General features: G+C 38.4%; 2 protein-coding genes across 3 annotated transcripts; one reads left to right on the top strand and one right to left on the bottom strand.

Annotated features, from left to right (window-relative positions):
* Positions 1-81,411: 81,411 nt before the first annotated feature.
* LOC149162466 (uncharacterized) lies at positions 81,412-85,071 on the bottom strand. The gene is made up of 2 exons (XM_089435186.1): positions 83,814-85,071; positions 81,412-81,488 (listed from the first exon to the last, which is right to left on the bottom strand). The coding sequence occupies exons 1-2, from the start codon at positions 85,069-85,071 to the stop codon at positions 81,412-81,414; spliced, it is 1,335 nt and encodes a 444-aa protein (XP_089291312.1).
* A 1,840-nt stretch (positions 85,072-86,911) lies between these two features.
* On the top strand, positions 86,912-194,045 carry LOC149162465 (uncharacterized). Of its 2 annotated transcripts, XM_089437279.1 has the most exons (4): positions 86,912-89,693; positions 90,931-91,079; positions 91,524-91,595; positions 193,844-194,045. In XM_089437279.1, the coding sequence occupies exon 1, from the start codon at positions 87,395-87,397 to the stop codon at positions 89,231-89,233; it is 1,839 nt and encodes a 612-aa protein (XP_089293405.1). In that variant the 5' UTR covers positions 86,912-87,394; the 3' UTR covers positions 89,234-89,693; positions 90,931-91,079; positions 91,524-91,595; positions 193,844-194,045. The 2 variants fall into 2 exon arrangements, with proteins under 2 accessions (XP_089293405.1, XP_089293404.1); XM_089437278.1 differs by lacking the exon at positions 91,524-91,595.
* The last annotated feature ends 94,313 nt before the right edge of the window (positions 194,046-288,358 follow it).

Below are 288,358 nucleotides of genomic sequence, written 5' to 3'. Positions count from 1 at the left end.
AACGGGAACTACTACCTCAAAACGGGTACTCTAGCCCTAAAACCCAAAAAAAACATGAAAAAACAACCCAAAATGAAAATTGTTTATGCCATAAGATGTTTTTTTTTAGGGTAAATTTTCAACATTTTTTTAAATGGAAGTAAAAACCATTTTTGTTTTAAAAAATGGATGGAAAAACCACCCTTAAAAAATGTTTATTTTGGAATAAGAAAAATAAAATAAAATTGGGTTACAATTTTGACATTTTTTAGCAATGGAGTTAAAGAGAAAATATCTGGACTTTGAAAAACTGTAAAATTCCAACAATTCTCGGACAAGATGTTAAAGATAAAATACGATGTCTCGAATCCTGATAATTCCAACTATTTCCATCCATGTTGTCAAAGATAAGAATATCTTGACTCTAAAAAACCCTAAAATTGTAATTATTTTCAACCATAGCATTAAAGATAAAATATCATGACCTAGAAAAACATTAAGATCTTTAGAATTTTTTGACCATGCAATTAAAACCAAAGGTTATGACTACAAAAAATCTCAAGTTCTCAAAATATTTCAAGCATGACATTATGGAAAAATTCTATAACCAAAAACTTTAAAAATGAACACCCAAGAGTAATTTATTCTTTAAATGTTAAATATATGGCGATTTTAAAATCTTAGCCTAAGACAACTCGATACATTGCAACAAAAATTTAAAAATCAACCATCAAATTGACACGCGGTATAGGTGACCTCGACCCGCTGTAATGAAAACTTAAAGACCAACTATGAAATTGATACATTGTGGGGGTAGACTCGATTCATTATAAGAAAATTTTAAAATCAACTATTAAATTGCTCATAATGGGATCGAGTTGCTAGAGGAGCATCGACACGGACCCTGTAGAAAAAAAATAAAAATAAAAACCAAAATAAAAAATAAATGTATAAAGAAATAAAAATGAGCAAAAAAAAAAAAAAAAAAAAAGAAAGAAAGAAAAAGAAAAAGAAAAAATGAAAGAAAGAAAACAAAAATTTTAATATTGATAAAAAACACAAAAAATAATAAAAAGAAAACAAAATTTAAATATTGAAAAGAAAAAACAATAATAATAAAATACAAATATTGAAAAAACTACAATAAAAAGACAAAAAAATAATACAAAAGAAGGAAAAATTTCCAAAAAAAAACATATAATTGTTTTGTTTTTTTTAAATAATAACAAGAAATAAAGCATAAAAAAAAACTTTAAAACATGACAAAAAATTCAACTATAAAGAAAAAAAGACTAAAAAAAATGTAAAGAATAAAATAAAATTACCTAAAAAAAAAACAAAAAACACACACACACACTAGTTGGTTCGAAACGCATATTTTATTTTATGTGATTTCTACTGAAAATGCTGTTACAATTAATATGGATCACAGAAGTCTAAATTCTACCCCCCAAAAAAAAAGAGGAGAGGAAAAAAAAAAAAAAAATTAAAAAAAAAAAGGGCATGGGGCCGCAGGCGCGGGCGAGGAGGCGGTCTACTGAGAATCGACCTGCCAGCAGGGTTGGTCGCGGGTGCGGGCGGAGAGGCAGGTAACATGCAGCGTCTTGGCCCGTGCTCGCAACCAACCCTACTCGTGCCCGAATTTTCTTTTTTTATTAATTTTTTTGTTTTCTTTTATTATTATTTTTTTTAATTGTTTGGTTTTTATTTGATTTTTGTTTGTTTGGTTTTTTATTTTCAATTTTTTTTAAATTATTATTATTATGTGGTTGTATTTTATTTTATTTTTTAGCTTAAAAAAATCTTTATAGATGTGTTTTTTTGTTTAATTTACAATTTTTTTTCTTTTGAAATATTTTCATTTTTTTATTTCTAAGTTTTAATTTTTTGTTTTTTGTTTTTTTTTTTACAATTTTATTTATTTATTTATTTTTTAAATTTATTTATTTATTTATGGTGTTTTTTTTTCATGTTTTTTTTGTTTTTTTTCCTAACATGAAAATCACAAACATTTAAAAAAAATATCGACACTTAATACATAAGAAAAGTTAAAGTGTAGAAAATAAGCTCTCTAAACAAAAATGGTTGATGTGCATCAACACTTTTCAAAATTAAGATGAAAATCACTAACATTTAAAAAAATGTTCATACTTGATACATAAAAAAATTTAAAAGTGTCAAAAATCAACCATTAAAAAAAAGGGCTTGATGCTGCATTAACACTTATCAAAATCAACATGAAAATCACTAATATCTAAGAAAAATGTTCATACTTGATACATAAGAAAATTTAATGTGCCAAAAATATGCTAAAAAAAATGTATTCTAGCATCACCACTTTTCAAAATCGGGTGATTTTTTGCTACCTCAAAAAAAGGGTACCAGTTCATTTTCTCATTTGATTGGTACCTATGTTTATTATGTTTCATTAATCAATTACCAATTTATGTGTATATAAATATCACAAAAACAAGTGACATAAGATGTAGGCGAACAACCAGGGAAAAACCCCTATAAGGGGAAAACTTAGTCAAAAATCTTCCTTTAGTAGATTCAAAAACAAGATGAGATAGTCCAAGGCTCTTTGACCTAGACACATACTTCCTCCAATCACCAAGTCAACCCTTCCTTCTTTTCCAAGTGTTAGACTTCTAGCAGCACCTTCAACCTAGAGTTTTGACCTTGCAGCAACAAAAATTTCGGCCTCCCCAGCAGCAAAACTTTGACCCAGCAACAAAACTTTGACCTACAATAGAATTTCGAATTTTGAACCCAACAATAGCCCAGTAACTTCACATGTGTGAGAGAAAGATAACCCAAAACTTTGATTTTGTCTTCTCTTGCAATCTTCTTCCTTCACTTAGCAACTCCACACTTTTTCTACCTCTCTTTCTTGTGTATCGAACTTGTTGAGTGAGTGTGCAAATGGATAGAACTGCCTCTCTCTATATAGCCTCTTATGTGGGTCGAATTGCCCTAATGTAGGTCGACTTCAACATGATAGGGCCGACTTGGTTTGGAGGTGTCAAATGACCTATTTGACACAAAAAGAATTCTTTTTCTATGATACAAAACCCCAAGAAGGGTCTAATAAAATTGGCAAGGACTCTATTGACTCAATATAAAACCTATAAGCCTACAATGGAGGCTTTCACCTAAAAATTATGACCCAAGCATGAAACCCATACTTTAATAAGTCATAATAAAATTTCTTTTGACAAATAAATTACATTATACAATTACGAAGATTGAACCTAATTACATTCTTCAACACTCCCTCTTAAATATGGAGGTATTCATACATATATATACAAGTACGTAGAAGATCTCTAAAACACATGAACTACGAAGAGTTCAGGCCCACTCAGTGCCACAAACTAGATACCTGACCAAGGTTATCTATCTGGGTCGGACTAAGATGGACTAAATTTTTCAGCCAATCTAGGTACCGTCACGCTTACTAACTAACCATCAACCCAGGGATTTATGTGTGTATCCAAGGTCAAAGCTCCAAGACCAACACCACCCTCCCTCTTCAGGATCAAGACATCAAATACACATAGGTCAGCCAGATGTCCACCCAAGCATCCTCCATTAGATGCTTCATCTCTCCGTATCAACTAAATCTGTAATGTCAACCAATTCAAGTATGATTCTAAAATACTCAAACTTCTTATTTGGAAGAGACCTTGTCAGCACATCAACTACATGTTCATCTATCAGAATATATTGTAGCTTTACAACCCCATGTTGTACCAAACTACTAATGTAGTGGTACTTATTGTTGATATGCTTCATCCTTGCATGGAATACAGGGTATTCAGACATCTTGATGTTGCTTTGATTATCACAATTTATTACAGTAGGACCCAAAGGCTTTCCAAATAAATCTGAGAAGAGTTTTCTTAACCAAACAACTTCCTTACCTACTTCACATGTGCCAACGTATTCGTCTTCAGTACTACTTAACACAACACGATCTTGTTTCCTACTCATCCACGAAATCGTTGCAGACCCTAAACTGAAATATCCACCAGTAGTGCTTCTTCCATCAGTCTCACTGCCACCCCAATCTGAATTTGTAAAACCTGTCAACTTAACTTCCTTTCCATCATACTTTAGGCAGTGATGTATAGTGCCACAGAGATATCTAAGAATATGCTTAGCAGCTATCCAATGGTCATGACGAGGCTCCAACTGAAATTGACTAAGAATATTTATAACAAAACATATATCGGCTTGTATTTACCAAGTACATTAGAGATCCCACCAACTTACGATAGTTAGTGGATCGATGAGACTGGAGTTGGTGCTTCTCAACTTTTTGAGATTAGTGATGATGGGGGTAGCCATAGGCTTGGAATCCATCATACCGAATTTATGTAAAATCCTGATTATGTATCTACCTTGACCCAAATATATTTCTCCAGGTTTATTCCAAACTTCCAAACCCAAGTAATAGTGCATAAGTCCTAGAAATTTCATTTCAAATTGAGTTGCCAACATCTTATTGCATTCTTGTATTTTGTGCTCCACTCATGTAATAAACAAATCATCTACATAAAGTAGTATAATGATTGGTTCATTGTTCACTACTGTTATGAAACCAGCTCAAGAAAGGATAGAAAAGATAGATCAATGCCTTAGAATTCAGCCTCTTCGAGGGGAAACCTCCTTTACATTACATAAATGAACAATTCTTGGATGATACAAATGACAAAACCTCCTTTCTATATATAGGAGTCTAAGGAGTCACAATATAATCCAGCCGACCTAACAATAATAATATAAAGCCACAAAAATAACAATAGAGGGATTCTATGGGGCACAGAAATAACAATATGGGGGTAATAGGGGCACAACAATATAAATAAGGGGTATAACTACAATAGTAATGGGGTAATCACTAGTATTATAGGGACCCAACATGCCCCTCTCCTTCAAAAAAGTGTTGTCCTCGACGCTTGAGTAGTTCTGGATACTTCTGCATAAAATTCTCATCCTCCCATGTGGAATCTTCAGCGGATAAGTTCTTCCACTTGATAAGATACTCTGAACTTGATCGATTTCGTAGCTGTCGAGTTCTTGTTTCTGTGACTACTTCCGGTTCCAATATAATTTTTCCTTCCTCGTCAAGTTCTGGCAATATTGTTTGAATTGGGAGCTTGTCACCTATAACCTTCTTTAAACATGAAACATGGAAAACTGGGTGCAATCAAGAAGCTGCAGGAAGCTCCAATTTGTATGCCATAGTACCAATCTTTTGCAACACCTTGTACGGACCATAATACTTTGGTGATAATTTATTATCCTTCTTAGCTTGCTTTAGGGACATTTGCTTATATGGTTGTAGCCGTAGAATACCCAATCACCTACATCAAAACTTCTTTCACTGCGATGTTGATCTGCCTGTTGTTTCATTCTATTTTGTGCCAACACGAGGTTATCCTTTAAGAGTTGGAGGACTTGTTGTTGATGTTCGATGTGATGTTCCACTACCTGAACCTTAGAATTTTCTCTTAAATATGATGTGATGGATGGTGGTTGATACCCATAAAGTGCCATAAATGGGGTCATTTTTGTTGCTGTATGGAAGGAAGTGTTATACCACCATTCAACCAGAGGCAACCATTTGACCCATTGTGTCTGTTTATCAGATACAAAGCAACGAAGATATCCTTCCAAACATTTGTTTACTATCTCAGTTTTCCCATCAGATTGAGGATGATAAGATGAGCTATGAGCTAACTGAGTACCAAGACAAGAAAATAATTCTGTCCAAAAATTTCCAGTGAAAATGGGATCTCTGTCACTTACAATAATCTTTGGGTTTCCATGTAGCTTTTGAACTGTTTCCAAAAATGCAGTAGAAATTGTACTGGCTTTAAATGGATGTGATAATGCACAAAAGTGTGCATACTTGGTAAGTCTTTCAACTACCACCATGATGACACTCTTTCCCTCAGACTTGGGTAAACCTGTGATAAAATCCATTGAAACCTCCTCCCAACGTTGGCTTGGAATGGATAAAGGTTGTAATAGACCCGGTGTCTTAATTGTTTCAACTTTATTTTGTTGGCAAACCAAACATTCCGCCACAAACTTTTGAATATCTGATTTAAGGCCATCCCAAAAAAATTCCTTCTTAACCCTGTGGTAAGTTTTTAAAAATCCTGAGTGCCCTCCTAAGGGAGAAGTGTGCAATTCCATAAGAATCTTTTGTTTTAGCTGGGAATTCTTACAGAGGTATAAGCGATCTTTGTACCATAACGAATCATTTTGCCAGCTAAATGTATCAAAAGTACTGGAATCTTGTTGTAGCTTTCGAATAAGTGCCCACACTTCTTCGTCATTCTTCCATTCCTCCCTTGCTTCGTTTATACAATCTGGTTGGATAATAGAAATGGCACACAACAATGCTTCCACACCCTCATCCTTTCTTGAGAGTGCATCTACCACCACATTTTGCTTCCCTTTTTTGTAGATGATTTCAAAGTCATAACCCAACATCTTTGTGACCCACTTTTGTTGCTCTTTAGAGGATAATCTTTGTTCTAAAAAGTATTTAAGGCTATCATGATCCGTTTTTACCTTGAAGTGTCTTCCCATTAGGTAGGGTCGCCATTTCTTAAGTGCATGGAGTATTGCCAACATTTCCTTCTCATAAATAGCTTTGCTTAAAAACTTTCCCTTGATTGGACGACTTTCAAAAGCAATGGGTCTTTCATCTTGCATTAGAACAGCACCAATTCCATTTCCTGAAGCATCACATTCCACAATAAAGGTTTTTGTGAAGTCCGGTGTAGCTAAGATCGGTGCTTGGCACATTGCCTCTTTAAGATGTTCAAAGGCCTTTGTTGCTTCCGGAGTCCATGAAAATGAATCTTTCTTCAATAATGTTGTTAGAGGTGCTGCTATTCTCCCATAATTCTTAACAAACTTGCGATAATACCCTGTCAACCCAAGAAATCCTCGCAGATGCTTTATGGATGTGGGGATTTTCCATTCCTTAATGGCTTTAATTTTGCTAGGGTCTACCTTAACTCCTTCATGAGATACAATATGACCCAAATATTCCACCTCCTGGACTCCAAAGAAACATTTGGATCTTTTTGCATATAATTGTTTCTCCTCCAATAGTTGTAGCACCCTGTCAACATGTTCAACATGATCCTTCCAAGACTTGCTGTAGATTAGTATATCATCAAAAAATACTAACACAAATTTTCTAAGGAATGGTTTGAAAATTGAATTCATCAAACCTTGAAATGTTGAAGGTGCATTGGTAAGGCCAAAAGGCATGACCAAAAATTCATAATGACCCTCATGAGTTCTAAATGCCGTTTTCGGAATGTCTTCAATCTTCATTCTGATTTGATGATATCCCGAACGAAGATCCAACTTGGTGAAGTAAATTGATCCATGCAATTCATCCAGTAATTCATCAATAACAGGAATGGGGAACTTATCTTTAATAGTGAGCTTGTTGAGCTCCCTATAATCCGGACACATGCGCCATGATCCATCCTTCTTGTGCACCAATACTACTGGAGCTGAGAAAGAACTTTGACTCGGTTGAATTATACCAGCCTCTAGCATTTCTGCAACCATACGTTCAATTTCACTTTTTTGGACATAGGGATATCTGTACGGCCTGATGTTTGGAGGAACACTTCCTGGAATCAGATGAATAGCATGATCATGATCACGCATAGGTGGGAGACCCTTGGGAGTCTCAAATACCTTGAATGATTGTCCAGGACTTTTTGGAGATCTGGAGAAATAGATGATTCCAATGTGGAAACATCTAGCGAACATAATTGTGCAATTACACCTCTTTGCTCCTTTTTTAGAAGCTTTGTCATACCATGAGAGCTGATTATCTTTCCTGGTTTCCCTGCAATACCCCTTAATTCAACTTCCTTTCCTTCCATAGAAAATTTGATGAAAAGTTCTTGAAAATTAAAAGCTATTGTACCCAAGGATTGTAGCCATTGGACTCCTAGTACAACATCCGCACCTCCCATTGGAATGGAAAGCATTGGGCTAGTCAATACATATTCTCCTATGGATAGCTTGATATTATGGCACTTTCCAGAGCAATTTATTGTTCCTCCATTTGCAATCATCACTTGACACTCTGGTGCTGGATATAAGAAGCAATTCAATTCTTTTGCTACCCTACAATGAATAAAATTGTGGGTGCTTCCTGAATCAATCAACACTATTACCTTTTTCTTCTTGATTTGTCCTTCTATCTTGATGGTTTGAGGAGTGGTAATTCCTGCCAATGCATTACAAGATATGGTCGGATTTATTTGTTCTTCATCTAGGCTTTGTTCCTGGAGTATATCTCCTTCTTTTGACCTTTCTTGCTCCTTTTCTTCTTCCTCTTCACAATCTATGTAAAATAATTTCTTCTCAGCACACTTATGACCTTTAGTGTATTTGCTATCACCACTGTAACAAAGCCCTTTTGCTCTTTTTTCTTCCAATTGTTGTGGTGTCAACCTTATAGGTTGTGGAAGACTAGGGGCAACAACACTTCCGTCTTTATAGTTGTGAGTGGTATGCTTCCTGGTTGCCATAATTTTGCTTTCCATTTTCTTGCTAACCTGAATGCCTTCTCTAATGAATCAGGTTCCCAAAGGCGAACATCATGTTGGATATTATCCTTTAAAGACCCTATGAACACATCAATCCTATGCTCCTCTGGAATATATTTTACCCTTATGTTCAATTTTTGGAACTCCTCAATGTGCTCCATTACTGAACCCTTTTGTTTGAGACTTATCAATTGGCTAAAAAAAGTGTTGCTTTTTGTATCTTCATAATGTGCTATCAATTCTTCCGTAAAAATTGCCCAAGTAATAAATTGTTTACGAGAACAAAGCCATTGATACCATACAAACTGATTTGGTTCCAAATATACAGTTGCCATACGTACCTTTTGTGCGTTTTTCACATTATTGAGATCGAAGAATTGCTCCATTTGTAATATCCATGTGGTGGGATCCTTGCCATCAAACTTCCTCATATCGATTTTTGGAATATGGTGATTCTTCGATCCAACATTCGCGTCTATGGAATCATGATTAACATTTCTTTTTTTCTCATCATGAGTTTCCTTTACTACCTTGTCACCATTAGTGACCCTTTCTTGTAGCAACTTCTTCAATTCTTCCATGTCTGTCTTCAAATCTATCTTCAAATCTACCATGTCTCTCTTCAAATTTGTCTTCGACTCATCCATCTTAGCTTCCATGCCCTTTATCTTAGATTCCACGCCATTTACCTTAGATTCCACGCCACTTATCTTAGCTTCCACGCCATTTATCTTAGCATCCGTTAACTTTTGTGAGCGTGACATTTGTTGCACTTGTTCTTGTAATTTTGATATATCATGTAGCATTTCTTCCTCTTTTTCATGAGTCATGCTAGAGATTTCAGGTTCCTTACTAGGTGTTCACATTTTCTTTCCTCGGGGCATCAGTTACCGATAATAATGCTTTACTATGCCCTTTGAATTCCGTTAAACCAAGCTTACACAAAAATTAAAAAAAAAACTACACACCTTTTTTCACTTTATAGAAGCCTGATATTGAATCTGATGTATCTCTATAATTTCAGATCATCTAGTTCTGAAATTGCTACCTGTAGTAGCCTTCTGTGTCCTCTTTCCAATGCCACAATTCTGAGCCAAATTGGATTCTCCAAGGAAGAGTTATGTGAAATCTCCCACAGTGACTTGCTTTTAGACTGGTTCAGTAGAGCGAACTTGTATGACGTCCCACGAGTCACTGTTTCAACCTTTGAATCTGAAACACACACACAAGAAACTACAGTCCGTTCTCTTTCTGTACCTTCTTACGAAATTTCAATCCGATCCCCAGAGAGAAAGTTATGACGATTTTCCCCAGGTCACATGTTTTGAATGTAATTAAGGAGTTTGCAAAAATACCAACTTCCTCAGATCATATCTCCGCAAATATCGCGCGAAAAGCTCTGAAATTCGGACCCAAGGTTCAGCACGATTTCTTCTCAAATGGAATTTTTTTGCGACTTCTTAAACGTCACAGAAAAATAGTTATAGCGAAAATGCCACGATGACCTGTTTGGAGCAGCGAAACCCTAGAATCCAAAGCTCTGATACCAAATGTTATGAAATCAGCTCAAGAAAGGATAGAAAAGATAGATCAACGCCTTAGAATTCAGCCTCTTCGAGGGGGCAACCTCTTTTACATTACATAAATGAACAATTCTTGGATGATACAAATGACAAAACCTCCTTTCTATATATAGGAGTCTAAGGAGTCACAATATAATCCAGCCGACCTAACAATAATAATATAAAGCCACAAAAATAAAAATAGAGGGATTCTATGGGGCACAGAAATAACAATATGGGGGTAATAGGGGCACAACAATATAAATAAGGGGTATAACTACAATAGTAATGGGGTAATCACTAGTATTATAGGGACCCAACAACTACCTTAATGTAGAGATTTGGATCTGCAGAACTTTTGACGAACCCAATTCTTTAGAGATATGCATCCATCCTTGCATACCATGCCCTAGGAACTTGCTTTAAGCCATATAGGACTTTCTTAAGTCCGAAAACATGTGTGGCCTCGCTATTTATTTCAAAGCCTTCTAGTTGTTCAATGTATACTTCTTCATCAATTGTCCCATTCAGAATCGTTGTTTTTACGTCCATTTGATGAATATTCCATCTCATTGTAGCAGCCAGCGAAACCAACAATCTTATAGTAGTATACCTAGCAGTGGGTGCAAAGGTTTCTTCATAGTCTATACCTTCTTTTTTAGAGAAGCCCCTTGCATAAAATCTAGCTTTGTATTTATCTATACTTCAATTTGATTTTGTAAATATATTTTGAAGTGACAATTGATTTGTCACTTAACCTAAGAACGACTTCCGAGACTCCATTCTTCATGATGGATTGATTTTCTTCTTGCATCACCTTCTTCCATTATTCTTGATGAGCATCTTCTTCAATTGTAGTTGGTTCAACTTCTATCAATTTTATCATGTATGTTGCATATCCTAAATATCCTTTTGGTCTTTTGCTTTCTCTAAAAGTTCCTTTAGCAGCTCCATCTCCTTTAGCATCTTCAAGAATAACTTTCAACCAATTTGGCCTCTTCCTTATTTCGGGTATGATCATAGGTTGAATCGGCTCACTTGGTGGTTCATATTCTTCTTCTTGGCTTGGATTTGTCTCATCACAATGTTCTTCTTCTTAAAATAATGATGTATCTTCATCATCATAGTCAATTGGAATATCCTTGGATCTCTTGTAAGCATGATTCTCATCGAATATAACATCCCTGCTTACTTAAATTTGTCTTCCTTCCTTAATGTAGATTCTATATGCCTTTGAAAAAACATTGTAGCCAATGAAGATCCCTTTAATGCTTGTAGAATCTAGTTTCTTTTGCTTGTCCTTTGTAACATGGATGTATGCGGGACACCCAAATATTCGAAGATGGTCCACACATGGCTTCTTCCGTGTGAATGCTTCTTTAGGTGTTATATTCTCAATAATTCTATGAGGACTTCTATTTTGTATATATGTTGTTTTCATAGTTGCTTCACCTCATAGAAACTTAAGGTCTTGATCAAATACCATAGTTCGTATGCATTCTTCAATTTTCTACTTTTCCTTTCTGCAACTCTATTTTGTTCAAGATTGTAGGGAACAATGAGCTCCCTCTTAATACTTGCTTCTTTACAATATGCAACCAATTCTTTTGAAGTGTATTTCCCACCATTATCGGATCTCAAGGTCTTTATCTTTCTTTTGGTTAAGGTTTCCACTTCAGATATAAACTCCTTGAATTTTTTCAAATACTTCATCCTTTTTCTTGAGAAGGTAGAGTCGTGTCTTTATAGAGTGATCATCAATGAAGCTCACATAATAAATATTGCCTCCAAGTTATTTGTTAGACATAGGCCCACACACATTGGAATGAATGAGGTATAATATTTCTTTTGACCTTGTATCACTGCTTGTGAAAGTCTTTGTTGTATTCTTTCCCAAAACACATCACTTACATACTCCATGATTTTCCTTGATGTTAGGGATGTCATTTACCATTTGATTGAGAGAGGGAATGATCTTTTAGTGCATATGCCCATATCTTCTATGCCATAGTTTGATGGAATTGATTCCATGTGAACTAGGGCTTGAGCAAATGGTGTTACAACTCTATAGAGTCTTCCTTCACAAACTCCAATAACCTTCGCCTTTTCAATGCTTGAATCCTTTCCCCAAACCAAGACTTTACCATCTACAAAGGCAACCCTATCTCATTTATCTTCTAAAAAATAAATTGAAAGTAATTTCTTTTTCAAAACTGGAACATAGAGTGTATTGTTGAGGTGTAGCTTTGCTCCATTTTCCAGCTTCAAAGATGTAGATCCAAGGCCCTTGATTGCATAATTGTTATTGTCTCCTAGCTCCACTGCATGAGATGATTGTTCATTTGATAGAGTATGAAGTTTTCCAATTTATCCTTTCATATGTCTTGATGCTCCACTATCAATGATCCATGCATTGTCATCATCAAGAGTACTTGTAAGGGCAACCAATAATCCTTCACTTTTGACATTCTTAGATAAGTTATAGATGATCCTACCAATCCATCTTCCTACAATTCTTATGATATTGAACCCCATCTTCAAGTAACTTGTTATAGAGGTAGTAGCCTTCCTTTTCAAGCCAACAAAGTTATCTCTAACCTTTTTCAACCTTAGCTCTGAAACCATGTTGAGAAATCAATGCCAGTAATAATTAGGGTTTGATTTCTTCTTCTTGATAATTACTTGTGAATTATGTTGGATTCTTTTACTTCTTTATTATATTATTTTTCATTAAGAAATTACCAATTTATGTGTATATTAAGATCACAAGAACAAGAGACACAAGATGTAGGTGGACATCTAGGGAAAAACACCTATAAGGGGAAAACCTAGTCAAAACTCTTCCTTCAGTAGATTCAAAATCAAGATGAGATAGTCAAAGACTCTTTGACCTAGACATAAACTTCCTCTAGTCACCAAGTCAGCTCTTCCTTCTTTTCCAAGTGTTAGTCTTCTAGCAACACCTTCAACCTGGAGGTTTTACCTTGCAACAACAAAATTTTGGCCTCCCGAGCAGTAGAATGTCAACCTAGCAAGAGAACTTCAGCCCAACAACAGAACTTCGACCTGTAGTAGAATTCAGAATTTCTACCCCAATAATAGCCCAATAACTTCGTACATGTGAGAGAAAGATAGCCCAAAACTTCGATTCTGTCTTCTCTTGCAATCTTCTTCCTTCTCTTAGCAACTTCATACATTTTCTGCCTCTCTTTCTTGTGTATCTAACTTGTTGAGTGAGTGTGCAAATGGATCGAACTTCTTCTCTATATGTAACCTCTTCTATGCGTCGAATTGCTCTAATGTAGGCTGACTTCATCATGATAGGGCCGACTTGGTGTGGAGGTGTCAAATGACCTATTTGACTCAATCTTTTTTTTTTACATGATACAAAAGCCCAAGAAGGGTCTAATAAAATTGACAATGACTCTGTTGACTCAATATAAAACCTAGAATCCTACAATGGAGGCTTTGACCTAAAAATGATGACCCAAGCATGAAACCCATACTTTAATAAGTCACAATAAAATTTATTTTGACAAATAAATTACATTATACAATTATGAAGATCGAACCTAGTTACAATCTTCAACATGATTGAGGTAAAGTTTTATATCACTAGAATCGTCTCGATGAAATAAACACTCTGAAAATATTTATGTGAAGTTTTATAGAAGTAAAAAAAAGAGATCGAAATTTTTAGACCCCATCTCCATAATGACACCTTGGATCTTGGGTCAGCGTAGTAACCACTTCCTCTTAGTCAGTGTTAGGGTTAGGATTAAGAGGGGATGTTGTTACATATAAGAGAGGGTGAAACAATGTAGGAAGTTACAGGGTAAGTTCCTTATATAGAACACCAAAGGACACCACTCACAAATAGATCACAGATCAATACACCAGTATTCTTGACATGGTTAAAACCCTCAAAGATGGAAATAGTGCACAGCTTGAGCAAATGTGGCCACTTCAGGTAATTTGTTAATGTAAAAGAAAGAAAATTTACATAATCTTCTCTCATGAGCAATCACCTTACAAATATTCCTTCATGCTCCTTAAATAGAGATCATGGACCAATCGGGTGTTAAGCCACGGATCAAGTGTTGGTAATACCAAGGTGAGAATGAATCGTCAGATCACTTCATGTCTAGAAAATTGCGTGACCATCGGATTGTAAGTTACAAAAAGTACATAGTAAAGAAACGCACTTTACCTAACTATACACTAGACCAACTTGTACTTAATTATTTCCTATGTGTCGGAATATCCTAACAAACAATATAGTGAAAACCAAATTTCTATTTATAAATCGAATAATAAAATCATGCAGAACAAAAAACGACCAAAGCTATTACCAAAGGCCAAAAGAATGGCCTTCTGACATCAATAAAGTTCCTTGGATGTCCAAAACCCTAACTCTAGAAGTTTGGGACCCGAAAAACTTAGAAAACTGCCAAGAAGATAGAGAATCATTGAGTCAGTGGAAGAGGTGGGTGGCCACAAATATCCACTTAGATCAATCCTCGCCCCTTAAGAAGCAATGGTATCCATTGCATTAAGTTCCCTCATCAAATGGGGAAACTTCTATTGAATATGAGTCCTTATAAGCCACTTTCCTTGGTGAAGAAGTTATCCTACCTTGATAATTCGATAGAGTTGTAAGTTTTGTTGGTTGGTATCCTTTATATTGGAGTCTATGATCTAATATATTGTAGATTATTCAATTTAAATAGGATTGAGTTCTATGGGGACCAATAGCTTGGCTTCCTCTAAGGTGTCCAACAAAGGTACAAAATATGGTCAAAGCAACTCCACATTAAATACTGAGTGTAGGCCAACGAAATGGGGGATACTTAATTCAAAAGCATTTTCACCCATGCCTTTGTGATTGTGTAAGACCTATATCAAAATGCTTTGAGCTTCCTATGGGGGCCTATGAGGCACTTTTTTTGTGAATTCAACCACACCTAATCATTAACCTTAAACTTGTGTGGAACCTAATGCTAGTCATATCGCTACTTGTACTTGAAACTAGAATTCCATAGGATATCATGAATCCATTGTTGGAGGTGTTAATTCCATTCCACAAATTTGGCTACTCTATCTCCTCAACCTGAGCATGGCAGGACTTTACTAGTGAAGATGCAATGGGAAGTGTTGCATTATTCATGGCCAATGGTTGGAACCCTAAACACACCTGAAAAGGGCTATGGAAAATAGAGTCCTGTAGGAATATGCTAGGGCTATCCTAAACATATGGAATGCTTTCATCTGATGCATGCAAATTCTTAGAGATGTTACATGCATAAGACATGCACAATCATCCTATTGACCCATTCTATTTATCCATTTATTTGGGGATGGAAGGTGGTTGATTTGGTTAACTTGGTATCCACCAGAGACCATAGGATGGACCAAAAGGTATTGAGGAACTTGTTATCCCTGTCTAAAATAATGGTCTGAGGTAGCACAAAATCAACCCAAACATGCTCAAAGAAGAGTCTAGCAGTAGCTTTGGCTATGATACTCGTATTGCACAGTCCAAATGGCCATATCCAATCAAAAACAACAAATAAACAATCATTACCATGTTTGGTGGAGGGTAAAATTGACATGTAGTCCATGGAGTGTTGTGGGGAAAAATGCCTATGCAGGACGATCCTATCCACCTAAGGTGTGACAGTGCCTTAGCAACAAACAGAGACAGCTATTCTAGTATTCTTCCTTTATGAATTAAGAATGAAGAGAGATGGATGGACTAACCGGTGTCTTCCGTTTGTCCCTCGATCCGGTTTCTCTTCTCTTTGGGAGTTCACAGCTACTTGTCTTCTCACTCGCCCAGCTTCAACAGGTCTCTGCAAGATTACAAGAGAAGAACACTACACAAAGACATAGATTCATAAACATAACTAGTTCAGGATTAGAAGTAAACTAAACATACTAATGCAATCATACATCAAAGATACATCAGTATATAGGAGAAACCAAGATAGCTTTATTGATGAATAACAAGGTTCAGGAAGAGATACAACCCAGAGGGCTCCAATCCAGCATCTCCTTCCCAGCAAAATGGAATTCCTATCTTCACCTCCCTTCAAAGCATTAAGCACCCAATGATTCCAGTCTCAAACCAACAGCAATTCTTTGCAATAACAAAATTCCAGCCCCCCAGATCTCATGGAGGAGAGATCCATATATAGATGTTTGGAGAGAAGATGAGTCAGCTTGAATCTGACTAGTGTCCTCTCCCTCTGTCAGTTCTTGATTCCACTTGGAGGTTCTTGCTTCCACTTGGAGATTTGGAACCTCTTACTCATCAAAGTCGAATTCCCTGAGGCAAGTGTCATTTTGGAAGCTTCCTGGGTTTTGACACCTTGAGAAATGAGCTTGCCACATGTCCACTCTCGCTCAGCGCAGGTAGACAGTGTTGGCTTTGACATTCAGCACAGGTAGCCAGTGTTAGCTTTGACATTCAGCGCACATAGCCAGTGGAGCCATTGACATGATCCTGAATTGACTTGTTTTTGAGCAGTTTCTGGTGGAGAACTTCTGTGAATTGTTGTGGTTTGTTAGCCTTGTTCCTCTAGGGGTAGGAACAACATGTTTAGGGACTTTGGATCCCTTAGATTATGGACATTTCATGCTCAATGTTGTAAGGCACAAAAATGTCTATAACAGTTGCCCCCTAAAGTATGAGGCCGTTTATCGGGTGAAATGCTTTATCCAGGAGGGTCCGAAGTTCATCCAATGCTGGGAGGAGACCTGTAATAAGATACAATACAATACATTATTTTTCATACTGCTTTCATGATCTAGCCGAGGCGGGCATTCCCATGCTCAGCTTTATAAATTCATTTTTTCTGTACATAGAACAGACAATCGTCTGATGGTAGACTGATAATTTTGATGAAATTATCATCCTTTGGGTAGGATGATCATCTGCTGCAGTGATGTACATGTCAAATGTCTTTAACTTTCCTGAATATATATCGCAGCCCGGATGGATGAAACTAGATCCGGGGTCTTCAAACTCGTTCGATCTTCACTCTAAGTACAAGTCGATCCATGTGAGAAATGTTCTGAAGTCGAACATGGAAAGACATCGCTTGATTACCGGTCAATGAGGTAAACCGTTAACAAGCGCGAGAGGAATCACCGATAATGATAATGACCCTCAAGGTACTGCAGTACAATTCACGTGGTGTGAATAAAGGACTTGGCGTCGAACACCACGCAAAATCTTCTGGTCGAAGGTCATTGATGTATAGCTATTGCCGGAAGTGAGAAACTTGCCATTGAGGCATGCAAGCTTCAAAGTACTGAAGGGGTTGTTCCTAGATCAACTTCTTGGATAATGAGCTGATGTCGACAAGAAGCGATCCGTCAAAGGAGGGCCTTAATGAATCCCACATCAGTGACACGGAACGGAGCTAATGATTTTGATGGAGGTGAAAATGATCTGTGACATATGATTCAGGGTGGCGGTCATGAACGGATGAAGGATAATGTATGGCAGTGGATGGGACACGGTTGACTCTTTCTGAACGACTTCTCTTGAACATATGGCGACACTGATGCGATGGATCGGTAGCATTACCCCAGTTATGGATGGTATGGCGAGACCATGGTGATGTGACCGGTGAATGAAACAACCCAACCCGATTGTGGTATGGAGGAAAAGTGTCATGTTCAAGAGCGACTTGCTACCATCAAAGTTTTCTTTAGTTTCTCCCAATTTTTCCCCAGTCATTGCTGACCAGTACCTCTTTATTTTTGTCAAGCTTGAGGAGGATAACATATGCTTGTTCTATAACCTGCCCTTCGGGCAAGCCCATCGCTATGTTTTAACGAGCCTAGCGATAGTGAAACTCATTCTCGTCTAAAGACAAGTTTGTCGCTATTTAGTGATTTTAACGAGTCTAACGACAAAGATAACTCGGTCCTTTTCATTTTTAGAGAGTCTGAAAAGGTACATAAAGTTAACTCCAAAAGTCCTTTTTCGTCATCTAATCCCTTAAGTCCGAAAAAGTATAAAACGATAGAGAAGGGATGAGTTTTCGATAGTTTTAACGAGCCGAACAACACATGCGCTCGATCTTTTTGTGCAATAATCCCTCAGGTCCAAAAAGATTAAAATCTAGAGGAGGGATAGCACTTCCGGTCGCTTTAACGAGCTGGAAGGCCAAAACTTGGCAATCTTTTCATATTTTACGAGTCAGTTGAAAAGAGCTTAAATAAGACTCGTCTTTCGAGGAACGAGTGATAAACAGGGTTAGCAGCTGATTCCAGGTACAGGTTGGAATTTTCCAATCACGGCAGTGTCACAAGGATGGCTAGGTGAAATCACTCTTCCCAACTGTTCCTCAAAATGGGTCAACAATCATATGGAGGTGAACGATCGGCCAAATGAAAAGTGGAGGTGACGGTGCAAACACGACCAAGGCTTTAATGGCTGATAAGGTTACTTTCACAGTGGTTATTTACCGGGTGGTGGTTCATTTTTTATTTTAAAATGAGCTTAAACGCTGGTGGAAACACTTGCTCATTGCTTATGTTTATTTTTTAACGAGCATGAAGTCCGCGTTAAAACTGCTCGGATCTTGCGTTTATTTTTTAACGAGCATGAACTTTGTGCTAAAACTGCTCGATTATATGGTCAAATTTTGATTTTTTACCATAACTAGCTTTGCCCTTTTCAAAGATAGTACTGCATTCTCAATTGCTGCATTAAAATTAGTTAGAAATGAATAACATTTGTTTGAAAATGAGATTAAAACCCTAATATTTCGCTTTGAACTACGTAAAAAGCAATTAAAAAGTGTTTTTACCTCTCATTTTACCATTTCATTTGAACTTGGTTTATTGAAGCTTTGGAGGTGCCTCTTCCCCCTTGATTTTCACCAGCTGATTTCGGGAGATTCTGTGGACGATTCTCGGTGCCGTCTGGACCAGGTAGGAGCTAAACCCTAGCTCTTTCTTTTCATGGTTTTATTTTTCCATTCTGTGCCTGTTTTCCTGTCTCCCTGAGCACCTGGGGTTTTGTTAGGGCGCTCTGCCATCAGCGCAGCTGGTTCACTCGAAACCTGCGCTGAATGTCAAGCTGCCTTAAGGCAGTTTGACCTTCAACGCAGGTGGAACACTGGCTAGCTGCGTTGGGCACAGAAAACTGGTTTTGTTGCACAGTTTTTGATGAAAATTTTGCCAGTTTCTCATCAAATCCAGGATCTTACTCTTTCTCTTGTTTGTTTTGCAGGGACCTTTGAGCAAAATGACCCTTACATGGCGAGAACGAGAACATGAAGAAGAGGACATGATTGCCCTCCATGATCCTGTCACGGTGAACGCGTTGCGGAACTGTGGCCTGCTGAAGTTCTTCCGTATCTCTAGTATGAGAGCACAGATCTCCTTACTGCAGTATATGCTTGATGCTTGGGATCCTATCAACCAAGTATTCCAGATTAGGGGCAAATCCATCCCCTTGACCATAGTAGACATTTACTTCTTGACTGGGTTGTCAAGGCGGGGTGCCCCCATTTCTTTGTCAGGTTCGGCCCGAGGGAATGACTCCGTGAGAGATTATGTCCGCCAGTATTGCAGGGAAGGATCTCAGCCGAGCAGAGACGGTAAGGTCGTTATCCGTGAGATTACTGACAGGTCTCTTAGGTCCATTCTGTATACTATTGGTAGGATGGCCGGTAGTGCATCTCTTCATGTTGCCAACAGATCTTATGTGCAGCACGCCTTGGAGTGTCTCCAACCGAAAGTATTCAACTGGTGTGATGCAGTACTTCTTCAGATGAAAAGTCAGTTGACCAAGGTAACGGACGGGAAGCTGAAGAACTTTGGATTTGGTTCTATTTTGACTGCCTTTGCCTTGGAAAAGATACCACTGATGCAGCCTCAGTATATTGCACTCGACTTGCCTTCTCCTACCGAGCCACGCATGCAGAGATGGGTTGATCACATGTCTAGGCATGCTGGTCAATCTCAGATTTCTTTCACTGATATCTTCTTCAGGTGGTTCGAGCGTCAGGAGATGGTCTATTCCGAGTATCCATATGTTGGCATGGATTTCCGAGGTGATCCGGATTTGGTATTACCGAATGGCGAACAGTGGGGCGCTATTGGTAAAATCTTTGACCATATCACTGTTTACTGTTTTTATTCATAATGCTTTTGTGCTTTATTCTGTCAAGACTTTAATCAAACTCTTGTGTGCATGCAGATGTTGGTCCTGTTCGTTCAGCAGTTCGCTCGAGAGCGTCAGTCGCTGCCCCAGCAGGGGAGCCTGCTGGGAGGGTTATTCTTCGCGACCTTGACGTGGCCGAGACCCTTACAGCTATGCAAGAGCAGGTTGAGAGCCTTACTCTCGGTATTCTGAATGTACGGATCGACGAGTTACCTTTACAGTCGCAGCGGCATACTACTGGTGTGACTAGACGATGGACTCGTCTCTTGCGCATGATTGCACAGGCCGTGACGTGCTATCATGAGCATCACTAGGCTAGGGTGCCCCCTAGCATTTTTGAGTTTTTGGGTCATGCGACCAATTTTGTCTTGGTTACAGAACATTATGTGTAAACGATAAACAACTTTTATATATATATTTTGATTTTCGGGGTTTATTCTGGTTGAGTTATGTGACCCACTTGTACAACATTGATGATGCATTTCTTTTTATAAATGTCGCAAATGTCTAACACATAGTTTGCTAATGAGTTGGTTAATGTGTTTAAGTTTCTGGAAATATGTTATTATTGAATTAAATCAAACTGTCTTTCCAAAATCTTAACCCTTAGAAACATACGATAAATAGCTGGATTGCGGACGGAATATATACCATTGAGTTGTAGTATCACGAGTTGTGAGTCTAGCCTGACGATTAGTCGGCGTATACCATGGGTGATGGCATCAGAGAGTAGTTCTATCAACGCGCTATACTCAGCGATATTATTCGTTGATTGCCCAATACACACACCTCTGAAACTTACTAACTCGCCGCTTGGATCAAAAATGGCCCAGGCCGCGGAGGACAGGTTCCGCGAACTACGACTCGCTCCGTCAGCATATCCCACACATGTCTCAGAAAGGTTCGACATCTGCAATAAATGTAAAAAGGTGGATTACTCGACCAAAACAAACACTTTAGCGAAAACAAAATACAACAAAAGCACACAGGTTACTATTTAAGCATAGTAACGCTTGAGGTACAACCCATTGCGGGGTTGCGCCAGTGGAATTCCGTCATAATCCATTAACTAGTAGGCTCCTTTTGCTAACACCCGTTTAATAATATAGGGTCCCATCCATAAAGAATTAAATTTACTTGCTCCCAATTTGTCGGATTCTTGGTCATAAAGCAAGACCAAGTCACCTTCTGAGAAGACACGGGGTTTGACATTTTTGTCGAACTGCGCCTTGACTCGCTTCTTATGGGCTTCGTTAGCCAAAGCGGCGTCACGACGGGTTTCATCCAATTGGATTAATTCCAAGAAACGGGCCTCTTCTACTGAAGTTCCGGGGAGGAGATCGATTGCGAGTTTAAGGGACGAAATTTCACACTGGACTGGTAAGACTGCTTCCAGGCCATACACCAGTTGGAAAGGTGTGAACCCGGTCGCATTTCTTACTGATGTTCGGTAAGCCCACAAGGCTGAGTACAGGATTAGGTGCCACCTTCTTTTGTGAACTCCGATCATCCTTTGCAACATACGCTTCAGGACCTTGTTGATTGCTTCAACTTGTCCGTTGGCTTGTGGATAATACGGGGTAGAGCTGTCGTGAGATAGCCCTAGCTTGGCAGCTAATTCAACCATCATGTGATTGCGAAAATGCGATCCATGATCTGTAACTATAGCCTGTGGTACGCCAAACCTGGCGACTACATGATTGAAAAAGAAAAGGGCAGTTGTTTCACCAGTGTTATCTAATGTAGGCATCGCCTCGGCCCATTTGGTAAAATAGTCAACGGCGACTATAATATACCCATGCCCCCCGGTCGAGTTGGGGTTACATGTCATGAAATCGATGCCCCATTTGGCGAAAGGCCCAACAACAACTATTGGCTGTAAAGGTGCGGGTGGTCTTCTGGTTTTGCTATCAAAAATTTGACAAGCATGGCAACTTCTGACTGCGATTATGCAATCTTTGAACATGGTTGGCCAGAAGTATCCTGCTCGTAGGATTTTTTGTGCTGTTGCATATCCAGATTGATGCCCCCCACACGCGCCTGAATGACACTCATTCAGGGATTTTTCGGCCTCCTCATGGGTGAGGCACCTCCTCAGAACTGTATCGATACCACGACGGTAAAGCGTATCACCGACGATCATGTAGTCTTTAGCTTGGTATATTATACGTTTCTGTTCAGAGTGAGAGGTGTTAGGCCTGAACTTTTGGGTTTGGAGATAAATTATTATATCTCCATACCACTCATTGCTTGTAGATATCAGAAACAAATTCTCGTCCACGATTGATTCTTCGGATGTTTCATCGTTGGACGACGATGGGAGATCGCACAATAATTCTGCGAAAACTAGAGCTTTCTTTGATTTGGATTTTACAAATTCCAGATCAAACTCTTGAAGGATCGCTATCCATTTTGAATATTTGCCCCCCAGCAACTGTCGCGACAGTATATAAGTCATGGGGTTGCAATCTGATAAAATGGTAGTTTTCCGAAAGAGGACATAATGTCGAAATCTTTGAATCGCTTGAACAGCTGCAAGCACTAGTTTTTCAACATAAGAATATTTGCTTTCTGTATCATTCAAGTTTTTACTTAAATAATATATAGGATGTTCAATTCCATCGACTTCTTGAACTAAAACCATCGCAATGGTCGTATCCGCTGCAGCTAGATACAGGTTAAAATCTCTTTGATAGTCTGGGGCATACATTAATGATGCTTTTACTAGAGAATATTTCAGAGCATCAAAGGAAGCTTGCGCTACCTGATCCCAGACAAAAGGGACATCCTTTTTCAAAAGACGAGTATAACCTTTAGCAAGTTCTGCGTAATTTGGAATGAACCTCCTCAGAAAGTTTGCTTTCCCTTGGAGTTTCTGAATCTGAAGCAAATTTGAAGGTGGAGGAAAATTAATGATTGCCTGGACCTTGCAAGGGTCGAGACGAATCCCATCCTTAGAGACTACAAAGCCAAGTAAACGACCAGAACCGACGCAAAACACACATTTGTGTGGATTGAGTCTTATCTTGTAGTGTCGGCAACATAGAAATATCGCTCTTAAATGCTGCGGATAATCAGTCCGCTTTCGCGAATGAGCCGGAAGGTCGTCGAGATAGGGTTGAATGATGTTCTTGATGTCATGGAAGGCATAATTCATTGCCCTCTGAAACGTCGCCCCTGCGTTCTTTAAACCAAAGGGTAATTTTCGATAAGCGAATGTGCCCCACGGACAAATAAATGCAGTCTTTGACTGGTCCTGTGGGCGGATATTTATTTGATTATACCCGGAAAATCCGTCCATAAATGAAAATATTTCACATCCGGCACATTCATCAACTATCTAGTCGATGAAGGGTGTAGGGTAGTTGTCTTTCGGACAAGCTTGGTTTACATCCCTATAATCGACACACACTCTAATTGTCCCTTGTTTCTTCATAACAGGGACAATATTCGATACCCAATTGGTTAGAGGAACCGGGTAGATGAAACCAGCATGGAGAAGCTTTTCAACTTCTGCTTTAATGGCAGCGGCTTTCTTGGGGTGCACCTGCCGAAGTCGTTGTCTTACCGGTTTGACATCAGGATACATCTTAATTTCAACGATACTCGAGTCAATGCCTGGAATTTCATCATATGACCAAGCAAAGACATCTCTGAACTCGCGAAAAAGAGCGTTATATATTTCCAGTTCTGAAGGAGAACAATCTTTGCCGACATAAATATTCTCTACAACATTTGTTTTAGTCGAGATTTTTATGGCTATAGTCTCTTCAATATTAGATAAGTTTCGCTCGGAATCCACCGTATTTACAGTATTTGATAGGAATTCAAAAACTGAAGGGTGATAAAGGTCATGTTGAGTATCTTCTTCATATTCTGGAAGAAGGGAACGATGGTGGTGATCATTCCATGGTGCCCCCTCAATCAACATTGATTGTAGGATTCCTTCGTCAGTCCCATGCACTTTCGACCAAGGATCTAATGAGGTACCATATTCTCTAGACCTATCTACCCAAACGCTTGAGGAGCGTTGATTTGGGTTCGCCTCCCATGCCCGAAACATTGATTGCTACAATATTTCTATTGGGCTTGGGGGCAAAACCATTGCATGATCCATGTCGATATCGTCTTCTGCGACCTTCGTAGAAGATATCATGTTGCAGGCTGCTACCAAGGCTATTTCTCCTATATAGATGGGAGGTGGAAGCGCGAAAGTTCCCATCAATGTGGGGTCTTTCAGTAGGCCTACTCCGATATCTTGAAGCGAATGGTTGCTTCCATGGATCATGGGAATGCTTCTTGTAACTTGTGAACCATTAGGGAGGAAGTTTTGTTGGTCGACGATCGTAATCCCTCCTTGAAAAGGGAATGCGATCTTCCTAAAATAAGTCGACACTACAGCTGCCATGGCATATATCCACGGTCTTCCCAGTAGGATGTTGTAGTAAAGATTCCCATCGATGACTTCAACATCTATTTCTACCGTTTTTCCGCCTAGTTCAACCTTCAAGTTATTTAGGATACCGTACGGGGTGTACGTCCTTCCGTCGAATGCTTTTAGTGTCGTCGAAGATCGCGACAAGGTTGGAGACCCTAGAGTTTTCCAGCAACTCATCGACATGATTCATGTAGATGCCCCCTCATCAATAATTGTTCGGTGAATAGTTTTGTTGAGGGCTTTCACTTGAATAAGGAAAGCTAGTTGAGCTGGTAACTGAGGATCGTATCCTTTGTGGTCGAAGGACACAAGATTGGAATCCTTAGGATCAACCCCACCAATAGCCGATAACAATGCCTGCCTTTGGGATGGACAATTTTGTAGTACTTCAAGAGTCGACATAGCGGATGGCGATTGGGCCAAATCTTCCACTATGTTATAATGCTGCGCCGCTCTGGCGGAGGATTAAATGTCGACTTGTGTACTACTCCCTTTGGCGGTTTTATTGTTAATTCAGGAATGATGGGTGGTACAACCTCTGTCGAAGTTGTTGTCGAACTACTTGGTTGATCTTTACCTTTGTCGTTCGACAGCTGCGGATTCCCATAATCTTTGTTCCTTGTCGAAATCAAAGCATCATCTTGTTGCTTGGAGATCGACAACATTAGCACTTGCGACGGGGAAGCATTTCCACTATCAACCAGATTTTGACCTGGATTAGGAAACGGATCAGTTAACACAGCTGAGGTTTGCGAACTTTTGAAGAACTTTTTAAGCTCAGCTTTGTATGGACAATCGGCTGTCCAATGATCCTCGTCACATATCAGGCATGGACTTTTTGGTTTCCCTTTCCTAGGAGGGTTTGAAGAAGTTCTTTCAGGGGATGACTCACCCTGTTTCTTCTTCTTCCCTTTGTTTTGCTTCTTCTTGCTTCCTGGTTGATTGGTTTCTTTGCCTTTATCTGCTGATACGGCATTTACTTCCGAAGCAAGAATTTATTCTTTTGCATTTTGATTTGAAGTCTTACGGGCTTTCTTAAACGAAGCCTTTGTTGATTTCGCGTTTGCCGTGCCAATCACACCATCGCCGGCATGAGAGTCACTACTTGATTTAGGAGGAGGAGGAATTGAGAATTCCGGTCTAGGGGCGTCAGGTATTTTTTCGTAGAGTGTGCCAGACTGAGTGTATACTAAGTCTAGATATTGTGCACGAGCAATAACTTGCTCCTCTGTTACGACTCCCCCCTTGGCCACATCTTCCGTTATGGCAGGAAGTAACGACTTGATAAACCATTCAGCTAATAGCTGATCGGGAACGTATGTTTTCACCATCCTACGACGACGACGCCACTCATGTATATGATCAGATATATGAGTGGCCGTTGTCTGCTTGAAGTTGGTTAAGATTTCCGTTCCCGTTTCATACCTTATCGGTAATTGAAAATGGGTTAAGAAAGTCGTGGCTAGGGAGCTGAAATTGTCGAAAGAGGCTCTAGGTAATTCAATATACCATTTAGCCGCTGGACCCGTTAACGTCCTCTGAAAAAGGCGAAGCCTTATCGAATCATCGTTCAGGGTGTTTGATGAACACCACAGATGAAAAGTCATCACGTGATTCGACGGGTCTTCACCTGGATTTCCATTGAATTTAGGAATGTCCGATGGAAGTTTGTGAGGAATCACTGGCCACCAAGGGGCGTAAGCAATTGGATCGTTTGTTAACCGGTGTAGATCGGGTAACTCTAAAGTTGCCACGAATGATAACTGTTGATTCAGGTTAAGTGAAGCATACCCAGGATACGATGGAATCACCTGAGCAGTAGGCCTTTGCATACCAGCATAATGTAATTGATGTTGGTATGATTGATACGGTTGGTGGACTTGACCACTGTAAAGCGGTTGGTTTTGACCGTTTTGAATGTACGGTTGTCCACTGTTTGCAAAGATCTGCTGCTCAGAACCTTGGTACACTTGCTGGAATTGAGGTTGTTGGTATTGCACCAGCCACGGTTGTGAAGCCATGTTCTGCTGCGCTATACTAACCGTAGGACCAAGATGTGGGGTAATTGTACCCGTTTGGACCTGTGTCGCCCCACCCATTGGCGATTGTGGTTGTGTCACAGGGTCAAGGGGTTGTTGCATTACAACCTGAGAAATCTGAGGTTGACATACAACAGGCATCGTTTGAACTTGTGACACTGTTACAATAGCTGGTGTTGTCGGGATGTTCGACATAGGTACACATTGTTGCATAGAATACACAACTCTTGGTTGTTGGGGTAGCATAGGTACCCAACCACTTGTCGTAACTCCAGTATAACCTGAATACTGTTGAGAACTCCCGTATGGATATCCTCCCGGAGGGGGTAATGAAAGGGCATACTGCCCCCCATACGGTAGCAATCCGGAACTCAAGGGGATTGTTTGCCCTTGGGGACTGGATGGCCCAAATTGACCTCCATAGGGATCAATTTGTCGAGTTTCAACATAAGAGTTGCCGGATATTATTCCAGAGGAACAAACTGGAATAGACCACACTGTCAAAATAGTCCCTGGGTGGACTCCTTCTAGCGGTTGCGAGCTAGTTGGGACAGACGGTACGCCGGCAAACATCGTCGGAGTGATGGCAGGGAGTTCTGCTATCGCTGTGTCGTTCGACATAGTCCTAGATGTTGACGGTTGTTCAGACATTTTGAGTCTATCCAATAGATTGCCTAGCGATTCTACAGGAACTTCCACTGGTGATAGACTAACTTCTGATGTAGAAGGAAATAGAGTGACCCCTACTCCAAAATGGGTTGGAGTACTTGCTTGCGGATCTTCTACAATTTCCTCTATCGCAATCAAACCAGGTGGAAGAGGAAGACCGTCAGGTCCGTAAAATATTTCTGGTGCCGAAGAAGGGGTTGAATCGACAGCGACAGTTGTTTGAGGAACAAGACTCTCTGGACCGGTTACAGATGGAACTGGTTCAGTAACACAAGTATTTGCTCTCAGACTAGGATCAGTGTCACTGTCCCTCTGTGGCTGTTGAACTTCTTCAATAGAGGCAGGGTTTCCAGAAATGTTTGGAGTAACCGGAATCTCAGATGTTGTTGGAACACTTGTTCTAACTTTGATAGGAGATTTCGAACCGGTTAAACGAGTTCGCTTTGTCCGTACTGTTTTCGATTCCGGAGACAAAGACGGTTGACTCGTAAGCCTCCGCGAACGACGGGGTTTCAATTGACTTTCTTCCACGATTGCGGATTACTCGATCAACCAAAATACAAAAGGGGAAAGTGTGTTTCTGAATTGAATGAATTTTTTAGACGCTTTAGACACAACTTGCTTTTTCACTTTTAAAGAGTCGAGAAAAAGCTAAAGATGACTCTAGTCTCCTTCGATGTTTTAACGAGCCCGAAGTGACAAATGCTCGGATGGACTTTTTCTGTTATAGAGTCTGAAAAAGGCCAAAAGAAACTGCTCTGGAGTTCTAGGCAGAGGGTGTGCCAAACTTTTCGCAAAACCGCAGAATACTTTTTAAGGTACGGGCGGTCGATCTTCCTGAATGCTGTGTTCAGTGCATTGCGATCAGTAGGGCGGCCAACACAGCTTCCTAAGGATAAAGGTTATATTCCTATAGGGTTCTCCCAATATATACGCGACGGTACATGGGAGCACAATTCGTACTGGCGCTATCGTCCCTCAGGAGGAATCACCCACCTTCAACGAGATCGACAGTCACCAAGCTTTACGACGCGAGAACACGTCTCTAGCCTAGACCTCTATGTTGTGTGTTATGTTGCAAAGTGTTGTTAAGTTCATTCAGTTTATTTTAAGTTGATCTTTTTAGAAGTTTGCCTTTCTGGATCACCACGAGATGTATGATACAATTCCTAAATGCAGTCTAAGATGATAAGCAAGCTTTATATCTTTTCAACTTTGAAAATCCTAGCTACTAAGGGAAAAGAAAGACACCATCTTTTCTCAAAGAGCACTCAACACACTCTAATGCACTTTTCTTAAATCAAGCATGCAAACTATCAAAATGCAAATGCACAATGTAGGTGTTTGTTTTCCGCTTTCTTAGTATTGATGCCTACAAAGAAAGCTTTTTGTACAACTTTGAATTTGCTTTTAAATGACAAATACAAACAAGTTTACTTTTTTGAAATCAGAAAGGGTAGAAGAGATTACAACACTTTGCGACTTTCGAAATGAACACTTGTTTCGACACTTAAAAGAGACAAACTCAAACCAATAAGCAAAAGCAAATGTATAATCAACTGTAAACAGCCAATGAACTCTCTCCTAAGATCACAATCAACAGATCTGAATCAAGGGCTACAGGATGATTATTTCACTCATGCAAAGGAAAACTGTAAATGACGCCACAAACACATAAAAACACTCACAGTCTTTTTGTACAAAAGGAGGCGGAATTTAAGCAGAGAAAAGGAGTTATCAGACTGGTACCTATGCTGGTTACAGGCTGCAAAAAACAGAGATCAAAACAGGGCAACAGAGAGCAGAGAACCCCAGCTGCACAAGGAAAAACTGGATCAGCGCAACCTCAACACTGGGGTTTTGACATTCAGCGCAGGTGGCCTTCACGGGACCTGCGTTGAAATGCAGAATCCCTTCACAGGGTTCGCGCTGAACGAGAAACGAGAGTTTCTCACTGGGTTCTGGGTCACAGATTGCTAATTAATCAACGGTTTCAGGCCAAATAAAAGCAACAAGCAAGGTACAATCAAAGGGATGCTTTGAGGGGGTACTAAGATCTATCACAAAGGATCATCAAATCATTTGTGAGTCCATTGTTCAGATCATAGACAAATCCAGTGATTGGATCAAGGCAGCAACTGTCTACTTTGCAACTGAGAATAGCAGAAGCAGTTCGATTGTTGCTATTGAGTCTATGAAACAAACAATGATAGAAACACAAATAAAATGACTAAAACAAATCTCCCCAGCGGAGTCGCCAATTTGTTGTGGGGAAAAATGCCTATGCAGGACGATCCTATCCACCTAAGGTGTGACAGTGCCTTAGCAACAAACAGAGACAGCTATTCTAGTATTCTTCCTTTATGAATTAAGAATGAAGAGAGATGGATGGACTAACCGGTGTCTTCCATTTGTCCCTCGATCCGGTTTCTCTTCTCTTTGGGAGTTCACAGCTACTTGTCTTCTCACTCGCCCAGCTTCAACAGGTCTCTGCAAGATTACAAGAGAAGAACACTACACAAAGACATAGATTCATAAACATAACTAGTTCAGGATTAGAAGTAAACTAAACATACTAATGCAATCATACATCAAAGATACATCGGTATATAGGAGAAACCAAGATAGCTTTATTGATGAATAACAAGGTTCAGGAAGAGATACAACCCAGAGGGCTCCAATCCAGCATCTCCTTCCCAGCAAAATGGAATTCCTATCTTCACCTCCCTTCAAAGCATTAAGCACCCAATGATTCCAGTCTCAAACCAACAGCAATTCTTTGCAATAACAAAATTCCAGCCCCCCAGATCTCATGGAGGAGAGATCCATATATAGATGTTTGGAGAGAAGATGAGTCAGCTTGAATCTGACTAGTGTCCTCTCCCTCTGTCAGTTCTTGATTCCACTTGGAGGTTCTTGCTTCCACTTGGAGATTTGGAACCTCTTACTCATCAAAGTCGAATTCCCTGAGGCAAGTGTCATTTTGGAAGCTTCCTGGGTTTTGACACCTTGAGAAATGAGCTTGCCACATGTCCACTCTCGCTCAGCGCAGGTAGACAGTGTTGGCTTTGACATTCAGCGCAGGTAGCCAGTGTTGGCTTTGACATTCAGCGCAGAGAGCCAGTGGAGCCATTGACATGATCCTGAATTGACTTGTTTTTGAGTAGTTTCTGGTGGAGAACTTCTGTGAATTGTTGTGGTTTGTTAGCCTTGTTCCTCTAGGGGTAGGAACAACATGTTTAGGGACTTTGGATCCCTTAGATTATGGACATTTCATGCTCAATGTTGTAAGGCACAAAAATGTCTATAACATGGAGACTTATGCCCGGGGCTTGTCCAGTGTAGGTAGATGTCTATACAACCCTTGCTTCTTGATGGTTAATTTAGCAATGGCATAGGAAATGCATGATATCATATATTGTTGGGAATCTTATCAAAGCTTTGACCAGTAGAAATACTTTTGAAGTGTGGCCACTATCTTCTCCACATTGAAGTTCCCTACCACCTAACTATAATGTTCCCTCCCGAATAAGCTTGGCAAGCTCACTTAAAGGAACATAAAGGTGGCCCAAGAGTAGCATCCTTGAAGTTGAATTCTAGAACTTGTTTACTTGGGATCACATTTGGTATGTAGCAACAAACTCAAGAGTCACTATTCTATAGTTATGGCCAACTAGAGGTCTCCTACCCACAAGAGTCAAGGACTGTGGTTAGCACCACAACCAAGGTTCAGTTTGTTATTTGTGTTTGGAAATTATTGAGAGGGGGTTTGAACTAATAATTTTAAAACTTAATTTTTTTGCTCAATTTAATTTTCTTCTTAATAAGCTAATGGTTTATGTATATGATCTATTATTAATGATTTTCTTTTGCAGCTGTCAAAGAGAGAAATTTGCATAGATACTTATTCGGAATTCAATAACATTCACACAACATTCAAGAAGTGGAAACCCAGAAGGGAAAAAACCACGAATTTTAGGCTGAAAGTGATGTGAAGGCAAGCTTCTACTTCCTTATACATCAGATTTTTGTAGGCCCCAACCTACAAGAGGCTCCTACCTCAAAGGAAGCTCCAACTCCCACAAATTTTCTGAAGGCTACAATGCACATGAGGTTCCTACCTGAACAAGCTACAACTTGTTCTTTATCAAGATACAACTTGAAAAAGGGATTGCAATCTCTCAATCACCATGTCAAGTCAAGAGTTATGGTTACCTAATATAAAGTTATGTTATCAAGTCCACTGCACGTATTTACTGCTTCTCCTCTTCAATTTTGTTCATCTTCTGTTGTTGCTCATCAACTCCCTCATGCAAACTACCTTTTTCAAAAGTTTATTTTCCATTCAATAATGTACATTTTATAAGCAAGGCTTATTGGTTGTTTGCATTCTCTGCAGGAATATGAAATGAGGCATTGTGTCTTTGTCTTCTAAAACTGTTCACAAGTTTGTCTCTTCATTTTTAGTTCTGCAAAAAAAAAAAATTGTAATATACAATAGAGCTGAAATAAAACAGCTCAACAATAATTATTGTAAGAGATGAATCATATTTGTATTAACTACATTTTCCAATGTTGTAATATACACTTTTTTGTTTAATGAAAATATATGTTTTTCCGACTTGTCTCAATATATCATATCCAATTTTTTTTTGTCAAAATAACCAATCAACATATCTATTTAAGAATGTTCAGCCTTCACATTAATCATTGTATCCTTTGCACTTCACATCACTTTCAACCTTTTTTAGTTCAAGCCATCTAGTATTTAACATAAAACAGCCTTTACGTAATATCAACACCATACGCAGTTGACAACAATGTCAACATTACCAACATTTTCATAACTTCTCCTTTCTTGTTGCTCCTATGTTGTTCCTTGTTGCTTCTCCTTTAGTGTGCCTTGGTGCTTCTCCTTTGCCATGAATGACAACAATTCCATCAATCTCCCCCTTTAGCATTGATGGAAAAACATTGATCCTGCTTCTTTTGTCGTGAGAAAGATTTCTCCTTACTGTTCTTAACCTCTGCTCACCTCCCCCTTTGACATCAATGGCAAAAGGGTTAAAGATGTCTTATAGCCCTCCAATATATTAATGCTCTGCATCCTGTAATATTTTGTTTTACACAAACAATATTGACACACTGTTTAAATGAGCACCGCTGCAAATGATAAATTAAGGTTACTTTAGATTTCTGCTTCAAAATGAATGCTACTCCATTTTTTCTTCAAAATGTATTACCATTAGAAAGGTGCCGCAAAACATCTTTGTGATAACTCTTTGTAAAATATGGCAAGAACCCATAGGATGAATGCATTGCAGAGCATATTGCAAGAATGTTATTGGGAGAACACTTTGTAAGGCATTGTAATAGTATGTACAATAGGTGCCAAATAATATTCTCTCAAAATAAGGAGTGCATTGCATATTGTTATGAGAGAATATAAACATATAGACTATTAAGTATAAGCATATCTGAAGGTAGGACAAGACCAACACTCCATGTTCACAAAAGTAACATTGCGACAGGTTATTTTGTTTCATAAAATTAGATTTCAAACACAGTCTCACTAATGGAGAGTACTATTACTGCTTGTTGATTAGCATAAGAAATCAATTTTTCATAGACTAATTTTAAAAGGCTCACCCTCTCTTCAATATTTATTTGCATCTGAAAGATAAGACTTCTTTTTTCTTTATGCTTTAGTGTTTTCTAGAGTAACATTAGCTTTTGCGAATGTTGAATCAAATTGACTTGATTTCTCTAAAATCCCTCCCTCGGGGTCATATCGCAATACAGGATGGTAGAGAGGACGGCAGTAGGGCTTCTCCATGGTGACATGCTCAGGTTCCAATGCTGATGTTGGTCGTGTGGGACTGTTTGGTATGGAAATAATGTCGATTTGATGAATTCATGCATAATAAAACAATGTAGATATCATTGATTAACAAGATACATATGATTGGAACAACCTCCCATTGTATTAAAACCAATACTCAATAAAAAGAATTTAAAAAAAAAAAAATTCATTTCCTAGCCACCCTTTAAAAATAGATCTGGATACTTGTCAATCTTGTCCACAACTAGAAATACCACGGTTTATGAAAGATGCACTTTACTCCATCTGGGCGGCGCACCACCTAAAATTCATTCACAAAGAGTGTGTTTTGACCATTAAGCTCAAACCACCAAACAAGAACATGAGTAAGAGTCCAAAGGTGCCAAATTTGTTTGCAATAATGGTAGAGAGGATCGCGGTAGCGCTTCTCCATGGTGACATGCTCTGGTTCCAATGCTGATGTTGGTCATGTGGGATTGTCTGGTATGGAAATAATGTCGATTTGGTGAATTCATGCACAAAACAATGTATATATCATTGAGATATCAATAATATACATATGATTGGAACAATCTCCCATTGTATTAAAAACAATACTCAATAAAAATCATTTAAAAAAATTGTCATTTCCTAGCCACACTTTAAAAATAGATTTGGATACTTGTGAATCTTGTCCACAACTAGAAATATCAGGGTTTATGAAAGATGCACTTTACTCCATGCGGGTGGTGCACCACCTGAAATTCATTCACATAGAGTGTGTTTTGACCATTAAGCTCAAACCACCAAACAAGAACATGAGTAAGAGTCCAAAGGTGCCAAATGTGTTTGCAACAATGATAGTTCGTGCACGGGAACCAATCAAACGAAAGAGACCAATGGCCATTTGATGTATGAAGTTGATGCATTATTGTTGCACTTTTTCTTTTTGTTTTTTCAATCTCCCATTGTATTAAAAACAATACTCAATAAAAAGCATTTAAAAAAAATTGTCATTTCGTAGCCACACTTGAAAAATAGATCTGGATACATGTCAATCTTGTCCACAACAAGAAATGTTAGGGTTTATGAAAGATGCACTTTACATCATCTGGGTGGCGCACCACCTGAAATTCATTCACAGAGAGTGTGTTTTGACCATTAAGCTCAAACCACCAAACAAGAACATGAGTAAGAGTCCAAAGGTGCCAAATGTGTTTGCAACAATGGTAGAGAGGATGGCGGTAGGGCTTCTCCATGGTGACATGCTCCAGTTCCAATGTTGATGTTAGACGTGTGGGATTATCTGGTATGGAAATAATGTCGGTTCGATGAATTCATGCATAGTAAAACAATGTAGATATCATTAAGATATCAACAAGATACACATGATTGGAACAATCTCCCATTGTATTAAAAACTATACTCAATAAAAATCATTTAAAAAAATTGTCATTTCCTGGACACACTTTAAAAATAGATATGGATACTTGTAAATCTTATCCACAACTAGAAATATGAGGGTTTATGAAAGATGCACGTTACTCCATCAGGGTGGCAAACCACCTAAAATTCATTCACAGAGAGTATTTTTTTACCATTAAGCTCAAACCACTAAACAAGAACATGAGTAAGAACCCAAAGGTGCCAAATGTGTTTGTAGCAATGATAGTCCGTGCACGGGAACGAATCAAACGGAAGAGACCAATGGACATTGATGTATGAAGTCGATGCATTAATGTTGCACCTTTTTCTTTTTCTTTTTTCAATCTCCCATTGTATTAAAAAAAATACTCAATAAAAAGCATTTAAAAAAAATTGTCTTTTCCTAACCACACTTTAAAAATAAATCTGGATATTTGTGAAGCTTGTCCACAACTACAAATATCAAGGTTTATGAAAGATGCACTTTACTCCATTTTGGCGGTGCACCACCTAAAATTCATTCACAGAGAGTGTGTTTTGACCATTAAGCTCAAACCACCAAACAAGAACATGAGTAAGAGTCCAAAGGTGCCAAATGTGTTTGCAACAATGGTAGAGAGGATGACCGCAAGGCTTCTCCATGGTGACATGCTCCGGTTCCAATGCTGATGTTGGTCGTGTGGGACTGTCTGGTATGGAAATAATGTCGGTTCGATGAATTCATGCACAAGAAAACAATGTAGATATCATTGAGATATCAACAAGATACATATGACTAGAACAATCTCCCATTGTATTAAAAACAATACTCAATAAAAAGCGTTTAAAAAAATTGTCATTTCCTGGCCACACTTTAAAAATAGATCTGGATACTTGTTAATCTTGTCCACAACTAGAAATATCAGGGTTTATGAAAGATGCACTTTACTCCATCTAGGCGGCGCACCACCTGAAATTCATTCACAGAGAGTGTGTTTTGACCATTAAGCTCAAACCACCAAACAAGAACATGAGTAAAAGTCCAAAGGTGCCAAATGTGTTTGCAACAATGATAGTTCGTGCACGAGAACCAATCAAATAGAAGAGACCAATGGCCATTTGATGTATGAAGTTGATGCATTAATGTTGCACTTTTTTTTTCTTTCAACAATGCACTTACGAACTGATCTCATTATGGTAATATAATGCATCTGCCAAGTGGATCTTTGCATCTATCATAGAGATTATCGTTCTCCACGATATCCCTTGTAAAAATAATGTACGCTCCATATGATTTCCAATGCAAGAATGTAATATAATTTCTGTCAACAACATTGTAATATAATTTCCACGCTTCATCTCTCCATTGTAATATAATTTCCACGATCCATTATAATGCACACCTATGCTTTGCCATTGTGACACACACCTCTGTGTGCGCTATAATTTAATTTAATATACTTTGCCTGCCAATTAATATGCACCAAACATAATAAGACTTCCATGATATCTACTCTCTGACATTGTAACCTCTGCGCCTGATACCAACCGCTGTGTCTGCATTTTCTTGATCACAACACTTCATACAATAATTGAATAATGCTCTACTCTCATCAGTTACACATAGTTGGTCTCTTGGCACACTCTCCATATGTAGATAATAATAACTAGCTAGGGTTTTGGTTGTTTTCCACGTAGCTCAAACTTGCCATAAAAGATATGTTCCATTGTGATGCCTATCAACGTGTATTTGTTGAGCGAGTCTTGCCACTGTTGTATCCTTGTCCATCCATGCACTTCTATCTACCCAACCTACAACATCTTTGTCATTATTCTCTTCAAAGGTTATTCAGCCTCTCGATATCGGCATACAGATTGTCACTTGCCGGTGTTGTTGTAGCTCCAAAAGAGTTTTAGAAAGATCCTAGGTTGAGTCCCAAATATGATTTTGGAGGTTAGGTATCCTCTAAGTCAGTGTATTAGTGCAGGTCTGGTCTAAATAAGTCGTCATGCCAATAAGACCTTACCTATTTAGTTATGGGTCTCCTTCATGTGGAATGGTTCCATCTCCATCTTTCTCATATGATTCTAGCTGGTAAAACCTTTTGCCCAACAAAAGTTTATTTTACTGGAGTGCTCTCTAATCACAAGTTCCAAACCGTGCAAAAAATCATGGAAGTCCTTGACATTCACGACATGTTGAGTCCTGTCAAATAAGAAATTATACAAATATTCTCCATTGTTACTGTGAGTATATTTAGCAGTGAGATTCTCGGGCAATCCATATGGTTCCATGCTAATATGTGGATATCACCATGCATATGTTAAATCCCACGTTCTATAGCTTCCACCGATCATTTAATGAGAGCTATGTTTCTATGAAGATCTATTGTTGATTTTGGTGGGTCATTTTCCCTTTGATTAGTCCACTTGACCTAAGCATAAGCTCTTTGGGGCTGCTATGAAATTGAAATCATTAACGCAATTTCTCCTTTTTTTTGTTACACATTTTTTATTAGAGACACCACTTGACGCAACTGCTTTGGTGATCTTCATTAGTGCTGAAGGATTTCTCAATGACCCTAGTGATGCAATATGATGTAGTAGTTGTCTTTAGAACTTTTGATTGCAGAACCATTTGTATTGATTTCTTCAATAACAATGCTGCAAGTAATATGGTCCAGATGTAGATCTCATGATTCTTCATTATGAACACTTCTATAGACCAAACATATAAATGTATAGAATATGCTCCTTTTCTTTTTCTTGCATGCATAAAATAGAATAAAATATGTTGCATGACTTGATGGCAGTACCTTTGCTTTTTTTTTACATGTATATATATTTGAATAGATCTCAATTTTTTTGTTTTTTGTTTTTTTTGTTTTTTTGTTTTTATAGATCAAATGTCAGCTGAATCTATGAGTTATACATTGATGCATTCTATATACATATTGAAATTCAATAGAAGCTGAAGAAATCTGATGATGCCAATATACATTGAGGTAGACACATCTTTCAACATGGTTTGACTAGATCTACAAATATCTGACTAGACAATGTACAATTGAGAATTTTCATTTACATGCTTATATACAAAATATACATATATGTAAAAAAAAAAAGGTTCTTGAATCAAGAATGGGCCTCTAAATGAAGAACCTAATTGATGTTGCTAGTTTATAAAGAAGATGTTTTGATAAATTTAACGATAGTCATTAGCTCTTGTTGCTTGTTGACTGCTTCAAATTTTGCACACAATCGTATGCTTCTTGTTCCTATAGTCTTCCCTTAGATAGTGCACTCAATCCTATATTTTACATAATGATTTAGGTTATCCTTTTGAAGTCATATTAGTGAGAAGAATCTACAAGAATTATCTTTGATTTTTTTCTCAAATATTCAAAAGTTCATCTAGTAAGAGGCTTTGTAAATATATATGTTATTTTTTCTTTTGTGGGTATGTACTCCATCTTCACTATTTGCTGAACTACTTGTTCTCTGAGGAAGTGGTACTTCATGGGAATATGTTTGGTCTTTGAATGTTGTACATGATTTTTCGAAATGCTTATTGCAATTGTATTATCACACTTGATAGATATAGGTTCACTGAAGTTTACCTTCATATCTCGTAGTGTTTGTTTCATCCACAACACTTGTGTGCAACAAGCGACAGTTTCTAGGTATTTAGTCTGCTGTAGATAGAGAAACTGATGACTATTTCTTGCTTAACCATGCAACCAGGGACTCTCCTAGTCCATTTGAAACTTTTTCAGCGTATCTCTTAGGTCTTTCTCTTGAGAAATGAATATGCCTCTAGACTTTTGTAGGATTTGCAGCCCTATGTAGAAAGTAAATTCTCCAATCATTGACATCTCGAACTCAGACTTCATCTCTTCAGCAAACCATTTTACGATATGATCTTTATTGCTGCCAAACATAATATCTTCCACATACACAACCACAACTAGTAATTCATCTCCATCAACCTTTATCTACATATTATTACCAGCTCCTCCTCTCTTGAAACCCTATTTTTGAAGGTACTTGTCCAATCTAGAGTACCAAGCCCATGGTGCTTGTTTAAGACGATACAATGCCTTCTCTAACCTACAGACATAGTTAGGCTCATCTGATAATAAAAATCCTTCACGTTGTTCCATATAGACCTCTTCCTCAAGTTCTCTATTTAGAAAAGCAGACTTCATGTCCATTTGATATACTTTGAAACCATTATTACAAGCAAAGGCTAAAAACATCTTGATTTCCTCCAATCTCGCAACTGGTGCAAAATTTTCTTCATAGTCAAGACCTTCTACATGTGAGTAACCCTTGCACACTAGTCTGGCTTTGTTTCTAACAATTTGGCCATGTTCATTCATCTTATTTTTGCCCATTTTGTGTCGATGGCATTCTTTCAAACATGTCTTGGTGTTAGTTCCTAGGTCTTGTTCTTTTTGATTTGGTCTACCTCGTCATTCATAACATCTCTCCAGTTTTTGTCTTTGCTTGCTTCATCAAAGTTCTTTGGTTTAATCTATGACAACACAACAATATGAACTTGGTCTGATTTTTCGGCTAGTTGCCTCCTTGTTTGCACTCCTTCACTTTTATCTCCACTAATTTGACTTTTCGGATGATTCTTTTGTGTGTGCTTTGAGGAGCCTTTTGCATGAGTCTCTGTATTTTCTAATTCTTAATCTTGTACTCCATTTTATTTATTGTCATGATGATGTTGATCTGAGGATTGATAAAACATGTGCTCTTGTTCTTATCAAGTAGCTCTTCATCAAACTTTACATCTATGCATTCCACAATCTTATGAAGCCTCTTACTATAACATTTGTATCCCTTACTCTTTGATGAATATCCCAAAAATATTCCCTCATTTGATTGAGCATCAAACTTTCCTAGGTTTCCATCATTATTTTTGATGTAGCATTTACTCCCAAATACATTAAAATGCTTGATTGAGGTTGGCTTACCGTGCCACTGTTCATAAGGTGTCTTATCACAGTTTGGTCTGATATGTGCCCTGTTGAGAATATGTATTGTTGTATGTACTACTTCTGCCCAATAGGTTTGAGGAATGTTTCTTTCTTGCACAATGGATCTAGCCATTTGCTGAACATATATGTTTTGTATCTCTGCAACTCCATCCTCTTGAGGTGTTCCTGCAATAATATAATGTCATTTAATGCCAAGTTCATCACACAAGTTTGCAAACTCATCTGAAGTAAATTCACCTCCTCTATCTGACCTTATGCACTTTGTCTTGCACCCTGTTTGATTTTATGCTAGTTCCTTGAATATTTTGAACTTCTCAAATGCTTCCGACTTATTTATGAGAAATTCCACCCATGTCAATCTAGAATAGTAATCAATTATCAGCATAAAATATTTTTCTCCTCTTGGTGCTTCTATTCTGGAAGCCCACGCAGATCCATATGAACTAACTGTAGAGGCTTACTACTCGACAATTTATCTTTGACTTTGAGTGACGTTCATGTTTGTTTTCCCATTTCACATGACTTACAAATAATGTTTTGAGGCTTCTTTAGTGCTGGTAGATATCTCACTGCTTTCTTCTTACCAAGCTTAATGATGTGATCAAAATTGAGATGCCCCAATCTCTTATGCCATAGCCAAGATTCATCTTGTTTACTGATGTAACATTTATCATTCTCTTCCTTCAAGGTATATGCATTATTCTCTGTTCAAATTCCTTTGGCCAAAATCTTCCAAGTAGTTGTTGACCTAATTTCACAGTCTTGAGCTCTGAAGAGAACATCAAAACCTTTGTCACACATTTGAATTAAACTCTACAAATTATGTTTTAGACCATCTACAAACAGTACATCCTAAGCCTCTCCTCATCCATTATTCAGATTAATTGTGCTTGTTCCTCTAATTCTTCCTGCTTCATTATTTCCAAATGTGTCATTTCCAGTTTTATTTTCATCTAGGATCACAAACTTGTTTTTAGCTCCTACCATATGTCTAGAAAAAACATTGTCCACATATCGTTTATTGTTCTTTATCTAGGTGGATATTGGTGACCACCCACCTATTCCACGTAGACCTCTAGTCGGTTTCATCTGTTTCCTTGTTTATTACACAATTTACTATTTTTGGCAGTTTTTTGGGTCCTGAACTTTCAGAGCAGTTTTGACCCCTTAAATGATGTTTTTTGTAGGTTCACAACAAGCTACAATTATGTCCCTGTTGCAAATCTTGTAGTACTCAGGGAGATCTTTCCAATATGGTATCGTATGCGCCAAACGAAGATAATATGACCAAGTTACAAACCCAGAAAGTTGGCTTGCCAACTAACCCCAATAGGACCCACAAACTCTTGGCGTTCCATCTCCTGGGGTTAGGGTTTTGGTTGTTTAGGGTTTTCCCTTATTGTTCAATAATAAATAGGCCCTTAAGCCTCATTGTAACATTGTTCATAGTCATGTAGCCACCACATATCTTCTCATAGATAAGCTACCATCGCCTGAGGTAGTTTATTTCCATTTTGTTTGTAAGCATATTTCAGTATTTGATATTAATGAAATGAAGTGTTATTTCTGCTGCATCTCTATATTTATGGTTATATCTGTAATTTGTTGCATTCCTGTTTAAGTTTGGATTAGTGGTATCATAGTGGTCTGCTATTTCCCTATTTTTCTTTACATGTCCCCAACGAGGTCGGGATATAAGGAATTAGGGCTCGAATTGGTCAAACCTTTGCAAGACCAACCTCACAAAACCCATGACCTACCATGGCGGAAGAGAAAAAAGATGAGGGGGTAGGAGGTCCTTTCAAAATCTTGCTTGAAGAAGCCCTTGAGCGACAAAGGAACATGATGATGGACAACTTTACCCAAATCCTTCAGCGACTACCCAAAGGTGATGAATCTCCTTCCAGCAGCCACTCTGGAAGTGCCACACCCTTTAAGGTACAAGTTAACTTTGACATCCCCATATTTGAAGGTCAGATAAATGCAGATGTCGTAGATAAATGGTTAAATCTGCTAGAAGGATATTTTTTTTCATGATTTTTCCATCCCAAAAAAGATTAGTTTTGCACTTCTCATAGTTGCCCCCCACGTCAAGGGTTGGTGGGAAACCTACTGTGAGAAGAAGGACAGAAGTACACCCTCATTATTTTCAGCCGCACCCACTTGGAATTCGTTTTGGGATGCCATCAAGGAGCATTACTACCCTATTGGGAGCTATGAGGATAAATACTTAAAGTGGACCACATTGCGGCAGGGAAGGGACCAAGACGTGCCGAAGTTTACCATTGTTTTCCATACCCTTCGCACGAAGTTGGGTATCAAAGATTTTGAGCGAAATTTGGTACTTAAGTACCTCAACTATCTACACAGGTACATCCATGATTAGATGGAGTTCCTGGACATCTCCTCGCTTGGCACGATGTACCGATACGCTGTCAAGATTGAGCAAAAGTTTAAACAGAAGAAGCGAGACTTTGGATCTAAGAATCCAAAGCAAGAGAAAGGTGCCCCCAAACCGCAGATCAAAGGAAAAATACAACGTGGGGCAACATAGGACAACCCACCGAAGCTGTAAGCAAAAAACAACACCATGAAGACAAAGAAGGACATGGGAAAATGGTGTGAGCTCCATAAGATATCCACTCACAACACCAGTGAGTGTCGGGCCAAGCAGTCACTGGTGGTCAAGATTAAGGCTTTCGAATCAGATGCATGTTATGACTTTGTGTCAGAGTCCTACAAGGGGAATGACAAAGCGAAGCAGACCATTGATGCAGAGCCCAGTGCCACCATGACCACCACCAAGATCTAGAAGAATGAGCCTGAAGATCCCGAGGGGGAACGTCTCTTCCACTCACAGATGTGGTTGAAGGGTTCTCCGTTGTATTTCATTGTCAACAATGGGAGCCAAAAGAAACTCATTTCAACAGAGATCATGAAGCGGTTAGACCTACCGACTACAAAACTTTCACAGTCATACGCCATTAGGTGGCTTCACAAAGGATGAGATCTCCACGTCAGCTAGCAATATCGCCTTCCCTACATCATCAAGCCCTTCACGGATGAGGTACTATGTGATGTTGCTCCTCTTGAATTTTGTGATGTTTTATTAGGACAACCATACTTGTGGAAGAGACATGTTGTATATGAGTCTAGACCTTGCTTTATGATTATTACTTTGGGCAATAAGTTGTACAAGATACCATAGGTAGCCCTGCCTACCACCATCTCTTTGATCACTAAAAAGCAATGCAGTAAGATCATTTTCCAGATTAGGAAATTTGTTTTCCTTATGATTCACCCTCAAGGCAAGAAGAAGATTATGGCCATGGCTTCTAGACATGGCTCCTTTGCATAGCAGCAGCAGATGGACAAGGTCGTGAAGAAGTACAAGGACATTTTCTCCTCACCTACGGGGGTACCTCTGCACTGTCAAGTCAAGCACTTCATCAATCTAACCTCAGGTACACCACTACCCAATGGACCGATCTATCGACACTCCATTATGGAGAACGATGAGATCAAGAGGAAGATTCAGGAGTTGTTGCAGAAAGCACACATTAGGCCAAGCTCATCACTCTATGGGAGCCCGATTGTATTGGTACAAAAGAAGGATGGGACCTGGAGACTTTGTATTGACTATCGGGTGCTGAACAAGATCATTATCAGGAGTAGGTACCCAATCCCACGGATTAATGACCTTCTGGGCCAACTCAAAGGGGCCAAATATTTTATAAAGATTGATTTGAGGTTTGGTTATCACCAGGTGCTTATCGAACCCTCTGATGTGTGGAAGACTACCTTCAAATCCAAGGAGGGCATTTTCGAATAGTTGGTAATGCCTTTCGGGTTAACGAATGCCCCCGCAACCTTCATTATACTAATGGAATACATCTTGCGACCCTTCACCAGTGCATTCATGGAGGTGTATTTAGATGACATCTTAATCTTCATCCAGATTTGGGAAGAGCACCTCCACCATATTCGACAAGTCCTCCAAACACTGTGATAACACAAGATGTGTGCCAGTTTGGAGAAATGCACTTTTGGCATGACCCAGGTTCAATATCTGGGTTACATCATTGATGAGAAGGGTTTTCATGTGGAACCAACCAAGATATAAGTCATTCAGGATTGGCTAGCCCCAACCACCCTAAAAGTGCTCCGCAACTTTCTAGGTCTTGCCAATTTCTACCGCAAGTTCGTGTTGTTGTTCTCTCATATCACTTGGCCTTTAAGTCAAGTCACCAAGGGCGGAGCGAAAGAAAAGTTCTTTTGGTCCGAATCCCAGCAAAAGGCGTTTTCTAAGTTGAAGCATCGTCTCTATTTTGCACCAATTCTCACATTACCAGATCTACAACAACCATTTAAGATTGAGATAGATGCCTTCGCCTATGCTATTGGTGCAGTTCTTACTCAACAAGGGCATCCAGTGGCTTACCACTGTGAGACACTTTCAGACACAGTCCGAAAGTATCCCACTTATGACAAAGAAATGTATTCCATTATGCAGGCCTACCGTCAATGGAAGCATTACATTTTGGGGAAGGAAACTGTCATCCACATAGAACACCAACCCCTCCAATTCATAGAGGCACAAGGGAAGTTGCAGAACGATTGCAATCAGAAATGGTCCACATACCTGCAACAATTCCATTTGAACATTAAATACAAGAAGGGTAGCACCAATAATGTTGTAGACTACCTCAGACGACCACTAGTCATGGAGTTGATCACTATGCTCGACTCTTGTGGGCATGAGACTTCGGGGTGGCCGCATCTTTACAAGAGCGATCCAAAATTCAGAAACACATACCAAACACTCCTAGAAGGTAAGCAAGTTCCAAATTTTCACCTCCATAATGCATTGTTATTCCATCTGGGACACGTGTGTTCCTTAAAGTGAGTGTGCCAAGATGATTTGGGAGGCGCACTATAGTTAAGTCGTTGGACATTTTGGAGTAGAGAAAATAGTGGTAGTACTACAGAAGTATTTTTATTAGCCAAACCTTCGTTAGGATGTTGGGAAGTACATTAGATCCTACACTCAATGTGCCATTGCCAAACCAACCATAAAGAAGCAAGGTCTATAAGCTTCTCTTCCTACTCTTAGTCGACCTTGGGAATCCATCTCCGTGGATTAAATTTTAGGCGTTCCTTCTACTAATCATGGTAATGACTGCGTTTTTTGGTCGTTGACAGATCTTCCAAGATGACCATTATGGCGGCTTGTAAGAAGAGTATCACAAAAAAGGCCACTACTAAGTTCTTCTTTGAACAAGAGTCGCTACGCTTTGGGATCCCAGAGTCCATTGTCTCAGATTGAGAGAACAAATTTCTAAGTGAATTTTGGTCAAGTATCTAGTCGATGTTGGATATAAAAATTACTAAGTCCACAGCTTTCCACCCCCAAACTGATGGCCAAATAGAGGTCGTCAACAGGATGATAATAAACATTCTACGCATGTACAACTTGAAGTATCCACGCACATGGGATGAAAGCCTCCCCTATGTCCAACACAGCTAGAACAAAGCTCTCCATATCTCAATAGGCCACAACTCCTTTTAGGTAGGGATGGGATTTCAACCATTATGTCCCATTGATGTGGCCATACCATTTGCAGTTACTCAGGTAGATTCGCTCACATCTAGTCCGAAGCCGACAAAGCTAACACTTCATTGAGCACATTCAACACATCCGCCGCTAGGTCGATGATATATTAGACAGAGCCAATGCTAAGTACAAGTAGCACCATGATCAACATCGGGTTCCGCACAAGTTCCAGGTGGGCGACAAGGTTTGGCTACATTTGTAGAAGGGGCACCTCGCTGAACCCCACCGCAAGCTTCACCCACTCCGATATGGGCCATACACCATCACCAAGGTTGTGGGGGGAAATTTCTTCAAGCTTAACATTCCACCATTCCTTGGTCTGCACCCAATGTTCAATGTAGACTGCCTTCGACCATACTTTCCACCATTAATGGAAACATCCGACATTGCAGAACAACTCACACCAACAGAGCTAAACCCAGACTGCAAGAAACATGCCACAACTAATTAGATCATGGACATGCATATCAAGAACACTCACCAACAAAGGATCTAACTATATCGAGTTGTCAAAGCAGGCCAACTCCTTCACCAGGGCAAGTGGTTCACCAGTGACTAGGTTGTATAGAAATTTCCTCATCTCATGGAGGCTTTGCATGCAATGGGGACCATTGCTTCCTAAACAGGGAGGAATGATCTAGGTGGATATTGGTGGCCACCCACCTATTCCATCTAGACCTCCAATTGGTTTCATCTATTTCCTGATTTATTGCAGCATTTACTATTTTTAGCATTTTTTTGGGTCATGAACTTTAGGAGCAGTTTTGACCCCCTAAATAATGTTTTTTTGAGGTCCGCAGCAGGCCCATAGCCATAGGAAGGGGTTTTTCGAAAATCTTGTAATACCCGGAGAGATATTTCCAACAAGTTATCGTACATGAAAAACAGAGATAATATGACCAAGTTACGACCCTTGGTAGTTGGCTGCCCAACTAACCCCAATAGGGCCAACAAACTCTTGGTGTTCCATCTCCTGGGGTTATGGTTTTGGTTGTTTAGGGTTTTCCCTTATTTTTCAATAATAAATAGTTCCTTGAGCCTCATTTTAATATAGTTCAGAGGCATGTAGCCGCTACATGTCTTCTCATAAATAAGCTACCATCGCCCGAGCTAGTTTATTTCCATTCTGTTTATAAGCATACTTCAATATGAAATGAAGTGTTATTTTGGCTGCATCTTTGTATTTATGGTTATATATATAATTTGTTGTGTTCTTATTTAAGTTTGGATCAGTTATGGTCTTGAGCATATAGAACTACATCACACTTATCAACTTTCTTTTCTTCCTTCTTCTTTCTCCATTGCATACATCCATCTATTCTATAATAGTTTTGAGATGATAATCTATTGTATTTAAGCTGACATTCATATGACTTGTGCCCACAGTTGTGTCAATAGAAACAAATAGTGATATCAAGGAGAGGATCAAATGCGTTTTTGTTTGGTTTCATGTTCGTTTTGACGTTTGTGAATCCCTTATTGGCGTCACTTCTCTTAGAAATTCTGAGACCATTTTTTCTGACATAAGCTCTACAATCTATGGCTTAATGTCCAAATTTTTTACAACACTAACAATATCCATAGAAAAAAATATATGTACCTGATAGTAGATGTTGTTTCATGATATAACGATCTTGACCTTTGATGATTGTGTCTCTTAAAGAAGTCTGGTCTCTGATAGTTTGTTGTTTGATTTTCCATTCCTTTTGTCTTCTGCATTTTTTCGACAATGATTCTTTGCCGCTACTCATTTGATGTTGAAGTGTTGCTCAAATTTTTATTCTCAGATTGACGTGAGCTATCATTGTCTCCCTTGATAGCTTTTACAAAAGTGATTGCCCTTATTTCCTCTGCCTTGGATTCACTGGATTCTCCTTCATAGCCTAACCCCGCCTTTATGAAGTGAAACCTCTGATCATTTAGTATCACATATGGTTTTTCAAACCCTTTTATATGTTGAATGTTCATGTTTAACTCGGTTTGTTCCTTCTCTGGCCTCTTTTTCAGACTTACCACCTCTTCTTCCAATCTTTCACACTCCTGGCTTTTCTCTTTTACTTGTGGCATCAGAATGTCTTCCACTTTCTTTTCTTCTTCAAGTTCAACTTTCAACTTGATTATTTCTTCCAAACTTGATTCTTCTTTTACATATTTCAATAAGATCTCTTTCTGCTTTCTATTCTTCTGTTTAAGCCTGTCTATTTCATCCAGGGCATTAATCAACTCCTCCTCAGGATCTACCTCACGTTCCTCTTCTTATTCATATTCCTCACAATCTTTTCAAGTTCTTCTAGGGCCATCGACAAGAATTCACTGGTTCCATCTTCACTAGAGGATTAATTGGAACTTTCAAATACATTGCTCTCTTCTTTGGCATAGAAAATTTTCCTTTTAAACTTTTTCTCTTTTTGCATTTTATTAGAGTTACTTTTTTCTTTCCCTTTAGGTTGATTTTCTTCTTTCGTATAAGGACTTTTGGAGGCATAATCCCCACTCTTACACAATTAAAACACTTAAATGGAAGTTTTCCTTTGTTCTTACATGTACCTTTCTTCAGCCTTATGAAGAATTTTACTTCTTCTTCATCAGAACCTGAGCATGAACATTCCTTTTCTCCTATGGATTTGTCTGTCTTGAAAGCTGCATCTCTAGTGACTTACTTCCCTTTTGGAATTCTCATCTCACATGATGTCAAGGAACCAAGTAATTGATCTCTGTTTAAAGTCACAAAGTTTTTTGTATCTTATGTAGCGGAAACCTTAGGATTGAACTTAGAAGGTAAAGACCTCAATATATTTTGAACTATTATGCTTTCTTTGATTGTTTCTCCTAGACCATCATGACATTTATAACTTCATCATCTCTTAAAAAGAACTTTGTTATATCTTTATCTTCATTCATTTTTAAAGTCTCAAACTATGTTCTATATACTTTTAATTTGACCATCTTTACCCCTTTATCTCCTTCATGAATATTTTCTAATTTAACCCAGATATATTTAGCTGCGTGGAAATGCATTACTTTAATAAATTTAGATTGACATAATCCACTCAGAAGTGCATTCATAAATTTTTGCATTAGCTATAAAATATTGTTTGGCATCTTTGTCACTAGTCATTTAATTTGGTTCTTCATACCCTACCATCACAACAACCCATACTTCTACTCCAAGAGACATTAAATATGTCTTCATTCTCACTTGACAGGAGGCATAGTTTGTACTAGTAAAAAAGGGGGCTTTATTTGTTGAGAATCCTTCGTGACTAGTCATTTTACTGACTTAGGACCTCCTTCTAATTGTTATATTGTTACTAAAGGAACTTGGCTCTGACACCAATTGTTATTTATATTTGGAAATTATTGAGAGGTGGGTGAATCAATCATTTTAAAACTTAAATTTTTTTCTCAACTTAGTTTTCTTCTTATGTAGCTAATGGTTTATGTATATGCTTTATTATTAATGATTTATTGTAGAATTTACTATTTTTAGCTTTTTTTGGGTAGTGAACTTTAGGAGCTGTTTTGACCCCCTAAATAACGTTTTTTTGAGGTCCGCAGCAGGCCCATAGCCATAGGAAGGGGTTTTTCGAAAATCTTGTAATACCCGGAGAGATATTTCCAACAAGTTATCGTACATGAAAAACGGAGATAATATGACCAAGTTACGACACTGGATAGTTGGCTGCCCAACTAACCCCAATAGGACCAACAAACTCCTGGTGTTCCATCTCCTGGGGTTATGGTCTTGGTTGTTTCGGGTTTTCCCTTATTTTTCAATAATAAATAGGTCCTTGAGCCTCATTGTAATATAGTTCAGAGGCATGTACCCACTACATGTCTTCTCATAAATAAGGTACCATCGCCCGAGCTATTTTATTTCCATTATGTTTATAAGCATACTTCAATATGAAATGAAGTGTTCTTTTGGCTGCATCTTTGTATTTATGGTTATATATATAATTTGTTGTGTTCTTGTTTAAGTTTGGATCAGTTATGGTCTTGAGCATATAGAACTAGATCACACTTATCAACTTTCTTTTCTTCCTTCTTCTTTCTCCATTGCATACATCCATCTATTCTATAATAGTTTTGAGATGATAATCTATTGTATTTAAGCTGACATTCATATGACTTGTGCCCAAAGTTGTGTCAATAGAAACATATAGTGATATCAAGGAGAGGATCAAATGCATTTTTGTTTGGTTTCATGTTCGTTTTGATGTTTGTGAATCCCTTATTGGCCTCACTTCTCTTAGAAATTCTGAGACCATTTTTTCTGACATTAGCTCTACAATCTATGGCTTAATGTCCAATTTTTTTACAACACTAACAATATCCATAGAAAAAAATATATGTACATGATAGTAGATGTTGTTTCATGATATAACGATCTTGACCTTTGATGATTGTGTCTCCTAAAGAAGGCTGGTCTCTGATAGTTTGTTGTTTGATTGTCCAATCCTTTTGTCTTCTGCATTTTTTCGACAATGATTCTTTGCGGCTACTCATTTGATGTTGAAGTGTTGCTCAAATTTTTATTCTCAGATTGACGTGAGCTATCATTGTCTCCCTTGATAGCTTTTACAAAAGTGATTTCCCTTGTTTCCTCTACCTTGGATTCACTGGATTCTCCTTCATAGCCTAACCCCGCCTTTATGAAGTGAAACCTCTGATCATTTAGTATCACATATGGTTTTTGAGACCCTTTTATATGTTGAATGTTCATGTTTAACTCAATTTGTTCCTTCTCTGGCCTATTTTTCAGACTTACCACCTCTTCTTCCAATCTTTCACACTCCTGGCTTTTCTCTTTTACTTGTGGCATCAGAATGTCTTCCACTTTCTTTTCTTCTTCAAGTTCAACTTTCAACTTGATTATTTCTTCCAAAATTGATTCTTCTTTTACATATTTCAATAAGATCTCTTTCCGCTTTCTATTCTTCTGTTTAAGCTTGTCTATTTCATCCAGGGCATTAATCAACTCCCCCTCAAGATCTACCTCACCTTTCTCTTCTTATTCATATTCCTCACAATCTTTTCAAGTTCTTCTAGGGCCATTGACAAGAATTCACTGGTTCCATCTTCACTAGAGGATTAATTGGAACTTTCAAATACATTGCTCTCTTCTTTGGCATAGAAAATTTTCCTTTTAAACTTTTTCTCTTTTTGCATTTTATTAAACTTATTTTTTTCATTCCCTTTAGGTTGATTTTCTTCTTTCGTATAAGGACTTTTGGAGGCATAATCCCCACTCTTACACAATTAAAACACTTAAATGGAAGTTTTCCTTTGTTCTTACATGTATCTTTCTTCAGCCTTATGACGAATTTTACTTCTTCTTCATCAGAACCTGAGCATGAACATTCATTTTCTTCTATGGATTTGTCTGTCTTGAAAGCTGCATCTCTAGTGACTTACTTCCCTTTTAGAATTCTCATCTCACATGATGTCAAGGAACCAAGTAATTGATCTCTTTTAAAGTCTCAAAGTTTGTTGTATCTTATGTAGCGGAAACCTTAGGATTGAACTTAGAAGGTAAAGACCTCAATATTTTTTGAACTATTATGCTTTCTTTGATTGTTTCTCCTAGACCATCATGACATTTATAACTTCATCATCTCTTAAAAAGAACTTTATTATATCTTCATCTTCGTTCATTTTTAAAGCCTCAAACTATGTTCTATATACTTTTAATTTGACCATCTTTACCCCTTTATCTCCTTCATGAATATTTTCTAATTTAAACAAGATATATTTAGTTGCGTGGAAATGCATTACTTTAATAAATTCAGATTGACATAATCCACTCAGAAGTGCATTCATAGATTTTCGCATTAGCTATAAAATATTTTTTGGCATCTTTGTCACTAGTCATTTAATTTGGTTCTTCATACCCTACCATCACAACAACCCATACTTCTACTCCAAGAGACATTAAATATGTCTTCATTCTCACTTGACAGGAGGCATAGTTTGTGCTAGTAAACAAGGGGGCTTTATTTGTTGAGAATCCTTCGTGACTAGTCATTTTACTGACTTAGGACCTCCTTCTACTTGTTATATTGTTACTAAAGGAACTTGGCTCTGACACCAATTGTTATTTATATTTGGAAATTATTGAGAGGGGGGTGAATCAATCATTTTAAGACTTAAATTTTTTTCTCAACTTAGTTTTCTTCTTATGTAGCTAATGGTTTATGTATATGCTTTATTATTAATGATTTATTGCAGCATTTACTATTTTTAGCATTTTTTTGGGTCGTGAACTTTAGGAGCAGTTTTGAGCCCCTAAATAACGTTTTTTTGAGGTTCGCAGCAGGCCCATAGCCATAGGAAGGGTTTTTCGAAACTCTTGTAATAGCCGGAGAGATATTTCCAACAAGTTATCGTACATGAAAAACGGAGATAATATGACCAAGTTACGACCCTGGGTAGTTGGCTTACCAACTACCCCAATAGGCCCAACAAACTCTTGGTGTTCCATCTCCTGGGGTTATGGTTTTGTTTGTTTAGGGTTTTCCCTTATTTTTCAATAATAAATAGGTCCTTGAGCCTCATTGTAATATAGTTCAGAGGCATGTAGCCGCTACATGTCTTCTCATAAATAAGCTACCATCGCCCGAGCTAGTTTATTTCCATTCTGTTTATAAGCATACTTCAATATGAAATGAAGTGTTCTTTTGGCTGCATCTTTGTATTTATGGTAATATATATAATTTGTTGTGTTCTTGTTTAAGTTGGATCAGTTATTGTCTTGAGCATATAGAACTAGATCACACTTATCAACTTTCTTTTCTTCCTTCTTCTTTCTCCATTACATACATCCATCTATTCTATAATAGTTTTGAGATGATAATCTATTGTATTTAAGCTGACATTCATATGACTTGTGCCCAAAGTTGTGTCAATAGAAACATATAGTGATATCAAGGAGAGGATCAAATGCATTTTTGTTTGGTTTCATGTTCGTTTTGATGTTTGTGAATCCCTTATTGGCCTCACTTCTCTTAGAAATTCCGAGACCATTTTTTTTGACATAAGCTCTACAATCTATGGCTTAATGTCCAAATTTTTTACAACACTAAAAATATCCATAGAAAAAAATATATGTACCTGATAGTAGATGTTGTTTCATGATATAACGATCTTGACCTTTGATGATTGTGTCTCCTAAAGAAGTCTGGTCTCTGATAGTTTGTTGTTTGATTGTCCATTCCTTTTGTCTTCTGCATTTTTTCAACAATGATTCTTTGCGGCTACTCATTTGATGTTGAAGTGTTGCTCAAATTTTTATTCTCAGATTGACGTGAGCTATCATTGTCTCCCTTGATAGCTTTTATAAAAGTGATTGCCCTTGTTTCCTCTGCCTTGGATTCACTGGATTCTCCTTCATAGCCTAACCCTGCCTTTATGAAGTGAAACCTCTGATCATTTCTTATCACATATGGTTTTTCAGACCCTTTTATATGTTGAATGTTCATGTTTAACTCGGTTTGTTCCTTCTCTGGCCTCTTTTTCAGACTTACCACCTCTTCTTCCAATCTTTCACACTCCTGGCTTTTCTCTTTTACTTGTGGCATCATAATGTCTTCCACTTTCTTTTCTTCTTCAAGTTCAACTTTCAACTTGATTATTTCTTCCAAACTTGATTCTTCTTTTACATATTTCAATAAGATCTCTTTCTGCTTTCTATTCTTCTGTTTAAGCTTGTCTATTTCATCCAGGGCATTAATCAACTCCCCCTCAAGATCTACCTCACCTTCCTCTTCTTATTCATATTCCTCACAATCTTTTCAAGTTCTTCTAGGGCCATCGACAAGAATTCACTGGTTCCATCTTCACTAGAGGATTAATTGGAACTTTCAAATACATTTCTCTCTTCTTTGGCATAGAAAATTTTCCTTTTAAACTTTTTCTCTTTTTGCATTTTATTAGACTTACTTTTTTCTTTCCCTTTAGGTTGATTTTATTCTTTCGTATAAGGACTTTTGGAGGCATAATCCCCACTCTTACACAATTAAAACACTTAAATGGAAGTTTTCCTTTGTTCTTACATGTACCTTTCTTCAGCCTTATGACGAATTTTACTTCTTCTTCATCAGAACCTGAGCATGAACATTCCTTTTCTTCTATGGATTTGTCTGTCTTGAAAGCTGCATCTCTAGTGACTTACTTCCCTTTTGGAATTCTCATCTCACATGATGTCAAGGAACCAAGTAATTGATCTCTGTTTAAAGTCTCAAAGTTTGTTGTATCTTATGTAGCAGAAACCTTAGATTGAACTTAGAAGGTAAAGACCTCAATATTTTTTGAACTATTATGCTTTCTTTGATTGTTTCTCCTAGACCATCTTGACATTTATAACTTCGTCATCTCTTAAAAAGAACTTTTTTATATCTTCATCTTCATTCATTTTTAAAGTCTCAAACTATGTTCTATATACTTTTAATTTGACCATCTTTACCCCTTTATCTCCTTCATGAATATTTTCTAATTTAACCCAGATATATTTAGCTGCGTGGAAATGCATTACTTTAATAAATTCAGATTGACATAATCCACTCAGAAGTGCATTCATAGATTTTTGCATTAGCTATAAAATATTGTTTGGCATCTTTGTCACTAGTCATTTAATTTGGTTCTTCATACCCTACCATCACAACAACCCATACTTCTACTCCAAGAGACATTAAATATGTCTTCATTCTCACTTGACAGGAGGCATAGTTTGTACTAGTAAACAAGGGCGCTTTATTTGTTGAGAATCCTTCGTGACTAGTCATTTTACTGACTTAGGACCTCCTTCTACTTGTTATATTGTTACTAAAGGAACTTGGCTCTGACACCAATTGTTATTTATATTTGGAAATTATTGAGAGGGGGGTGAATCAATCATTTTAAAACTTAATTTTTTTCTCAACTTAGTTTTCTTCTTATGTAGCTAATGGTTTATGTATATGCTTTATTATTAATGATTTATTGCAGCATTTACTATTTTTAGCATTTTTTGGGGTCGTGAACTTTAGGAGCAGTTTTGACCCCCCAAATAAAATTTTTTTGAGGTCCACAGCAGGCCCATAGCCATAGGAAGGGGTTTTCCGAAAATCTTGTAATACCCGGAGAGATATTTCCAACAAGTTATCGTACATGAAAAACGGAGATAATATGACCAAGTTACGACCCTGGGTAGTTTGCTGCCCAACTAACCCCAATAGGGCCAACAACCTCTTGGCGTTCCATCTCCTGGGGTTATGGTTTTGGTTGTTTAGGGTTTTCCCTTATTTTTCAATAATAAATAGGTCCTTGAGCCTCATTGTAATATAGTTCAGAGGCATGTAGCCACTACATGTCTTCTCATAAATAAGCTACCATCGCCCGAGCTAGTTTATTTCCATTCTGTTTATAAGCATACTTCAATATGAAATGAAGTGTTCTTTTGGCTGCATCTTTGTATTTATGGTTATATATATAATTTGTTGTGTTCTTGTTTAAGTTTGGATCTGTTATGGTCTTGAGCATATAGAACTACATCACACTTTTCAACTTTCTTTTCTTCCTTCTTCTTTCTCCATTGCATACATCCATCTATTCTATAATAGTTTTGAGATGATAATCTATTGTATTTAAGCTAACATTCATATGAATTGTGCCCAAAGTTGTGTCAATAGAAACATATAGTGATATCAAGGAGAGGATCAAATGCATTTTTGTTTGGTTTCATGTTTGTTTTGATGTTTGTGAATCCCTTATTGGCCTCACTTCTCTTAGAAATTCCGAGACCATTTTTTTTGACATAAGCTCTACAATCTATGGCTTAATGTCCAAATTTTTTACAACACTAACAATATCCATAGAAAAAAATATATGTACCTAATAGTAGATGTTGTTTCATGATATAACGATCTTGACCTTTGATGATTGTGTCTCCTAAAGAAGTCTGGTCTCTGATAGTCTGTTGTTTGATTGTCCATTCCTTTTGTCTTCTGCATTTTTGCGACAATGATTGTTTGCGGCTACTCATTTGATGTTGAAGTGTTGCTCAAATTTTTATTCTCATATTGACGTGAGCTATCATTGTCTCCCTTGATAGCTTTTACAAAAGTGATTGCCCTTGTTTCCTCTGCCTTGGATTCCCTGGATTCTCCTTCATAGCCTAACCCCGCCTTTATGAAGTGAAACCTCTGATCATTTAGTATCACATATGGTTTTTCAGGCCCTTTTATATGTTGAATGTTCATGTTTAACTCGGTTTGTTCCTTCTCTGGCCTCTTTTTCAGACTTACCACCTCTTCTTCCAATCTTTCACACTCCTGGCTTTTCTCTTTTACTTGTGGCATCAGAATGTCTTCCACTTTCTTTTCTTCTTCAAGTTCAACTTTCAACTTGATTATTTCTTCCAAACCTGATTCTTCTTTTACATATTTCAATAAGATCTATTTCTGCTTTCTATTCTTTGTTTAAGCCTGTCTATTTCATCCCGGGCATTAATCAACTCCCCCTCAAGATCTACCTCACCTTCCTCTTCTTATATTCCTCACAATCTTTTCAAGTTCTTCTAGGGCCATCGACAAGAATTCACTGGTTCCATCTTCACTAGAGGATTAATTGGAACTTTCAAATACATTGCTCTCTTCTTTGGCATAGAAAATTTTCCTTTTAAACTTTTTCTCTTTTTTGCATTTTATTAGACTTACTTTTTTCTTTCCCTTTAGGTTGATTTTCTTCTTTCGTATAAGGACTTTTGGAGGCATAATCCCCACTCTTACACAATTAAAACACTTAAATGGAAGTTTTCCTTTCTCTTACATGTACCTTTCTTCAACCTTATGACGAATTTTACTTCTTCTTCATCAGAACCTGAGCATGAACATTCCTTTTCTTCTATGGATTTGTCTGTCTTGAAAGCTGCATCTCTAGTGACTTACTTCCCTTTTGGATTCTCATCTCACATGATGTCAAGGAACCAAGTAATTGATCTCTTTTTAAAGTCTCAAAGTTTGTTGTATCTTATGTAGCGGAAACCTTAGGATTGAACTTAGAAGGTAAAGACCTCAATATTTTTTGAACTATTGTGCTTTCTTTGATTGTTTCTCCTAGACCATCATGACATTTATAACTTCATCATCTCTTAAAAAGAACTTTGTTATATCTTCATCTTCATTCATTTTTAAAGTCTCAAACTATGTTCTATATACTTTTAATTTGACCATCTTTACCCCTTTATCTCCTTCATGAATATTTTCTAATTTAACCGAGATATATTTAGCTGCGTGGAAATGCATTACTTTAATAAATTCAGATTGACATAATCCACTCAGAAGTGCATTCATAGATTTTTGCATTAGCTATAAAATATTGTTTGGCATCTTTGTCACTAGTCATTTAATTTGGTTCTTCATACCCTACCATCACAACAACCCATACTTCTACTCCAAGAGACATTAAATATGTCTTCATTCTCACTTGACAGGAGGCATAGTTTGTACTAGTAAACAAGGGGGCTTTATTTGTTGAGAATCCTTCGTGACTAGTCATTTTACTGACTTAGGACCTCCTTCTACTTGTTATATTGTTACTAAAGGAACTTGGCTCTGACACCAATTGTTATTTATATTTGGAAATTATTGAGAGGGGGGTGAATCAATCATTTTAAAACTTAAATTTTTTTCTCAACTTAGTTTTCTTCTTATGTAGCTAATGGTTTATGTATATGCTTTATTATTAATGATTTATTGCAGCATTTACTATTTTTAGCATTTTTTTGGGTCGTGAACTTCAGGAGCAGTTTTGACCCCCTAAATAACGTTTTTTTGAGGTCCGCAGCAGGCCCATAGCCATAGGAAGGGGTTTTTCGAAAATCTTGTAATAGCCGGAGAGATATTTCCAACAAGTTATCGTACATGAAAAACGGAGATAATATGACCAAGTTACGACCCTTGGTAGTTGGCTGCCCAACTAACCCCAATAGGTCCAACAAACTCTTGGTGTTCCATCTCCTGGGGTTATGGTTTTGGTTGTTTAGGGTTTTCCCTTATTTTTCAATAATAAATAGGTCCTTGAGCCTCATTGTAATATAGTTCAGAGGCATGTAGCCGCTACATGTCTTCTCATAAATAAGCTACGATCGCCCGAGCTAGTTTATTTACATTCTGTTTATAAGCATACTTCAATATGAAATGAAATGTTCTTTTGGCTGCATCTTTGTATTTATGGTTATATATATAATTTGTTGTGTTCTTGTTTAAGTTGGATCAGTTATGGTCTTGAGCATATAGAACTAGATCACACTTATCAACTTTCTTTTCTTCCTTCTTCTTTCTCCATTGCATACATCCATCTATTCTATAATAGTTTTGAGATAATAATATATTGTATTTAAGCTGACATTCATATGACTTGTGCCCAAAGTTGTGTCAATAGAAACATATAGTGATATCAAGGAGGGGATCAAATGTATTTGTGTTTGGTTTCATGTTCGTTTTGATGTTTGTGAATCCCTTATTGGCCTCACTTCTCTTAGAAATTATGAGACCATTTTTTCTGACATAAGCTCTACAATCTATGGCTTAATGTCCAAATTTTTTACAACACTAACAATATCCATAGAAAAACATATATGTACGTGATAGTAGATGTTCTTTCATGATATAACGATCTTGACCTTTGATGATTGTGTCTCCTAAAGAAGTCTGGTCTTTGATAGTCTGTTGTTTGATTGTCCATTCCTTTTGTCTTCTGCATTTTTTCGACAATGATTCTTTGCGGCTACTCATTTGATGTTGAAGTGTTGCTCAAATTTTTATTCTCAGATTGACGTGAGCTATCATTGTCTCCCTTGATAGCTTTTACAAAAGTGATTGCCCTTGTTTCCTCTGCCTTGGATTCACTGGATTCTCCTTCATAGCCTAACCCCGCCTTTATGAAGTGAAACCTCTGATCATTTAGTATCACATATGGTTTTTCAGACCCTTTTATATGTTGAATGTTCATGTTTAACTCGGTTTGTTCCTTCTCTGGCCTCTTTTTCAGACTTACCACCTCTTCTTCCAATCTTTCACACTCCTGGCTTTTCTCTTTTACTTGTGGCATCAGAATGTCTTCCACTTTCTTTTCTTCTTCAAGTTCAACTTTCAACTTGATTATTTCTTCCAAACTTGATTCTTCTTTTACATATTTCAATAAGATCTCTTTCTGCTTTATATTCTTTTGTTTAAGCCTGTCTATTTCATCCAGTGCATTAATCAACTCCCCCTCAAGATCTACCTCACCTTCCTCTTCTTATTCATATTCCTCATAATATTTTCGAGCTCTTCTAGGGCCATCGACAAGAATTCACTGGTTCCATCTTCACTAGAGGATTAATTGGAACTTTCAAATACATTGCCCTCTTCTTTGGCATAGAAGATTTTCCTTTTAAACTTTTTCTCTTTTTGCATTTTATTAGACTTACTTTTTTCTTTCCCTTTAGGTTGATTTTCTTCTTTCGTATAAGGACTTTTGGAGGCATAATCCCCACTTTTACACAATTAAAACACTTAAATGGAAGTTTCCCTTTGTTCTTACATGTACCTTTCTTCAGCCTTATGACGAATTTTACTTCTTCTTCATCAGAACCTGAGCATGAACATTCCTTTTCTTCTATGGATTTGTCTGTCTTGAAAGCTGCATCTCTAGTGACTTACTTCCCTTTTGGAATTCTCATCTCACATGATGTCAAGGAACCAAGTAATTTATCTCTGTTTAAAGTCTCAAAGTTTGTTGTATCTTATGTAGCGGAAACCTTAGGATTGAACTTAGAAGGTAAAGACCTCAATATTTTTTGAACTATTATGCTTTCTTTGATTGTTTCTCCTAGACCATCATGACATTTATAACTTCATCATCTCTTAAAAAGAACTTTGTTATATCTTCATCTTCATTCATTTTTAAAGTCTCAAACTATGTTCTATATACTTTTAATTTGACCATCTTTACCCCTTTATCTCCTTCATGAATATTTTCTAATTTAACCTAGATATGTTTAGCTGCGTGGAAATGCATTACTTTAATAAATTCAGATTGACATAATCCACTCAGAAGTGCATTCATAGATTTTTGCATTAGCTATAAAATATTGTTTGGCATCTTTGTCACTAGTCATTTAATTTGGTTCTTCATACCCTACCATCACAACAACCCATACTTCTACTCCAAGAGACATTAAATATGTCTTCATTCTCACTTGACAGGAGGCATAGTTTGTACTAGTAAACAAGGGGGCTTTATTTGTTGAGAATCCTTCGTGACTAGTCATTTTACTGACTTAGGACCTCCTTCTACTTGTTATATTGTTACTAAAGGAACTTGGCTCTGACACCAATTGTTATTTATATTTGGAAATTATTGAGAGGGGGGTGAATCAATCATTTTAAAACTTAAATTTTTTTCTCAACTTAATTTTCTCCTTATGTAGCTAATGGTTTATGTATATGCTTTATTATTAATGGTTTTATTTTGTAGTTGTGAGAGAGAGAAATTTGCAAAGATAATTATTTGGAATTCATCAGCATTCACACAACATTTAAGAAACAAGACATGAAGACACCATATATAAGTGGAAACCTAGAAGAGTGAAAACCACGAGTTTTGGGTTGAAAGTGATGAGAAGGAAAGCTTCTATTTCCTTATTACATCATATTTTTGTAGGATCCAACCTACAAGAGGCTCCTACCTCAAAGGAAGCTCCAACACCCATAATTTTTCTGCAAACTACAACCCACAGGAGGCTCCTACTTCAACAAGCTACAACTTGTTCTTTATCAAGCTACAACTTGTTCTTTATCAAGCTACAACTTGAAAAAGGGATTGCAATCTCTCAATCACAATGTCAAGTCAAGAGTTTTGGTTACATGACATAAAGTTATATTGTCAAGTCCATTGCACATCTTTACTACTCCTCTTCAATTTTGTTCCTCTTCTGTTGTTTCTCATCAACTCTCTCATGCAAACTACCTTTTTCAAACGTTTATTTTCCATTCAACAATGTATATTTTATAGGCAAGGCTTATTAGTTGTTTGTATTCTCTACAGGAATATGAAATGATCCATTGTCTCTTGGTATTCTAAAACTATTCACAAGTTTGTCTCTTCATTTTTAGTTCTGAAAAACAAAATTAGAAATATAAAATAGAGTTGAAATAAAACAACTCAACAGTAATTATTACAAGAGATGAATCATATTTATATTAACTACATTTCCTGAGCTTGTACCATACTTTTTTCTGTTTAACGAAAATATATGCTTTCTGAGCTTGTGTCTCAATATATCATATCCAATTTTTTGTCAAAATAACCACTCAACATATCTATTTAAGAATGTTCGACCTTCACACTAATCATTGTAGCCTTTGCACTTCACATCACTTTCAACCTTTTTTAGTTCAATCCATCTAGTATTTAACATAAATCAGCCTTTGCGCAATATCAACACCATACTCAGTTGACAGCAGTGCCAACATTTCCATAATTGCTCCTTTGTTGTTGCTCCTATGTTGTTCCTTATTGCTGCTCATATGTTGTTCCTTGCTCCTACTCCTTTAGTGTGCCTTGTTGATGTTCCTTTGACATCAATGACAACATCACAGTTGAGGTAGTCTACAACATGGTTGGTGTTGGCTTTCTTATCCTCGATGTTCGAGTGGAATTGTTGTAGGTATATGGACCATTTTTTATGGTAGTCATTTTATAACTTTTGTTGTGTTTGCATGAATTGCAGTGGCCTGTGGTCAATGTGGATGATCGTTTCCTTCCCCAAAATATAATGCTTCCACTATTGGCATGTCTGTATGATGGAATACATCTCCTTGTCATAGGTGGGCTATATTCGTACAATTCTAGAGAGAGTTTCATAGTGTTAAGCCGTCATATGTCCTTGCTAAGTGAGGACTACAACAATAACATATCCAGATGCATCTGTCTCAATCTCAAATGGTTGTTATAAGTATGGTAGCATGAGGACCTGTGTAGAGTAGAGGCAATATTTTAGATCCTCAAATTCTTTATGTTTAGATTCAGACCCATAAAACTTTGTTTTAGCTCCACCCTTGGTCACTTGACTTGAGAACCAGATAATATTAGAAAACCCCAACATGAACTTAGCAAGGCCCAAGAAGTTATGTTGCAGAGCTTTGTTAGGGTCATCATGGTCAGCCAATCTAAGATGATTTAGATCTTGTCTAGCTCCACCTGCACCCCATGTTCATCCATGATGTATCCCAAATACTAAATTCACTACATGTAAAAAGAGCATTTCTCCATATTGATATACAACTTGTATTGTCATAGAGTGCTTAAGACCTGTTAGATGTGTTGAGACTATTCTTTGCAACTTTTTCTAAATATGAAGATGTCATCCAAATATACAACAACAAAAGAGTTTTTGAATGACCACATGATATTGTCCATCATCATCATGAACATTATTGGGGCATAATTCAAGCCAAAAGGAATGACGAACCACTCAAAAAGGACTTCTTTAGATTTCAAGGTTCTCTTTCATACACTGGTTTGTTCAATTGGAACCTAACGATAACCTAACTTAGGGTCAATCTTACTGAAGAACTTGGAACCCTTAAGTTGATCAAGAAGATCATCAATTCAAGGGACCGGACATCTATTCTTGGTAATGATTTTTTTCAGGGCTTTATAATCAATATAGAGTCTCCATGTCCCACCCTTCTTTTGCACTAGCTTAGTTGGGCTCATGCAAGTTGAGGAGCTCGATTGAATGTGGCCCTTTTGGTCAAGCTCGTGACTTTGACATTTTATCTCATCATTCCCAAGAGAGAGAATCTATATATTTCACCATTAGGAAATGAAGCACTAGATATCAAGTCAATTGAGTGTTTCACTTGATAATGTATAGGTACCCCCACAGGTGAAGTGAAGATATATTTGTGTGTTTCTACGATATTGTCCACCTACTGATGTTTTGTAGAGAGACCTTGTGCTGAGGCTATGGGCGTTGCAATGACATTCATTTCACCTTCTTAGTAAACCATGAAGAGGAAAAGCTTTGTTTTTTAAGAAATTACCTTTCAACACTATTTTACGAAGATCAATGAAATTATGATAGTTGAAACTACCTTTGTTACCTTGTAGAGTTGACCCCTAAAGTAAAAATGACATTACATGGATGGAACTCATAAACAACATGGAACTTACACATATAAGGTTTTTCTAAAAGACCATCACAAAATTTGAATGGGGTAACATCACATCTTTGAAAGTTTTTATTCCATGGGACAAGCATCATTTTTTGCTGACACAAAGATCTCATCCATGGGTCAACCAACCCATGATCTATGGTTAGGGGTGCAACACCATCGACAATTTCGATCTCTCGATGACTTTAGCTTAGATCAAGTTCTTCTAGCTCCAACTATCAACAATGAAATGTAGTGAGGTTCCCCTTCACCCACATCCTTGAATGGAAGAGGCACCCCCCCCTCAGGATCCTTTGACTGTTCTAGTTGCATTTGTGTGGTTGTGATGGTAGCATTGGGTTCTACATCAATGATCTACTTTTCTCTATCATGTTCTGAATTGAAACTTGAGACAAATTCCACTTCTTTTTCTTTAAGCTCAACCAACAATGATTGTTTCGAATGACATTAACTTTCGCGAAGGTCTACGATCAGTCTTTGCAGACCTTAAATAGATAATTTATCCACTTTCGTGTATTAATAAACAACCCTAGATATGACTTCACGTAGATCTATTCAATTCACCAGAAAACATAATAGAAATAACTCTTATCTTCCCGTAACTAGATAACTACTTAAAGCATGCATAAATAAAACAAATTCAATGGTTTCACGCAACATTCAATCATTATTCTATAGAAACCACATTATAAGCGATAGAACAGAACATTACAAAATCAATAGAAATGCTTAGATTGCACATTAATTCTTCAAAATCCGTCTTTATTGATCTTCAATGTTCAGATTATGGACTCTTCTACCCTGCGCACTCAGCTATAGGGGTCCACGCACTCAGCTGCAGGGGTCCAACCAAGGCCTCTTGTGCACTCAACTGCAGGAGCCTTCCCCTTCTCGCCTAAGTACAAGAAGCAGAGACTTCTTGCCTTGGCACTTGCCCAAAACAACAAAAACCATTCAAAGCTCACAATTATTTTTTCTAAATTATTCCTAAGACTCACTATGACTCAACTATTTATAGCTTTCTTCCATACAACACCATGGTCTGCGGACCATGGGAAAATCTTAAAACCCACCCAAAAAAGGGGCTAAGACCCCTTTGACTCCTATATACCTGCGCGCTCCGCATCCACATTTCGCAGAGACTTCACATCTTTTACACAAATTTATACAAAACTTGGGTTAACTAACCCCAAAACCGACTCTAGGGACCCTATCCCAACAGAGCTCCAACAAGCAAGCATCATATTAACAACTGCTCATAGGAAAGATGTCTTCTCTTCTCCTTCTCTTTCTCTTTGACAAGTACAACTGCGAGGTTTTATCCAAAAACCCTAAATCCAATGTCTTTGAAACCCTAACCTTGGTATTTAGGATGCTCCAAATGAGTAGTGGGGTGGGGTGGGGGGCCGGGGGAGAGAGAGAGGGGGGGCACATGGGAAAGACATGAATATCTCCTTCCTCTATATATATGAGAGGTGACATGCACCAATGATACAACTTGGCCTAAACTTCTACAAAAAACCTAGAAAACAAATATAGGTCCCTTCACTCCAAGGGTACAAACGTCAAGCTCTAAGGTGATGTAATACACAAGAAAGGCTCCAATGTAAGGGAACTCCATGAGATGTGTACAAAAATTATCCTACAAGCCTTAAGGGACTCCAACACTCCTCCTACAAGCCTTGAGGCACTCCATTGCTCTTCTTATGATATGTAAATAATGGATTTGTGGCTTACCCACTTCACCAACACGATCCTCTATGGAAATTAATTTATAATCTTTTTCTTAATCTTATACAAAGAGCTTGGTCTTTAGAAGTACCATTAAGCCTTTGTTCCTCTACCCTATACAATGATCATTGTACTTTTGATGGATAGGAGGCTTGTTCTCTATGCCTCATATATTAAGCTTTGTCCTAGATAAAATTCATTTGAAGCAATCTCCTGAGCAATGTAAATGGAAGATTTATAATTGGCCTTTATAAGATGACTATTCCAGGGTAAATCAAAACCCAAGCACCTTGACATCTAAGTATTATTTCGACATATGAGGAGATAAATATATCTTCCACTAGAAATAAAGGAGTAAAAAATACATAGGACAATAATGGAAGGGCTTCTAGAAGGGGCAACCTACTCCTAGACCCATGAGCTACATTGAATACCAACCCATCAATCACTGGAGAATCAGGTTTATCAACAAGATGCATAAGGAAAGCATGTACTAGAAGATAAACACACATTACTACCAAAAGAACAATTAGGAACAATGGAAGAGGGGATGCAAACCTTTCTTTGAAATTTAAATGACCAAGAATAAATATCACAAATTTTATCCAAAGTGTCATGTCGAGTCTTTAAAATATCCAAATCTTTAAAAGGGTCCTTCTAATGGTCCTTGTCCCATGTCATCTTCATCAATTTAGAGGCAATTGGAACAAATCCCACCAGTGATAAGGTCTTGATGTCGCTTCTCAACTTGAGATTTAGATATATGAAATCCTCATTCAACCACCATAACTACTTTATTGACTAGAACCACAGGCATAATTGGATTAACAGTGACATACCCAACCCCTTACTTCCCGATTAGGGCTATGGTGTTTATCTAGACTCGACCTTCAATGTTAATTATGAATATTGGGTTATCAAATTTACTCTTTATTTTACTACCTTAAACCTTATTTTGACACGACCATCATTTTCTACTCATCGAGAGATTTTTAGTGATATAAGATTTACCTCATTCTAATTATGGGCGTATAATTATGCCCATTTGAAGTTTTGCCTATTAAGGGCCACATCATCAATCTGTATCACCATGTTCCCTTACCTCACTAGTCAACATCCACCAGATTGCCTTGCAGATAGGTATATCAACTTTCAGCTCTTAAGCAAGGCGTCTACTATTTAAACAAGCCTGTCCCAACTCTGCCTGACTTGGCATTGGGTTGTCAATTAATACAACTCGACCTTTTCATCAACTTTGGTCACTTTATAGACTTATCAGATTTTGTGAGTACAAGCTCCTAGCCTCGAACTTTGTTATAGTTTTGTCGAATGGTCGACACTCAACACGCTAATAGGGCGACATATGTATGTTGATTAATGGAATCCAATCTCCATCAACTAAATGGTGTTTCAGGCTCTATCAGGGTTTAAGTTCAATATGCAATCTCAAACCTCTTCGTAGCCTGACACTTGACAATTAACCTCTCGACATCCGGTATCCATCTCACATACCACTCCGGCTTCCATTTGGCCACCACCATAGTATCAATGCACACTTTGATCCATGTCACCTTGCCACATCATCTAGCTAAATTAATGCCACATTGTGTCGACATTAGCACCATGTCATCCCCACGTTAGCATGACATTAGTGCCATGTCATCTCCACATCAACACCACATCATCTACACATCAACTCCATGTCAACACCACATTAGGCTATGCCACATTAGGTTTTTGATTGGGTTTAGCACTATCAGGGAAAAGTATGATATTCATGTTCCAAACACCTAATTCTCAAAAGTGGACAACCCGACTCATTGATACATCTTTATCGTTTGATAGTTCTCCAAATTCTGATAACTTACAATCTTGGTGAGTTCTATCACCATTGGGTTACCAAAATCCTAGAACACTTAGTGAACATGCAAATTGCTCAGCCCAACTTCCGACATCCGACATCCTAATGGGTCAATTTCCCATTAATTGTTGTAATCTGCTTCCTGTTTACTAACATTTTAGGTTCCATTAATATACAATTTGTGTGACATCATGCACATCACGATGACCTCCAATCTCTTGATGACTCGATCCCATCTTTTGACAGTTCTTGAACTTCCTGTTAACTAACAAAAGTGTGTGTTCTATCAATATCACGGATTTTTTGTGGCCGTTACTAGTTAATTCCTTCTAGGTACTGATAGGATAATAAATGATAAGCCCCTTGTTGACTAACTCTTGGTCACAACCCCCTCATCGACCAAATGAATAGGTGTTGAGGTTGGGGCCTCCAAACCCCAAATTTCTCTCTGGCTTGAAACAAAATAGTTCATCCCAAAATTCTCATTCAACCTAAAACAAATGATCAATCCTCAAATTCTCTTCAACCCAAAACCAATTGGCCAGTCCCCAAATTTCCAAGGGGCGATTCCCAAATTTCTGAGGTTTCCAATATAGTGATTCTTGCCAATTTTTTAGAATTTAAGAGACTTTAACAAGGAAATGAAACTGCGTGGAAGACTTCTGAAGTGATAAAGGTATTCACCAACCATGAGGGCAGTTGTACACTCCATCTCTTAACCACTTAACCAATCATCTTCTCATGTGAAGCTAGAGAGGCCATTGCATATGATTTGCATCTTCTGAGGCCTTCAAACCTCTTTTCCAATCATCTTCTGTGAAGACATCACTCATGTAGGTTCTCACCTTGTTGTCAAGGCTACTTGCCTTGATTCCAAATCCAAAGAACCAAAAAGACCTTTTGAATCTACATTAGACATAGGATCCTATGGCATGTATAGAATAGGGCAAGCTCATTAATTAAACTCCCCGAAATCTCATTACAACCAACTAGACATCAAGGCCATCCAATAAACTGAGGGGTTAATTTCTCATCTCCTCAACCTTCTTCTTATTTGGTTAGGGCCAATAACATCTAGGACACTAACAATAACGAGGGCTATAGGTCTATCCATCCTATCCTCCTCAAGAACATCACGAGAGCACATAAATGGTTTCATGCAAGACTAACCTATGAACGAACAAACGAACTAACAAACATCAAAGCAAAGCAAAAGCAGAAGTGAAAGTGAAAGCAAAGCGAGCAAGCAAACAAACCAACAAACAAATCATGTAAGTAGACAAGCATGCAAGCAAACAACTGAAAGCAAACACTACTCCTACTCCTACACTAACTGTGCATGGGATTGATCACGTGAAGTGATACTTCCAATGCAGCCACTGGCGCATTGGTAAACCCATGTTAGTGAATCTTTGGTCCACGAGCAAGCCAGTTGTGCGAACCAACAAACAAGAGAGATATAACAATGAAGAGAGCCATTCAAAGTGCTCACGGAACATAAGTGAGTGCAAGTGCATGACGAGCAGCCCGTGGACTCATCATGGTGCTGGGTGACACTACGTGCAACTTTTAAGCACAAGCACACTCTTGACTGTGACATGTAAGCAAACGAAAGAAACAAAGATAACTTGCGTCATGCACGAGTGCTTGCAATGTAAGACTCCTCCAATGCATGAGCAATGGGATTGTGCAGTTTGAGTGGAGGAAGTGCAATTTGTGAGTGGGATGGATCTTCAATGCATACAGATGAATGATCAGGAGCCTTGGGTGATTGAACAATTTCATGATCGGAAGTGATACTAACCCCAAGAGAGCTAGGACCTGACATAACCATCAGCTCGGGTTGAAGTGCCTTAACAGTCTTGGGTGTCTCAACTTCATCATCAGGTAGATCATCATAAACGGTGGCTTCGAAAGATCAACTGCAATAGAGTCATGATCATGATAAAAAATGGAAGTAAACGGATCACGATCGCCACGATCAGAAAAAATCAATGAATTCTTCAGCATCCTCATGATCAAATAAATCAAATGGAGGGGTAGATGAAAGGCGAACAAACTCATCCTCTGTCTCTGGAAAAGACAGATGAAGGATCAAGTGGATCTTCAATGAGTAACTTATCCTCTGTGTTCTTGAATGATGGACCAACATCCGGTGAGTCGTCTTGCGAGGGATCAACAATGGGTGCATCTATGGATGAAGACAAACATGTAAATCATGGATGGCAGGTTCACCAAAGAGGTTAGGAAAGAACAGAGGGGGCTTGGATGGAAGGGAGTCATCCTTCGTCGAGTGTTGATGCTCAAGCTCCCACTCATACTCTTCATGAATGACAGCGCATGTTGGTTGTGCAACACCAACTCCGTCAATGGGTTGCTCCTCGTTCACAACAAGTGAAGAGTCTGGAATGGATGAACACAAGACAACATCATTCGGAGGAACACTCGAGTGTGAAGACAAAGGTTGTAGACAAGCATGTGTTGGGTCCCTATAATACTAGTGATTACCCCATTACTATTGTAGTTATACCCCTTATTTATATTGTTGTGCCCCTATTACCCCCATATTGTTATTTCTGTGCCCCATAGAATCCCTCTATTGTTATTTTTGTGGCTTTATATTATTATTGTTAGGTCGGCTGGATTATATTGTGACTCCTTAGACTCCTATATATAGAAAGGAGGTTTGTCATTTGTATCATCGAAGAATTGTTCATTTATGTAATGTAAAGGAGGTTGCCCCCTCGAAGAGGCTGAATTCTAAGGCGTTGATATATCTTTTCTATCTTTTCTTGAGCTGGTTTCATAACATTTGGTATCAGAGCTTTGGATTCTAGGGTTTCGCTGCTCCAAACAGGTCATCGTGGCATTTTCGCTATAACTGTTTTTCTGTGACGTTTCAGAAGTCGCAAAAAAAACCCATTTGAGAAGAAATTGCGCTGAACCTTGGGTACGAATTTCAGAGCTTTTCGCGCGATATTTGCGGAGATATGATCTGAGGAAGTTGGTCTTTTTGCAAACTCCTGAATTACATTCAAAACAGGTGACCTGGGGAAAATCGTCATAACTTTCTCTCTGAGGATCGGATTGAAATTTCGTAAGAAGGTACAGAAAGAGGACGGACTGTAGTTTCTTGTGTGTGTGTTTCAGATTCAAAGGTTGAAACAGTGACTCGTGGGACGTCGTACAAGTTCGCTCTACTGAACCAGTCTAAAAGCAAGTCACTGTGGGAGATTTCACATAACTCTTCCTTGGAGAATCCTAATTGGCTCAGAATTGTGGCATTGGAAAGAGGACGCAGAAGGCTACTACAGGTAGCAATTTCAGAACTGGATGATCCAAAATTACAGAGATACATCAGATTCAATATCAGGCTTCTATAAAGCGAAAAAAGGTGTGTAGTTTTTTTTTAAATTTTTGTGTAAGCTTGGTTTAACGGAATTCAAAGGGCATAGTAAAGCATTATTATCGGTAACTGATGCCCCGAGGAAAGAAAATGCAAACACCTAGTAAGGAACCTGAAAGCTCTAGCATGACTCATGAAGAAGAGGAAGAAATGCTACATGATATATCAAAATTACAAGAACAAGTGCAACAAATGTCACGCTCACAAAAGCTAACAGAAGCTAAGATAAGTGGTGTGGAATCTAAGAAAATGGCGTGGAATCTAAGATAAAGGGCATGGAAGCTAAGATGGAGGATTCGATGGAAGAATTGAATAAGTTGCTACAAGAAAGGGTCACTAATGGTGAAAAGTTAGTAAAGGAAACTCATGATGAGAACAAAAGAAATGTTAATCATGATTCCATAGACGCTAATGTTGGATCGAAGAATCACCATATTCCAAAAATCGATATGAGGAAGTTTGATGGCAAGGATCCCGCCACATGGATATTACAGATGGAGCAATTCTTCAATCTCAATAATGTGCAAAACACACAAAAGGTACATATGGCAACTTTATATTTGGAACCAAATCAGTTTGTATGGTATCAATGGCTTTGTTCTCGTAAACAATTTATCACTTGGGCAATTTTTACGGAAGAATTGATAGCACATTATGAGGATACAAAAAGCAACACTTTTTTTAGCCAATTGATAAGTCTCAAACAAAAGGGTTCAATAATGGAGCACATTGAGGAGTTCCAAAAATTGAACATAAGGGTAAAAGATATTCCAGAGGAGCATAGGATTGATGTGTTCATAGGGTCTTTAAAGGATAATATCCAACATGATGTGCGCCTTTGGGAACCTGATTCATTAGAGAAGGCATTCAGGTTAGCAAGAAAAATGGAAAGCAAAATTATGGCAACTAGGAAGCATACCATTCACAACTATAAAGACGGAAGTGTTGTTGCCCATAGTCTTCCACAACCTACAAGGTTGACACCACAACAATTGGAAGAAAAAAGAGCAAAAGGGCTTTGTTACAATTGTGATAGCAAATACACAAAAGGTCATAAGTGTGCTGAGAAGAAATTATTCTACATAGGTTGTGAAGAGGAAGAAGAAAAGGAGCAAGAAAGGTCAAAAGAAGAGGATATATTCCAGGAACAAAGCCTAGATGAAGAACAAATAAATCCGACCATATCTTGTAATGCATTGGCGGGAATTACCACTCCTCAAACCATCAAGATAGAAGGACAAATCAAGAAGAAAAAGGTAATAGTGTTGATTGATTCAGGAAGCACCCACAATTTTATTCATTGTAGGGTAGCAAAAGAATTGAATTGCTTCCTATATCCAGCACCAGAGTGTCAAGTGATGATTGCAAATGGAGGAACAATAAATTGTTCTGGAAAGTGCCATAATATCAAGCTATCCATGGGAGAATATGTATTGACTAGCCCAATGCTTTCCATTCCAATGGGAGGTGCTGATGTTGTACTAGGAGTCCAATGGCTACAATCCTTGGGTACAATAGCTTTTAATTTTCAAGAACTTTTCATGAAATTTTCTGTGGAAGGAAAGGAAGTTGAATTAAGGGGTATTGCAGGGAAACCAGGAAAGATAATCAGCTCTAGTGGCATGACAAAGCTTCTAAAAAAGGAGCAAAGAGGTGTAATTGCACAATTATGTTCGCTAGATGTTTCCACATTGGAATCATCTATTTCTCCAGATCTCCAAAAAGTCCTGGACAATCATTCCAAGGTATTTGAGACTCCCAAAGGTCTCCCACCTATGCGTGATCATGATCATGCTATTCATCTGATTCCAGGAAGTGTTCCTCCAAACATCAGGCCGTACAGATACCCATATGTCCAAAAAAGTGAAATTGAACGTATGGTTGCAGAAATGCTAGAGGCTGGTATAATTCAACCAAGTCAAAGTTCTTTCTCAGCTCCAGTAGTATTGGTGCACAAGAAGGATGGATCATGGCGCATGTGTCCAGATTATAGGGAGCTCAACAAGATCACTATTAAAGATAAGTTTCCCATTCCTGTCATTGATGAATTACTGGATGAATTGCATGGATCAATTTACTTCACCAAGTTGGATATTCATTCGGGATATCATCAAATCAGAATGAAGATTGAAGACATTCCGAAAACGGCATTTAGAACTCATGAGGGTCATTATGAATTTTTGGTCATGCCTTTTGGCCTTACCAATGCACCTTCAACATTTCAAGGTTTGATGAATTCAATTTTCAAACCATTCCTTAGAAAATTTGTGTTGGTATTTTTTGATGATATACTAATCTACAGCAAGTCTTGGAAGGATCATGTTGAACATGTTGACAAGGTGCTACAACTATTGGAGGAGAAACAATTATATGCAAAAATATCCAAATGTTTCTTTGGAGTCCAGGAGGTGGAATATTTGGGTCATATTGTATCTCATGAAGGAGTTAAGGTAGACCCTAGCAAAATTAAAGCCATTAAGGAATGGAAAATCCCCACATCCATAAAGCATCTGCGAGGATTTCTTGGGTTGACAGGATATTATCGCAAGTTCGTTAAGAATTATGGGAGAATAGCAGCACCTCTAACAACATTATTGAAGAAAGATTCATTTTCATGGACTCCGGAAGCAACAAAGGCCTTTAAACATCTTAAAGAGGCAATGTGCCAAGCACCGGTCTTAGCTACACCGGACTTCACAAAAACCTTTATTGTGGAATGTGATGCTTCAGGAAATGGAATTGGTGCTGTTCTAATGCAAGATGAAAGACCCATTGCTTTTGAAAGTTGTCCAATCAAGGGAAAGTTTTTAAGCAAAGCTATTTATGAGAAGGAAATGTTGGTAATACTCCATGCACTTAAGAAATGGAGACCCTACCTAATGGAAAGACACTTCAAGGTAAAAACGGATCATGATAGCCTTAAATACTTTTTAGAACAAAGATTATCCTCTGAAGAGCAACAAAAGTGGGTCACAAAGATGTTGGGTTATGACTTTGAAATCATCTACAAAAAAGGGAAGCAAAATGTGGTGGCAGATGCACTCTCAAGAAAGGATGAGGATATGGAAGCATTGTTGTGTGCCATTTCTATTATCCAACCAAATTGGATAAACGAAGCAAAGGAGGAAAGGAAGAATGACGAAGAAGTGTAGGCACTTATTCGAAAGCTACAACAAGATTCCAGTACTTCTGATACATTTAGCTGGCAAAATGATTCGTTATGGTACAAAGATCGCTTATACCTCTGTAAGAATTCCCAGCTAAAACAAAAGATTCTTATGGAACTGCACACTTCTCCCTTAGGAGGGCACTCAGGATTTTTAAAAACTTACCACAGGGTTAAGAAGGAATTTTTTTGGGATGGCCTTAAATCAGATATTCAAAAGTTTGTGGCGGAATGTCTGGTTTGCCAACAAAATAAAGTTGAAACAATTAAGACACCGGGTCTATTACAACCTTTATCCGTTCCAAGCCAACGTTGGGAGGAGGTTTCAATGGATTTTATCACAGGTTTACCCAAGTCTGAGGGAAAGAGTGTCATGATGGTGGTAGTTGACAGACTTACCAAGTATGCACACTTTTGTGCATTATCACATCCATTTAAAGCCAGTACAGTTTCTGCTGCATTTATGGAAACAGTTCAAAAGCTACATGGAAACCCAAAGATTATTGTAAGTGACAGAGATCCCATTTTCACTGGAAATTTTTGGACATAATTATTTTCTTGTCTTGGTACTCAGTTAGCTCATAGCTCATCTTATCATCCTCAATCTGATGGGCAAACTGAGATAGTAAACAAATGTTTGGAAGGATATCTTCGTTGCTTTGTATCTGATAAACAGACACAATGGGTCAAATGGTTGCCTCTAGCTGAATGGTGGTATAACACTTCCTTCCATACAGTAACAAAAATGACCCCATTTATGGCACTTTATGGGTACCAACCACCATCAATCACATCATATTTAAGAGAAAATTCTAAGGTTCAGGCAGTAGAACATCACATCGAACATCAACAACAAGTCCTCCAACTCTTAAAGGATAACCTCGTGTTGGCACAAAATAGAATGAAACAACAGGTAGATCAACATCGCAGTGAAAGAAGTTTTGATGTAGGTGATTGGGTATTCCTACGGCTACAACCATATAAGCAAATGTCCCTAAAGCAAGCTAAGAAGGATAATAAATTATCACCAAAGTATTATGGTCCGTACAAGGTGTTGGAAAAGATTGGTACTATGGCATACAAATTGGAGCTTCCTGTAGCTTCTCGATTGCACCCAGTTTTCCATGTTTCATGTTTAAAGAAGGTTATAGGCGACAAGCTCCCAGTTCAAACAATATTGCCAGAACTTGATGAGGAAGGAAAAATTATATTGGAACCGGAAGCAGTCACAGAAACAAGAACTCGACAGCTACGAAATCGATCAATTTCAGAGTATCTTATCAAGTAGAAGAACTTATCCGCTGAAGATTCGACATGGGAGGATGAGAAGTTTATGCAAAAGTATCCAGAACTGCTAAAGCGTTGAGGACAACACTTTTTTGAAGGAGAGTGGCATGTTGGGTCCCTATAATACTAGTGATTACCCCATTACTATTGTAGTTATACCCCTTATTTATATTGTTGTGCCCCTATTACCCCCATATTGTTATTTCTGTGCCCCATAGAATCCCTCTATTGTTATTTTTGTGGCTTTATATTATTATTGTTAGGTCGGCTGGATTATATTGTGACTCCTTAGACTCCTATATATAGAAAGGAGGTTTTGTCATTTGTATCATCGAAGAATTGTTCATTTATGTAATGTAAAGGAGGTTGCCCCCTCGAAGAGGCTGAATTCTAAGGCGTTGATATATCTTTTCTATCTTTTCTTGAGCTGGTTTCATAACAGCATGCATATGAGAACTCGAAGGACTCACAACTAAACCTGCACGAAAATTGAGTGAAGTGATGTTGGGAGAGTGTGAAAGATGAACAGGCGTGTGAGGATGCTCTTCAACATCACTTGGCAGTGGTGGAGCTGTTGAATGAGAGGAAGGTGGACAGTTCAACATCACTTGGTAGTGGTGGAGCTGTTGAATGAGAGGAAGGTGGACAGTTCAACATCACTTGGCAGTGGTGGAGCTGTTGAATGAGAGGAAGGTGGACAGTCAGTTGAGACGGTGTCTGCATCCACATGAGATTGCGCAGATCCATCAATGAATTCTGTTGAACGAGGCTTAATTTCAAGCTTTCTCTTGGGACAAGAAGATTTCTTAAGGCAATACTCGAACCGGTCCCAAAGATAAGAAAATTTCATTTGGCTCCTCGGAGCTTGAAACTGCAAGTCACGGAAGCGTTGCCAAAAATCAATAATTGATTCATGCGGAGCCCTCCGTTGCTGTAATAGTTTCCAGTTAAGATGGTCTGGATCAAAATGATAGAACATGTCTTCAATAAGATTAGATAAGTGCTCAAATGAGTGCACGGTGTCAGCTGGTAGGCTGAGCAACCAACGAAATGGAGATTCACGAAGTGTCTATGCAAGCAATGAATTGGCTTGTTTGTCAGAAAACTCATCTTCCTCATGAATCATGGAAAGAAAGTTATGTAAGTGCTCAGGCCAGGCCACTTCGCCTTCACCATCATACGTGTGAGTGGACAAGAGATTGAAAAGATTTCTCATGATGGAGACATCTTCACGATTCAAAAAACACCGCGGGGGAAGAAGAGTGCAAGACTCCATGAAAGATGTGCAAAGGTTCAAAACTGGATGAGAGGACATAGCTTGTCATCAGGCCCTCCTTCTAGCGCCAAAAATGTTGATGGTGCTGGACCCACCAACATGTCAGGGGGATCTCCCCGGTAAGAAGTCCCAATTAGATCTCAAACCGTTTGGTGTAGGAGTCCCAACAGTGGGTCGTAAGGTAATGCCTTGACCACAATGTCGCACAGAGGCAAGTAAGATAACTCTGTCAATAGCAAGGGTGTGACGGCTGTAATGAGTCAAGGAAGGTGCAAGAGAGGTTCTAACACAAAGGGGGTGGGATGAGTGCGCCCCTTGACAACTTGTATCAGTACTCAGCTCGGAAGGGAACACACAAGCAAAGATGCATCACAAGCTGAAAAGCAAAGCAGTCGATAACCCAAAGTGATGGTTAAACCAACAACACATTTGCAACAAGATTCTTATAATTGCATACGAATCAGTTCATACACAAATACGTAAGTTAAACAACATATATCATTCAGGCAACCAGAACAGTTCAACTACAATAAGAACATATGCATGAAAATGTGTTGGCTCTTATTATATAAAGAAGTGTAAGTTCTGATCATACAATACATCCATGTAAACTTGCTAGCCCCATCAGTGAAACTTTACAGCCACATCCGCCTGCTCCTCCAAAGAGATGAATTAGCTTCGTGCAGTGGAGAAACCAAGGTGCATTACAATATTGTCCAAGCTCTCTTCAAGATAGTCTTAATAGAAGCTTGGCTGACCAAAAGCCCTTATAATGAGTTATGAAGGACTATTTATAGCAAAGGGTGGGGTGACCCTTGACATTCCCCTTTGTGACAGTTCAACTACCCTCATGACTCTTCGCCTACTCTATGAATGTTACATCAAAATATTGACACTTGACTTACACTTGACATGACTCAACATTACAATGCACATGTACTCATGTGAGACAACATGGCTTGAGAAAGCCATGCAAGACATCATTGATGCTCGGTCTGTTGTGATGAAACCAACTCTTTGACATGCTTGTGATGGTGAAGGTGGTGAGTTGATGCTAAGCTTGGTCATCCGTGATGGTGTGCATGCACCTCATGGTGACATCCTACTGAAGCGAACTCTTGCCTCCGTTGCAACTGGTGGATTGGTTTGGCCTCTTCATCTAACTCGTTTGCTAACATGCACATGATCTTCTTGGGTGCAGTTGAACCGACAAAACACTGATGCATAGTGTCCATGTTGATCTTCAAGTGTGTGCTGGTGGTCATGCGCATCAACTTGCCGAAGTACATGTTCAACTCCAATTGGACTTGCTTCTTGTCTTCGCCTTGGTGAGTGTGTTGAATGGGTTGGATTGCATGTGTGCGCACAATGACATGCATGTTGTTGAAACCCTTGGATGCAATTAATAACACTGCTCACCATGTTTGCTCCGTGTTAGCTGCTGGGATGTATCTTTAACTTGTACGGGCACAGTTTCATTTGTGAGTGCATGTTGCACCCATTGTTGTTCCTGTTCCTACTGCAACTTATTCGTCTGTCTGTGCAGCTTCATGTTTTTCTTGAGTTTCTACTTCAGCACATGCAACTCGTTCTCTGTTCCATTCTCTGTTTTCATGTGATCTTCATGTCACGTCATCACCTCATATCCTGAGTCTCCAAAGTTGCTTTAATTATCGGTGGATCTGCATGATGTTGCAACTTCGTTCCGCCTTTGTGTTCTCAACAACCTTCCTCTTGCATTCATTGCATTCACTGCACTCGCTGCGTTTGCTGCATTCATTGTATTCACTGCATTCGGTATGCTGCCTTCAACTGTTGTTCATGATGCTGCTTGCTGTGATATCTTGATGTTCTTGTCTACGGACAACTTGATATCTTCGTGAATAGGCAAGCTCATAGACATTTGATCGACTGCATCTCTAGGTGTTCTCTGAACGGTGTTTTTGACTCTGCTCTCTTGGAAACCATTGTACATGCACTGCTGAGAGACAAATGAACACCTGCAATACCTGGAGACATGGCAACACTCATGGCAAGCAATCTGTTAGTCGAAAACCAAAATGAACTTGAGAACTGACTTGCAACATACCTATGTGACTGATTATGAAGGTTGCACAATTTCGGTTGAGAGGTTGGGAGACTGACTGCCAAGACTGCGCAAGGCACAGTCTGGGCTGCTGGGATATTGACTGATTGTTGGAACTACGCAATGCATAGTCCAGTCTGGTTGCTGACTGCTGGAATTGCGCAATGCGCAATCTCAGCTGATAATGGTTACAGGCTTAGTGACTACACTGCACAATTTTTTGAGCCAGCAGTCATTGTCCCTCAAGATTGCGCAAAGCAGGCCTGGGGAACAACTGTTGGGAAGAAATTCGCATTTCTGGAGAGGAAGGCAGAGCCATCCCTCTCAGGATTGCGCAATTTTGTCTTGGTGAGGCTCTTGGTGAGGCAGAGTCCGGGCTAAGGCTGTCCAGACTCGCCGATGAGCAACTGAAAGTGAATGTGAGTGTGAATGCATGGTGATATTGAGTGTAAGCATAAGTGAATGATCATGAATGCAAACGACAAATGATAGATTCAGAAAATGGAACAACATGCATGTGGGTGAGGCATGTCGCCGAATCAGCGACCGTTCGTGAAAAACAGTTTCATGCATGCGACAACAGTGAGATAGCAACGAAAACTGAAATAATGCTAGGACAAGCTAATATACATGTAAATGACAATAAGCGCTCACTGAAATCAAGCAAACATTACTCATACAGGCAAAAGCACAAAAAGCAACAGAAATGCAACACAAGGCATGGGAAGCAGGCTTACCCCAAAACAACTGAGCTGAATGTGTCGGCTGCTCCTAGATGTGATGTGGGATGTCAGAGTTGCAAGGTTGATGTGAGGAATGAGCTCTGCAACGTCGGGTTGATGAGTTTCGATAACATCGAGGTTGTGACGCGCATGCCACAAATCTAGTGAAAGCGGCACTTGGTGGGAGGTTTCTGAAATGATTCTTGCATGTAACCTCCAACTGCTAAACATAAATCCCTGAAACAAGGGATTCCTTTGCGTGTTGCCTTGGGAGAAGCAACCCATGCAGGCAAGTCTATTTTGCTCGGTCCCGGAGGGAACCAGTCAACTCAGTTACACATGCAAGAGACTGCTCGACTGCTTAAAGGAAATGCACATTTTTGGTTGGGAGTTGGGTTGACTGCCCAGGAGGGCTGCGCAATTTCTGGGCAGAGCAACTGATTGTTGCCCAGATTTGCGCAAATCTTGGGCTAAACAACCTTGCTGGGAAATTTGCGCAAATCCTGTTGGGAGTGTTGGCTGGCAGGATTGCGCAATCCTAGAGCCCAAAAGGCTGCTAGAGAGGATTGCGCAATTTTCTAGAGGGAAGGCTGGTTGCCCTCCAGAAATGCGTAATTTCAAGGGGAAGCTGCTTAGCCTACAGCTGGACCAAGTTCAGGGGAACAACCTGTGAGGGGAATGGACCAACTGTAATCGTCAGCCTGTCTTTGTGCGAGGAAAACATTGAAGCTTGAGTACTTGACAAAGCAAGACAAAGTGTTGTGAAAGGTTGGTAAAGAGGCTCCAAAACAGACTAAGGCAAAATTTTGGAGGGTGGTTGTAGCCACTACAACATAACCATAAATATTTTATACGAAAACTCCACATCTCCCTTGTTGCAGACCCTCCATGCAACATAAACCTTTGATTTTGCAAATGAAGAATAACCCCATATTGAATTTGATATATATATCGAATTCAATACATTTTATTTTAGTACTTCTCCACATTTTGTGGATGGTAAACTGGGTAAACTATCGCTCTTGATTATGGGGCCATGTTCCAAGGGAATTGAAGAAATTTGAACCCATGATCAGTGACAACTAGCAACAATATCAAAGAACTTCACATTGGGCTCTAGACCACTTGAGCTAACCATTGTGGTTGTTACATTTTATTTTTCATTATAACAATTTAAAAAATATTAACATTTTTTTTTGTCATTTAGAGGAATCCACAACTAAGCGAAGCTTGTACTCGTGTGACACAAGGTCGATTTCGACCACTACTAGTATAACCTCTAGGTGAACCCATATGTGCCCCCACACATGCTTCATATGGTGCATTAGGGGATTTGAACCCCGAACCTTAAATTTGCACAATGACTTTATAATATACGATTACCAATCAAACTACACCCTAAGAACAAAAAAAATTATAACATTTTTTTGTTTTCTAGTTTATGTGAGTCCTGAGATGACTGACACTATTAATTTGTGGCTTGAGTAGTTGTGACATAGGGACATCTAAGCTGTCAAAACCACTAAAAGATCACACCTAACTTGGGCTACACTAACCCTTAACATAACTAGATTTTTTTTTTTTTACAAAGTCGGGTGCTATATTAAGGTCTGAAATAAAAAAGAGGAGTCAGATCTCCGAAGATACAATAAGTGCCGGATACAGCTTGGGTTAATAGAGTTACAAAATGAGACTCTCTCTATTACCCTTGTCCTACTTGTTCTGATTCTAAAACTACTATAGCTGCTATAGATTCTTACAAACTGTCCTAACCAAAATTTACATTTAAAGACCATTTTAGTCGATTTCGATATGGCTAATTTGTCTTGCAGTAGACTCCTCCGGGTTCGGGTCCGCTTCTGGTTGTTTGGCACTTGAGGAGCTGGGTGCCGCTTTGTTTCGTTTATCCATCATCCATTGCAGTATTGAAATTGATTCTTCTGCATGGCTGCAACGATTTGCTAAATGACGAAACTGTTCATGCAATGAAGACACCCTGTGCAAAAACAGATCTATTTCAGCTCTGTATTTTTCATTCAGAATGCGGTTCTGGTCTTCCAGCCTTGTTTCGAGGATCTTTTGCTGATTCTCCAAAATGCGCTGCTGGGCTCTAACTTCTTCGAGTTCTGCTTGCAAATCTGAACAATGCAAGCAATCTTCACTTCGGTCCATTGGGATTGATAAGGGGGTAAAGAAACAGGAAGGAGGGAGCAGAGAGGTAAAAACGTGGCAGTCAAACTGAATGGGTGAGATAGGAATGGCAGCGGGAATTAAGATTATAAGAAGAGACCAGGAAGCACATAAAACAGGGGAAGTATACAGAGGAGCGGACTTTGGGGCGCTATGGATGAGAAGCGCAGCATAAATCCAGATCAGCTGAAAGAAGCAACGGCTTGCTATACTCCAGACATTCAAACCCGAGGAATCGTTGAGATTAAGACAGAGAAGAGGGAGCTTTCTGCAAGAACTAGGGGACAAGAAAGGCTAGTTGTGGAAAAGAGAGGGATTCACGACAGAGGGATTCGCGAAAGAGAGAAAGATAGTGCCAGAGAAGGGAAGAGGGATGTTGATTAAGTAGCAGAGCTGGTGATCAATTAGGCGGGATCCAGGTTGATTAGTCACGGGAGGCTGAAGGGAAGTCTACTGACGAGTCTGAAAAGAGATCAAGTGTCTTAGAGAAACAGATCTGGTGAAAGATATGCCGGCGGGCATGATGAAGTTAACCTGGTTACTATGCCTTCTGCAGCCGTCGCGTCCATGTATTGCCCCTATGCTGATGGCAGTCCAGTTGCCGGCCCAATAAAAAGGACGATTACCAGGCCTGACACCGGATTTGAACTTGAAGCGGGAGATATCCATTGTGATCATGGCAGAAATTGGATCGATTCCCTGGAATTGCATCTGAAGGTGCCAGCGGGTCTTCCACACGCGTTGTTGGCGTGTTCATCCGCCTTTTTATTGAGATTTCGGAGGATGTGAAAATATTGGATGTCATCCATCATATGATGAAGGATTTGATTTCGTTTATTTACTTGTTGGAGCAGAATATTGGGAGAGTTTTGCTGCTGCGCCATTAATTGGATTACAATTGAGGAATCCCCGAATACTTGAGCTTTTTTAATTCCCATTTTGTCTAACTGGGTTAGACCTTGGAACAAAGCTAGAGCTTCGGCTCTATTGTTTGAGACTTCCCCAAGACTCCACTCGTAGTGGAGGATGCATGCCCCTTTGGGGTTTGTGATCAATCCCCCTGCTCCAGCGATCCCAGGATTCGATTCGAAGCCCCATCGAAAAAAAGGGAATATCAGTTACTCTTTTGAATCCAATTGGCGAAGTCCTAATTTTTTAGCCTGATTTTCCAAGACCTGATTTCTTCTTTGTTCTGAGCTTCTCTCTTATTGCCTTCTGGTACTTTGCACTGCCTGTGCAAGATATAACTAATTATGTCTCGCTCCTCAACACTGTACTGTGTAGCATCGATTTTGCCTTTGGTGTTGTTTGAGATAGTTTCCAAGGCAAGAGTTTTGGCTTTGTTGCAAGTGGTTCGAGTATTTGTACTCTTATCTTGAAATTTTTTTTTGTTCCTGGCAAGCCAGATTCGCCACAGCAAGGTGTGGGAAAGAGCATTCCATACTCTTTTCACCAAGTGATTTCTTTTTTCTTTCCAAGGGCAACTTTTCCTCCACTTGTATATTGTCTCTGCTATGGTATTCAGAGGGTCCCAGTTTATAGCTCCAATGAGAGACATCTTTCTCCAGCAATCGGCAACAAATGGACATTCTATGAATAGATGATACATTGTCTCTTCAGCTTGGCAGTAGTTGGGACATCTGGAGGGTCCATTGATACCCCTTCTTCTTACATTTTTTGCTGTTAAAATTTTGCCTCTCAGGAGAAGCCAGATAATTTTTTTTATTTTTGGGATAGATTCTGCTCTCCAAGCTAATTTCCAATGAGGCCATATATTGAATTGGTAGGTGCTGCTGCAAATTTGTTGGTGGCCTGCTTTGACAGTGTATTCGGTCCGAGAAGAATCCCAACGAAAGCCATCTGTTTCATATTCTTTAATAGGGGCTTTGTTGTGAAGAAGGGTCTTTAGGCAGCTGAGGCTGGGCTCTAATGCGTTAGGAATTTCAGGGAAGGTCCAGCCTGTCCAGGTACGGGAGTGAGGATCCCAACTGGAGATTTGGGAAAGATTGTAAATACCTTCCTCGTTAAGAAACTTAATGATTGGCTTGGCTTCTTTGTGCGTATTCAGAGGCTGGTGTCCCAATATTTTATCAACCCCAAAGTTTATGTCGTCTCCTCCCCTTGGGACTTTCGATAAATTCTGGATCATCATAGGCAGAGACTGTTTGCATAACCTCCAGATTTTGGTTGAGTCTCTATTTGGAATGTTGGATTCAAGAAGCTGCTGCCTGGGAAAGCTTAGATATTTGACCTCCAATACTCTTTTCCACCACATTGGAGGCCCTGTTATTAGCCTCCAAACAATTTTCGCACCAAAAGCCAGGTTCAAGAATTTTGGTGCTCTTATGCCAAGTCCTCCTCTTTCTTGAGTCTGTATAACCTGCTTCCATTTGACTAAACTGAACTTGCTTTTGTCACTCTTACCCCCTTGCCATAGGAATTGGCAAAGGGCAACTTCCAATTTATGATGAAAGATGGCAGGAGCCTGATATAAAGAGAAATGGTAAAGAGGTAAGGAGGTGATACCTAACTTTAGGAGAATGAGTCTGCCCGCAGGATTGAGCCATATTGTTCCCCATTGCTGCACTTTCCTTTTTACTTTGTTTATGATCCCATTCCAGGTATCAGCTTTCAAAGGTCCCAAACTAACTGGCATGCCCAGGTATGAAAAATGGGTCCAATCGATTTTGCAAGAAACCCCAAAAATGTTGGCAATGCTGTGGATAGTTTGATTTGTCGTATTCCATCCATAGATACAGCTTTTGAGCTGATTTACCAGTCCTCCCGAGTAGTCCATAAATTGATCTAGTAATTTCTTGAACCTTTTTGAAATTGTGATGGATGCACCTCCTATTAGCAGGGTATCATTAGCGAACTGGGAGTGGTTAATATTTTTAACTCCAGTCCCATAATTGATGCCAGTTATGAGTCCAACTCTCCTGTTGTGATCCAGAGCTTGGCTGAAAGATTCTGCCATAAGAATGAAAAGGTAGGGGGAGAGAGGACATCCCTGTCTTAGACCCCGGGAAGATTGGAAAGCTTCACAAGGTCTACCATTGATCAAGGGGGATATCCAGGGACCGGCTATGCATGCAGCAATGAGATTAATGAAGGAGGCTCCAAAGCCCATCTTTGTAAGGACAAAAATAAGAAGGAATGCCTGACTCTGTCAAAGACATTCGCTAGGTCAAGCTTTAAGACAAATCCTTTTTCTTTTCTGGATAGACTTGAATGGATGGCTTCTTGGACGAGAAGGATGGAGTCAGTGATATGCCTGTTCGGCAAAAAGCCTCCTTGGTTTTCAGATATCAAGGAGGGAAGGAGGGGCTTTAATCTTGTGGCTAAAATTTTTGTTAGGATTTTGTATGAAGAATTGCAAAGGGATATGGGCCTGAGTCTGGAGAAGGAAGAAGGGCGGTTTTCTTTGGGGATGAGGGCTAAGAATGTAGAGTTGGTGAATCCTCCAATCTTCCTTTTTCTTTGGACCCATCGGATCATCTTAGTCAGGTCTTTTTTGATCACATTCCAGTATTCCCTGTAGAAACAAATGGGGAAACCGTCAGGCCCTGGCGATTTATCTGGATGCAAAGACCAGATTGCTCTTTTGATTTCTTCTTCTTCGATGTCTTTATCGATGCTATCGTTCATTTCCTTTGTAACTCCTTTGGGCATGTGCTTGAGCAAGTCGGCATAGTCTTCTATTTCTTTATCCTCAGTCAGCAGGTCCTTATAGCGTTTAGTAGCTTCCTTCTTTATAGCCTCTTGAGTATTATGTTGATTTCCCTCATTGTCCACGATTGTATTGACATTGTTTCTAAGCTTCCGGGCTGTGGCCTGTTTGTGAAAGTAAGCAGTGTTTTTATCTCCCTCTTGTAGCCATAATTGTCTAGATTTTATACGCCATTTGATTTCTTCTTCCCTATTTATTCTGCTCAGCTGTTCGTATAATTCATTTTCTTGCTCTTTGCTTTGGTGTGTTAATCCATGTTCTTCAATTCTTGCCTGCACTTCTTCTAGCTCATTTTTAACTCTCTTTTTGTTTTCCTCTGGTTCTTGGTATCTTTCTTTGGCCCAATCTTTTAAAGCCTTCTTGGTTCTTTTTAATTTCATTTCCCAAATGAAAATAGGCGAGCCTTCCACATGCTGAATCCAAATTTCCTTGACAATTTCTTTGACCGCAGGTATTTGATTCCAAAGGGGGTTGAATTTGAATGGAATGGGCCCAAGAGGGCAGTGGTTTTCCAGAGTTAAGGTGATTGGGTAATGATCAGAGGCAGATGCGCTGAGGACATTAGAGTATCCTACAGAGAAATTTGAGAGGAGCGATATGTTAACTAAAAACCTGTCTAATCTTTCCATTATATTGCCACTGCCAATTCTGCGATTGCTCCAGGTATATTTGCAATTTTTGGGAATGATATCCACTAAATCGTTGTCCTGGATGATGTCCTCCAGGCGCTCTCTAAACGGATCTGAAGTAAAAGTGCCTCCCCTTTTTTCAATTGCATGCAGTATTAGATTAAAATCACTTGCAATTATAATATTTGGATTGCTTTCTCCATAAATGCTATTTTTAAAGTCATCCCAACAAGTTTCCTTTTCTCTATAGTGATTGGGTACATAAACATTGTAAATGATCACTGTCTGGCTGCTTGTGTTGCTGTCGAGAGCAGTTCTAATCCAGTTCTGATGAGAATTTGTTGCAGTGCAAGTCCATTTGCTGCTGTCCCAAATGGTAGCAATGCCTCCCGAGGCTCCTCTAGAGTCACTGATGTTGCCCGTGAATCTCTTCTGTTGTTCTATAATTTTTTTCATTTCATGTTGGTCTTGTTTTGTTTCTTGTATTAGCATTGTTTCTGGCTTCTCATTGTAAATCAGATCTCTGAGGGCTGCAATTTTAGAGGGGTGCCCTAAACCCCTGCTATTCCATGAAAGGATTTTCAACATGGCGCATTGGGTGTGCGAAGAGGTGCTCGCCTCTCTTGGTCTTTACCACTTATTTCTTTCTCTTGATGTCCATGGATAAAGGATTCTATTGGAGTTTGCGTTCCCAGTGCTATATCCTTTTGGGCATTCTCCTCCCTATGTTGTTTAGCGGTTTTTCTGCCTGGCCCTGTTTTTTTGAAAGAATCACTGGGTGCTCCATGCTCTTTAGAAGAGCTTCTGGTAATCCTTGAAGAGAGGGACTCGAAGGGGGGTTGAGAAGAGGTGATCTGAGGTTGAGAAGAGGTGGTCTGAAGTTGAAGGGAAGGAGGGGGCTCGGAGGAAGGAATATCAGGGGCGGAGTCATCTGTGGAAAGGATCAAAAAGGGATTGGAAGAGGGGGGAAGGGGAGGATCAAGAGTAAGGGTTTCTGAGGGGTTGGAAGGTGGGGAGGAGGGGCGTTGTACAGATGGCCCAGGATTGCCAGAGTCCTTGGATGGTTTAAGAGGAGGGGCTGATTTCTTTTTTTTGACAGGTTCCCATTGTCCATCTTGCTCTTCCTTATCTGCATTTACAGTTTTAGTACATCTATTAGCAAAATGCCCGTACTCGTGACATACCTTGCATTTAAATGGTATCTGTTCGTAATCCAGCGGCTGAATATGGCTCCAGTCATCCACTTTTAACAGTATTGCTTCCGGTAATCCTCGACCAAGGTCCACTTCAACGCATATCCTAGCACAGGCTTGCATGTTGTCCTTGGGTTCGCTGCGATCGATGTATTTGCCGACAATGTTTTCTATGGTTCGCACCGACTCATCTCCCCAACAGTGTAGAGGCAAGTGAGGGAGACGGACCCAGACTGGCACAACATTGGGGACATCCAGTTCCGGGTCGAAGTCCGGGGTCCATTTGCTGAGGTAGAGACCCCTGGAATCCATGAAGTATGGTCCGTTTCTAAATATCAGATCCTTGTCTGCTTTGGTTTCAAAATGGAATGTATAATACCCTCTTCTGCAAAATTTGATCGAAATCTTCCCTGAGATCTTGTCCATCCAATTTCGTTCGACCCATTTCTGAACTGTTCTTGGCGAAGGCCAGAGGCCTGTAAACTGCCCTATAAGACCTTTTTCTGCAAGAGAGATTGCTGCCATGCGGGGGAGGGTTGGAGGCAGCAGAACTTCCTGGAGAATGTCAAGTTTTTTCACAAATTTTGAAGTTGCTGGCTTGGGTTGCTGAGGAGGGAGTGATTTGATCAGATCCGAGAAAGCTCTTTGAGGATCGAGGTCCTCCTGAGGCTGATCCGGAGGGGCCATGGCAGGGGCCAAGGCCCAGAACGCGTTGATGCGCAGCAGCAGATCGTCCTAGGGCCGACGCGCGCTACCAGCAAAGCGGACTCGCAGCAAAAAAGTTGTATAATCTATTTAACATAACTAGATTTTTACCTACAGATTTTCGAACCAATAACCTTTACACCACAAAATACCTTAACAAACCAAATTCATACTTTAATTATACAACAAACCTATAAAATGTTATAACAAACTCAAATTCTTTACCAATTTCATGCCGAGGAAAACGATATAAAACTTCTAATCCATTCACCCTATTCGTATTTTCGTTATAAGCAACTTATAAAATGTTATGACATTATTCTACTCATATTTTTTTAAAAACTTCATACTGAAGAAAACAATATGAAACTTGAAGTCCCTTCGATAAATTCGCGAGTTCATGCTCCAAATATGAGACAAACTTGTAACAGACATATTCATCGGCCATCATCAATCTTTTATTTAGAAAAACACACATCCAGTAAAATTTGAACCTAATTCTTCATCGCGACTAGTACTTCAAATCACCATTAACCCATATCCTTCCAAAATAGTTGGGTTGATAGAGTTTGAAACACCATATGTTAACCCGGGCAGATCATAACAATGCGTACCAAAACAGGGCCTTGATGGTACAGGGAGAGGCTCTTGCACCTGGATTGGCAATTCATCAGAGATAATGATAGATGGCAACGGAGTTAATACATGTATAAATACACGGAAGTTTCAGTGGATTTATAAATAAACAGAACATCCATTAGGGTTTCAACATTAATGGATTTATAAATACACAGAAGATTCAGTGGATTTATAAATAAACAGAACATCCATTAGGGTTGCTGTGGTCAGCATTCTTAATCAGCTAAGCCCAATACAGGGCGATGGCAATGGTGGCGAGGAGGAGGAGGAAGGCAATGCTTTCCAAATGGGAAAAAAATTCAATGGCTATCACTCGTCAACCCGCCGCTTCTCCTTCAAACAAGTTTTGTGCTTACATAACTTTTCCAATTCAAAACTTCCCATACTCCTCTCACGCTGTACAGTCTTCTTATACCTCTGCGGAGTCTTCGCATACTTCGAATCACACTGCAGACAAGAGCATTAATAAATTATGTAAGACCAACAGGCTGTCAGAAGCAGTGGAGACCTTCAAGCATCTGGTTTTAGCTAAATCTAAATCCATTCCCACTGTCATCACCTGCAATTTTTTGTTAGGTAGTCTCGTCCGAAGCAATCAGCATAAATTAGCATTATCTGTTTATAAACTTATGATTCACGCAGACATTGCTCCAAATATGACAACTTTGACTTTTGTCATCAATTGTCACTGTGAAGCAGGCAGAATGGAATATGCATTCAAAACGTTTGAAGAAATGGAAGCGCACGGATATGTTCCAAATGTCGTAACCTTCACTATTCTCATCAAAGGGCTTTGCCGGGAGGGCAGGACGATGGACGCTATTAAGCTTTTCAATGAAATAATGATCAAACAACAGGCTCCTAATATTTTTACATATAATACCCTAATAGATGGCCTTTGCAAGAAAGGGAAAACCCGCGAGGCGTTCGGGTTGTTAGCTGTTATGCTGCAAAAGGGCCATAAGCCTGACACATTCACGTTTACCATACTTATGGATCGCCTATGTAGAGAAGGTAAACTCCAAGATGCCCAAAAGTTATTGATTGAAATGTTCAAAGAAGGGTATAAACCCAATGTCGTTACATGTTCTTCTCTGATTGACGGCCTTTGCAAAGAAGGAAAATTGGATGAGGCTATGAAGCTCTTTTATGAAATGGCCAATCAAAATTTGTGTCCCGATGTGGTCACGTACAGTGTGGTTATTGATGGTCTTTGTAAGGAGAGCAAGTTGGAGGAGGCTACAAAGCTTCTTTTTGAAATGCCCAAGAAAAACATATGTCCTAATGTTGTCACATACAGTGCGGTTATTGATGGCCTCTGTAAAGTAGGCAAGTTGGACGAGGCTATGAAACTTTTCCGTGAAATGCCTTATAAAAGCATCTATCCTAATGTTGTCACATATAGCGCAGTTATTGATGGTCTCTGTAAGGAAGGCATGTTGGAGGAGGCTATGATGCTCTTCTATGAAATGCCCCGGAAAAATATATGCCCTAATTCTGTCACATACAGTGCACTTATTAATGGTTTCTGTAAGGCAGGCAGGTTGGACGAGGCTAGGAAGCTCTTTTACGAAATACCCAACAAAAACATATGCTCTGATATTGTCACATGCAATACGTTTATTGATGGTCTCTGTAAGGAAGGGCAATGGCAGGAGGCCACCAAAGTGTTACGTGAGATGCTGAATAAGGGGTACAGTCCGAGTCTTACCACTTACAATGTTTTTATGGATGGCCTTTGCAGAAAGGGCGAGCTTCAAAAAGCTCTCCGGTTGTTAGATTTTATGGTGCAAACAGGCCATCACGCTAATGAAATTACGTACAATACACTTATAAATGGGTTTTGTAAGGTGGGTAATCTGGAGAAGGCCAAGGAGCTCTTTCAAGAGATGTCGGAGAAAGGTTGCGGCCCTAACCTAGTGACCTATAATACATTATTAGATGGACTCTGCAAGCATAACAGGATAAGGGAAGCTCAACAAATCTTATATGAGATGATCAAACAGGGTTTGAGCCCTAATGTTGTTACATACAGCACATTGATGGATAAACTCTGCAATTTGGGTTATTTAAACAGATGAAAGACAATGGTCATGTCCCGCATATGATTACATATAACGTCCTTATGGCTAAACCATGCAAGGAAGGCACAACCCAGGAGGCCAGGAGACTATTGTATGAGATCTTAAAAAAGATATGCCAATACTTATTATTCTGCAGCAACCAACATTCTCTTGAAAGATATTGCTGAAATGCACCTGGCAAGATTCAGTAAGAGTGAGAGAATTGCATATGACGAAACGCAGGGGTGACTTTCGTAATGATGCACTAGGCAAGTTATCTGAAACAGGTTTGGTGGCTGAGCTTGATGAAATGATCTGAGTGGAATTTGCATGAGTGTGCACCGGCTGAGTAATTGAACAATGCATTTGGTTTAGTGTGCACTGGGCTCCACCTGTTGATAAAATGCACCAGTTCAATCTAAAATGGATTTTGCCTTGCGCTAATGTGTTGCAGCTTGCAACGGATGAAGTGCCCTAGGTAAATTACAACGCTAATACTCAAATTAATAACCCGGAATTTGTTTGTTAAAATGTTTCGTGGTTTGCAATTTAATATGGATGAATTGGAGCTTGTGATTCGTAGTAGCGGTGAATTAGGGGTTTGATTTGATCTGCTATTAGTGATAGCAAGGCTTTAAGGCTTTTAGAAATACTGTACAAACTGAATAACTGTGCTGCAGTTTGCATTAATTGAATGGTATGTCTACAGTTGTCCTGAGGGGGTAGTGTACGGAGATCACTATTTAATAAATCGATCCGAACAGTCACAAGTTCTAATACAGGTAAAATAGATTTGACTTACCCTTACATTACTTACTACTATAGGAGACTGAGTACTCCTAAAAGGTCATTTTTATGGCAACATTTGATGAAGTGAGTTTCATCTAGTGACATGGGTTGCTCTAGTGGTTAGTGAGTTGCTATTGCTGAACTGCTCATGGCAAGTTTCAGTAGTTTCAGGTACAGTGTAACAGGTGGTTGATCTGATGAGCTGTCAGAAGCACTCTTAAACTCAGTAATTTTAAGAGTAGTATGCTGAGGCCACAAATTCGCCCAGAAAATAGTGGAAATTCTGGCCTGATTTTTTCCGAAATCCGGCAGAAATTTTGGGAAATCTGGAAATCTGGGTTACAGCTGTCAAACTTCAGGATTTTGGGTGGCGGGGGGTTTTGATGGTGCTGAATCCATTTCCACTATCAAAAAACAATTCAAACACTCTGCTTATCAGTAATTTTGGGAAAAAACAGTCGCCAGATTCCGGCAAAAAATAACTTTCTGAGCAAATTTGTGGCCTCAGTAGACAATGCCGTAATTTTATACCAAGTAACAAGCTTTAAGCCAATTTGGGTTCTTTATGTTAACTGCACAGTCTGTTTGAACTTTGAAGTGATCCATTATACCAAGTAACAAACTTCAAGCCAATTTGCGTTCTTTATTTTAACTGCACAGTCTGTTTGAACTTTGAAGTGATCCCAAGTGTGGCTTCATATATGCCCTAGAGATCATTTGAGCATTGACATCAACAGTCACTCGTCCTGACTCCTGATGTCATGTACTTACTTTATTTGAACTTTACTATAATGTGAGATAATACCATAGGACCTGACAACATAGTATCTGGTTGGCTTAAAACACGATATGGAGCTTTCCTTCACTAGGACTGATGTTATTGCATCGATGCTACTCTGAATGCATGAATTCAATGTTTTACACAGGCTGTGTTAAGTTAATCTGCAACGATAGCATGGGAGTATGGACTGTGGAGGCAGAAATTGAACCTTATGAACCTGATTGCATATACACTGGACTTTCTGGCTCTGGCACAAGCTGTGCACGGTTTAACCATCCTCCAAATTTGAAGCAGGTATTTTTACATCTTTGCTTCTTTTGCTATATTCCTAATTTGAATTTGACTAGGGCTACTTTCCTAATCAGTTCTATGCATGCAATAAACTTTCATGTCAGGACCCAATGATTAAAAACATGCTCAATAATGTGCCGGATCACTATCTTTAGGAACTGGTCACCAATATTAACTGATAATATTTCCTTTTCAACATTGTGGTGTACTTGACCTCGAATCAGAAACCAGTACTAATTTACACCACCTCAGTGACTCTGGCTCAAAACTTTTCTTTGCTCTTGTTCTGTCCACATACAGCAAATAACACTGAATGCTAGTCGAGATTTGCAATGCATGTTTTAGTGCCTGAAATGGTGCATTAGAATATAATGTTCATTTATAACTAAAAATTAACATAGTCATTAAGACATTATAGTGTTCTGCTGGATATGAATGTGTTGACAGGTGGAAAAAGGAGTTGTCTATAGTGCGACATTTTGGACTTTCCAGTGCCGGGATCCGGTGGAAGAATTTGAGGTGAAATCTTGGTTTGTGGTATTTAAACTAGTTTTTTGACTGTATATATGGATTTAGCACCATGAAAAACCCTAGCACACTTTGATTGTTTTAAAATTGGCAACCAGGGCCAAACTCCATGTGGGTCATCTTATTTATGGCAGTTGATATTTTTCTTGGATTCATCTCGATTCCGATAAGTATTCATGGAGTTATGAATTTATTTGCATTATAAGACAATTTGTCAAGGTCGGCCAACAACCAAATAAACCCCACATGTGCTCAACGTTTTAGTATAAATAGAGGTGGCCTTCAAGTCATTTCAACACACTTGGGATCTTTTCCTCTCTTTACTTGTATTTGGGTTTTAGTAGGAGGAGGGATCCTAAGGAATAACATTGCCCTGATCCAGAGCGCAGAAAGCCGGAACTGCGGGAAAAGCCAGAACTACCGGAATTGCCGGGAACAGCCGGAAATAGTCGGAATTGCCAGAACTGCCGGAAACTGCCAAAACAGCCGGAGCATCTGTCTCCGAAGGAGAGCAGCATGCAAGGGACAACTAACTAACATTGGGATAGTTGTATGGTACTTAGCAACGAATATACCAAGCATGCAATGTTACAGCTAGCATGTAAGGGACAACTAGCATACAACAACAAGCATGCTAAGGACAACAAGCATGCTAGGGACAACAAGCAAGCAAGGTGCAGCCAACACATAGGTTAGGATGGCAACATGGTGCAACAATGGCACATAATGTAGTACAGTGATGGGTACAGTCGTGATTAATGAAGCGTGATGAGATGCAGCAATGGCACATAATGTAGTACAGTGATGGGTACAGTCGTGATTAATGAAGCGTGATGAGATGCAACATAGTGATGATGGGTGCAACATGGTGCAGCACGGTGAGGTGCAGCATGATGACGAAATGCAACACAACGATGGGTGGAGTCACCTTGGAGAATTAGTTGAAACAACATGTCTTCAATTGATCTCATGTTTCATCTTTTTAGAGATGATCTATGCTCTTATCTAGATAAGTCAAAGTGTTGAATTCTGTTGTAAACGTACTATCTTTCTCTCTGTGTGTGCTGAACTATTGAAGAACATATAAGAATAATTGATCAAAGGTTTCCCCACATTGGGGTTTGTCCCTGGCTAACGCCACATCTTGTGTCCTCTTGTCTTGGCTTGTCTTCTGCGATTTATGTTTATGTTCTATCTGCAGTTTACTTTAATGCTGATGTGATTGCTAATCTGGAAAAGATAGGGAGCTAACTGTGAAAATTGAAATAAATTGCTCTAAGCATAGAACATGTTATCACTCAGGTTTTCCCCAAAGTTGTAAGAAAGGGAAGGATGTCGAGGTAACCACAGACCAATCTTTTAGATACAGAATCTAACCAATCTGTATCCAGAAAGGGCTCTCTCTTTATGATTTAGCTTTGTTTTTAAAGGTATTAGGCTAGTCATGAAGTTCAAGGGTTTTGTTTGAGTTTGGGTGGTGAGATTCAATAGAATAGAGAGGTAAAACTGAGTGGTTCAGTCCATTAGGCATGATGGAGTCAAAGAAAATGCTTTCTGGATTTGGTTTCTTAATAGAAGATGGCTTCACAGAGCAAGGTAGTCAAACGGGGAACAAATCAAGGCTTGAAACAAATGGAATGGACTCAAATGGGGTGAAGGGCAGTTAAGAATCCTTCAACCTATTGAAAGAGGGAAAATGGATGATTACTGATAAGGAGCAATTAAGAATTCTTTAGCAAATAATCAACATGAAGAATCAGGAAATAGGAGCAATTAAGATTTCGCTGTTTATACTAATTCTGAACAAAACCCAGAGAATAACAAAGACTGAAAACACAGTGCAATCAAGCATGTTTTGAAATTAACCATTTTCTTTGTCATTCAGATTTATGAAACACAGATGACATAAGAAACAAGAAAACTGTAAAACACAAGATATAGAGGACTTATTGATCCAGTGGTTGATTCAAGAAGTCTGTGGCAAGTCCTCTGCTTCAGTTCTTCATCCAATAGGCCAAACAACAATTGATTCCAACAGCTCTTCATTCCAAAATTTCAGTATTACAGCACAGTCTAGAAAATCCACACCACCACAACCTAATGGAGGAGGTATTTATACAACAAAATATGTACAACAAATATCTCATAACAGCTGTGAGATAATATCTAGCTTTTAACTAATAAGAGTTTACAAGTAAAATAGAAGCAGCCAGAGAAAGATAGTTGATGTTGTGCTGGAGGCAGGCTTTTAGGGTTCGGCTTGCAGCGATCCTCTGCGATAGCTTTGCGCCGACTGCCTGTCTTAACTGTGCGCTTTAATTTTGATCTGCCTTCTTTAATTCTGATCTGACACTCTTTATTGCTAAACTGATACACTTTGACTTGTTTGCCTCTGTTCATCGCTGTCCATCGTGTTCTGGTAAAACAAAACAGCTAACGTGTCTCTAGATTATCTTTCCTTTGGCAAATTCATGTCTCTGGAGGTCCTCTGGTTAGGGTAACAAATATCCCTGTATATCTTCACTTCTTTCTTCTGTAAGCCCAGAAGTCCCTCTGTTTGGTTTAAACTGTGTTTGAAGAGGAAGAAACTGTAAAATGGCGGGTCGGCAGAGTCTGCGAGCTCGTCGATGTAGCCTTTTTGGTCAGAAACTGAAATGCGACCTCAGTCGATTTTTATGCCTGGAGCGCGATACGCAGAGAAATACAACAAAAATGACCCTTTTTACCCTTTTAATTGACAAAATAAATTTTGGCGGGATTTTATGATTTGAAGGACAGATGACGTGGCAGTATGGATGATGTCAGTGGGAGTACGGGGGCAGGTGATGTGGCGGTGATGTGGCAAGTGATTTCAGCACAGGACGGAGGACGTCAGCAGATGACATCAGCTGGGAGGGGTGGTAAACGGTTTTGCCCTGCACCGCTTTTGGGGTCAAGTGGTTTCGGGCGGAGGGCAAACGATCACCCCGGATGGGCGACGTGTGGCAGAGTACGGGCGCAATACCGCCGATTCTCCGCGAGTTAAACAACGACAGTTAGGGGGTTGCGAAATGGATGCGGACCGTTGGATGATCATGCGTAGATCAGACGGCGGACGCGTTACGGAGATGGCGGGAGGTTAACCTGCAGGCCCGGTTTATAATAAACTGTATTTTTAATACATCGGGGCTATTTTCATTGGTCGGGGGAATGTTATTAATCAACCCAAATGGTTGATTAATCCATTAATTTGCGTGCGGGAAGGTCATTAACACATTCATAATAAATCCGTTAATCCCTTTCAAATAGTGATATGGTCGTATTTCGACTGGGGAGGGGATACATTAATATTTTTGGTTTTTTTGTTATATATTTACATAATACGGGGATTGGGAAATAAAGTGGGATTTAAATAATATATGTTAAAAGTTAATATGGATTTTGAAAAATAAAAAGCGCTAAGCCAATGTTTGAAATTTTTACATTAAAACTTAGGTTAGAAAGGGGAAAAAGGGGTTTGTACAAGAAATATGGCCAATTTCCTAAGTAAAATAGGATTTTACTTAGGCAATGTTTATGAAATGAGATGAGTGATTTTAGTGATATTAAGCAGATCTTAATACCTTTTGGGGAGTCAGTGAATGCTTTCGGGAAAAGTGTGAAGGGGAGTTAGTCATATCAACCTTGCCTCGCTTGAGCTACTTTAAGTATATGTCCGCCATGCACTTGTGATAGAAGTGAGAGATTAACACATTTTTAGAGACAAAACCTATCACAAGTATCATTCTGCAACACCAATCTACCTACCCTACTTACTTTGCCTAGAATTTTTTCTTTCTTTCTTTAGGTGCACTTGGACTAGCAAACTCTTTTCAACTTTCTTTTTTTCATGGTAAGCCTACCTAAGTCTGCACTTATTACTTCCAAGGGCTCAGATTTAACTGTTGAGCTCCTTTGCTTCTCTACCTATCTACTTATCTGCCAAAATTAAACAGTTGGTCAGATTTTATCCTCTATCTCTAAAACAGGGAATTCAAACATGAACTAGCCAAGATTGAGTTGTTTGGCCATTCATCAATTGTGGCATAAATTAACAAGCTGCACACAATGCTTTATTTACAGAAAATGAAATAGCACTGGCATTTTGGACTTGTACACTTTCCTGGTCTTTTTTTATTTGGGGTTCATTTCTTCTCATTTGTTCTTTTGACCATTTTATTCTTTTTACCCTTTGATTTTTCTTTCAGGGTATACCCTCTTTACATTTTTTACTTTTTTTGATTTTTTTTTGATAATATGGAAAGCATTTGCAACAAGGAAAGGGATGAACATATTACAGAGCTCATCAAGGTAATCATGAAATATGACACCTATTGGTATAAGAGTATAACAGAACATATTTAAAATTAACATGGTTTCAGAGGTGAAGTGAAGACAATGCCCAAGCAAGAGTGAAAGAGCAATCACCGAAGACAGTTGGCAAAGGACAAAAGGATTAGTGGATTCCTCATCCCTCTTCAGATTCACCAAGGGTGAAGTCGAAGCAGAGAATATTATCAGAATGGCGCAATGGAATATGGCCTACCTAAAGATCACTTCATTGTAAGACCAGATCTCAGGGTGGAAGGAAAGGCACATAACTAGTTCGTTCATTATGCGAAGGAGTGTCCGAATGGCAGGGACACATCATTTGATGATGATAACAATCATTCCAGGGACATCTTCAATGATCAAAGGAATGACAGGTAATGCAGGTCATCAAGGAAATGGCCGACTCTTCATAGAAAGCAAGGAACCCCAGGTATGAAGAATCAAATGTTGTTTATGATAAGATAAAGAAGCGTTATCTTGTATTGGCCTTTTGCTTTAGATTCTTTGGGCATCTGGCTTATAGATTGTAGTGCTTCAAGGCACTTCATCGGATAGATGGGTGCACTCTCTAATTGGGTAGAGATGGAAACAATCGTGGGATTATACTTGGAGCTGATGCCACCTATCCCGGAAAGGGTGTAGGGAATGTTAACTGTCAATTGAATAAGGGTAACTCGATTCATTTACAGAATCTCTTTTATGTACCTGATCGCAAGAAGAATCTGGTGTCCATCTCGGAAATGGAAGTCAAAGGTTTCAGGGTGGTATTCATCGATGGAAAGGTACGTGTTAAAAAATATAATTTTCAAAGATGCTTTTTGTCATGGGTTCAGGGTTGACAATTTGTATCAAGTTGCAGGATGGTCCATTGGGGATCATGTCAATTGACATATCGCATCTACAACACCAGAGACCTATGGGGCCCTACCTAATGTGAGTCAAATGGTGATAGGGATGTCTGAATTCAAGTAGAGCATGAAGGTACATGTCTGAGATGTACCAAAGGAAAATCTTATAAGGGGACCATTCCCCTCATGCAGCAGGTCCACAGGTTTGGAACAACCTGAGGAGTTTGAGATTCATGATCAGGAATCTCATTTATACAGGTGGAAGAAAGCCCTCTATGGCTTGAAGCAAAACACCCTGGGCGTAGTATGAGAGGATTGATAGATGTCTGATGAAGCTGAGATTCACTAGGAGTGAAACCGATCCAAACCATTACTCGAAGGTTGTGGATGATAGACCTCTCATATCGGCACCTTATGAGGACGACCTATTTCTGACAGGTGCAAACTCTCTCATTTGTAGAAGTAAGAGGGAGTTGGATTCCGGATGTGGAATGATGAACTGCAAGCCTGTGACTACCTCGAGGATCTTAACTTTCAGAAGTCATATGGTAGTGATGTTGGACCAGATTTGGGAAATGCCTCTGAGTTTCATAAACTCATTCGCGTTGATATTCTTGGTGAACTTTCGTCCGGACATATGTTTTGCAGTTAGCATGGTGAGCTCATATTTGGTTGAGCCTCACTGGATTGATGCCAAGAATCTTCTGAGATATCTTCGGGGCACAATCTCTCATGGATTGAGATACACTACCGGAAATATGAAACTGCATGATTATGCGAATGCTGACTGGGCAGGCAGTGTGGAGGATCACTAGAGCACTTCTCGGTGCTGGTTCTTTTTGGATTCTGCTTCGATATCATGGATGAGTAGGAAGCAGAAGTCGGTTGCTATAAGCACCACCGAGACCGAATACATAGCTATGAGTATGATCTTGTGTGAAGCTGCATGGTTGCAAAAGCTCTTAAGTGAGCTGTTTGTACACATGATGAATACCACTGTGATTCTCTGTGACAACCAGAGGGGGGATTCGATTATTGAGGAATCCCGTATTCGATGATTGCTCCAACAGATAGACATCAGATACTGCCTTATCTGCGATATGGTAAGTCGATGAGCAAGGAGGCTCCATCGCATTGAGACTGATGTACAGGTCGCAAACATTTTGTCAAAGCCTCGGGGAAAGGTCAAATCTGTGACTTTCCCGAACGACTTGGAGTCGTTGAGAGACCTTCTTATAAGGGTCCTGCATGTTGCATGCATTGAGCTCTGGGAGCTCTGGGGGGCTTGGGGTACTTACTGGAGCAACATATGACCACAGGGCGACTCACCCTCCCTTGGTGGTGCGCTATGAACAGAATGATTAGTTCTTCTGTGGGCCAGGATGATTATTTCTCCCGTGGCAACTGTGGAACAGGATGATTAGTTCTCCTGTGGGTCGGGATGATTAGTTCTCCCGTGGCAACTGTAGAACAGGATGATTAGTTCTCCTGTGGGCCGGGATGATTAGTTCTCCCATGGTGACTGTGGAACGAGATGATTAGTTCTCCTGTGGGCCCGGATGATTTGTTCTCCGTGGCGACTATGGAACAGGATGATTAGTTCTCTTGTGGGCCAGGATGATTTGTTCTCTGTGGCAATTGTGGAACAAGATGATTAGTTCTCTTGTGGGCTAGGATGATTAGTTCTCCGTGGCATCCACTGATAGGATGATTTGTTCTCCTGTGGACAAGATGATTAGTTCTCCTGTCGAGGCATCCTACCCATGCAGTCTGGGACTCATGGAAAGTATCTCTCATCTGATCAATGAGTAGGGAAATGAGGATAGGGACCATAGTAGCACTATCGATGGACGCATCGCTGTATCTACCTTACTCCCTATGCTAGGATGACCTCCATTGATCTGGGATCAGTATGAGTGGTTTGAGACACTCTCTTGTGACATTGATCTGGGATCAATGAAACTGATCTGAGATCAGTATGAGTGGTTTGAGACACTCTCTCGGGATATTGATCTGGGATCAATAAAATTGACTTCGGGTCAGTAAGAGTGATGTGACACACTCTCTTAAGATGAAACTGACTTCGGGTCAGTAGAGAATGGTATAAGACATTCTCGATCAATTCTTCTTCTTCATGGTTTAGTAGAGCAGAGCAAAGTAGAGCAGATCTCAGCAGATCAGAGCAGTGCAGGGCACTGATGGTAGAGATAGTATAGTTGAACATATGGATCAACGGATGGAGTTCTCCCTAGTTGAGAATGAGTGTTAAAATTGGCAACTAGGGCTAAATTCCATGTGGGTCATCTTATTTATGGCAGCGGATATTTTTCTTGGATCCCTCTCATCGAGAGTTGTAGGATTGATCTAAAGATCATCCGATTCCGATAAGTATTCATGGAGTTATGAATTTATTTGCATTATCAGACAATTCGTCAAGGTCGGCCAACAACCAAATAAACCCCACATGTGCTTAACGTTTTAGTATAAATAGAGGTGGCCTTCAAGTCATTTCAACACACTTGGGATCTCTTCCTCTCTCTACTTGTCTTTGGGTTTTAGTAGGAGGAGAAATCCTAAGGAATAACGTTGCCCTGATCCAGAGGGCAGAAACCTAGAAAAGCCGGAAAAACCGGAACTGCCGGGACTGCTGGAACTGTGGGGAACAACTGGAACTTCCAGGAACAGCCAAAACTGCCAAAACAGCCGGAGCATCTGTCTCCGAAGGAGAGCAGCATGCAAGGGACAACTAACTAACATTGGGACTGTTGTATGGTACTTAGCATCAAATACACCAAGCATGCAATGTTATAGCTAGCATGCAAGGAACAACTAGCATGCAACAACAAGCATGCTAAGGACAACAAGCATGCTAGGGACAACAAGCAAGCAAGATGCAGCCAACACATAGGTTAGGATGGCAACATGGTGCAGCCAACACATAGGTCAGGATGGCAACATGGTGCAACAATGGCACATAATGCAGTACAGTGATGGGTACAATGATGATTAATGAAGCATGATGAGATGCAGCATAGTGATGATGGGTGCAGCATGGTGTAGTGCGGTGAGGTGCAACATGATGACGAAATGCAACACAACGATAGTTGAAGGAGTCACCTTGGAGAATTAGTTGAAGCAACATGTTTTCAACTGATCTCATGTATCATCTTCTTAGAGATGATCTATGCTCTTATCTGGATAAGTCAAAGTGTTGACTTCTGTTGTAAACGTATTCTCTCTCTTTGCTGAAGTATTGAAGAACATATAAGAAGAATTGATCAAGGGTTTCCCCACATTGGGGTTTGTCCCTGGCTAGTGCCACGTCTTGTGTCCTCTTGTCTTGGCTTGTCTTCTATGATTTATGTTTATGTTCTATCTGCAGTTTACTTTAATGCTGATGTGATTGCTAATCTGGAAAAGATATGGAGCTAACTATGAAAATTGAAATAAATTGCTCTAAGCATAGAACATACCTAAAATTAACAGATTGTGCAGGGTTACCCATCAAACTTGTGATTTCAATAAATTCCTGCCGGATTTAAGAGAAATTAGATCGGAAAAACCCACCTGAAAAGTTTCCAAAAAGTCGCACTAAAGACAACTTGGCGGGAAAATCCCCCTTGCAACTGGGGAGTATTGGTCCGATCAGGGTCCCAATTAGACCCCTATGTTGGAGAATCAAGTAGGGCAACAATTAAAACAATTCTCCTTATCCTTGATAAAAGCTTGTGAACTTATGTTATCTTCTTTTATTATTTGTTAGATTCTTTTCATCAAACAATTATCAAGACCATAAACCATGAAGATCGTAAAAGACAGTGGACACAAAATATAGGCTTCAAGCCAGGGCAAAACCCCTTCAAAGGGGAAAACCCAGAAATAATCTATTCTCTTCTTAAATAATTAGATCAAATGAGAAATCCAAGACCCAAATGCCAAGACCAAGTCCACTCACAAGCCCAAGTCAACCCTCCTTCCAAGCCTTTCCAACAAGTCAAAGTCTCCACAAGTCAACGATGGTCAAACCCTTCCAATACTGACCAAAATTTAGATTTCGGCCTCTGCAACAGATTTTTGGCCTCCTGCAACAGACCTGCAATTTTCGGCCCTCCTGTCTGAAATTTTGAATGTGTGGGAGTTTTAGGGCAGATTCTCTTCTCCTTTGATCTTGCTTTCTCTCTACTTGACTTTGACTTCTTTCCTTGTTTTTTCATTGATTTTCGTCACTCTTTCTTAAGAAATCGAGCTTGCTTGAATATGTGTCTTTCAAATGAGGTTGAACTGCTCTTATATATATACATTTGAGGAGGTCGAATTACCCCAAATAGGGCCAACTTGGTCTTGTAGGGACAAAAATAACATTTTGACTCAAAATAAAATTTTCTTTTTACGTTATTTTCAAAGTCCAAATGGGACTTGACTTCAAGACTTATGACAAATACTCCTTTTGACTTGACAAACCCTAGAAGCATGAAGAACATGCTTGACCTAGAAGACAAATCAACTTAAGCATGAAACCCGTGCTAGAAAATAATAATTTTTTTTCTTCTTACAAAAATATATATTGTCACAAGTACAAAGATAATTATGAAACCGAATCTATATTCATTTTCCAACACCCTACTCATTTGGTTTGGTTGTATACTCTCCAAAACAAAGACCCAGTTGTTTATTCTATTCTAAACTAAGTAAATGCTAAAAATTAAACTAAATTAGGGAAAATATATGAAATAAATTAATATTTACAAGTAACTATAAACAAATATACAAACTGCGGTGTGTGTGTCAGTGGGGCTTTTACAGTGTCAACAACAGGCGAAGCAGGGAACTAACAAAGTGCAAACTTGAAACAATGTTGCAAATTGTTTATAATGGTGATCATTGTAGACTGGAATGTGGGTCCAGTCTGCCACTTGATTGATTTTTTGGGCTATGTTTATGTAAGATCCCAAACGTTGATTTTTTTTACAAATTTAGCACACTTCAGTGTTATGATTAAAGTAAACTTTCAATAAGAACAAGAACACATACGGTATCTAGAAATGCAACCCTTTATTTATATTATTAGCTGAAGAAAATAACACATGCCCATACAATAAGATTGGAACCCCTGCAAATGGCATGCACGACTGCTCAACAATGACAAATCTAAGACACTGAAGCCCACTTGTGAATCCTGGATGGATCCACCACACAATTGTCACCGTGGGGTTTTCGTCTCGGGATCATCGTAGAACTGGCCATGCTAATTTCTCAACAAAACACAATAAGACAGACAAACTCTAGATGATCCAAATGCCTAGCTCCTATCCCTTTTAATAGACTTGAGGAATTCTCTAAAAACCTTATTTTATTATTTTCACTCAAAAAAGAAAGGCAAATCCTATGGGCAAATACCATGGGTAGATTCCATCCATTTTGACCTATGTTGCCAGGAAACGTGGGTGCGGGGACGGGGACGGGGATGGGGACGAGGACGGGGACAACATTTTTGGAAACAGGGTGCGTGGGTTCGTCGGGTAATATAATAATATTAAATTTTAATAATTAAATTTTATAAATTATAAATTTATAATTAATAATATATATGAAATTTGAATTTGTATATTTTTTCAACTTTAAACAAGAAAGCTTTAATGATAATCATTTAAACATGCACATCATTGAACATTCAACATTGACATTGAAATTTCAAAATTTATCACCAAAAAACTGTTCTTTTGAATCTTTTCCGTGTAACCATGACACTGTGACAGCTATGTGAGAGAGCTTAAGGCTACTACTAAAACTGAAAATTCAAAATACATACTAGGATAAATGCTAGACTCAGCTGTTTTGGTGAAACTTGGGACAGATTTTGTCACACAGGCTTTAAAATAACTATGCAGCTTAGGTTCATTTGCAAGGATGCCTATCAATGAATCAGGCTGTGGTCGTACAGACCCTTCCTCCTACACAGCCAAGGAGTGTTAGCATTTCTGCCTCCTGCTCTAATTTCAAGACAACTTCTCTCCTTATTGAAATTGCTCATTCTGGCTGGAGCTTGAGCTTGTAACTTTGCTTTGAATGTTTAGTCTCTCCCATATAAAAACACAATTTTTTCATAGGAGATTCTTCTCAACTTGATAGTGGTCTAGAATTCTCTTGATGTCTAATCATCCACCTACCCCATGCATGGTGTGCTCTGTGGTAAAGCAATCCCAAAAACGGTGGCAGCCTTACCCTTCCACAAAACACGCTTATCAGTCTTTGTTTCCCAATAAAATGCACCGCAGCCATCTGATGGCTTGAGGGATAGTTTGTCTTTGAGTGCGAAGCTCTGCCTGAATATTAATTATCTAAACATAAAACATCTTCGCAATTTTTAGAGATTACTTGGTGTACAAGTCTGTAGAGACCATATATAATTTAGGCATATTTCCCTAGTTTTAATCTTAACATGATGTTATAAGAATGCTGTGAGAAATTGGCAGATTTTGATACTTAATTTAGCCATTGTCCAAAATAGCCCTTCGCCATTTAACAACGTCATCTGATTACAGCTTATGGCTGGTCTCAATCCTACTTTCTGTTTGACCGAAAATGTCTAAACCTGTATGTGCGCATTTACAGTTTATAATTTGATGGTTATTTGGCTCGGGAATGAATGTTTCTTTCCAAATTGATTTACAAGAATTCTTAAAAAACAAGACTTGTAAAAAACTTAAAAAACCGGGTGCGGGTACCCGTGCAACACAGGTTTTGATGGTAAGGACCGTGGAAGAATGTTTCATTCCAAATTGATTTACAAGAATTGATTTAGGGTTTTTTAGGTTTTGTTATAAGTTTTACCTTTGTTATAAGTTATTTTTTAAATTTCAATAAAAAGAAATTATTTGAAAATTAAATTTTTAATATAGTTTTTTTATGAAGAACCCAAAGAACCCGAAGAACCCAAAGAACCCAACCCGAAGAACCCGAAGAACCCAAGAACCCAAGCACCCGAAGAACCCAAGAACCCAAGAACCCGTTAAAGGAAAAGAACCCAATTTTTTTTTGAAGAACCCGGTTCTTCATGGAAGAACCCGGTTCTTCTGGGTTCGTCTGGGAAGAACCTGTACCCGAATCCGATACTTTGGTGCAGGAACCCGGGACGGGTTCGAGAACCCCACCCCCGGGTGTGGGTACCCATGCAACACAGATTTTGACCCTATCAAGAAAAGGGAATACTACAAATCCTCCTGCCCAAAGATTGCTTGCCCTCAAGCAATCCTCTTCTATCCATACCAAAAACATCTGTATACTGATACCTGGATCCCATACAAATTGGTGTGTTATTCCATGCCTCCATGCTAAATGATCCTGAATGAATCCTTTGATACCTAGATCCCAAATAATCCTCCGACCGATCCTGCCCTCAATAGATTCACACAAATCCTCCTGCCCAAAGATTGCTTGCCCTCAAGCAATCCTCTTCTATCCATACCAAAAACATCTGTATACTGATACCTGGATCCCATACAAATCGGTGTGTTATTCCATGCCTCCATGCTAAATGATCATGAATGGATCCTTTGATACCTAGATCCCAAATAATCCTCCAGCCAATCCTGCCATCAATAGATTCACCTGGATCCTAATGCCACCTAAGTCCTGGGACCTGTGGGTTATGATACCATCTTAGCCCTCCATCACTGCCTGTGCCTAAGGGCCCAAGCTGCAATATGCCCTTGGCTAAGGGTATCCTCCTAGGAATCATCCCATCAATAGAGTTCCAACTCATAATCTCTCACCAATCCATCCCGTGGGAAGGATCTAATGCAGGAATGCCTGCACATGGAATAAGTCTACTATGTTGATGTTGCTTGATGCTCAACTCATGCTGCTCCACTCGGTCACCCAACATGATCCATTTGGAGAACTCTGCTCTGTTGTCAATGTATAAAGGCGGGTTGATAGCGCTGCAAGCCTTATCAATGTACTCCTGTAGAGGGATGCTCTGGGACTCCCAACTTTACTCCTCCTGCTGCCTTGGAGGGATTTGAGTCGTTCCTCAACACTAGACAACTTGGATGTTGATTCGACACTTACCCCTATGAGCTCCTCAATTTTCCTATTCTCCTGTAAGACAGTGTCTCAGACTGTCCAGACTCTCTGCTTCAACATCATAAGATCTGTCTTGAAATGCATGATCTTTTCCTGAAAGTCCTCTACTGGCAATTCTGGTGCCCTGCTGAATGCCTTTGTATCTGTCTGCACTGGATGCTCAACTATCATAGCTCCAGCTTGAACCTTTGACCGACTCTCTAGAAATGGCTCATCTTGCATACTATATTTGTCATGCTGCCCCTCATGATCATGCTCATCATGCCAGTTTATTACTACTGGCTCCTCACTTGAGTCTCCTTGAATGTCTTCTTCCTGGCCTTCTCCATGTGTGGGGACAATCTGTTGTTCACCCTCTTTGGTTTTCAAACATGGATGTACTGGTGGATTGGTATCTACCATTGATGGCCCATACTCTATATGGATGCCCTCCTAGATATCTATGGACTCAACTGTACAAGATGTTGATTTGGGGTAGCATCGGATGTGCTTGAGCCACGAAAATTGGTGGAGAGGCTAAGGCACATGAGATCTCCAATACCCAGAAAGGGTTTGGGCAGATTCTAAACAGTTTGGGATATATTAAAATAATTAATATTTTTAATGGAGTCCCTAAGTCTAAACTTAGGAAAAATAAAATATTAATGTGAATTAATATAACACTGTGTTAGAATGGTCCAAAAGTCATGGATCAAGCCAGATCTAATCTTAGCTGTTGATTAGGGACTTAATCTCGGTTGTTGATTTGTCAACGAAAAAAGTATAAGCAGAGGCTTGAGGGTCATTTGGAGAACACACTAAGAGATCAAGGTTTCGACTTTCTGGGGTTGGGTTTACTGAGAAAGTTGGGAGAGTGATCAGAGTTGCAGTTGAGGGGCAGTGAATACAAAAACTGAGAGGCAGAGATAACACCAGGAGAATCAACGCAGTAGCCGGAGAGAGGGACGCAAAACCAGCCAAGGGTTCATGCAGAGCCAGCTAGGGCTCACGCAGAGGCAACAAGGAGCTGCACGGTGCCTCAGAGGGTCAGCGTGAGTGATGCAAAGGGCGAGAGGACTGACGCAGTGCCTCCAGAGGCTGACGCAGGCCAAGCCAGAGTGACGCTGGGCTAACATTGGGCCAGATAAGAGCTGATGCTGGGTTAGAGAAGAGCTGACGCTGGGCCAGAGAAGCGCTGATGTAGGGGTTTCGTGGGGCAGATTGGAGTTGTGGAGCTGCCGAAGTGTTTATCCGGGGTTTCAATAGGAATATCTGCTTCTGAGTAGAGAGGTACTACTGCCGAGATTTTTCTTTGTTGGGTGAGCCAGATTTGCCACCCATATTGTATTTTGAAATTGCTTAATAAATCAAACCCTCAGATAGTTGCACCGGTTTTCCCACATTGGGTTTTTCCGAAGACATTAGTCCAAAGACAACAGTGTCACTTGTGTGCTTGTTTCTGTTTCCTTTAGTTGATGATCTGTAATGTGTTGAGCATGTACTTGTATTTATTTCCAGTATTTACATGGTAAATAACTTGTTAATTAACAGAACAAGTAGATAGGAATAAATCAGTAAAGTGCATGAAGGGTTTCTAACAACAGAAAACAACTGTCCCGACTGATAGAAGTTGTTCTTAGCAGAGAAGCAGCAAGGAAGGGGTGACGCAGTGCCTGCGTCATCAAGTTCGAGCCAAGAAGAGGTAGCGTAGAGGCTGAGGGAGGCAAAGACAGGCTCATGCAGAGCCACGCAGAGGCTAAGAGGGCTGACGCAGTTGGCTGAGGAAGTTGATTTGCCGGTGCCGGGATTGCGTAGAGCCTAGGAGCTCTACCTTTCAGTTTGCTGGGGTTTAGGAGGCTGTGGGTAAGTTGCAGAGTGGAGCTGCTAGGGTATTGTAGTCATAACAGTACCTAACAGGCAAGGTCAAGGAGGAGGGAGTTGCTATTGAGGATTTCTAGCTGAGAAATCCGGACCAGTGGTGCAGTTGCACTAACGATCGGAGTAGGGGCATCTCGACATTGGCAGAAGGGTTTCCAGGAAGGAAATCGAGGCTCATAGGGAGTCACACCAAGAACTTCCATGAAGGAAGTAGAGGAGCAGCGAGATGGCAGTGAATGGGGTAAAAGACCAGGACAGACTGGACGAAGCCTCAAACTTCGTAGTCTGGAAGGCTAGAATCTTATCCGTTCTAGACAGGAATCATGTCAAGCACTTTGCCTTGAGGACGATAAATATCCCAATTGAGCCAGTTGATAACGACAAGTACGATGAGGCAATGGCGAGGGCCAAGAGCATCATTCTTGACGGGGTCAAGGATCATGTAGTACCACATATTGCCGAAAAGGACACAACAAATGAGATGTGGCAGGCCCTAAACAAATTGTACCAGCTTACTTTTGTGCAGAGAAGGATTTTACTAGAAAATCAACTGCGGTCATACCAGATGCAGAAAGGAGAACAGATCGACCCCTTCGTCGGTCGATTGAAGGAGATCCGGGATCAGCTGACTTCCATAGGGGCCACATTGGATCAAGAGTTGATGGTGAGAACAACCCTGAATGCAGTCTCAGAAGACTGAGAGGTGTTTGTCCAGAGCATACTGGGTAGGGCAACCCTTCTAGATTGGGAGGAAATGTGGGTGACTCTTTGCCAAGAAGAGATCAGAAGGCTGAGCAAGGCGGGAAGCAGCGGCAAGGGGATCAAAATCAAGGAGGTGGATGCTTCCCTAACATCTGAGGGAAAGCAGAAGAAACAGAAGAAGGACCTTACCAAGGTCAAATGCTTCCACTGTGGGGAGCTGGGTCATTATGCGACCCAGTGTCCAAGGAAGAAGAGCAAGGGAGAGGCCTCCGAGACAAAGGCTGCGCCAGCAAGGGCAGAGAAGAAAGTGGAGACAGACGATGATTGTGCCATGAGTGCACACACACCACTTGAGCGGAAATGGGGAGACATCGAGTTGTAGTTAGATGAACTATAGGCAATAATGGGTAGGATCCTCGAGGTACCCAACTTCTTGGATTAGACCATGCTACAGGAGCCCCAAAGAGGAGTAGTAGTACTGGCAGATGTTAGTAGAGACGGATGCAGATGGAGTGACAGAGGGAGCTACAGTGTAGGATTCCTAGGACAGCGTGAAGCAGCAGTGCGAGAAGCATGGGAGTGTTGCACTAGTGCAAGATGGCACAAAGAGGTGTGCAACGGTGCAAGATGCATGGAATAGTTGCAGCAGCGCAGAGGTCAGAGAGGGAGCACTTGTTAGTGACAGAGGGAGCTTCAACATCGAGAGTGTTTCTAGCCTGATGGAGATGTCAAAGTTGGGAGATTATTTACTTACTTCTGAGTAACTGGGTTGCAGTGTAGTAGTTAGCAATGACAGTGCTCTGGGCAGCACAATGCAACAGGATGAGAGGGAGTTGCAGTATGGATGCAACAGTAGCAGTGGCAGGGCCATGGGTACGGGATGCAACAATGCAGATGATGGGCAGCATGCCTAGCATCAGCACAGGGACCGATGCCGGATGATCAGGGTGATACTCAGCAATGTTTTAAAACTTCGACTCAGACTCCGACTCGGCTGATGGTCGACTTCGACTTCAACTCGGTATCGACTCGGCCGGCTCGATTTCAATGACTCGGTCGTTGTAAAAAATACATTAAATATTTATTTTTTATAAAAATACATAATTTTAAAGATTTTCATTCATGTTTCCAAACACATAGCGTTAGAATATAGATAAAAGACAACATATGATCAAAGTAGGCTCATGAATATATCCATTATATTAAAATGGCACCCAGTGCACTGTCCAATACATACACGATGATGATATAGAGATCAAAACAAAAACACATAACCAAGGAGGCTAGAAATGGCCTCTACAACAAAAGTTTGTGACCAGTACTACTGGCTACTGTTAGAGTTGCCAACATCATTTGGCTCAGTGTTACTTGGGAGCGACATTTCCGGAAGCTCCCGGTTTGGGAGCGAATCCCGGAGGAGTTCGATAACCAATGTCACTAACATCAAGGTACATAGAGGGATTGGTGCTCTTGATTAAATACGACTTCCATACCATAATACATGACAAAATTCAATGGAAACATCGCAATCCCCCAATCCTGAAATCCTAAAAAACCGATAAGTCTGCTGGATTTTGAATGAAATCTAAAATTCTACTTTCTCCATATGAAATCCAATGAGGCCAGAACCACTCTCAAACATCCTGAGTCATTTCATGGTAATGTTAAAAATTTAAGTAAAATGATGAAAATGAAGATTCAGGAGAATGTCACTTTTACTTTAAGAATTTAACATTACCATGAATAGCATAGCCTTAGTAGGGCAATATGATCAAATACTAGGGTTTAGGAGAGGGGAACGGACCCCAAAGACCAACAAACTAATTCATAAACCCCTTTGGAGTCCCCCACACTTAGAAAAATTAAAAAAAAAAGGCGTGTTTTTATGGTTCACTGGCCACTGTCAGCTACCCGACCGAACCGAATTTTCTGCTGGGTTGAAATTTTATTTTATATTTATATATATATATACATATTTATTTATTTATTTTTATTCCGGCTCGGACCAACTCCCCGAGTCGGTTCCGAGCCGGCCGGATCTTAAAACAATGATACTCAGTGAGGAGTGTTGATTTGGGGTAGCATCGGATATACTCTAGCCACGAAAATTGGTGGAGAGGCTAAGGCACATGAGATCTCCAATACCCAAAAAGGGTTTGGGCAGATTCTAAACAGTTTGGGATATATTAAAATAATAAATATTTTTAATGGAGTCCTTAAGTCTAAACTTAGGAAAAATAAAATATTAATCTGAATTAATATAACGCTGTGTTAGAATGGTCCAAAAGCCATGGATCAAGCCAGATCTAATCTTAGTCGTTGATTAGAGACTTAATCTCGGCCGTTGATTTATCAACGAGAAAAGTATAAGAGGAGGCTTTAGGGTCACTTGGAGAACACACCAAGAGATCAAGATTTCGACTTTTTGGGGTTGGGTTTGCTGAGAAAGTTGGGAGAGTGATCAGAGTTGCAGCTGAGGGGCAGTGAATACAGAAGTAGAGAGGCAGAGATAGCACCGGGAGGATCAACGCAGTAGTTGGAGAGAGGGAAGCAGAACCAGCCAAGGGTTCATGCAGAGCCAGCTAGGGCTCACGCAGAGGCAGACAGGAGCTGCACAGTGCCTTAGAGGGCCAGCGTGAGTGACGCAAAGGGCCAAAGGACTGACGCAGTGCCTCCAGAGGCTGACGCAGGCCAAGCCAGAGTGACACTGGGCTAACGCTGGGCCAGAGAAGAGCTGACACAGTCTGTAGAGGCTGACGATGGGGTTTCTTGGGGCAGATTGGAGTTGTGGAGCTGCCAGAGTGTTTATCCAGGGTTTCAGCAGGAATATCTGCTTCCAAGTAAAGAGGTACTACTGCCGAGTTTTTTCTATGTTCGGTGAGCCGGATTTGGCACCCAGATTGTATTATGAAACTAATTAATAAATCAAACCCTCAGATAGCTGCATCGGTTTTCCCACATTGGGTTTTTTCGGGGACATTAGTCCAAAAACAACAATGTCACTTGTGTGCTTGTTTCTGTTTCCTTCAGTTGATGATCTGTAATGTGTTGAACATGTACTTGTGTTTATTTTCAGTATTTACATGGTAAATAACTTGTTAATTAACAAAACAAGTAGGTAGGAATAAATCAGTAAAATGCATGAAGGGTTTCTAATAGTTAGACTTAGAAATTCCAACACAAGAGTCTACCACATCGTTAGGAGGAATGACCTCCTTTCCTTTCCCCATGTACTTTGTCAAGCCGACTGATTATCATCGGCTTATCCTGCAAGTCTCTCTAAAAAACATTGTGCTGCAACTCACCATGTGGACTTGACTGTTTGGATCCTTCGTGGGTGCTCTCTTGAAAACTGATGAACCCAACTATAGATGAATCCCCATGATATGAAGGAGTCTCCAATTGTTCTGCCCTTGTTGCCTCCTTATCACTTGGACATGAATGATTAAGTGCCCAAGGTCCCTTGCAGATAAGACAATCCTCTCCTTCTTAGTTCATTCTTGCTGCAGGTTTTACTACCTTTGTTCTTGCTTCCTCCATCAATCGTTTTAAGCTCCTTCTTCGTCAACACCCTTCTGAGCAATTTTATGTTTTGCATGACCAACTTCTCCACTAGATCATAGGTAGTTGGTGATACAATTAGTTCCTTCCAAATGGTCAACAGTTTGGATCTCAGTATCTTGTAGATGTCAACATCTCCTTCTAGGAACAAGGACATAATCTTTTGCATGCTTGTTTTGACACGGTCTGGATGAGCTGATGTAATGCTGGTGTAAAAGTTCTGAAATACCTGAAAGATTAAGTCATCACATTCCAAATTCAACATGAATGTGCCAAAGCTAAACTCTGCCATGAGTTCTAAGATTCTGCGCTACTTTTGAAAGGTAGGAAGCATGATGTTGTTCAACCCTTGAAGGGATTCTACTATCAACTGCAATATCTCCCTCATGATATCATTATTGTAAGGCAGTAGTGGTGATGTTAAAGCTATGATCCTGCTGAGACAAGAAGCAACTATGAGCCTGACCTCTTCACAAGGATGTTCCCAAAGTTTGGGTTGTATCAATGCAAGCATGGATGGCTTGAGAGCCCAACTGAGTTTCTTCCATTCTGGTTGCCCCACCTCGGAGAGACATGTGTCTAATTCCTCCAATTTATGAAGGTCTATGATTGACTTTGTTCGTTGCAATTCAGATCCAAGTATGAAGAGACACTTAATTTTTACCTCTTCCTTCCAGATATCATTTGACTGTTGAAGAATGACATGGACCTTCCGAGAGAAAGGCCTATTGTTCTGCTCTTGCTTCTGATCTGTAAGATGTGCTATTTTTGATCCGTAGAAGTATTGTAGCCCAGAGGACTAGCTGATGTATTACCATGTTGATTCCTGAAGTGTTTCCAAAAGTAAAGTGATGGCATTATGGTTTAGCTTTCTCTCTCCCCAACTTTCTTCAATAAGATCGATTTACACCCTTTTGAGAAATCGATCTATACTGGGCTTGAAAGAAAAAAAATGATAAATCTTCAACCTCCATAAGGAAATTGAACACCTGCAAGTAATCGCGGAGAAAATAATAACCCAGTATAACTTACACGTTGCCAAGAATTTATGACTTGAATATATATTTCAATATATAACAAAGAATGAAAGTAGCTACAGGTGACTTTTCAAGGAAACCTCGGTCTGGTCTGATTACAAGACTGTTGAAGATTTGATCCTCCACTGTAAGTGCAAGTAGATTCAACCCACAAGTTTGCGTAGGACAACTCAATAACGTTGTTGAAGATAAGGAAATTTTGACTTCGCCTTGGTGTTGATAATTAATCCTTAATTTTGTCCTTAGGACTATGAGAGAGTTTAGCCCATGGTGAGGAAATTTTTTCAAATACACCACTGTAATATACTTCATATTAAAAATCTCCAAGCACTATATATGAACACATGAATATGATGAGTGCCTTTGAGTTATTATTCATAACACCATTGAAGATATCTAAATTTCTAATATATTTTGATGCCAATATCCATATCCAACATAAAATTGAACCCAACCAAAAATCAAATACGTGATCGGCCCAAGGTATTAAATGAGGGGATTTATAATAGTTTCATAACCCCTTTAATCAACACTCCCTCCACCAATTCGCTGTCGACCAACAATAAGGAATTCTGTTCAACCAGTTTTTGCATACTGGCGACATGATAAAATTGATTGGCGCGATCCTTTACAAATCGCAGGTGGTAGAGGCAGTTGAACATCCCATTGCAGCCGGCGGCTTCAAGCAATGACTAAGGTTCTGCTACGGTAGTGCTCAGTCCTCGTTGGTAACAAGGCTGACGCTCGTGGTCACAACACTGCAATGAGGTTGTCAACTAACAAGCTCGTCGCTCGACCCTTCTCCGCACCCAGATGCTACTACGACAATGCTGAAACGAGGCCGATGCTGAGGGTTGCTTCTTTCTCTGTTTAATTGATAGTCATTGGCCCGTGCGATACTGGATCGGTCCAATCTGATAACCCATAATTATAAGAGATTTTGGCCTGCCAACAAGGGAGATCATGCCAAGAAGATTCAAGGTTCTCAGTCTTTATCACAATTGTAGCCCCAACAAACGCAATAACTTGGCCTCCAGGACTAGGATACAAGGGTAACCACGAAATCAGGCAATGGAGACAAGAATACAGATCTAACACACTCTTTCCACTGAATCGCCCCGCTAATCCATGCCCAAAAGTGCCCATGACAAGTAAGAAAAATTAATCAACTATACCAATGAAAAACCATACCTTTGGGGTTGAAAGGCCGATCTTCAAACATACATTCATAAAAGATGGGTGAGGGACCACATGGCTAGCTCAGGTGGCGGAGAAAATGGCACATCGAGCTATTTGGGGGCTGTTGGCTGCCAGCTGAGGACCATCTAGGAGATTTTTTTCCTATACATACTACCCATAGGTGGTGGGTAACATCTGGCTCCAACTGGGACGTGAGCTCTCGGGAAAGTGTGCAAAGCCACTCGAAAGGGAGGTCATGAGAGCACCAACAATCTCTTGGTATCATAGACCTGTTAATTGCACATATCAAAGACCAAGCACACGGGGCAACATGTTTTTGTGGTGTCTTATGATCACCCATGCTTAGTATTAGGCCGTAAAAAATTAAAAATCAACAAGACAGTAAAAATAAGCAAATTTAATCTAAATGCAGCTAATCTACCATGAGAAATATCATATGATGTTAGTTCTAATGAGAACTCATGCATATAATACAATGTCAAGTATCAAGGAAAGGGGTGATACGACTTGACCAGTTGCGGCCAAAGTTCATCGTTGAGTTGGGCAATGTAGTAATAATCCTCCCCAACTTTCCCATGAATCTTGACAGACACTAGATTTTTATCTACCAAGACCACATCGCCAACCTTGTATTCCCTTTTAGGCTTCCACTTTTTGTTTGCTTTGTAATGTAGTTGCTTGAGAATACAAACTTCTTGTGAAGGGAGAATGGGAGAAGGTTTCTCAATCTCATATGTCTTCTAGTATGGGATCAGTCCTAGCTTGACCACATGAGAAGGGTATGCAGGCTCTCTATAAATAATGAAGGGGGTTCCATCAAATTGTGGGATAGTGGCATATGGCAAGTCCATTTGGAGATGACCTCTAACAGTGGCTCCCCACTTCTTTGATAGCAGCATCCCCCATAAGCAATGATATATTTGGGTTCATAGCCAAAGAAACCTTAAGATCTTTTATGAGGCCCTCTACTTCTACAGGTTTGGAGTTAAAACCACACACCTTTTTATACGACCGAGTGATGTTAAGACCTAATTGCTTCGTGACTTTTAGTGGCATGATGTTTGTGGAGGCCCTTGAGTCCAACATACAATTATGTAACAGAAGGTCATTGATGGCCAAGGTAAGCATGAATGGCTCATGTCTTGGGTTTAAATCGGGAAGGTGAATGTTTTGCAAGTCTTCGGGTAATTCTTCCTCTTCAAAACCCAATGATTTCTTGATTTTCCATTGTTGTTGGGGAAGTTTTGCAATCTCCTTTAATGGAACTGGCACAGTCATTTTCCCTATAGCAGTCTCTAGATCAATGTCAAGTCTGACCTCTTTGCACTTGTCCTTTTTCTTGATGGTCTCTTTCTTTTGAGGATCCTTTTTGGGATTGGTTTTTTTCGGAGGATCTTTAGGGAGAGGTTCTTTAGGAGGGACTTGCTTGGGAATTAGGTCGTCTTTGTCGAGTTCCTTGGAGGTTGTGGAGTCTTTATTGTTGTCCTTTCGTGAATATTGGACCCCTTTGAATCTCTCACTATCATCAACTTTGAGGATTGGCTCTTCCTTTTCTTCTTTGAAGGTGACCTCACTCATGGGAGGATGAGTATATGAACCTTCTAGCAAAATGTTGAAGACTTCAGATTCTACAAGGTTAGCCTGCTCATCTACTTCTTATTCATCACTCTCATCCTCATCACTTTGCTCCTCTTTGGAAGATGAATCTTGCTCAACTGCATTAGTTGGAGCCAAAGTGTTGGGGACTTGAGATGAGCTTGGCTTGTCCTCTTCATTTTGCTTTTTAGGAAAAGGCTTCCCTTTTGGGATATAGTTAGACTTTTGGGCCCTTTCCAAGGCAGTGAGTTTGTTCATGTAGAGCCTATCTCGTGAGTTCATTTCTTCGCTGATCTTTTCCATTTTCTTAAGGAGCACTAGAAGGGTTTCTTCGTGTTGATCTTTGGATTTTTCCTTCTTGACCTCTACTTTAGCCTTGGGGTGGTCATTAGCATCCATTCTAGAGATTCGTAAGTTTTCCTCAACTTCCATTGCTATCTCTTTAGCCTCAGCCAAGGTTGAAGGTTTCTTGTCCCTTAATGCATAAGTTAGGTGGCCACCCACAACTTTGATGAATTTGTCGAGAATGTTAGCATCAGGGGGCTTCAAATGGTCAGGGATATCCCTAACTACCCTATCAAATTTTTGGATGAATTCTCGGATGTCTTCCCTTCCCCTAGTTATTTGATAAAACTTCTCAATGTTGAAGGTTCCTTGTGCATTACATGACCATCTTCTCATGAACATGTCCTCAAATTGGTCAGAGTCTTCTATGCATGTTGGGGGAAGACTAAGGTACCATTCTCTTGCTTGTCCTTCAAGGGACAAAGCGAAAAGCATCATGAGCCTATCCTCATCAAATATCAACCTAGGAGACATGTTCCAATAGAACTCTTCAACAAAGTCATGGACACTTATGGTAGCATTGCCTTTGAACTTGGGCAATTAGTATTTCTCAAGTAAAGGTTTGGAGTCATCACTCAACTTCAAGGGGGCAAAGACACTAACCAAATGCCTTTCACTTTTGGTCATTTTGGGTTGGTCTTGTTTTGGGTCAGTGCTAGAATAAGTTGCCATCTTTGGGGTAGGATCATTGACCTTTTCAAATTTAGGGAGAAGGCGGTTCTAATAGGTGATGGAGTTTGTTCTCCCCTTCTTGCAACGGCCCTAGTTAAAGGAGGAATGTTGTCACCTTCAAGTAAACTAGCGGTTTGGACAATGAATGGAGTCACCAGAGGAATATTAAAGTATTGTCAATGAACCAATTCCTCATTGATTCACTAGGGAGGCAGACCCATAGTTTTAAAAACCAAAACCGACGACTGAACCAATCCACCTATCAAACTGGGACCGGTCAGATCCCAATGAACCGATCTTTAAAAAAATACAAGAAATAATTAGTTTTTAATGAAAAAAACTATTATTAAGATTTAAAACCATGATTCCAAACCAATAGAGATAAAATATGCAAAGTTTTCTCATCTATATACTAGGTAAAGGTGAATATATCAAATTGGCACCGAGTGAAATACATATCAGCAACAAAATACATAATCAACGAGGCTCTAAATGGCCTCCAGAGTCCAAAAGCAATGTTATAAGCTATGGGGTCACTATCCTACTACAAGTCTACATATCAATGATCAACATGATGACTCCTCATCATGATCAAACTCATCACCACTACTAGACAAGGGATTATCAACATGAACTACATAAATAATCTGGTTGAGTGTTTGAGGACTCCTAAAACTCCTCTGCAACCTTGGCAATAGTGGTAGTAGTAGCAGTAGAAATAGACATCAAAACTACAAATCATTGCTCAACATGATCACTTGTGAAACTCATCATTGAGTCAATGCTACTAAAAATGGGATCATCAGCAAGAGATACATAAACATCATCTCGCTCAAAGTCTTTAAACTTGGATTGCTGAACCTTATAATATGATAGAAATTGAATTTTTTTAACACGCCTAACTAGTGATTTTGGTTTGAGTGAAGGGTTCATCTCCTCAGCCTTATAATGTGGTAGAAAAAGCTTAGCATCCGTAACCAGTTATTTTCCTTTGAGTGAAGACACCATGGTAGAGGAGTTCAATAATCAATACCACCAACATCAACCAAGTTCAAAAATCAATGCCACCAACATCAAGGTTCTTAAAGGGCTTCATGCTCTTGATCAAACACCAATCTCATACCTTCATGCGTGATAGAATCAAATGAAAACATTGCAAACCCCCAAACCATGAAATCTTGAAAACCATTAAGTCTGTTGAATTTTGAGTGAACTCTAAAATGCTAGTTTCTCTATATGAAATCCAATGCAGCTGAAACCACTTTCATACGTCCCGAGTCATTTCATGGTAACGTTAAAAATTTAAGTAAAATGATGAAAATGAAAAATAAAGGAAATGTCACTTTTGCTTTAAGAATTTAACATTACCATTGATTTCTACTGTTGATATGTGTGAGACAAATGAGAGGGGAGGCATGCTTTTCGTAGAGAGGCTGTTTTTGGAGTGAAACAACCCCAAATTTCCCTCAAAACGACATCAAAACCCACAAAACTGCATTCTGTGGGGTTCATAGTTGGTCTGGCAATAAACCAACCAGTTTATGAAGGAACCGACTGGTTTATGGGAAAATCAGTGGGTTTCTTCATAAATTGGCCAACTTATGGCCAGTTAGACCAAAAAACCGGTGCGCCGCTCAAAAAACCAGGTTTTTTCAACCAGTTTGATGGCTATGGCTAATGAACTGGCCGGTTTGATCGGTTTCTGGTTCAGACCCGCCCAGTTTTGAAAACTATGGGTAGACCTGCTTCCTCTCCAACAACAACGCCAAAATGGTATTGCTCAAACTAGCAGGGGTCCTAGGAGGGGATCCTAAAAGGGGAGTTGTTAGGTCAAGGGCAATAACAGAGCGATAGCCCACTGTCATCTCAGCTAAGACCCCTTGCTCTTTACGGACTTTCACCGATGGGAGGAGACCCGGTATAAAGGGAATCACTAGATGAGTGAGTCAATGAAAGGATAAGGAGTGATTCCTAAGGCCTATTCACAAGAGAGACTCAATTGTATGGTTTGCTTGCTTGAGAAGCAAGGTGTAAGGCTCTCTAGGAAGGGCCAAGGGGATTTCAAGGGCTAGGGTTTGAGGATAAGACTTGTAAAGGAGATACCTAGTCCTAGAAATCCTTGTGAAAACTTGGTTTTCAAGTGGTCTTTGTGAAATTATCTTCAATAAGTTGTGGGACTACACAGGACCAAGTGGACTCAAAATTAGGTCAAGGTAATGGAATTGAGAGGGGTACGCTTGACCTAATTGAGGGGGAGAAGGGGATCAAAGGGGAAATTTTCGGTAATTTTGATGCAATGATCCCAATAAGGTCACTAGCCAACTGAAACCAAGGGCAAGAATCAATCTCAGAGTTAGGGCTTGAAATATCTCAAGATCCCACTGTTGGAATTGCTTCAAATTTGGAGGGCCTCTAGGAGACACAACAACGCAGTAGTGGGCAAGAGATCAAACTTTTTTGATGGATGAATTGTGAGAAAACCAATGCCCTAGGTCACCTATGTAGGCTAGGCCCGGAAAGAAAGAGAGAGGTGAGAAAAATTATGCTTTTGAGTGATCATCTATGGAGGATTAGTGCCTTGTCCTTTGGGAGAGATGGAGTCAAGGAGAGTTTAATATTTGGAATGGATTCACTCAGTCAAGGAGGCCCTTAAAATAACTTCCCGTGGCATTAGGGCATGAGAACAACTGCTTCAAGGTCTTAATACTTCGATTTGCAATATTTGATGACTTATCAAGATAAAATTTTGACACAAAATATCTCTAGGAATATTCACTCATTCATACATGGCCCATGACATGATGCAACGCTATAAAAGATCAAATTTCCACAATTTCGCATAAGAAAAATAGTAAATTTCAGCCTCGTATAGCGAAATCCTAGCAACATGCATGTCACAAAAGAAAATAACGAGAATAGCATTAAAATAGTTACATGTAAGAAATAGTATTTCCAATCATCAATATATGCCATTAGTGAAGCTCTAAGACAAAATGAAAGAGATCCAAACATCAAAATTCATCCATTCATCCAAACTCGTCCTCCAAGAAGGATAGCGAAAATCTTAGAAGAGAAGATAACCCAACCCAAGTGATGATGATGAAAATTAATAATCTCACTTCTATTTATACACTCTATTGAATTTGATTTAGCTGAATTGGCCTAATTGAGCCCCTAAAATAAAATAATATGCATAACGACAATACTTTTGGTGACAAGCCTACCAAATAGTTCAATAATGTAAATAGAAGTCTCTCAAGAGGGTAGAATGATCAACATAATGAGTCGTTGGGCCATTGAGAAGGTCAAATGAAGTCCAAGGGGTGCCATGATGTAGAAATGGACTCCAAACATAGTGGACAAGTGGTTGGCCCCTTGTTTTCCAAGCAAAAACCTGTGGTGCTCCCAAGTGGGTGTGGGGGCACAAGGACATCCTTATGTGTTAACTCCCTATTGAGCTTGGAGACACTTATACATGCCAGAGCCCACTATGGAATGGCATGCCACCATGGAGACAAGAATACAGACCTAACCCACTCTTTCTGCTGAATCCCCCTACCAATCCATGCCCAAAAGTGCCCATGATAAGTAAAAAAAAAATTACTCAACTATACCAATGAAAAGCCATACCTTTGGGGTTGGGAGACCAATCTTCAAACATACATTCATAACAGATGGGTGAGGGACCACATCGCTGGCTCAAGTGGTGGAGAAAATGGCACATCGAGCTATCTGGGGGCTGCAAGGGGCTGTTGGCTGCCGGCTGAGGACCATCTAAGAGAAAATTTTTCTCCTATGCATACTTCCCACAGGTGGTGGGTAACAAAGCCCACATGAGCTTCGTATCATTGTTGGATAATTTCTCTATATTCTTGGGATTAAATTGTTTCTCCCAATCAACGATCATGCCAAATCTTTGACTGATTAACTTGTCATCCTTTGTTAATGCATCAATTTTATCAATGAGGGATACTAACTCGTGAAAGAACCTGTAAATTTTATCCATTTGTTTGAAGGATTTAGTTTGTACCCCTTTGAGTTGTTCATTGATCTTTAAGGCTTGTTCTTTAAAAACATTGACACTTGCAACAGTTTCTTGGATCTGTTGTGTTTGCTGTTGAAGAGATTTATTCTGATCTACATATGCTGATGAAATGGTTTGCAGATTGGTATTTGACTCTTCTTTTAGAATTCTGATTTCATCATTATGAAATTGCTTTAAAGATTCAATCTGTTGGGCTTGTTTGTCACTTGATTCCGCCAATCTGTTTTGCCAATTCTATTCTAAATCTGATTTTTCAAGACTGTGTTTAGCCTTAATTTGTTGTATCGCCAAAGCAAATCCATCTCTGAGTTTCGAGGCATGGTCTTGCCACTGCTGTTCACTAAATAACTTGCATTTGTCCAATTCCGCTACCAGTTCTTTAATTCTGTTTAGATTTTCCTTAAATTCTTGAGACAAATTTCCAATGGAGTTTTGAGTGTAAGTCACAAAAGCTCCCAATGTTCACACTGATTCTTGTGCTTTTGCTGGAGGGTCTCCCGTACCTTGCCAGCTGAGTTTTGTCACTGTTTCAACAGAGTCATGCTTTCATTTCCCGGATTTCTTAACAACTGATTTAGTCTGAGAATTAAATAATATTCACTTAATGAAGGTACAATTTCAATAACTGGTTCAACCTCAGAAATTGGCTTGAAAATTAAAGAAGAAAAAGGAATATTGGTAGAAATAGGAGTAATTGACACTTTTGGAGAAATATCCTTCATAACCTGTATTGAAGAACTTGGTGTCTGTAGAATATCCTGAACTAGCTCCTGATGTATGTCGTGAGAAATTGTGATAGATTCTGTGACAGTTTGTGGAGAGACATTCTGAACTTCTGAAGTTGGTGACACTGGGTTATCTTGTATCTCCTTATTGATTTCATGAACAATTGTCTGAACAATTTCTTGAGCCTCAAATGACTCTTTAGCCTTTCTGCCTCAGAGGAATCAAATTCCATATGATCATCGAGCTGACTTGTCTGCTTAGGAGATTCAACGTCTATGCTCCTTTTTTCTGGAAGAGAAGTCCCATGTTTTTGAGCCGTCATCTGCTCTACACTATTAGAATTCCCTAATGCTTCTGTTTGAATATGGGGTTTATCCATTGGAATAGAAGAAACAGGTAACTATAAAGTATTCAAACCAACATATTCCTCCTGTGTAGACTATCAAAGTCTGAAGGGATATTTGTAAAATAAATGTTAATATCTTCAAGAAGCTTCAATCTTTCAATTGATATACCATAATTTAGACTTCTTTGTCTCAAGTAGTAATCATATGTTTCTTCTTCAAACTTACGCAACTTGAATTTCTCCTCAATGCTCATAAAACAAGCCTTTGATGTCACTTGATCAAAATCATCATAGTTGATAAAAACATAATCAAAGAGTGGTTGTTAATGAGTATAGACTTTTGAAAGATTAATTGACTTGTAATGATCAACCATGACATTCTTTGGATCATATTTATAATGGGGAAGTGAATGCAACCAAATTTCTTGTAAACCGTTGGCTTCTGCCATAGCATGACCTCTATCTTTTAATATGATTTGGCCAATTTCGATGGGAAATTTGGGCCACAATTTCTTCTTCGTTTTATACAAGAACTTGGTAACTCCTTTTAAAGCAGTTTGATTGACAATTTCTCTGATTGCTAATCTTTCTGGAATGAACTGAGGCAAGACATGAGGTCCTACTTCAGTTCCATAGATTCGAATGTAAGAAAACATTTCTTTAGTGAACCAATCCCCTATTTGAGATAGTACAAACTGGACTTCATTGGTCACCCTAGGTGGAGTCTTTCCAAACAAAACCTCATAAAAGTATAGCATAACATTATCACAACTATTGTAAAAATGGTTGTTGTCTTTGCTTTCCCAGAGAACAGAACATAAATGTTGAATGGTTTGTGAATGGTTTAGAGAGGTACTCCATTCCATGAACGGGAAAGGGACTGCTGCAGTAACAATATCCATAAGGTATCTTGACATAAAGAAACCTTAACCTGAAGGTGCAACTAAAGAAAGCTTAATTGCTTCTAATATATTTTGGGACAAAATATCAACCCAATTAAACCTTTTTGACTGTTTAAAGATCAAGTAGATGAATGGAACCCATTCTACTTTGCAATGTTCAGGATTAGGTTCACCATATAATCTTGCAAGCATTTTAATCACAAATACCTGAGGGCTTTTGAAAAGAGCTATTGGAAAGTCTTTTCCTGTTTTGATTTTAGCACCTTCAGGGTCATGTAACCACTTCTTGATAACTAGGGTATAATCCCTATTCTTCTTACTTAGTACATTGTTTTGGAAATCATTTAGAAATTTTGTATTCAGAAGAATTTCAGAAGAATTAACCTTATAGATGGACCTAAGAACTTTTGGCTTCCAAGAAGCAATCACATTTTTATTATGGTAAAAAATAGAGCAAGTTTGAACATGAGCTTGAAAAATAATCTAGCTTACCATGCCGTAATATGGAAACATGGTTGGCCTGGTAGCAATTTTGTGCAATTCAGTCTGTTTAATTGCCTCATATTCCACAACTCTATCGAACGAGTTATCATCTGACTTTTCAGGGTCATTCCATTCATTATCTTTGAAGAAATCGTAGATTCCTTCCCATGGAACAGAACCTACATCTTTGGTCTTGTATGTTGTGTCCAATATAAAAGATAAATTGAGATTTCTTTCATAAGGCACTGGAGGTTCTACTACTTTCATTTTCATTTTGATATTCTGCATTGCAGGCCTGGAAGCTTGTGTTTTTCCCTTCTTGCCCATTTCACTTGTAATAATGAAAGTATAGTAAGATATAAAAATTTCATAAATTGAAAGGTGAATTCAAAGAAAGAAATAGGCTATTACCAACTAGAAGATTTTGAACTTGTTGTCGCACAAAGTGTCTAGGCACCGCGACAATGCTCAGAGTAAGGGCTGTCACTCTTGATCCTTACTCCGTTTAGACTCTCTCCTAGGCAAGTCAAGGGGGGTAGTCCCTAAGGTAAATGGATGAGAAAGCCGGTGGAACACGGGCTTTAGGATATTTTAATGATGGACAACTTGACGAATGTAGAATAAGTCTTGGTCAATTAAAATGGATGAATTAAAATAAGACACAATCGCAAGATATAAATGACTACAGACCAGTGCCTTATATATTGAATTAACCATAGACTAAGTAACAACAAGTCATCCAACGAAAACTTATAGATGTGGCAAAGCGACGATTATGAACAATTAATGTAAATGCCCAAAACTTTAACATGCGAGAGATTCCAGATTTAAAATGATCTTCATTTAATGGCCCAAATCTAGAACATTTAACTTTCTCCTACAACCATAGAGAAATATAAAAAATGCATTTAATCACCAAATAATACTAAGGAACTTTAGGTTTAAATTTAATTATTCCTTAGGAACTTAATTTAATGTGAAAGATGAGGAAAAAAATCAAAGGGTCAATAAAATAGTTTTTTAATGGGCCATAGGCCACATTAAAAATACTTAATGTGAAAGTGTAAATCCCTTTAATTTAATTCCTTCGTAATTCTCACAACACCCAAATTTTTTAAAATTTTTAGATTTTTTAAATGTTTTAGATTTTTTTTTAAAATGTTTTAGATTTTAAATAAATAAAAAATGAACAAAATCGAAAAGTTAGAAAAAATAAGATAATCAAATGTCAGAAAGATTATTTTTTTCTAAGTTTTCGAAAACATAAAAATAAAAATTTGAATTAAGAAAACTAAAAAAATAAAAAAAAATGAAACTTAAAAAGTATTGAAATGTTAGAAAACCCAAGCTAATCTTTCAAGCCTAAAACCTAACCTAAATCGTACGCATACAATGCAAGTGAAGTGAATAAAAAAGTCTTAAGTGTTTCGCTGTGCAGTTTTGTGGCAGAATGAAGCTCGAATGTCTCGACGACGTTTGCAAGAGATGGCAGCGTGGGATCTAAGCGATGGGTACGCAGAGAGGTGGGATGGAGGATGCAGAGGGGATGAGTGATAGGCAGGGCAGCGTATGGAGAAGTATCGAGGGCAAACGGAGAGGGATGGACGGCTGCGGGAGAAGGGAAGGCTGCGGATAGGAGAGGCGTGGATGCCAGTGAGGGTATGCAACGAGAAGAATATCTGCGGCAAGGAAGGGTTGGACCAGGGTAAAGGAATGTGGATAGGAGAGTTGCAAAGGAGCCATGGGGGATGAGGTTGCGTGGAGGGGGTTGCTTGTGGCAGCACGCAGGTGAGGGATCGAAGCAACGTAGGAGGAGTTGATGAATCTAAGGGAGATCTAATAGATCTGCCATTCATGTACATAGATTTGTAATTATTTTTGGTTTTTTGACCTGGGGTTTTTCTGGGTTTCTGCATATATCGTTTGGGTGTTTTATTGTTGTCTTGCAACTACAGATCTGAAGGAGAAATCTGTATAGAGTCCACATCTAGGCCCTGGAGGTTAAGATCTGGATCTCTGGGGTTCATCAACATCATTTTGCAGGAATATTATTTAGCATTTTGCAGTCTGGGGGTTTAGGTTTTAAATTTTATTTAATTCTGGAGAAATTTTTTAAAGGGTTTCATTAATAAAGCAAAAGAATTCAATTTTTTTAATTGAGATTTCCAAGAATTTTTTAAAAGGGTGTTTGGGCCATTGTTTTTTGCAGATTTATTTGCTGCTTGGTTTTAGGGTTCACTGTTCAAATTTCGAATATTTTTTACAGTCCTCAGCCTGTTGCTGCATCTCTGCTACTCCAAAACAACTCCTTGAAAATCATCAAATCCGTAGCCCTTACACTCCATCGTTGCTCTATCTGCAAGCTCTTCAACCGTTGGCCTAAACCTGTCATCACGCCCTCCATTCTTCTTGTCCGCATCTGTCCGCAGCCCTCACGCGGACTTCCATTCCCGCTGTCATAACCAGCAAACCCTTGCTCCTTCTTGTGGCTCCATCCAACACCTTTCTCTCACCTGCACACTGCCTCAACCCTTCTCACCTTTCCTCGCTACCTGCTTCGAACTTTACATTCAAGCCGTTGCTGCCTTGACCCGCTTCCTCTTCCATGCAGACCTGCAAATGCCAGCAACGACTTCATATCCCTCTCTCTCATTTCCGCTTCTCCCTCACGCGTTTTTCCCTCATTCACTCATCCATCTCCCTTAGATTCATCAACTCCTCCTACATTGCTTCGATCCCTCACTTGCATGCTGCCACAGGCAACCCCCTCCATGCAGCCTCATCCCCCGTGGCTCCTTTCCAACTCTCCTATCCGCATTCCTTTTCCCTGGTCCGGCCTTCCCTTGCCGCATATATTCTTCTCGTTGCATACCCTCGCTGGCAGCCACGCCTGTCCTATCCGTAGCCTTCCCTTCTCCTGCAACCGTCCATCCCTCTTCGTCTGCTCTCGATACTTCTCCATACGCTGCCCTGCCTATCACTCATTCCCTCCCATTCTCCATCCTAACTCTTTGCGTACCCATCTCTCAGATCCCACGCTGCCATCTCCTGCAAACGTCGTTGAGACATTCGAGCTTCATTCTGCCGCAAACCTGCACAGCGAAACACTTCGACTTTTTTATTCACTTCACTTGCATTGTATGCGTATGATATAAGTTAGCTTTTAGGTTTGAATGATTAGCTTGGGTTTTCTAACATTTTGATATTTTTAAATTTCATTTTTATTTTTATTTTTTTTAGTTTTCAAATTCAAATTTTTATTTTTATGTTTTCGAAAACTTAGAAAAAAAAATCTTTCTGACATTTGATTTTCTTATTTTTTTCTAACTTTTCGATTTTGTTCCTTTTTTTTATTCATTTTGCAGGAATACTATTTAGCATTTTGCAGTCTGGGGGTTTAGGTTTTAAATTCTATTTAAATCTGGAGAAATTTTTTAAAGGGTTTCATTAATAAAGCAGAAGAATTCAACTTTTTTAATTGAGATTTCTGAGAATTTTTTAAAAGGGTTTTTGGGCCATTGTTTTTTGCAGATTTATTTGCTGCTTGGTTTTAGGGTTCACTGTTCAAATTTCGAATATTTTTTACAGTCCTTAGCCTGTTGCTGCATCTCTGCTACTCCAAAACAACTCCTTGAAAATCATCAAATCCGTAGCCCTTACACTCCATCGTTGTTCTATCTGCAAGCTCTTCAACCGTTGGCCTAAACCTGTCATCACGCCCTCCATTCTTCTTGTCCGCATCTGTCCGCAACCCTCATGCAGACTTCCATTCCCGCTGCCATAACCAGCAAACCCTTGCTCTCTCTTGTGGCTCCATCCAACACCTTTCTCTCACCTGCACATTGCCTCAACCCTTCTTGCCTTTCCTCGCTACCTGCTTCGAACTTTACATTCAAGCCGTTGCTGCCTTGACCCGCTTCCTCTTCCATGCAGACCTGCAAATGCCAACAACGACTTCATATCCCTCCTTCTCATTTCCGCTTCTCCCTCACACGTTTTTCCCTCATTCACTCATCCATCTCCCTTAGATTCATCAACTCCTCCTACGTTGCTTCGATCCCTCACTTGCGTGCTGCCACAGGCAACCCCCTCCACGCAACCTCATCCCCCGTGGCTCCTTTCCAGCTCTCCTATCCGCATTCCTTTTCCCTGGTCCGGCCTTCCCTTGCCGCAGATATTCTTCTCGTTGCATACCCTCGCTGGCAGCCACGCCTGTCCTATCCACAGCCTTCCCTTCTCCCGCAACCGTCCATATCTCTCCGTCTGCCCTCGATACTTCTCCATACGCTGCCCCGCCTATCACTCATTCCCTCCGCATCCTCCATCCTAACTCTCTGCGTACCCATCTCTCAGATCCCACGCTGCCATCTCTTGCAAACGTCGTCGAGACATTCGAGCTTCATTCTGCCGCAAACCTGCACAGTGAAACACTTCGACTTTTTTATTCACTTCACTTGCATTGTATGCATATGATTTAGGTTAGGTTTTAGGTTTGAATGATTAGCTTGGGTTTTCTAACATTTTGATATTTTTAAGTTTCCTTTTTATTTTATTTTTTTTAGTTTTCTTATGTTTTCGAAAACTTAGAAAAAAAAATCTTTCTGACATTTGATTTTCTTATTTTTTCTAACTTTTCGATTTTGTTCCTTTTTTTATTCATTTTGCAGGAATACTATTTAGCATTTTGCAGTCTGGGGGTTTAGGTTTTAAATTTTATTTAAATCTGGAGAATTTTTTTAAAGGGTTTCAGTAATAAAGCAGAAGAATTCAACTTTTTTAATTGAGATTTCCGAGAATTTTTTAAAAGGGTTTTTGGGCCATTGTTTTTTGCAGATTTATTCACTGCTTGGTTTTAGGGTTCACTGTTCAAATTTCGAATATTTTTTTAAAATCCTCAACCTGTTGCTACATCTCTGTTGCTCCAAAACAGCTCCTCGAAAATCATCAAATCCATAGCCCTTACACTCCATCGTTGCTCTGTTTGCAAGCTCTTCAACCGCTGGCCTAAACTTGTCATCACGCCCTCCATTCTTCTTGTTCACATTTGTCTGCAGCCCTCACGCGGACTTCCATTCCCGTTGCCATAACCAACAAACCCTTGCTCCCTCCTGTGGCTCCGTCCAACACCTTTCTCTCACCTGCATGCTGCCTCAACCCTTCTCGCCTTTCGTCGTTGCCTGCTTCGAACTTTACATTCAAGCTGCTGTTGCCTCGACCTGCTTCCTCTTCCACGCAAACCTGCAAACGCCAACAACGACTTCATATCCCTCCTTCGCATTTCCGCTTCTCCCTCGCGCATTTTTCCCTCATTCACTCATTCATCTCCCTCGGATTCATCAACTCCTCCTATGTTGCTTCTATCCCTCATCTGCGTGCTACCACAAGCAACCTCCTCCACGCAGCCTCATCCCCCATGCCTCCTTTCCAGCTCTCCTATCCGCATTCCTTTTCCCTGGTTTGACCTTCCCTTGTCGCAGATATTCTTCTCGCTGCATACCCTCGCTGGCAGCCATGCCTCTCCTATCCGCAACCTTCCCTTCTCTCACAGCCGTCCATCCCTCTCCGTTTGCCCTCGATACTTCTCCATACATTGCCCTGCCCATCCCTCATCCCCTCCTCATCCTCCATCCCACCTCTTTGCGTACCCATCGCTCAGATCCCCTGCTGCCATCTCTTGCAAGCGTCGTCAAGACACTCGAGCTTCATTCTGCTGCAACCCTGCATAGCGAAACACTTCGAATTTTTTATTCACTTCACTTGCATTGTATGCGTATGATTTAGGTACCCATCGCTCAGATCCCACGCTGCCATCTCTTGCAAACGTCGTCGAGACACTCGAGCTTCATTCTGCCGCAAACCTGCACAGCGAAACACTTCGACTTTTTTATTCACTTCACTTGCATTGTATGCATATGATTTAGGTTAGGTTTTAGGTTTGAATGCTTAGCTTGGGTTTTCTAACATTTCGATATTTTTAAGTTTCATTTTTTTTAGTTTTCTTAATTCAATTTTTTATTTTTATGTTTTCGAAAACTAGAAAAATATAATCTTTCTCACATTTGATTTTCTTATTTTTTCTAACTTTTCGATTTTGTTCATTTTTTATTATTATTTAAAATCTAAAAAATAAAAAATAAAATAAAAATTTAAAACATTTAAAAAATCTAAAAATTTTAAAAATTCTGGGTGACGTGAGAATTACGAAGGAATTAAATTAAAGGGATTTACGCTTTCACATTAAGTATTTTTAATGTGGCCTATGGCCCATTAAAAAGCTATTTTATTGACCCTTTGATTTTTTTTCCTCATCTTTCACATTAAATTAAGTTCCCAAGGAAGAATTAAATTTAAACATAAAGTTCCTTAGTATTTTTTGGTGATTAAATGCATTTTTTATATTTCTCTATGGTCAAGATGCTATAAATGTTTTAAATTATATTGGCTGTAGGAGAAGTTAAATGCTCTAGATTTGGGCCATTAAATGAAGATCATTTTAAATCTGGAATCTCTTGCATGTTAACGTTTTGGGCATTTACATTAATTGTTCATAATCGTCGCTTTGCCACATCTACAAGTTTTCGCTGGATGACTTGTTGTTACTTAGTCTATGGTTAATTCAATATATAGGGCACTGGTCTGTGGTTATTTGTATCTTGCGATTGTGTCTTATTTTAATCCATCCATTTTCATTGACAAAGACTTATTCTACATTCGTCAAATTGTCCATCATTAAAATCTCCTAGAGCCCGTGTTCCACCGGTTTTCTCATCCATTTACCTTAGGGACTACCACCCTTGACTTGCCTAGGAGAGAGTCTAAACAAAGTGAGTAAGGATCAAGAGTGACAGCCCTTACTCTGAGCGTTGTTGCGGTGCCTGGACACTTTGTGCGACAACATTTTTTGGCGCCGTCGCTGGGGATATTTTATTCTCGGCGCTTCAACGACATTTTATCTTCTCTATCCTCATATCATCTTTATCATTTTTATCGACAACGCCAACCTTTTTTTGCGCCGTTGCCGTGGATATTTTATTCTCGGTGTTTCAAAGACAGTTCCTCATCATTCTTCTCATTTCTCATCTTTTCATTTGAGCCGGCAATGCCAACATATTTTGGCGCCGTTGTCGGGGATAGAGTTTTTTCTGTCCTTGGTTTCTTCGACATCATTTTAATCATCTCATCTTTTCCGCCATTCATTAGCCTGTTAAGCGACACAACATTTCCTAGCGTCATTTGATCTTTTCATCGCCCTATCTTTCGTCATCTCATTAATCGTTTCATCTGCACTTTTAGCACCTGGACATATCGGTTTGTTTCTTGTTTGCGTGGCGACTCCACTTATTCATCCATTATTTCTCAAACAAGAAACCTCCCTTATATCCAGTTGTTTGCCTTTTGGATCTTAGAGCTAGATTCATGTTCATGTGGCGACTCCACTTCTTTCATTTATTACAAGAATTTCTATTAGAAGCTCGCTTCTTGTGGATCTCTTGATTTTCTTGAGCAGGGGACTCTCTCTAGCATCCATTTGGTCTCTCCTTATCCCTTCAAGCAAGTCATCATGGATGATTCGTTTACCCCGTGTCATTTCACTGATTTTTTCCATGATATACCAGAAGCGGCCATTCATAAATTGCCTTTGTTCTCAGGTGGTGATTCAGTCGCTATTAGAAAGCATCTATGCACGTTTACTCATAAAATAATCAAATATTGTAGTTCTCCCCAATATAAATATGAAGATGTTAAAATGTGTCTATTTGCCTTTTCTTTAGAGGGTGATGCTTTGAATTGGTTTAATAATTGTCCTGAAGATTCTTTCGCTTCTTTACAAGACATCGTCAATGCTTTTATAGATAGATATGGTAATCAAGGTAGCTCGCCTTGTGCCCCTAAAATTATGCAACAGAATGAAAGTGATCTTGTAACGGATCCAACTGTCAATGAAAGATTTCAAGACAATTTTCCATATCAGAATGTGTCATCCAGTTGTACCATTGCAAGACAAGTTCATGATAGTGGAAAAATAGGAACAAGTTATCAAATCAGTGTTGACAGTGAAAGGGAGAATGGTAAGCATCTTATAGAAGTACTAAAGCAGTTGGTTGAAGACATGCAGTTTAGTCAAACGCGGCTAGTAAAAAATATGGAACTTAATCAAGAAAAAATTGTAATTGATTACGTCAAGGATATGAGGACTTTGTACACCCACCTGCAAAAACGTGATAAGGAGATGGAAATCATGAAAATTAAACACTCTGATCACGTAACCGACATTCAGAGTCAGCAAGCTAACGAAATGGAAACCATGAAAGCTAATCATGATAGGGAAATTAATTCTATGCAAAGCAAGTTATTGGACCTAAAGGAAAAGATGACGATCATGGAATTCAATCATTCAAATCAAGTGACTGCCATGGAAGCAAGTTATCAAGAAGAAATAAGTTCGATTCAGAACAAATTGTCAACTATGGATGAAGAAATGACCATCATGAGATTCGATTATAATAATCAGTTAGCTACCATGCAAGCAAATCATAAGAAAGAAATAAACTATATGAAAAATTGTTTCATGGGCATGAAAGCGAAGAACGATAAAATTATAAAGGACATGGAAGTTGGTCAAATATCTCTTCAGAATAGATTATTGGCCATAGAAGAAAAGCAGGTACCATGTGTCATAAATACAGATGGAATACATATCATCGAAAACAGATTAAAAATAATGGAAGTTAATCATTCTAATCAGATGCTCATTATTCAGAATCAAATAAAGGCTATGTAAGTTAATCATGTCACTCTGCAAGAAAGATTCGTGAAAACTGAGCTCAATCAAGCAAAGTTAATAGTAAGACATGCCAGAGAAATGGGTTCATTACATAAGAGGCTGGAAGAGAGGAAATCACAAGTCTCGTCTTGTTATGACTATCCCAAGAAAGAGGCTAACTCCATTAATGAAGATTTGACTAAGAATGACATAATGAAAGAATAAATTAAAAAAGGTCAAGTTATAACTCATGACCCCTGTGAGACTGATCCATCATTCTTGACAGAGCAAATGCAAAATGAAGAAAGACATGTCATGCATATCTTACATACTTCCTCTGAGAGTTTTGAAGCAGAATGTTCCGCATCATCAGTGATACAGCTGGCCACAAAGAAAAAGTGCAATAGAAAGAGAATGAGAAAGCGATTTGATGCATCAGATGGTTGTGAATAGCTTGACTTTCAGATAATGCAGAATAGGACATGGCCTAAGTCACCTGACACTGGGATTTGGGATTTGTAGGATTCAGGATTCGTAGTGTCGGATTCGGACACGTTGACCCCCCCGGAACATGACACGTAGGATTCGTTATATATTATTTTATTATATATGTATATATATTAAAAATTAGATATTTCTTACACAAATTTTAATGAATGATACAAATTTATTGATTTCAAACATAGATCTTCATCTATAGCATGCATAGTACATACAAAATTCAAATACATGTCAGTGGTCACATAAATCATGATTCATAATTCATAACTGAAAGACAACTTACAACTACAAGATAGTAAGATAAACACACTGACAACTGTAGTTTTCTCATTAAGTCATCAAGTCAAAATGTGTTACATAGGTAGTGCTGGTGCAATGCCAATGGCAAATAGAAATAGAAAATATAAAACAACTACAGGTATACAAGCCTCAAGGCATCAATCCTCATCATCAACATCAGAATCAGCATGAATGTCCTCATCATCATGGTCCCCACTGCTCTCCTCTACATCCTCCTCCCCCCCTGTATCCATAGTCGCCTCTGCATCTGCTAGTGTGGAGGAGGATGACCCCTCTAAGTCATCAAATCTAACAGGCTCTAGCACTGGATCATTGAGATCCATGTTGGCCAGTGCCAACTCAACACTGGTGTCCAGACCCATGTCATCAAGAAAGACATCCCACATCTTTGTCTTTCCCCTCAACCACTCTTCCCTCTGCCTGTAAATAAGACGAAGTTTGGTGTGCATATACACCATTGTCTTTGCCCTGGACTGCTCAAACCTGCTCTTCTTCACGCTATACAAATTCCCATATGTGCTTCAATTCCTCTCGCAACAAGAGGATGAAGTCACTTGAGAGAGGAGCCTCATGGCTAACTGCTGAAGAGGAGGGCTTGTTGTCCCATGATTTGCCCACCAAGAACATGGCTTCTTAGCTCCCCTGTCTCTAATCACATCATAACCTCCAAATCGACCACTACTAGTGGAAAACTATGCAAAGGCATCCTCCACCTCATCAAGCAATGCAGTATCCTGAAAAATCTGCTTGAATGCCTCTTTTCTACCCTGTAAGATTTCACCATCCAGGTGAGGAGGGAATCTGCAGGAAGGTCCTACCATTCAGCCACTCATGGCTGTAGTATTTGGGGTTTAATGAGTGAGCCAAACAATGTAAAGGTGTACAATTCTTGTCCCATTTGCTAACAAGAATATTTTGTATAGTATCACAGAAGGCCTCTGGTGATGTCTCATACTCGGGGCACTCACTATGTAGAATAATGCTCCTCACAGACTCAATCATGGAATCCCATCCCTCATAAACCTCTCATAGGATGGGTTTGTCTGTATCTGCAAATCAAAGCAAAGAAATGATAGGGTCCATGATCCAAATAATTAGATCTACCCTCTCCCACCAAGCATCATCTAGCACTGTCCTTCACTCTTTTAGAGGCTACCTGATCTGTCTTTCTCCAAAAAGACCAAGACTCAGAAATAACCATAACCTCTTCAACATCATGAATGAAGAGGCAAACTGTGTATCAACAATCTTCAACAATGATAGATTGGTGTACTCCTTGTAGATAGTGAGGGCATTTGTATGATTTTGCACAAAGTTACGGAATCACGGATATGTCTTGCATCCTCAACAATGCTTGCAATCCAAAGCACAGTAGAAGCAATGGATTTAAGTGCTAAGTTCAATAAATGGACAATGCAAGGTGTCCAAAACACTTGTGGGTATTTAGCTTCCACAATCATGCCAGCGGCTTTGCAAACAGGTGCATTATCTGTAATGATTTGCACACAAGAATCAACACCTACATCTTCAATAACTTTAATAAATAACTCACCAATAAATTGTGCATCCTTGTATTCTCCAAGTGTATCCACTGCTTTCATGAAAACTGGATCACCCAAGGAAGACACCATGAAGTTGATGATTGGGTGTCGTATTGGATCTGTCCATCCATTAGAAACAATGCTAACCCTAGATGTTGGCCATGATGCTACAATAGGCTCAAGCATTTTTTGCACCTCTTTTTTTGCCTTCGTCAACAATGTGGTTCTCAGTTTCTCTGACCCAGGAGGCACATACCTTGCTGGAGCCCCTTGAGTTAGAGCTTGGCACATCTCAATAAATAGAGGTGAGCATACAACATTAAATGATATGAAGTTTTGATAGAAGGAGGCAATGGTGAGATCAAGCTCTTCCCGTCTCTCTTTTTGGAAAATCTTGTCCATTGGACCAAGTGCTCTTCTTTTTGCTGTTTGTCCCCCAGTAGAAGTAGAACTCTCAAATGGAAATTTGGTGGTGGCTTTCCTAAAAAATGGAAGGGGGTCTTCATTCTTGGGTTTTCTTGATTTTGAAGCCACATTTTCCATACCAACAGTGGACTCCTTTTCCAATTCTTTTCTCTTTTGTAAAGAAACAACTTTACAAGCTCCAATCCCACAACCCGGTAAAGCCAACAAATGTGCTTTCACATGGTAATATGTGCTTTTGAAAGAAATGTGACAAAAGTTGCATTTCCATTGCACATTGCCTCCTCCCTTTCCCTTGGTGTTTGTCCCATCCTCTCTTGTGACATATTTCCACAATGGATATTTATCAGTGTTGTCTTTAGGTCCTCCTCTTCCCTCAACATTACTTGCAGCAGACTCTGATAATATTGGGGGAGGAGGAGCATCTCCAATGGAGACATTCTTGCCCTTCCTTTGCCCCCTAACTGCTGCCTTTGATTGAGCCATGAATACTGTAAAAGAAATGAACAAAACATGCACAAATTTGTAAACAAAAAATCATATACAAACTGTTGTAATAGAATAAGAAATGCAAAAAAATGGAGTTGAAATGCACTTACCTGGTGCTTGAATCTCCTTGCCGAACGCTCTACTCCCTTAGCTCCTTGCTCCAAACCCTTCTCCACTTGCAAACAGGTCAAACAATGCTTGCCAAATGATAAACAACGTGGCTGTAATGAGGAAATGCGGCCTTTTCTAACCCGTGGGAGTCCCTTTTCCGCTAGACGAATTCTGGAAAATAGGACACGTAGTAAAAAATCAGGACACGTTGGAGAATTTCGGGACACGTTTGGGATTCGAAGAATCCTGATAGGATTCAACGAATCCTGTTTTTGGGACACGTTTTTTGGATGAATCATGTCCGACACGTCTTCGGACACGTGGCCCCTATATAACGAATCCGATTACTTAGGACATGGCACATCTGAGAAACAGTGGACAGATTTGCTTAAAAGCAGGGAAATGCTTAGTATGCACTATATTGAACGCATCTGATGCCATGGGGAATCTTTGTATTGTATTTATAACCTTATGCCCTGTTATTTCAGTATTTCATTTTGTAGTTAGATTTGTGTTTTTCCTGTTATTAGACTAGTTAATAAATGAAGAGCTTATATCTTTCCTGTGCTTAACGTTATATGATGATTTTAGGATGGACGCTACTTATGTTATGTTGTGTGTTGTGTGGATGCAGATTCTGGATTCTCACATTCCTCCAATGCAGCAACGTGTCCCCAAGTAGAGCTAGATGTTGACCACTACGTGTCAACAACCCATAGCAGTACACCACTTTTTTTTTTTTTTTTTGGTTCATCTTCTTCGCAAAAGGGATAATGCCTGATCGATGTGTTTGTGCCATCTAACTATCATCATCATCTTATAATGTAAACCCATTCTGCATGTGTATAATGAAAATAATCTTAGCAGATTTGTGTCGTGTATGTAATTACCTAGATAAGCCTACTTTTCTGGTGACGATTTACATTCTCGGAGGTTTTTTGTCTCACCGATCCATTTTCGGATGGTCAGTAGAGTTTTCCTTCACCCTTACCCCAAAGCCGGAATGGATTTTGTCACTGGGATCTTAAGGGAGTCCTAGTGTTCTAGATCGAGTCTATGTAAAAGTGATTTGGGAATAATCCTAACTATTTGGTTAGGTTATTTGATTACAAATTGCTTGGTTTGCTAGATTATATTTGTGTCGCAGAATTGGGTACTCTGTGAGGGTCATTTGCAAATGGGTTTTCCCCCTTGAGATATAAAAAATGTAAAAATCATGATGTAAAGTGTCTTGAGGGTTGGAAAAATAATTTATCCCCTCATAGGTTAATAAATTAAATTTTCTGTCCAAAATTAATTAAAATTCTAAGCGAGAAATTTAATTAATTCTAAGTCCTAGGTAAATTTAAATTTTCCGAAGACAAAATTCATTGGTTCTTCAAAATTAAATTTTAAGAGGTCCCGGGACTAATGTAAATTGATTATTTTGCTAAATTTTAAGTCTTTGGTCCCTGGGTTAAGTCAAAGTCAAAATTTTGAGGAAAATAATTCAAAAATTTAATTTTCGAATTAATTAAAATGCATTAAACTGAAAAATTCGAATTTCCTCAAGAATTTAAAATTTCGACGGATGAGATTAAAAGAAATTTTGATCCTCATCAACAGTCGAGATTGCTTTGACGAGGATCATTCGAACTAGCTGTTGGAGGATTTATCTTTAAATAGGAGGTCATTTGTCAGTCAGTTTATTCGATCTTTTGATCGTGTGCTAAGTGAAAAGCTCTCTTGTAATCTTTTTATGAGCAATAAAGAAAGACTTTGGGGTTAATTTCTGCTGGTGTTACTCTTCGTGAAAATACTGTAAAATGTGTCATTTTCATGCATAGATTTCTTTTTAGCCATTGATGTAGCTTTCTGAAGTGTGATTTGAGTATAGGTATCTTGCTCAGTGGCTACAGTTTGAATGATAATTTAAGTTTTAAATATAATAGCAGGTATCTCTATTTATCTGAATTTTATTATCGTTTTCTCACTCTAAGTTGATGGCTGAATCGAGTCTTGTAGGAAAGTCTTGATTTTTTAGATCATCGGGCATTCGGGGAAGTTTTCAGTTGGACCAGCCAACTCCCGATCTGTGTTTTCTGAAGAGCCCAGCTTAATTTGATCCCGGACTTATCATAAGATATTTTTTATGGGTGATTCATGAAGGGTTTTGAGCTTAGCACCTCCTTTAAACTTAAATTTTTCTGTGCTAAATCGATAAATCTGGCTATTGAGAGCCTCAGATCATCAGATCTGTGAGCGGAGTCAGATTCACACTCCCTAGATCTCATAGATCTGTCATTCATGTACACAGATCTGTAATTATTTTCAGTTTTCTGACTTGGGTTTTCTGGGTTTTAGTTTTTTGGGTCATTGTGTATATCGTTTGGGTGTTTCTTGTTGTCTCACAGCTACAAATCTGAAGGAGAAATCTGTGTAGAGTCTAGATCTTGGCCCTGGAGGGTAAGATCTGGACCTCTGGGGTTCATTAAAATCATTTTCTAGGGATATTATTCAGACATTTGCAGTCCAAGGTTTTAAATTGAAATTCGGATCTGGAAATTTTGTGAGGGTTTCAGGGTTAAATCTAAAGCAAGTTGATTCAAAATTTTAAATTAAGTTTTCTGGAAATTCTTTAAGAGTTTCTAGTGTATTTAAAGAGGGTCTGGGCCACCATTTTTGCTAGTTGGTTTGCTGGCTGGGTTTTCGATTTTCTGCTACATTCTTCTCCTCTAGAAAATTTTGAAGTTTTTTTTTGTTATTCGCGTTTCAGGGGTTTATGGAAAATTCAAATTTCTTTTGTGGCCCTAATTTTTCTTCTCTACTGTCCACAGTTTGCTGGCCGCAGTTCATCCACCCTCGAAAATCCTCTTGCAGCCCTTTTTCTGCCATCAGTCTGCCATTTCAGCCCTGCCATCGATTGTTCCTTCTCTCGTTGTCCGTCCTCCACTTGCAAACACAAAGAAAAAACCCTCTATCCCTCTCCGCAGCAAACCCTTCCTCCCAAATTAGCAACTCCCTTCCTTCACCGACCTCCTTTGCTAACTAGTCTTGACCTTGCAGAAAATCTTCACGCAGCTCTTTCTCTCTATTCTCTCAAACCCTCATGCTACTCCACCCTTGCGTATTATCGATCTCCTCGCTGCCATAGCTCCAAGAAAACCCTTTCCGCTGCTCCCTCGACCCTCATACGTATCTGGAATCCTGTTCTGCTACCCACGGTTTCTTCTCCTACGCGCTGCCTCTTCCATCTGCGTGCTTCCAATCCGTCACCTCCTGGCCTGCGTAGCTCTTCATTGCTCCTCCATTTACTCTCATCCTTTACGCGTCCATTCCTTTGTTCTGCCCTCCTCGCCATCGAGTCCACGCTGCCGCCAAACCTGGCAGCTTTACGATTTTTTTATTTTATTTCCTTTTGGTCTTTATGTATTCGTTGAGTTAGGTTGCATGTTTTAGTTTTAATTCATTTTTTATTTTTATTCTCTTTTTTATTTTATTTTAAATATAAAACATAAACAAAACAAAAAAATTAATTTTGAATTTTGATTTTTTTTTGAGATGATTTTTTTTTGTTAACTGGGTCTCGATTTTTTCTTGACTTTAACATTTTAATTTTTTTTTTTTAAAATCTAAAAATTAAAATCTAAATTCTTTTAAAAAATTCTAAAAAATCTCTAAACATAAAAAAAATAAAATAAAAGAAGGGGCTTCATTTTTATTTTTTATGTGATTTTGGGACTTTCTAAAAAATTCAAATCAAAAGCATTTTTCGCATTTAAAGATTTTAAGTTATTTTATGTGGCCTTTGGTCCATTAAAAAATTATTAATTTTCTTTTTTTTATTTACTTTGGTCACATTGATCATTTATCGCATTAAGTTTTACTTAAAAAAATTCTCCTAAGGACAAATTAAATCGTCGAATTTTAAAATTCCTTCTTGGTGTATTTTTGTGCTAAGGGTAAAATCTGGAAGAGAACTTTTGTGGTATGTAACATTTTTCATTTCTCTATAGTTAAACATACTTAAAATTTTCGTATCTAAAGATTAACTATAGGAAAGTGGTAAATTTTCTTAGGTTTGGGTCACTAAGCATAAATCATTTTAATTCTAGGATTGGAATTGATTAGCATTCAAATTTCATGGTTGTTTAAAGTATTTGGATCTCTAGAAGTTTAATTACTAAAACATTGTGCCTCTGTTGAAATTGATCGTCATTGCTTGAATAATTTAACGCTCGTTATATGTTAGACATTTTTATTTAAGCGATTGTTAAAGAACTCTGTCGTGGAATTATAATAGATCGCATATCTTCGTTTCCTAAGCTGAGTATATTTTCTAGCATCTGTTGACATTGATACTAATTGCAAAGAAGTTTTTGTTCTCTTTGGGCTATAATTGTATCATAATGATTTGAAATAAGCTTGTGGTTTAATTGTAATATTTTCAAGGGTTTATTTTAAGTCTTCATCCATTAAAGTGAACATTTAATTTTGGTGATTGAGGACTTTTGTGACGCAAGTGTTTTTGATCCTCGAGTCTAACTTCATCCCATCATCTAGTGCATATATAAAATTTACTTCCAAGAATAAGCTTGGTCGATAGAGAGATAGGTATCCATCACTCTTTGCTTGATAAGCCTGTTTTAATAGTACTTAAAATGGTGACCTTGCAGTCGTCAGAGCCATGGTGACCTTAGTGTGCTTCTCCTTATCTTCTCTCTGCCAATAGGCGCTCGACCATAGGACCTTTAGGTACTCGACCATAAGGACCTTTAGGTACTCGACTGTTAAGGATGCGTAAGCAGGCTCGACCATAGGACCTTTAGGTACTCGACCATAAGGGAGAGGGAGAGGACCCTCACCATATGAATAGGAGGTCAAGTCAATTGCAAGGAGGCGTCAAGTGCCAGTCGATAAGCCAATAGACAGTGGTCACCGATAAGGAAAGGAGGTGGTCACCGACGGTAGCCAGTCTCATTTACAGAAGGTGGTGTCATTGTTGATAGCCCAATGCTGATAGCCCATTATATTCAATCCCCTTTTTCAGTACTACGAAATCAGGCTCAACACATAAAGGATCAAAGGATTCACATTTAAGTAGGCATTTAACTAAAATTAATCAAGATTCTTGCATCTCACATTAGTTTTAGGATCTGCATTTCATATAAGATAGTCATTCATCTAGGCAGCAATTGCTAATCGATTACTCGGTCTTAATTTCCCTAGCAAGATCGTTGACTCCATAAGGCACTGGTATCAATTGTTTAAAATCTAATCAAATCCTAGGTTTTGCTAAATCTTAATCAAGTACTTGATCGCCTCACTGTGTCTCCTAAACTGGTTGGTTCCCAACTAGTTCTTCTTCATTCCATTTTTCCATAGGGTCTACCCCCCTTAGGCTGCTGTAGGGAGACAACTTAAATGGAGAAATTGGGGATCAGGGTGACAACCATTGAACTGAGCGTTGTCGCGGTGCCTAGACATTCTGTGTGACAACAAAACTCATGAACAATTGATACTTCTTTGACAGAAAATTGAGAGAATGCACGTAGAGAGCAAGGAATAACTTCAAGCATAAAACTCATATTACAATGTTGTAATGGTTTTTTGAAAAACTAGGTCAATTTCTAAAAAACTTATGGAGTTAACCTGCAACCTCGTGAGGTAAATGTTTTTTTTTTTCCACAGAAAAAGTCCATCCTTTTATTAAAAAAAGGGGGGGTTACATAAAATATGTAAGCAAAACGCCAAGACTGTTTTCGCCAGCAAGCGGGGAGAGTCTCAGCCTACTACCAAACCTGCTTGCTGACAGTGCAAGCCATCGTAGGAAGGAGAAACTCCTCCCAAACCACACGTTTCATTGAAACACAGTCAAAACTGCCCGCAGCTATAAAAAAGCAAGCCACCGCAAGAGGAAAAACTCCTCCAAAACCAACCGATTCGTTGGAAACAAGACCACGCGGGAGTGAACGCGATCAGGGAAAAAGGCCTCAGTGATCCACAATAAACATTGAGGATTCTGAAACCGCTGTAGAGAAGAGACTGGAACCACTGCCCGGGCATCCACAAATAGGGAAAACAACCCAAGAAATTCGGCAGGGAAAAAAAACAGAGAGTAGATAACACAAGGAAAAAGAGACAGAAAAACCACACGATTATTTACAGGAACAGATAAAAAGAGAGGATAAATTAAGCAAAGATGGGTTGTTCGACTTGTCGAACAACCCCATTATCAACCTCTGAGATAGCCCACGACCCCATCTCAAGTTCTACTCCTTCTTTAGAAAGACGGTCCGCTTCAGAATTCCTTTCTCGGTAGATATGGCTAAGAGAGATCTCCATGAAGTGATTCCTAAGCCGAGAAACTTCTCTGAACAGAGGAAGCAGAGTAAGATTGCTGCAGCGATGAGCCCCGTTGAACCATTTCACCACATTCATGGAATCCCCGAAAAGCTGAGCTTCTCTCACATTTTGAAGAATAAGCCAGCTGAGGAGGAGATGAAGGGCTTTCAATTCGGCAAAATTATTTGAACCCTGTCCCAGACCTATTGAGGCTTTAACAATCTTCTCCTTTGAAAAATGTATGATCAAGCCAGCCCCACATCGACCATTAATATCCGAAGCCCCATCAAAATAAGCCCACGGCATAGAGTGTCCAATGACTTCTTGACTAACAGCTCTGGAGGAATTAAGAGCTTGAGGGATAGGAATGCTTTCATAGATGGCAGCTCCTTCAGCGGCAAGTCTTCCAATAGGGAATGCAGAGTCCTTGAAAATAGCTTGATTTCTGGCAAGCCAAGTCCCCCATGTAATGAGTAACGGAATGGTTCGTTCCCTTTCGTTTAAAGAAACGTTCCACCAACTCTGCCAGGCCTCTAAGAGCCCTTGCCCTTCCCATCTATGAGGAACATTTATTAAGCTTAGCATTGCTGCCCAAAGGCTAGAATTAAAAGGGCAAAAGAGAAATAAATGCTGAACTGTTTCAGCACTGTCTTTACACAGTGGACATCTACCAGGGCCAATTCTACCTCTTCTTTGAAGGAAATCCCACGTAGGAACTTTCTGGAATAGGACACACCAGAAGAACAATTTTGATTTAGCTGGTCCTTTTAACTTCCATAACGGTTTAGTCCACCAATCCGGATTCTCCCATCCGTTTTGAGACATCATGCATTTGTAACCTGCCTTTGGGGAATAAAAACCATTCTGAGCAAAAACCCATTTTAGCTCGTCCGGAGAGTCAGATAACCGCACAGAGGAATTGAGGAGGTCCCTTGTGTACCTGTCCCATTCCTCCAACCTATCGTCGGTCAAATCTAAGTCACGCCCTTGAAGCCACCCTTGATTCCAAATGGAAGAGGCTCGGGAATCAGCTACCTGGTTTAGAGTGTATAGACCTCTGTTCTTTAAAGCCGCAACCAAACCTTGAGATAGAGTGAACTCCTCAGAACATCCAATCCAAGGATCTTGCCCCAAGCGGATCTGAGTTCCATCTCCCACATACCATGCCAACCCCTTCTCAATGACTCGTGAGGTAAATGTTAAGTCTCAAAAATTCTGTAATAAATAACCATGATCGTCATTGCTTGAATTATTTAATGCTCGTTGCATGTTAGACATTTTTATTTAAGCGATTGTTAAAGAACTCTGTCGTGGAATTATAATAGATCGCATATCTTCGTTTCCTAAGCTGAGTATATTTTCGAGCATCTGTTGACATTGATACTAATTGCAAAGAATTTTTTGTTCTCTTTGAGCTATGATTGTATCAGAGAGATTTGAAATAAGCTTGTGGTTTAATTGTAATATTTTCAAGGGTTTATTTTAAGTCTTCATCCATTAAAGCGAACATTTAATTTTGGTGATTAAGGACTTTAGCGACGCAAGTGTTTCTGATTCTCGAGTCTAACTTCATTCCATCATTTAGTGCATTCGCATATAAGTTAACTTTGCATAGATAAAATTTACTTCCAAGAATAAGCTTGGTCGATAGAGAGATAGGTATCCATCACTCTTTGCTTGAAAAACCTGTTTTAATAGTACTTAAAATAGTGACCTTGTAGTCGTCAGAGCCATGGTGACCTTAGTGTGCTTCTCCTTATCTTCTCTTTGCCAATTACTACGAAATCAGGCTCAACACATAAAGGATCGAAGGATTCACATTTAAGTAGGCATTTAACTAAAACTAATCAAGATTTTTGCACCTTACATTAGTTTTAAGATCTGCATTTCATATAAGATAGTCATTCATCTAGGATGCAGTTGCTAATCGATTACTCGGTCTTAATTTCCCTAGCAAGATCGTTGACTCCATAAGGCACTGGTATCAATTGTTTAAAATTTAATCAAATCCTAAGTCTTGCTAAATCTTAATCAAGTACTTGATCGCCTCACTGTGTCTCCCAAACTGGTTGGTTCCCAACTAGTTCTTCTTCATTCCATTTTTCCATAGGGTCTACCCCCCTTAGGGTACTGTAGGGAGACAACTTAAACAGAGAGATTGGGGATCAGGGTGACAACCCTTGATCTGAGCGTTGTCGCGGTGCCTAGACATTCTGTGTGACAACAGAACTCATGAACAATTGATACTTCTTTGACAAAAAATTGAGAGAGTGCGCGCAGAGAGCAGGGAATAACTTCAAGCGTAAAACTCATATTACAATGTTGTAATGGTTTTTTGAAAAACTAGAAGGTCAATTTCTTGAAAAACTTATGGAGTTAACCTGCAACCACGTGAGGTAAATGTTAAGTCTCAAAAATTCTGTAATAAATAACCATCTGCCCATCGTTTCAAGTGGCGAAGAACATAGTCGGGTGAGTGAAAGGTTGGGTTGTTTATTAATTTAACATTTAAATTGACTTCGAATGACCTGTATATTGACTCATCAAAATGGTTGGTTTCATTAAGAATACATAAAAACAATGAAAGCATTAATATAAAGCAGTGTCGGGAAGTCGAAGGAGTTTGGAGTCGGGAGTCGGCAGAAAAGTAAAAATCGAGAAGTTGGGAGGTCTAAAGGAGAGGGAGTTGGGATAATTTTAAAAAGAAAGTTTGTTTTAGTGCAGAAACCGACCTTCGACCTGTCTGACCTGAAAGTTTATTCCGATTAAAAGAAAAAGCTTTTATTACTTAGTTTTTTTTGGAAGGTTTTTTAATAAACATAATTATTTTAAAAGGGATCCTATTTTTTTTTTATAGATTTTTTAACAAAAATGGGAGGTTGTTGTAGACCTAACAACATAATGTAAAATGGAAATGAGGTATGCAACCACCCCAGATATTTTAGTTTTGAAGATTTTTTATCAACACAAATTTACCATTGCCTAATTCTACTTGGGTTGATGGAGTTTTAGGGCCAATTTTGGAGAGAAAGGAAAATTGATTGGAGTAAGGGGAGAAAATATGTTTAACACTTGTGAAACTCTAACTATCTTTTTTGTGAGGGAAGAAATTAAATAGAAGATGCACACTAGGAGTTATTCTATGGATTTCAAAAAAGAATATATTTAACATGCAAAATTTAACCAATATTTCCAATAAATAATATGCTTTTAGTCATGGAACATAAATAAACCCTAGCATAAATTATTCACATGCAAAATAATGAAAATACACAATAAACTTACAAATTCTTCTAAGAAAAGACCTTCTTCCAATCCCAAAAAGACATCTTCAATACAATAACTAATCTCCAATAGCAAACACTCCATAAAATCACGTCTCTACTAAGCAGCGAAATAGACAAAGGTGATTCACAATCTTCTAAGAGAGGCCAAAATCTCAGATGTGATGATAAAAAGAACAAGTGAGGGATTCCCTATTTATATGAAGTCTATCCCTTCACTTTACAAAATAATATTAGCTTACAAACCCTAAAACAAGTTTGACTTTGAGTGTTTGACAAGTCAAGGAGTCACAAGCTAACCCCATAGCTCAAAACAATAAAGTAATGCCATAAAATCCCACACATGTGGTCGATATCCTCCAAAAGCATGATGTCATGCCCCTTTTGGGCCATAAATGCTACAAAAATGCATGGGATGGGCTAGTGAGATGTCTTGTTATCATAATCAACTCCAAGTCTTGAGGGAGACCTCAAGAAATGCCTCAAAGTGCCTCCATGCGTCAAAACCATGCTTTGCACCCTCCTAAGGGCTAGATGGGTGACATGGCATCATCTCTCTCCAACGTTGGGGCTTCAAGTGTGAGTACATGCCCTCGTTATCGTAGGAATGACCATCATCATTTGGAATCAAGATCAAGTAACGCCCATCAAGTGTTAAAATTTAGTAGCTCAAGGATGAATTTCTCCTAGAAGAAATCATATCTTTCAGTTCTATTTGAACCACCTATAATATAATTTCATTTCTGACAATTCTAATATGGCTTTCCAAAAATAGTAAGTCACATCTCAATTTAGAAGTGACTTTCCAAAAATAGAAAGTCATGTCTAAATGATCAAGGATGATCTTGACATATGGTATCCACTTTAAAATCAAAACAATCATGATTATACAAGTCAAGAATTAATATTTTATCCGTACTAGTATTATTATTATTATTATACCATTATTTATAAAATAGTCTAAAGTCATTTCACCTTTAATGGATTAATAAAAAGCAAATTTTCAATAGTCTCATGGAATAAGTCAATTAAATTGAGAATCTCTTAGTTGACAAATCGAGCCTCTCCCTTGGAATAAAACAATAAATCCACACTTAAGTGGATGTAACTCTCCCTTACTAATTTGATGTATGGCAAAAGTATAACTCCTCTTATTTAAATGCACTTGTAACTCCTTCACTCAATTTGATTTGTAACTCTCACTAAATATTCTCTCATGTCTAGGTGTAACTCTCTCTCTCCCTAATTCGAATTTTAACTCCTCAAGACAAGTGTACCTCTCTCTCTATTCTTGGGATGAGTTACACTTCTCCTCAAGTAACTCCTCCCTCATGGAATTCGATTCTCTTATTGTTGGCTCAAGGCATGAATTCATTTTGTAACTCCTCTCCTTTCTCATCTATTTAAGCAAGAGCAAGTGAGAGTTCAATGTAGCATGTTCATTGTGAAGAAGGAGAGCAAGTGTTGAGTGTGAAAAGTGTGAGAGCAAGAGGAAGGAGGAGATTTTCAAGCAAAGAGCAAGAACACTTCAGCTACAAGTTGATCAGACATTGGTGACTTTATCCATTCTCATTCTCTCTCTCTCTCTCTCTCTGTACTCTGCTGAACAATTGAAGAAATCTAATAGAAGAAGAATCATTTGCGTTTTCCCCCTGGAGGGGTTTTGCCCTAGTTATTGGACCTAAATCTCAGTGTCTCATATTTGTGCTTGGTTGTCTTCATATGATCCTTATGATTATGTTCTATCTACAATTGTTGATTTGAAAAGTTTTGAAGAAGAAATTTGCATTCTAAGTAATTGTAACATAGACCTTTTCAGTTTTCTGCAAAGTACATTAAGTTTTCTGTAAAGTACATTTAGCTTTCTGCAAAGTACAATAAGTTTCCAGCAAAGTACATTCAGCTTTCTGCAAAGTACATTTAGTTTTCTGCAAAGTACATTCAACTTCTGCAAAGTACATTTAGTTTTCTGCAAAGTACATTAAGTTTTCTGCATATACCTTTCAAGTTTTTGCAAAGAATTTTAAGTTTCTGCATAGAACTTTCAAATTTTTAACATCAAGTAGTGTCAAGGCTAGCCTGGGAGCATTACGGGTCTGCTGGGTACAACATCAAGAAAATCGAACACCAAGCAAGAGGAGCTCAGTGTTTCAGCATTTGGGGGTGCCCAGTTGTGTCAATCATTAGCTGGAATCATCGAAGTGCCCAAAGCTTTGCTTTGGAGGGGCAATGTTGCATCTGCAAGGTCAACACTACTCTTTGGAAGGTGCAAAATGGCCTGGGCAAGCTGTGTAGTGGAGAGATGTAATGTTCCCTTGAAGGCCTCTGTTGTTGTGTGAAGAACCACGTGGTAAAACCATCTCAAGATCAAGTGAATACCACCAATCATTAAGGACAATGACTATAGATGCATTATAGTGGACCATACATAATTGTTAATGCCATAATAACATTTAAAATTTAGATAACCTTCAAATATCTAACTAGATCAAGTCCCGTAAAAGTGTTCCCTACTTGTGTTAGGGATGGCTAGATAGTCAACCCTATTATTGTTGAGAAATCAATACTAATAGAATTAGTTTTAGATTTCTCTTCCTTGATAATTACTTGTGAATTATGTTAGCTTCTTTTATATCTTTATTCTATTATCTTTCATCAAGCAATTACCAAATTATGTGTGTATGAAGATCACAAGAATAAGAGACACAAGATGTAGGCATTCTGCTAGGGCAAAACCCCTATCTAGGGGAAAACCCAGTCAAACTTCTTCCCTCAGTAGTTAAAACGAGATAATCCAAGACTCTTCAACCTAGACAAAGACCTCCTCCAACCACCAAGTCAGCCCTTCCTTCCAGCAACTTCAATCTAGATTTTCGACCTTGTAGCAACAACGACCCAACAAATTCAGAATTTCGACCTCCCAGCGGCAAAATCTTCGACCTAGTGTTGAAGAAAATGTAACTAGGTTTGGTTTTCATTATGACTTGTAATTATAATTATGTAAAAGAAAAAATTATTATTCCTTGCATCATGGGTTTCATGAGCAAGATGTGTTTACCATAGGACAAAGACTTCTTCTTGATGCCTTTAGAATTTTATGTCTCATCATAAGTATTATAAAAGTCATAAGGTCAAAAGATTACGCTCCAAGAACAAGTGTCACTATCCTCATGCAAGTTGGCTCTACAAAAAGACAGTGATCTCCTTGATGATTTGTCGGCCTACCTTTAAGGCACTCATGTCGGCCTAATGTATCATAGATGATCTATATATATAAGGAGTGATGTTGAGTCAATGAACAAGTCTTCAGATCATTCATCATGGTCAACGAAGATTGTACGCATACACAGTGATACCTCGGTGAAGTGATCAAGGGTAATATCAAGCTCTTGGAAGTCTATCTTGGAAGTCTATATGCTATGATAGCTCTCGGGGGTGGTGTATATATAGTGACTGCGTTCAACTCTCGGTGGTGGTGTATACATATACAATGATTGCGTTCAGTTCCCAATGGTGGTGTATATATATACAGTGACTGCGTTCAGCGCTCGATGGTGGTGTATATATATACAATGATTATGTTCAGCTCTCGGTGGTGGCCTTTCTTATCTTTATCATAACCAACGAAGAGCATGAAGGATTGTCTCAAGACAATAACATAAACGAAGAATTATGGCAGCCGAGAAAGGAGGAGTCGAGGACTGTGACTGGACAACGAAGACATAAGGAGACTAAGAAGGAGTATAGTGATATCAAGTCTATAGACTGTGGATTGTGGGCCAAACAGTGTAGAGGATAGTGACAAACATCTTGGAGGTAATCTGGTGTCAATTTTGTCAAGGGTCTTGGTATTCATCATCTAAATATCTATAAGAAGAGATTCAAGGGTTTTACCCTCAAAAGGAGAGGTTTTGCCCTGGCTTGGAGCCAACATTTTGTGTACGTGTACTTTATTGTTTTTCTTGTTTTGATAACTTTTTGATGATTAAAGAACAAACAAACATAAAGAAGTTAAACTCAAGAAAATTCAAAGACATTACAAGCAATTGTCAATGATGGAAAAATCATTAATAACTTGCCCTAGATTCTTCAACACCCAACACTTTCAAAATTTCGACCCTCCTAGTAGCAGAACTTCGATCCAGCAAATAGACCAGTAACTTCGAATAAAAGAGAGAGAGAGAGACAGCCCAAAAACTTTGACTTGTACTTCTTCCTTCTTCCCCTTGAACTTTACACTTTTTTAGCACTTCCTTGATGTGTATCGAACTTGTTGAGTTGATGTCCAAATAGATTTAACTTCTCTTGTATATATACCCTCATCTGTGGGTCGAATTGTCTTCTTCTAGGCCGACTTCATTAGGTCAGGGTCGACTGGTGTGGAGGTGACAAAATACATTTTTGGCTCAATAATAATTCTTTTTATATGATACAAAAGCCCAAGAAGGTCCTCATTAAATGGACAATGACTCCAATGACTCAGTGTAAAACCTAGAAGTCCACAATGGGGAATTTGATCTATAAAATGATGACCCAAGCATGAAACCTATTCTTTAATAAGTCATAACAAAAATTTCTTTTTCATTTTTTGCCTCAAATATAAATATGAAGATCGAACCTAGTTACATTCTTCAACACTCCCTCTTAATTAGGGAGGTATTCATAATTTACACATATATATACAAGTAGAAGGAAGATCTCAAAACACAAGAACTACGAAGAATTTCGACACACAAGGTGCCATAGACTAGATTCCTGACTAGGGAAATCTATCTGGGTGAGACTAAGATGGACTAAAGCTTTCAACCTCTCTAGGTACCATTAGGCTTACTTGCTGACCATCAACCCAACAATCTAGGTACGTAATACAAGGTCATAGATCTATGAACAATGCCACCCTTCCTAGTTTGGGATCTAGGTATCAACACACATGTCGACCAGATGTCCTCCTAGGCATTTTGTATCACACAAGATGCCTCCTCAAGTCTCTTCCAAACACCTTTCGTTAACGAAATTAATAATATCAACCAAACCAAGCATGCTTCTCAAATATTCAAACTTCTTATTAGGAAGAGACTTTGTCAACACATCAACTACCTGTTTGTTGGTTGGAACATACTATAGCTTCACGATCCCATCTTGTACCAAACTTCTAATATAGTGGTACTTATTGTTGATATGCTTCGTCCTTGCATGGAACACGAGATCTTCAGACATCTTAATGCTGCTTTGATTATTGCAATTTATCACTGTAGGACTTAGAGGTTTCTCAAACAAATCTGGCAGAAGCTTCCTTAACCATACAACCTCCTTTCCTACTTCACATGCAACCACATACTCAACTTCAACACTACTTAAAGCAACATGATCTTGTTTTCTACTCATCCATGAAATCATCGCAAATCAGTGTTGTGAAAATCGCGATATTATCGCGATTTTATCGTTTTATCGCGAGTTTTTCAGCAGAACGAAAATATCACGAGTTTTATTCGAAATTATCGCCAATATTTTTTTTTTCCCGATTTTTTTGGATTATTGTGAGTTTTTCAAATTATTGCGATTTTTTTCCAAAAGATCGCGATAAAATTGGAAATTATTGCGGGCAGTCGGGGCAACGAGGTTTTATAAAGGATGCTAAATGTTCGGAATGCAATTTTTTTTGAAAGAAACAAATAATTTTTGAGTGGGGCAGCTTAATGATCAAGTCTAGGCCCTAGTATTGATATGCTATTCATGGTAATGTTAAATTCTTAAAGTAAAAGTGACATTCTCCTTAATCTTCATTTTCATCTTTTTACTTAAATTTTTAACATTACCATGAAATGACTCAGGATGTTTGAGAGTGGTTCCGACCTCATTGGATTTCATATGGAGAAAGTAGAATTTTAGATTTCATTCAAAATCCAGCAGACTTATCAGTTTTTCAGGATTTCAGGATTGGGAGATTGTAATGTTTCCAGGTGACACCACCTGCCCGAGCCACCCTTGCCACTAGTAGAGGACGTGGTCTACCTCCTATAGCTCCTACTTCTAGTTCTTCAGCTTCTAGAGCATATCAGACTCCACTGCCAACTCCACCAGCACCAGCATCTACATCTAGAGGGAAAGGGAAAGCTGTGGCATTTTCTTGCAAGAGGGGCAGAGGAAATCAATAGGATTAGACTTTAGTTATTTTTTTCATTTTATTGTATATGACATTATGACATGATGAGATACATTATTATATTTTTTGTTGATATTTTGAGGCTGAGTTGGGACTCAGGAGTTAGGACTTACTATTTAGGACAAGATTCAATGTTATGTGTGATTTTAGCACTAGAAATGATATTAAACATCTTATATATTAGTTCTTTTATCATATTTATGTGTCAATGTTTTATTTTATGTTGTAGATGGTTTAGATATTAAAAAAAATGAAAAAAATGAAAAAAAATGAATATTTTTGTACCAAACGATTTTTTCCCGATTATTTCCGATTATTTCCCGATAATTACGACTTTTTCCAATTTTTTCCTCGCGCCAATATTATCCCGATAACGATTAATGCAACATTGTCGCAGATCCCAAACTAAAACATCCACCAGTAGTGCTTCTTCCATCGCTCTCACTACCACCCCAATCAGAGTCCATAAAACCTGTCAGCTTGACTTCCTTGCTATCATATTTTAGGCAGTGATGAATAGTACCTCGTAGATATCTCAATATATGCTTGGCAACTATCTAATGATCATGACGAGGCTCCAACTGAAATTGACTAAGAATGTTCACAACAAAACATATATCCGGTCTAGTGTTTACCAGATACATTAGGGAACCCACCAACTTTGATAGGAGGACTTGAGTCAGGGCTTCTTAACTTCTTGAGATTGGTGATCATGGGAGTTGTCATGGGCTTGGAATCCATCATACCGAATTTCTGCAACAACTTAATTATTTACTTTCCTTGCCCCAAATAAATCTCCCCAGGTTTCTGCCATACTTCCAATCCTAGGTAATAATGCATTAGACCCAGATCCTTCATCTCAAATTTGTCTGCCAGCATCTTCTTGCATTCTTGTATCCTTCGCTCTACACCTGTAATAAATAGGTCATCCACATATAGTAGAATAATCACTGGCTCATTATGTTGAGAAATCTAGGGCATTTAAAGTTAACAATTTCTTTGCTTGATAATTGTTTGTGATATAACTTTACTTCTTAGCTTATGATCTTTTTTTTGTTAGCTTATTAATGTGTTCTCTTAATCAAGATAATTACCAATATGCACAATAAAAGACAAGTGACACAGTATGTAGGTTTCTTAGCCAGGGCCAAAGCCTCTCACCTCTTGAGAGGAAAATCTGATCAAAATTCTTCTTCTAGATCTTCAATTTATAAGTACCAAGACCATGACACAAACGCTTAACTCTAGTATCCTCCCAAGAACCTTGTCACGAACCTTGATGCTCTGCCTCTTCCCTTTCTTGACTTTCTTCTTGGTCTCAAACTGCTCTCCTTGGCTCCTTCTAGAGAAACTCGGTCTCTATCCTTCACACTGCTTCTTCTCGACTTCCCCTAGAGTATCTCGATCTCTAGGTCTTCAGTGGTCTCCTCTAGAGAAACTCGGTCTCTAGATTTCTATCTCGGCCTCCCAGAAGAATCCTTGCTGCCCTAGAACAAAACTTCTTCTCACTGTCTGAGAAGAAACCTTCTTCACATTGCCCCAAAAAAAACCTTCTTTGTTTTCCCCAGAAGAAACTCTACTTCGCTGACCTAGAAGAGTCTCTCCTTCGTTGACCCAGAAGAATTCTCCTTCACTTGCCCAGAAGAAACCCTTTCGTTGCACTGCTGTTTAACTTCCTCTTCGCACTTTTGTTTAGCCCTTTACTTCGCACTTTTGCTTGTCTAAGGCAAGTCAAGTTGCTTGCTCCAAATGTAGGACGAGTGTGTGTATATATACACCTCACCACATGTTCTTTAGGCCGACATGACTGTTGGAGGTAGACCGACTTGTTCTAGAGAGTTCCTTCTTCTTTTGGAGGCCGACTTGAAGAGGGTAGATGACAAGTTCTTGGAGGATACTTTACATAGACATTATTGACCTTTTACAAAGTGTAACATGACTTCATTACATGACAATGACTCTTAACATTTTATGACTAGATGATAAATAAATCCTAAAGACTCTCAATGGGAGTCTTGTCTCAAAAACAAAATCCCTTGCTCATGAAACCCATGAAGCAAGTCAATATAATGATTTTTATTTTTCTTATTTACATCTCATTACATAAAATCATAATTACATGTCATTATAAAGACCAAACCTAGTTACACTTTTCAACACTCCCTCTTAACTAGGGAGGTATTCATAATGGTACTTGGACTTTCTCAATCTGAAGAATCTCTCATAAGAAGAATTCGGATTTGTAACTCATTTGTATAGCATCATATCAACCAACATTGTTATATAGCAAGGCCTTGACTAACAACTCTATCTCTCCACAAGATTAGAGCACAATGTTGGCGAGACCAATGATTTATAAACATGCTCATCATTGTCTCTCTAGGAACATACCCCACCTAGGTTCACTCAGGATATGCTCCATAAGGACTATTCTTTTCTTGGACTCCCCAGTGCCACGAAGAATATAGGTCATCCACGATGACACTTACTATTGGATTCCCTATCTCATCCTCAAAGAGCATCGAATGCCAAATGATTACACAATCCTCCATTTTGTCTTCCTAGGTGAAGAACAAAACGACATGTCTATCTCTCCTTTTCAAACTAGGAGGACATATCCATTAAAGGAATGTACTCATTCCTATCACAAAGGAATGTACCTAAGCTCCCTGCTTAGGAATTTTTCAAATTTCTTTTGTTGAAATTTGGTACCGGAGGACAGGTGGTTCCCTTAGGCTTTGATCTTTGGCCTAGGGAAAAGTGTCCAAAAAAGTATTTAATTTTTCTCCTAAAGTGACTTTGTAATTTTTTCATAAAGTTAAATCTAATTTAAAAGTGACTTTAAGTGATAAAGTTACTAAGTCTAATTTTAAAGTGACTTTTATAAAGTCAATGAAAAATTAGAAAAGAAAAGTGACTTTGGAAATAAATGACTAAGTGGGTCTTTATTAAAGTGAGGTGAATTAAAAAATAAAAAGTGAGATTTAAATGAGCATTTAATCTCAACCATTGATCTAAATCTATTTCAGCCATTGGATTTAGAGATCACCCAAAAGTCACTTGGGTCACCCAAAAGTCATTTGGAGTTATATTAAGGGAGGAAAAGGAGGAAAAGATCACATTCGATTCAATTCTTTCATGAGCAGATTGGGAGAAGGAGAGCAAGAGAGCAAGAGAGATTTCTGAGCAGGGAGGAGAAGGAGACAGCAGTTTGGCACACATTCCAAGGCAGCAGTTGAGCAGATTTGTACAGCTGATTCAACACACGGTGAAAGGCAGATTTTGGCACGATTTTCGAGGAGAGGTTTGCACAAAATCGAGGAGCAGTTTGTTGGTTTTTTTGCACGCAAAACGAGGGCCATACAACATCATTTAATGCTGAAAGTGGGCACGAAAATCGAGGAGACCGTACAACATTTATTGCTGTCCTGTTTGCTGTAATTTCCAGTTTGCTATGAAGCATGGGAAAAGAGATAAGTTGTAAATTTGCTTGCTGATTTTTTTGCTGAAAATTTCTCACTGTAAAAGGCAATTTTCAGAAATAAAGAAGAGTTCTCAAATTGGTTTTCTCCAAGAGTTGTAGGGGGTTTTTCCAGGGTCATATTGACCAAAAATCTCAGTGTTTAAATGTGTTTTAATGGCTGGTTATTATTGCTGATTTTTATTTCTGCAATTTCCAGCATTCTGTAAAATTTCCAGAATTTGTGTTTTCAGCAAATTTATTTTTTTCAGCTTGTTAAATGTATGGTTATGGGAAAGAGCATTTAACTATATGGGAGAAATAAGGAGAAACTGAAAACCGGGGTGGGAAAACATAAATTTCTACATCTTTTAAGTAAGAAACTTCTTTTCAGGCTCCCTCTTAACTAGGGACCTATCGCAGCTCTTCATGTGGAGATCCTGAAACAACCAGTTGCTTGAAGAGCTCCTTCCTACGATGTCATGAATTTCTTTTTCGTCAAGGAGTCTTCATCTTTGGGAACTTCTACATAGGGCACAGATCATCCATCACTTTTGTCCATGAGTTAGTGTTAATTTGAGGCAACAATGGTATGTTCTATGCTTTAGAGCAATTTTACTTCAATTTATTTATTAGCCCAGTATCAATATTCAGATTAGCAATCACATCAACATGATAGTAAAATGCAGATAGAACATAAATATAAACATTAAAAGACAAGCGAAGACAAGAGGACACAAGATGTGGCACCAGCCAGGGACAAACCCCAATGTGGGGAAACCCTTGATCAAATCTTCTTTAAGTCTTCAATAGTTCAACAGAGAGAGATAGTACAATTTACAAATCTGATAATTTATAATAGCGACAAAAGAGCCCTAACCAGAAAAGTCAACGCTGGCCAACAATCAACGTTTAGCCTTGATTTTTGTGCCCAGAAGTGCGGCCTGCCTAAACAGATATAGCCCTCACAAAAAACACAGTCAAAGGAGGTCAACACATGCTGGTCAACGCTTGGTCAAACTGTCCAGAAATTCGGTCTCCTGAAATTTCAGATGTGTGGAGAGAGAGCGGCCCAGAAATCCGTACCCAATCAATGAGGAGAGAGAGAGAGAGAAGTGTGAAGATGAGTGTGTCCAAATTAGGCTAAGTCACTTTCTATTTATATGCAATGTTGAGGATGAATAGATGTGACTGTTGGGCTTCTGAGCCTACATAAGTTTGCTGGCCGACCTTGACAGTTTGCCCATAATCAAAATAAATTCATAACTTCATTTGTACATGACAGAATCGAATGGTCTTTAGATAAAATCCTACACCTCTCGGAGAGAGGAATCCAACAAAAATATCAACGGTCATAAATAAGATGACCCATGTGGAGTTTGGCTGTAGTTGCCAATTTTAACAATTCTTGCTCTCAAATATTTAAATACTCTTGATTTTTTTTTTAATAAATACCTTTTTCATAAACCTTCGAAACTTTATTCCTTCCAATCTTTAGTATTTCTTTTTTTACTTGGATATATATATAGTTTCAAATACATAATTTTCATTATATTTGATTAAACTATATAATATAATTATATATTTACCCATTAGATTAAATTAATATGAATTGACAAGGTAGCAAAAATTTTGTTACGAATAGACCATGTGACGGTTGAGGCTGCACAAAACAACGGAATAAACACATTTATTGTCAAGTGAGTGACGACGGATGGCGGGGCTCACAGGGAAATGGCGGCGGAGAAAAACCATAATTGGGTGCAACACGATTGGCGGTGGCTTGGGCGGCTGGATTGGTGGTTCGAGCAAGCGCGACGACGGCTATTGCTGTAGTTTGTAAGCGCGACAACAGTTGGTGGCTTTGACAATGGCTGTAAATGCCTGCAACTATACTTGTTTGTGGTTATGCAACTCGATTGTGATGGTTTGTTTGGGTGGCTAACGGGTTAGATTGGATTGGAATGGCAGAGAAGTGGCCATGTGGAGAGTTGTCTATTGTGGGAGAGGCGATGGTCGGAGGTGTCACCGTTGGTGTCGTCTGGTGGCGGAAGAGCAGGGTGCAACGAGAGTGTGGTTGCACAGAAGGGAGTATTATGACAACAGAATGGCGGTTGTGGGCGGATTCCTTGTGGAGGCGGAACGATGGCGGTCGAATGCAATTTGGGGTTGTGGCTGCGACCCTTTTTTATATATTATTATTTTTTAATATTTTTTTCTCCGTTGACTTTTTTATGTTTTTATTTTTCTTACTATTTTTTTTCAACTCTTTTTCTTTTCAAATTTAAATCCTTTTTTTTCTATAATTCCCTTTTTTTAATTTAATATTTTTTATTTTTATTTCTATTTATTAAATTTATTTTCACTTTATATATATATATATAGATATGTTTTTTTTTATATAATATATGCCTTTTTTTTCTTTTTTTCTACTATATTCTATTTTCCTTTTTTTTCTTTGTAAAAGTGGCCAAAGGCCTAATGGAAGACTAGAGAACCTCCAAAATCTTATGTAGTGAAATGCTTGAATTGCGACAACAATGAAATTGACAAAGAGTCAATGGCGGATCAGATTGACTCTATGCAGCGGTTGAGTGACTTGAGGATTGAACAACTCTGATACCAATGTTAAGAACAAAGTTCATATACTTAGAGGAATGCTTTGATACCACTGTAGCAAACAAAGTTCGTATACTCAAAGGAATGCTCTGATACTATTGTTATGAACAAAGTTCATACACACAACAAAATACTCGGAAGATCTGAAATATATAAAATTTAAATATCCATGATAGGACAAACATAGTTATATAGATTGTACAAATTATATGAGAGGATTGAGCACAATTGAGGGTCCCATATATATAGCTAGGTAGATACCCTTTCATGAATGGTCATGTCCATAGAGACATGCCTCTTCAATACTAATCACTAATTAATTAATCATTATTAGAATTATCATCATTATTTATATTTATATTATTTTTATATATATTTGATTCATAACATTCACCCAACATTTGTCCATATGTGCATTCTGTTCAATTTTGTAATCCTTAAGTCAATCTCATTTGGCACCTCTGTCTGACTGCCTATTCTCTATTCCTCTGGCTACTCTCTCTCTGTTTGTTCCATCTATATGAGTCTCATTCTAATTCAAATAACCATGCTACTCGAGCTTCATTCTTCTTCCTTCTTCTTTCCTCCTTCAGACACCTTCGAATTTATGTTGTCAAAACTTTTGCATTTCGCTGATCCTGTGTGGAGGCACTATAATCACTTGTTTTTAAGTCTTTTGATCAGAGTATTTAGGATATCGTTTCAAGTCCTGGTGATGGGTATTTTGAGAAGTTGTAGATTTTAGTTTCTGCTCTTCAAGGCACTATGTTGAGGTGCTGCTCTTCGTATTGTAAATGGAGCCTGCTGTAATTGATTACAGGATGAGAAAACCTTTTGTAAACATATCCTGATCTCCAAAGCTTTGTCCCATTTTGTAAACCAACGTTGATTTCCATGTCTACTGTCTCAGCACCTGCATTCAATAACTTATCCTGCAATCAAGTAGACAATCCATTACCTACTCTGTTTCCATTTCCTGCATCACCTTGTGTAAAAGCATCTTTTATGCTATCCTAACTAAATCCCATCTGCCCTGACAGTTAGTGTACTTAAGAACTGAAGCTGAACCAAAGCTAGCGATAAGTGCTTTAAATGCATCATCTGCTTTGAGCTCGAACCTCTAAACATTTCTTCATAACATACTAATTACTCCCTGTTTTGGCAGAAAGTGTCTCACTTTTTCTCATGAAGTTGTAAAACTAGCTGTCAAACTCAGATTGCGAGATCCATTCTGCTTTTGTTTGCAATTGTCCCTGCCTGTCAACCAAATATGTGTGCATAGTGGCATTGGAATTTGAGGTTGTATGGTGTAGTGATGTTCACTTTTTGGCTTTGTTTTTGTTCAATGTGATCACTCGAACTTATGAACTTTGCTTCTGCCCACTCTGTTTACCAATCAAGTATGCTGTCATAAATAGTAAGCAATCATGTAGGGCCCTTCCACATGTCTATTTGTATTATGATTGGTATGGCCAACATGTCAACTTTTCATATAGTTGTATAAGTCATGGTTCATGCTTGTGTTGGAAGAATTGCCCAAATGAGAATTTGGAGATTTTTATGCTCTGTATTGTCACACTCTAATTTTCTTGTTGAATATATTTTGTAGGTGGTGCATGCTTGTTTTGGAGCTTTCTCTTTCTTTGACATATTTCATTTATGTAGCCTTCTAGGTGATGAACAATATAGGATAGCTGATATACGTTGAATGCTTCTTAAGGAAGTCCTGCGAACACATCTCCTTTTGGAATTGCAATTGATCTCACTTATATACATGAGTGAATGAGATCAGAAATTTGGTCTTCAATACTGAACATATATGACATTAAACTTCCTTTTGATTGTAATGATAGAGATGAAGGATTTGAGGAAATCCGAGTGATGCACGAATATTCTTATACTGAACTGGATTCATATTTAAAAAGCTTTGACTATGCATATCCAACTGTTTACCCTTTGAATGATGACAAACCAGGTACATATTTCTTGCATAGATTTTGATATCAATGCTATATGATTAAATGCTGACTTTCTGAATGTTGAACCAACTTGATGGTTTTCTACGTGAAGAAAATTGATTTAGCTTATATGGATATTTACATGATAGTAAGAAAATTTCTGTACTTTGTCTTTTATAGATGAACATATTGTGCAGAGAGTTTCATATATGTTATTCTACTCTTCTTTTACTGCTGTCAAGAAAGTTGCCTCTGGTGCATTTCAATATAACCATGAATAAAATCCTCTACAACCTTTTATCAGATATCTTGGGATGTATGTGTTGTCTTACATAACTGGTATATGAAGTTAGGGTTGATACATCCAATGTGTCCATTCTTAGGTCCTCAAGCTCTTCATAATACAATGCAACAAGATGCCTTTGTCACATTTCGTGTGTAGGTTTAGTCTTCTCATATTTGTTATTTCTTCCAAGGCATTGTTGGGGATGCTTTCCCCCTGAGATGGCGCTACTCTGACATAGACCGAGTTCTTCATTGCTTCCTTTGTTGACTTCACTTTGTTATTGAATTGACATGCTGCTCCTTTTTCTTCCTCTTCAACACTCGAGTAGATTGCCTTTTGTTGTCTGCATTTCTTTCATTGTTTGGTCTGCTTGAAGTTGCTTCCATCTTCTGGCTAGATCTCTTTAGGATATATGGCAGCTTGCAATCTTTAGCTTTGTGGCCAAGGTTATCACACACATAACATTGTGTGTGGCCAATGTTGAAAATGTAACTAGGTTCGGTCTTCATAATTATCATTGTACTTGTATCAATATGTATTTCTTGTAAAAGCAAAAAGAAGAAAAAAAAGTTATTATTATTATTATTATTTTCTGGTCAAAGCATGCTTTTCATGCTTGTAGGGTCATTTGAGTCAAAAAGAAAATTTATTACTAGTCATTGAGTCAAAGTCCCGTTTGGACTTTTAGAGAGAAAATAAAAGAAATTTATTTTAGAGTCATTGTGTCTTCACAAGACCAAGTTGGCCCTCCAGATGGACAAGTCAGCCAACCCATAAGTTGTGCCTCTTCATATGGTCGAACAACTATATCTTGGCACTTGTGCTCCACATTTTGACATCACATCGATTTCTGTGCAAGAAAGAAGAAGGAAACCAACAAAGTCAAAGAAGAGAGAGAAGTAAAAGGAGAAAGAGAGTCTTGTTTTCTGCTCTAATTTGTCCACGTGCAATTATTTTCTGCAGTTTTCCAAAGTTGTTACAGGGCTTAATTTTCAGGGGATGACCAGAATGCAGAGATTTGACCAGCGTTGACTTTGACTTGGTAAAGAAGATTTGGAAGAGGGCTGACTTGGGTTCATTGTGACAAGCTTGGTCTTGGTCTTGGGTCTTGGATATCTCACTTTGATCTGATTCTATAAGAAAATGATTTTTTTGGGTTTTCCCCCTTGTGGGGTTTTGCCTTGGCTTGGAGCCTAATTTCCCGTGTTATTTGTCTCTTGTCATCTTCAATATTTGTATTTTTGGTAATTGCTTGATGAAGAATAACATAATAAATTAAATAAGAAGCCAACAACCATTCATAAGTAATTATCAAGTAAGAGATATCACCCTAATCTACAAGCATCCTGATTTATGAACATGGTACAAGAGCTAAGGTGAAGGAAAGGCAGATTGAAGATCACAATTTGTTGGCTCATTTGAAGACTCCATTACTGCAACATCACTTGAAAATTTCATTGCAACAATTATATCTCTTTCTATCAAAAGCTGAACCAAAAGTCTAGAAGATCATTGTCCTTGTAGCAGCCAACACTCAATACTCTTGGAGACATCCTCATATCGGTCTCTTCTTCTTTTACAAATTTTGTGGTTCTTTGTGATTATATGAGAACTCTGAGACATCTATTGTCTTAAGGACATTACTCTATGTCACATACAAATAACAATATGTCAAGGATACTACTATTTGAGATCTAGTTCAAGACCAATTTTTTAAGAATATATGCTTAAGAAGATTAGACCTCTATAATAGTTTTCTGTGGAGTACTAAGGTCCTTATTGACTGTAACATATAAGGCTCCATGTGATGCGAATTCTTGTAGCATGTGATACAAATTTCTATAATGCATCCCTCTGTGCTAACACAAGTTCTAGTGTTGCAAACACAAAGACCATCATCTTTGCAATCTACAAAAACACTGTGGAAGCTAGGAAAGAAAGTTCTGGGCATCCGAATAAAGTAGATCTAAACCTATGATGACACTTATGAACAGTTCAAGTCTGTGGTGATATGCTATGAAGCAATCTGAAATCCTCTGGTGGTTTAAACCATTGTTGAAAATATCGGTATCGACAAAATATCGGTGAGGGTCCTGAAAACATCTTATTGGCAAAATATCGAAAAATATCGACAAACATAAAAATCATATTTTTTGTTTTGTTTTGTTTTTTGTTCAGATTTTTAAACATAGCCGATAATTTCAAAATATGGCGATATTTAGCCGATATTTTTAAAACGGGAAATATTGTGATATTTACTCAACGATATATCGTTTTGCAGGAAATATCGCGATATTTTGAAATATCGCCGATATATTGGTGATATTATCAACACTGGTTTAAACAAAGATTTTGAGGCATATATCACCTTCGATACATGAAGATTCAAGGCTATACAAGTTCTACTCCTAAGTTATCCTATATAAGGCATTCTATTTCATTGAACATGACATCCAAGCCTATTCGCATCCCTCATTTGGCATACACATTACATAGCATCCAATTTATCTTTGAAAGAAAAAGAAAAGGATGAAGTTTAGAAGAAGACAAGGAGAGTTCAAAAAGTCAAAAAGAAATTCATACAACCTTGATCTAAAAGGGAAAACTCGAGTTTCTACTATGGAATTCAGATAAGCTAAAAGAACACAATTCATTATCGAGCAAATTCTTATAAGGTACTATATGAGCTGCAGAAGGACTATGCAAGCCACAGGAAAGACTATTATCTTCATCTCTGCATAAAGAAGACTATCATTGGTGACAGAATAACTTGGCATTTGAAGCAAGCTCTTATCCGTTTAAGAAGCATCAGTTCATAATACACTTACATATCTTATTCAGGCTCGTAGTTGTAGACAAAGACCACTTGCTGTTGGAAGCAGAACATAGATAGCAAAATTTGAAGTAATCAACATTTTGGAGATATAACTAAACAGTGCAAAGGCCGAGCTCGTCTATACATTTATAAAAATTAAATTTTGGTGAAATCTGGAAGGAACCAAAGATCTATAAAATTTAAGGGAAAATTTTTGAACTAAGTTAAGACATGCGAAGCTTATCTCTGTGGCATTGTATATTGTTAAGATATTCTGACACATAGGAAATAGTTAAGTATAACTTGGTCTAGTGTAGAGTTAGGTAAAGTGTGTTTCTTTACTATGTACTTTTGTAACTTACAATCCGATGGTCACAATATGTTCTAGACATGAAGTGATTCGATGATTCATTTTCTCCTCAACATTACAGACACTTGATCTGTGGCTTAACACCCGATTGGTCCATGATCTCTATTTAAAGAGCATGGAGGGTATTTGTAAGATGACCGTTCATGAGAGAAGCTTATGTAAATTTTCTTTCTTTTATTAATAAATTGCCTGAAGTGGCCGCGTTGGCTCATGCCATGCACTGTTTCCCTCTTTGAGGGTTTTAACCACAGCAAGAATACTGGTGTATTGATCTGTGATCTGTTTGTGAGTGGTGCCCTTTGGTGTTATATCTGTGGAACTTACCCTGTAAATTCCTACATGGTATCAGAACTATTTGAGGGCCGCATCCGTTGGTGATCTAAATCCGAAGCCGGTACAACTGCATCTGACTGTCGTTTCCTAGATCCACTGTTTCTCACTGCTTTCGGGCCGAGAGGACTGCTCTATTGTGTTAGGAGTACAGGAACCCCTTTCGTTTCACTCGAAATGGTTTCCAGTAGCCCTAGCTACGTCATTTTTAAGATCTGGAGGTATACAATGTTTATTTGCAGTTTTAGTTATTCATCTCTCTGTTTATTTCGGTTTATTTAGCTCTCTGTTTTTTTATTACCGGATCTATACCTTTCATTTTTGCGTATGCTCTTTGCCTCACGGCTTTGTGTGATTTGGGCAAATCAAAAACAGAAAGGAAGGATTTTTCTCATGCGTATGCTCTTTTTTGCTGCGCCTTAGTGTGATCTCGGAAAATCATAAACATTGAGTAAAATATTTAGTTCTCGATGAAAGCTAACTTCAAGCCATAAGGTTTGGTTTTGTTTTTGCATGTCTGTGTTAGGTTGTGTGTTTTTTTGTTTTGTAGGCAAAAAGGCCTTTTTCAAGTAAGCACGCACTCCAAAGTTTCAGTGACTAAAAAAAACCCCACTTCCTTTTTTCCAAAAATTACTAACCTTTTAATCTAGCTCACTTGGTCCAAAGTTACTTTATGAGAATAGAGGTCTTGGGTTCAAGTCTTTCTTTTTGTTGAGTTACTTTTTCAAAAAGCACATGTAACTTATGTTTTAAAGTTACTTTATGTAAAGGTGTTCTCACCCATTATAAAAAGTGAGTCACTTATAACTCTAAAGTCTCTTTATCTTTTATTTAAGTTACAATTTAGTGGATGGCTCATAAAGTACCATTGTAAAAGTGACTTTCACTTATTTATAAAAGTGGGTCACATAATTGTTTTTTAAAAGTGAGCTAATTAGATTAAGTTTGGAAAAAGGGGGATTTTTTTTTTAAAATATAACATTATCATTCACTTCTGCACATTCACGTACTTCGTCGGCATCTTCAACAAATTTTCTTCAAAAAGCCATAACTTCTTCATCTAGAAGCCATTTTCAGAGCCATTTTTTTTTAATCGGCCTATTTTTTTGAGATCTTTCCATTGGAATACTTAGTTTCAACATTTACAACTTCAGTTTCTGTTAAAATGAAAGTCCATGCTAAGTTATTCTTGACAGCACCAACTACTTCCAATGGGTGTTCTACATTGAGGATTTACTTAGAAGTAAAGGTATTTATAGAATAGCCTCAGGCCAAGAGTCTAAACCTAAAGATGAAGATAAGGCAGTGAAATGGGAAAATAAGAAAGATCAAGCACATGGATTGATAGGGATGTCTATTTCTCCAAATGTTAGATTTCATATCGCAGACATTGATACCCCCGATGAAGCAATGAAACAACTCAATAAAGTTTTTGGAATTAAAAATGAAATTAGAGCCCATCAACTCGAAAATGAGTTGCTTACGTTGGACCCCAATAATTTTTCTTCCATTGAAGATTTTTTGTCCAAGTTCAAGACCCTTAGATTTCTCTTGGAAGGTGTTAAGGTTAAGAAAGAATATGGTAGCCTTATCTATTCCATTCTTACCAAGTTAGGACCAGCGTACTCTGTGTTTGTTTCCACCTTCCATTCTACTAGAGAAGCCTTTATTTCTCAAGGACAAGCCTACAAGTCCCCCTCTTTTGATGCCTTTTGTGGTTTTTTAATAAGAAAACAAGAAAAACTCTTACATCTTGGTCTTCTTAATCTTGGAAACTCTTCTAAGAAAGGCTTAGTCGCCCAGCAGCAACCAAGTTCAAAGAATCCTAAGAAGCAACATCCTAAAAAGAATGGTCCTAAACCAACCAAGGGTCCTAAGCACTTCGTGTCTCAAAATGAAAAATCAATTCAACAAAATGATAAGGCAAATAAAAACAAATGGAAGAAGACTGATAGACATTGCAACTTTTGTAATCCAGATGTCCACTTAGAATCCAAATGCTTTAAGAAGATGGAAGCCTTGGGAGCAGTAATGAAGAAGCATAACATGCATTTGGAGCACTCTTCAACTTCAACTTCATCTTCAGAAATAACACTTTCTGCATGGTTGTCAAGCATCTTGGTCTGGTTATGCACTAAATGTATCTTTTTCTTCTCATTCTCATGAGTGGCTCATTGATTCTGGAGCTTCTTATCACATGGCCAAAAACAAAGCCATGTTTTTTTCTTTAAATGATTGTAACACCAAAAATATATATGTTGGTGATGATAGATCTCTTAGTGCTGTAGGGACTGGAACTATTCATCTAGACAATGGTCAATTTAATGATGTATTATGTGTTCCAACCTTTCCTGCAATCTTCCATCTATATATCAGATAACTCATTCAGGTGAAGGTAAAATCGTTGAATTTTCACCTCATGATGTTGTAATTAAGGACCTAAGAGATCCTAGACAGATTTTAGCTACTGGCATTGTTGATGATTCTACAAGGTTGTATAAGTTTAACAACTTTGGGTCATCAACTCTTCCCTCGGTATTTGTTGTTCATATTGATGAATTGAGCAAACTTTGGCATGAGCGATTTGGTCACTTAAACTATCGCTCCCTTCAAAATCTATGTAAAGAAAATATGGTGACAGGTTTTCCTATGGTATCTTGCAGAGATGGTGCTTGTTTCGGATGTGTACTCGAAAAACATCATTGGGATAGTTTTGAAAAATGTGCCTCTTGGCACGCCTCAACCCCTTTACAACTTGTGCATACTAATTTATGTGGTCCACTTCCAGTTGTTTCATTCTTTGGCTACAAGTATTTCTTAACTTTCATTGATGATTTCTCTAGATGCATTTGGATATACTTCTTAAAACTCAAAAGTGAAGTATTTAACATGTTCTTGGCCTTTAAGGCCTTTGTTGAGAAACAATCTGGACATAAAATTCTTAAGCTAAGATCTGATAATGGCGGAGAATACTTTAACAACAAATTCATCAACTTTTGCACTGAGCATGGAATTAAACTGCAACATACTGTTCCATATACTCCACAACAAAATGGTGTAGCTGAAAGGAAGAATCGCACCTTAAAAGAAATGGCTAATTGTATGCTTCAATCTAAAGGGGCATACGCAATTAACTATGCAGATTACATGGTAAATCGCACTCCTACTAAGGTTTTAAAGAATATCACTCCAGAAGAAGCATGGAGCTCAATTAAACCAGATGTAAGTCACTTTTGTGTTTTTGGAAGTGAAGCATGGGCCCATATTCTTGATGAGAAACATAAAGCCTTAGAACCTAAGAGTGAAAAATGTATTTTTGTTGGATATTCTGAAGATGTCAAAGGATATAGACTTCTTTCACCTAAATCCAAAAATGTTATCATTAGAAGAGATGTAAAGTTTGCTGAAAATATATCGGCCTACGAGCCTAGTTCAGCGGATGTGCCACCTCTCTCTATTCCTTCTACTTCTGAAAATATTTCTTCTTCAGATTATGACCGCGAGGATGACAGTGCTCCCCCACCTTCTCAGGATCCTTCTTCAGCTCCTCAACTTCCAAAATGGGTCCATGCTACTCGGGATGCAACAGGTTCTCTTACAGGTGATCCTACAGATCACCAACGTACACGTTCTGAGTTCGATAGAGCCTCTTCTTTACTGGCTCAAGCTTCAACGAATTATGATCCTGACATCTTTGCTGAAGCTTCAGGCCATCCAGATTGGGATGCAGCTATGAACAAAGAATATCGTTCATTATTGGCAAATGATACATGGGATCTTGTTCCTCTTCCAAAGGGAATAAAACTTGTTAGATGTAAATGGGTTTACAGAACCAAGTTTGGACCAGATGGAAAAGTTGATAAACATAAAGCTCGTCTTGTTGCTAAGGGCTTTTTACAGGTCAAAGGCATTGACTATACCAGTGTTACTTGGGAGCGGGAGCGGGAGCGACCATTTTCAGAAGCTCCCGGTTTGGGAGCGAATCCCGGAGCGATTTTTTAAAAATATATATATTTTTTATATTTTTTAATTTTTGATACATATATGTCAACAAAAACATGTAGAATGATGAAATAGACATAAAAAACATAAAAAAACATAAATTGATCATTGAACCATATCACATCAATCATCTAGAAATTATAATCGTCATCAACCTTAGTAAAATAATAAATTAAAATAACATTCAATTCAATAACATTTATCATCATTGATCACCAAAGTAACAAGTTGTACTTGTAAGCCAAGTTTAACCATTACAAGAAGTAATATCGAAGATATTTCTAAGTCCTAACTTCTAACTGTTAACATGATATGAAATGTTAAAAATTTATAAAATGAAACATGAATAATGAGATGAAATGTTTAATGAAACAACTTTAGTCTTTCACAAAGCATCATATTCATAATTCACAATCATTACCAATGAGTTATAATTGCCAAGGCCCAACTTCAAACTTCAAATTTTCATTGTCACAGTGATATAATGTTTACAAAAAATATCATAATGTCATAATGATATGAAAGAGTCAAGAGTCAAGAGTCAAGGACTCAAAACTCAACACTGAACAGTTATGAAAACTAAAGTGACAAGTCTAATAGAAACTAAAAAAGACAAGTAAACTGTAAATCTACAAGTGGCCCTTGCCACGAGAGTCTCCAGGAGTATAAGTAGGTCGTGGCGGTCTTCTAGGAGTCTCCCGCCCAGACCGACGACCAGAACTAGAGCCTCCACGCGAGGGTGTCGATGGAGGTGGCGACAGCAATGGAACAAGACTCGGGCCCCGAGAACTGCTACTGGATGGTGGAGGTGGAGGTGGCATGGCTGCTGCAGCTGCTTCAGCTTCATCCCGTACAAGCTCATCTTCTAGTTCTTCCATATGTACAATGCCATCCTCCAAATTGTCGTCCTCAGGGTGATTGTCCCAAATTTTATATGTGGGATCTTCATTAGCCCGATCACAGTAATGGCTCAACAACCTCAAATTGTAGTGCACATAAACCAAGCTTTCTGCTCGGTTTTCGTTGAGCCTGTTTCTTTTCACATTATGTATATAACTGTAGGTGCTCCAACACCTCTCTGCAGAAGAAGAATTTACAACCTGTGCAAGAACTTTCAATGCCAATTTTCGCAAAAGTCCGTCGCCGCCATATGTTTCCCACCATGTGAGAGAATCAAATTTATCTTTGTCGTCCATTGCATGGAAGTTACCATACAAACCACTGCCAGTGAAGTATCTGCCTATTTCAAGGCGCACAGCTGCACATTCCTCCCTGTCAGGCACCAACTTTTCTAATGCATCCAGATATCCTTTAGTTACCTCTCGATCTAAATGGGGTTTGGTCCTAACACCACCCCCTGCTGCAGGTTTGCCCAACCAAGAATCTGAGTAGTATTTTGGCGTAAGGATATACGCCAAGCAATGTAGTGGAAGGTTAAGCCTTTTCCACCGTTCACACACACAATCGTGAATCAGATTGTACAAGTCGGGATCTCTGTTATTAACAATGTCTTTTATTTCCCCCAACATGGTATCCATTTGCTCATACACCTCGCCAATCACTGGTTTGTCTGTATCTGCAAACCGAATCATGTTATAAATTGGCTTGGTGAAATCCAATACCTGTCTCACAGTTGTCCAAAACTGCCCATCAAGAGCGGCCTCCTCCACCGTTTCAAAACCTGCAATGTCAGCTACATTTGTAGCCCTTTCCTTTAACACCTGCCAATTTGGACTTGATACCATGCTAGCTAAACCCTCTCTTACCTTCAAAAGGCGCCTGAAGGTGAGGTAATAGCTACCAAATCTAGTCCTCGCAATCTTCAGCAACTCCAATCTCGAGTGACTGCGGAAAAGGCCATGGGTATTGCTATGATTTGTAATAAATTTTATCATTTTTTTTCCTTTCTTGTACAAATCACCAATCCATTGGTATTGTTCATTTTTGTTTTTGACAATATGATGCAACAGAAGGTTCAATGTGTGAACCAAACATCCAGACCAAAATATGTTCGGGTATCTATCCTCAATAATTGCTCCCGCTGCCTTACAATTAGGAGCATTATCAGTGATGACTTGGATGACATTGTATGGGCCAATACGCTCAATTGTTTCAAGCAATGCTTCTGCAATGTTGATAGCGGTCTTGAACTTGTCTAAGTAATCATGTGCAGCTAGAAAAATGGGACCACTTCGGGACACAGCAAGAACACTTATCAATGGCTTGCCTTTTACATTTGTCCATCCATCAGATACAATGGACACCCCATTGTCAGTCCAAGAACTTGTCATTTTATTCAAAGATTGTGATATTTTTGCTTTTTCATGATCAAGGCCAACAGTTCTTGCCTTGTCATACCCAGGGCTCTTGTATCCTTTAGGGGCATCATTTATGGCAGAAACCATTTCGTGCCAATAAGGTGAGCGTAGAACATTGAATGGTATCCCATTTGCATAGAGGAACCTGTAAATTTTTGAATCCACATCATTCCTACACCCCTCATCAAGGAAATTTGATATGGTTCTACGGCGTAAAGATGATGACCCTGAGCCTCCATGTCCATATCCACTGCCTTGGGAGGATGCTGAAGGAGTTCTTTGTGAGCTTTCAAAGAAACCCCTTGATCTTTTTGCTTTGTATTGGTCGTCCTCCTCTTCCTTTATGTATTTGGCTCTATCTGCTGTTGACACCGCGTCGCAAGTTCTGATTCCTATTTGTTTCTCTCCATCCCATGCCCTTTTCCCGCAAAGGTGTCTTCTCAAACGGGTGTATGAGCCTGTGTAATCAGTGTTGCAATGGGGGCAATGAAATTTAGTGGTTCCACCCCCTCTCCCTGTTTCAGCCCTCTGAACATATTTCCACAATGGAGTTTGGTCTTGTTTAGTTTTTTGACCCTCATGTTCACCCTCCTCCACATCCTCCTCACTGGGGTTTTCACCTATTTGACTTCCTCCGGCTTCTTCATCCACCTCTTCAGTTTCAGGCCCCCTCCGTTTCCTACTCTCCACCACCATAATAACCAGAAAAGGGACCAGGAAGAGGAAAATGCCAATAAAAATCCCCAGGTCCATCGTGTTTGATGTTTGTAGGGTTTGAGTCTTGAATCTGCAAATTAATTTAGTTTATTGGGATTAATTCATTTAATTTATTAATTTAATTTAAATTAATGATCTTTAAACTCAAACAGGTAAATTAAACTAATCAAACTAACTACCTAACCAACTAAACTAACTAAATGATTAAGTTACTTACCTCTGCAAGCTTGCTCCTCGCTCCTTGGCACTTGCTCCTCGCTCCTCAGCTCTGGCTCCTTGCTCCTTAGCTCTTGCTCCTTGCTCCTTTGCTCTTCCTCAGCTCTCAAGCTCAAGCTCAATCTCATTGAAATGATTTTTTTTTGGCCCATTGGGCTTATAAACCAAAAAAAATTAGTTAAATTTTTTTGTTTTTTCGGGTCCGGCGGAATTTTTTTTCCGCCGAACCGCTCCCGGATTTTTAAAATTCGCTCCCGGAGCGATCAGGGAGCGATCGCTCCCCGATCGCTCCCGGGCATTAAAAAGCGCTCCGGGAGCGCGGGAGCGATCGCTCCCTGAAGCGCTCCCTCACAGACCAGGGAGCGCAAATTTTTTTACGGGAGCGCGCTCCCGAAAATCGCTCCCGTCCGGGAGCGATTTGGGGAGCGCGCTCCCGACCCGCTCCTGCCCGGAGCGCGCTTCGGGAGCGGGTTCGAGGGGGGGGGGGCGCTCCCCCGCAACACTGGACTATACTGAAACCTTCTCCCCTGTTGCCAAAATGAACTCTATCCGCCTTGTTCTTTCCCTCGCTGCCTCTTTCAAATTGGAAGTCCATCAGATGGATGTTAAATCTGCCTTCTTGCATGGGGACTTGCATGAAGAAATCTATATGGAACAACATCCTGGCTTTATACAAACAGACTCCAGCCTTGTATGTCGGCTTAAGAAATCCCTTTATGGTCTCAAGCAAGCCCTCGAGCTTGGTATGCCAAAATGGATAGCTTTCTTTTAGATACTGGCTTTTCTAGGTGTCATTCTGATAATATTGTCTACACCAAGAAAGTGGGTAAGTCTCTTATCATTCTTGTTCTTTATGTTGATGATCTTATCCTTACTGGTAGTGATCCCAACCTTATAAACCATGTGAAGTCCAGCCTTAAAAAGTAGTTTGAAATGACAGACTTAGGACACTTGCATTATTTTCTTGGTCTTCAAGTCTTGCAATCCAAGGAAGGTATTTCCCTTTCCCAGTCCAAGTATGCCTGTGATCTTCTACGCCACTTTCACATGGAAGACTGTAAGCCAACCCCTTCTCCCTTTCAGTTTGGAGGCAAAATTTCGGTCACTTGTACTTCCCCTGAAGTTGATGCTACCTTATACCGTCAGCTTGTAGGAAAATTTTTGTATCTGACCCATACCCGTCATGACCTTTCCTTTGTTGTTGGCCTTATTGCTCGGTTTATGCAAAACCCACATAAAAGTCATTGGAAAGCAACTAAAAGAATACTTCGTTATGTTCGAGGTATAGTTTAGTTTGAGATTCATTACAGTGCAGAAACATCTCCTCTATTGGTTGGTTTCACTGATTCCGATTGGGCTAGTGACCATGATGATTGGAAGTCTACTGCAGGTTATGTCTTCACTCATGGTTCTGGACCTATTACATGGGCTTGCAAGAAACAAAGTGCCATTCTCTTTCTTCAACAAAAGCAGAGTATCGTGGCGCTGTAGAAGCTAGTAAGGAAGCCCTGTGGCTTCGTCAGATTCTGTCAAAGTTTGGCTTTCAGCAGCAACATCCGACTACACTTTGGTGTGATAATCAAAGTGCCATTCAACTATGCAAAGATCCAGTCCAATATTAGCGCAACAAACACATTAAACTACACTTGCACTTTATCAGAAAGCTCATTCATGACCATGTTCTTGAAGTGCAATATTGTTCAACCGATGATCAAGTTGCAAACATCTTTACAAAGGCTCTCACAGAGGCGAAGTTTACTAAACTTTGATTTACGGTTGGAGTTCAGGAAGTTGTCACTAAGGGGGGTGTTGTCGCACAAATTGTCACGACAACGCTCAAACCGGGGGCTGTCACCCTGATCCCCGATCTCTCCGTTTAAGCTGTCTCCCGCAGCTAAGGGGGCTAGACCCTATGGGGTAAAGGATGACCAACTGTGGACCAGTTGGGTTGGGAGACACAGCAAGACAATTTAGCACTTGATTGATTTTGAAATTAATGTACCAGTGCCTTATGGAGTTAATGATTAAATAATTGTTTATCAAATGCTGTAGAAATATAAACTTTGTAATTCCACTATTAACAATCATTTATTATCAAATAACCCAAGCAAAATGCTAGATATTCAACGAAAGTACAATGCTTTAATAATGATCTAGCAGTTAAAAGTTCAAAAGATAAATGCTTTAAATAACCATGCAGATTTTAAATGCTAACCATTTATCACTTTCATATAACTAATATTCAAATGAACATTTAAGCATGTTTAACCATATAAAAAATGATAAATATTAATCCCACATCAAAAATCTATTAGCCTTAGTGAAATATACCAAAATTTGGAAACGTGACAAAATATGCTAAGGCTAAATGTGACACAAAAATATTTCAGGAAAAAACAACTTTTATGATATATATATATATATTTTATATTTTTTATAAAATTTTAAATCTAAAAATAAAACTAAAATCCTAAATAGAAATAAAATTTAATCTAAACTAAAATCTAATAAAAATAAAAAGAAACTTTTTAACCTTTTATGAATTTTTTTATTTATTTTTATTGATTTATTGATTTATTCTAAAATAAAATAAAACTAAATTAAACTATAACATATTTGATTCTAAGACCAAAAAAAGAAACCTAAACTACATGAAACTTAAAATATATACAAAAATGAAATCTAAAATTAAAAAAATCTAATTCTAAAAAAACTTAGTCCTAAACTAAACTATGGGTTAAACTAATAAAACAAGATCTAAGCTTAAATATATCTAAAAAAAAATAAAACTAAGACTTAAGATAACGACTAACCTAAAAAAAATGAAAATAGATTTTTTTTTTTTGGTTTTCAAACTTTTTTGATATTATTTTAAAATCAAAATTAAAACAAAAACTAAATTTAAAGAAAACTGGATTTAAAACTAAAACTACAAAAAAGAAATCTAAAATTAAAAAATAATCTAAACTAAAACGCTAAATCAGAAAATAAAACAAAATCCTAAAAAAAGAAACTTTTTTATTTTTATTTTCTTTTACTAACAAAATGAAACTTAAATTATATCTATTTCTAAAAAAAACAAAAACAAAAATGTTAGCTAAAAAGAATTCAAATCTGAATCTGAATTAAACAAAAAACCTAACCTGAATGAAAATTTATAAAATTTCAAATCCTAACTAAATAAAAGTCTAAATCTAAAACAAATAAAAATCTAACCTAGCCTAAACATATGTATATATCAAAAATGAAAATAAATTACATACCTACACTAAAACTATGTATTTATAAAACGCAGGTGGAAAAAAAATCGAACGGATTGCTAGTTTGTTGTAATATGCAGGTTTGAACAACGGCAAAGGAAATGACAGCGGTGGACGCAGTGTGGAACGGAGCAGAAAACTGTACGTAGGGACAACAACGACAAGTTTGCAGGTTAGCGTGGGGTTGGCTGCGTGAAGATGGAATGGATTGCAGCGGATGAGAGTGCCGGCTTTTTTTGTGTTTGCAGGTGGAGATGAGGGAAGTGATGGCAGATTTAGAGTAAGGGATTGCTGCAGGCAGGGAAGGGAGTGAAATGCTTGAAGGAAACGTAGCTCCAGAGGAACACGCAGGAGAAATAGCCAGAGGAACACACAGGAGAAATAGAAAGCGTGAGCAATGTATTTCAGGTTTGGAGAAGCGTATGAGAGTTGAGATTGTGTGCAGATCTGGAATGTAATGGCTGTTGTGTAATGATTTGGAGCAGGCTGTTGCATTAAGGTTCAAGGAAAAGATGAAGCGTGAAGACTGGGGATGCAAGAGCATCGAAATTTGTTTTGAATGGCAGTTGCATTGATAGTAGCGAAAAACTGTAGCCCCTGATTTTTTGTTTGTTTGTTTTGCAGCAATAAAACCCTAGGCAACAGTGAAAAATAAAAAAAACACAGGTTGCAGACCCATAGTCCAAAAACTTGATCAAAATTTTAAATCTTTCCTGCTCCAAATTGCCTGATGGAAACCCTGAAAAATTTCACAAAAACCTGTACCTGCAACCTGCAATGGAAAAGCAGAACACCAAGTAAAATGTGCCAAAAACAAAACTGAAAACCCTAAAACCAGCGAAAAATTTACAATATTTACAGATTTTCAACTCTTAAGCAGCCATATTTGTGAATAATCCATAGTAATATTTTCAGAATTTAAATTTAATGTGAGATGCTTCAAAAAAACCCTTCATGCATTCATAAAAAAAAAAATTTCAAATGATAAGCCTGGGATCAAAACTGGCTGGGCTCTTTCAGAAAACACAATCCGGGAGTTGGCTGGTTCAGCCGAGAACTTCCCCTAACGCCCGATAAGCTTAAAATTAAGGATATCTTGCACAACTTAAAATCAACCATTAACATAGAGGGGAAAAACAATAGTGAAATCCAGATCAAATGGAGATACCTGCCATTATATTTCAGAATCTAAACTATCATTCAAACCCCAGAGATCAGACAAGATACCTGTGCCTAAGTCAATCTTCATCAAGCTATTATCAATGGCTGAAAATAAAATTATGCAGAAAAATAAAACATCTTACAGCATTTCCAGAAGAGTAACGGCAACAAGATTTCAACCCCAAAGTCTTTCTTTATTGCACAAAAAATGACTACAAGAGAGCTTTCTTTAGCACAAGACTCACAGATCGAATCTGATCTCAAATGACCCCTAACACCCTATTTAAAGGGAAAATTCCCAACGACTAGTTCGAGTGATCCATGTTAAAACGATCTCGACCATCGATAAGGATCAAAATCCCTTTTAATCGCATCCGTCGAATTTTTAAATGCATTAAAAAATTGAAATTTTGCATTTATTTACTCAAAACTTTGACTTATTATTATTTTATTTTATTTTTTCAAATTTTTTTTTAATTTATTTTTTTAGATTTTATTTTATTTTATTATTTTTAGATTTTATTTTTTTTTGTTATTTATATATATTTTTATTATTTATTTTTGGATCCTCGAACTTAGCCTTTGGAAAAATCACCTAAGACCTAGGACTTGGACTTATGAGGGGATAAAATTTTCTAACCCTCAAGACACTTTACATCATGACTTTTACAACTTTACATCTCAAGGGGGAAAACCGATTTGACATAGACCCTCATAGACCACCCAGTTCTGCGACACAACTATAATCTAGCAGATCAAGCAATTTGTAATAACCTAACCAAATAGTTAGAGTTATTTCCAAATTACTTTTACATAGACTCGAAGCACACTAGGATTCCCCTAAGATTCTAATGACAAAATCCATTTCGGCTTTAGGGTTAGGCTAAAGGAAAACTCTGCTGATCATGGATTGGTGAGACAAAAAACCTTCCGGAACGTAGATTATCACTAGAAAATTAGGTTTTCCTAGGCAATTTACATACATGACCCAGATCTGCTAAGATTATTTACAATTTACACATGCAGATTGGGTTTACAACATAACATGATCGGGCTGATAATGACAATCGAATGTCACGGACACGTCGATCCAGTGTTGTCCCTTTTGCGAAAAAAGGGGGTGTACTGCTATGGGTAGTTGACACATAGTGGTCAACAAGGGGATAGGCTTTAATGTCTCCTTCCTTCTCCTATTGTGTCATATTTGTACATCCTTCAATCCTATCCCAAGTTGTTTTTAAGAGGGGATGTTAGGATATTCTGACACATAGGAAATAGTTAAGTATAACTTGGTCTAGTGTAGAGTTAGGTAAAGTGTGTTTCTTTACTATGTACTTTTGTAACTTACAATTCGACATTCACAATATGTTATAGACATGAAGTGATCCGACGGTTCATTCTCTCCTCGGTATTACCGACACTTGATCCATGGCTTAACACTCGATTGGTCCATGACCTCTATTTAAAGAGCATGGAGGGTCATTTGTAAGGTGACCGTTCATGAGAGAAGCTTATGTAAAATTTCTTTCTTTTATTAATAAATTGCCTGAAGTGGCCGCGTTGGCTTACGCCATGGATTGTTTCCCTCTTTGAGGGTTTAAACCACGTCAAATATATGGGTGTATTGATTTGTGATCTGTTTGTGTGCAGTGTCCTTTGGTGTTCTATCTGAGGAACTTACCTTGTAAATTCCTACCCTGTAAAATTTAAGGGCAAAATTTTGAACTAAGTTAAGACATGCAAAATTTATCTCTGTGGCATTATATACAAGGACCTAAGGTACGTTGTGATATGGTTTTAGAGTACAAAACTATGACATTTTGAGGAAGAGACCGAAATTGCTCTATGGAAGAATGCAAATTTTGTAACATCATATTAAACACTATCTTCTGTGATATATGTAGTCCTGAGACCTATACCATCTTGAAGGACGAAGAATTATGAATAGATATTTGATTATATGAAGCAACCACGCTACCAAGACCCCTATACAAAAGAATGAATAACACCTTGAAGCCAACCTATCTGACATTGAATCCTGAAAGCTTGAAGGATGAAGGACTGAGATCATTGTGAAGACCACATGCAGACCTGGTTGCAGAAGTGAGTTGAATAAGAAGTCTGATTTTAGTAAGCAACCTCAAGAATTTAGAATACTCGAATACAATGATGGAGAATAGTGTTGCTTTTCCATGACACTGGAGAATCTAGGTTAGGGTCTTAGAATCTCTGATACTACCAACTCAAATGCCACAACAAACTACTTTGCACAACAGAATAATCAGAGGAGTAAATCAATCAATGCACAAATAGACAACTTTTTACAATTTTCTTCAACAACCCAACGTTGTTATATTAACAAATATGTAGTAAAATAGTCTAGGGCCCTTGTACCAAGGATCATGGCCCTCATACAGTCACTGATACAAGAATACAAACTAGGGTTTGGTGTCAACAACTATGACAACCAATCTACCCTAAACAAGACAACGCTTTACCTACTTGCTGATTTAGCGCTCCACAACCTGTTTAGTCCATGTGTCCTGAACACATACACCGGTCCTTTGGCTCCCAATCTGCAGCAACACCAATCTGCCTCTATTAATGAATCTGGCTCCTTTAGGTCACTAAACACGACTCCAATCTGCGCTCTAGCTGATCATTAGTCCATCAACGAATCAACACATAGGGTCTTCTTGTGAGTTGTTCACAACTCCGTTTGTGAACAACTCCTAGATTGCCCATTGCTGCTCCTCAACACTTAGGGACTTCTTCCCTCTATTGCCTTCCTGTGCTGCTCCAATGAAGACAAATTTAGGGCATGGAGGGCTTCCCTCTATCATTGCAAGATGTCTTTCTCTTCAACAAACTTGGTCTTGTCAAACTGCTCCACTTGGCTTCCTTCTTTCGTCCTTCAAAGATCAGCCCTTGAAGTTTCACTTTCTCTGCCACTTCTAGTAGACTTAATGTCCTTCCTAGGACTGCACTTAGGGCATCCTAGGACATCTAATTGTTTCCCTCCAAACATCCACAAGATGCCCTCCAAACTATCCAACCTTGGACCATCTATCCACTAGCAAAACATTACCAAAAGGAGACTAACATACCTTGTTCTTTACTCCTCTTGCAACTTGGTTATGTGTCGTCATTTCAGAATTCAGACCTCTAGTTAGGGCATGTTGTGGCTACACCTACAACCCTTGCAACTCGACCTCTTCTGCTCCAAAGTTTTGCGACTATCTTTCCTCCAATAGGTCAGTCCCTTTGTTGGTCCTTAAGACACTTCCCAGCCCTCTGTTCCACCTTCTCGACCCTAAAAAAGGATACTAGAGGAGCTCAGACTCCTACAAAAAATTTTCTGCCTGTTTTCAAAGATTTTATTCCACGGAATTTGGGATAGAACCACCTTGAGTTTGTCCTCCTCTTCATTGGCTTATCCCTACTCAAACTCGGCCTAAACAATCCTGAGAAATCATCCACAAACAAATTTTTTTCCTCCTTTGTTTGGCCTCCTAGAGCTGTGAATTCCTTAGAGATATATCTTTTGATGTTGTTTCACTTTGGATGTGTGAAATGAGGTCTCTCCTCTCACCTTTTTATATGTCTTTCTAGGGTGACGTCTAGCCCTTCGAGAAGGGTCTCTTTAACTAAGGCCGACTTGAACTTTAAGACAATTCACCCACATAAAAATTTATATCTCACATTCTACATGGGCTCTCTTGGTGCTTAAAGCAGCCCCTTGCTCCTTTAAGGGTGCTCTATCATCTCCAAGTGCCATGTCATTGAAATCAAGCTTGGTTTTAGGTCCACTCCTTTCGGTGCAAAACCCCCACGCTTAGGTTCTTAGCCCACAAGTGACTTTGTGATGCCAATTCTTCCACAACCTTGTCCCCTAGGGTTTGGAGTATCTCCCAGGCTACAAATCTCAACAAATAGGTAAAGTTAAAAGAGGTACATATAGACTGTGATCAATTGCAATGTCAATAGTAGTTAATCTCTTGAAAGATAGGAATGCATCTTAGAAAGGGTTTGCGTATATATGTTTTAGAAATCATTAGAGTTTAAAAGTTTTTTCCTTGCATATAAAGACTAGGAATGAAATGAATTTTATATATACAAAGCTTTCTAATGATATTTCTAGGGTTTGTGTATAGAACTTACGATTTATAAGTTGACAAGTCTTGAAGGCTTTGGCAACTAGGGTTTGTAAACCCTAGCATGGTTTGGACTAAAAAGAACCTTAGGAACAAAACCCTATAGTTTCCGCTATAAGAGTTAGATCTAACCCTTGATGATAATGACATTATGAGAACAAGGTTGGTGAACAGGTCCATGATTAAGAGGGAGCCAACCTTCCTCAAAAGATAAGTATTCTACATTTCCTTGATTACTACTAATACTATTATCTTTATACTTTGTCCTTTTTGTTCTTTCATAGTCTTCTAACAAAGGTTGCAGGTCAAAAGAAGAATTATTTGAGATTGATTAACGATTAGAAGATTTGGAAGAATGTGGCAAAGCATGAAGATTAAAAAGGAGGAAGAAAAAGTTGATTAGATGTTCACCTAGCTCAACTGGAAAGAAAGAGCTCTGATTGGTTCGATTCAAGAACACATTGACAGTTACTAATGCTGATAAAGATATTACTAATGTTTGAGGGATAATATGATTTCTTGAAGAATGTGACGCTGGACAATGAGAAGAAAGTAATTTCAACATCAGAGGGAGCTAGAGGTGGAAATTGAAGGATCTATAAGATCTTGGATGGATATAATGATAATTGAAGTGTGACGAAAAAAATAAAGAAGCTTGCAATTAAAAGAAGATGACTGATCTAGGGCTATATCCTGGGACCTGTAGCAAGAAGAGTTATGATATCATTGTACCGACAACTGGTTAATTCGATCCAGGAACACATTGATTGGGTTGACAATATTGATGAGATTACTATTCGAAGCTAGTATAATTTCCTGGAAAAGCATGAAAACAAAACTCAGTTGCAGAACAAAGAAAGAAGATGTGAAGACTTGTATGATCAATTTGTGAAGAAGTTTAGCTCCATAAGATGTTTGACTAATTGATGACATGATTCAAAGCTATATGAAGATTGCCAGAGAACTAGGAAGGTCAAAGTGCTTTATGTTTCAAGAGTATGATGTAGACAGGAGCCACGAAGCTACAATTGGATCTCCACGGAAGAACAAGTAGTTGATGTATTGATGAAGAATGAGACAAGATGAGGCTTGTGGTTATGTCTCCCTGTTTGAGAGGGATTAAGTATTTTCTCCTTAGTTAAGAGGGAGTGATGGTGGGCACCGTATTCTCCATGTTGTTAAGAAATCTATAGGGCAATGATTAAAGTGTTTTCTATTTTCCTGATAACTACTTGTGCAATTGATGAATAGATTCTTATAGATTCTTCAATTGATGAATTCCAAGACCTCTAGACCAAGATCAATACCCTCCAAGACCAAGTCTAACCCTTCCAGATGATGTGCTTCCTTTGTCCAAGTCAAAACTAGTCAAATCTCTTCTAGTGGCATAACTTCGACCCCCAACTGCCGAATTTCGGTCTCTACTGCATATTTGAAATTTTCGGCCCTCCTGCAGCAGCTGCTGCCACACATGTGAACTTCTTTTGGCCTCCCAAGGCTTCCTCAAACCTTCGCTTGGCTTTCTCTCCCTTCTGGAGCTTGAGGATGCCTTATTGTGACCTTTGCTGACCTTTTTTTCCCGTCCTTCTTCAAGATCGAACCCGCAGAAGAAAATCCTAGACCTGCTTTAGAAACCCTAGCCTTCCTTTGCACGTGTGAGAGAGAAATAGCCCAAAGACAAGTCTCCTTCATCCTCTTCCTTATTCGTTCCCTTCTTCTTCCTCCTTCGCTTGAATGAATGAGTGATGAATGAGATCCAAGGAGGTCGAGATTCCTCCTTTATATAGGCTTCTCGAGGTGGACGTTGCTCCTCAAATTAGGCCGACTTGCCAGCTGTTAGGCCGACTTGGTCTTGAAGGGTATTTTAATTTTTGACACTTTTAATGACAAAAATAATTTTCTTTATAAGTTACAATGTGCCCGATGGGGTCTTCAACTTATGACAATGACTCTTTTGACTTCTTGACCTAGGAAAAACCCTAGAAGCACTCAATGGGTGCTTGACTTATAAAATAAAATACCTTGAGCATGAAACCCATGCTCCAAAAATAACAATAATAAATTTTCTTTCATTTTACAATATACAAGAATCAAAACTACATTCCATATTTATGAAGACCAAACCTAGTTACACATTTTTCAACACTCCCTCTAAACTAGGGAGGTTTTCATAAATGGTACATGGACATTCTCAATCTGAAGAGGTCTCATAAGAAGAGTCAGATTGGTAACCCATATGTTTAGCATCATATCAACCAAGCATTGTCATATAGCAAGGCCTTGACTAACAACTCTTTCTTTACACAAGATCAGAGCACAATGCTAGCGAGACCAATGATTTATAGACACCATTGTCATTGTCTCTCAAGGTACATACCCCATTCGGGTGTTCACAGAGTATGTCCTTCCTTGGACTATTCTTATCTTGGATAACTAGTTCTCAAAGAATATCAATCCTCGACTTCTCTTATCTTGGATGACCTACCTCATTCTCAAAGAGTATCAGATGCCATATACTTACCCAATCCTCCATTTTGTCTTCCTAAGTGAAGACAAGAATGATGTGCCTATCTCTCCCTCTCAACCAGGGAGGATATATCAACTAAACTGAGCTTGTCTCTCAAATACACAAGCTGCTTATTAGGAAGAGATTTTGTCAATATGTCAGCTACCTGCTCATTGGTGGAGATATACTTATAGCTGCAACACACCATCTTGTACTAGCTTCCGAATGTAGTGATACTTGTTGTTGATATGCTTTGTCTTTTCATGAAACACTGGGTATTCAGACAATCATATACAACTGGTGGACACCGTATTCTCCATGTGTCATGCACTATGGCTAGGATTAACAACCATAAGCGTAGTGAAGGAACTGGTAGGGAGAATGGAGAATTGGATAAACATCTGGGACCGATACTCCTTGAGGAATGGTACCCAAGGGAGGAGTAGTCCCAAGGACTGATACTCTTTGACGATAGGGTATCCAAGATAAGAGTAGTCCTGAGGATTGATATTCTTTGAGGATTGGGAATCCAAAATAAGAATAGTCCTATGAGGACATACCCAGTGAACATCCAGATGGGTATGTGTGTAGAGAGAGGCGGTGGTGGTGTCCAAATTTATGCCTCCCAACATTGTGTCAGTCAAGGCCTTGCTATATTTGACAATGCTAGTTATGGTGATGATGATGCTTATCAAGCCAAACTCTTCTTATGATAATTTTTCAATTTGAGAGTATCCTGGTATCTTGTAGTGTCATTATGAGAGTATTCAAAATGTAACTAGGTTCGGTCTTTATAATTATCATTATACTTGTATCAATATGTCTTTCATGTAAAAGCGAAAAGAAGAAAAATAGGTTATTATTATTATTATTATTTTCTAGTCAAAGCATGTTCTTCATGCTTGTAGGGTCATTTGAATCAAAAAGAAAATTTATTATGAGTCATTGAGTCAAAGTCCCATTTGGACTTTTTGAAAGAAAATAAAAGAAATTTATTTTTGAGTCAATGTGTCTTCACAAGACCAAGTTGACCCTCTAGATGGACAAGTCAGCGAACCCATAAGCTGTTTCTTCATATGGTCAAACAGCTATATATTGGCACCTGTACTTCGCATTTTGACATCACATTGATTTTTGTGCAAGAAAGAAGGAAAGCAACAAAGTGAAATGAGAGAAAGAGCGAAGTAAAAGGAGAGAGAGTCTTGTTTTCTACCCTAATCTGTCCACACGTGCAAGTATCCTCTACTGTTTTTCAGAGTTGTTACAGGCTCAAAATTTCAGGGGATGACCAGAATGCAGAGATTTGACCAACGTTGAATTTGTTAACTTTGACTTGGTGAAGAAGACTTGGAAGAGGGCTGACTTGGGTTCATTGTGATAGTCTTGGTCCTGGTCTTGGGTCTTGAATATCTCACTTTGATCTGATTCTATAAGAAGAGGATTTTCTTGGGTTTTCCCCCTTGTGGGGTTTTGCCCTGGCTTGGAGCTTAATTTCCTGCGTTTATTGTCTCTTGTGATCTTCATATTTTGTATTTTTGGTAATTGCTTGTTGAAGAAGAACATGATAATTTAAATATGGAGTCAACAACCATTCACAAGTAAGTATCAAGTAAGAGAAATCACCCTAATCTACAAGCATCCTAATTTCTCAACAGCCAAGAAATGGAGGAAATGGTGCGTTTCTACTTGTGCTCATCTTCTTTTTATACAATTTGCATTCAATAGCTTTATGTCCAAATTCATTGCACAAATAACCATAACCATAGAAATGATTTGTGTACCAAGTGGATGATTGTTTTCTCTATTTGCTTGCTTGAGGGATCCTTCTTGTTTGCTGCATCTTCTGCTGATTAATCTAGATTTGCTTTCTCTTACATTCAACCACTACATGTCCAAATTCATGGCAAGAAAAGCACTTGATATCTTTCAAGGGAGCAAAGAATCTCCTTTGGGATCTTCCAAATTTACTTAGCTCATCTCCATGAGCAAATGACCTTCTTGCAAAGAACCCTTTCTTCGCCTCATTCTTTTGCTTTTGATGTTGCTGCTTGTTTTTGTTTGCTGCTTCTATTGTAAATCTTTTTGATGTTTCTATATCCTCTTTTGTGACTGCGTTAGAGTTACTGCACTTTTTTGAGTTCTTCATGCAAACAACATCTTCTTTTAGCTTTTTACACAGTCTATTCTTTTCATCTAGTTCATTTCTTGCTAAACCAATCTCAGCTTCTAATCTTTCACACTGTAAGTCTCTCTCCTTCAATCGACTACTCATCACCTCTTCTATTCTCCTTGCTTCTTCAAGTTGTGTTCTCAGGCTAATAATTTCCTCCTTGAACTCATGTTCTCTTTCATCATATATATGCAGCATTTTCTTATGTTCTTTGCCCTCATTCACAAGTCTGTCTATTTCAGCCAATGTTGAGTCAAGCCTAGCTTGATGTTCATCTGTCTTTTCTTCATGAGAATCAGATACGTTCATATTAGCAGAACAAATCTCATTTGATTGAATGCTTTCCTTTCGAGAGGCCTTTTTCTTCTTCCTCTTTTTCTTCTCCCTTTCTATACTATTGCTATTAATATCTCCTTTATGCATGAAATGTAACCTATCTCAAATTTCTTTTGCATATTTTAGATCTATCACTGTCTCAAGATCCTTATTTTGAAGGTTATTATAAATTATACATTTTCCTTGAGCATTCCATTGTTTTTCTTGTGTAGATGGAGAATCTTTACAATATCCTTCACATACTAGCTTCCATACACAAGGTCTATAAGCTATCAGTGCTGCTTTTACCTTATCTCTCCATTCATGAAAGTTTGTAGCACTTAGCACAGATACACTTTGATAGTCCATGATTTAACCAGGTCTACCTTTCAGTTGTTAGGTTTACACAAAAGGAACTTGCTCTGACACCAATTGTTGGAAACTTGACTAAATTGAGACCGGTGGAGGGTGAATCAGTATAGTGCATTCATGGACAACTTCTATTTTTTCTTTTAATCTTTATCTAAACTATTTAATGAGCAACATAACAACTTATGAACGACATATTTAATGTACAAACGTGTAATAAGTAAACCACAGTATAACAACTTCCATGACAACATAAAATCAACGCACATAAACATCACATGTGGACACCAGATATAAGTGGAAACCCATAAAGGGAGAAAACCATGACTTTGTTATTGTTGTGATGGAAAGACAAACTCCTACTTGCTCTATTACATCAGATTTTTTGTAGGCTCCAACCTACAGGAGGTTGCTATCTCAATTCCTCTGCAAGCTTTAACTTGTAAGGAAGCTCCAACGTGCACAAATTTTCTGCAGGCTATAATCCATAGGAGGCTCCTATCTCAACATGCTCCAATCTGTTCTTTATCAAGCTACAACTTGAAAGGAGACTGCAATCCCCTGATACATATAAAAACACTTTGTTGATTTCCCTGGTCTTAAGTTCAGCATACATCCATCTCTCTTTCTGTCTCTTTTTGTTAAAATTGGCAACTAGGGCCAAACTCCATGTGGGTCATATTATTTATGGCAGCTGATATTTTTATTGGATCCCTCTCATTGAGAGGTGTAGGATTGATCTAAAGACCATCCGATTCCGATAAGTATTTATGAAGTTATGAATTTATTTATGTTATGGACAAATTGTTAAGTCGACCAGCGACTTATGTAGGCTCAGAAGCCCAATAGTCATGTTTATTCAACCTCTACGTTTTAGTATAAATAGAAGAGGACTTCAAGTCATTTCTACACACACTTAGATTTCTTCCTCTCTCTACTTGTCTTTGGGTTTTAGTAGGAGGAGAGATCCTAAGGAAAAGCCGGAACTGCCGGAGAAGCCGGAACTGCCGAAAACGCTAGAAAAGCTGGAAATACCGGAAAAGCTAGAAAGGCCGGAAAAGCCAGAAAAGTCGGAAATACTAGAATTGTCGGAACTACCGGAAAAGTTGGAATTGCCGGAAAAGTTGGAACTACCGGGAACTGCTGAAATAGCCGGAGCATCTGTCTCCGAAGGAAGGCAACATGATGTATGAGATCATGGGCAACATAATAAGCAGCATGATGATATGAGCATGGGCAACATAATGATGCATGATGATATGAGCATGGGCAACATAATGATGAATGAGATCATGAGCATGGGCAGCTTGATGATGAATAAGACCATGGAAGATGCAGCATGATGAGCAACATGAAGATGAGAGCAGTTCAGTCATCAAAGTTCAACACATGTGATAGTACAGCAAGGTGTCACACGGTAATGTGCAGCAAATAGACGAGATGCAACACTATGATAGGTGAACGAGTCACCTTAGAGAATCAGTTGAAGCAATATGTCTTCAATTGATCTCATGACGATATCAAAAGTCAAAGTGATTGACTTCTATTGTAAATGTACTATCTCTCTCACTTTCTCTGCTGAACTTTGAAGAACATAAAAGAAGAATTGATCAAGGGTTTCCCCACATTGTGGGGTTTGTCCTTGGCTAGCGCCACATCTTGTGTCCTCTTGTCTTGGCTTGTCTTCTGTGATTTATATTTATGTTCTATCTGCAGTTTACTTTATGCTAATGTGGAAAAGAAATTGAAATAAATTGCTCTAGCATAGAACATATCTAAAATTAACATCGTATCAGAGGTGAGGTGAAGACAATGCCCAAGCAAGAGTGAAAGAGCAATCACTAAAGACAATAGGGACAAGACAAAAGGATCAATGAGTTCCACATCTCTCTTCTAAGTTTGCTAAGGGTGAAGTGGAAGTAGAGAATATTATCAGAATGGCACAACAGTAGATCACTTCATTAGGAAGTTCAGATCTAAGGGTGGAAGGAAAGGCAAATGCCTTTGTTGCAATAAGTTCGGCCATCATGCAAAGGAGTGTCCGAATAGCAGAGACACATCTCTTGACGAAGATAACAATCATTCCAGGGACATCTTCAATGATCAGAGGAATGATAAGTAATGCAGGTCATCAAGGAAATGGTCGACTCTTCAAAGAAAGCAAGGAACCCCAAAATCTTTTTTATGTACCTGATCGCAAGAAGAACCTGGTGTCCATCTCGGAAATGGAAGTTTAAGGTTTCAGGGTGGCACTCATTGATGGAAAGGTACGTGTTTGAAAATAGATTTTTCAAAGATGTTTTAGAGTTTAGTGTTGTATCAAGTCCACTGTGGACCATGTCCATTAACTCAGCACCGGAGGTCTGTGAGTCAGATGGTGACCAGGATGCCTGAATTCAAAAAGAGCATGAGGGTACATGTATGAGATGTACTGAAGGAAAATCTTACAAGGGGACCATTCCCCTCATGTAGCAGGTCCACAGGTTTGGAACAACCCGTGGAGTTTGAGATTCATGAACGGGAATCTCATGTATATAGGTGGAAGAAAGCCCTCTATGGCTTGAAGCAAAACACCCTGGGCGTAGTATGAGAGGATTGATAGCTGTTTGATGAAGCTGAGATTCACTAGGAGTGAAATCGATCCAAACCATTACCCGAATGTTGTGGATGATAGACCTCTCATACTGGCACCTCATAAGGACCACCTATTTCTGACAGGTGCAGACCCTCTCATTTGCAGAAGTAAGAGGGAGTTGGATTTCAAATGTGGAATGATAAATTGCAAGCTTGTGACTACCTCGAGGATATTAACTTTCAGAAGTTATATGGTAGTAATGTTGGACCAGATTTGGGAAATGCCTCTGAGTTTCATAAACTCAATCACGTTGATGTTCTTGGTGAACTTCCGTTCGGACATATGTTTTGCAGTTAGCATGGTGAGCTCATATTTGGTTGAGCCTCATTGGATTGGTGCCAAGAATCCTCTGAGATATCTTCAGGGCACAATCTCTCATGGATTGAGATACACTGCCGGAAATATGAAACCTGCATGATTATTCGAATGCTGACTGGGCAGGCAGTGTGGAGGATCATTAGAGAACTTCTTAGTGCTGGTTCTCTTTAGATTCTGCTTCGATATCATGGATGAGCAGGAAGCAGAAGTTGGTTGTTATAAACACCGCTGAGACCGGATACTTATCTACGAGTATGATCTCATATGAAGCTGCCTGGTTGGGGAAGCTCTTCAAGTGAGCTGTTTGTACCACTGTGATTCTCTGTGACAACCAGAGGTGGGATTCGACTATTGAGGAATCTCGTATTCAACGATTGCTTCGACAGATAGACATCAGATACTACCTTATCTGGGATATGGTAAGTCTATGAGCAAGGAAGCTCCATCACTATGAGATGTACAGGTCGCTACACTTTGTCTAAGCCCTAGGGGTAGATCAAATCTGTGATTTTCCCGAACGACTTGGAGTCGTCAAGAGACCCTTCTACAAGGGTCTTGCATGTTGTATACATTGAGCTCTAGGAGCTCTGGGGGCTTGTGGTTCTTACTGGAGCAACATACGACCACAGGGTGACTCACCCTCCCCTGGTGGTGCGCACTGGGACAGGATGATTCGCTCTCCTGTGGACAGGATGATTCGCTCTCTTGTGGGATAGAATGATTCGCTCTCCTGTGGACAAGATGATTCGCTCTCCTGTGGACAGGATGATTCGCTCTCCTGTGGAACAAGATGATTCGCTCTCTTGTGGGACAGGATGATTCGCTCTCCTGTGTAGCAGGATGATTAATTCCCCTGTGAGGTCTGGATGACGTGTTCTCCATGACGATTGTGTAGCAGGATGATTAATTCTCCTGTGAGGTCTAGATGATGTGTTCTCCATGACGATTGTGTAGTAGGATGATTAGTTCTCCTGTGAGGTCTGGATGATATGTTCTCCATGACGATTGTGTAGCAGGATGATTAGTTCTCCTGTGAGGCCTGGATGATGTGTTCTCCATGGCGATTGTATAGTAGGATGATTAGTTCTCCTGTGAGGACAGGATTGATTAAGTTCTCCTGTCGAGGCATCCTACCCATGTAGTCTGGGACTCATGGGAAGTACCTCTCATTTGATCAATGAGCAGGGAAATGAGGATAGGGACCATAGTAGTACCGATGGACACATCGCTGTATCTACCGTACTCCCTATGCTAGGATGACCTTCATTGATCTGGGATCAATGATACTGGTCTGGGACTAGTGGTAGGAGTTGTACCCACTATGACACTGACTTCGGGTCGGTTGAGGACTGGTCTGGGACCAGTGGTACATACTCTGAGACTGACTTCGAGTCAGTAGAGTACTGGTCTGGGACCAGTGGTAGGAGTTGTACCTACTATGACACTGACTTCGGGTCGGTTGAGGACTGGTTTGGGACCAGTGGTACACACTCTGAGACTTACTTCGGGTCAGTGGAGAATGGTATGACATATTCTCGATCAATTCTTCTTCTTCATGGTTCAGCAGAGCTAAGCAGAGCAGAGCAGAGCCAACATAGCTGAGTAGACCAGCAGAGCTGAGCAGAGCCAACAGAGCCAGTAGAGCCAGCAGAGCAGAGTAGAGCCAACAGAGCTAGCAGAGTTGAGTAGAGCAGTGCAGGGCACTGATAGCAGAGATAGTACAGTTGGACATATGGATCAACGGATGGAGTTCTCCCTAGTTGATAGGGAGTGTTAAAATTGGCAACTAGGGCCAAACTCCATGTGGGTCATATTATTTATGGCAGTTGATATTTTTATTGGAGCCCTACCATTGAGAGGTGTAGGATTGATCTAAAGATCATCCGATTCTGATAAGTATTTATGAAGTTATGAATTTATTTATGTTATGGACAAATTGTTAAGTCGGCCAGGAACTTATGTAGGCTTAGAAGCCCAACAGTCATGTCTATTCAAGCTCTACGTTTTAGTATAAATAGAAGAGGACTTCAAGTCATTTCTACACACACTTGGAGCTCTTCCTCTCTCTACTTTTCTTTGGGTTTTAGTAGGAGGAGAGATCCTAAGGAAAAGATGGAAAAGCCGGAACTGCCGGAAAAGCCGGAAATGCCGGAAAAGCCGGAAATGCCGAAACTGTTAGAACTGCCGGAAAGGCCGAAATTGCTGGAAAAGCCGGAACTGCTGGAAAAGTGAGAAACGCTGAAAAAGCCAGAAAAGCCGGAAATGCCGGAAAAGCCGAAACTGCAAGAAAAGCCAGAACTACCGGGAACTGCCGAAACAGCCGGAGCATTTGTCTCCGAAGGAAGGCAGCATGATATATGAGATCATGGGCAGCATAATAAGCAACATGATGATATGAGCATGGGCAGCATACTGATGCATGATGATATGAGCATGGGCAACATAATGATGAATGAGATCATGAGCATGGGAAACTTGATGATGAATAAGACCATGGAAGATGCAACATGATGAGCAACATGAAGATGAGAGCAGCTCAGTCATCAAGGTTCAACACATGTGACAGTACAACAAGGTGTCACACGGTAATGTGCAGCAAATAGACGAGATGCAGCACTATGATAGGTGAATGAGTCACCTTAGAGAATCAGTTGAAGCAATATGTCTTCAACTGATCTCATGACGATATCAAAAGTCAAAGTGATTGACTTCTATTGTAAATGTACTATCTCTCTCACTTTCTCTGCTGAACTTTGAAGAACATAAAAGAAGAATTGATCAAGGGTTTCCCCACATTGTGGGGTTTGTCCCTGGCTAGCGCCACATCTTGTGTCCTCTTGTCTTGGCTTGTCTTCTGGGATTTATATTTATGTTCTATCTGCAGTTTACTTTATGCTGATGTGATTGATAATGTGGAAAATAAATTGAAATAAATTGCTCTAGCATAGAACATACCTAAAATTAACACTTTTCCTCTTCAAAACTGCTTCGTATGTGCCAGGTAACTCACGAACAATAACTCAATCAGCTTGGACACACTCTCTAACTCTCTAACCTGAGTCTAAAGCCTTCCAAAATCACATCTTTTATAAACAAAGATTTCTGACTGTTGGTCTTCCATTGAGGATTCTAAAGTGAACAGCTTGTCTCTTTACATTCCAGGGCTATCTCTTGGTTTCCAAGTACTCACTTTCAAATTTGAAGCATAAATCGAGATAAATAAACTTCATACTATTCATAACCAAAGTAACATAAGGCAACATTAATGATTGCATGAGTTAGGGCTTGGATGATTAAGCAAACCGGCTGTAATGCAGGCTGACTGAGCTGAAGGTGCATTACTATCTAGGGTAACACAGGTTAGACACTATATGACCTGCGTTATAACTCGGTTTCTGAGATCAAAAGGGTGTGTTACTGTCATAGCAACTTTGTTTTTGCTGTCATCACCTTTGTTTTGTTGTCACCACCTTTGTACTGCTGTCAACACTTCTGTTCTGCAAACATATCTCTGTCAATCAATGACATTTTCATTTTGATAGCCTTGCATCACAACATCACAGGTATAACAAGCTAATTCCTTCACCTCCTCAGTATCTACTCAGTATCAATACCTTCACCTCTGCAACATACCTTGTCTTTGCAACACCTACTCAGCAATAGCATCAATACCTTCACCTTTGCAACATCACATACTTTGCCTTTGCCTTTGCCTTGAGTCCTCTGCATGCCATCATTGCTTTGCATCACAACTTTCTCTTGCATTCTTATTGCGTTGCCTAGCACCTTTACAACACCTCTTCAACACTGATTTCTGCAACATCTCTGGAAACATTTCTCGCAGTGAACAAGTACAATGCATGAAAGCCATAACAAGCATCAACATCCTCAGCAACATTTGCCATCACCCTTTGCATCACAATTTCTTCATGTATCAACATCATCACAACATAAGCAACATCATAACTACTGTAACAATCACATGGCAATATATGCAAGCAATTCAACATATGTATATGCGTGCAGCCTCAGTTTCTCTGCAACCTTAGCAACTGTTGCAACATAACCAGCAACATAACAATATATGCATCACAGCTCCTTCATGCCTTTGCCTTGCATTACATCAGCTCAACATGACATATCAAAGCCATCAACACAAACATACCTCAATGCAACATCTCCATTCAACTAGGCCACACCACTGCATACCTCTGTTCTATCTTGCTGCTCACAAGCATACCTCTGTTCTCTGACAAGTAACACACTCAACTGCACCTTGTCACACACATATGGTGACCACACTTCTTGCTGTTTTTTTTTCCATCAATGACAATCAATGCCAACAATTGTCACTAAGCTCCAATACCCCTCAATATGTGTTAGGGTCCATCACCAATTTCCATAAATTATGCTCCTCAACCCAAGCATTCACAGGTCAAGTGTCCAATCTCCAAAGTGTAGGCACATTGTCCCAAGTTCCAAGGGCCTAGTGCTTGTGTTGAAGTGCCCAATGCTCCTAGGTGGGTACCTCTCCTAATTGAACAACTAACTCCCCCTTCATGTGCACTCATTGGGTTAGTCATCATGCCGATCAAGATAACAACCTCAAAGGTTAGGGTCACATGCCAACACTCTACAAAGGTGAAGCATCCACCGAAATTGAACCATCCATTTGTTGGTGCAGCTTTTCCAAGGGGCCAGGAGACCTACCATAAAACACTTTTGGAGTAACCCTAAAAACTAACATGCTTTATATAAAGCTTTCAATATTGGGGCCTTTGTACCTAAACCTTATGTTCTAAAAGTGGGTTGTCACATGATAGAAAAATATAAGTTATCAAGGTAGAGCCAAATAGAACATATATATAAGTTATCAAGGTAGAGCCAAATAGAACATATGCTAAATGGGTTATTACATTCTTATAGTGGACACTTCTCATGTACTGGTGAGATCCACTTGCTAAGCGTACTTTGCATTACTCACTGAGCCACTAGCTTTAAGCCTCATTTCTTGTAGGTTGTTATATATGATCCAAGTTGCATGAAACTTGGAAACTGCTACAGGTTTTGGAAATGGGAATGCTGTGGGAAAAGTAACACATTATCTTGCATGAAAATAAGACTGATACACATAACTGACACTTTAGAAGGAAACACATAGATGATCACTGATTACATTATGCAAAATCCAAGATTCCGCCCTTGGAATGGAGAACAAAATCATCGAAATGGCACCAAACAAGCTGAAACATGACCAAAATGTGTTTCCATACAACAGTATGGATTGGAAACATTTTGCATGTGTAGGGAACACATTTTGTACCTATACCCGCTTTTTGGCCCTAGTATTGGGGGTGACGTTTCATGCAATTTAGCATATGATTAGAATAATGAAACGTGCTGTTGTCTACTGGTTAGTTTATCATAGTGTTAAGTGACAAGCCTTTGGTGGAAGCTAGCATTATGGGATTTTGTCCACTAATAATCCAGAGATGTTTTGCAATTCCATGTTATTTCATTTCTATAGCCCTCAATTGTGCGGCAAGGGGAACTTTCACTTTAAATAGCTTAGGGATCTCATAAGTACTGTAGTTCATATGGTACTGTTTGGATAAAATTCTGAAATATCTAGTTTAATTAATGTGAAATGCTATGCTGAAGTAGCGGCAAGAAAATTTGAAATAAAGATGGGTATTTTGAAAGAATAGGCAAACCTGAATGTGTGGGGTACCAATTTACTAACTTAATTGAAACTGAAAACCAATACTGTTCTTTTGCTCTCAAAGATTATTTTTTTTGGTTGTTGTTTAGAGCATTTTATAGTTAGAATAACTGTTTAAGCAACTTGAAAGGCCCATTTGTTGCCATAAGATATTGATTGTTTCTGTCAAATACAGATGGGTATCTTGAAAGAACAGATCAACCTGAATGTGGGGTACCAATTCTCTGACTTAACTGAAACTGAAAACCAATACTGTTTTTTTGGCATTATATCGTTCTCAATTTAATTTTTTGGTTGTTTAGAGCATTTTATAGTTAGAATAACTATGTAAGGCTTAAGCAACATGAAAGACCCATTAGTTGCTATTAGATATTGATTGTTTCTGTCATATAATGCCTTTTACACTTATTGCACCGAAAGGCACTCTACAACCTGGTATGTGGGAGATGTTGCTGTTAGCATTCGATAATGTTACATCAAAAAAAATAAAAAAATAAAGTAGCTTATTAAAAAATAATAATAATAAAAAAGCAAGTTGACTCATGTATATTAAACTGATTTGTTTGGTAGTGGATAATCCTTCGGGGACGATTCTATTTGGCGACACAGAAGGCCTTTAGAGAGATTTAGGGTATCATTGAAATGAGCTTGTGAAATTGAATGCTATTGAGTGTGGAGGAACGAAATATACCTACATATATACTTGAGTGTTTGAATACTCCAACACTTTTGAGCAATGTTGATAATATCGGTATTGGCAAAATATCGGTGAGGGTCCAGAAAACATCTTATCGGCAATATCGGCGAAAATATCGGCAAACATACAAAATCAAAATTTTCAGATTTTTAAACATAGCTGATATTTTCAAAATATGGTGATATTTTGCCGATATTTTCAAAATATCGTGGTATTTTGCCAATATTTTGAAAATATCGCGATATTTTCTTGGCGATATATCGTTTTGCCAAAAATATCGTGATATTTTCGAATATCGCCGATATTATCAACACTGCTTTCGAGTATGTATCTTATATCTACTTTACACATGTTAGCTCTCTCTGGTTGTCTTTCTGGGTTATGAATTGTTGTGTTCTCTGCAACTAGAATATGGTTGAACAATCCTGTCTCTGAGCGTACTTTTATGGTTTCTTAATCTTTCTATCGTGAACAATTAGTCACATAAGACAACAATGCAAAGGTTGAATTCTTAATATTGCTAAGAAAATCTTCAAGAATTTATTTGTCATAATCATGGGATTTGAAGTTTAGCAGATAAAAAATGAAAAGTTAAAATCTCATTTACTCCTATGTGCATTCTATTTACTACAACTAAAAGTAGCAAACATAATTTCAAGAATAAAGTACTATAATATTATAATTTATTTATTACATAGTTGTCATTTAATAAAAATAAAAGAAAACAAATATTAATTAGTCAACCAAAAAACATTATAATAACCTTTAGTTTAATATAAACCAGTCTAGATCCATCTTAATCCCGGATCTATAAGTGGAATGAAATTTCTTGAGGTGCATACCTTTCCTCAAGTTTTGCACTCAATTACCCTTCTCAGCATATCTGGGGTTAAGATTCATCTAGGATGGTATACAATGTTTAAAGGATGTTTTGCTTGGTTGTATTCTTATATCTTGCTTGAATGTGAAAATGTTCATAGAGAGATATTCTCTAGATATTTTCATGTTTTGTTCTCTCTATTCTAGCTGGTTGTCTTATTGTACTTTAGAATGCCAGTATGGAAAGGTTTAACTAGATTAGTTTCATATTCTGTATTTCATATTCTATCTTCTTGTGTCTTATTGTGCTTTGAAGTAATCCTTTGCCTCATCTTTGACTGTCATCTTCTTGAATTGTTTTGTGTAGTATTATTTGAAGACGGGAACTTGCAAATTTGGTGCTACATGCAAGTTTCATCATCCAAGTGACAAAGAAAGAACTGCAGGATGGGCATTTATAAAGGAATATTCACTTCACCCTATTTGTGTCCATTCGTTTCAAATATCATCTACATTGGAATGATGTCATTTTCCTTTTCGATTGCAGTGGTGGTTTGGCCTATAACTGATGTACGTAACATAGATTTAATTAGAAATGTGCCACAAGTTCCATAATCAATGGTGTGGGAAATATACCCCAAAATGCAACATAACCCATTAATATTGTTTCTGAATAATACTCCGTGGTTAGTATCTAACATTAATATTGTTTTTAAATAATACTGCCGTGGTTGGGATCTAGCTTTCTAGCACCTCATATTCCTTTGATAATTTGTGCTATCTCTAAATTTGTTTCCATAATACTACATCTTAAAAAATGATAAATTGCTTATGTAAACATTCCTTTATTATTATTAATTGTATGTCGAAGGAAAGGAGTGCAGATACTATGTGGGAACAAGAGAAAGTGGAACCATTATGCATATTTGTAAATTCCACCATCCACAACCCTTTGTTACATTAATTATAATGCATGGGTCTTTTGTTTTCACACTTGTTATTCTCTAATTACTCTTATATCTCAACACTGCCCAAGAGGTCTGTCAATGTGGCCAATGTCAAGGGCATTTTGGCCCTTTTAGTACTATTCACTTCCCCTAATTTGTTGTTAGTCTTCTTTGTATATATCAATTAAGTGAATATCATTTACATTCTAATGATAAACTTTTATTTTTAGATATTTTTGCTCCATAATTGAAGTTATATACTTCGTATAGATTTGATTAGAAATATGTGCATGGGAAATGTGGTCCAAGTCCCAAAATATTGTTTGTAAACAATAGTCACTAGGTTAGGACCTTGCTTTCTAGCTTCCATATCTCCTTTTCCTTGATTATTTATAATATGTTTAAATTGGTGAGAATAGACTTATATAACATAGACTCATACAAAATGATACTTGGATTCACAAACACCCATTCGAATTAAGGGGGGAATGTTAGACACCTAATCCTCGAGGATTGGGTGAAAAACTTGTAAATATGTAAATAAAGGGAAACATGAACAATTAGAATAAGAACCGACCTTGGAAGATGAAATTAAGGTCGGTTCTTATTCTAATTGTTCATGTTTCTCTTTATTTACATATTTACAAGTTATTCACCCAATCCCCGAGGATTAGGTGTCTAACATCCCCCCCTTAATTCGAAGGGGTGTTTGTGAATCCAAGTATCATTTTGTATGAGTTTATGTTATATAAGTCTATTCCACCAATTTAAACATATTATAAATAATCAAGGAAAAGGAGATGTGGAAGCTAGAATTCGCCCAATTCTCGAGGGTTAGGTGTCTAACATTCCCCCCTTAATTCGTAAAGGTGTTTGTGAGTCTAAGAATCATTTTGTATTTTTCAAACTTTTCTCTTCCGAGTGCTTTAGTGAAGATGTTTGCAATTTGTTCATTTGTGGAACAATGTCTTAGATGAATAGTCTTGGCCTCTACATGATATCGAATCAAATGATACTTTGTGTTGATGTGTATAGAATTTTGTAACCATGGCCAGTCTTCGTAATGTATATTTTTGGTCCTTGATGTATTTTGAGTCCAAAGAAAATTTATATTAGACATGCCCTTCATGTCAATTATAAAAAGATAAAATTTGAATTTTGGCTCCAAAAGGAAAAAGTCAACCTCCTCCTAGTCAAGTTAGCCCCTTAAAAAGTTTATGTCAACTCCAATAAAGTCACACCCATTCAGCCTCAAGAAAACCTATATAAAGGCATCATTTCGGCCCTATCCAAGCAAGCAACTCGACCATCTCTAAGGTCGACGACAAAGAGGTCTGAAACCAACGAAAGGACATTTGTTGAGGTAGCATAGAAGGTCTTCTTTGAGGCCAATGAAGGGCCTATTCTGAGGCATCAAAGTGTCATATTATGAGGCTAGATAAACGTTGAATCTCTGTTGGGTAGAACCTTTTGAATGGACCTAATCATTATAGAAAGACCCTTTCTATAGAAGGCAAAAGGTAGAGTTTGATGCAGACCTAATCAAACACTTTAGTGGGAAGATTGACTTGACTAAGAGGATGGACCAAGTTTGACCTAGTTGTTGACTTAGATGTATTTCTATTGAACTAAAGAATTCTCTATTGAAAAGGTTGTTGGGCTTTTCCCCATGAGGGTTTTCTCAGGGTAAATCTCTGTGTTCTTTCTATGTGGTTGTCTTTTTATAATCCTGTTACCCACCACTTCGTGAATGATATGCCCAAGAGATTTTTTTCTCCATGATGAACCTCAACCGGCAGCTAACAACCCCTTGCAACCTCCTACTAGCTCATTGTGCCATTTCTCTGCCACTTGAGCCAACCATGTGGTCCCTCACCCACCTGTATTGATCGTATGTTTGAAGGTGGGTCTCTCGAAATTAAAGGTATGTCTTTTCATTTGGTAATTGAGTATTGGGTTTACTTATCATGGATACTTCTGGGTATGGATTGATGGGGGGATTTGGCGAAAAGAGTGGCCTTAGTTGGTGCTCTTGTTCCCTGGATCTGTTTTTGAGGTTACCCTTGGATCGTAGTCTCGTGGGATCTCCTTTATTGACCATTTGGTTCCAGGGTGGTACTACTTGGGAAACCTCGACTTTGGGCATGTGGTCCGGCTCCTTTATCCACATATATTACTCCCTTTCCACTCACTATACCTCCATTCATAATTTCTCTCACCTAGATCCACTTTGCCATTCTAGGTCCACATAAGGCCAACCTCCCTATCCCCTTGCCCCCACCTTAGGTCAGGCCTGGAATGATGCCTCGAAGGTTGAAGCAACTAAAAGAAAAATAAAAAGCATAATTGGCCACATTTAATAGGAAATTGTACCACAAAATGCAAAAGATGGTTGGGACAAAAATAATTAGCACGTGGGCAAAAGCCATACATGAGCTCTACCCAAACCCATGGTCATCACCCTGGTTCCATATGCCTTAGATGAGCTTCCTTTACCATTCAAGAATCCATGATTGTCCCAACCCCTAGAGGGCAATGGACCACCCTACCTAAAAGGGGGTAATCACTGTTGTATCTCACACATCATGCTCTTGTCCTTTGAGCCCCAAGTAGTTAATTAAAAAAATTTATAAAAGGAAAAAGACATATAAAGAAGGGTGGAAAAATCAAAGTCGGGGCACCTCATGTACCATGATTTCTCCCTCCTACACATTGCATACCTAGGTATGGGCTTCCCCTTATCTAGCTACCCCTATTCCCCAATATGTGGCCCAGGATTGCCCCTCTCATTCCCTACTCCATTCCACTTATTTATCACTTGCCACCCCCATTAGAGGGATGCACCTTGGACATACTATCCCTTTTAAGGGTTGAAACCACCTAATAAGGTACTTGGTTAACCCCCTTTGGAGCTTGGAGACACTAGCACATGCTAAAGCCCACTACAGAAGGGCATGCCATTGTGAAGTGCCCACTTTGTTATCGATGGTTTGTAAACTCTTTTACATGATTATTTTAATCACTGGTTGTACTAAAACACTAGGGGACAGATTGGATCTTATGCAGGGTTACAGGTGGTTTCCATTTGGGTTTGGTCTCTCTATACGGGATCCCAACCCCCAGAGGTCTACATTGGCACATATAGGGTGTGCATAGAGAGCCATTGGCCTCCATAGCAGCGGACAACACTCCACGAATCTTCATCGATGCTCAGAGACCACTAGTGATTCACTCTTGGGATGCTGGTGATATGCTTGGTACATTATGCCCAACAGTCCCCCACAGGAGCCCCACTCTTGGCAGGTGTTCCAAGACTTGTATGATGTCGTGGCAACATTCATTACATCACTTGGACCCTTGCAGAGGATCTACATGCATCTCTAATTCATATGGAGACCCATGGGGTCATTTATGTGCCCTCAAACCCACTGGGAGCACCATAGGTCTATTACTCGGAGAACAAGGGACCACTCCCTTGTCCACCATATTTCGAGGAATTTGTTCCTCAATATGGCACTTCAGGACATTATTAGGTCTTTGGAGGGCCCCATGACATGTACATATTATTATTTGGCCCCTTGTGAGGCTTATTTTTCCACTTGTTAGCTAGTTTGGTGGGCTTGTCACCAATACGGTTTTATTTGCACATTATTTTATCATTAGGGGATAATGTAGGCCCATAGGCTAATTCGAACTTAGGAGGCTATATATGGATGTTAGATACATTCATCTGGATCATCACTTGACTTGGGATCTCTCTAATCATAAAGAACTTTGCATTTTTTTCCCTTGGAGGATATTTTTGGAGATGGATGAATTTTGATGTATGGATTTGGGTTATTTTTCTTGTCTTGGAGCTTTGGTTTGCAAAAGAAATGCTAGTTGGATATACTCTATAACGTTGTAGGTGAATTTTAACGTTGTTATTCTTGTTACAACATACTGCCAAAATCAAGGCTAGTTGTTGCATAATTGAAACGTGGAATTAATAATGTTTTAGCTAATTTAATGTATGAGCCAATGTTATATGAATGAAATGTCCTAGAGATTATTTGTCTCGATAAGCTTGCATCATTTGCTTTGAAGTATAAATGCTTGAAGGTCACTTTTCTTTTCTTTCTCTCAACATTAGATGAAGATGACTTTCCGAGCTTCCTTGATCAAGAAACCAAGTTCTTACTCCTCATCATTCTTGACTCCATATCCCCAAGTGAATTAGGCATTGATCCCTAAAAATAGGAGTCATCTTCTTCACCTTTTTCACCTTTTACCACTTTTTCCTGGGTCTAGCCCTTAAAGGTCACCTAGGGCATCAATTTCCCAGGAATTGATCGAAGGAAAAACTTCGATCTCCCATCGGCTACTGCGCTGGTGGGTCCCCTTCCTCTCCAAATTTGAGGCAATTCTGATGTTGGAATCTCCATGCCCTAGATCTAGGATCAATTTTACCTAGACACCCCAAGGCTAGACCTCAATAGGATCAATTCAACCTTCTGAAGTAAATATTCTTGTTTGGCCCTTTCCCTTCACCTTGTCCAATATAGAAATATCATTCGTTGTTGCATTCCACCCTCGAACTTGGGCTGGGTCCACTTGGCCCTGTGTGGTCCCACTCCTCAATAAAGATTGTTTGTCAAGGATCATTTGGGAATCCAAGTTTCCCAAGGATGATGGGGATTAAGAACCTCGTCTATAAGCCTATTCCTTTTCCCTCAACCCTCCAATCCTCATTCCTTACCCCTGGAGGACCAAGTCCCTTGCTTAAAGAGCAAGCAAGTTCCACTCTTCACTCCATCCTTGGGAAAGGGTTTCCAATTCACTTTCCACCTATCCATTGACATATACTTTACAAGTGATCCCTACACTATCGGGACTCCTCCCATCGGTGAAAGTCTGTAAAGAGCAAGGAGACTTAACTATGGTGACAATGGGCTAAGCCTCCACCGTTGCCCTTAACCTAGCAGTTGCCCTCTTAGGAACCCCTTTTAGGTCCCCTGTTGGTTTGAGTGGTAACATTTCTGGCGCCATTGCCAGGGAAAAAAAAGATTCTCCATCAATATAGTTGTGGTAGAAACCCCCCCAGCATGGGGAGTGATTGTGTCCAAAACGTTGATTGAGGATCTCAACCTATCCATTAATGAAGATGGCTCCGTCAACTATCTGCCATGGAAAGAAAACTCTTATGCGTCAATTTTGAGGCATGAATTTTTTGCCCCTATGATTGCCTCATCTCACAAGGATGAAAGTGACCTAAAAGAAGAAAATGAAAACATTGGGGAATAGAGGCTTTTAAAAAATGAACATGTTGCTACCCCTCCCCATCCGGGGTTATGGGTAATGTACTTCGATGTGGCGCATTCCAAATCTAGGTCAAGAGCTGGCATTGTGATCATCTCACCATACAAAGAATATATTTTGTTTTCCGTAAGACTCCAATTCATCTGCATTAATAACATTGCTAAGTATGAGGCCCTTTTGTTAGGTCTTGAAGCAGCGAAATCAAGAGGGATTCAAAAATTGATCATAACAGGAGATTCTAATCTAGTTATCTCACAAATTAGGGGAACTTTTGACACAAAGGATGAGAAATTGAAACCCTACTAGGAAAGAATCACTCACATGCTTAAGTGGTACCTGATATCAATGTGCTTGGAGTGGTCATGGAATGTGGGATTCTATGAAAGGCGAATCCCACATTGGTTGTCGCAAAAGATCACGGTGGTATCCAACACGTGCTCAAATAGATCACTAAAGATCTTCCTCAACCAAACAACGTCACAATAGGCCATACTAGCTGCAATTTATTCAGCCTCGACGGTCCTTAGAGCAACATATTTTTGCTTCCTGCTCATCCAAGAAATTGAAGCAGACCCTAATGAGAAGCAACATCCAGACGTGCTCTTTCAATCCACCTCAATGCCAGCCTAGTCAGCTTCAATATATCCACGTAGCCTCAAATTTCCAACAATGTATCTCAATCCATAATTAATTGTGCCACGAAGATATCTTAAGAGATTCTTAGCAGCAATCCAATGTATGTGATGAGGCTCAACCATAAATTGACTCAATATATTCACAACGAAGCATATGTCATAACGAGCGTTTACCAAGAACATCAGGGCCCCCACAAGTTGTCTATATTTGGAAGGGTTTGCCAATTCGGGCTGAACATACACGATAGTGTTGGCAACTTCTCCCCATAAGAACTTCGGTAGAATTTGATCATGGAGCATAGCACGGATGGCTTCCATGATTGTTCAATTCTTCTTTTCAACAACACCATTTTTCTCAGGAGTGTATGGAATGTTTGTCTTCCTCTTAATGTTAGCCTCTCTGCAAAAGTCATTGAATTCATTTGATTCATATTCGGTTCCATTGTTGGTCCTCAATATCTTGATCTTCTTCCCTGTTTGATTTTCCACCAAGGCTTTGAAAGAACATAACCATTTGAACACTTCATCCTTCCTTAAGAAATAGACCCATGTTTTGCGAGAGAAGTCATCCACAAAAATTGCATAGTAAAAGTATCCTCCCAATGATGTTACAGACAACATACTAGATAGATCAGAATGGACCAATTGAAAAATATTAGAAGTTTGACTTTCACTTGAAGGGAATGGTCCCCTTGTAAGTTTCCCAACAGCACAATCTTGACAAACTCCTTCATGGTTCATGCTGAACTTAGACATACCTGTGACTATCTTTCTTACCCCAGGTAAGGCTTTGTAATGAAGGTGAGAAAATCTTCGGTGCCATAATTCAGATTGAAGAAGTATCAGAAGTCAAGGCTCCCAAAGGACTTCCTCCAACTTGATAGAGACCTTCAACCCCAAATCCAAGTGTAAAAACATCTTTAGGTTTTCTTTTCCAAATACATACCTTTCCATCAATGAATGCTACCTTGAAGCCCTTGTCTTCCATCACAGAAATAGACACCAAGTTCTTCAAATTGGACACATACAACACTTCTTATAGATGAATGGTTTGACTTTGATTCAAGTTAAGAGTGACAATACTTATTCCTTTCACGTGATAGGTTGCATTATCTCCAAGTATGATTTCCAAATTACTCTTCTTTTCAACTAAATTTGAGAGGGCCTCCTTGTACCCAGTGAAGTGCTTTGAGGCTCCACTATCAATCAACCAATGATCCAGAGTATTCAGAGGAGAGGTAGTAGATAAAGCGGAATTAAAATACAATTATTTTTGTTTTCCTACAACATTACTTTCCTCATACTTGGAATTTCTTGTCCTTTTGGGAGGTCTACCATTTCCATCTCGAGCAGTGGGGGAATTCCTCTTTCCTTTGTTGAATCTATTGTCGCACAAAGTGTCTAGGCACCACGACAACGCTCAGAATAAGGGTTGTCACTCCAATTCTTACTCACTTCGTTTAGACTCTCTCCTAGACAAGTCAAGGGTGGTAGTCCCTGGGGTGAATGAATGAGGATAGTCAGTAAAATACAGGCTCTAGGAGACTTAAAGATGGACAACTTGACGAATGTAAATGAGTTCTCGTTAACTGAAATGGATAGATCTAATAAAATAAGACACAACCACAAGATAAAAATGATTTTAGACCAGTGCCTTATATTCAATTAACCATAAACTAGATGAAAACAAGTTACCTAGAGTAATTTATAAATGTGGCGAAAGTGACGATCATGATGATTAAATGTAAACTCCCAAAAACTGCTATATATTCTAGTAATTAAATCCCATGAAAAATTATGAAAATTAACTGCTAAGCAATGATTCTAGATTTACAATGATTTTCTTCAATAACCAGATCTAGAATTAATTATTTTTTTCCTATAGTCAATGATTTTAAAACATTAATTGTACTTGACAATAGAGAAATCATTGTTAGAAAATTTAAAATTTTACACTTAACACAAAAGACACCAAGGAACTTTAAATTAGAATTTAATTATCCCTTAGGTAAGTTTTATGCGCTTAGCTTAGAAGCAAAATTTAATGTGGCAATTAAATTTTCAATGTGACAAAAGTAAATCAAAAGGGTTAATAAATTGAAATTTTAATGGGCCATAGGCCACATTAAAAATTTTAATGTGAAAGCGCAAATCCTCTTTTGATTTAATTATTTTAAGAATTTTAAAGTCACATAAATGAATTTTTTATTTTTATTTTTAGATTTTTAATGTTTTTTAAATATTTTTTGAATGAAATAAAAAATGAAAATAAAAAAAATCAAAACACAAAGAGACACATCCAGAACCCAGATATACAAAAATAAATAAAACTCCAGAAACTCAAATCAGAAAACCAAAAAAATTACATATCTACGCACAAAATGGTAGATCTATCAAATCTGAAGAATATGAGTCCAACTCTGCTCCCAGATCTGATAATATAAGGCTCTCAATAGCCAGATCTATTAATTTTCCACACAAAAAAATAAATTTTTAAAATTTAAAGGAGAAGTTAACTTAAAACCCTTTGTGAAAATTTTTAGATCTAAGAAATTTTAAACCCTTGGACTGCAAAAAATTTGAATAATATCTTTGGAAAATTATGTTGATAAACCCCACCCAGAGACGCAGATTTTGTCCTCCAGGGCCTAGATATAGACTCTACACAAATTTCTTCCTTAGATATGTCGCTGCACGACAACAAGAAAACATCTAAATGATATATATAATGATAAAAACTAAAACCCAGAAAAACCCACGTTACAAAAATAATTATAAAATTTACAAATTGCAGGCTCTAATCAACTAGATCTATCATTATGCTGTACATAAATTAAAAGATTTTTAAATTTTGAAAGTGCTAACTCGAAACCCTTATGCATCAATAAAACATAAAATCTTATGATAAGCTCAGGATTAATTTCACTGGGCTCTTAAGAAAACATGGATCGGGAGTTGACTGGTCCAACTGAAAACTTTCCCTAACGCCCGAGGATCTAACTCAAGATTTCCCTACAAAACTCGATCTAGCCATTCAAAATAGAGTGGGAAAATAATAATAAAACTTAGACAAATAGAGATACCTGCTATTACGTTCAAAATTTAAAATATTATTCAAATCCCAGCAACTGAGAAAGATATCTGTATTCAAATCACTCTTTAGAGGCTATCATCAATGCCTTTAGAAAAAATTATGCATGAAATAAAAAACATCTTATAACATTCCCATGAAGAGTAACACCAGCAGAAATTAACTCCAAAATCTTTTTTTATTATTCAGAAAAATATTACATGAGCTTTTTGCTAAGGACACGACTCAAAGGTCGAATAAATTGACTGACAAATGACCTCCTATTTAAAGATAAATCCTCCAACAATTAGTTCGAGTCATACTCGTCAAAGCATCTCGACTGTTTATGAAGATTAAAATATCTTTTAATCTCATCCGTCGAAATATTTAAATATTAGGGGAAATTTGAAATTTTTAATTAAATGCATTTTAATTAACTCAAAAATATTTTTTTTAAGTTAATTTCACAAAAAATTGACTTTGACTTAACCCCCAGAGATCAAAAGTTTAAAATTTAGCAAAATAATTAATTTACCTTAGTCTCAAGATTTTTTAAAATTTAATTTTTAAGGACTGACGAATTTTGCCTTTGGAGAATTTAAATTTACCTAAGACCTAGAATTAATTAAATTTATCGCTTAAGATTTTAATTAATTTTTGGCTATAAAATTTAATTAATTAACCTATGAAGTATAAATTATTTTTCCAACCCTCAAGACACTGTACATCATGATCCTCATATTTTTTTACATCATAAGGGGGAAAACCCATTTGTAATAGAGCCTCAGGGACCACCCTTTTCTGCGACACAAATATAATCCAACAGACTAAGCAATTTGTAATAAAATAACCTAACCAAATAGTTAGGATTATTCTCAAATTAATTTTACATAGACTCGATCTAGAACACTAGGACTTGCCTAAGATCCTAGCGACAAAATCCATTCGAGCTTTGGGGTAAGACTAAAGTAAAACTCTGCCGACCATCCGAGAATGGATCGGTGAGACAAAAAACTTCCCAGAATGGAGATCGTCACTGGAAAAGTAGGGTTACCTAGGTTGTTACATACATGAAACGGATCTGTTGAGATTATTTACATTATACACATGCATAAAGAATTTACATTATAATATGATGATCAAGCTAATGATGATCGTTGGATGGCACAGACACATCACCCAGACGCTATCCCTTTTCGAAAAAACGGGATGTACTGTTATGTGTCATTGACACGTAGTGGTCAACATCTGGCTTTACTTGGGGACACGTTGTTGCACTGGAGGAATGTGAGAATCCAGAATCTACATCCACGCAACACAAAATATAACATAAGTAGCGTCCATCCAAAAATAATCATATAACGTTAAGCACAGGGAAGATATACTCTTAATTTATTAATTATCCTAATAACATGAAAAACATCTACCTACAAAAATGAAATACTGAAATAAAAAGGGTGTAGGGTTAGGAATACAATACAAAGGATGCCCCATGGCATGAGATGCGTTCAATGTAATGCACGCTGAGCATTTTTCTGCTTTCAGAAAAATCTGTCAGTTGTTTCTCAGATGTCCCATGTCCAATCCTGTAGATGGTAGGAATTTTTCCTATCTGAAAATCAAGCTGCTCGCGGCCATCTGATGCATCAAATCACTTTCTCATTCTCTTTCTCTTGCACTTTTCCTTTGTGGCAGGCTATATCACTGATGATGTGGAACATTCTGCTTTAAAACTCTTAGATGAAATATGTAAGATATGCATGACAAGTCTTTATTCATTCAGCATCTGCACTGTCAAGAATGATGTATCAGTCTCACAGGTGTCATGAGTTATAACTTGATCTTTTTTAATTTCTTCTTTGATCATGTCATTCTGAGTTAAATCTTCGTTAATTGAGTTAGCCTCTTTCTCGGGATATTTACAACAAGATGGGACCTGTGATTTCCTCTCTTCTAACCTCTTATGTAATTAACTCATTTCTCTGGCATGTATTACTATTAACTTTGCTTGATTGAGTTCAATTTTCACGAATATTTCTTGCAGAGTGACATGATTAGCTTGCATAGTTGTTATTATATTTTGAATAATCGACATTTAATTAGAATGATTATCTTCCATTATTTTTAATCTGTTTTCGATGATATCTATTCCATCTGTATTTATGACACATGGTACCTGCTTCTCCTCTATGGCCAGTAATCTATTCTGAAGAGATATTTGACCAACTTCCATGTCATTTATAATTTTATCATTCTTTGCTTTCATGCCCCTGAAACAGTTGTGCATATAGTTTATCTCTTTCTTATGATTTTCTTGCATGGTAGCTAACTGATTATTATAATTAAATATCATGATGGTCATTTTTCATCCATAGTTGACAATTTGTTCTGAATCGAAATTATTTCTTCTTGATAACTTGCTTCCATGGCAGTCATTTGATTTGAATGATTGAATTCCATGATCATCATTTTTTCCTCTAGGGCTAATAACTTGCTTTGCATAGAATTGATTTCCTTGGCATGATCAGCGGTTAATATTGCTTGATTAAGTTCCATATCTTTAATAAGTTGAGCCTGATTAACTTGTGCATTCTTGCTTACTTGAGCTTGATTTAATTGTTTGTCTTTAACCATTTGAATTAACTCTGTTAGGATTCCAAGAAACTCTCCTAGGTTGTAGCTCGGAAATGCCTAGTAACATATAAATTCAACTATTTGTTGCAGGTTTAATGGAAGGACTGATGGTTTAATTCAAGAAAGATAACCACTTCTACTTTGTTTCACTCCAAACATGCGTGAACACCTCCAGACTACAAGGCTTTAGACCACCAACTTCTCACAGTTTGAGGTATACGGTGAATATGGAGAATACTAACCACATCAGCAGATGCACAAGACCATGTGATGGCCGGCTGCAACTAGTAAAGAAGTCTGCAAATCTAATCTACTAATATAAAGACAGGATGACAACTCTCCTGCATTAGATAGGAATAAACCTGGACTGCCTATTCAATGTTGCATACAAGATTCTAACACAAAGATAGGATGACAACTATTAGTGCTAAACATTAAGATATCAAGAACATAGCATATCAGACACAACTTAGAACAAAGGAAAATGGAAAGTGAGTAGTTAACAACAAAAGAAGCTTGTATTAGCTGAAAATGAAGACGAGATGCTGCAAGTGACAAAATATCTATAGTCTCCAGAAGTTGAATTTTACATCAAATGCCAACCATCAACCTTGATTACATCTTGTTTCTAGGTATTTATAGATTTACATTACAAGGGCACTTGGCCAATTTAGGTATGGATGGGTCATAATTGACCACCAACCGCATTTAATTGCCTGATGGAGTCTTTGATCATGCTTGCTTGCTTCAGTGGATGAATCTGATCTGCTCAAGTGCTGTGCTGTCCCTTTTTGGCTGTTGGAGTGCTCGTACCAGTGGAGTCCATAACCGACAAATTCAGTTACAGGGTCATGCCTGTCCTTTCCTCCCTTGGCCATGCTTTCTGTTTAATATGGTTGTTGGGGCTCTAACAGTGACTGATGATGGCGGAACTTGTCATCTCCTTCTTTGGGCACGCAGGATGGTGGAGGACGTGAAATGCATGGACAGATGAATGATTTGGATGAGAGGGAAAAATGGCTGTCAGATTGGGGGAATGGACAGCGGAGATGGCTCGACGGAGGTTACAGGCCAATGGTGGGAGCGGGGTGAATTGGGGCCATCAGATCTTCGGCGGATAGATCAGACGGTGATCGGGTGGTGGAGTTGCGCAGTCGTTTAATGGGCGCGGGTGGTAACATATGGGCAATAATTTTTATAGCACCGCTTTCGGGCCCTAAGCGGTAAAAGCCGGAAGTCGCGTGATTCCACTCAGCAATCGACACATAGCGATGGATGAGAGAGAAAAATCGCTCTCATCGCGCACTAACGTTCGAACGGGTTGTGGGCACGAGGAGAGCGAATGCCGTCAGATTGGGCGGAGATGGAACTGACGATGGAGAGTAATCAGACATGTTACTTTATCAGGCGCGATGTGGGCCGTTAGATCGGTGGGGGTTAATCAACGGCGGGGATGAAAAAGCGATGAGTTATGACAGCGCAGAGTCATATGGTGAGGTTCTATGGTGGGTTTGGGCTTTGCGCTTGGGGCTAAGGCCAAAAGATGCTCTGTCGGGTTTCAGAAAGGCTTATTTGGGGAATAAGGAGAGTTCAGAGGTGGGTGAGGTGAGGGAGGAAATAGGAAATTGACCATTGCGAGACCCCTTTGGACACAACCAATAGACCATGTTCCTTTCTAACTTTAGAAAATCAGTAATTGCATAGCAGAGCTAACAAACTCCTTGAAATTATTTTCTTTTGTAGTTTCCTTTATTTCAGCTTTCACTTTGACCTTTTCTTTATCTCCATGTCTATCTTCGAATACATCAATGATTGATTGTAGAGAATCAAAAGTGTTATTAGGGAAATTAGCAAACCAATCTAAAGCATATCCAGATAAGGTAAGAATGAAAATATTCATCTTCACATCTTCATATTTATAATATGGGAGACACTTGCTTATACAAAGGCTGACATTCTGAAGGTGATTTTCAGCAGTAAAAGCATTGTTACTTTGAAAAGGATGAAATTCATCGATGGCATCACCAAAAAAAGAAGGATAACCATGCAGAACTCCCTGAATATTAGTAAAATCACAAGGAGCAAACAACTCATTATCCATGATGAATTGTTTAATGGAGAAAGATGGGCCAAATGGATATCAGAGAGAGAGATCCCTACTCAACAAAATAAAAATATCTATAGGAAGCGAGCTTCTAACAGAAATTCTTGTAAGAAATGGAAGAAGTGGAGTCACCACTTGAGCATAAATCTCTCACAAAGTTTCTAAAGGTGAAACCGAAAAGTTAGTGGATGGAGGCAGATGGATATTCAAGGAGGGTTCTCTGTCTGGGATTAAATGAATGAATAAATGAAGTTGCCACCCAAACAGAAAACCAACAGAATGTCCAAGTGTAGAAAGTGAAAATGAAAGGATTAGATGAGAGGGATGATGAGAGTTAGGATGGTGAGGATGAAGAGACGAAATGGCGCTAGAAAAATGAGATGAAACGCCGTAAAGCCAAGGTCCAAAAATTGGTCCTTGGTGGAAATGCCAATTAGTGCTGGTTTTGCCGGCTCAAATGAGAGATGAGAAATGAGAAGAATGATGAGGAAATGTCGTTGAAATTCCAAGAATAAAATATCCCTGACAACGGTGCCAAAAAATGTCGTGCCGCTTGACAGGCTAATGAATGGCGGGAAAGATTAGATGATTAGAAAAATGTCGCGAGGACCAAGGATAGAAAAAATATATCCCCCAAAAAATGTTGTTGAACAAAGTGTCTAGGAACCGCGACAACGCTTAGAGTAAGGGCTGTCACTCTAATCCTTACTCACTCCGTTTAGATTCTCCCCTGGATAAGTCAAGGGTGGTAGTCCCTGGGGTGAATGAATGGGGATAGTCTGTGAAACACATGCTTTAAGAGACTTAAAGATGGACAACTTGACGAATGTAAACGAGTCCCGGTTAACTGAGATGGATAGATATAATAAAATAAGACACAACCACAAGATAAAAATGATTTTAGACTAGTGCCTTATATTCAATTAACCATAAACTAGATGAAAACAAGTTACCTAGAGCAATTTTCAAATGTGGCCTAAGTGGCGATCGTGATGATTAAATGTAAACACCCAAAACTGCAATATATTATAACAATTAAATCCTATGAAGAATTATGAAAATTAATTGCTAAGCAATGATTCTAGATTTAAAATATTTTTTTCAATAACCCAGATCTAGAATTAATTATCTTTCTCCTATAGTCAATGATTTTAAAACATTAATTGCACTTGACAATAGAGAAATCACTACCACAAAATTTAAAATTTTACACTTAACACAAAAGACACCAAGGAACTTTAAATTAGAATTTAATTATCCCTTAAGTAAGTTTCATGCACTAAGATCAGAGCAAAGTTTAATGTGGCAATTAAATTTTCAATTAACAAAAATAAATCAGAAGGGTTAATAAATTGAAATTTTAATGGCCATAGGCCACATTAACATTTTTAATGTGAAAGCGCAAATCCTTTTTTGATTTAATTCTTTTAAGAATTTTAAAGTTACCTAAATGAATTTTTTATTTTTATTTTTAGATTTTTAATATTTTTAAAATATTTTTTGAATGAAATAAAAATGAAAAAAAAAACAAAACACAAAGTCAAAAAAAATAATAATAACCTAGAACCCAAATATAAAAAAATAAATAAAACCCTAGAAACCTAAGTCAGAAAACCAAAAAAATTACAGATCTATGCACAAAAATGGTAGATTTATCAGATCTGAAGAGTATGAGTCCAACTACACTCCCAACTTCAATAATCTAAGGCTTTCAATAGTCAGATCTATCAATTTTCCACACAAAAAATAAAATTTTTAAATTTTAAAAGAGGTGCTAACTTAAAACCCTTTGTGAAAATTTATAGATCCAAGAAATTTTAAACCCTTGGACTGCAAAGAATTTGAATAATATCCCTAGAAAACTATGTTGATAAACCCCACCCCAGAGATTCAGATCTTACCCTCCAGGGCCTAGATCTAGACTCTACAAATTTCTTTCTCAGATTTATCGCTGCACGAAAACAAGAAAACACCCAAACAATATATACAATGCTAAAAATTAAAACCGACGTTAGAAAAATAATTACAAAATTTACAAACCGTAGGCTCTAATCAGCTAGATCTATCATTATGCTGCACATAAATTAAAATATTTTTAAATTTTAAAGGTGATAACTCAAAACCCTTATGCATCAATAGAGCAAAAAATCTTATGATAATCCGAGATTAATTTCACTTGGCTCTTCAGAAAACACAGATCAGGAGTTGGCTGGTCCAACTGAAAACTTCTCTTAACGCCCGATAATCTAACTCAAGATTCCTTGCAAAACTTGATCCAACTATTAAAAATAGAGCGAGAAAATAATAATAAAACTTAGACAAATAGTGATATCTGCTATTACATTCAAAATTTAAATTATTATTCAAACCTCGGCAACTGAGAAAGATACATGTACTCAAATCACTCTTCAGAAGCTATCATCAATGGCTTTAGAAAAAATTATGCATGAAATAAAGAATATCTTACAACATTCCCATGAAGAGTAACACCAACAGAAATTAACCCCAAAGTCTTTCTTTATTATTCAGAAAAATATTACACAAAAGCTTCTTGCTAAGCACACGACTCAAAGGTTAGATGAATCAACTGACACTTAACCTCATATTTAAAGATAAATCCTCCAACGATTAGTTCGAGTGATCTTCGTTAAAACAATCTCGATCATTGATGAGGATGAATTTTTTTTTAATCTCATCGGTCAAAATATTTAAATATTTGGGGAAATTCGAAATTTTTAATTAAATGTATTTTAATTAACTAAAAAACAATTTTTTTTTGAGTTAATTTCCCAAAAAATTTGACTTTGACTTAACCCCCAGGGATCAAAGGTTTACAATTTAGCAAAATAATTAATTTAATTTTAAAGACCGACAAATTTTTCCTTTGAAGAATTTAAATTTACCTAGGACTTAGAATTAATTGAATTTCTGGCTTAGGACTTTAATTAGTTTTTGGTTAGAAAATTTAATTAATTAACCTATGAGGGAATAAATTATTTTTCCAACCCTCAAGACACTTTACATCATGATTTTCATATTTTTACATCATAAGGGGGAAAACCCATTTGTAATAGACCCACACAGACCACCTTTTCTGCGACACAAATATAATCCAGCAGACCAAACAACTTGTAATAAAATAACCTAACCAAATAGTTAGGATTATTCCCAAATTTCTTTTACATAGACTCGATTTAGAACACTAGGACTTGCCTAGGATCCAACGACACAATCCATTCCAACTTTGGGGTAAGACTAAGGAAAACTCTGCCGACCATCTGAGAATGGATCGGTGAGACAAAAAACCTCCCAGAATGGAGATCTTCACTAGAAACGTAGGTTTACCTAAGTCGTTACATACATGGCACAAATCTGCTGAGATTATTTATATTATGCATATGCAGAAAGGGTATACATTATAACATGATGATCAAGTTGATGATGATCGCTGGACGACTCAAACATATCGACCAGGCGCTATCTCTTTTGCGAGAAAAAGGGGGTGTACTGCTATGGGTCATTGAAACATAGTGGTCAAAAGAACCTATTGTTCCTATGATTTCCATTGCCTTTGTAGCTGTTGTGGTCATTGTTTTCATCATCCATTGGAGTATCCTTCTTGTGAGGACACTCTAGCATAATGGCTAAACCTGTGGCAATTGTAGCATCTTCCTTTTCTTCCTTCTTTGAATGCCTTCCTGAATCCTTGACCTTGTCTCTTTGTACCAACATTGTTCTTTCCCTTAGCATGAGCAGAGAAAGCAGTAGGTTTATTTCCATTTGAAGGTTTGTCTCTCTCCATCATCCTCGTCTCTTATTGAGTGCATCTAGCCAATAATTCATCAAAACTAGGAATCCTATCATTGTTGAGAATGGTGGTGTTAAACACATCCCATGCTCTTGTAAGATCTCCGAGAGCAATGAGAGTGAGCTCCCTGTCAGTAACAACGTCTCCAATAGATAGAAGGTCATTCTTGATCTTTGTAATCCTCATGAATGATCCGGATTTAAACATGAACACCAAAAATTACAGATATAACCATACATACAAAGATGCAGCAGAAACAATACTTCATTTCATTATTGTAAAATACTAAAATATGCTTACAAACATAAATGGAAATAAACTAGCTAGGGCGATGGTAACTTATCTCTAAGAAGAAATGTGGCGGCTATATGCCTCTGAACTATCTTATAATGAGGCTTGAAGGCCTATTTATTGTTGAGAAACAATGGAAAACTCTAAACATCCAAAAACCTAACCCTAGGAGATGAAGCGCCAAACTATGGGCCCCATTTTGGGTAAATTGGTACATCAACTTCCTAGGGTCATAACTTTGGCATATGATCTCCTTTTGACGCGCATAATACTTTGTTAGAACGATCTATCCGAGGACTACAACTTTTGGAAGAGAAATATCGGTCCACAAACCCATGTTGCTCCCAGTTTTCCCAAAAAACGTCGTTTAGGGCCTCAAAACGGCTCCAGAAGTTCAGGACCCGAAAAACTGCTAAAAATAGTAAACTATGCTACAATTAAGGAAACTAAAATACTGAAAGAAACAATGGTGGGTGTCCAAGTGGAATTGGAAGGTGGCCACCAATATCCACCTGGATCATTCCTCCCCCTTAGGAAGCAATGGTCCCCATTACGTTGAGTTCTTCCATGAGATGATGAAACTTCTGTTGAACTTAGTCCCTGGTGAGTCACTTGCCCTGGTGAAAGAGTTGGCCTACTTTGACAACTCGATACAGTTGGATCTTCTACTGGTGAGTGTGCTTGATCTGTGTGTCAATGATCCGATCAGTTGCAGCTTGTTCCATGCAATCTGGATTTAACTCTGTGGTTGTGAGCTGTTCTGCAATGTCAGATGTGTCTAGTAATGGTGGAAAGTATGGCCAAAGGCGGTTCACATTGAACACTAGGTGTAGGCCAAGGAATGGGGGAATGCTGAGCTCAAATGCATTGTCTCCCACAACCTTGGGAATGGTGTAAGGACCATATTGGAGTGGTTTGAGTTTCCAACAGGCTCCGGTAAGGCGTTCCTTTTGCAAATGCAACCAGACTTTATCACCCACCTGAAACTTGTGTGGCACCCGATGTTGATAATGTCGCTGCTTTCCTTATTTGTTTTAGACTGGACATGAGCTGAATCTACCTGAGTAGCTGCGAATGGCATGGCCACATCAATGAGACATAGTGGCTAGAATCCAAAGCCCACCTGAAAAGGGTTGTGGCTAGTCGAGCTGTGGAGAGCCTAGTTATAGCTGTGTTGAACATAGGGGAGGCTCTCATCCCATGTGCGTGGATTCTTTGAGTTGTACATGCGCAGAATGTGTATGATCATCCTGTTGACAATCTGTCTGGCCATCAGTTTGGGGATGGAAGGCTGTGGACTTAATGACTTTGGTGTCCAACATCAACTAGAGACTGGACCAAAATGTGCTGATGAACGTGTTGTCCCGATCTGAGATGATAGACTGTGGAATCCCAAAGTGTACCCACACTCGTTCAAAGAATAGTTTAGTAGTGGCTTCCACTGTGATATTCTTCTTGTAGGCCGCCATAATGGCCATCTTCGAGAACCTGTCGACGACCACAAAAACATAGTCGTTTCCATGCTTAATAGAAGGAAGGCCCGGCATGTAATCCATGGAGATGGATTCCCAAGGTCGACTAGGGGTAGGTAGCGGGGTATAGAGGCCTTGCTTCTTGATGGTCGGTTTGGCATTGACGTAGACAGTGCATGATCTGATGTACTTCTCGACATCATGTCAAAGATTCGTCCAATAGAAATACTTTATCAGTACTGCCACCGTTTTCTCGACCCTGAAATGCCCAACAACTCGACTGTAGTGTGCTTCCCAAATCATGTTGGCACGCTCGCTTGAAGTAACACAAAGGTGACCCAGGTGGCATAACAGGGCATCTTGGAGGTGAAAATATGGAACATGCTGACCCTTCAAGAGTGTCTGGTATGTGTGGTCGAATTCTGGGTTGCTTTTATAAAGAAGTGGCCAATCAAAAGTCTCATGCCCACAAGAGTTGAGAACGGTGGTTAATGCCATGATCGGTGGTCGAATGAGGAAATCTGCAACATTGTTGGTGTTGCCCTTCTTATAATTGATATTCAAATGGAACTTTTGCAGGTATGTGGACCACTTCTGATGGCGATCATTCTGCAATTTCCCTTGGGTCTGTATAAACTGCAGGGGCCGATGGTTTGTGTGGATGATCGTTTCCTTCCCCAAAATGTAATGCTTCCAATGTTGGTAGGCCTGCACAATGGAGTACATCTCTTTGTCATAAGTGGGATACTTCCAGACTGTGTTTGAAAGTGTCTCACTGTGACATGCCACTGGATGCCCATGTTGAGTAAGGACTGCCCCAATAGCATAGTCAGAGGCATCCGTCTCGACCTCAAATGGTTGTTGCAAGTTTGGCAATGCAAGCACTGGTGCCAAACAGAGGCGATGTTTCAACTCTGTGAATGCCTTCTATTGAGATTTAGACCGAAATAATTTTTCTTTCACTCCTCCCTTTGTGACTTGACTCAAGGGCTAAGTGATGTGAGAAAATCCCAACACGAACCTATGGTAGAAGTTGGCAAGACCCAGAAAGCTACGGAGCTCTGTCAGAGTGGTTGGAGATGGCCAATCCCAAATGAATTGGATCTTGGATGGATCCACATGCACCCCCCGTTCATCAATAATGTATCCCAAATACTGAACCTGGGTCATGCCAAAAGTGCATTTCTCCAAATTGGCACATAACTTGTGTTGCCATAGTGTTTGGAGAACCTGTAGAATCTGGTGGAGGTGCTCTTCCCAACTATGGCTGAAGATCAGGATGTCATCCAAGTATACCACTACAAATGAGTTGGTGAATGGCCACAAGATGTCTTCCATTAGTCTCATGAAGGTTGCAAGAGCATTCGTCAACCCGAAAGGCATAACCAACCATTCGAAAAGGCCCTCCTTGGCTTTGAAGGCAGTCTTCCACACATCGGAGGGTTCGATTGGTACTTGGTGAGATCTTGACTTCAAATCGATCTTGCTGAAATATTTCCCCCCTTTCAGTTGGTCCAGGAGGTCATCAATCCGTGGGATCAGGTACCTATTACGGACAGTGATCTTGTTCAACGCCCGATAGTCAATACAGAGTCTCCAAGTCCCATCCTTCTTCTGTAACAACATGATCGGGCTTCCACAGAGCAATGAACTTGGACGGATGTGAACTTTCTGCAACAGGTCCTGAATCTGCCTCTTGATTTCATCGTTCTCTAGAACAAAGCACCGATAGATTTGTCCATTGGGTAGCAACACACCTGGGGTCAGATTGATGGAGTGCTTGACGTGATAGTGTAGAGGAATCCCTGCGGGGCAGGTGAAGATGTCCTCGTACTCCTCCACGACCTTGTCCATCTGTAGTTGTCGTGCGGAGGGGCTGGTCTAGAGGTCGTGGACACCATCTTCTTCTTTCCTTGAGGGTGTATTATTAGGAAAACAAATTTTCCAATTTTGGAAATGAGCTTGCTACATTGTTTTGCAGTAACTAAAGAGATGGCGATAGGCGGTGCTACCTCTGGTATCCTGTACAACTTATTTCCCAAAGTAACAATAACAACACGAGGCCTTGATTCATACACAACATGTCGCTTCCACAAGTATGGTTGGCCTAATAATACATCACAAACATCAAGGGGGGAAATGTCACACAATACCTCATTCGTGAAGGGCTTGATGTTGTATGGAAGGCAACACTGCTGGCTCACGCGAAGATCCCGTCCTTGGTGAAGCCACCATATGTTGTACGATTGTGGATCATGTTGTCGACAATGAACTATAGCGGGGAGCCCTTTACCCACATCTAGGAGTGGAAGAGGTGCTCCTCCTCCTCTGGATCTTTAGGTTCCTCCTTCTAGATCTTTGTGGTGGCGTTGGGCTCCACATCGATAATCTGCTTCCCTTTGTCATTCCCCTTGTCGGGTTCTGACTTAGAGTCAGAACGTGCATCTGATTATGAAACCTTTAGCTCGGCCACCAGTGACTTCTTGGCCTGACACTCACTTGTGTTGTGAGTGGAGCTCTTATGGAACTCACACCACTTTCCCGTGTCATTTTTCGGCTTCGCGGCACTGTTCTTTGCTTGCAACTTTGGCGGGTTGTCTTGGGTTGCCTCGCCTTGGCTTTGTCCTTTGTGCTGCAGTTTGGGTGCACAAGTCCCTTGCTTCAGATTCGCAGATCCAAAGTCTCGCTTCTTATGTTTAAAATTTTGCTCGATCTTGATGGCATAACGGTATGCCATGCCGAGTGAGGAGATGTTCAGGAATTGTATTTCGTATTGGATGTACCTGTGCAGACAACCACGGTGTTTGAGTACCAAATGCTGCTCCAAATCCGTGATACCCAAATTTGTGCGAAGGGTATGGAAAATATTGGTAAACTCCAGCACGTCTTGGTCCCTTCCCTGCGGCAGTGTGGTCCACTTTATGTATTGATCCTCATAACTTCTGACATGGTAGTACTGCTCCTTTATGGCAGCCTAGAATGAATTCCAAGTGGGTGCGGCTGAAAACAGTGAGGCCGTACTTTCATCCTTCTACTCGCAGTAGGTTTCCCACTAGTCCTTGACATGGGGGGCGGCTTTGAGAAGATGGAAAGTACTCTTTTCCTAGCCGGAAAAATCATGAACAAAAAAATACCCTTCTAGTAGATTTAACCATTTATCTACGACGTTTGCATCTATCTGACCCTCAAATATGGGAATGTCAAAGTTAACTTGTACCTTAAAGGGTGTGGCGCTTCCAGAGTAGCTGCTGGAAGTAGATGTGTCGCCCTTGGGTAACTGCTGAAGGATCTAGCCAAAGTTGTCCATCATTGCATTCCTTTGTTGCTCAAGGGCCTCTTCGAGCAATATTTTTATAGGATCTCCTAACCCCTCATATTTCTTTTCATCCACCATGGGAGGCCTTCGGGATTTTTGAGGTTGGTCTTGCAAAGGTTCGACCAGTTTAAGCCATAACTCCTTATATCTCGACCTTGTTGGGGACATGCAAAGAAACACAAAGAAAGAGTAGACCGCTCTGATATCACTAATCCACATTTAAATAGGAATGCCACAAATTACATATATAACCATTCATACAAAGATGTAACAGAAACAATACTTCTTTTCATTACTGTAAAATACTGAAATATGCTTACAAACAGAAATGGAACTAAACTAGCTAGGGCGATGGTAGCTTATCTCTGAGAAGAGATGTGGTGGCTACATGCCTCTGAACTATCTTAAAATGAGGTTTGAAGGCCTATTTAATGTTGAGAAACAATGGAAAACCCTAAACATCCAAAAACCTAACCCTAGGAGATGAAGTGCCAAACTATGGGCCTCGTTTTGGGTAAATTGGTACATCAAATTCCCGGGGTCGTAACTTTGGCATATGATCTCCGTTTGACTTGCACAATACCTCGTTAGAAAGATCTATCTGAGGACTACAACTTTGGGAAGAGAAACATGTTGCTTCCAGTTTCCCAAAAAAAATCGTTTAGGGCCTCAAAACGAATCCAGAAGTTCAGGACTCAAAAAACTGTTAAAACTAGTAAATTGTGCTACAATTAAGGAAACTGAAAAACTGAAAGAAACAATGGTGGGGGTCAAGTGGAATTGGAGGGTGGCCACCAATATCCACATGGATCAATGAAGTAGGATTGGATAGACTCCCCTTTGTCCATCTTAATATCCTTCAACTTGCTTTTGAGAAAGAGGATTTGATTTGCGTTGTTCACTTTGAACATCCCAACCAACTTATCGTACATCTCCTTAGATGTTTCTAAATCAGAAATATAAGCAACCAAATGCTTTTGAATAGAGTCTATAATTATTCTTTTAGCTTTGACCTCACATTTCTTGTATTTTGTCTTTGCAATAGTAGGTGCATTTGAAGGAGGCTCTACCACTCTTTCCTTAACGTAGTCCATGGCATCTGCTCTTCCAAAGTCAAGTCCAAAGTAATCTTCCATGCATGATAGTGAAATTTGTCCTTGATCTTATCCTTGGATTTGAAGTAAGATGTAGTAAACATTGAAGCTAGACCAATATTCTTGTCTAACAACTCTCTCTTAGTGATTTCTTTTCTCTCTCTTGCTTGGGATTTGTCTTCACATGGGCTTTGATACCGTGTTAAATTTAGTTAACAATGGTATGTTCTATGCTTAACACAAATACTTCAATGTTCCTTTAGCTCAATGACAATTTCCAATAGCAATCACATTAACCATTAATCACATTGACAATAAAAGTAGATAGAACATGAAACAAAATGCCCAAGACAAGCTATGACAAGAGAAAACCAGATTTGGCGGATGCCAGGGAAAAACTCCAATGTGGGGAAAACCCTTCGATCAATTCTTCTTATTATTATATCAAAATGTTCAATAGAGAGGGAGAGTACAAAAGTCAAATTGACTTGCCAAATTCAAAGTCAAAACAACCCTGTCAAAATCTGCAGTTAACTGCAGTGAAATCAACGCTAACTAGAAAGTTAAATATGGTCAAAGAAAAACAACTCGGTCTTGCCCAATCGAACTCGGCTTGATTAGGAGGTCAAAATCAACCCAAAACAGTAACAAAGTCAACAATAAAACTTGGTCAAATTGCTATCCTGAAATCTGCGGTCAAAGTGCTCATAATACCCAGGTTTCTGTGCCAAAATATGTGTCCTTCCCAAATAGATAATCTCCCAAAAAAATCGAAGTCAAAATCTCCCTAGAAGGTCAAATTCAACTTTGGTCGATGCTGGTCAAACTGCAGAATTTTTTGAGATTTTCGGCCCTACAATTTAGCTTTGAAATTCATCCTCCTTATTCCACACGTGTGAGAGAGAGAGAATTCCCAAAGTTGTACGAACCAATGAGAGAAGGAGAGAGAATGTGTAAGTGATGAAGATGCCAAATGAGGTGAAAGGTCACTTGTATTTATACAAGTCGTTGAGGGTGAAGTGACACATCCATTGGGCTTTATGAGCCTACATGATGATGTGGCCGACCTTGACAATTTGCACGTGTGGGCATAAATTCAAAATCACACTTCTGCTAGTCCAAATGATATGATATTTATGTCAATTTTGGTCCTCTCAAAAAGAGGAATTTAATGCAATCAACGTCTCCATCAAATGAGTTTTCCGAAGGTGGAATTTGATCCTAGTTTCCAATTTTAACAATCTCTAACTGAGCCTCTAGATTCAAAGGATTAAGGGTCAAAGGCCTATCAAGAACGAAATCATCTAATGTTATAAAATCAAGATCGAATTCCATTAGTGCCTTAGGACAAAAATACTCAAACCTCAGAAGGCCGAAATAATCACAAAAGGAAAAAACACCATAGAATCAACCTCAAAATACCTAAATAGGAAACTATTACCCACCATTTTGTGGGTGATATCCCTAGGAGAAAATATTTCTCCAAGATGGTCCTTAACCGATAGCAACCAAACCCTTGCAGCTACCAACTAGCTTGTTGTGCCATTTCTCTGCCATCTGAGCTAGCCATTGGTCCCTCACCCATCTGTCATGATCGCATGTTTGACGGTGCGCCTCTCGAACCTAAAGGTATGCCTTGTCATTTGGTAATTTAGTGTTGTAGTTTTTTTATCATGGATAATTCTGAGCATGTATTAATGGGAGGATTCGATGAAAAGAGTGGGCTAGGTCTATGCTCTTGTCCCATAGACCTCTTTTGGATGTTAACCTTGGTACCTAGTCCTATGGGATCTATTTTACTGACCTTTGGGCATTAAGGATGGTACTACATGGAAAACCCTGATTTTTGGTTGCGTGGTCCCCCTCCCTCATCCATATATATTACTCCCCTTACACTCATTATAACCCCATTCATCATTTCTCCCACATGGGTCCACATTCCTCCACTGGGTCGACATAGGGTTAGCCTTCCCCTTCCCCTTGCCCACACCTTGGGTTGGGCCTATAACGATGCCCCAAAGATTTATGCAGCGGAAAAGAAAAGTAAAAGCATAATTGGCCACATTCAACAAGAAAATGTACCACAAAATGCAAAATATGGTTGGGCAGAACACATTTAGCACATGAACAAAATCCAATACATGAGCTCTACCCCATCATCATGGCCATCATCTTGGTTCATACAGGCCCTAAATGAGCCTCCTTGTTCATTCAAGAACCCATGATTGTCCCAGCCCCTAATGGGAAATGAACCTCCCTACTTTAAAGGGGGTATCCACTACTATATATCACACATAATGCTCTTATCCTTTGAGCCCCAAGTAGCCAATTAAAGAAAATTCATAAAAGACAAAAGAAATCTAAAGAAGGGTGGAAAAATCAAGTATGGGGCACCTCATGTACCACAATTGATCTCTCCTATACATTATATACCCAAGTGTGGGCTTCCCTTTTATGAGCTACCCTTGTACCCCAACATGTGGCCCAGGGTTTCCCCTTTTCATCTCGTATTCCATTCATCTCTTTATCGCATGCTACCACCCTTTAAAGGATGTACCTTGGACATAGTATCTTCTTTAGAGGTAGAAACCACCTACTAGGATACTTGGTTAACCCCCATTTGGAGCTTGAAGGAATTAGCACATGCCAAAGCCCACTATGGAAGGGCATGTCATTATGAAGTGTCCACTTTTTGTCCATGGTTTGTAAGTTCTTTAACTCAATTTACTTTGATGACTTGTTGTACAAGAAGGCTAAGGGACGCATTACATCTTATACAGGATTACAGATGGTATCCATTTTGGGTTTGGTCTCCCCATACAGGGTCATAACCCTCCAAAGGGCTACAGTGGCACATGTAGGGTGTGTGTTGAGAGCTATGAGCCTCCACAAAAATAGAAAACACTTCATGGATCAACAAAGATGTTCAGAGATTCCTCAAGATTCACCTATTGGAGGAAGAATATGCACCTGGTTCACCTTTGCCGAACTGGCCCCACTATCGTATCATGCACTTGGGAGATGACCTATGACTTGTATGTTGATGTGGCATCACTTACACCATTGTATGAACCCTTACAAATTGTCTACAAGCATATTTGACTTACTTGGAGAGGCATGAGGTCACTTTTGTGCCTTCACACCCATTGGGACCACCACAAGTTTATTATGTTGAGAACAAGGGGCTAACCCCTTGTCCACTACTTTTGGGAGTCATATTCATCATTATGGAACTTATGGACTTCATCAAGCTTCTTAGAATGCCTAACGACATGTATTATTGATCATTCGACCTCTTGAGAGGCTTGTTATTTGGTTTATGAACTAGTTTGGTGGGTTTGTCACCAAAAGTTAGTTATTTGCACATTATTTTTATTTTAGGTGCTAATGTAGGCCCAAGTAGCTAAATCGAACTCATTATGAGTGTATAAATACAAATAATGAGAGTTCATTTCTCATCACCAATTGTATTTGGAACTAGTATCTGTTAGTATAGTTGTAATTGATGTCAATATAATGAAGAAGACAAGGACATCAAGGAAATGAAGCGGGAAAGGATATGATTATGATATGATTAAGAAGGAAATCAATGAAGAATCCCAAAAGCATTCTGCCATGCCTTTGGTTCTTCACTATTGAATGATTAGTCACATGAAATAATAATTTTCTCTATCTTAGAAAAGGAATTTCATCATGAGACCTCGACCATCTGAAAGGGCATAATTTTATCTTTCTAATGAGTTATCACATGCCCCGAAACTTCAAATATTCTAAGGGATATGGATTTTTAAAGATAAGGAAATTAATTATGGCTATTAAGCCAGCCTTACCTCCATAACGCATGTCGGCTTGCATATGGATGTGGTTGTTTGTTGTTAAGATGAATAGGTGTATATATATGAGGTCTATGAAGTCAATATAGCTCAAGGTAAATTCGGATTAAGGAAGTAGATCAAGAGTTCACAATTCGTGAACTGAAGGAGGCAGAATTGAAGACTTGTTTTGTGTTTTGAAGACTGAGACCATTTGGCGACTCTCCATTGAATACTTGTTTCAGAACTGCGTTACCTTTTACACACTTCAGATCTGTGTAAATAATTTATTGCAGACCTTTTTTATTTTGCATATCTGAGACTCATGTTGCAATGGCATAGTTGCAGATTGGTTAACTTGTAGCAACCCTATTGAAGCAACATACCACAACTCTGTCGAAGCAACATATCTCGACCCTACTACATAAAAGAGCACCAGATTGTGGCCCTGTTGAGCATTGGTCCTACTACAAAAAGAACACCATACTTCTGCCATGTGAAACACCAAACCTCGGCTCTATTGTAGAAGAAGCACCAGACTTCAGTTTTTATAAATTTGCAACTTGTATTACTGTTGCAGACCTACAAACCTGTTAAGGCTTATACCTGTGATGGCTTATTGAATTGAAGTGACAGTTTTGAAAATCTCGCAGTAATCTGAGGTAACTCATATTTGGAGGACAACATTTTGGGATCAAGGAAGATTATTGAATTACCCTGTTACATTAGTGAAGCAAAAGTATAGCAAAAAAGGAAAGCATTGAAGTAGACTTGAAGGCCATTGGACAGACTGAGGAGACATTGTGGAGTTGTCTGCTGAAATACACTTCTAGATTTAGTTTGAAATCATGATTGCAACATAGCAACAATGAAGTCTAGTGCTGGAGCTATTTGAAGTCAACCTTAAGTGAATTCAAGCACAAATACACAGTGAAGTAATCCTGAAATAGTGAAGACAGTGAGACCTTCAGTGAACACAATCAAGTTGAACAGTGAAGATAGTGAAGCATTTCAAGTGAGTTATATATACACTCTCTGTTAATAACAACATGATTGGTGTCCTTGGATTTGGTGCTCCTAAACTCAAGGGAGGTGCCTTGGACACGGGGTTAGAGCCCTAGAGGTCGAAGCCTCATCAAAAACCAAGTTGGTGCTTGGGAATAATTTTCATACATTATATTTGTTCTTTCATACTCAATTAAATTATACTTATACATTTCTCTAATTAAACTATGAACAGTCTAACTGGTAATAATAACAATTGAATGAAAATACTGATTCACCCTCCTTTTAGTATCTCCAACAATTGGTATCAGAGCCAACTTCTTCATAATCGGCCTAACAGATGGAAGAAGGATTCTTAGTCACAATGAAAAATCAAGAAGTGTCAGGAAGGCTTCCTTTGTTCGATGGCACAAATTTTGATTTTTGGAAAAAAAAGAATGTCCTACTACTTAATGTCCCTTGGACTTGAAGTTTGGCATTCGGTTTTGAATGGGTACACTGCTCCTTCCACTCTTCCAACTGATTAAGACGAAATGAAATCTTACAATGCAAATGCCAAAGCCTTAAATTCCATCACTAGTGGAATCACTAATTATGAATGTTGGGTCCCTATAATACTAGTGATTACCCCATTACTATTGTAGTTATACCCCCTATTTATATTGTTGTGCCCCTATTACCCCCATATTGTTATTTCTGTGCCCCATAGAATCCCTCTATTGTTATTTTTGTGGCTTTATATTATTATTGTTAGGTCGGCTGGATTATATTGTGACTCCTTAGACTCCTATATATAGAAAGGAGGTTTTGTCATTTGTATCATCCAAGAATTGTTCATTTATGTAATGTAAAGGAGGTTGCCCCCTCGAAGAGGCTGAATTCTAAGGCGTGGATCTCTCTTTTCTATCTTTTTGTGAGCTGGTTTCATAACATTTGGTATCAGAGCTTTGGATTCTAGGGTTTCGCTGCTCCAAACAGGTCATCGTGGCATTTTCGCTATAACTTTTTTTCTGTGACGTTTCAGAAGTCGCAAAAAAAACCCATTTGAGAAGAAATCGCGCTGAACCTTGGGTCTGAATTTCAGAGCTTTTTGCGTGATATTTGCGGAGATATGATCTGAGGAAGTTGGTCTTTTTGCAGACTCCTGAATTACATTCAAAACAAGTGACCTGGGGAAAATCGTCATAACTTTCTCTCTGGGGATCGGATTGAAATTTCGTAAGAAGGTACAGAAAGAGGACGGACTGTAGTTTCTTGTATGTGTGCTTCAGATTCAAAGGTTGAAACAGGGACTCGTGGCACGTCGTACAAGTTTTCTCTACTGAACTAGTCTAAAAGCAAGTCACTGTGGGAGATTTCACATAACTCTTCCTTGGAGAATCCAATTTGGCTCAGACTTGTGGCATTGGAAAGAGGACGCAGAAGGCTACTACAAGTAGCAATTTCAGAATTGGATGATTTGAAATTACAGAGATACATCAGATTCAATATCAGGCTTCTATAAAGTGAAAAAAGGTGTGTAGTTTTTTTTTTAATTTTTGTGTAAGCTTGGTTTAACGGAATTCAAAGGGCATAGTAAAGCATTATTATTGGTAACTGATGCCCCGAGGAAAGAAAATGCAAACACCTAGTAAGGAACCTGAAAGCTCTAGCATGACTCATGAAGAAGAGGAAGAAATGCTACATGATATATCAAAATTACAAGAACAAGTGCAACAAATGTCACGCTCACAAAAGCTAACAGAAGCTAAGGTAAATGGCGTGGAATCTAAGATAAAGGGCATGGAAGCTAAGATGGAGGATTCGATGGCAAATTTGAAGATAAATTTGAAGACAGACATGGAAGAATTGAAGAAGTTGCTACAAGAAAGGGTCACTAATGGTGAAAAGGTAGTAAAGGAAACTCATGATGAGAACAAAAGAAATGTTAATCATGATTCCATAGACTCTAATGTTGGATCGAAGACTCACCATGTTCCAAAAATCGATATGAGGAAGTTTGATGGCAAGGATCCCGCCACATGGATATTACAGATGGAGCAATTCTTCGATCTCAATAATGTGCAAAACACACAAAAGTTACGTATGGCAACTTTATATTTGGAACCAAATCAGTTTGTATGGTATCAATGGCTTTGTTCTCGTAAACAATTTATCACTTGGGCAATTTTTACGGAAGAATTGATAGCACATTATGAGGATACAAAAAGCAACACTTTTTTTAGCCAATTGATAAGTCTCAAACAAAAAGGTTCAATAATGGAGCACATTGAGGAGTTCCAAAAATTGAACATAAGGGTAAAAGATATTCCAGAGGAGCATAGGATTGATGTGTTCATAGGGTCTTTAAAGGATAATATCCAACATGATGTGCGCCTTTGGGAACCTGATTCATTAGAGAAGGCATTCAGGTTAGCAAGAAAAATGGAAAGCAAAATTATGGCAACTAGGAAGCATACCATTCACAACTATAAAGACGGAAGTGTTGTTGCCCATAGTCTTCCACAACCTACAAGGTTGACACCACAACAATTGGAAGAAAAAAGAGCAAAAGGGCTTTGTTACAATTGTGATAGCAAATACACAAAAGGTCATAAGTGTGCTGAGAAGAAATTATTCTACATAGATTGTGAAGAGGAAGAAGAAAAGGAGCAAGAAAGGTCAAAAGAAGAGGATATATTCCAGGAACAAAGCCTAGATGAAGAACAAATAAATCCGACCATATCTTGTAATGCATTGGCGGGAATTACCACTCCTCAAACCATCAAGATAGAAGGACAAATCAAGAAGAAAAAGGTAATAGTGTTGATTGATTCAGGAAGCACCCACAATTTTATTCATTGTAGGGTAGCAAAAGAATTGAATTGCTTCCTATATCCAGCACCAGAGTGTCAAGTGATGATTGCAAATGGAGGAACAATAAATTGTTCTGGAAAGTGCCATAATATCAAGCTATCCATGGGAGAATATGTATTGACTAGCCCAATGCTTTCCATTCCAATGGGAGGTGCTGATGTTGTACTAGGAGTCCAATGGCTACAATCCTTGGGTACAATAGCTTTTAATTTTCAAGAACTTTTCATGAAATTTTCTGTGGAAGGAAAGGAAGTTGAATTAAGGGGTATTGCAGGGAAACCAGGAAAGATAATCAGCTCTAATGGCATGACAAAGCTTCTAAAAAAGGAGCAAAGAGGTGTAATTGCACAATTATGTTCGCTAGATGTTTCCACATTGGAATCATCTATTTCTCCAGATCTCCAAAAAGTCTTGGACAATCATTCCAAGGTATTTGAGACTCCCAAAGGTCTCCCACCTATGCGTGATCATGATCATGCTATTCATCTGATTCCAGGAAGTGTTCCTCCAAACATCAGGCCGTACAGATATCCATATGTCCAAAAAAGTGAAATTGAACGTATGGTTGCAGAAATGCTAGAGGCTGGTATAATTCAACCGAGTCAAAGTTCTTTCTCAGCTCCAGTAGTATTGGTGCACAAGAAGGATGGATCATGGCGCATGTGTCCAGATTATAGGGAGCTCAACAAGCTCACTATTAAAGATAAGTTCCCCATTCCTGTTATTGATGAATTACTGGATGAATTGCATGGATCAATTTACTTCACCAAGTTGGATCTTCGTTCGGGATATCATCAAATCAGAATGAAGATTGAAGACATTCCAAAAATGGCATTTAGAACTCATGAGGGTCATTATGAATTTTTGGTCATGCCTTTTGGCCTTACCAATGCACCTTCAACATTTCAAGGTTTGATGAATTCAATTTTCAAACCATTCCTTAGAAAATTTGTGTTAGTATTTTTTGATGATATACTAATCTACAGCAAGTCTTGGAAGGATCATGTTGAACATGTTGACAGGGTGCTACAACTATTGGAGGAGAAACAATTATATGCAAAAAGATCCAAATGTTTCTTTGGAGTCCAGGAGGTGGAATATTTGGGTCATATTGTATCTCATGAAGGAGTTAAGGTAGACCCTAGCAAAATTAAAGCCATTAAGGAATGGAAAATCCCCACATCCATAAAGCATCTGCGAGGATTTCTTGGGTTGACAGGGTATTATCGCAAGTTTGTTAAGAATTATGGGAGAATAGCAGCACCTCTAACAACATTATTGAAGAAAGATTCATTTTCATGGACTTCGGAAGCAACAAAGGCCTTTGAACATCTTAAAGAGGCAATGTGCCAAGCACCGGTCTTAGCTACACCGGACTTCACAAAAACCTTTATTGTGGAATGTGATGCTTCAGGAAATGGAATTGGTGCTGTTCTAATGCAAGATGAAAGACCCATTGCTTTTGAAAGTCGTCCAATCAAGGGAAAGTTTTTAAGCAAAGCTATTTATGAGAAGGAAATGTTGGCAATACTCCATGCACTTAAGAAATGGCGACCCTACCTAATGGGAAGACACTTCAAGGTAAAAACGGATCATGATAGCCTTAAATACTTTTTAGAACAAAGATTATCCTCTGAAGAGCAACAAAAGTGGGTCACAAAGATGTTGGGTTATGACTTTGAAATCATCTACAAAAAAGGGAAGCAAAATGTGGTGGCAGATGCACTCTCAAGAAAGGATGAGGATGTGGAAGCATTGTTGTGTGCCATTTCTATTATCCAACCAGATTGGATAAACGAAGCAAGGGAGGAATGGAAGAATGACGAAGAAGTGTGGGCACTTATTCAAAAGCTACAACAAGATTCCAGTACTTCTGATACATTTAGCTGGCAAAATGATTCGTTATGGTACAAAGATCGCTTATACCTCTGTAAGAATTCCCAGCTAAAACAAAAGATTCTTATGGAATTGCACACTTCTCCCTTAGGAGGGCACTCAGGATTTTTAAAAACTTACCACAGGGTTAAGAAGGAATTTTTTTGGGATGGCCTTAAATCAGATATTCAAAAGTTTGTGGCGGAATGTTTGGTTTGCCAGCAAAATAAAGTTGAAACAATTAAGACACCAGGTCTATTACAACCTTTATCCATTCCAAGCCAACGTTGGGAGGAGGTTTCAATGGATTTTATCACAGGTTTACCCAAGTCTGAGGGAAAGAGTGTCATCATGGTGGTAGTTGACAGACTTACCAAGTATGCACACTTTTGTGCATTATCACATCCATTTAAAGCCAGTACAGTTTCTACTGCATTTATGGAAACAATTCAAAAGCTACATGGAAACCCAAAGATTATTGTAAGTGACAGAGATCCCATTTTCACTGGAAATTTTTGGACAGAATTATTTTCTTGTCTTGGTACTCAGTTAGCTCATAGCTCATCTTATCATCCTCAATCTGATGGGCAAACTGAGATAGTAAACAAATGTTTGGAAGGATATCTTCGTTGCTTTGTATCTGATAAACAGACACAATGGGTCAAATGGTTGCCTCTGGCTGAATGGTGGTATAACACTTCCTTCCATACAGCAACAAAAATGACCCCATTTATGGCACTTTATGGGTATCAACCACCATCCATCACATCATATTTAAGAGAAAATTCTAAGGTTCAGGCAGTGGAACATCACATCGAACATCAACAACAAGTCCTCCAACTCTTAAAGGATAACCTCGTGTTGGCACAAAATAGAATGAAACAACAGGCAGATCAACATCGCAGTGAAAGAAGTTTTGATGTAGGTGATTGGGTATTCCTACGGCTACAACCATATAAGCAAATGTCCCTAAAGCAAGCTAAGAAGGATAATAAATTATCACCAAAGTATTATGGTCCGTACAAGGTGTTGGAAAAGATTGGTACTATGGCATACAAATTGGAGCTTCCTGCAGCTTCTCGATTGCACCCAGTTTTCCATGTTTCATGTTTAAAGAAGGTTATAGGTGACAAGCTCCCAATTCAAACAATATTGCCAGAACTTGACGAGGAAGGAAAAATTATATTGGAATGGGAAGCAATCACAGAAACAAGAACTCGACAGCTACGAAATCGATCAATTTCAGAGTATCTTATCAAGTGGAAGAACTTATCCGCTGAAGATTCCACATGGGAGGATGAGAATTTTATGTAGAAGTATCCAGAACTGCTCAAGCGTTGAGGACAACACTTTTTTGAAGGAGAGGGGCATGTTGGGTCCCTATAATACTAGTGATTACCCCATTACTATTGTAGTTATACCCCCTATTTATATTGTTGTGCCCCTATTACCCCCATATTGTTATTTTTGTGCCCCATAGAATCCCTCTATTGTTATTTTTGTGGCTTTATATTATTATTGTTAGGTCGGCTGGATTATATTGTGACTCCTTAGACTCCTATATATAGAAAGGAGGTTTTGTCATTTGTATCATCCAAGAATTGTTCATTTATGTAATGTAAAGGAGGTTGCCCCCTCAAAGAGGCTGAATTCTAAGGCGTGGATCTCTCTTTTCTATCTTTTTGTGAGCTGGTTTCATAACAATGAATTTATAAAAGTCATGAATTGTGACTCTGTCAAAGAAGTATGGGATAAGATGGTTAGCTTATACGATGGGGACTCCAAATTTAAGAAGGCAAAGCTTCAAACTCATAGAATTCAATTCGAAAGTTTGAAAATGGATGATGAAGAAGATATTGCATCATACTTTCTTCGAGTAGCTGAAGTGGTCAACTCTCTTAAAGGATTGGGAGAAAAGATTGAAGAAATCATTGTTGTTCAAAAGGTCTTAAGATCTCTCCCTGATAGATTTGACTCCAAAGTAAGTGCTATAGAAGAAATGAAGGACCTAGACACTCTTAAGATGGATGAATTTCATGTAATCCTCATTGCCTATTAGATGAGAAAAGAAATACCAAGCTCCAAAGATGCAACATTCAAGGCCTCAAAATAAGAAAGGGGAGAGGATGGAATACCAATAGTGATGACTCTAATGTTGAATATGAATTGGTGCAATTCATATGAAGACTAAAGAAAGTATCCAAGTTAAAATCTAAGTACCCTCGTATTTGTTTCAAATGTGGAAGAATAGGTCATTATGCTGCAAAATGTCCTCTTAAGCATGATAGTGATGATGAGGAGGATTATAAAAGGATGGTATACAAAAAGAAAGGGTTTAATAAGAAGAATTTCTTCTCTAAGCAAGATGAGTTTGATGAAGATGAATTTGTAGTTATAAAAAATAAATCAACTAATAATTTCCCTCATTGCAAAGGAGGAAATGATGAATTAGATGAAGAAAATGACTATGCTGGAAGCCAAGAAGTATTATTCATGGCATTCACAAATGATGATGATTAAGGAATAGAAGAAAATGCAGACGAATTGTTAATAAGTTCCATTGAAGAAAATGAGAAATTACAAAATAAAATAATTTCTCTCAAGGTAGAAAATGAGGAAGCAAAAAGAATGGAAAACCTCTTGAAAAATAAGCTAAAAGAAAAGGAAAAAATATGTGAGTTGAAACAGTATCTCTGAGCAAGGAATTGGAGCAAGTCAAAAAGAGTTGGGAAAGCTCTCAAACACTTGACAATATCCTTAATGCTCAAAAACCTCAAAATGACCAATTCGGGATTGGTTTTAAAGGAGAATCATCAAGTACTAAGGATAATGCAAGAAGCTATGCCGACATACTTTTCAGGAATCTGAATGAAGAAAAATCATCTCATCAAAGGACCATCTCAAACCTAAAGAATGAAGAAAGAGTGACTCCAAGGAAGAATGTTGATTTAAATCATGGCTATTACAATTGGTACCAAACTATCTTTTTTGGTCATTGTTATTATTGTAAAAATTTTGGTCATGAAGCTAAACATTGTATGGCTCGTAAGAATGAAGTACCAAGATTGAAGGATCAAACAAACAAACCATGTGGTCTCAAAGGGCAATGAAAAATCATGACTTACAAATCTTTTGATCCTTTGGCCAAATTTGATCCAATTTGCTCATTATGTAATGATAATGAACATAATGAACAAAATTTCCCCCTCAAAAGAAGAGAAGCAAAAGATGAGAATCCCAATACAGATAAATGTGGTCTAGCTTTATGTGCTCAAAATGATGAAAATAATTGGTTTGTGGATAGTGGGTGCTCTAGACATATGATAGGTGACAAAAGGAAGTTTGTCTCATTAAACAAAAAGGAAGTAAATGTATCCTTTGGAAGTGGATCTGCCGAAATTTCTGGAAAAGGAACCATTACCCTTATTAATGGAAAAGGAAAGGCTCAAAATGCTTTACTGGTAGACGGGCTCAAACACAATCTCTTCAGTGTTAGCCAAATCTGTGATCAAGGACATAATGTTGTCTTTAGCACTAAAGATTTTGAAGTAAGGAACTCTTCTTCAGGAGAACTTGTGGCGAAAGGAGTTAGAACATTAGATAACATCTACATTTTGAACAAAATTCAAGAAGATAAATGTTATCTAAGTCAAACAGATGAAAGATGGTTGTGGCACAAGTGACTGGGGCATACAAGTTTTGATAATTTGATCAATATTAGAAAAATTAATGCAGTAAGGGAAATTCCAAAGATTTTCAAACAAGATCAAGTTCTATATGGCCCATGTCAACATGGCAAGCAAACTAGAACCAAACACAAGACTAAGGAGTTCTCAACATCAAAACCTCTGTAGATCATTCATGCAGATTTATGTGGGCCAACTAGAACTCCAACACTCCAAGGAGAAAGGTACTTTGCTTTATTTATTGATGAATATACTAGAATTATGTGGGTATATTTCATAAAATATAAATCCGAATCATTTGAATGTTTTAATAATCTTGAATCTCTTGTAGAAAATGAAAAGGACTATAAGATTAAATGTCTTAGAATGGATAGAGGGGGAGAATTCACATCAAAATAATTTGATGAATTCTGTAAAGTACATGAAATCGAACGAGAACTTTCTGCTGCTATAACACCCAAGAAAAATGGGGTAGTTGAAAGAAGAAACCAAACTTTTCAAGAAATGGCAAGAACAATGTTACTAGCAGTTGAATTGCAACCAAATTTTTGGAGGGAAGCATTTGGGACAACAATTTATACCTTGAATCGAACTCAACTAAGACCAAATAATGAGAAGACTTCTTATGAATTATGGAAAGGAAGACCTGCTTTAGTAAAATACTTCAGGATTTTTGGAAGAAAATGCTTCATAAAGTTCAATGATGAATCACCAGGAAAATTTGATTCTCAGGTTGACGAAGGAATATTTCTTGGATATTCTATTAGAAGCAAAGCTTACAAGTGCTACAATAATCGAATACAAAAAATAGTGGAAAGCATTGATGTGAAGATTGATGAAGCCCTTCTAGAAAAGGAGAGTGAAGATCATGAAGTTGACCCCCTCATTGAAGAAAGCGAAGAAGAACCCGAAAAAGAGGAAAAGATCAAGAAAAACAAAAGGAAAAAGAACCATCTCAAACTCCTTCAAAAGTGAAATCCTCAAAAAACATCACCCCGAAGAGAAAATTATTGGAATGTAGATGAGGGGATACAAACCCGAAGAAGGATGACAAGTACACCAAGGAAAAATGATGTTGTTCTCCTATCTATGATAGAACCAGAAACTTTTACTCAAGCAAGGATCCTCATTGGGTGGCAGCCATGGAAGAAGAAATGTCTCAAATCAAGAAAAATGAGACATGGGAGATCGTACCTCATTCAAAGGATAAAAATAGAATTGGAATCAAGTGGGTGTTCAAAAAAAATGAATGAAGATGGAAAAATCATCAGAAATAAAGCAAGGCTTGTCTATAAAGGTTATTCTCAAATTAAAGGAATCGACTTTGAAGAAACCTTTGCACCGGTAGCTCATATGGAAGCTGTAAGGATGTTCTTGGAATTTTCTTGCTCAAAAGGATTCAAATTCTATCAAATGGACATAAAATAAACATTTCTGAATGGGGAACTCAAGGAAGAAGTCTACATGGAGCAACCAAAAGGGTTTGATCTAACAGAAGGAAAAGACTTTGTATGTAAGTTGAAAAAGGCATTGTACGGGTTGAAACAAGCTCCTAGAGTGTGGTACGCAAGATTGGATCACTATCTACAACAACAAAGATTCAAAAAGGGGGTGGCAAGAAGTAATCTCTACATGAAGATGGACAAGGATAAGTTACTAGTCACTCTTGTCTATGTTGATGATTTGATTTTTGCTAGAAACAATGATGAGATGAGTCATGAGTTAGCTCAAAATATGTCAAAAGAGTTCGAAATGTCCATGTTTGGTGAGTTATATTACTTCCTTGGAATACAAGCATCTCAAACCACAATAGGAATGTTCATATCTCAAGCAAAATATCTTAAATACATGCTTAAAATATATGGGATGGAAGATTTTGCACCCATGAGCACACCTATGACCACAGGTTCAAAATTAAGCAAAGACGACGACTCTCCTCTGGTGGATGCAACTCATTATAGGTCAATAATTGGTGCCCTTCTATACTTAACCGCTACTAGGCTAGATATTATGCATGTAGTATGAATGATGGCAAGATTTCAATCAGCTCCTAAATAATCCCACCTCGCAGCTGTGAAGATAATTCTAGGATACTTACAAGGAACCCCTGATTTTGGTATTTGGTACCCTAAGAGCTCAACTCTTACTGTGAATGCATACACCGATGCTGATTGGGCCGGAAGTGTCGATGATAAAAAAAGTACTAGTGGAAATGCATTCTTCTTGGGAGATTGTCTAGTATCTTGGCTCAAAAAAAAAAAATCATCCATATCACTATCTACAACTGAAGCCGAGTATATAGCTGTTGCAAATTGTTGTACTCAAATATTATGGATGAAGGAAGCTCTGAAGGACGTCAACATGGATACCGAACAACCTATCACCATCTATTGTGATAAAACAAGTGCTATCAGTCTCAACAAAAATCCAATGATGCACTCAAAGACCAAACATATACCAATCAAGTATCATTTCCTTCGCGAACAAGTATTTGAACAAAACATCAAGTTGGAATATATCAATACTAAGGAGCAGATTGATGATATTTTCACAAAACCTCTTGCCCGAGAAGCATTTGAACATCTTCGCCAAAAGACGGGGGTTATTTCTCTACCATCACACTAAATTGATTCATAAAGATGCTACATGACAGGGGGAGCAGTTCAACAGGGGGAGTTCTTGTGCACCCTTTTTCCATCGATGTCAAAGGGGGAGAGAAGAGGAATATTGCCATACAATGACAAAGGGGGAGATTGTTAGTATAGTTGTCATTGATGTCAATATACTAAATAAGACAAGGGCATCAAGGAAATGAAGCAGGAAGGGATATGATGATGATAGGATTAAGAAGGCAATTAGTGAAGAAGCCCAAAAGCATTCTGCCATGCCTCCAGTTCTTCACTATTGAATGAAAAGTCACATGAAATAATATTTTTCTCTATCTTAGAAAGGGAATTTAATCATAAGACCTAGACCATATGAAAGGGCATAATTTTAGCTTTCTAATGAGCTATCACATGCCTTGAAACTCCAAATATTTTAAGAGATATGAATTTTTAAAGATAAGAAAATTAATTCTGGCTATTGAGCCAACCTTACCTCCATAAGTCATGTCAACTTGCATATGGATGTGGTTGTTCGTTTTGAAGATGAATATAGACCAGGGTCAATTCAGATTAAGGAAGCAAATCAGGAGTTCACAACTCGTGAATTAAAGGAGGCAGAAATGAAGACTTGTTTTGGGTTTTAAAGACCGAAACCATTTGGTGACTCTCCATTGAAGGCTTGTTTCAGAACTGGGTTATCTTTTACACACTTCAGACTTGTGTAAATCATTTAATGCATAAATATTTTCTTTTGCGGATTTGAGACTCTTGTTGTAGTGGCACAGTTGCAGATTGGTTAACTTGTAGCAACCCTATTGAAGCAACAAACTACAACTCTGTCGAAGCAACATATCTCGGCTACTACATAAAATAGAACCAGTTTGTGGCCATGTTTAGAATTGGTCCTACTACAAGAATAGAACCATACTTCTGCCATGTGAAACACCAAACCTCGGCTCTATTGTAGAAGAAGCACCAGACTTTAGTTTTTATAAATTTGCAACTTGAATTACTGTTGTAGACCTACAAACCTGTTAAGGATTATACCTGTGATTGCTTATTGAATTGAAGTGGTAGTTTTGAAAAGATCACAGTAATCTGAGGTAACTCATATTTGGAGGAAATCGTTTTGGGATCAAGGAATATTATTGAACTACCCTGTTACATCAGTGAAGCAAAAGTATAATAAAAAAGGAAAACATTGAAGTAGACTTGAAGGCCATTGGACAGATTGAGGAGACATTGTGGAGTTGTCTACTGAAATACACTTCTAGGTTTAGTTTGAAATCATGATTGCAACATAGCAACAATGAAGTATAGTGCTGGAGCTATTTGAAGTCAAGCACAATTACACAGTGAAGCAATCCTGAACTAGTGAAGACAGTGAGACCTTCAGTGAAAACAATCAAGTTGAATAGTGAAGACAACGAAGCATTTCAAGTGAGTTATATTTACACTCTCTATTAATAACAACATGATTGGTGTCCTTGGAGTTGGTGCTCCTAAACTCAAGGTAGGTGCCTTGGATAAGATAGGGTCAAAGCCCTAGAGGTCGAAGCCTCATCAAAAACCAAGTTGGTGTTTGGGAATAATTTTCATACATTGTATTTATTCTTTCATACTCAATAAAGTTATACTTATACATTAGCCTGATTAAATTGTGAGGAATCTAACTGGTAATAATAACAATTGAAAGAAAATATTGATTCACTCCCCTCTCAGTGTTTCCAACAGTATCTCTGTAGATATTTTCACTATCCTTCTTAGAGGAAGAATTTTTGGAGCATGGAATGAATTTTGATGTTTGGATAAGTTTTGTATGTCTTGGAGCTTCTTGATGGAAAGATTTTGTATGGTTAGATATATTATTATACATGTAAGTACATTTTAAATTCTTTTCTTTCTTTCTTATTTTTCCACATACATTGTTGCTGGGTTTTCACTATACTAGGGCTTATTTGCTACATCTCTTATGCGAAGTTGTGGAAATCTTGTTTATGGATAATGAATGCTTCATGTATGGTCCATGTATAATGAATGAATGTTATTAGGGATGTTTCATTACTGAAATTTATCTTGACAAGCCATTTACCCTACAAAACAAAGTAGAAAGTCTTTGAAGCTACTTTTGCTGCTGCCCTAGTGCCAAGCGAAGTTGGCCCCCTTGACTTAGAAAATTCAAAGGTCTATAGTCAGAATTATACCTGACTCCAATCTCCCCAAAGGATTAGGCACTGTTCCACCCAAAGGTTATCAAATTAAGCTTATCTTCCTTCCACCCTTTCCTCTTCTCTAGGTCTAGTCCTCTAGGTCATCTAGGGCATCAATTATCTCACGATCTAGACATCTAAATACTTCGATTTTATTCCACAACTACGCTATTGTGTCCTCAACAAGCCCTCCAAATTTCATGAGATTCCGACAGTGGGATCTTGAGATATCACAAACCCTAGCTCGAAGACCAATTCTTGCCCTTGGTTTCCCTTAGGCTAGAAACCTCACTGGGATCCTTGCATTTCCTTTCACTGAAAATTCATTCCTTGATCCCTTTCCCTGTTAGGATATTCCGACACATAGGAAATAGTTAAGTTCAACTTGGTCTAGTATAGAGTTAGGTAAAGTGTGTTTCTTTACCGTTGTACATTTTGTAACTTACAATCCGACGGTCACGATATGTAGTGATCCGACGGTTCACTCTCACCTCAGTATTACCGACACTTGATCCGTGGCTTGACACCCGATTGGTCCATGAGTTCTATTTAAAGCGCATGGAGGGTCATTGTTCGGGTAATCCGTGCATGAGAGAAGCTTATGTAAATTTTCATTCTTTGATTAATAAATTGCCTGTAGTACCCACGTTGGGACAGGCCGTGGACTGTTTCACTCTTTGAGGGTTTTAACCACGTCAAAAATACTGGTGTATTGATCTGTGATCTGGTTGTGAGCGGTGTCCTTTTGGTATTCTTTCTGAGGAACTTACCCTGTAAATTCCTACATGGTATCAGAGCTATTTGAGGGCCGCGTCCGTTGGTGATCCAAATCTGAAGTCGGTAGAACTGCATGCGTCTGTCGTTTCCTAGATCTGCTGTTTCTGACTGCTTTCGAGCCGAGAGGACTGCTCTGTTGCGTTCGGAGCATCTGTTCCAGTGAGGAACCCCTTTCGTTTCACGCGAAAAGGTTTCCGGTAGCCCCAGCTGCGTCATTTTTCAGATCGGGAGGTATACAGTCACTTTCGTGTTTTTGGAAGTGAAGCATGGGCCCATATTCCAGATGAAAAGCATAAAGCTTTAGAACCTAAGAGTGAGAAATGTACTTTTGTTGGATATTCTGAAGATGTAAAAGGTTATAGACTTATTCCATTTAAGTCCAAAAATGTTATCATTAGAAGAGATGTAAAATTTGATGAAAATAAATCGGCCTGCGAGCCTAGTCCGGCAGATGTGCCACCTCTTCCTATCTCTTCTACCTTTGAAAACATTTCTTCTTTAGATGATGAAAGTGAGGATGATAATCCTCCCCCACCTTCTCAGGATCCTCAACTTCCAAGATGGGTCCGTGCTACTCGGGATGCAGCAGGTGATCTTGCCGGTGATCCTACAGATCAGCGACGTACACGTTCTCAGTTTGAAAGAGCCTCTTCTTTACTGGCTCAAGCTCCAGTAAATCATGATCCTGACACTTTTGCAGAAGCTTCAGGCCATCCACATTGGGAAGCAGCTATGAATGAAGAATATCATTCATTGATGACAAATGATACATGGGATCTTGTTCCTCTACCAAAGGGACGCAAACTTGTTAGATGTAAATGGGTTTACAGAACCAAGTATGGACCAGATGGGAAAGTTGATAAACACAAAGCTCGTCTTGTTGCTAAGGGTTTTTCACAGGTTGAAGGCATTGACTACACTGAAACCTTCTCCCCTGTTGCCAAAATGAACTCTATCTGCCTTGTTCTTTCCCTTGCTGCCTCTTTAAAATGGGAAGTCCATCAGATGGATGTTAAATCTGCCTTCTTGCATGGGGACTTGCAGGAAGAAATCTATATGGAACAACCCATTGGCTTCATACAAACAGACTCCAGCCTTGTTTGTCGACTTAAGAAATCCCTTTATGGCCTCAAGCAAGCTCCTCGGGCTTGGTATGCCAAAATGGATAGCTTTCTTTTAGAATCTGGCTTTTCTAGGTGTCATTCTGACAATACTGTCTACACCAAGAAAGTGGGCAACTATCTTATCATCCTTGTTCTTTATGTTGATGATCTTATCCTTACTGGTAGTGATCCCAACCTTATAAACCATGTGAAGTCTAGCCTCAAAAGGAAATTTGAAATGACAGACTTAGGACACTTACACTATTTTCTCGGTCTTCAAGTCTTGCAATCCAAGGAGGGTATTTCCCTTTCCCAGTCCAAGTATGCTTGTGATATTCTTCGTCATTTTCACATGGAAGACTGTAAGCCAACCCCTTCTCCCTTTCAGTCTGGAGTCAAACTTTCAGTCTCTTGTACTTCTCCTGAAGTTGATGCTACATTATACCGTCAACTTGTAGGAAAACTCTTGTATTTAACCCATACTCGTCCTGATCTTTCCTTTGCTGTTGGCCTTGTTGCTCGTTTTATGCAAAACCCCAGTGAAAGTCATTGGAAAGCAGCCAAAAGAATACTTCGTTATGTTCGAGGTACAGTACAGTTTGGGATTCATTACAGTGCCAAAGCAACTCCTCTATTAGTTGGTTTCACTGATTCTGATTGGGCTGGTGACCCTGATGATCGGAAGTCTACTGCCGGTTATGTCTTCACTCTTGGTTCAGGACCTATTACATGGGCTTGCAAGAAACAGGCTGCCATTTCTCTTTCGTCAGTAGAAGCAGAGTATCGTGGTGCCGTGGAAGCTAGTAAGGAAGCCTTGTGGCTTCGTCAGATCCTATCAGAGTTTGGCTTTGAGCAGCAACATCCAACCACACTTTGGTGTGATAATCAAAGTGCCATTCAGCTATGCAAAGATCCAATCCAACATCAATGCAGTAAACACATTGAACTACACATGCACTTCATCAGAAAGCTCATTCATGACCATGTTCTTGAAGTGCAATATTGTTCAACAGATGATCAGGTTGCAGACATCTTCACAAAGGCTCTCACAGAGGCGAAGTTCACTAAACTTCGATATATGCTTGGAGTTCAGGAAGTTGTCACTAAGGGGGGATAGGCTCTAGTGCCTCCTTCCTTCTCCTATTGTGTCATATTTGTAAATCCTTCAATCCTATCCCAAGTTGTTCTTAAGGGGGGATGTTAGGATATTCCGACACGTAGGAAATAGTTAAGTTCAACTTGGTCTAGTATAGAGTTAGGTATAGAGTTAGGTAAAGTGTGTTTCTTTACCGTTGTACATTTTGTAACTTACAATCCGACGGTCACGATATGTAGTGATCCGATGGTTCACTCTCACCTCGGTATTACCGACACTTGATCCGTGGCTTGACACCCGATTGGTCCATGAGTTCTATTTAAAGCGCATGGAGGGTCATTGTTCGGGTAATCCGTGCATGAGAGAAGCTTATGTAAATTTTCATTCTTTGATTAATAAATTGCCTGTAGTACCCACGTTGGGACAGGCCGTGGACTGTTTCCCTCTTTGAGGGTTTTAACCACGTCAAAAATACTGGTGTATTGATCTTTGATCTGGTTGTGAGCGGTGTCCTTTTGGTATTCTTTCTGAGGAACTTACCTTGTAAATTCCTACATTCCCCTCCCTAATTAGGTCAAGCATATCATTGGTTTCTAAATCATATCCCCTTGACCGAACCTCGGGTCCACTTGGTCCCGTGTGGTCCCATGCACTATCAAGGTTAATTCTTCAAATATCATGGGGAATCAAAGCTTTCCCAAGAATTCCAAGGCCTAGGAACCTCAATTATAAGATACATACCTTTAAACTAAACCTTGAAATTCCCCTTAATCCCTTCCTTTAGAGCTTTAATCCTTGCCTCCAAAGCAAGCAAGCCACATATTTGAGCCTCTCTAGTGAATAGGCTTCTAGGATCATCCCTCACCTTATCATTGGTCTATCCATTTAGTGATTCTCATCATAACGAGCCTCCTCCCATCCATGACAGTCTGTAAAGAGCAGGGAGCCTTAGCCAAGGTGACAGTGGGCTATTGATCCATTTTTTTCCCTTAACCTGGTAGTTGACCTTTGAGGATCCCCCTATAGGACCTATTGCACTCAAATTGTCAAAGTTCCAGGGAAGCGGAAGTACCAACTTTTTCAACAAGGATTAGATCACATATCAACAATCCATGTGTCACAGTTACCCCATTCCACAAGTTATATAATGCAAATTATCTTAGTAAAACCTTAAGTCTATGTAACAACCTAGGTAATCTTATAATTTTGATGACGAATTCCATCCTAGAAGGTTTTTTAACTTCACTGATTACCTGTGTTTCTAGACACGCCTAATCAGAAGAGTTTTTTCCCTCCAACTTAAACCCCAAAGTTAGGATGAAATTTATTGTCAAATTATTAGGTGAGTCCTAGTGTTTTTAGTTGAGTCTGATGTAAAAGTAATTTGGGAATAATTTAAGCTAGTTGGATTAATTATTTTATTATAAATCACTTGGTTGACTAGATCATATTTTGTCGCAGATGGGTTGTGTCGTGAGAGTCCAAGCCAAATGTGTATTCTCTTTTTGAGTTTTGTAAATGTAAAATATTATGTATTAGAGGGTCGGAAAAATATTAAATCCCCTCATGTGTAAATTAATTAATTTTTCTTGAAAAATATAATTAATTCCTAAGCCAAAAAATTAATTAATTAGATTCAAATTTAAATTGTGTTACGAAAATAAATTCTCCAAATCGAAAAATTTGTGGGTATTAACATAGTCAATATTTAAAGGTCGTCCACCAAGGGAATATTGTATATTTTAAGAAAATTTGGACCTTTGGACCTTGATGGTTAAGTCAAAGTCGAATTTTTGAAAAAATCAACTCAAAATAATTAATTTTGAGCTAATTAAAATGGAATTAAATGATAAATTCGAAAATTCTTCAAAAATAAAAAATCAAGGGCCAAGATTAAAAGATCTTGAAGTGTTTATCAATGGTCAAGATAATTTTGACAAGGATCAAAGAAACAAGCCGTTATTTTTCCATTTGGAGGATTTATCTATAGATTATGGAGTCATTTGAGTCTCTCGTTTCTTGATCTCTAGCTAGAATATTGTTGTTAAAGCATTTTTGTAAACTATTGTCCCGTTGGGAACTATTTTTTCTACTATAATAAAATACTTCAGGGTGCAACTAAAGGTGTTCTTGTCTGTTGATCTGTGGTATGTATTGAGTATGGGATTCCTATGTTGTACTTATGTGATTATTTTGATATAATACATAGTATTTATAAGTACTCAATTCTTGGTCTCCAAGTTCACAGACTGTGGGCAAGGATCATTTTGCTTGGATCTTTAGTGTTTATATAGTGGATTAAATCTTCGCTAAGGCTATAGCGAACATAAATTTTTTGAAGCATTTCTAGTCATTGTTCAAGGGAAAATATTATAAAAATTATTATCTCAAAAATCTATTTGAAACCCCTGTATAATTTGTAAATAATTTTGTAATTTAGATTGTAAATGATTTTTTCTAACTTGGTTTGGGGTTTTTTAGATTTATTTTGTATATTTTTGGTGTTTGGGTGTTGTAATTTTATTTTTTGTAGGTTGGATCAAGGAATCAAGAGAAGGAAGAGATAGATCTAGGCCATTGAGTTTAACATATAGTCTCTAGATAATTTTTGTAGGTCCATTCGCTGAAGATTATTCAACAAAATTTAGATCCGAGGAAGAATTTTTTTTGAGACAATGGTTTAACTCTTCAGCCCTCTAGGGACCAGGTCCAACCCCTCCAGAGCCAGCGTCAACCTTCCTCCTGCTCGGGTTAGCCTTCTAATCCCATGCGTCCAAGTTTTTGGCCTCTCTGAGGCTCGCCGTGAGGCCTAGGGGTCTCGACCTCCTCCCTTCCTCCCTGTGCTGAGGGTTTAAACCCTTCCCAGCGCTAGTCGTAGCCTTTTTTGGCCTCAACCTCTCTTTGGAGCGCTAGACAGTTGCCCTAGAGGGCTTTTCATGGGATTTTGAGCCCTCAAAACCCTAATGTCCTCCTTATTGGGCCCCAGTTACCATGCGTTAAGGATTTGAGTCTCTTTCTCCCCCAATGTTGCATCATTTTGGCCTCCTCTTACCTTTTTTGCCCCTGATCTATCATTCTAGCCCCTTTATCCCCAAATGTTGGCCTTCCTCGGCGTAGCGTTGCCTCTTATTGGAATTATTTGCCCTAATCTGCCCTAAAATCCTAGATCTAAAGTTTTGGACTGAATAATTGGTGGTTTTGCATGTTTAAGGTCTCAAAAATTGTATTTTTCAGGTGGAAACTTGATCCTAAAGTTTCAATGAATTTCGACAAAGGGCTCTTCAAGGCCTTGGGCCTAGGGTTTGACCTCTAAACCATAGTTTCACCTCTTTTTTATTACAACAATTAAATTAGTAAGAAATAAGCCCTAAAATCACATTCTACATGGTCAAAACTATCTAGAATTGCAAAATTTATATTTTTACAAATTTTGGCCACTTGGGCATCTTGGATTTGTCCTAGGTCTAACTTTTAATTTAGATATGAATATTTTTGAATCACACTTAATCTAGGTCAAAAATCTAAAAAATTTCAGTTTCGGTGAATGTTTTCTTATTTTAGACATATTGGGCATGGTCTTAGGCTTGACTAGCTCGCTGATCTTTCACTGTTTCATTGCTGTAATAAACATATCAATCCTGAAAATTGTTGAAGAAAACTCTCTAAAAGCTCAAAAAATTGAATTTTTCAAGTTCTAGTGCAATTTTACTATTTTTGGGCATATTGATCATCTAATTTTGGTATCATTAGCTTGCTAATATGTGATTATCTACTGCTATAATTAATAAATCAGATCTGAAACATCACTGAATACATCCTCATAATGTGGGCTTAAAGAGTTAATTTTCATTTGTTGGTCATCAGAAAATTTTATGTTTCATGTGTTAGGCAAATTTGATGATTTGAAGTGGTTTCCTTACTGATGTCATAACATTAACAAAGTCTGAAATTTCTGAAGTATTATTGGTGATATAAATTATCATAAATTTGAAATTGGTTTGTCTCATCTTGGTCTCAAAGGTTGTCTAACTTTGCGCTCAAAATCTGAAGTTAATCTTGTCAATGAATAGAGTTGACTTGGGCTTCTAAGTTTAAATTGGCATAATAACTTGTGTTGATAGTTATTGGTGGATAAGTTGATTTACTTAAGCATTTTGTGGATTGAAATATAGTTGATTTTTCACTTGTATTTGTTAGCATCTATCTTGTTTAAGATAGTCTTACCATCATTGTCAAGTACTCTTGTAATAAGCTAATTCTCACCAAGTACTTAAGCAACTTAAACAATCTTAACTCAAGATAAATTTCACTCATCATCTTGCATTAAGCATTCTAGATCTAGCTTGCATTAATAATTTACCTCCTAGTATAAGCGAGGATGATAGAAATATAGGGAAAAACTTCTCATCTAGCTTTAAGGACCTCGACAACTCTTTAGTGGTTAACACGATGACCTTGCAGTCTTCAGAGAACAGTGTCTGTAGCGCCGAAGGAATCGGGTGATAGGAGCACAACAAAAGGTATCGTTAATTGAGCCCCAACTTGCTTCCTGTTGGCCTCCTTCCCACAGCCTACCTTGGAGCCCAAATTCGAAATAGTTAATCGAAGTTTAGATTAGGCATATAACAAAAAATAACCAAGATCACTGTATCACACATAGGTCATAGGATTGCACATCATTTAGGTTAGTTAATCATCTCAAGCAGTGGGTGTCCATCCGATCAGTTGGTTCCAATTAAATTACTGTAAGAAAGAATTTGTGACTCCATTAAGGCACTGGTCTCATACTTCAAAATCTAATCGAATTAATAATCTTTCTTAAATTCAACCAAGAGGCTAGGACACACATCCGTGTCTCCCAAACAAGTTGATTTCCAACTTGTTTTCCTTCACCTCATTCCATAGGGACTACCCCCCATAACTTGTTGTTGGGAGACAACTAGAACGGAGTGGGTAGGTATCAGAGTGATAACTCGAGTCCTGAGCGTTATCGTGGTGCCTATACAATCTGTGTGACAACAAGACCCCTTCTAGTTTGAGCAAAAACATATTTTCGTCATTGTCGGGGACACGAAATGTGTGTATTGTTCCCCATACGACATATTGACATATCATTATTGGTTACTCTATTAGAAGAACGAAGCTCTAGTTCTTCATTAAGCTTTAAAGTTAATGCTCGTAGGATGAAGAAAGCATTTATCAAGGCACTTTAATTCACCCTGGCGACTCCATTTCAATCCTAATATGCAAGATCATAGAAAATAGACTATAGTCAAAGAGAGATTAATATTGGTTCTACATTTGCAAAAATCACTGACCAAGACATTCAAGAATTGTAAAAGAATGGGAATAAATATGCAGAATCTTATCAAAATATATTAGAAGTTATGGATATGGAACTCATGCTCGGGTTTTATAGATCACAACAAGTGAAACTTGACATAATGAGGGATTTCTATGAGGGGGATCCTTGTCACCTCTTTGACCTTGCTCGCCTAACCTATGCTTTGAACATTCTGACTGACCTAATCAATGATAAATGTTATATTCAACCGCAAAGTCCCACAATTGGTAATCAATTGGATGACATTGAAAGCTCAAGTGTGAGTGAGGATGATGAGAAAATGTCAGTTATAGAATTGAAAGATAATGACGATGAGGAGAGGAACGTATCCCCTAGTGATGAAGAGTTGGATCCTCTAAGCCTCCAAATCACGCAAAAAAGAATGGATGAATATAGTTGGTCATGCATGGGGTTAGTAAGGGAATGTAATTCTAATGAAGTATTCTTTCGTTTACACGAAGAAGAGGTGAAGCTTCATAATATGAAATGTGAATATAAATAAAACCCCACTAATGCTCTCCTCCTAGAAGCATATTACCAAATTCATGTAACAAGTACCTTAGCAGTTGTTATTCAAGAGAAGAGGAAAGAAGAGACATCCTGCTTGTCAACCAACCAAGAGAGGATACCCTTGAGGATCTGCCTGATGAGCAAGAAGGTGATTCCTTGTTATGTCTACATGATGAACATGATGAGTTTGAGAACATGTGTATTGGGGATGATGAGGCTATGGAAAGTAAAGTTGAGGTTGACCTTACCTTTCTTAAGGATATCACTCCTGATGACTATCCCTTTGAAAACCTTGAGGAAGGTAATCCCATGAGCTCCTTGAAACATGACATTGGAGATTATTTTCACATTGAAAATGAGAAATGGGAAATTGTTGGGCCTCAATTTGATTGTGATCCCATTTATGATACCGACAAAGAGGATGAGCCTAAGAATAATTTTCACTTTCTCCCAGGCATTACTTGCGATGACATATCCATCTATACCCCTAGGAAGGAGAATTATTATTTTCCCTTACATGAAGAAATATAGTTGGAAATAATTGATTCTCCTTTTAAGGATAACCCGACCTTTGATGCTTATAACGAGGAACGAAATAAGGTTCCTACCTACCTTCCTTATGATTCTAGGAGTATATTCAAATCACTTGAGCCTCTAGAGTTTGATTTTCATGATCCCGCTGAAACTTCACCTTCCTCTTTTGCCTTTTCGATTGTTCATCATCTTGAGTCTTCATCGAGTGATTCCCTCACCTCTTGTCATATGATCTCAAGTGACTGTGATCCCTTTCCCCATTCCAAGTATAGTGTCGAGGAAGAGCCCCTCATTTATTATTCTTTACCTCCTTGGACACACCATTAGGGTTTTGATCACTCCATGACCTCTCCTCTCTGATGTGACCATCACATTGAGCAACCTATTTGTTGCACCCCTTTCTCTCACCCTTCGTTCCCCTCTCATCGAAACCTTGTGACATATTCAAAGCATAATATTATGAGAAATAATAATGATAAGAGGTTCTTAAGGATAATAATTCATTCCACCATTATGTACTTAGAGGGAAGAATCTATATTTCTAGATTGACTTGCATTCCTTCTCTTAGGGATTCCTTTTACCTCACATGGAAACCATATTTTCCCACCTCTCTCCCTCAACATCCTCCATGTGTTTTGGTTTGCATTCAATTTGGGATTTGTTGCATGAGTGATCATGTAGGTAGACATATTTATATTGATTTGATGATATGTTGGTTGCAATGGCTTTATGATTACAACCACTATTAGCTTCATCGTATGCATGTTAGGGTAGGATGCATTGTATGCTCATTTTGCATTAGAACTAATGTCATATGATATTTCTCATGATAGATTCTTTGCATCTAGACTTAAAAACTACATTTGAAAGATTACCTCTATGATTTGATTTTATGGGTCTAAACCAAGCATGTGTGATATTGAGAGGTTTTAAAAGCATGTTGCCTCATGTTTTTCATATATTATATGTGCTAATAATAGGTCTACAGTAACCAAGATATTGTTGGAGTTCTCATGACCTCCCATTCGAGTATATTTGTCCACTTTTCCATGAGATCATGTCCTATTTGGAGCCAAATGTTACCCACCATTTTTTGGGTGATATTCCTAAGAGAATTTTTTTCTCCAAGATGGTCCTCAACCGACAGTCAACAACCACCAACTAGCTTGTTGTTCCATTTCTCTGCCACCTGAGATAGCCATGTGGTCCCTCACCCATCTGTCATGAGTGTATGTTTGAAGGTGGGCCTCCTGAACCTAAAGGTATGTCTTGTCATATGGTAATTGAGTGTTGAAGTTTGCTTATCGTGGATACTTTTGGGCATGGATTAATGGGGGGATTCAGTGGAAAGTGTGGGCTAGGTCTGTTCTCTTGTCCCCTATACCTCTTTTGGATGTTAGCCTTGGACCCTAGTCTCGTGGGATCTCTTTTACTGACCTTTGGGCTTTAGGGATGGTTCTACATGGGAAACCCTTATTTTGGTTGTGTGGTTCGACTCCCTCATCCACATATATTACTCCCCTTCCACTCATCATAACCCCATTCATCATTTATCCCACCTGTGTCCACATAGGGTTAGCCTTCCCCTTCCCCATGCTCCTACCTTGGATCGCGCCTGAAATGATGCCCTAAAGGTTGATCCAGCTGAAAAGAAAAGTAAAAGAATAATTGGCACATTCAACAGGAAAATGTACCACAAGATGAAAAAGATGGCTAGGTCAAACACATTTAACACGTGGGAAAAATCCAATACATGAGATCTACCCAATCATCATGGCCATGACCGTGTTTCATACGGGCCCTAGATGAGCCTCCTTTATCATTCAGGAACCCATGATTGTCCCAACCCATGGTGGGAAATGAACCACCCTACTCCAAAGGGGGTATCGACTATTATATCTCACACATCATGCTCTTATCCCTTGAACCTGAAGCAATCAATTAAACAAAAATCATAAAAGGCAAAAGGCATATAAAGAAGGGTGGAAAAAGCAAGGTCAAAGCGCCTCATGTACCACGATTGCTCCCTCCTATACATTATATACCCAAGTGTGAGGTTACGTTTTATTAGCTACCATTTTACCCAAACATGTGGCCCATGAATTCCCCTTTTAATCCCCTACTCCATTCATTTCTTTATCACATGCCACCACCCTTTCAAGGATGTACCTTGGACATATTATCCCCTTTAGAGGTAGAAACCTCTTGATAGGACTTGGTTAACCCCCATTTGGAGCTTGAAGAGATTAGTACATGCCAAAACCCACTATGGAAGGGCATGCCATTATGAAGTGCCCACCTGTTTTCCGTGGTTTGTAATCTCTTTTACTTGATTTCCTTTGATGACTTGTTGTATCAGAAGGCTAGGGGATGCAATGGATCTTGTGCAGGATTATAGATGGTCTCCATTTTGGGTTTGGTCTCCTTATACGGGGTCCTAAACCTCTAGAGGAATGAATTCACACATGTACGATATGTGTTGATAGCCATGGGATTCCACAGTAGTATACAACACTCCTTGGATCCCCATTGATGTTTAGAGATTGCTCAAGATTCACCTATTGGACAAAGAAAATGCACTTGGTTCACCTTTGCCCAACCGGCCCCACAGTTGTGACATGCACTTGGCAGATGACCCAGGAATTGTATGTTGATGTGGAATCACTTACACCATCATTTGAGCCCTTACAGATGGTCTACATGCATCTTCGACTTACTTGGAGAGCCATCAGGTCACTTGTGTGACCTTACACCCATTGGGAGCACCACATGTTTATTATGTGGAGAATAAGGGGCCAACCCCTTGTAAATTACTTTTGGGAGTCCTATTCATCATTATGGAACTTATGGACTTGATAAAAATTCTTATAATGCCCAACGACATGTATTATTGATCATTCGACCTCTTGATAGGCTTGTTATTTCGTTTATGAGCTAGTTTAGTGGGCTTGTCACAAAAAAATAGTTATTTGCACATTATTTTTATTTTAGGGGCCAATGTAGGCCCAAGTGGTTAAATCAAACTCATTAGGAGTGTATAAATACAAATGATGAGAGTTCATTTCAAATCATCACTTGGATTTGGAACTATGTTGACACCTAATCATCAGGATTGGGTGAATAAATACAATTGATGTAAATAAATAATAAGAAATATGAACAGTCATTGGGAGATGAAGTGAACAATCTCCCTCATGTATATAATAAAGACCTACCTGAAGGAATAATAAGAATTAATTTTTGGAGTTACTACCTGGCCTGACATGGTATCAAAGCACAGGTTCAATTCCTAAAATTAGTTGTAACTCCTTGCATCAGTTTTCTCTACCATAACATTTGCCTGCGCCCTCTACGCTCCTTGAGTTGTTCATAATTGTCCTCCCTACACTCTCTAATCATTGTTGGCACGCTTTTTTGTATGGATGTAACGTCTCTCAGTCTGACATGTCAGAAGAGGAGCGTTGAATCTCTATGATGAACGCCCAACTCCTGGCATGGAATCTCTATGATGAACGCCCAACTCCTGGTGTTGAATCTCTATGATGAAGCCCAGCTACCATAGAGAAATGCCCAAATTTGCACATAGAAAAGAGTACCATAAGTGTACAGTTTGCATAGAGCAATGAGCAAGTATCTATGGTATGAGCGTTGAGTTTTTTGAAATCTGTTCTGCATAGATTAAAGGTTGGTGTTGGCATATGCTTCAAGTTTTAATGCTGATCCCATATATGCTTCAAGTACTAATGTTGTCCCATATTTTTTAACACTGTCCCATATTTTTTAACATTGCTCCGTTGCTTTAACGCAATACGACCAACAACCTAATCAAGATCTCTCTAACCACTAGTTGTGATACGCTGTCCACAGTTGGGATCCATCTCAATGATATTCATGTTCTCTAATTGCTGTAGTACATGTTGAGAAATAGATCCACTGCTTTTAAAAAAATGAGGAGGGCGTGAACCATTCCTTTTACAACCACCATAAATTTTACAAAAGAAAAAAAGAATCTCCAACTCCAATACCCTCTCTCAAATAGATTTTCAAATAGGTTTTCCTTGCCATTGAAGTTACTCTAACATAGTATCAGTCAGGATCATATGGAGCAAGTTCCTTGAAAGTGGTTGTCTTTACAAGGTCCGTCCAGTGTGGAAGCTCAATCTTTCCGGATCGTTTAAGATGTGCAACATAAGCTGGAGTACTCTCTGCATTGGGTTTTACCCTATCGTTGGAGTTGATCCTCGATACGTTTCAAATGAGTATTGAATGGTGTTATACTCCTATACCAATAGGTGTCATATTTCATGATTGACTTGATGAGCTCTGTAATATGTTCATCCCTTTCCTTGTTGCAAAGATTTCCATATTATCAAAAAATAAAAAAATGTAAAGAGGGTATGCCCTAAAAGAAAAATCAAAGGGTGAAAAGAATAAAATGGTCAAAAAAGAGAAAGAAATGAACCCCAAATAAAGAAATACTAGGAAAGTGTGCAAGTCCAAAATGCCACTACTTTTTCATTTTCTGTAACAAGCATTGTGTGCAGCTTGTTGAAATTTATGCCATAATTGATGAATGGCCAAGCAGCTTAATCTTGGCTAGTTCATATTTGAATTTCATGTTTTAGAGATAGAGAATAAAAATCTGACCAAACTGTTTAAACTTGGCAGATAAGTAGATAGGTAGAGAAGCAAAGGAGCTCATCAGTTAAATCCGAGCCCTTGGATGTAATAAGTGCAGACTTAGGTAGGCTGGCTATGAAAAAAAAAAGTTGATGAGGGTTTGCCAGTCCAAGTGCACCCAAGTAAAGAAGAAAAAATGCTAGGCAAAGTAGGCAGGGTAGGTAGATTGGTGTTGCAGAATGATACCTGTGATGGATTATGTTTCTAAAAATGTGTTAAATTTCACTTCTATCATAAGTCCAATGGCGGACATTATACTTGGAGCAGCTCAAGCGAGGCAAGGTTGAATAACTAACTCCCCTTCATATTTTTTCCATAATCATTTACTAATTTCCCCCCTAATATATTAAGAATATGTTCTTAATAACATTCATAAACCACTCATTCCATTTCATGATGATTGCCTAAGTAAATTCCTATTTTTCTTAGGAAAATGGCAAATATTCCTCATATAAACCCCTTCTTCCCCTTCAAAGCCTAAGTTTAACCACAAAAGACAATTGTTTTTTAAACTTAGCGCTTTTTAGCTCATAATCCATATTAACAATTAACATGATTATTATATAAATCCCATATAAAGTCATTTCCCTTCTCGTATTATGTAAATACATAAAAAAATCCCCGTATCACTACATATCCCGCCCCGGTCGAATACGATAGTAAAACATAGTTTTAAACAGGGATTAATGGTTTATTTGAAACCTATTAATAACCTTCCCGCCGCGTAAATCATGGGATTAATTAATCTCGGGTTGATTAATAACCACTACCCCCGACCCAATCAAAATACGGGATTAATTAACCTTTCCGGTTAAATAATAACCACCCCGCGGACCAATAGAAACGCGCCCGAAACCATTAAAAATGTTTAAAAAATATGTCGGCCCCGCTGCTTAACTCTTTGCCAAATTCAAAGTCCATCATCTGTCCGATCCACTCATTCGCATCCAATGGTTGATAACAAATATCGCGCCCCCCTTACCGCCGAGCTTTAACCCGCGGGGGGTCGACGATTTTGCCCCCGTACCTTTGCCACATGTCACACTCTCAGCCTGATCGCTCGCCTCTATCCAAAACCACCCTGCCCCAAAAGCGGTGTGGGAAAAACCGCTTACTACCGCCCTCCGATGACGTCACCCGCCACGTCATCTGGCCCCGTACTCCCACCGACGTCATCCCTACTACTTCCGTCATCCATCCTTCAAATCAAAAAATCCCACCAAAACTTCATTTTGTCGAATGAAAAGGGTAAAATCGTCATTTTTGCTACATTGTTCTGCATACAACGCTCTAGGCATTAAAAACTTCCGAGTTCACAGTTCCAGTTTTTCAACTATCGCCCGACCAGAAAAGCTACAGCGCGGGCTCCACAGCCGGCCATTCAAACCCGCCATTAAACAATTTCTATACCTTTTCAGCTATTTCAGAAGCCATGAATTGGTGCGCCAACTGCCGGAACTTCTCAGCGTACCAACCATGGAAAGGTCTAAAGGAAAGGAATTGGAAAGCGCAAAACAACCTCCAGTGTCCCAATAACAGGTGTTTATCCATAAGCTGCATTGTTATCCTTGGAAAAAGGGAAATTTTGGGTGTTTTACCAGACAACGATGAGCAGGAGTCAAAACAAAGTTAAAGAGTATCAGTTCAGCATTAAAGAGTATCAGTTCAACACTAAAGTGTATCAGATCAACGATAAAGGTGGTAGATCAGAAGTAAAGAGGGGCAGATCAAAATTAAAGAGCACAGTTAAGACAGGCAGCTGGCGTAGAGTTACTACAAAAGACAGCTGCCAACTGAATTAAAAGGCCTGCCTCCAACACAACATCAGATATATTTTCCTAGCTGTTTCTATTTTCACTTGTAAACTATTTTTAGGTAAACCTAGATATTATCTCACAGTTGTTATGAGATATTTTTTGTACATATGTTATTGTATAAATACCCCCTCCATTAGAGTATTGAGGGGTGGATTGTGGATTCCTAGACTTTGCTGTAATATTGAACTTTTGGAACAAAGAGCTGTTGGAATCAACTATTGTTTGGCCTACTGGATGAAGAATTGAAGCAGAGGACTTGTCACAGACTTCTTGAATCAACCACTGGATCAATAAGTCCTCTATATCTTGTGTTTTATAGTTTTCCTTAGTTTATTATATCATCCGTGTTTCATAAATCTGAATGATAAAGAAAAGGTTAACTTCAAAATATTCTTGACTGCACTCTGTTTCCAGTCTTTATTGTTCTTTGTGTTTTCTTCAAAATTTGGATGAGCAATGAACTCTTAATTTATCTTGTTTCCTGATTCTTTCATGTTGATTATTTGGTAAATAATACTTAACTGCTCCTTATCAGTAATCATCCAATTTCCCTCTTTAAATAGGTTGAAGGATTCTTAACTGCCCTTCACCCCATTTGAGCCATTCCATCTGTTTCAAGTCTCTATTTGTTCCCTGTTTGACTACCTTGCTCTGTGAATCCATCCTCTGTTAAGAAATCAAATCCAGAAAGCCTTTTTCTTTGACTCCATCATGCCCAATGGACTGAACTATTCTGTCTTACCTCTCTGTTCTATTGAATCTCACCACCCAAACTCAAACAAAACCCTTGAACTTCATAACTAGCCTAATACCTTTAAAAACAAAGCTAAATCATAAAGAGAGAGCCCTCTCTGGATACAGATTGGCTAGATTCTGTATCTAAAAGATTGGTCTGTGGTTACCTCGACATCCTTCCCTTTCTTACAACTTTTGGGAAAACCTGAGTGATAACAACTGGAATATTGACATAAAAGATATGCTTGCTCGCTAATTTTACGTGAGAATAGCTGAGAGGGAAGCTAAATGTAGAAGCTCAAAGCTAAATATACTGGGGACGCTGTTGGTATTTACGCTGTAAAATTTTGTGTATTTACCATGACATTTGCGTTTTGACATTTGAATTTGTTGTCCAGTCATATCAGAATTATATTTTTTCCCATTAGGAGTAAAATTTTTCAGTAGAAGTTTTTTTTTTACAGAATGCATTCAATCATATCCATGGTGGGAATATTTCTCACTGGCAAGGAGAACTATCCTGAATGGTCTCGGATGATAAAACACACCCTCATTTTCAATGAGTTGTGGAAAGGAGTGTGCATTAGAGATGGATACAAAGAGCCAGAACAACCTAACTCAAACAAAGAGATTGCCATTTGGGAAAATAAGAACAACAAAGCTTATGCATTAATCGCAACAATCGTAAATGAAGAGGTGAGTCGCCATATTTCGCCATTATCAACTGCTTTCGAAGCCTTTCGAAAGCTGAAAGAACTCTATGAATCACATTTGAAGTTGCTCAAATCATGATTAAACTCTTCACTCTTGAATAAAAAAATAATGATCCTCCTGCTCTTACATCTGAAGTAAAATCTATAATGCATGATATCAAATCCACTAAGGTTGAATTGGATATTCCTCTTATCACTTTTCTCAAGGCACTTTATCCTACTTACTCCAATTATATTGAGTCATTGCAAGAAAATGGAAATCTCAAATACATTACCTTTGACTCTCTTGTGAAAAAATTTGCTGAAAGAGAGAAAGCTTTTGGAAAGAAGACAACCCCTGAATCTTCTGAAGAGGCTGTGTGCCTTGCCCATAAAGAAAAGAATCCTGCTCAAGATTCTTCCAGAGGAAGAGGTGGTCAAAGAGGAAGAGGAAGATATTTCAGAGGCAAGGGGGGCAGACACTCTCAAGGAGAAAACGCAAATTTGCACTACATACGTTGCAAAAGAAATGGATCACATGATGCCTCTACATGCAAGTTACCATGGGACACAATTGAGTAGCAAAGAAACCAACAGAAAGGCAAAACTAATGACACAGACAAAGGTAAAGCACCTGAATCTGCTCACGATGTTGTGGCACAATGTAATATTGGAGTAAATGAAGATTTATTTAATGCGTCACTTTCTTCTTGGAAAAATGATTGGTTGCTTGATTTAGGAGCAACTTGCCACATGACTCATAGAAAATATTTTTTTGAAGAATTTATTGACAATGTTGATGGAGAAGTGTACTTTGCAGACCAATCAAAAATCAAGCCATCAGGGCTTGGCACAACCAGGCTTAAATTGCCTGGTCTTCCAAACTTTCTTCTACATCATGTTCTATATCTCCCACAAATCAAGAGAAACTTGCTGTCCTTGGTCCACATCCGACAGTAATGTCACTCCATTCATATGTTTGATGGAAAGCTTGAGGTGAGAAAAGTATCTGACCACTCACTTGTCATGAGGGAAATAGAAGAAGAAAGGCTTCTCAAGCTGCAAGGTACCTCTGCTCGTGCACAACATTTCTCATACAATTCTCATTATGAAGAAGGTACACTTCCATCAAGTTTATTATGGCATGCTAGATTTGGACATTTGAACTATGACAGCCTTCGCTTGTTGAAGAAAAATGGTGTTGTTTGTTTGCCTACAATTCCTAAGAAATTTAAGCAACGTGATGCTTGCATTCTAGGAAAGCATAGCAAACAGTCTTTTCATGAATCACATTCAAGAGCACATAGAAAAATTGAACTCATTCATTCAGATAAATGTGGTCCAATGCCTGTTCCTTCTGCAAATGGAAATAAATATATGATGACATTTATTGATGACTACACCAGAATGTGTTGGGTTTATTTATTGAAGAACAAATTTGATGCTTTTCAAACATTCAAAAACTTTCATAAATGGATTGAAAATGATGCACAATGTCATATTGGGTCTATTCACACTGATAATGGAAAATAATACACATCAAATGAATTTGAAAACTATCTTCGCCAATATGGGATCAAACATCAAACAACTGTGCCTTATAATCCCCAACAGAATGGTGTAGCTAAAAGAATGAATAGGACAATCTTAAATATGGTACGATCCATGCTCTTCTTCAAAAAAGTAAAGATAATGTTTTGGGCTGATGTTGTTCTATGTGCTGCATATATAAAGAATAGATGTCCATCTAATGCTATTAGAAACAAGACTCCATATGAAATGTGTTATGGGCATGTTCCTTCGGTAAAGCATCTCAGGGTCTTTGGTTCCACCTGTTATGCCTTGATACTAAAGGTACATAGAAACAAACTTGGTGAAGAAGTCATAAGTGTATCTTCCTGGGGTATTCAAACACCTCCAAAGCATATCGCCTCTATGATGAAGTCAATAAAAAGTTCGTTGTATCTAGAGATGTAATTTTTCTTGAATCATCCAAAACTGACAATGTTGTTGAGCAGCAACTTGATCGCTTGGATAGATTCACAAATGAAAATTCATTTCAATAATTTGATAATCAGATTCCACATCTTGAAGGGGGGATTCATATACTAGATCAACATGTGTAATCTTCTTCTGAAGAACACTCTCCCCCGCATGAAACTCCAACAACAGATGATGCTTTAAGTGATGTGATTGATAGAATTGGGAGACACAATCTTGATTTAGTCCCAACTCAATTAACAGAGCAGCCTGGACCATTTGAGAAAGGTCCCCCAAACTGGCTGACAAAGACACTTGAAAGTGTTCATCCTGATGAGGTTGGAAAGACAGGAACTAGAAATTCAAACCGGCAAAATGGAGGTGATGTAGATGACGGTAATTCACTTGTTGATATGGATGTTTCTTATGATTGTGAATTGAAATTGTCTACATATTTTGAACCAACATCCTTTAAAGAAGTTGCTTCTAATGATGAATGGAAAGAAGTGATGCAAAAGGAGTATGATGCCCTCATAAAGAACGACACTTGCAAGCCGGTTGATCCTCCATTAGGAACCAAACCAATTGGCTGCAAGTGGGTCTACAAGAACAAGTATAAAGCTGATGGATCACTTGACAAGCACAAAGCTAGGCTTGTGGCAAAAGGTTTTGCACAAAAGGAAGGGGTCGATTACGAGGATACTTTTGCCCCCATAGAAAAATGGGTTACCATTCAGACACTCTTTGTCCTAGCAGCTCAGAACAGTTGGAAATTCCATCAAATGGATGTAAAAACTTCTTTCTGGAATGGAGATCTAAAAGAGAATGTTTTAATGTTCCAGCTTGAAGGATTTGCTGTGAAAGGACATGAAAATAAAGTATGCAAACTTGTGAAGTCCTTGTATGGACTCAAACAAGCACCGCGAGCCTGGTATGAAAAACTAACTGGGCATCTTCTGAAACTCAATTTCAAACATTATGATCTTGATGATGCAACTTTATTTGTCAATAAAGCTGGCAAAACAATTGTATATCTTGTGGTATATGTAGATGATCTTTTGATGACAGGGAACAACGAAAGCTACATTGCATCCATAAAGAAGGAATTGGGGAAAAGTTTTGAAATGATTGATTTAGGCTATGTTCATTACTATCTTGGTATTGAAGTAACTCAACATTCAAAGTCCATATTTATTTCTCAAAAGAAATACATTGGAGATCTATTGAACAGGTTTGGAATGAAAGAATGTAATCCTCTTACTACTCCAATGGAACAAAACTTAAAGCTCACATCTATTGAAGGAAAAGAATTTGAGGATGCAACAGAGTATAGACATCTTGTAGGAAGTCTCAACTATCTAACTACTACCAGACCAAAAATTTTGTTTGTTGTTGGAATCATCTCCAGGTTTATGCAAAAGCCTTGTGAAGGACATTGGTCTGCTGTAAAAAGAGTTCTAAGGTACTTGAAGGGAACTCAAGACTTTAGAATCAAGTATACACAGGTGGACGACTTCAGTTTGAGTGGATACTCTGATTCAAACTTCGATAGAGACAAATAAACTGGGGTATCTACTTCAGGATATGCTATGAGTCTTGGATCAGGAGCTGTCTCATGGAGATCACGCAAACAATCAATTCTAGTAGATTCCACAACAGAAGTAGAATATGTGGCAGCAGCTGAGGCAACAAAAGAAATTGTGTGGCTCAGGAAAATTCTTGAAGATTTGTAGGTAAAACAAGTACAATCAACTCCACTCATGTTTGACAGTACCTCTGCAATAAATTTGGCCAAGAACCCAAAGTTCCATGATCGAACGAAGCACATCAATACTAAATATCATCTGATTCGACATCATGTTGAGGCCAACACAATCCATCTCCATCATTGTTCCACTAATGAGCAAATTGAAAACATCTTCACCAAAGTGCTTGGAAGAGAAAAGCTTGAACGATTCATAATGATGCTTGGATTCACCAACATCCCTTCAGGTTAAGGGGGGAATGTTGACACCTAATCATCAGGATTAAGTGAATAAATACAATTGATGTAAATAAATAATAAGAAATATGAACAGTCATCGAGAGATGAAGTGAACAGTCTCCCTCATGTATATAATAAAGACCTACCTGAAGGAATAATAAGAATTAATTTGTGGAGTTACTACTTGGCTTGACAAACTAGTATCTCTTAAGAGATTTTCACGCATGGAATGAATTTTGATGTTTGGATAATTTTCATGTCTTGGACCTTCTTGATTGCGAGTTTTTGGGTGCTTGGATACATACTTATACATGTAAGTACATTTTAATTTTTCTTTTTTTCTTTCTAATTTTGTCACATACATTGTTTTGGGATTTCTCTATACTAGGGCTTATTTGTTGCATCTCTTATGCGAAGTTGTGGATATTTTGTTTCTAGGTAGTGAATGCTTCATGAATGGGCCATGTATAATGAATGAATGTTCCTAGGGATGTTTCATTACTAAAATTCATCTTTACAACCCATTTACCCTGCAAAACGAAGTATAAAGTCTTTGAAGCTACTTTTGTTGTTGCCCTATTGCCAAGAAAATTTGTTTTTGAGGCCTCCTTGACCTAGAAAATTTAAAGGTCCATAATCATAATTCTACCTAACTCCAATCTATCCAAATTATTAGAAACTGGTCCACCCAAAGGTGATCACGTTAGACCTATTTTCCTTCTCCCCTTTCCTATTCTCTAGGTCAATTCCTCCAGGTTACCTAGGGCATCAATTATCTCATGATCTAGCCATATGGATACTTTAATTTTTGGTCCACAACTGCGCTGGTGTGTCCCCAAGATGCCCTCCAAATTTCATGAGATTTTGATAGTCAAATCTTGATATATCGCAAGCCATAGATCGAAGACCAATTCTTGCCCTCAGTTTCCCTTAAGCTAGAAACCTCACTGGGATCCTTACATTTCCCTTCATTGAAAATTCATTCCTTGATCCCTTTCCACTTCCTAATTAGGTCAAGCATATCATTGGTTGCTAAATCGTATCCCCTTGACTGAACCTCGAGCCCGCTTGGTCTCGTGTGGTCCCATGCACTATCAAGGTTAATTTTTCAAATATCACTACGAATCCAAGCTTTCACAAGAATTCCAAGGCCTAGGAACCTCAATTATAAGATACATACCTTAAACCTAAACCTTGAAATTCCCCTTAAGCCCTTCCTTGAGAGCTTTAAACCTTACTTCAAAGCCAACAACCCACATATTTGAGCCTCTCTAGTGAATAGGCTTCTAGGATCACCCATCACCCTATCATTGGTCTATCCATTTAGTGATCCTCATCATAAAATATCTCCTCCCATCGGTGAAATTCTGTAAAGAGAAAGGAGCCTTAACCAAGCTGACAATGGGCTATTGCTCCATTTGTTTCCCTTAGCCTAGTAGTTGACCTTCAAGGATCTCCCTTTAGGACCCTTGCTAGTTTAAGCAGTAACATTTTGGCGCGGTTGCCATGGACACAAAACCTGTGTTTTGTTTCCCATACAACATATTGACATATCATTACTGGCAACTCCGTTGGAAGAACGAAGCCCTAGTTCTTCATTAAGATTTAAAGTTAATGCTTGTAGGGTGAAGCAAGCATCTATCAAGGCACTTTAATTTACCCTGCAACTCCATTTCAATCCTAATATGAAATATCATAGAAAATGGACTATGGTAAAAGAGAGATAATCTTGGTTCTACATTTACAAAACTCACTGACCAAGACATTCAAGAACTGTAAACGAATGGGAATAAATATGCATAATCTTATCAAAATGTATTGGAAGGTATGGATGTACTCATGCTCGGGTTTTATAGTTCACAACAAGTGCAACTCGACATAATGAGGGATTTCTATGAGGGGGATCCTTCTCACCTCTTTGACCTTGCTTGCCTAACCTATGCTTTAAATATTCTGACTGACCTAATCAATGATAAATGTTATAGTTAACCACAAAGTCCCATAATGGGTAATCAATTGGATGACATTGAAATCTCAAGTGTGAGTGAGGATGATGTACAAATGTCAGTTATAGAATTGAAATATAATGATGATGAGGAGAGGAACATCTCCCCTGGTGACGAAGAGTTGGATCCTCTAAGCCTCGAAATAACGCAAGAAAGTGTTATGAAACCAGCTCAAGAAAAGATAGAAAAGATAGATCAACGCCTTAGAATTCAGCCTCTTCGAGGGGGCAACCTCCTTTACATTACATAAATGAACAATTCTTGGATGATACAAATGACAAAACCTCCTTTCTATATATAGGAGTCTAAGGAGTCACAATATAATCCAACTGACCTAACAATAATAATATAAAGCCACAAAAATAACAATATGGGGGTAATAGGGGCACAACAATATAAATAAGGGGTATAACTACAATAGTAATGGGGTAATCACTAGTATTATAGGGACCCAACATGCCCCTCTCCTTCAAAAAAGTGTTGTCCTCAATGCTTGAGTAGTTCTGGATACTTCTGCATAAAATTCTCATCCTCCCATGTGGAATCTTCAGCGGATAAGTTCTTCCACTTGATAAGATACTCTGAAATTGATCGATTTCGTAGCTGTCGAGTTCTTGTTTCTGTGACTGCTTCCGGTTCCAATATAATTTTTCCTTCCTCATCAAGTTCTGGAAATATTGTTTGAATTGGAGCTTGTCACCTATAACCTTCTTTAAACATGAAACATGGAAGACTGGGTGCAATCGAGAAGCTGCAGGAAGCTCCAATTTGTATGCCATAGTACCAATCTTTTGCAACACCTTGTACGGACCATAATACTTTGGTGATAATTTATTATCCTTCTTAGCTTGCTTTAGGGACATTTGCTTATATGGTTGTAGCCGTAGGAATACCCAATCACCTACATCAAAACTTCTTTCACTGCGATGTTGATCTGCCTGTTGTTTCATTCTATTTTGTGCCAACACGAGGTTATCCTTTAAGAGTTGGAGGACTTGTTGTTGATGTTCGATGTGATGTTCCACTGCCTGAACCTTAGAATTTTCTCTTAAATATGATGTGATGGATGGTGGTTGATACCCATAAAGTGCCATAAATGGGGTCATTTTTGTTGTTGTATGGAAGGAAGTGTTATACCACCATTCAGCCAGAGGCAACCATTTGACCCATTGTGTCTGTTTATCAGATACAAAGCAACGAAGATATCCTTCCAAACATTTGTTTACTATCTCAGTTTGCCCATCAGATTGAGGATGATAAGATGAGCTATGAGCTAACTGAGTACCAAGACAAGAAAATAATTCTGTCCAAAAATTTCCAGTGAAAATGGGATCTCTGTCACTTACAATAATCTTTGGGTTTCCATGTAGCTTTTGAACTGTTTCCATAAATGCAGTAGAAACTGTACTGGCTTTAAATGGATGTGATAATGCACAAAAGTGTGCATACTTGGTAAGTCTGTCAACTACCACCATGATGACACTCTTTCCCTCAGACTTGGGTAAACCTGTGATAAAATCCATTGAAACCTCCTCCCAACGTTGGCTTGGAATGGATAAAGGTTGTAATAGACCCGGTGTCTTAATTGTTTCAACTTTATTTTGCTGGCAAACCAAACATTCCGCCACAAACTTTTGAATATCTGATTTAAGGCCATCCCAAAAAAATTCCTTCTTAACCCTGTGGTAAGTTTTTAAAAATCCTGAGTGCCCTCCTAAGGGAGAAGTGTGCAATTCCATAAGAATCTTTTGTTTTAGCTGGGAATTCTTACAGAGGTATAAGCGATCTTTGTACCATAACGAATCATTTTTCCAGCTAAATGTATCAGAAGTACTGGAATCTTGTTGTAGCTTTCGAATAAGTGCCCACACTTCTTCGTCATTCTTCCATTCCTCCCTTGCTTCGTTTATCCAATCTGGTTGGATAATAGAAATGGCACACAACAATGCTTCCACATCCTCATCCTTTCTTGAGAGTGCATCTGCCACCACATTTTGCTTCCCTTTTTTGTAGATGATTTCAAAGTCATAACCCAACATCTTTGTGACCCACTTTTGTTGCTCTTCAGAGGATAATCTTTGTTCTAAAAAGTATTTAAGGCTATCATGATCCGTTTTTACCTTGAAGTGTCTTCCCATTAGGTAGGGTCGCCATTTCTTAAGTGCATGGAGTATTGCCAACATTTCCTTCTCATAAATAGCTTTGCTTAAAAACTTTCCCTTGATTGGACGACTTTCAAAAGCAATGGGTCTTTCATCTTGCATTAGAACAGCACCAATTCCATTTCCTGAAGCATCACATTCCACAATAAAGGTTTTTGTGAAGTCCGGTGTAGCTAAGACCGGTGCTTGGCACATTGCCTCTTTAAGATGTTCAAAGGCCTTTGTTGCTTCCGGAGTCCATGAAAATGAATCTTTCTTCAATAATGTTGTTAGAGGTGCTGCTATTCTCCCATAATTCTTAACAAACTTGCGATAATACCCTGTCAACCCAAGAAATCCTCGCAGATGCTTTATGGATGTGGGGATTTTCCATTCCTTAATGGCTTTAATTTTGCTAGGGTCTACCTTAACTCCTTCATGAGATACAATATGACCCAAATATTCCACCTCCTGGACTCCAAAGAAACATTTGGATCTTTTTGCATATAATTGTTTCTCCTCCAATAGTTGTAGCACCCTGTCAACATGTTCAACATGATCCTTCCAAGACTTGCTGTAGATTAGTATATCATCAAAAAATACTAACACAAATTTTCTAAGGAATGGTTTGAAAATTGAATTCATCAAACCTTGAAATGTTGAAGGTGCATTGGTAAGGCCAAAAGGCATGACCAAAAATTCATAATGACCCTCATGAGTTCTAAATGCCGTTTTTGGAATGTCTTCAATCTTCATTCTGATTTGATGATATCCCGAACGAAGATCCAACTTGGTGAAGTAAATTGATCCATGCAATTCATCCAGTAATTCATCAATAACAGGAATGGGGAACTTATCTTTAATAGTGAGCTTGTTGAGCTCCCTATAATCTGGACACATGCGCCATGATCCATCCTTCTTGTGCACCAATACTACTGGAGCTGAGAAAGAACTTTGACTCGGTTGAATTATACCAGCCTCTAGCATTTCTGCAACCATACGTTCAATTTCACTTTTTTGGACATAGGGATATCTGTACGGCCTGATGTTTGGAGGAACACTTCCTGGAATCAGATGAATAGCATGATCATGATCACGCATAGGTGGGAGACCCTTGGGAGTCTCAAATACCTTGGAATGATTGTCCAAGACTTTTTGGAGATCTGGAGAAATAGATGATTCCAATGTGGAAACATCTAGCGAACATAATTGTGCAATTACACCTCTTTGCTCCTTTTTTAGAAGCTTTGTCATACCATTAGAGCTGATTATCTTTCCTGGTTTCCCTGCAATACCCCTTAATTCAACTTCCTTTCCTTCCGCAGAAAATTTGATGAAAAGTTCTTGAAAATTAAAAGCTATTGTACCCAAGGATTGTAGCCATTGGACTCCTAGTACAACATCCGCACCTCCCATTGGAATGGAAAGCATTGGGCTAGTCAATACATATTCTCCCATGGATAGCTTGATATTATGGCACTTTCCAGAGCAATTTATTGTTCCTCCATTTGCAATCATCACTTGACACTCTGGTGCTGGATATAGGAAGCAATTCAATTCTTTTGCTACCCTACAATGAATAAAATTGTGGGTGCTTCCTGAATCAATCAACACTATTACCTTTTTCTTCTTGATTTGTCCTTCTATCTTGATGGTTTGAGGAGTGGTAATTCCCGCCAATGCATTACAAGATATGGTCGGATTTATTTGTTCTTCATCTAGGCTTTGTTCCTGGAGTATATCTTCTTCTTTTGACCTTTCTTGCTCCTTTTCTTCTTCCTCTTCACAATCTATGTAGAATAATTTCTTCTCAGCACACTTATGACCTTTAGTGTATTTGCTATCACAACTGTAACAAAGCCCTTTTGCTCTTTTTTCTTCCAATTGTTGTGGTGTCAACCTTATAGGTTGTGGAAGACTAGGGGCAACAACACTTCCGTCTTTATAGTTGTGAGTGGTATGCTTCCTGGTTGCCATAATTTTGCTTTCCATTTTTCTTGCTAACCTGAATGCCTTCTCTAATGAATCAGGTTCCCAAAGGCGAACATCATGTTGGATATTATCCTTTAAAGACCCTATGAACACATCAATCCTATGCTCCTCTGGAATATCTTTTACCCTTATGTTCAATTTTTGGAACTCCTCAATGTGCTCCATTACTGAACCCTTTTGTTTGAGACTTATCAATTGGCTAAAAAAAGTGTTGCTTTTTGTATCTTCATAATGTGCTATCAATTCTTCCGTAAAAATTGCCCAAGTGATAAATTGTTTACGAGAGCAAAGCCATTGATACCATACAAACTGATTTGGTTCCAAATATACAGTTGCCATACGTACCTTTTGTGTGTTTTGCACATTATTGAGATCGAAGAATTGCTCCATCTGTAATATCCATGTAGAGGGATCCTTGCCATCAAACTTCCTCATATCGATTTTTGGAATATGGTGATTCTTCGATCCAACATTAGCATCTATGGTATCATGATTAAAATTTCTTTTGTTTTCATCATGAGTTTCCTTTACTACCTTTTCACCATTAGTGACCCTTTCTTGTAGCAACTTCTTCAATTCTTCCATGTCTGTCTTCATATCTATCTTCAAATCTGCCATGTCTCTCTTCAAGTCTGTCTTCGAATCATCCATCTTAGCTTCCATTCCCTTTATCTTAGATTCCACGCCATTTATCTTAGATTCCACGCCACTTATCTTAGCTTCTGTTAGCTTTTGTGAGCGTGACATTTGTTGCACTTGTTCTTGTAATTTTGATATATCATGTAGCATTTCTTCCTCTTCTTCATGAGTCATGCTAGAGCTTTCAGGTTCCTTACTAGGTGTTTGCATTTTATTTCCTCGGGGCATCAGTTACCGATAATAATGCTTTACTATGCCCTTTGAATTCCGTTAAACCAAGCTTACACAAAAATTAAAAAAAAAAAACTACACACTTTTTTTCACTTTATAGAAGCCTGATATTGAATCTGATGTATCTCTGTAATTTCGGATCATCCAGTTCTGAAATTGCTACCTGTAGTAGCCTTCTGCGTTCTCTTTCCAATGCCACAAGTCTGAGCCAAATTGGATTCTCCAAGGAAGAGTTATGTGAAATCTCCCACAGTGACTTGCTTTTAGACTGGTTCAGTAGAGCGAACTTGTATGACGTACCACGAGTCACTGTTTCAACCTTTGAATCTGAAACACACACAAGAAACTACAGTCCGTCCTCTTTCTGTACCTTTTTACGAAATTTCAATCCAATCCTCAGAGAGAGAGTTATGACGATTTTCCCCAGATCACCTGTTTTGAATGTAATTCAGGAGTCTGCAAAAAGGTCAACTTCCTCAGATCATATCTCCGAAAATATCGCGCAAAAATTTCTGAAATTTGGACCCAAGGTTCAGCACCAATTCTTCTCAAATGGGTTTTTTTGGTGACTTCTGAAACGTCACAGAAAAAAAAGTTATGGTGAAAATGCCACGATGACCTGTTTGGAGCAGTGAAACCCTAGAATTCCAAAGCTCTGATACCAAATGTTATGAAACCAGCTCAAGAAAAGATAGAAAAGATAGATCAACGCCTTAGAATTCAGCCTCTTAGAGGGGGCAACCTCCTTTACATTACATAAATGAACAATTCTTGGATGATACAAATGACAAAACCTCCTTTCTATATATAGGAGTCTAAGGAGTCACAATATAATCCAGCCGACCTAACAATAATAATATAAAGCCACAAAAATAACAATAGAGGGATTCTATGGGGCACAGAAATAAAAATATGGGGGTAATAGGGGCACAACAATATAAATAAGGGGTATAACTACAATAGTAATGGGGTAATCACTAGTATTATAGGGACCCAACAGAAAGAATGGATGAATATAGTAGGTCATGCAGGGGATTAGTAAGGGAATGCAATTCTAATGAAGTATTCTTTCATTTGCACAATGAAGAGGTGAAGCTTCATAATATGAAATGTGAATAGGAATACAACCCCACTAATTCTCTCCTCCTAGAAGCATATTACCAAAAGCATGTAACAAATACCTTAGCATTTGTTCTTCAAGAGAAGAAGAAATAAGAGATGTCTTGCTTTTCAACCAACCAAGATGAAGATACCCTTGGGGATCTGTCTGAGGACAAAGAAGATGAGTCCTTGTTGGGTTCACATGATGAACGAGATGAGTTTGAGAACACGTGTACTGATGATGATGAGGCTATGGAAAGTAAAGTTGAGGTTTAACTTACCTTTCTTAAGGGTATTACTCCTGATGACTCTTCTTTTGAAAACCTTGAGTAAGGTGATCCCTCGAGCTCCTTGAAAGATGAAATTGGAGATTATTTTCGCATTGAAAATGAGAAATAGGAAATTTTTGGGCCTCAATTTGAATTTGCTCCCATTTATGATACCAAAAAATAGGATGAGGATGAGAATAGTTTTCCCTTTCTCCCAAACTTACTTGCGATGACATATCCATCGATAACCTTGGAAATGAGAATTATTATTTTCCCTTACATGAAGAAATATATTTGGAAATAATTGATTCTCCTTTAAGGAGAACCCCAACCTTTGATTCTTATAATGAGAAGAGCAATAAGTTTCTTGCCTACCTTCCTTATGATTATGGGAGTATATTCAAATCACTTGAGCCTCTAGACTTGGATTTTCATGATCTCGTTGAAACTTCACCTTCCCCTTTTCTCTTTTCGATTGTTCATCATCTTGAGTCTTTATTGAGTGATTCCCTCACCCCTTGTCATATTATCTCAAGTGGCCATGAGCCCTTTCCCCCTTCCGAGTATACTGTCGAGGAAGAGACCCTCATTGAATGTACTTTACCTCCTTGGACACACCCTCAGGGTTTTGATCACTCCATGACCTACCCTCTCCAATGTGATCATCACATTGAGAAACTCATTTCTTTCACTCCTTCATTCCCTCACCCTTCGTTCCCCTCTCATCACAACCTTGTGACATCTTCAAAGCACAATATTACGAGCAATGATTGTGATAAGAGGTTCTTAAGGATAATCATTCATTCTTAAGGATTCCTCTTACCTCACATGGAAACCATATTTTCCCACCTCCCACCCGTAGTACCCTCCACGTGTTTGGGTTTGCATTCACTTTGGGATTTGCTGCATGAGTAATCATGTAGGAAGGCATATTTTTATTGATTTGATGATATGTTGGTTGCACTCACTTTATGATTACAGTTAATATTAGCTTCATCGTATGCATTTTAGGGTAGAATGCATTGCATGCTCATTTTTCATTAGAACTAATGTCATATTATATTTCTCATGATAGATTAGCTACATCTGGACTTAAAAACTACATTTTAAAGATTACTTCTATGAGTCGATTTTATGGGTCTAATCCAAGCATGTGTGATCATGAGACACCACGAAAGCATGTTGGCTTGTGTTTTTCATCTATTATATGTGCATGTAACAGGTCTACGGTAACCAAGAGATTTTTGTAGTTCTCCTAACCTCCTGTTCGAGTAGATTTGTTCACTTTTCCATGAGATCATGTCCCAATTGGAGCCAGATTTTACCCACCATTTTGTGGGTGATATCCCGAGGAGGAAAAATTTCTCCAAGATGGTCCTCATTTGGCAGCTATCTACCCCTTACATCCACCAACTAGGTCGTTGTGCCATTTCTCCGCCACCTTAGCTAGCCATGTGGTCCCTCACCCATATTTCATGATAGTATGTTTGAAGGTGTGCCTCCCAAACCTAAAGGTATGCCTTATCATTTGGTAATTAAGTGTTGTAGTTTGCTTATCATGGATACTTTTGAGCATGAATTAATGGGGGGATTCAATAGAAAGAGTGGGATTTGTTTGTTCTCTTGTCCCCTAGACCTATTTTGGATGTTAACCTTGGACCCTATTCCCGTGGGATCTTTTTTATTGACCTTTGGGCTTTAGGGATGGTATTACATGGGCAACCCTGATTTGCACATGTGTGGGCATAAATTCAAAATCACACTTATGCTTGTCCAAATGAGATGATATTTATATCAATTTTGGTCCTCTTGAAAAGAGGAATTTAATGCAATCAACGTCTCCATCAAATGACTTTTCCGAAGCTAGAATTTGACCCTGGTTTCCAATTTTAACAATCTTTGATCGAGCCTCTAGATTCAAAGGAATAAGGATCAAAACCCTATCAAGAATGAAGTCATCTACTAGTAGAAAATCAAGATCGAATTCCATCAGTGCCTTAGGACCGAAATCCTCAAACCTAAGAAGGACGAAGTAATAAAAAAGTCAAAAAATGATAGAATCAACATCAAAAGACCTAAAGAGGAAATTGTTACCCACCATTTTGTGGGTGATATCCCTAGGAGAACTTTTTTTTTCCAAGATGTTCCTTAACCGATAGCCAGCAGCCCCTTGCAGCGACCAACTAGCTCTTTATGTCATTTTTCTGCCACTTGAGCTAGCCATGTGGTCCCTCACCCATCTGTCATGATTTTATGTTTGAGGGTGGGCTTCCCGAACCTAAAGGTATGCCTTGTCATTTCATAATTGAGTGTTGTAGTTTTCATATCATGGATACTTCTGGGCATGGATTAATGGGGGGATTCGACGGAAAGAGTGGGTTGGGTCTGTGCTCTTGTCCCCTAGACCTCTTTTGGATGTTAACCTTGGACCCTAGTCCCGTGGGATCTCCTTTATTGACTTTTGGGCTTTAGGGATGGTACTACATGGGACACCCTGATTTTGGTTGCGTGGTCCCCCTCCCTAATCCACATATATTACTCCCTTTCCACTCATCATAACCCCATTCATCATTTCTCCCACCTAGGTCCACATTCCTCCACTGCATCCACATAGGGTTAGCCTTCCCCTTCCCCTTGCCTACACCTTGGGTCAGGCCTTAAATGATGCCCCAGAGGTTGATGCAACTGAAAAGAAAAGTAAAAGCATAATTGGCCACATTCAATAGGAAAATGTACCACAAAATTAAAAATATGGACAAGACAAACACATTTAGCACGTGGGAAAAAGCCAATACATGAGCTCTACCCTATCATCATGGCCATCACCCTGGTTCCTATAGGCCCTATATGAACCTCCTTTATCATTTAGGAACCCATGATTGTCCCAACCCCTAGTGAGCAATGAACCACCCTACCTTAAAGAGGATATCCACTACTATATCTCACACATCATGCTCTTATCCCTTGAGCCCCAAGTAGTCAATTAAAGAAAATTCCTAAAAGGAAAAAGTCATATAAAGAAGGGTGGAAAAAAAGTTTTGGGACACCTCATGTACCATGATTTCTCCCTCCTATACATCATATACCCAAGTGTGGGCTTCCCTTTTATTAGCTACCCTTGTACCCCAACATGTGGCCCAATACTGCCCTTTTCCATTCCCTACTCCACTCATCTCTGTATCACATGCCACCACCCTTTAAAGGATGTACCTTGGGCATACTATCCCCTTTAGAGGTAGAAACCACCTAATAGGATACTTGGTTAACCCCCAATTTGAGCTTGAAGAAATTAGCACATGTCAAAGCCCACTATGGAAGGGCATGCCATTATGGAGTTCCCACCTATTTTACATGGTTTGTAAGCTCTTTTACTCAATTTCCTTTGATGACTTGTTGTACTATAAGGCTAGGGGACGCATTGGATCTGTTGTACCTTGGGAGACAATCTCTGGCTGAAAGGAGATCAGTGCCCAAGACATTTATTCATAATTGTAAAAGGATTAACCGATTGTCCCATCATTCCATAAAACCCCAAAAATTTGATTAAAACCCTTTAACTTTCCATATGTGAATTAATGTTTCCAAAATGGTCATCTGATGTTGAATACAAATGAAGAAAGAGTAGAAATAAGTGATGTTGGAAAGTCTTAGATAACAAGATGCCTTACACAAAATATTTTATCTTCAACTTTAGAGGAAATATGATTAGCATGCAATGAAATTTAGAAAAGAGGAGCACATCATTAAGGGTTTTTAACTTTAATTCACAGAAACTCAAACTCATAGCACTGTAAAATCAAAGCCCAACAACTTCATTACTCTTTTATAAGAAGAAGAATAAACACAAGATGAAACATGAAAAACTTATGATACCCAACAAATTTTGGAATCATTGTGAAAATTTTATTAATAAACACATGAAAAGTGAAAGTAGAATCTTGTATTTTCCTTTGAGGTCCAAAATTCTGAAACCCTTCAAATGCCTTAGAAAGTATTTTTTATACAAAATTTCAAAAGGACAGTTATAAAACTGTCAACCCTCTAAACTACTTTAGGACCAACTGTCCTCTTATTCAAATATTACATTTAGGAAATAAAAATTACATTAATATGAAATATTTGTGCTAAAACATTATAAAATTTTGTCGCTGAAAACATCTTTGTCACTGGGTGATTTGTGACTCAGGAACAAAAGAAGGTCCTGCTGCTTGGGGTGCCATCCATTCTCTGCACTTTCTCCAGATATCCAATTTTGCATTTGAATTGTTCATGAACTTGACATGGGCCATCCTGAATTCAGTGATTTTTCTGTACATTGGCTTCTCAACAAACAATGTCCCCATCATCGAAAGAAGCTAAAAGTATTTGCATAAATAATTAACGATAGTAGCCCCTTTAAGCACTTCTATTTTTTCATGTGTAGAACCAATCTTGCTTTTGGATTCTACAAGAAATTTCAGATAAGTATCCAAGGTAGCAAGTTCCCTTGCTGATCCTAACATGATGGTAAACCCGCCCTGGTTCTTTTATCAAAAGAAACATTAAAATTCATTACAGGCCCCTTTACTTCTTTGAGCTTCTTCTCAACCATGTTTCTATATAAATTCCTCATTGTTGCTGTATTGATTTCCATCACATATTCAGTCATGTCTTCAATTCCAACATCCCTTAACTCCTGTACAGACTTAGAATTTAGAATATCAATCATCTTCTTAGAAAATTGAACTCTTTCTTGTACTTTTTGTTTACCAGCCATGATTATACCCTCCAAATCTTTGACAATAATCTTTTCTTCTTCAACACTAAGAAAGAATCCCCAAATATTTTTCATTGTATTTATAATATCATTCCACAATATTCCCCTTGCTTGAATGAGGGAAATGTTCCCTTTTACCTTTTCCTTGAACTCTTTGATTTCGTGGTAGGCAAATTGGTAGTCATTTCTGTATTATTCAACAGTCTCTATTACCATGAATAATTCATGTTCAGTGGCTTTGATGACCTTCCTTGCATTATCAAAATCATTCTCATTCTTCATTTCATTTTCAGCAATTTTCAACTTAGTCATGACCTGAGTTATTTTTGCAACCGAGTCTTTGGAATCTTCTTGCACCAGAATTGTACAAACATGTGAGTCAATTTTCTACTGCAAGGCAGCATTCATTTCTTTTAACTTAGCCACTTCTTCATTTCTCTATAATAATTCATTAGTCAACACTTCTTTCTCTTTTTCAACTTGTGCTACCTCTGTAGCCATTGGATGTTCTACATAAGGTAATTTCAATTTCTTCTTGAGAATCTGGATCTCTACCTCCTTGCCCTGCAACAATTTCTGAACTGCACTCTTATCTTCAGGGTTGACCCCAATTTTAACAACCAACTTTTTCAACTCCTCATTTTGAGTCGTCAATGCCCTTGACTTTTCCTATTCCAATTTCAACTGACCAATAACCTTCTCCAACATGTCTTCTGCTTTGCTGGCAACTGAAAAGGTTTTACTCCAATCATTATAAATTAATTCTCCAGACTACCTATGGAGATTAGTTTTATCAGGTAAAGGGATATTCTTGGCATCTACTGTTAAATTAAATTTTTTGAAACCTGATTAAGAGGAAACAAACAATGCGGAAGGATGAGAAAAGGAAATCATGAGTTGATTCCTTTCTAGATCCATGTCATATAACAATATTTTTTGATAATCTGAAGATGATTGAGCCTCCAACTGGGTTTCCATGTTCTCTCTAATATTCTTGTTTCTATCCTCAAGTTGAGAAAACATTTTTTTAATCATTGGGACAGAGCTTTGAGTATCTTCATCTACATTGGGAGAGGATGGCGTGCAAACTGTATCACCGAACTGTAATTGAAAACCATAAATTAATGATGTACTGCCTTCATCAGATAATTTTGATCTTTTAGCTACTCCATCCTTGAGATCTTTAACCTTGCTTCCAAAGAAAGCAAGCCACATATTTGAGCCTCTCTAGTGAATACTCTTCTAGGATCAGCCCTCAGACTATCATTGGTCTAACCATTTAGTGATCCTCATCATAACTGGTCTCCTCCCATCAGTGAAAGTTCATAAAGAGCAGGGAGCCTTAGCCAAGGTGACAGTGGGCTATTCCTCCATTTTTTGCCCTCAGCCTAATAGTTGACATTCAAGGATCCCCCTTTAGGATTACTACTAGTTTGAGCGGTAACATTTTGGCGCCGTTGTCAGGGACACGAAACGTGTGTTTTGTTCCCCATATGACATATTGACATATCATTATTGGCGACTCTGTTGGAAGAACGAAGCCCTAGTCCATCTTTAAGCTTTAAAGTTAATGCTTTTAGGGTGAAGCAAGCATCTATCAGGGCACTTTAATTCACTTTGGCGACTCCATTTCAATCCTAATATGCAAGATCATCGAAAATGGAACATAGTAAAAGAGAGATTAATCTTGGTTCTACATTTGAAAAAATCACTGACCAAGAAATTTAAGAACTGCAAAAGAATGGGAATAAATATGAAAATTCTTATCAAAATGTATTGGAAGGTATGGATGTGGAACTCATGCTCGAGTTTTATATTTCACAACAAGTGCAACTCGACATAATGAGGGATTTATATGAGGGGTATCCTAATCACCTCTTTTGCCTTGCTTGCCTAACCTATGATTTGAATATTCTGACTGACCTAATCAATGATAAATGTTATAGTCAACTTCAAATTACCACAATGGGTAATCAGTTGGATGACATTGAAATATCAAGTGTGAGTGAGGATGATGAGAAAATTTCAGTTATAGAATTGAAAGATAATGTCGATGAGGAGACGAACATCTCCCCTAATGATGAAGAGTTGGATCCTATAAGCCTCCAAATCACGCAAGAAAGAATGAATGAATATAGTAGGTCATGCAAGGGGTTAGTAAGGGAATGTAATTTTTATGAAGTACTCTTTCGTTTGCATGAAGAAGAGGTGAAGCTTCATAAGATGAAATTTGATCATAAATAAAACCCCACTAATGCTCTCCTCCTAAAAGCATATCACCAAAATCATGTAACAAATACCTTAGCAGTTGGTCTTCAAGAGAAGAGGAAAGAAGAGACGTCCAACCAACCAAGATGAAGATACCCTTGAGGATCTGTCTGATGAGAAATAATAAAAGTCATTGTTGGGTCCACATGATGAACGTGATTAATTTGAGAACATGTGTATTGAGGATGATGAGGCTATGAAAAGTAAAGTTGAGGTTGACCTTACCTTTCTTAAGGATATCGCTCCTGATGACTCTCCTTTTGAAAACCTAGAGGAAGGTGATCCCATGAGCTTCTTGAAAGATGGCATTGGAGATTATTTTCGCATTGAAAAGGAGAAATGGGAAATTTTTGGGCCTCAATTTGATTGTGATCCCATTTATGATACCAACAAAGAGGATGAGGCTGAGAATAATTTTCCCTTTCTCCCAGGCGTTACTTGCGATGACATATCCATTGATACCTCTGGGAAGGAGAATTATTATTTTCCCTTGCGTGAAGAAAGACAATTGTAAATAATCGATTCTCCTTTTAAGGAGAACCCAACCTTTGATTCTTGTAATGAGGAAAGCAATAAGGTTCCTTCCTACCTTCCTTATGATTCCAGTAGTATATTCAAATCACTTGAGCCTATAGAGTTGGATTTTTAGGATCCCGTTGAAACTTCACCTTCCCCTTTTCCCTTTTCGATTTTTCATCATCTTGAGTCTTCATCGATTTATTCCCTCACCCATTGTCATATGGTCTCAAGTGATCATGATCCCTTCCCCCTTTTGAGTATAGTTTCGAGGAAGAGCCCCTCATTGATTATACTTTACCTCCTTGGACACACCCTCAAGGTTTTGATAACTTCATGACCTCCCGTCTCCGATGTGACCATCACAATGAGAAACCTATTTGTTGCACTTCTTTCCCTCACCCTTCATTCCGCTCTCATCACAACCTTGTGAAATCTTCAAAGAAAAATATTATGAGCAATGATTGTGATAAGATATTCTTAATGATAATCACTCATTCCACCATTGTGTGCTTAGAGGTAAGGCTCTACATTTCTAGATTGACTCGTGTTCCTTATCTTTGGCATTCCTCTTAACTCACATGGAAACCATATTTTCCCACCTCTCGCCCACAATATGCTCCATATGTTTGGGTTTTCATTCGCTTTGGGATTTTCCGCAGGAGTAATCATGTAGGCAATGATATTTATATTTATTTGATGATATGTTGGTTGCACTGACTTTACGATTACAGTTAATATTAGCTTCTTCGTATGCATGTTAGAGTAGGATGCTTTGCATGCTCATTTTTCATTAGAGCTAATGTCATATGATCTTTCTCATGCTAGATTAGTTGCGTCTAGACTTTAGAAACTACATTTGAAAGATTACTTTTGAGTTGATTTTAAGGGTCTAACCCAAGCATGTGCGATCATGAGACACCGCGAGAGCACGCTGCCCCATGTTTTTCATCTATTATATGTGTAGATAAGAGGTCTACAGTAACCAAGAGATTTTTGGAGTTCTCTTGACCTCTCGTTCGAGTAGCTTTGTCCACTTTTTCGTGATATCACGTCCCAGTTGGAGCCAGATGTTACCCACCATTTTGTGGGTGATATCCCTAGAAGAAAAACTATCTCCAAGATGGTCCTCAACCGCTATCCAACAACCCCTTGAAGCCACTAACTAGCTCATTTTTCCATTTCTCCGCTACTTGAGCCAACCGTGTAGTCCCTCACCCATCTTTCATGACCATATGTTTGAAGGTGGACCTCCCGAACCTAAAGGTATGCCTTGTCATATGGTAATTGAGTGTTGTAGTTTGATTATCATGGATACTTCTGGGCATGGATTAATGGGGGGATTCAACAGAAATAGCGGGCTAGGTCTGTGCTCTTGTCCCCTAGACCTATTTTGGACGTTAACCTTGGACCCTAGTCCCGTGAGATCTCTTTTACTGACCTTTGGGATTTAGGGATGGTACTACATGGAAACCTAGATTTTGGTTACGTAGTCCCACTTCCTCATCCAGATCATTACTCCCCTTCCACTCATCATAACCCCATTTATCATTTCTCTCACTTGGGTCCACATTCCTCCATTAGATCCACATAGGGTTAACCTTCCCCTTCCCCTTGCCCACACCTTGGGTTAGGCCTAGAATGATGCCCCAAAGGTTGATGCAGATGAAAAGAAAAGTAAAAGCATAATTGGCCACATCCAACAGGAAAATGTACCACAAGATGCAAAAGATGGTCGGGACAAGTACATTTAGCACGTTGGAAAAATCCAATACATGCACTCTACTCCATCATCATGGCCATCACCCTAGTTCCTACAAGCCCTTGATGAGCCTCCTTTATCATTTAGGAACCCATGATTGTCCAAACCCCTAGTGGGAAATGAACTGCCATAATTTAAAGGGGGTATCCAGTGTTATATATCACACATCATGCTCTTATCCCTTGAGCCCCAAGTAGTCAATTAAAGAAAAAACATAAAAGGAAAAAGGAATATAAATAAGGGTGGAAAAATCAAGGTCAGGGTACCTCATGTACCACGATTTCTCCCTCCTATACATTATATACCCAAGTGTGGGCTTCCATTTTATTAGCTACCCTTGTACCCCAACATGTGGCCCAAGGATGCCCCTTTTCATCCCCTACTGCATTCATCTCTTTATCACATGCCACCACCCTTTAAATGATGTACCCTCAACATATTATCCCCTTTAGAGGTAGAAACCACCTAATCGGATACTTTGTTAACCCCCATTTGGAGCTTGAAGACATTAGCACATGCCAAAGTCCACTATGGAAGGGCATGCCATTATGAAGTGCCTACCTATTTTCCATGGTTTGTAAGTTCTTTTACTCGATTTCCTTTGATGACTTTTTGTACTGGAAGGCTAGGGGATGCATTGGATCTTATGCAGGGTTACATATGGCCTCCATTTCGGGTTTTGTCTCCCTATATGGGATCCTAACCCTCCTTAAGGCTACATTCACACATGTAGGGTGTGTGTTGAGAGCCATGGGCCTCCACAGCAGTAGACAACACTCCATGGATCCCAGAGATGTTTAGATATTGCTCAATATTCACCTATTGGACGAAGAAAATGCATTTGGTTCACTGTTGCCCAATCGGCCCCACAGTTGTACCATGCACTTGGCAGATTGCCCATGACTTGTATGCTAATGTGGCATCACTTACACCATCATATGAGCCCTTATAGATTGTCTACATGCATCTTTGTCTTAATTGGAGACCCATGAGGTCACTTGTGTGCCCTCACACCCATTGTGAGCACCACAAGTTTATTATGTAGAGGACAAGGGGCCAACCCCTTGTTCATTACTTTTGTGAGTCTTATTCATCATTATGGCACTTATGGACTTCATCAGGATTCTTCAAAGGCCCAACGACATGTATTATTGATCATTCAACCTCTTCAGAGTTTTTTTTATTTTGTTTATGAGCTAGTTGGTGGGCTTGTCACCAAAAGTTAGTTATTTGCACAACATCTTAATTTTAGGGGCTAATGTAGGCCCAAATATCTAAATCGAATTCTTTAGGAGTATACAAATACAAATGATGAGATTTCATTTCTCATCATCACTTGGATTTGGAACTAGTATATCTTTAGCGATTTTCACTATCCTTCTTGGAGGACGAACTTTTGGAGCATGGAATGAATTTTGATGTTTGGATAATTTTCATATGTCTTGGAGCTTCTTGATGGAAATTTTTTGGATGTTTGGATAGATTTTTATACATGTAAGTACATTTTAAATGCTATTCTTTCTTTCTAATTTTGTCACATACATTGTTTCTTGGATTTCACTATACTAGGGATTATTTGTTGCATCTCTTATGTGAAGTCATGGAAATTTTGTTTATGGATAGTGATGCTTCATGTATGGGCCATGTATAATGAATGAATGTTCCTAGGCATGTTTCATTATTGAAATTCATCTTGAAAATCCATTTACCGTGCAAAACAAAGTATAAAGTCTTTGAAGCTACTTTTGTCGCTACCCCAGTGTCAAACGAAGTTGTCTTTGAGGCCTCCTTGACCTAGAAAAGTCAAAGGTCCATAGTCATAATTCTACTTGACTCCAATATCCCCAAAGGATTTGGCACTAGTCCACCCAAATATGATGATCTTAAACCTATTTTCCTTCTCCCCTTTCCTCTTCTCTAGGTCTAGTCCTCTAGGTCACCTAGGGCATCAATTATCTCTTGATCTAGCCATCCAAATACTTAGATTTTTGGTCCACAAATGCGCTAGTGTTTCCTCAAGAATCCCTCCAAATTTCATGATATTCCAACAATGGAATATTGAGATATTGCAAGCCCTAGCTCGAAGACCAATTATTTCCCTTGGTTTCCCTTAGGCTAGAAACCTCATTAGGATCCTTGCATTGTCTTTCATTGAAAATTCATTCCTTGATCCCTTTCCCATTTGTAATTAGGTCAATTATATCATTGGTTTCTAAATCCTATCCCATTGACCAAACCTCAAGTCCACTTGGTCCCGTGTGGTCCCATGCACTATTAAGGTTATTTCTTCAAATAACCCTGGGAATCCAAGCTTTCAAAAGAATTCCAAGGCCTAGGAACCTCAATTATTAGATACATACCTTAAAACTAAACCTTGAAATTCCCCTTAAACCCTTCCTTGAGAGATTTAAACCTTGCCTCCAAAACAAGCAAGCCACATATTTGAGCCTCTCTAGTGAATAGGCTTCTAGGATCACCCCTCACCCTGTCATTGGTTTATCCATTTAGTGATCCTCATCATAACAGGCCTCCTCCCATTGGTGAAAGTTCATAAAGATAAGGGAGCCTTAGCTAAGGTGACAATGGGATATTGCTCCATTTGTTGCCCTTAGCCTAGTAGTTGACCTTCAAGGATCCTCCATTAGGACCCCTGCTAGTTTGAGCAGTAATAGAAACCTCAGGGTTGAGGTTCTTGAGAAGCTAAGTTAAAAGGAAAGTACTAATAAATCCAAGATCTCAAACAATTACTGAATAGGTCAATATAAAGTCAAAAGGTTTTTAGATGAAGGCTTGGAAGGAGGACGAGATCCAAGGTTAGACGTATGAATTTATCCATCAAAGCACATAATTGAGTCTCTATAGAAACTCTTTATTTTAGGTCAAATTGCTTTCTTATTGGATCGAATCTTAATCCAAGAGTTACATCAGCGAGTGTGGAATATCTATTACTACAAATCTTGAACTTGTCAATAGGATTTTGATGTTGAATAAACATTGGATATATTCTTGTTTTTTATGTTATTAACATCGTGTTTAAGGAAATTATAAGATACCATGATCCATTCTTCAATTGTGCTCAAGATTGGTCTCAATTCAAAATCCAAGGATCTTAGGACTATTTATAAAGGTCGAGTAACTTCACCGCAAATTAATCCTGAAATGATTTTGATCAAAGTCCCACCAGAAAAAGTCTAGAGCACAAATCTTGTGAAGGTCAAGAAATATCAAAAGCCTGAAATTCCTAAATATAGTTGTAAGTTGGCCAAGGATCATGACCTTAGTGGCTTAATGACCAAGTGCTTCATGAATTCGGGTCACATAAGGAATTGGTTCTAGTGATTTTGGAAGCATCTTACAGTAATGATAAAAGACAAATATGAGATTTGGAAAGAAAGGCATATGTACTAAAGCTTGACACTTGAATTATGTATTATCCTTGTTCTTATATCCCAAAGAGTTATATGAACAATAACCAAGTACAAGCCTAACTGTAAGTCTATTTTCAAAAGGTTCTTTTCAATCTAGTATTTTCTAGTTCATTGAATCAAAGATGATCTTAGTATATTAAAGGTATGATTAAGAATACTGGGTCAATGATATTAAATCGTTCGCTTACAAATCATATGATGAAAAGTATGGAATGTTAGATTTTTTGTGATGTGTCTTATGAAGGAATCACATATCAAAATTTCCATTCAAAGCAAGTTAAGACCAACACTGAAAAATCGAAGTGTGAGTTAATAATTTTGTCCTTCCTTGAAGATATTGCATTGTAATTAGAAACAAGGTACTCAAGAAAGTATTGATATGGAATGTACTTTTATGACCCTCATATATATGTTATATTACCTAAATCTAAATAACCTTGTTACCATGTGAGCACATTACATTGATGAGGACCGAAAAGCCATAGATCCAAATTGAAATGAAATTTGAAAGGGACAATGAAAATATGCTATGAGACTTTTGGTATCCTTTCTGAGCTAGAGAGAGTTAAAAGGAGTGTTAAACTAGAATGGAAGATAATATCATGATATTTTGCAGAAATTATACTACATTGTCTCTTCTACCACATGTAAAGGACATAAAGATATGTTGATTGAATATGGTTTCAAAGTATTGATGGCATATACATTACTTGCATTTGGGTGCTAAGATAAGATGTTTGGCCCAAAACGATGAAGTCCATTCCAAAAGACTAAGATAAAATGTTGTTATTGTTGCCAAGCTCTTATATTTGTAAAGTCAAGAATGATCATTGACTGATTGATGACCATGAAGGAATTCTTAAATATTCTAGGGTTTTTGGACATTGAAACATCTAGGGTTTGTAAACCCTAACAATAAAAAAGGGTTGAATAATAAAACTCTAGGGTTGGTGAACAAAACCATAGGATTGGTCATTTCTGTTGAAAGTAGAAACCCTAGATCGTGTAAGGGAGGAATGACATCATGATGATGATGTGGATAAAGTTGATTGAATATGAATATAGGAAATCCAAAGGTCAAGGGGGAGTTGACATTCTCCTCAAAGATAAATATTGTATACCTCAACTAATTATCATTATTGTTGTTTAATATCTTGTCTTTGAATTCTTTGCTTGGTTATAATTGTTATTCCATGGCCTCTAAATGAAGATTGTAGGTACATCATGAAGGATACTAAGGCTTTAGTAGAAAATGGAAGAACAATGAAAAGTAATAACAAGAAGGACTCCCCATAAATATTGATTTGATGAGAGATATTGTACTATATGAGATATGGACTTAGAGGGAGAAAAAAGATCAACATGATTGATTTATACCTTGATCTGCGCTAGAAAGAAGTCAATGGAGACTAAAGCATGAAATAGACGACAACTTGAGAGAAGTTCAAAGTAAGGGATTACCTCAGTAAGAGGGAGAAGACTATCAAGGGACATCTTGTCAAAAGAACTCATATGTCAGAGGAAATTACATTGACCAGAAGATTTTCTCGAGGGAGAAGTCAAGGTTTCTCCAACATTTTTTTAGCTTCACAGGGAGTTGACCTCAGAATTCAAGATGAAAGATCTTGACTAGATAGTTGATAGTATTAGTGGCAGACGGAGAAAAAAAGTTTTCCATGGCAAGATTTGTTCTAGAAAGAATACCCAGTTAGGGTAACCGATGTAACCAAGATGATGGATCAAGTGAAGGAAGTAGATCAATAACTCAACATATACCAACATGGTATAGTTGGTCATGGCACAATCAATTATAGTTTGAAAGATGTCTCAAACAGATAAGTACAAATGTAGGAATTCATATTGGGAAAGGAGTGCTGAAGACAGAGAGAATTTGTATATTTATTTTGTTTGGGGTTAAATTATTATCTTTTTCATGAGCATGAAGCGTACATTTGTTGCAGTCAGTGGTCAAGTATATTGCAGCTTTGTTGGTAAGTTGAGAAGCAATGTGGCTCTAGCTTGCAAGATTGTTGATCAAGTGCAGATGACAACTTGATGACAGGTTGAGGCACCTAGAGATCTATTACCAGTACATGGTATAGGAAGAGAACAATAAATATCGAGTATATCTACACCGATGAGTAGACAACTGATATTATGATACTTTAGGGACAAGGATGGAGTTGTGGAGATTGCCCCTCTCATTGAGGAGTGTTGATGTGATAACAATATTGATGAAGGGCATTCTTCCCGAGTCAAATATTTTGACCAAGATGAGGAATGGTTTGAGAGGCCCAAAGAGCTCCCCAGATAGGGTTGAATGGGTGCCTCTCAATGAAGAGACCCATATTACTCCCCAGATAGGGTTCAGTCTGGTCTCTCAGCATCATGACCTAGATTACTCCTCAGATAGGGTTGAGTGAGGTCTAGACCCATATTGCATCGTAGGTAGGGTTGAGTGACGTCTTTCAATATCGAGGCCCAGAGTCCTCCACAAGAGGGTTCAGTGAGTTCTTGCTAATACTCCCAAGGAGGGTTGAGTTAGTATCTCAGCATATTGGCCTAGTGAAGAGGCCTTTGGATTTGAGGACCATATTACTTTGAGGGAGTGTGTCCTAAGGGTTACACCACGAGTCAAAGAGACTGACTAAGATGATGGTGAACTCGACTAGTCTGTTAAATCCTTATTATTTAATTATATAACTCATAGGTTTCAAACATGTCTCAAAGTGTTGATTCTAGTACTAACAACATGCAATCTTTAAATGTTTATGATGGATGAAAAAGAAGATATATGATAATTAAATACCCTTCCTAAGTATGTATATAATTATCAAATAAGTAGAGGCGTATAAAATTATTTCTATAGCTAACACTTATATATTTGAGAGATGACAAAAGACAATAATTTTAAGATGCAGAGGTACTAATTTAAACAAATTGTTTAGTTTTTCTTTTGAGATGTGAGTATAAGGAGCATATTTTTGCTCAACTCTAATGGATGAAATTACTCCTAAGGGGTCATAAGTCCAGTTGAAACTTAATCTAAACTTTATTGGATTTAATTTATTTTTCACCTTCTTATTAGCTTCTATGGTATTAACTATGTGTTGGGTGATTTAATTGTGTGTTAAATCCCTATTATTTAATTATCAACCTGGGGGTTTCATAAAAATTAGAAGCAAACCAAAATATATGGGACCTCAGATGAAACTATAATCAGCTCTAGAAGATAAGTTATGGAAACTGAATGGAATGCAATTATAAACTAATTAGAAGTGCATATTACAAATATAAAATTCAACTAAGTAATTTCTAATTCATTATGTAATAAGTAGGAGAAGTGGCTCCTAACTTAGGAGAACCAGATTTGTCCTTCTTCTAAAATACTACTTCATGTACAGAAATCAAAAACCACTAATGGACAATAGCTTAAGATGCATAAACAAATAATAGAAGAGGTTCATAACTAAGGAGGTCCTTGCTGTTCTTCATTACAAATTCATTCATCCTTAATGCCATTGTTGGGAAACTGGAAATTCAGAAAATCACTTGAAACTAGAAAAAGAGAATGAATTTCAATGATCACTCATATCAAATGGAAGAGAGCCTAACTTAGACCCTTGTTTGTCCTTTCATATGTTGATAAGATTTAAACTAAAATTCATTCATTAATAATGAAAAATATTCAAACATCTAAGTAATTAAATGAAAATAAAATCTATAATGAAATAAAATGTTTCTTTGATATTTTTAGAGTGAGCTCAATTCTCTTAAGAAAAAACTGACAAACTATTCCATAAATTCATATACTACATTAAGACAATTTATATCTAAAACTAAAGAAAGAAAACTTTGTTCTGATCCATCATAATTTAGGATACATGCTCCAAGAGTCCTCCCTTTGGAATGGAGGAGGTACTCCTATTTATACAAAAACATAAGCAACTAACTCATTAATGGAGATCCACTAATCCCTCCTAGATCCACAAATCCTTCATATGGTTACAACCAATATGAGACACATATTCCTTTATCCATGATTTTTCTCCATGAGATATGCTTGACCCCTATCCCAAATCTCCTTCAAATCTTCAAGAGAATTCGAATTTGAGTCTTGGATGCCACATAAGAGTGTCTTGGAACCTTCCAAATCACCTACACATGTCACCAAACTCATTCCACCTTTAGGTATAAGCAAATACATGTTATTTTTCTAACTTTTAATCATAAATTCACTTTAAATACATAAAATAAATAACTTTGGAAAATGAAAATATGAACCCATATGGTAATGGAAATATAATGATAATGTGATGAAATGAGGTGACAAAATGAGGATAAAGGTGAAAATGGAGTGAAAGTGTATGTTAATTTGGTGGCCCAACTCTATGAATGGAACAATTTGAGCTTTTAGCTTGAATTGAGCCTTTTATTTTCTGGATACAAAATGAATTTCATCCATATTCATGTTTTTTCTTACGAATTCAAGAGCCAAAATCCTCATGGGAACAAAAATTGGTAGTTTTTATGGTGGTAACTCACAAACTTAAACTCTAATCTCTATGAAATTATGATATAAGTACCAAGCTCCCACCTTTGATTGTTCACTCAGATGCATAATTCTTTAATTTCTATTGATATCCTTGGGACTGCATCACTGCTAAGGAGACACAATGACAAATACAAAAATTGATCTAAAATCACTAAAAGAGTAATCCTTTGAATTCCTTCTGACAAGTGAAGTCTAATGAATGACACACTATGGCCTTCCCTGTGAGTCAAGCATTTGGAGTGGAATTTAGAATATTTCAGACTGATGATATAAAAATAAATACACCCATACATATTGATGTTTAAATGATCTTTCTGCACTAAATTTCAAGAACTGTTCATGAATAATATCTTAAATAATCCAGCCAAAGTTGAAATTTAGAATAGAGGGATTTTTACTAGATGAAAAGACTAACAGAAAACCTAAGATGAATTCATTAACCCATTCATCAATCCGGTAGCCTAAAAGACAACAAACCATAGAAATCACTTGTTTGGACATTTCTGGAAAGGTTTCTAAAGGATATGGTAGATTATGACGAGGTAATTCATAACCTTATGGCATAAAACACTCAAATATACTAGCTCGCAGCTGAAAGGTAAGTTTCTAGTACATTTCCATCAGTGAATCTACTAAAAATGTGTGAAGGGAACTTGGAGGATTAATCTGTAGAGCCTGACAAATAGATACTGGGGTTATGGAGAACAAGAACTGACCATTTTTTGCTAGTATTTCTCTTTGGATGGGTAGATAATTATTTTCACACCGAGAAACAAATTCAAGGAAATGATGAGTTTGGGGGAAAACAAATTGAGGTAACATGGATTCCCAAAAGTTGAATTCATCACTAACATCTTCAAATTTCTGAAATTCCTAATTATGCAACTCATATAAGTCAAATTCACATTTGGTTTCTATGATTTTGAAATCAATATCTACTAGAGGGAATTCATCTAGATTAGGGACAGGGGGAAGCATAGAGTTTTCAACAGAAATCTTAGTTTTTCCCTTCTGAATAGCCATTTCGAATTAATAGGAAACAAGGAACTAAGAATACTTAGTCATCTATTGGCTGATCAACGTGGTCAATTGCAAGATTCGGAAATGTTTTGTCATTGAGAACCTCTCTAAACACTAGTGAAATGAAGGAAAATTATATGAATAATAGAGGGTGATTAGGTTTTGAAAATGTTTTTGGATAGTTGTTGGTGAAATTAATGTTTGGCGTATCAAAAAACAACTGTTTAAACGATGGCAGGAGCAAATTAATGATTTAACATTTAAATCACTAAAATTTTCGGAGGAAATGGTGGGGGTTAATTTTGAGATCATTTGGCGAAATGGATAAAGTGGTGGTGGAGGGATAAATTAAGAAGAAAGTGGTTTCGAGGGTGGGGCGGGTGTGGTGTTATATGGTATTTTTGAGGGGGGGTCCTGCAATGACTGGCCTCCTGACACCTATTGATGAGAGGTTTTTATGAAACAGGTTCCCCTCCCCCCTTCGTTAAACATCGGGAGTGTGGGGTTGTCTCGCAATGGATTCTTGACCATAGATTGCAATGAAGGCATTGAATGTTGTTGGAACTTGCACGATAAATAGCTTCTAGTAGTTGTATTAAAATAATCATCTAAAAAAAAATTATTAGCTCTGAATTTTTTTAACTAAAGAGACATTTATAAAAATATGCCCAACTTTATTACAAAGTGAAAATAAATTAAGTATTTTTGTTTTTGTTTTGAAAAATATACAATTTAAAAATAAAGTGTATGGGTAAAAAATAATTACAACATCGAGTCTATTTGGGGACTACTTCCCCCTGTGGGATGTAGAGAACATGGAGATCCATGTGCCTTCTCCTCGGGCTATGAAGTCATTGTTATATAAAATCACATTTTCTTTGAAAATATAAATCACACCAATCATTTACAATGATAATGAAAAATACTTGCTCAATACTAAATATAAAGTTTCAAATATTGCTCATTGACTAGAAATGAGAAATATTTTCCTTTCAAATTCTGAAGAATGAATGTGTTATCCCTTTGATTTCTGCAATTTTAAAAATTCCTAGCCAAAGGTCATCAAACTTTCCATGCTTTAATTTTTCTTCTCTTCTTGCATCCCATCTTAGAACTAGGTCTCCCTGTCTCAAATCTCTCTCTCTAACTTTCCTATCAAATAGACACTTCATCTTATCTTGATATCTTAGGAGTTTGTGTTGAACTTCTTCTCTTTCCTGATTGAGTTCAATTATCTGATTAATTCTCTTTGAGAAATCATCAGTTTCATCATAAGCATCCTACAAGATATTCATGACCAAAAATGCCAATTGGGTAGGGAAAATGGATTCAGTACCATAAATAAGTTGGTAAGGAGATTTATCAGTAGATTTCTTGGGTGAAACTCTGTTTTCCCAGACTGCATATTTCAAGTGGTTGTCCCAATTTCTTTTAAGATCTGCTAACTCCTTCTTAATAACTTTAATCAAGCTTTTGTTTGATAATATGCAATTCCATTCCCTTCTGGATAGTATGGTGTAGAGTGATGTAAATAAATTTGGTACTTTTGACAAAACTCAATTATTTTGATGGAACTAAAAGCTTGGGCATTATTTGTAACTATTTGTCTTAGACAACCAAACTTGGAAAAAATGTTATCTTCAATCAATTTCATGACAATAGAATCAGTTGCATTTCTTACGGGGATAACCTCTACCCATTTTGTGAAATAATATGTTGTTGTTAGGATTCATCTGTGTTGATTTCTAGAAGAAGGAATTATTTCACCAATAAAATCTAGACCCCATTGTAAGAAATGAGCTTCTACTAACACTGGAATAAGAGGAAGAGCAACCAATTTTGTTTACCTACAAATATTTGGCAAGGAATAAAACTTCGTACTTTCGAACCAACTTGGGAAAACAGTTTAGGCCAGTAAAATATAGCCCTCAATATATTGTGTGCAGTTGCTTTCCAATCATAGTGGCCTCCACATACTCCTTCATGAAACTGCTCAATTACACCATCTGTTTCACTTTCAGTTAAACATAGTAAAAGAATATTTAATGGATCCTTCCAATACATATTTGCATTAAGTATACAATATTTCATTGCTCTAATATTAAGGGACCTGCATTGATTTTTTATGAACTCAAGAGGAGATTCAAAATATCTTAGAAAATGTACAAGATCTTTATACCAGTTTGATAATAAAAACTTGTCATCAATATGCAAAGGGAACAAAGATGGCACTGAACTAGGAGAAGGTTCTTGTGTATTCTTCTCCTCTTGAACAAGAGAAGGTTCTCGTGGATTCTTCTCCTCTAGAACTCCTGAAATTTGCATAACTGAATTTTATCCAGAACTTTACAATTTTATTTTGCTCGCAGCTTAGCCAATCCTTGTCCTTTTATCAGCTTTGCTGGTCTAATATCCAAATCAAACTCCAATATTTTGGTTATCCATCTTCCCCTTTTCCCATCTGTATCAGGATAGGTGAGTATTGTCTTTACTGCATTGTTGGTACAAAATCTATTATTGGAGAATGCAGCACATAGATTCTAAAATCTTTTAAGGCTTGGAGTAAAGCATAAGCCTGTTTTTCAATTATATTATACTTTAGTTCCACATCCCTCAACTTTGTTGAAGAAAGTGATTGGTTGTTCATAATTATGTTCATTCTTATGTAATAAAACTCATGCTATTGTACTTTCCGATGCAAAAGATAAAATATTGAAAGGCTTTGAATATCCTAGGCTAGCTAGTATTGGTACTTTTGAAAGTGCCTTTTTGATCTGAGAAAAGGAAGATCTAGTTTGTGCATTCCACTTAACCGTATGATTCTTAGACATCATTTTTTGGGATTCAACTTCTTTAATTAAGTCATTCATCTATGACCATTTCCATGAGAGGTAGTCGTAACTGACTAATTTCTCATGAATTTTGAATAGTCCACTTAGTACTCATTGCATTGGGTGATGCTCACAGGGGTGAAGAAGTGGGATTGAAACTAGTGAAATAAACCACATAACGTCAATTGTCACTTCCGGGGCTTGCACCAGGTAACCAGGACTTCCCTAGAGGCCACCCATCCCAGATTGCCTCTGGATGAAGCGCGCTTAATTGTGGAGTTTTCCCCACAATCAAGCCCACATAGCTTGCTACCCCATTTGCATAGTTAGGTATAAATATTCTCAAGAAATTGATTTTACCTAAAAATGTTTGAATTTATTTCTTCGTCCTTGGCAAACTGATTAATTGAATATATGAGATTCTTTTAGGATCTACTGTGACTCCTTCCTTTGAAATAATATGACCTAGAAATTTTGCTTCCTTTAAAGCAATTATTGATTTCTTGGGATTAAGGGAAATCCCAAATTTTATGCATCTCTCAAAAAAAATCTTCAAATATTTGGATCATTGAACTCAATCATTTAATTGGAAACTTTCTTCATGTGTTAGTGAGACCAGATTATGGTGACTAGTAGATGTTGATGATATTCCATGGGTCAAGTACCGACCAGTATATGGAAATAACTGGATGATTATTATGACACTGATTAGTTGTTGACCAGATTATCATCATCATCTTCCATGTATCATCATGGAAATTAGTAGTATTACCATGTGTCATAGTTGTTGACCAGATTATGGTAATTGGATGATGTTGATATTAATGATTTATTATAACCTTTTCATAGAGAAATTTTCTCAGCATGAGAACATATGGATAGTCATTATGAACACCTCCCTAGTTGAGAGGGAGTGTTGAATTTTGTAACTATGATCAGTCTTCATAACGTGTTTCGCCATTGATGTATTTTGAGTTAAAAGAAATTTTATATTATACATGTCTTTCATGTTAGCTATAAAAAGATAAAATTTGAATTTTGGCTCCAAAAGGAAAAAGTATGCCTCCTCCCAGTCAAATTGGCCCCTTGAAAAATTCAGGTCAGGTCCAATAAAGTCGCACCTATTCAGCCTCAAGAAAACCTATATAAAGGCATCATTTGACCCTCTCCAAGCAAGTAACTCGGTCATCTCCGAGGTCAGCAAGAAAGAGGTCTAAGGCCAGCAAAAGGAAATCTTCTAAGGTAGTGTAGAAAGCCTTCTTTGAGGTCAGCAAGGGACCTATTATGAGGCAGTGAAGTGTTATTTTTGAGGCATCAAAGTGTGATATTATGAGGCTAGAAGGCATAATTTCTAAAGAAATGAATATCTATGAAAGGACCAATTATGTCTTTGTG

This window comes from Pinus tabuliformis, chromosome 5_2, assembly GCF_031772625.1.
Source record: "Pinus tabuliformis cultivar Carrire ecotype Pingquan chromosome 5_2, CPIR1, whole genome shotgun sequence".
In the NCBI taxonomy this organism is placed as follows: domain Eukaryota; kingdom Viridiplantae; phylum Streptophyta; class Pinopsida; order Pinales; family Pinaceae; genus Pinus; species Pinus tabuliformis.
Note: the sequence above shows the minus strand (reverse complement) of the source record. Positions and strands in the feature narration are given on the sequence as shown.

What these genes read in the sequence shown, in the direction of transcription:
- LOC149162466 (XM_089435186.1), bottom strand. Translation starts at nt 85,071, where the DNA reads ATGAAAAAAATTATAGAACAACAGAAGAGATTCACGGGCAACATCAGT. An exon ending in TAAATCGCCAGGGCCTGACG is followed by an intron (nt 81,489 to 83,813) that starts GTTTCCCCATTT and finishes TATCTTGCACAG; the next exon opens with GCAGTGCAAAGTACCAGAAG.
- LOC149162465 (XM_089437278.1), top strand. Translation starts at nt 87,395, where the DNA reads ATGGCAATGGTGGCGAGGAGGAGGAGGAAGGCAATGCTTTCCAAATGG.